This window comes from Chionomys nivalis, chromosome 18 (genome assembly GCF_950005125.1).
Source record: "Chionomys nivalis chromosome 18, mChiNiv1.1, whole genome shotgun sequence".
Classification (NCBI taxonomy): domain Eukaryota; kingdom Metazoa; phylum Chordata; class Mammalia; order Rodentia; family Cricetidae; genus Chionomys; species Chionomys nivalis.
In genome coordinates this window covers 23,160,702-23,449,059 of record NC_080103.1, presented here as the reverse complement: position 1 = coordinate 23,449,059, position 288,358 = coordinate 23,160,702, and the positions used below count along the sequence as shown (strand labels likewise).

The 288,358-nt window shown below is 43.3% G+C and overlaps 4 protein-coding genes and 2 pseudogenes across 7 annotated transcripts; 2 read left to right on the top strand and 4 right to left on the bottom strand.

The window, feature by feature from the left end:
- Positions 1-46,668: 46,668 nt before the first annotated feature.
- On the bottom strand, positions 46,669-84,885 carry LOC130890072 (mitochondrial adenyl nucleotide antiporter SLC25A24). Its single transcript, XM_057794015.1, has 10 exons — positions 84,572-84,885; positions 69,045-69,171; positions 64,733-64,820; positions 59,730-59,841; positions 57,610-57,768; positions 55,942-56,088; positions 54,216-54,323; positions 52,292-52,459; positions 51,103-51,253; positions 46,669-48,642 (listed from the first exon to the last, which is right to left on the bottom strand). Exons 1-10 carry the CDS (start codon positions 84,752-84,754, stop codon positions 48,458-48,460), a joined length of 1,428 nt encoding a protein of 475 aa, XP_057649998.1. The 5' UTR covers positions 84,755-84,885; the 3' UTR covers positions 46,669-48,457.
- A 9,905-nt stretch (positions 84,886-94,790) lies between these two features.
- On the bottom strand, positions 94,791-157,018 carry LOC130889448 (mitochondrial adenyl nucleotide antiporter SLC25A24-like). Its single transcript, XM_057793184.1, has 10 exons — positions 156,730-157,018; positions 147,408-147,534; positions 139,480-139,567; positions 131,605-131,716; positions 111,435-111,593; positions 107,137-107,289; positions 98,677-98,784; positions 97,646-97,813; positions 96,187-96,334; positions 94,791-94,966 (listed from the first exon to the last, which is right to left on the bottom strand). Exons 1-10 carry the CDS (start codon positions 156,910-156,912, stop codon positions 94,791-94,793), a joined length of 1,422 nt encoding a protein of 473 aa, XP_057649167.1. The 5' UTR covers positions 156,913-157,018.
- LOC130889854 (non-histone chromosomal protein HMG-14-like) lies at positions 134,752-135,058 on the top strand (annotated as a pseudogene).
- Positions 153,847-156,575, bottom strand: LOC130889853 (transcriptional enhancer factor TEF-4-like; annotated as a pseudogene).
- Positions 157,019-199,635: 42,617 nt separating the features above from the next.
- Positions 199,636-259,096, top strand: Eeig2 (EEIG family member 2). The gene is made up of 11 exons (XM_057793185.1): positions 199,636-199,772; positions 226,258-226,378; positions 231,597-231,626; positions 236,471-236,587; positions 240,892-240,938; positions 243,636-243,739; positions 249,090-249,185; positions 249,982-250,171; positions 250,267-250,394; positions 251,325-251,394; positions 254,573-259,096. The coding sequence occupies exons 1-11, from the start codon at positions 199,636-199,638 to the stop codon at positions 254,613-254,615; spliced, it is 1,083 nt and encodes a 360-aa protein (XP_057649168.1). The 3' UTR covers positions 254,616-259,096.
- An 8,535-nt stretch (positions 259,097-267,631) lies between these two features.
- On the bottom strand, positions 267,632-281,658 carry Henmt1 (HEN methyltransferase 1). 4 transcript variants are annotated; one of them, XM_057793661.1, is made up of 8 exons: positions 281,596-281,658; positions 279,635-279,790; positions 278,440-278,568; positions 275,627-275,739; positions 274,820-274,954; positions 270,966-271,145; positions 269,910-270,087; positions 267,632-268,479 (listed from the first exon to the last, which is right to left on the bottom strand). In XM_057793661.1, exons 2-8 carry the CDS (start codon positions 279,659-279,661, stop codon positions 268,051-268,053), a joined length of 1,191 nt encoding a protein of 396 aa, XP_057649644.1. In that variant the 5' UTR covers positions 279,662-279,790; positions 281,596-281,658; the 3' UTR covers positions 267,632-268,050. The 4 variants fall into 4 exon arrangements, with proteins under 4 accessions (XP_057649644.1, XP_057649645.1, XP_057649647.1 ...); XM_057793662.1 differs by lacking the exon at positions 281,596-281,658 and adding an exon at positions 280,522-280,712; XM_057793664.1 differs by lacking the exon at positions 281,596-281,658 and adding an exon at positions 280,329-280,372.
- Between the last annotated feature and the right edge of the window lie 6,700 nt (positions 281,659-288,358).

Sequence of the window (288,358 nt, the reverse complement as noted above, 5' to 3'; positions counted from 1 at the left end):
TGCATGCTGTCTCAGTCTCTGTGAGTGCATTGGTCCTGTTCTATTTAGCAGGTCTTCTTTTCTTGGTCTCCTTCATCCCCTCTGGCCTCCTCTTCCACAGAGTTGCTTGGGGCTTAGCGGAAGGATTTGATAGAGACATTCCCATTTAGAGCTGAGCGTTTGAAGATCTCCCACTCTCTGCATGTTTTCTGACTGTGGGTCTCTGTATTTGTTCTGATCTGCTGCACAGTTTCTAAGTGAAATCATTCAAAGAATAGGAGCAAGCAAAGAGGATCTGACAATCACTCAGCTAGTCCTAAGAGGTGAAGAGTGCAGACCTCAGGTGGATTGTCATTCCAGATACAGACACCTGAAGACATGAAAGTAAATGACCATGATAAGAAAAGTAACACTTTGTCAGCTGTGCCTATAGTAGTGAAGAAGCTGAAGAAATGGGTGTCCATGATCTGCCAAAATTTAGACATGAGTGTTGTGATATAATCTTTTTTGTGCACTGTGAAGATGTTTTGTTCTCAATGGTTAAATAAAGACCTAAATAGCCAATAGTTAGGCAGAAGGAGGTATAGGCAGGAGAGCCAGACAAAAAGAACTCTGAGCTGGGCAGCAGTGGCGCACGCCTTTAATCCCAGCACTTGGGAGGCAGAGGCAGGCGGATCTCTGTGAGTTCGAAACCAACCTAGTCTACAAGAGCTAGTTCCAAGATAAGCTCCAAAGCTACAGAGAAACCCTGTCTCAAAAAACGAGAGAAAGAGAGAGAGAGAGAGAGAGAGAGAGAGAGAGAGAGATAACTCTGAGGTGAAGAAGGGCAAAAATCACCAGAAGACACATGCTGAAAATAACTTACCAAACCACATGTTAATATATAGATTAAAAAGTATGGGTTAATTTAAATTGTAACAGCTAGTTAGTGACAAGCCTAAGCTATCTGCCAAGTGCTAATAATTAATAATAAATCTCTATGTAGTTATTTGGGATCTGACTGGTGGAACCAGAAAGTCCACCTACACATGAGTCACTATTCAAAGATCTAAAAGTCAACTAATAGACTAGTCACTTCTTAATGAACCTGTGACTGGAGGCACATTAAAATTACACAGCGCCTTTAAAATTTACTGGCATTCAAATCCCACAGCGATTCTAACTTGCCAGGTCCAGACCAGGCCAGGCTTCAATGTTGGTGAGTTGCTTGGGAGCAATTTGAATGAAATAGCAGCAAAATATTAAACCCGTCATCTTTCAAATTTAGTGAAAAAATAAAATTGCTTCCTTACTGGCCCCAGTAGATTCAAAGGCCATTCTATTACCCTTCATGCCAGATTTCCCCCGTTCTGAATTATAGGTTGTAAGACATATTTTCTAGAAGTTGTTTTGGCATGGTGAAGAAAATCCCGTTTCACTAATATATACTCGCCTTTAAAGAGCAGCTTTATTTCAGGAACACTAACTTATAAACATGTGTCTAGATGCCGAGAAAATGCAGTGATTTCTCTTTAACTTTAGATTGTTATTTCCTGTGACAGAATCCCTCTTCCTCTCACTACAAGGCCACAGGGCGATTGATAAAGCAAACCAACAGGGTAAGGCTTCAGCATCCCACACATTCTAAAAGGTGGTTAGGTTGGTAAGTTATTTCAGTCTGTGTGTATGAAACGAAAAACAAACAAGAACAAAACCCTTCTTCAAACCATCCTTAGAGTCCAATGAACATAGAGAACATTCCAGAGGCTCCCTCTCAAACCCTCCTGGTACTCAGTGTACATGAAAGGGTGGAGTTCATGATGCTAAGAGCATTCCTCTCTCATCTCCGATTGGTGGCTCACTACTGCATCATAATTACCTGGAGGACAGATTAGCAACACATCCCCGGAATCCACCAAAAGGTGGGTCTGATGTTTTGATTTCTAGATGAGAGCATTTAATAAGCCAGCCCGTTTAAGGGACGTCTACTATTCCATGTTCATCACAATTTCATTATAATACTAAATTCTTTATCCCAGAAAGTCTCCAGTCACCGTCTTTGAACATGTATTGTTAAAAAGCATAACGTTGAACTGAGCATGCTCAGGAGAGGGTTGGCCTCTACGTGTGGTGCCACGTCCTTCCAATAGGGACGCAGGTATGTCCCCCAGTAAAATCCCCTGCCAGCTGAGTTCAGCAACACTGCTTTGGAGGATCTGTGGTCTCTCCTTGCTTGCTGCAAGTACTAAGACATCCATTACTCTTTGGTCTCTTGGTTCCACCTGTTGGTTTTGTGTCCACAAAGGGCTGGACCCATAAGTTCTCTCGTAGGGCTGAATTCTAGCACTGTACTTCTGGTACATCCAGGTAATGCTAATACACCCGGTCCTGGGGCCACACTTGAAGATCACTATTCCAGAGCTTTCAAGGGCACAAGATGCTCAACATGCAAGGCCATAACCCATTCTGCTGGGAATACAACTCCTTCATCTAGACTTGGTGATAAGCACATGTTAGTCTTTGTACATACGTTTTTAAGTCGTGTACCTAATTCCAAGAATCCACCTCCTTAGGAAGCTGCAATCATCTTCCTCATGCCGCTTGTTGACGGGAATGAGCATTAAGATTGGCATCTTGTGTTACTGCTTTGTAGGTGAAAACATATAAGTTAAATGTACCCATGAGAAGATGGACGCTAAATCAGATCTTTGTTCTTCTCACTTTTATTTTATTATCCTATCATTCAATACTAAATGGCCAGTGACAGAAAGGAAATTGTTGATTCCTAGTATTTTTTATTGCTAGTCATTGTTGATAACAATTTTTGGCAATAACCCCACCAGCTAGCTGTGTCTGGCTCCTAAGTTGTAAGAAGAACCAACAACTGCTGGAGGCTGGAGCCCACATCTCCTTCCCTCCTCCCCAGCAGAAGCTACCCCCTGCCTGGCCTTGAAACATCAGACAGCTTCTTCATCTAATCTATCCAGTTACCTACACCCCTACCTGCCAAAAAAGAAACTGAATTCAAGCAGAGTCTTGTGTTTGTGTGGTTGACTCTAATAGATTATTTGCTTAGCAAGAAGTTTCAAAATTTCTACATACTAATGGGGGTGTTATGACTATGCTGGCCTTCCCTGGCAGTGCCCTGACCCTTTAAGAGACAAGCTCCTCCTCCTCCTCCCACTCCCAGTCTCTCTCTCTCTCTCTCTCTCTCTCTCTCTCTCTCTCTCTCTCTCTCTCTCTCTCTCTTCCCCCTTCTTCCCCCTACACCTCCCTTTAATAAAACTTCACACTCAGTCTCTGTCCACACAGCACATTCTGTTTCCTGCCCGCTGGGTCCCCCACCCTGAGTGGAAGCCACCAAGGTCACAGCTACTGTAAATTTTACAAGATGACACATCACCACGCACATATATTTTCTAATCCAGTTAAAGAACTTCAAACATCATTCATTCCCAAATCACTTTTACTCTTTAAATTAGCATATAGTAACAGGTTTTTTCATGACTTTTTCAAACTTAGTTCCAGCTAATCCACCCCCTCCATCCCCCACCTCTCCACACCCTCCCCATTCGTCCCTTCCTCCCCCAGCTCTTCCCTTTTCACTTCCAGATCAAGCATGTGAGTACGTTCCATCAGCCTCCCACCCCTCTTCCTCAGAGCTTCTGTTTTCACATCGTGAGACCCTTCTGGTTTCATGACCCCCTCCCACACTCACCCCCACACTGTACATGTGTGTGCAAACTAGAAGCAGATCGGCAAGTGAGAGGGAGGACACAGGTTTTGTCTCTGACATGAGTGGCCTCGTTTAATACATATTTTCCAGTTCTATTCATTTTCCTGCAGATTTCGTAATACATTTTTCACAGCTTAATAATACCCTGTTGTATAAATGTACCACACTTTTGTTACTCATTCGTCTGTTGGAGGGCGTGTAGACTGACTCTACTTCCTTGCTATCATGAGGAGAACATTAATAAGCATGGGCATGCTAGTATCTCTGTAGTGGGGATGCAGAGTTCTTTGGGTATGTGCCCATGAATAGTATAGCTAGATACTATGGTGAATCTACTTTTACTTTTTAAAGAAACCTCCATACTGGTTTGCATAGCGGCTGCACCAGTTTATATTCCCACTAACGGTAGGCAGTATCCTCATAAAATTTACCTGATTGTAGTCATTCTGATTGGGATGACTTTTGGCAGAAAAACATTTAACATCTTTTCTTTTATCTTTTGATACGTGCATAGCACAATGGCTATCTGTGTAACCCTTCTGTACAACAGTCTCCTAGAGTTCCTTATTCATATTCAACCAAAGCTCAGTACCTGTTGACCAACTTCTCCTCATCTCCCTTCTTGTCTACTCTCCCCAGCCACTGGTGACTACCATTCTTCTACCCAGACCTATGAGACCAACATTTATATGACATCATAAGACCACATGGTACTTGTCTTTCTACCTCTGACTTGTTTTACATCATTTAACAAGTTTCATACATGTTGTCATGGCTAAGTGGTATTACATTATGTATGTTTTTTTATGTGTATGAGTGTTTAGTCTGTCTTCATGTCTGTGCACCAGGGGTGTGCAGTAGCACAGGAGGCCAGCAGAGAGTGTCAGATACCCTGAGACTGGAATCATAGACAATTTTGAGCCTCTCTGTGGGTGCTGGGAATCAAACCCAGGTCCTCTGAAAAGGCAGTCATTGTTCTTAACTGCTGAGCCATCTCTTGAGCCATTTCCAGTTCCCACCAGCAGCAAGCAAAAGATGCTGTTGCTCTGTATTCTCACCAGCATCCAGTCTTCTCCAGTTAACTCTTTAAAGTATTTTAGCTTCTAATGTGTGTGTGTGTGTGTGTGTGTGTGTGTGTGGTGTCACATCTTGTCGTTTTGATTTGATTCCCCAATACACAGCATCTTCTCTCGAGCTCCTTTGTGTATATTTTATTTGGCATGTCTGAACAAGTGTGCCTTTTAACAGTCCTTCTGGGTGATCCTGAAAACTAAACTCAGAGAGGTACTTCTAGATGCATCATCTTCTGCTTCTCACCTCTGTTTAACCACTCAATTCCCACCACAGTATCCTGGACAGGAGTGAAAACACTTTCCTGTTACCTCATGCTGCAGCTTGAGGTTTGCATCATTTTGCTTATCCATCAACAATACAAGTGAATAGAAGAATAATCTATTGCCAGAAGCATCCATACACATGGGTTATAACAGCAGCTTAGAGATGCACTGGCTTCTACAGACTTATGGATTCTTACTCATAAAATGTGATTCCACAGGTCACTATGGTCACCTCACCTGGCATCTTAGGGTCTTCCTAGGCAAGAGTATTTGGTGTGTTCAGTTCATAATTCAGGACACATATTGTTTTCTTGATAAAATAGAAGCTGTAAGTCCACCTGTGAAGAACAGATGATTTAATTTAGATTAGGCTTATACCTAAATACCAAACAAATAACAGTACACTAAAAACCTCAATTTTCCCTAAATGGGCACTAATACCAACGCTGATTCTACTCTTTATCTTAAGAAGAAATTTTCTACTTCTCAATGTCTTGGGGGGGGGGGGAGTGCCACTCGCACTCCCTGGAGACTCGTCTTTTTTTCCTAATATTCTCTGCTCCTTCATAGCATGTTATCTATCTCTTCTATAGAACAGGCGTCCACTGCCTCCTCCACTCTCTATCATCAACACGGTGTGCTAGTGACACCCAGATCAGACCTTTATCCTGAAGTATGGATTGAATGTAAGACTCATAGTTCTCTCAAATCCAGTATGTTCAAAATATAACCCATTGTCTTCTCATAGGAACAATATTCTTCTGCAAAGGCATGTGTCTTGAATCCCATCCTGTGACTTTAAGAATGACCAATGGGCTAGGGAGGTGACTCAGTGGATAAAGTGCATGCCCTGCAAGTGAGAACCAGAGTTCCGACCTCCAGAACCCACATACAAGCCAGGGTCATCTTCTGTGGCCCCAGAGCTAAAGAGAAAGAGCAGGGGACCTCAGAGCAATCTGGCTGGCTAGACTGCAGAAATTGGCAAGCCTGACTTTCAGCAAGGTGCCCTGCCTCAGTAAATAAAGTACAAAGGGTTCAAGGAAGATCCCCCAGTACCAATGATTGCTCATGTGCTTCACGAAAATATACTTGTGCATCTGCACATATGCAAACATGAGTACACATCATGAAATATGCAGATGGGAAAAACTCCCTAAGAACACCAACATAAACATACAATGCTGCCTTAGGATCGCTCGCCTGAAAATCAGCTGAGCAGAGCCTTTTTGGAACATACACCCCAAATCAATTTCTTCCCTAGACTCCATATCTAGACATAAGTACTATTTTACCCTGGTGTAAAAAAAAAATTTCCAGGTCATAAATGCATCCTCCTTCTTCTACAGCAAAACAATTACCAAATCTTGTTAACTCTCTTTTTTGAAAACTTCCTATTCAAAAACACCTACTTTGCATTTCCTAACTCCCAGGTATGGGTTTAGATTCTGGAGATAATGTTGTGAACAGGAAGCTACAAGTTTGCCCTTACCATCTCCATAACCAATATCTGACAGGGTTCATTTAGAAAAGCAGGCTTTCTGAATGACCAGAGTTTTAGAGTGGAAATTGACCTTGTGCCGCTGTGGGAGGTGGTTGACTGGGTTGTGTACAGCTGTTGTTTCTTCGCGTGGTGCTGGCTTGAAGTCAGCAGGGTGGGCAGTTAGAGAGGAAAGAGGGGCAGGAAGCGGAGAGTGAAGACAGGCTTTCCCTCGTGTGGGTAAGTTGGAACTCAAGAGGACAGACCAGAATGAGCCTCCGTCTGCTGCCACCACCAAGCTTTCTGCTTCCACAGTGTGGGTGACCTAAACAGAAGCCAACACCCTCTATCTGCAGTCTAAACCCTTATCTGGCTTAGGAGTTGGAGAAACTGAAAGAGGTTTCTGAGCCCAAGCTGCTCCCTCATGCTAAGAAGGTGACTGACATCCCTGACTGGGGGTATGAGGTGTGACAGTGCCTGACCCTACACCAACTTTCCATATAAACATGGCTGCCTCTTCATGTCCTCCTTCCCAATGGCGTGCACGCACGTGCGCACGTGTGTGTGTGGGGGGGGGGGGGGGGCTCTGCCTCCTGAGTGCTGGGATTGAAGGCATGCACCATCACTCCCAGCCTGCAGAAATACATTTGAAGGCCAATCCTTACTCAAAACCCAACAGGGAAAAGAATTTTTGATAATCTTGATAATCTGTTTCTGGTTTAGCTAAAATAACAAAGACAAGGCTATTTACTACAGCGTCTGTCCCGTGAGATGTGAGACTCTGTCTACCTCTGATTTACCCCATTCTCACTATGGTACCAAGGAATGGCTGTAAATGCTGATCATGTGACTGACCAGCTCAAATCCATGCCACCTCTTCATCAGCAACGTCACAGCACAGAAAGTCCTTTGCTTTGTTAAGTCATTAGGGACGCCTGAAAGAGACAGTAAAATCAAAATAGCTGCTTAAACCAAACAACAAAATGTATTTTTTTTTCAGGTAGAGTGTTTGTTGCCTCCCCTGTTTTTCCAGCCCTGAATCTCAACCGGCATCTATAGTAGGAAGCTCTTGGAGGGGAAGAGAACAGAGGGCTGACTGACAGTCCCCAGCCCCACAGGCACAGTGGCTGTGGAACAGACACATTTCCTCTCGTGTTTTCTGGGACAGGACCAAGCACAGGCTTCCCGACAGAAAGAACTGGCCTGAGGAGGAGAGCAATGGCTTTTCTATGGCTCACACCCATTGAGGGCTAACACAGACGGCTCTGCATGTCTCTGTGCCTTAGGGAAAAAGACGTATTTCACAAGGCTCCAGCCAAAGAGGCATTGGGTGCCTTAAGAAAGTTAAGAAGAGGATCCCTGTGACAAACTAAAGGCCAAAATGACAAATATCACCACAACAGTAATTTGGCTGTTTACACTGCAGTAGTGGACATAGCTCCCAACTAGTAAATGTTTCAACCTCTCCCTGGTTCAGAACAGGAGGCTCTTTGAATGTCACCATGTCCCTACCCTCACTCAACTAGCGATATTATCTATTCTTTCGAGAACACGTGAAAGCTCTTCCTTTGACCTACAAACACACAGAGCACGAAGGAAAGCCCTTCCCAGTAATTACTGAGATACAGCTGGCATTATCTTTTGCTGAAAAGCAAATTTGAAAACCACATTCAGCAGTATAAACAATTTGCTGCACTGTCTTGCTTAATACTCAGGAACCCGACTGAACAGTCCCAAGCCTTGGTCATGTGTCATTGGAGGCCATTTAAAGGCAAACTCACAAAACCATATTCTCATTCACCGTAGGGGTCAGGGAAGCCTTTCAGAATACCCCAGATGCTGCTGGTGTAGGTGGAAGCATCCCACTCAGAAAATACCACTTCTAGGAAATTATTCCAACGATTAATCACTGTTGTACACAAAGCTATGCAGAATAATTAGTGGGGGGAGCTGTGAATAAATATTTTATAATAAAAATAACTATACATACACATTTATATATAGAGATATATGTAGATATACGTATATATATATATCTTCAAAAAGCAATGCCAAAAAACATATATATTGTCATAAAATAGAGTTCATTATTAAAAGAGAATATTCTGTGTGATACATGTTGGATTTTTAAATAAATTATTAGTTTTTATATGACAGCATAGTTTACTAGAGTCAGGTGACTGGAAAACTGACATCATGAGCCTTCAACTAAATTCATCCACTCGGAGACCTGAGATTGACTTTGTCTCTGCCCATGGCCGCCATGTATTCACAAATTAAGAATCAGCAAAGACCTCCTGAAGACCTAAACCTTTCCTTCTGATGCTGAAGTGCTTGTGGACTGTCTGATGCAAAGGTTGTGGCTGAGAAGGATGGCTGAGTTTAACCGTGAAGGGAATTATGAGCAGTGGATTCCCTCAGCAACAAAAAGACAGGATCAGAGGTGACTGTGATTCTGGGCCAAGGGCACGCTTTCCCTCATAACTCTTCCAACTCAATTACATGAAGAAAGGTTTATATCAGAAAAGCTTGGATCTCGGACTCCTCCTTGGAGGGGAGCTACCACAAAGGCCTGTGCCTTAGTAGTGGTGTCTGAAGGAATCTGATAATAGTCCAGTGGAGATGAAGAGCCAGTTGAAAATCCCAAAGGGGCTGCCAGATCGTCCAGATCATCAGCAGTGACATCCAGCTTACGCCATCTGGCATGAACAACCTTGCTTAAAGATTTCATTCTATTCCTGGAAAATTTAGGATTCATTGTGCAGATAATATAAGAAATGCGTGTGTGTGACTGGCATTCGGGTCTCTGGGTTAATGGGCAAAACCTCTCATCGTTTTCTGACACCTTAAAACTGTTCTCCATTAGCAGCCAGCCCTGGAGTTTGTTTGGACCACAACCAGTAGTGGCCTCAAAGGGAGACCTGAGTTCCAATGCTTCCTACAAATAGAAAAGCTCATGCTTGGAAACATGCAAGACCATTTTATAATCTTAGGGATACTGGGGAATGAAGATGCCAAGAAAAGCTAGATCTCCTGCTAATTTAGCTAGTAATGTTCAAGAGTCTATCTAACCTGAGTGTGAGTGTGACGATGACCAAGCCTGGGAACCTGTAGATAGCAGTAGGCAGGCAGCCTTCTGGAATGACGTCCAGTATACTCTTGCTGTAACAATAACTACTATGCCCAGAACAAAAATGGTGTGACCTCTGGGACACCACACTGGTATTGTATTAAAAAAGATGTGGACTCAGACCTGACTAGTGGACTCCAGTGAAACTGAGAATAAAGTACATTAAAAACTACTTTCAAGATCAGGCGGCAGTGGTACGTGCCTTTAATCTCAGCACTCAAAGGCAGAGGCAGGCAGATCTCTGTGAGTTTAAGGCCAGCCTGGTCTACAGAGCTAGTTCCAGGACAGCCAGGGCTACATAGGAAAACCATATCTCAAAAAATAAATTTTAAAAAACTACTTTCAAATTTTACTCACGAGAATCTCAAAACAAGGAAAATTTAGCTTTGAGGAAAATAGATAGGCTTTGGCTGTGTGGAGGTGCTTAACTGTGACAAGTGACCATGTTCCTAAAATCATCCTATGATAGTCACTCAAGCCCTGCCCTTTACAAACACTGAGGGGTTGGGATATTGTGCACACATTCAGTGTCTCTTTTTACTTTGGGTACACGAAGGTGGGGTGACCTGGAGGTATTGTGGGGATGAGCGAGAATGGATTACAGAACAACCACATACTTGGTTGGAGATGTTCTACAAGGCATGCCTCCCTCACTAAGAGGGTCCAACCACAGCTCATCAAAAGTTCCTGTTTCCCCAAGTGAGAGGCCAGATGACCTCTGGATTTGCTTATCCTTATCCTGTATGTGGAACCTGCCAAAAGGCAGAAGCAGTGTACTCTCCAGGAATGTTTATGAATAGAATATCTAATTTAAATCTTGAAAACTTATTGTTGAAAGGGCTCTTCAGTCCCAAAGAGTGGAAAAATGAAATAGAGAGTGAGCCAGGCAAAGATAATGTCCTAGCCTTCCTGGGTGCGACACCATCTGGATTTAGGGAAGCAGTATTAGGCAGGGATGCCAGGAGCACAACCCGGAAAGTGGCACCACAAAATGAGTGCCATGCATGGAGTTAATATCTGACTGGAATGGGTGGTTAATGGCGTCCTTTCAAGGGTGACAATATACTTGATTATCTAAACCATGATAACTCCAACCTCAAAGGGACCCTGTTAATATTTATACTAAATAATAGACATAACACCAGGACTGTCCCAGACCAGTCATAAAGCTTTAATGATGTAATTGCCCCTAAATCCTATAGCCCATAGACTCATGCTGGATTATGACAAAGAACAGAACAAAATATAAATGTAACATGAACTACAATTCTCTGAATAAACACACCTACGTAGATTTTTGAACCAAAGCCAGTAACAGGCCTAGTACGTACCAGACTGAATGCTCAAGATCCAGCTGTTTTTAGTGACTGTGTTTAAAATGTAGCCAATGTGTGGAATTAACCAAGGTGCTCAAGAACATTTGGTGTTCCTCCATTTTGGAAGGGTCAGATTTAAAAGCATGGCCCAAGGGACCTTGAAAATAATTAATTTCTAGAAGTTGATAATAAACTAATTTATAACTTAAGTTATATGATGGGTCATTTTATCTATTTGACCCAATATTTATATTAATATTCGAGAACATAATCCCTTTTAATCTGGGATATAAAGGCTTAGTATATCTTGACAGGTACCAACACAGACAGGTACTTAGTGGCTCAACAAATTCAAAGCCAGATCACAATGTTTACACAGCAATGTGAGCCAATCAGACAGCCTGTCTTTCTTCAAACTGCCTAACCCTAAATTATGGGAGGAAGATATTTTAAAGACATTTTTCTAAAAACCTCAGCTCTCAAGAAGGGGCCAGGCTTCCACTTCCCAAGTCCCCCTGCTTTGTGGAGGGTTTCTCTGGGTGTCTGCTGTTTGTGGAGGGTTTCTCTGTGTGCCTGCTGTGTGGGTCTCTTTTCTCACCCTAATAAAAGCTTTCTTTCAAAAAGGAAAACACATAATGTTTTCAGGATTATAGCAAGAGTGACGCAATCACTCCCATGACTCTCGGCAGAGTTCTGTCAATGATCCAAGACCTCCTTGAAGTTCAAGGCCTTGAGAAAACAGTCAAAGCAAGTTATAGCATTGTTGATGAAAGGCAGATGAAAGGTATCTCTTTAAGACGGAGCTCTTGGAGGCTCCCATTATCCCAGCCATTCTGAAAGCCCTTCATAGGAAGATCTGTGAGCAGGCATGACGATCCTTGACACACTTCTAAATCTGAGTTCACAAATAGGCGTCTGTTGGTACGTCTTCCTCCCAATCCTTTGCTCTACATTTTCTTGCTGGCTCTGTGGATTGGCAACTGTGCTCTATCTAGAATCTTAAGGGAGAGCCCAGGTTCTCACCAAAAGACTAAAACCAAATGTAACCTTCATGCTGCCAAAGGACAACTCTATAAAACCTAAGGGTAAGTGATGTGTTTGCCAGGTGCTTCCCTAGGGGCACTGTAGTGACAATCACCAGTGTCACTACACCGTTCCTGGATGATGACAGAACAGGCTGAGAGGGCTTAACAAGGGTACAGACTGACGTCACCTATGGGAAGCACCTGCACAGGCCTGGCTGGTCGTTCGGTCCCTGAGAAATTAAGAACTAGTAAGGCAGGGAAGAAAATAGCCGAGAGCACAAGGTAGCCAAGGCTGCTGCGTCTGGGCTCCTCCGAACAAAAGAGACACCCCAACCACTGCGTAAACAGACGCCAACTTCTTTCAACCCAGATATAAATTCAGAAAAAAAAATGTATATAAAATGGATAAAATCCCTTGCCAATATGGCTTGATAATACAGGCTCCACAAGTAAGATCAAGTTTACTGCCTTTTACCTCCAAATAGTGGAATTTTATGAATGATGTTTTTCGATACAATTACATTCAAAAGACTTCTGTTTTGATTACAGTCCTTTCTTTTTATCTCCTATTGCCAAAATAAAGACAAAATAGAAGATAAATGTGTACTGTTATTGTAACTAAAAATATGCCAAGCGAAAGGACAAAGACTAACAGGTAAAAGGGATTGTTTTGCAAACAGAGTTGGTGGCTATTTAGAACCAACATTTGTCTTCTTTGTATGTAATTCATAGACTTCAGAACAAACTTTATTCAGAAATATTCCATCAAAACAATTAAGAAAGTTTATGCTATGTAAAATATATTTAGTAATTACGATTACACAGATTAATAACGTGGACTTTCTCCTCCTCTAAGTGTGCTAGCATCGTGTGGATTAGGAAAAGATTGAGTACCTGTCTCAGTTAGGGTTTCTACTGCTGTGACAAACACCACAACCAGAAGCAACTTAGGGAGGAAAGGGCTTATTTCCCCGTACACCTCGTGTTCCATCATCCAGAAAAATCAGGGCAGGAACTCAAGGCAATAACCTGGAGCTAAGAACCAATGCAAAGGCTGTGGAGGGAAGCTGTTTACTGGTTTGCTGCTCATGGCTTACACATCCTGCTTTTTTATTCCATCCTGGCCCACCTGTTAGGGATGGTACCACCCACAGTGGACAGGGCCCTTCCATCAGTCACTAATCAAGGTGACTCTATGCACTTGCCTGTGGGCCAATTTTATGGAGGCATTTTCTCAATTAAGATTTTCTCTTCCCAGACATGCCTAGGCTTGTGTCAAGCTGAGGGAAACCAACCATCACAGTATCTGAGCGAAGAAGTAATGGAACTTACAGGAAAAGATCTTTTGAATCGGTATCTGCTCGATATTGGCAGTTGAAAAATTTATCCAGAAATGGGTTAAAAGATGTCAGAGTCAATTGATTATTAAGTGAAAGGGTAGTACTACAACTCTGGTATTCAGTCGCCTAACCTGACACCATTACAACCCCCTCTTATACTGATTTAAAGTACACTTAATCCTCTGCCTTGTGTGAGCTGAGAACAGAAATTTCTTATTCTGAAAGAAGGATATCTTCTTCATGTTTGGACCGTGACAAACAACATCTGACAGCCAATATTACAGAGGAACATCTTAGGACTTTTACAGTGAGAGGTATATTGTGATGAGACATACCCACTTGATCTTTGCAGACTTGCATAGCCTAGCATGAATGGACTATCTTGGGCCTCAGCATATTAGGGTTGTGCAGAAGTGATAACCTAGCATGAGGTTTGTATAGAAAGACATCTGGTTTCAACATTAAAAATCCAGTGCACTGACTTCATGAGGAGCAACTCACATGACTTACTTTGAAAAACAGCAACACCCAAAGATTGAGTCAACAAATGAGAAAACAGGGAGCTGCTTTAGACCTGTAAACACCAACCTGCTGACTAGTCATCAGACAGACGCCGGTGTGTAGCCAGCATGAGTCCCGATACCTTTCCCTAACGGTGCTGCATGCTCTCCTGATCCTCCAGGTTCCCCTCTACCCGCTGAAATTTGAGATTGAGGATGTTCAAAAGATCAGCAAGGGCAGAGTTAATTAACTAATGGAAGACCATATCTCATTCCACTTTTATGTTTTTGGTTGTGCGCCTAGCCTTTAATGGTTGAGCCAGCCCTCCAGCCTCTTTCCATTTTCTAATTCAAGTATTTGGCCTTCAGGGAATGAGAGAGCATTTCTTAGGAAGAGACTTCAAGACTGTAGTGAAATCCCATCTCTTTTCAGGACAAAAAGTGGCAATGCCCTACCTCCTTTGTGCAATGGCCTAGAGAAGAAACTGGAAGGTCAGAAAACCAGAGAAGTCTTACATTCATGTATAAATTTATTCTAGGCTGGCTCCATATCTGAATTCTTTCTCTTCTTCCCTCTAACCCCTATTCATCATATCCCCACCAATAGAAGGACAACAGGGCTGGGGAGATGGCTTCATCTGTGAAGTCCTTGCGTGCAAGTATAAGGACCTATGTTCAATCCCTACAGCCGTGTAAAGAAAGCCACCTGTGATGTTGTACACTCGCAACTCCAGCACTGGGGAAGCTTACTGATCAGCCAGCCTAACCTACTTGATGATCTCCAGGTCACTGGAAGACCCTGTCGCAAGAAACAAAATGGAAGGTATCTAAGGAATGATAGCCAAGGTTGACCTCTGGCTTTCATATACACGTGCACACACATGTACTCTACACACACACATGAACACATGCATACAGACATATACATCAATATACACACATTAGAAATAAATAATAAAATACTTTTTTAAAAGTCAGCAAAAGGAAAGTGTAAGAGAATCTTGTTTAAACACCTAACAGCATTTGTAATCATAATGCTAAGCCTTGGAGGTAGCCTCCCTCCAAGTTGACATCAACTTTACCATACATGACAGTTAGTATTAAGAGAATAAAGAGTTGAGAAAAGGAAAGGAAAAGTAGAGGGGCCCAGCACCAAGCTACCTGCTTCTTTGATCACTGTCTTGAGTGACCTATGATAGTTCTCCTGTTCCTCCCACCCCATCAGCCATTATCTTCAACTCTGTTCTTATTGCCAGGAACCATGCTACAAACTGTGAAGGTAAAGATTACAGTCACTCAGAGACATAGGCAGTTACACCTATGATCAGGCCATAACTAAACGCATTTCTAGAGAACTTCTAACTCCTCTAGTGGGCATCCTTATGGCACCTACATTCCTCTTTAAGAAGTTACAACATCTCCCTTCCACATCATTTAAAAAGGAGTTGTGAAATTAAAGGTAAAAGATTAGTTGCCCTGCTCTAACCTTAAACCACCTATATGACTTCAATAAATTGCCACCGATCCTAATCTTGTCTATGTTTTAGGACAAGATACCTACAAAGTCAAAAGTTTTTCAGCAAGTGAACTGGCTAAAACTGACTAGATTCAAGATAGCTACCAGAGTGACATCAGGTGACCTATTATAAGTTTATTATAATCTCACCTCATGCTAAATGGCACTATCACAATGTGATAACAGTTAACAATTGGCATAATAACCAAGAAGAACCAGTAAAGGAGTAAAATGTCCCTCAGCCTCCTCAGTACCCATAATTCCTTGAGCTATCATTATGTAATCCTTCCTGGCATTTACTGGGAGAACTTCAAGTTCTCTTTAAGACACACAAAAGAAAAACCTATCAAACTGCTCATTGCTCTCGAGAAGTATCTATTATTCTATCTCAGCTGCCATATATAGTCTAGTCTAGTCCAGCATAGACATATGATAGCATCTACACCATTGATTTGCCTAGTGAGATGGGACAGCATGTAATGGGATGGAAAGCAACAGGGGAGCCCATGATTCCCATCCATTTCAGGCACACTGTGAGTCGGTCACCATTTCTCCTATCAACCTTTTGATTTGGTGATGGCACTGGAACCCAGTTTCTTGGACATGGTAAGGATGCATGCATTCTGTCGCTGAGCAACAGCTCCTCATTTCTCATATAACAGCACCTATATTTTATTGCACCTCTCTCTTCCACATCCACCACACACTCAGTTTTTCATTCTCCTCTCATGTCTCACATTCCTCAGAACATTTTCTATCAGTTACATCGCCCATTGCCCCTCTGACACCATCCCTAAACTTTTCTCCTGTCATACACACATCACCTGTGCTGTATTCTGTTCTTTCTACTTTGCCATTATTTACTGATGCCAGCATCATAACCCACCATCTTATATTGAGGACTTCTGCAGACAGATTTTTCACTGGGACCCTCACCTCCCCAATAACAGCACAGAGACTTATTAATTATGAAAGCTCAGCCAATAGCTCAGGCTTGTTACTAACTAGCTCTTACAATTTAAATTAACCCATTTCTACTTTCTGTCTCATGGCATTATTACCTTACCTCTGTATTGCCTATTCTGCTAGCTCTGCATCTCCTGGCATCTCTGCCTTCTTCTTCCCAGTGTTCCCTCTGCCCTGAAAATCCTGCCTAGCTATTGGCCATTCAGTTTTTTATTAAACCAATCAGAGTGACACATCTTCACAGTGTACAAAAAGATTATTTCACAATAGACCTCAGAATGTTGTCACCCAAATGGATGCTTTTAATCTCCATGTAATCATCTACAGAACAGTGTCCCTCCAACTTTCATTGGAACCCTGTGTTGTTCTTAAAGTTCATTCTCATTCACTGTCCAACAGTCCATTCTAAAGAGCATGGGTGTTCTAACTGAGCATTTGATTCTGAAACTCTAACTAAGCAAATATCATGTTCACAACCTGTCTGAGTCTTATCTTTTTTATGAACCAGCTGGGTCACAAGGTGACAGATCAATTATTCAAAGAGTCAGTACCATCCATGGCCCCAATAACAGTCTCTTCTATTAAACACAGTTTAGTCTCTTAAGACGGTTCCTCCCACTCTGCCAGAGATTTTAATAAGTCAGCAAAGTCCTGTTCACTTAATCACCTACATGTTTCTTTAATATTTTCCTTGCTCATTATTCCTATTTCCATATGACCTACTTAAGGCCTTTTTATCTATTCACCAATACCACTCTAATTATCTAACTCCCTATATATTGCTCCTTCAAATCTTCTCATATTACCTAAGTAGTAAATTTGGTCACAATACTCCCTTGCTTGATCATTTTTCTAGAGAACCTAATCTTTGCAAAAAGATAACAAAAAGAATCAAGAATAATAAGTAATAGCAAATAAAAGTTATAATTACTTTTAAATACCATAATTATTTATTAAAGTGCAATAAGCTGAAAAACTATTATAAATCACTAACTCAAGTTATCATATACAGAAATTAGTAGCTTCCTTGTGAATTGGTTATAGCCAGATAGAAAAAAGATGAAATTGAAGCAGTGATCATACAACCAAATAGATGGCAAAGCACCTAGAAATGAACTTTAAACTAAAAGTGATATACATATTAAAAACAGATGACTAAATGGGAGATCAAGCTATAGCATGTTACAGAGATCTGATATCCCAATATTAACTACCTTGAATTTGCATCTATAAATTGAATGCATTGAATTTTTCAATTCCACCCAAGAAGAGTAGAATGAGGTGCTGCAGAGATGTCGACTCTTCTATCCCAGTACATGTTCCTCAGACCTTTCTCTAAAATAAAACTCTCAGACTCATGCTGGGCCCTTGGCCGCTTAGAGCGAGGATACATATTTCTAAACTTCAAGACTGATCAGGATATTCAACGCAGCCAATGAAATGTAAGTACAAATGTTCTATGTCAATTGGCAAGAAAACTCCTCAAAGATAGCCAGGATGCTTCATTTGCTTCCTGGTCCCCAGTTCTTCCCCCAGGCATTATGACTGAACTTGAGAAGTCATTGTGGATGATGCATAGAGGCCAAATGTTGAGGATGATGAAGCAATAGTACAGAAATTCTGTTTACCATGGATGTGCCTGAGCCTGCCCAAGACTAGGCTCTGTTTGCAAAAATATCTAAATTAAGCCCCTGCAGGCTTTGTGATTTTAGCTGTTCCTGGTTCTGATGAATAGACTACCAAAAATAGTGAATGAACAAAGAATAGTGAACAGAAAAAAAAGAACATTTTGAAAAGACTAGTTATATCTAGCAGATAGAGGGGCAGGGCAGGCACAGAATATGTGTCTTGACCCACGTCTGGAAGCTGGGGAAGGTGCCACAGGGCTCTGCACACTGAGCCAGAGCATGGGACCCAGGATCTCTCCGAAGATTGGGATAAATGCAGGCCTAAACTAGTTTGGGGTACTGTGCAATAAGACATACTGTTTTCTCTAAGCAAAATTTTAGGGAGAAACCCCTAATCTTATATCTATGCAAAATTGAGCATGTATATGATCAAAGCCCAATGCATTATGGGAAAAGCCACAGGCATCGGGGAAAGGTTATGCAATCCAAATCTGTCAATCAAAATGGAGACAAACCCATTCTATGCCCCTTAATAATTAGCATCTCTTTCCTTTAGACCCCATAAAAGAATACGCAGTGAACAAGCTGGGTCTTTGGATGCTCTGTCACTCTTGACAGCTATTCTATCCTCTGTTACCACCTTTCTTTTAAATTAAGTTTCCTTGCTCCTTTGCAATCTATGCACTTTTACTTCAATTGCTTGAATAAGATGTCAGAACCTAGAAGCAGTCATTGCAGAAACCAGACACCAGTAACAATAGGAAGGACGAGGAAGGATTTCTCATGACTTTCAGAAGAAGCAGGACTTCGCCAGCACCTGATCTCAGGCCAGCAGCCTCCAGAACTGCAAAGCAATACATTTCTATTGTTTCCAGGCCACTCCTTTTGCAGTGTTTGATTATTCAGCCTTGGAAGCTAATGTAGTCTCTATCTTCAGTCTGTGAAGAGGTGAGCATACATACAAAATAAGGTAAAAAGCCAAAAATTTAACTATGTATAAGAATCAAGAGTAACTCCAGGTAGTGATATCTTTACTAAAGATCTGGATTGAGGAGAATTGGGACAAATTCACAGATGCAATGAATTTGACTTTAAGCACAGGGGCCAGAATGACAAAGACTCACTACTGGTTTATTATTTGAGAGACAGGGAGTGGTGATTGATACCAAACAAATGACTATAACAACAGATTCAAAAAGCAAGGGTTGGATACCGCAGCATACATACATTGCCTATAGCATCCTGGAGACTGTGATAAGAAGGCTAGAATTTATCCATTCCATGATGGGGAGCCCTGAAGCTCTGAGGGCAGTCATCTGACCAGAGAGAAAGGTCACACTCTGAGCAAGCCCATGAGTTGGGGTATCAAGTCTGGCAGAAAGATGAATAACTAGGCCAGCATTTTTTAGTGCCTCAAGACTTCTCTCTTTCCACCCACACTTCATCCGTCCTGAAGGGACCAGCAGACATCAGGTATTACAAAGAAAAGGGATCAGTCATGTTTCTTATGGCCTGGATTGTAATTAAGAGTAAATGGTGTGCAGATTGAGTGAAGTAACCCAGACCCAGAAAGACAAATATATGTACTCACTCATAAGTGGCTTTTAGACATAAAGCAAAGAAAAACCAGCCTGCAATTCACAGTCCCAGAGAACCTAGACAACAAAAGAGGACCCTAAGAGAGAGAAATGCATGGATCTAATCTACATGGGAAGTAGAAAAAAAACAAGATCTTCTGAGTAAATTGGGAGCATGGGGACCGTGGGAGAGGGTAGAAGGGAAGTGAGACGAAGGAAGGGAGCAGAGAAAAATACATAGCTCAACAAAAAAAGCAAAAAACCAAAACCACAATAAATAGTTTAAAAAGAGTAAACGTGTAAAAGAGAAAAGACAAAAAAATTCACTTGCCATAGAAATCTTTGTAATTATTGCAGCTCCCTCCCCAACCTAGTATATCCTAAGAAAAATCTCTGTGAAGCAAGAACTTTCGAGGCTAAGCAAATAGAAAATGCTTTCCTCCTCTGAGTTTTTATACACATATTAGTACTCTAATTTAGACTGTGACTCTTTATAAGGCAGGATTCTAAAAAAATATTCCCCTAACATATTTTTTTCTGCAAAATATCTCATCCCAAACCTGAGCACACCTTGGGAGTGAAGTTAAAATTTTCTAGAAGGTACTAATGCTTTGTTTTGCTTAACTGTTTGGTGAGCCATCTACTCTCTTAAGAATGAGTGGCATATTAGATTAAGCTATTTCTAGGGTCACTTTCCACTCCACTTGCCATTACCCTGTGGCTATTGACAATTTCCTTATGCTGAAATCCAATTTGTTCTATCTTCAATATTTCATTTTATTATTGATTTGTTTAAAAGGGAAGGAAGTTTCACCCATAATTAAGTGGTAAATGAAACTGAGCAATGAGGATTGAACTTTTTCTCCTTAACTTCCATAAAGACCATCCAGTCCCTAGATCAAATAAAAGATATTTCTTGATCCAGATATACAGAGAACCATTTACCACAGCATCACATTCAGTAAGTAGTGTGACTCTCTTTCAGATCAGTGTTCTAAAAGATGGACAGCATCTTATGTTATTCCTAACCTTTTCCAGAAATGGGAAGAAGTATTTTACTCTCTCAGAGGAATGTTGTCATCATTGATGCCTAGAGGACTGAAGGGTGAGCAGGAACACAGAGTTAATATGGAAGGGAATAGAAGGAGCACGTACCCCTCACCTCCATGGTAACTAGAACGTATCTGAGAGTTTACTCAATTGAAAGTGAGCATTAGAGGCAGGAAGAAGTCCTAAATGAAATCTCTATAAGAAAGAGAGAGTAATAGAGAGAGGGAGATAACTTTTCTAAAAGATTTTCAGACCATTCTACTGTTTATATAGAATTTTTACTAATTTCTAATGATTTTCAAAACACTCCTGTGTGGCGGATGATATTAATGTCATTTATAGATAAAGAGTTAAGTGTTTTAGTAAGGTCCTAACACAGGTTGAGATCTTTTGATCCAAGCCCAGTGTTCTTCCCATCTGTCTTTTATACCCTAATCAGAACCCCAGTGCTAATGTGGATCACAGAAGCATAAGATCAAGCTGAGAAACATTGAGAACATATATTCGAACATCTGTAGACATGGCGCCCCTTGGACTTAAACCTATGCATGAAATGCACACATATTCCTGAGCTTATCCAAGTGTCTAAGCTAAGTGGTCACCACTGACTGTCAACTTGACATAACTTAATCACCCAGGAAGAGAGCCTCAGTGAGGAACTGTCTAGATTAATCTGGCATGTGGGCATTCCCATGAGGGAATTTCTTAGTTTAGTTAACTGAAGTAGGAAGATCCAGCCTCAATATGGGAGGCACTGTTCATGGGCAGGGTCCTGGACTGTGTAAGAGTAGACAGAGAAGGCAAGCTAAGAACGAGCATACCTGTGTTCACCATCCCTCTGCTCTCGGATGTGGATGTGACTAGTTGCTTCGACTTCCTAAAATCTTGACTTCCCCACTTTGATGAACTATAAGCTGGAACTGTCGGTCAAAATAACTCCTTCCTCCCTTATGTTGCTTTTGCCAGGGGGCCTTATCACAGCCAAAGGGAACAAACTAGGAAAGCAAGGGTTACCTGAACTGAGAGAAGCTCTACTTGCTCACAACAGGGCACTTGCCCCAGCATCCAAGTCACACAGCGAAGTCACACCACATCATCTAAAGGTAACTGCTATGTCCAACTGTTAATATTTTAAATATGTTATTTTGGTAGTCTTTAAAAAAACTCGTATTACCTCAAAGTAATAAGCAATAGTACAGTATTTTCAATGCTTTTTTTAAAAAAACTGGTTTATTGATGACATGACTAAATGCATTGTTAACAAAGAATGCTTAATCAATAAAACATTGTAAAAGCATGCCATTTGAACCACAGATTTTCACAAGATGAAAGCAGTCGTAGAAGCTGGTGATATATATTATATCACAAGTGTTATCTGGGTCCCATTTTGAAGAAAATTAAGAATACATTTTACTGGATCAATTAATGCTGCAAGAGGCTTTCATTAGTTTCTCTATCAAGAAAGTCAGATTCCTTGCATTTATGCAAAACTCAATAAATACGTACAATTTTGTTAACCTAAAAAGTGTTCAAGGAAAGCCAAATTGATAAACATTTAACATTCCTGATTCTTTCCAGCAAAGCTATATTCCTATTTACCCACTGGATTTTCCTTCCTGGTTACATTTATTGTCATGATAAACCTTGTGGATTCCTGGGAATTTCTCTAGTGCCGGGTTTCTTGCTAGTCCCATAATGGCTCCCTCAATCAAGATATCTCTTTCCTTGCTCTCCCCCTCTGTCCTTCCTTCATCTTGACCATCCCATTCCCTCATGCGCTTCTCCTCCCTCTCCTTCTCCCTTCTCCTCCCTTTCTGCCCTCCCTTCTCCCTGACTCCCATACTCCCAATTTTCTCAGGAGATCTTGTCCATTTCCCCTTCCCCGGGGAATCCATGCATGCTTCTCTTAGAGTTTTATCACTTTCAGACACCATTCTTCTTCCTTTGAAGAACAAACCCTTGTGTTTAACAAGTCCAGTTCCTCCAATGCTTTCTTTAAGCTGTGCCTCCTACAGTTAAATATATAAAAAACAAAACAGAAGAGAAGAAATATTAAAAGCATAAATGTGGAAAGAGATTGGTGTGAGTGATGTAAATGGTATTGTCCAAGAGAATACAAGCCTACTGGTTGGATTTTAATTGCAGGTAAAGTTTGTGGTTAGAAAAATATCACAAATACTGTTTGGAATTTGCTTATGCTCAAAGTAAGTTACTGTTATTAGCTTAATCTGGCAAACCTAAAAGCAATTTTCCTCCCCTATTCCAAAAGCCTTCAGTTCTACTGTAGGGAGTGGATATTTCTCTTTTTTATTTGATATGGGGTTCCCAGCCAATTTTATTTATGTTCATTAAGCACGGCTTCTTACATCACAGCAACCAAGGTGAACTGGGAAATTTAACACAAATAGATAAGCATAGCCAATTCCCTGCTACTAGGTAATGACCAATACCAACCCACTTATCCTTGACTAAGCATCTTTTCTATCTCCCACGGAAGTCTGGTCTAGTCCTGGCATTTTAAAAGAAGACTGTCTTCTGAGTGCGTTGAAGTGGCCTTCCTTTTGCCCTCACAGGATTAGTCAGCTTGAACAACCTTCCCAACTGAATCATCTAAAATGCAGATTGAAACAAGGTTTCAGAAATGCCACAAATGCACCCCAGAGCTGGTACAAATGGAGTTTTGAGAGCTAAGAGTAAGAATCCTCCACAGTAAGCAGGGACCAAACCCTGCAGAAAGAGTTGGCAATACCCTGGAGATCAATGCAGTGGAACTCACAACACCTAGGAAAAGAAAAGCAAACTCCTGCATCCTGTACAACACAGGATCACGTGGAAAGCCCTGCACACAGGGAAATCACAGCCACGATCAGAATGAAGATGATGAGCAACAGATGCCTCCCTCCCTGCAGAAAGGATGTGGGTCTGCACCTGGCAACCTCTCCTGAGATCTCACAGTCATGGAGGAGTCTCATGAGGAATCCCAGTCTAAATTCACCCAAGCTCTATGACCCAAGATCTCAGAAAGAAAATGTGAGGTCTCTCCAAGGACTTCCATGCTGGTAAATGGAAGCTGCATCTCTCTTTCAGTTGCTGGCCAGAACTTCAGGCTCCTTCCTCTGGTGCTTTAGGTGCCTCACTCTTTCTCTAGAGCTTCCCTCCCCAGCCTGGGGCTGCCGTCTGCCATGAATCTGGCTCCATGTCCACTGAAAAGGCCTAGATTTCTTTCCTTCTCTCCTCCACCCTTGTCCTCTGGCAGGTTGCTGAGATTTAGAGTTTGCTGCCCTGCAGGTTTTTTCCTCTAATGATAATTAATTTTATGCTAATAAAATTGTCCTTGAGTCTTAAAAAAAATACTCAATGCCAGCTTTTTTTTTTAAAAAAAAAAAAAAAAAGGTTGACAAACATTCAGCATTCCTGTGGGTCTTGGAAAGTAACCCTGAGGACACCTGGAAGGACTGACAGAAAGTCTCAGATCTGTCAAGCCCCGAGCCCAGCGCAGCTGCTGCTGTCCTGTGTTTGTCCCCGCCATTTTTGTTTTTTGTTTGTTTGGGTTGTTTGTTTGTTAGTTTGAGACAGGGTTTCTATTTTTTCTTGGTATAGCTTTGGTGCTTGTCCTGGAACTTGCTCTGCAGACCAGGCTAGTCTCGAACTCAAAGAAATTCTCCTGTCTCTGCCTCCCAAGTACCAGGATGAAAGGCATACACCACCACCACCACCCTGCATCGCCACCATTTTGAATCTTAAAGAATTGCCCTAATTTCCCCCCAGTGCCTCCCACTGACAAATCAAATATCAGCAGACGTTGGAACTTAGAAAACAATGTTACTGAATATCATACAGTAAAAAATAGAAGGGACAAAGTTAAGTTCATGTCAGGCAGGCAAATGATCAAGATAGCCACAGTTTTTCCTTAGCACTATGATCATAGGAATTCTTATCCTGGAGAAACGATGAACAGAGCTTCTGTGGACCTTCATTGAACTTATTATAGCATGTCGAACCATGGAAGCTGTAAGACTGCGATCCTCTCACGCAACCTAGGTTGACTTTGGTGGACAGAAAAATTGGTACCAGAAGTGGATTCTGCTGCAGAAAGAGCCCAGAAGTGTGGCACTGATTTGGTCGCCTATTGGTCATCAAAACAGAAACTGTAGTCAGAGGCTAAGACGATGATCTGTTTTACACAGAGAGAAACACTGAATAAAACTGCCACTCTAGTGACCAAACCCGGAAGGCAGATCACCTGCCAAGTGAATTTATATGCCTTAGTGAAGAGTTCAGAAAGCAAATGTTAGTTGTGTGATGTTGTTCCAGCTGGCTGCTTCTGACAAGGAGCCAGAGGGTTGAAATGAGTCCAGATGTTTGCCTTTAGTAGACATGAGAGAAAGAAAACAGAGCCCACAAATTCAAGAACTCACATATATTGACAGAGGTTTCTGTCCTGCCCAGTCCTGCAGCTATTCAGTCCCAAAGAAACACACAGAGGTCTACATTAATTATAGATTGGCTGGCCTATTAGCTCAGATTTCTTATACACTTTTATATCTTACATTAACCCATAATTCTTGTCTGTGTTAGCCACATGGCTTGGTACCTTTTATCAGTGGGGTATTCTTATCTTGTTTCCTCTGTGTCTGGGTGATGACTGCAGGCTGAACCTTTCCTTTCCCCAGAATTTTCCTGTTCTGGTCTCCCCACCTATACTTCCTGCCTGGATACTGGGCAATCAGCATTTTATTTAATTAGTACAGGAAATAAATCTTTAAAGAGTACAAGACCATTGTCCCACAGAACTTCCCCCTTTTTTTAAAACAAGAACTCTAAATCTAATCTCCTTTGTTTACCTTTTTTCTAGACCATTATCCATAACAACTTGTAACCAACACTCTAAACAAAGATAAACATCCATAATTCATTTTTTGGAAATGTGGGCGTAGTTTTTAGGCTACTTCCTGTTGATTGGGAGTGTCGATAATCTTATGGGAACCTAAAGAAAATTTAGGATTATGGTCAAGTTCTGACTGGGATATTCTGTGAGGTTTGATTATCACAGCCAGCAGTCTTGAGACTGTTCTGGATGTAGAACTCAGAGAAAATTCCAACAGAGGTCCTCTGAAATATTGAATCATCTGGGTCACCCACTCCTACTGGAGTTTTTTCAGGGGTTATACCTTGATTAAAACTGATTTTTCTTAACCCAGAATGAATCCACAGCTCCTCATTTCCTGTGGAAACAAAAGTAAAGCCTCTTCTCCAAAGTTACATATCTTTTGACTTAAATTTTGAAGTTAAGGCATTTTCAAAATACATATGTTGGATTAATCCAGCAGCATTTATAATCAAATGTCTTTTAGCAGCTTTTGCTCCTTCCTCAGTCATCAAACAAATCAAAGACAACACAATAACATACAGTATCCAGACTCCCTGTGCATTTTCCATCTTTACATGGCTTTATTTTAAACTCTATTTCTTTTATTTTATTTTTAATTGTTGGTTTTTTTAGACAGGGTTTCTCTGTGTATCTTTGCCTATCCTGAAACTCACTCTGTAGACTAGGCTGCCCTTGAACTCACAGAGAACCACCTGCCTCTATTTCCTAAGTGCTGGGATTAAAGGTGTGTGACACCACAACCCAACTACTATCTATCTATCTATCTATCTATCTATCTATCTCTCTTTAAGGAATTTATCCTTTTTCTTTTCCAAACCTATATATATATATTAAAAGACACTGTAAACTGCTTAGAGATTTTTTTTTGTCTGAATCTATCTTTACTGTATACCTCTCTTTTTCTGACCACATGAGTCTTTAATTTGCTACATGATATGGCTAGGATTAAAGCTATGACTTTGACAACTGGATCTACCCCATTCCTTAGCTTTCTGAGAGTCTAGCATCATGGTGTAGGTACTGGCCAGAGCCATGTTTGTTGCCACAACTCTATGGAGTTTCAAGGTCCCTGCCACCACCAAAACCATGCTGTTGGCTATTCATCAACACCATTTAAGTGTTTGGTGATGGGGCCTCTTAAAAGAGCTGCAAGATTTTTGCAGTTAAAGCTGAGTCAGGAAGCCTCTCTTAAATGAGACACTCCTCTAGCAAACCCACCCAAGAAAATGCTGCTACCAAGAAGCCATGCTTAATACTGTCCTTTTGTGGCTAGAATTATTTCCCAAGCTCTCTCAGCTTTTATGTGGATGTAGTTGTTCCTGTTGTTGCCATTTTGTGAAGAAGGCAACTGTTTCTAAATTCCAAAGAGTTCAGACAAAATAAAGCATCAAGGGTATTGGAGCACTGCAAAGGCCAGTTAAAACTCAGCTTTAGGACAAAAACTCAGTTTGGGTATGAACATCTGTGTTCAGAATTCTGTACCTCCAGACTGATTGAGGTAATAGCTAGAGTACATACTGACAACCAACAAATGTTTGCGCTAGGAAACTGACTTAGAAAAAAAAAATGTGTCTGTGATTAGGAAAGTTTTGGGAAAAAATGCAAATAGGTATCTGTGCTAACAGACACATATAAAACATATATTTCTGTCCCACTCAGTCCCGCAGCCATTCAATCCCAAAGAAACATACAGAGGCTTATTTATTAATTAATTATAAATTGGCCTATTAGCTCAGGTTTATTATTAATTAGCTCTTACAATTTAAATTAACCCATAATTCTTGTCTATGTTTAGCCACATGACTTGGTACCTTTTATCAGTGAGGCATTCTTATCTTGCTTCATCTGCATTTGACTGCTGATTGTGTCTCTTCTTTTTCTCTTCCCAGAATTCTCTTAATCTGGTTGCCCCACCTATACTTCCTGCCTGGCTACTGGCCAATCAGTGTCTTATTGAACCAATACTAGTGACAAATCTTTACAGTTTTCATAAGCATTACCCCACAGCAGTATGAGTTAACTTTTAAATCATTGTATGTTCTCTGAGATATATGAGTTTGAAAAAGAACATGAACTACACAAATAAATTTGGTGTATATTCAAGTTGGTTGCATAACCAACTTACATAATCATAAGATGATTAGAAAAATAAAAGTATTCATTTAAGTGGCCTTAGTATTTTTTAAAACTATTATCTAGCGATAAGAACCAAGTTGTAGAGAAATAAATTTTATTCAATAGTCTTATTTTCAAAATAATATGGCTGTTATTATTTTGAAATCAATTAATATACTCTACAGGATAAATCAAATAAGGTCTTCTATTAATATTTTCATAGAAATTCTCATGGTTACGTTTTTAAACAATTAATCAACCCTGGATATTAAATTGGAATTGAAAATACCAGTTTAGCTCATATGGTCCTAGGCTCTCCTGAACACCTGTCCTCACAGTAGCTAGGAACAGCAAAATTCTTCCTTGTTCAGTAAGAAAGTCTTCATCCATGCCAAGTTGGGACATTCAGTGTAAAAATATGCAAATTTTATCAAAATAACCCAGTCCTTATCAGTATGGAATTGCAGCACACTACTTAAGGAACAGTAGTACATCCTGTTTATGGATTGGGCCTAATAGAAATGAATTACCAGGGATGGTCAAGTAACTATAACACAGGAAAGCTGCTGGTGAAAGGTCTTCTGGAGCCTTTGTCTGGGCCTTCTACATATATGCTTCAACTCAGAAAGCCAAGAAGAAAAGACAGTGAAGAATAAATCTGGCTTCCCTTCATTGCTAAGCTGGAATCTCATTGTTCATTTCAGAAGGCGATTCTCATATCAGAAGATTCTGTGTTTTAGCACAAAATCTCATGCAAGAAGATATCATGACCAGCTAGTTGGGAAGAGTGCTGAAGACCATCTTGGAGCATTTTCTGTGCCATAGAACATTCATATAAATGCCATGTTGTTAAATTTAAGAATTTGACCTTACTTATGAGCTAGTCCTAGTCCAACATAATCCTTGTCTGTTGGATTGGAAAGGTGCGCATCTGAATCTGTTGACTGAAGATAGCACCCCATTATAATAGCTCCAGGCTAGCATATTAGATTAAAAAAATTTAAGAGACATGACTGTGTTTTTAACATTGCTTTTTTTCTGATATATATGCATATATGTGTGTGTGTGTGTGTGTGTGTGTGTGTGTTTTATAGACCATAGTTTTCAAGTAGTACACATAAACCATTGTTAACTAACCTTCAGAAAATAAATGAATATCCTTATGTCACTTGTCACATTTGAGCTTCTGCCCACATCTATGGAGCCCTCAACCTTCAAACAAACATCTACACTGAGATTAGGAGTGAAAAATGATTTATTCACATCCAAGAGTATCACAGATGACTCCATAAATTAAGATCAACAAGACTAAAACATTAGAAAATATAATTTGGAAACTCCTAAAATGGTTGGCGGAGCATTTCAAAGAAGGTGTTAATATGATATCTCCAGTGTTCAAGGGAAGTTAAGTGTTAGTGCATGAAATTTTAATGAGATGAAATATGTTGTATCATTTATAAACTGAATTTTGCTTTGTATGTAATACTATATTAAAGTCAAGAGGAGTAGTAAAGTATAATATAATAAAATTTTTATTTTTATATTAACTTATTTAAGTCACTTATAAAAAGGCATAAACACTATCTTTGAAATTAAAACTGAAAAGATTTTCTAGTTTCTTTTTTATTATTCTTTATTTATTTTGTCTTTCAACACAGGGTTTCTCTGTGTAACCTTGGCTTTCCTGGAATTTTCTCTGTAGACCAAACTGACTTCAAACTCAGAGATCCTGCCTACCCCTGCTCTCTCAGGTGCTGAGATTAAAGATGTGTGCCAATATTATCCAGCATTAATTTTTAAACAATTAGTGGAATTACATTTTATAGTACAAGCTTAGAGCTACAGGACACTTGAACAGCTAATGGAAAGGACCATATCCCCATCCTGTACCCTCATCCGGCCCTGTGTGGTCCTCTTAGTGGTTCTATTCACTATAGTCCACAGCTCACATTGGAATGTCATTCTTCATGTTGTAGGTCTTGACAAATCATCATTATGTTTGTCTTACACTTTCACAGCAAACTGCCTCACCACACTAAAAATCCACTCTCCTTCCCCTATTCATCCCTGTGGTGGTTTGAATGTAGTTGGATCCCTTAGACTCATAGAGAGTGACACTCTTAGTAGGTGTGGTCTTGTAGGAGTAGGTAGGGTCGTGTTGGAGGAAGTGTGTCTCAGTTCACTTCCTACTGCCTGCTGATCAAGATGTAGAATTCTCAGCTCCTCCAGAAGCACAGTTGCTGCATGCTGTTTCCCACCATGAGGGAAATGGACTGAACCTCTGAAACTGTAAGCCAGCCCCTATTAAATGTTTTTCTTTATAAGAGTTGCCAAGATCATGGTGTCTCTCACAGCAATAAAACCCTGAGGCAATGCTTTCTCCCTCCCTAAGTCTCAGGAAACTCCTGGTGTTTCAGTGGCTCTGCATTTTTGCTTTTCTAAAATGTTACATAGTTAGAATTATACAAAGTGTAGACTCTTCAAATTGGCTTCTTTCACTCAGGCTCACCGTTTCCATAATACACATAATAAAGCTTTGTTGTGAGAAGCTATAGAAGATCTAAACAAATTAAGGCATGTCCTACAGTCTTAGAAAGATATAATCACAAAATAAACTAATTTAGATTTGTTTCGGTACTTACTTGCAATTTTCAAAAATGTGCAGATAAACATACAGAAAGAAAATAACCACCAAAAATGACTAATTAGTACAGATTTCAGTGCAATTACCCTTGGGGAGTAGGGTAATTGGGAGGAGGTTCCTTGGGCCTTCTAAGTTTTTACAGTGTTCTATTTCTTCAACTGAAGCATCAGCATGCTGTCATTTATCTTACTTCTCCTTAAGTTGTGCAGTTAGTTTTATACATATCTGACTGCACATTTTAAAAATAGAAATTTGGGGGCTGGTGCTATAGCTCAGTGGTAGAGCACTTGCTCTGCCACATGTGGAGACCTAAGTCCAGTTCCTAACATGACAGCTGAAAAAAAAAGAAGGGAGAAAAAAATAAGAGATTTTAAAAAATAATAATAATAATAACTGATTTTCTCAAACTATCAATTAGCCTATGGTTGTCTTGAAAATTCCTGATTAATGTGGCTTCTTAGATTTGTAATGATCAGGCTGTTAGGCCCTCGGTGTTGTTCCACATCCCATTCCATGGTCTTGTAGAAGTACCTAAAAGAGGAAAAATGAATGAATAAACAAACCTCATTAATTCTCTATAATGGTACTCACCTAAGTCAAGGCCAACAATTCTCATCTTCAGAGCTGTAGTTCCCATATTCACATACTCTAAGCCCTGATGGTGTGCCTTCACTTCCTCCCACTGTCGACTAGATTTCTTCTCATCTAAATGGTTGGCTCACTTCCTCATAAATCTTTAGTGAAGTTATCAGCAAAACCCTTTGTCAGCATTCATCCCAGCTTGGCTTTCACTTAATGTCTTATTAGCATACCTAATTGTATTTGCAGGAAACACTGGTAGTTAAAACACTAAATCTGAGAGAATATCCCAACATCATTCTTGCCATTTAGCTTGTATCTACACCAAGCAAAATTTTGGGTGGGGGAGAGCAGAGTTCCTAATTCTTTTACTGGACTTGAGTAGCGTGACAGAGCATGAGCTTTCTCTCCGGAGTCAGTGAAGAGGCATAGTCAGAGCAAAGAGGAAGATGAGAGATGAGTCGCTGATCCAGGCAACAGCAACAATTAGTTTACAAAATAGTGATGAGGTGGTTTGGATGGCAATGGTCCCCATAGGCTCATATGTTTGCACACTTGGTCTCCAGTTAGCAGAACTGTTTGGGAGGGATTAGGAGGTGTGACCTTGTTGGAAGAGGTACATCACCAGGCTTTGAGGTTTCAAAAGCTCACTCCATTCCAAGTCAGTGCTCTCTCGCTCTCTCTCGCTCTCTCTCTCTCTCACACACACACACACACACACACACACCTCCACCTTCTGCTTGTATATAAAGACTGTAAGCTCTCAGTTACTGCCACAGCACCATGCCTGCCTACCTGCTGCCACACTTCTCACCATCATGGCCATAGACTCATGGCCATAGACTCACCTTCTGAAACAGTAAACCCTAATAAACTCTTCTATAAGTTGCCTTGGTCATGGTGTCTCTTCACAGCAATAGAAAAGTAAATAAGACAAATGGGTTTCATTGTGACATTTCGCAAACATATAACTTTTCATCTTATGCATATTCTCCCCTCAAGCTACCCTCTCTTTATACCTCCTTACCTCTGTGTTGCTGGTCCCCTTCTCCCTCAAATAGTTACCCCTCTTTGTGTCATGCAGAGAGATGTAAACATACATATAGCTATTTAAGTCTAGATATAAATATGATTTTTCTTTCTCCAATTATCTTCTCTTGTTACCCTACCCCTCCCTTTAGACCCTTCTTTCTCTCTCTCTCTCTTTCTCTCTCTCTCTCTCTCTCTCTCTCTCTCTCTCTCTCTCTCTCTCTCTCTCTCTCACACACACACACACACACACACTTGTTTATGTGCTTACTTAAAACTATCTTTTATATATGATAATTGTTTTTCTGAATATGGTTTGTTTCCTTTAACATAATTGTCTCCAGTACCATTCCTTTTTCCTGAAAAGCCAATCATTTCATTCATTTAAAGCTGAACAAAACCCTGCTGTGTGTTTAGCATGTTTTCTTTATCTACTCAGGTGTTTACAGCACAGATACATACAAAGCTCTTTCCCACGTACACACTTGTCAGCACAGTTGTTTCATGGCAGCCGTACTGACCAAGGTGAGACAGACCTCAGTGTAACTTTACTTTCCATGTCTCTAAGGTAGCTAAGGATGCTTTATACTTTTCCAAATATATATTATGTATTATTAGCCATTTGTATTTCTAAGAACTGTTTGTGCATTTCTTTATTGATTAAGCATGGGGAACACAGGAAATTATACATGCGAGGTTCTAGAACATGGTGTTTGATACTGGGAGAGTACTCAATAAACAGAAACATTCCATCCCCACGACCACCATCATCATAATGTGTGTGAAACACAAAGCAAAAGTGTTCTCTCCTACTAGGAATGCGGGGAAATAGAAATGAAAGGGTCGATTGGTAAAGAAAGATAAGAAACAGTTCCATTTAGTATACATATACCATCTTAGTCGGGGTTTGTTTCACATGTTGCGATGAAACACCATCACCAAAAAAAGAAAAATAATAAGTTGGAGAGAGGAAAGGGTTTGTTTATTTGACCTATACCCACACATTGTAGTCCATCATTGAAGGAAGCCAGGACAGCAACTCCAACAGGGCAGGAACCTGGAAACAGGAACTGATGCAGAGGCCACAGAGGGGTGCTACTCACTGGCTTGCTCAGCTTGCTTTTTCTATAGAACCCAGGACCAACAGCTCAGGGATGGCACCACCCACAATGGACTGGGCTCTCTCTCATCAATCACTAATTCAGAACATATCCAGCCAGATCTTATGGAGGCATTTTCACAATTAAGACTCCCTCCTTTCAGATGGCTCTAGCTTGTGCCAATTTGACATAAAACTAGCCAGGAAATATATTAAGAAGGTATTTGTTAGACACCAAGACACAAGCTTGAGTAAGACCTGATAGTCTCCGAACCTTCAGTAGCCCTTTGAATCTCATTGTGAAGATAGCTGAAGTCAAACCTCTAATCCGCACCACAGGAAGTGAAATTACTTCCTTCTCTGATGGAAGAGGCTGGCTAGGAAGGGGAGGGGCATTTATCAGGAAAGGCTGGTGTGCAACGGCGGAACAGGCAGGCACCAACACAGATGCTACAGGGACCTGGCTCTAGACATAGGGGTCGAAGAGATGAGAAAAGACTCCAGAAGCCATAACTGGACAGACCTGGAAGGGCCTTGGATGCTCTGTTCGCAGCAGCTTCAGCCTGGTGCGGGGATCAAGGAGTACGGGAGAGGAGAGCAGAGGAGACAGTGGCTGTCACTGGCTCAGAGCAATGAGGACAGAAAAAAATGGAGGTCATGCTGGTGACAAGTTCTAAAGTAACAAGTGACAGAGAAGGAAGGGACGGTACCAAGGACAGTCACCGGGTCTCCAGAATTTAACGGCTGTGTTCAGGAGGTGGAGGGGTGATGTGGGATGAAAGGAAGAGCAGGGCGGCCGGGGGGGGGGGGGGGGGGGGAGTATTCATGAGGCCCAGGTAATCGGAGCCTGCAGTTCTGAGCTGCCAGAGTGAGAGTTTGAAAACAAGGGTTAAAAGATGATAGATGATAGATAGATAGATAGATAGATAGATAGATAGATAGATAGATAGATAATAGATAGATAGATAGATAGATAGATAGATAGATAGATAGATAGATAGATAGGATTATAGGAAAGAAAAAAGAAAGGAAAACGTAAAGGAATAAAGAAAAGAAGGAGAAAAAAAGGGTACTTGCTAGCACCTGTCAGGTGACACTGGGGGACAGAATTAAGAAGTAAGAAAGAGCAAAGACGACTAGCCCCTGCTCTCCCTAAAGCACCCACCTAAGAGACCAGTGCCAAAGTACACCGTACGGTGGCCCCACCCCACATCCAAACCCACGCTATGGTCCACAAGCATGCTATGGTCCATTTAAACTCCACAGACTGAAAGTGCTGCAGAGACAAAGGGGAAATGCGCTGCCCTGCATTAGAGTCCCTGGCATCCGTGTGCTTAATCTCCAATGTTTTCAATTAAATCATGAGGAAACAATTATGCAAACCGTAATTTCACCATTCACGGGGAAATGATCAGTGTTTTATCCTTGAGGGGTTTGTACCATAGCATCTAAAAGCCTTAGATAAGGAACTAATTTAATTTTGGTTCCCCTCAAGCTAAGATTTCTTACTCTGGGGTAATATATACAAAATATGGAAAACATGTACAATCTCTAGGTCAAGAATCTCACTGTGAGTATTAATGAGCAGAAAGATGGCTTTCATATTACTTCACTTCTTACATCACGGGCATTCTTTCTTGCATGCTAATCTCTTTTATTATTAGAGATAACACGATGTGAGAAAAGAGTCTAAAAACTAAGCTATACTCAAGGCAACGTGTGCCTTGGGAAGAGTCTCAGTTATGTATGTTCATCGCCAAGCTTACAACACTTCAAGTCAAAGAATTTTATAGCTGAGTGAAATCATTTCAAGGACCCTCACTGATCTTAGTGTCGTCAGTAGCAGCGCAAGGACAATAGGGACTGACACTCTTCCATCCATCCCTCCATCCTCCTCCGAAGACTTTCATTGTCTCTAAATTTTAACTCTCTATCTTCAAGCCTCTTTTCCTCTCTGTGACTTTACCTTCCCCCCTCTATCTGTTTTTCTCAAGTTTATAAATCTGCCACTGACCTTTGATCATGCCTCTCTCTCAAGCTTCCTCCTCCCCATTGACACTTCATAGCCCAAACTTTCAAAACAGTATCTCCCTCACCATCCCCTCTTCCTTCCTTCCCTTCATTCCTTAGCCCATTGCCATCTGGAGGCCATGGCTGCCACTCCAGTGAGCTCTTCTTTTGGAAGTCACCCAAGATCTCAGCCCTGGAAAAACCAAAGAACCTTGTCCTTTTGAGGACATATTTGCTAACTCTTATTTCTTGGCACTAAGATACAATCCATTTGATGTGTCTTTCCTGCTCAGTCTCCATAGCTGGAACTTTGCATTTATGAGCCATGGGCATTAAAGCCACAATCACCCAGTCAGCTATCTAAAGAGGAACAAGAGAAAAGCACCTGAACCCACACACATCCTGTGGCCATGCTCCCAATGCCGAAATCACATATTTTCTTCTTTTACTTATTCATTCAATTCCCATTTGTCAAACAGAAATAATGTACCAAGCAATGTGCTTGGCACGCTGAGGACACCGATATGAGAGAGAAAAGTGCAGAAGCTGCCTGCCTCTGTCCTGCCTTGAGTCACCCAGCTACACCTTCTCCTTCTCTTACGAAGAAGGAACAGATCACGTGATTCCTTCTGACTCAACTCCGTCTGTGATTATTTTGGAGACATTCCCATGAGCATGGCGGATAGCTGAATCACAATCTATTTTTCTTTTATATTTTATTTTAATTATGTATATGTGTGTGGGTGAGTACACATGAATATTGGTGCCCATGGAAACCAGAAGAGAAGGTCATAGCCCTGGAGCTGAAGTTACATGTGACTGTGAACTACAGAACATGAATGTTAGGACCTGAACTCAGGTCCTCTCCAAGAATAGTATAGGCTTTTAAGCACTGCGCCACCAATCCAGCCCCTTAGTCTATCTGTCTAATCAAAGCTGTTGCTGTTGCCTCAAGTGAGCATCATGGAACAACCGTGATTTTCCAGAATGTACACTCTCATGCCTCCTTGTGTGTACACACACTGTGGCCCCCCCTCCAGCATCCTTCACCTACCTGCTGTGTATAGTAACATTTTCTGCTTCTTTCAAAGACTAAGTGGAATATCCATCTCTCATGCAACATCTTCTGCACACCCCTGCATCCTGTCCCACAGCTCATCAACCTACACCACTTTATATTGAATTGGTCTTTCTTTGTCTGTCAGCCTTCCTATGAGACGATCTCTAAGAACAAACCCATGAGATATTTAACTCTGTGCATGCTGATCCCTGCAGAGGCTCTGATACAATCATTTGTTGAATTGATGACTACATTTTTGTTGGGACCATGAACGCTTGCTCCAGTGTTTCCTCAGCAACACTGAGGGCTTTCTGGGTTGATGTCTTCTCTACCTCTTGCCACTTTTCCAGTCTATTTATGGACCTCAAATGGAAAAGAAAAAAACCTGACCTCTTTTTGTCATCCCTCAGGCTCCTCTTTATTAAGTTGAAACTGAAAATACAAAGTCACAGAAAGACTTTTTGTCCAGACTCCTCCTCCAGTGAATTTAAATAAAGAGGTCAGATTTCTTTTCATGAAATTTGATTTATTCCTACATAACGGGATAGAGATTAACTTTAGGGCAACAATATACACAAGCAGAGATAATTCAATAACTAATGAGATGTTATGTAACCGTTTAATTGGCTATTCTTCATTTAGAAGGCACAGTCTCTGTGTTCTGCAATGTTGAACTTCCTTTCACTCTTCCCAAGCATGTCATTGTACAGTGATTTCTACACAGAGCTCTTTGAAAACCATGCCTTCCGCTCGCCCTATTCCTGTCATTTGAAAAGAGCCACGCCTACCCACACCAGCCTTCATTGAGACTGTTAAAGTCGACACAAAGAAATATAGGGCATCAGTTTGCCTCCAAGATACTTAGAGCCTCCTGCTGCTTGCCCGCCCCACTTGGTTTTTGAGACTTCTCCCATCTCTCATGTTTGGGCCTGGGTAAGGTTCCTCTGGTCTCCCGGTAATGTGGAGGACTCACCAGCAGCCGACCTGAGTGTTCCCCTGGGATGGGTATTCAGAGCTACCTCTTGCTGCTCACCCAGTGCCTGCTGGCCACCAGTGTCCTGTTTGAAACATCTAGGGACAGAGCCTTAAGAAGCCCAGGCCTAGAATGCTGCCCCATATTTCAGGTGTAATTGGTCCCTCACGTGTTTCAAATTCTCCATCATCAGTTTTTTTTTTTTATCTCATCAAGTCTTTGCCTCATAACAGTCTGCACGGTGTGCCTCTCTTATTCTAACAGTTACCTCCGGGGGAAATACACTTTCCCTATAGGAAGTAGAAGGTGGGATGTGGGTGCTCCCAGTGCCCACTCTCCTTTTAGCCCACAGGTTCCCTCCTTTAAAATCCCTGCACCAACAGAGGTTCTGCCATCCGACTGTGCATTGCCCTGCTGTCAACACTGCCCCTCCAGATTACCTGCCCACCTCCTCGGCTTCATGAAAAATGTTAGACACCTGGATCAATAGCCACTGTTATAGTTGTGGCAAAGGGTGTAGCTCGATGGCGGAGCACTTACCTACTCTTCACAAAGCCCGGAACTCCACCCCTAACAATACCACTCCTCCAAAACCGCTTCTCCCCAAACCATTTCTCTGTTAAATTTATAACTCAAACTCTCTGCCTGACCCAACTTGTTCCTTCCAATTTACCTGCCAACTATCCTTGTTCTTGAATTCTTTGGGATCTCCGATACATGGACCCACACACATGCATGTTACTGGTTCCCCACCACCGCCACCACTCTGATTCACTGGACCACACTTCATACTCCCTTCCCAGAGTTCCAATGTCTTTTCTTCTCCAGCAGTGAAACCCTGGGTTAGCCCAGCATATGCTCTTTGTGCAGAAAATCTTCCTTACCCATTCCCCCAATCTTCTCCCGGTGGCCTCCATGGGGTGCAAGGCCAGGGTTGCTTTCTGTCTTCACCTGGAGGGAGCACCGCTTCACTTGCTAGCTGCTCCTCTTCACCTAACTGCTTCTCCCTCCCCTCTCCCACCTTCCTTTAGAGACCAGGCTTCACCCTTACCCCTTACCTCTACTCGCTCCTTAGGTTATCACCAACGTCATGGCTTTCAACAGCATCCAGATGCTCATGACTGCCAACCGGTGCGTTCAGAATTTCAAAACTGCCTACCTGAAATTCTGACCTGAATGTCTAATGATTTTTACTGGTTCCTTCTTCTTTTTTAAATCCCCAACACACTGGCTTCAGACTTCATTGCATAAGAACCACCTGGAGGTGGCTGGTGTAAAGGAGAAGGAGGAAGAGGAAGAAGAGGAGGAAAAAGAAGAAGGAAGAGGATGAGGAGGAGATCTAGCTGTGTAGTTCAGATTGGTTTCAATGTTCCTACTTCAGGCTCAAATTTTCCTATCTCCAAAACCAATTCTCCAGCTCTCTGCTCTAACCACCTTGCTATCCATACTGCCTCTCCACCTGCATAGGCAACTTTATCATTCATTCTTGGGCCCAAAGCCCAAAGTCATCTTTAACCCAATGATTTCTCATCCGCTGTCTAACCAGTCTGCTCTGCCTAGAAGAGCAGTAGAGAACACTGAGCTCCACCTACAGTTGTGTGATCCAAACGACTCATGTGTGCACACAACAGTCAGAGTGAACACTGTTTGCAGGGGTCCTCACCCTAAACTAAACATTGTAATTGCCTGTGAGGTCCCAGCCTGTGTCCCACCCCCAGAAGCTGTTGTTCCAGCTCTAGGACACGAGTGGAGAGTTTTAAAAGCCAGCTGGATGTGCAGTCACTTGCCAATAATAATGCAACTTTGGAAATGGGGGTGCTAAAAGAGGAGGATTAAGCATTTGATTGAGTGTTGGTGTTTGAGCTAGTGCTGAACTGAGTGTTTGATTGAGCCTTCCCCCAAGCCTAGTGCTGGACTGGGTGTTTGACTGAGCATCCCCCCGCCCAATCTAGATTACTTAGCTAGATACCATCACTGCCATGCTGCTGTTGTTTTTAAAATCACTCCAGGTAGTTCTTGTGTGGCCAAGTTTTCAAGCCAGTGTGCTGGGATGTAGAAAAAAAAAATTTAAATTAAGAATTTTTTTAGAATACAGTCTTTTCTCATTTTACACAGCTAATCCCCATTCCCATTCCCTCCCCCTCCTCCAGCTTCTTCCACCTTTCCCCCACCTCCCCTCCCCATCCACCCCTGAAAAAGGGTAACACTTCCCATGGGGAGTCAACCAAGTCTGGCACTTCACTTCAAGGCAAGTCCAAGGTCCTCGCCCCTATATCTAGGCCGAGCAAGGTATCCCTCCAAAAAGAATGTTCCTAGATGCCACTTCAAACACTAGGGATGAATCCTGGTCCCACTGCCAGTGGCCCCACAGACTGCTCAAGCCTCACAACTCTCCCCCACGTTCAGTGGGCCTAGTTTGGTCCTGTGCAGGTTCGCCCGCTGTCAGTCCAGAGTCAGTGAGTTCTCACTAGCTCAGGCCAGCTGATTCTGTGGGTATCACCATCATGGTCTTGACCCCTTTGCTCGTATTATCGCTCCTCCCTCCCAGACCTCTTGGACTGGTCTTCCGTAGCTTGGCCCAGTGCTTCGTTGTAGATCTCTGTATCTGCTTCCATCAGTTGCTGGTTGGGGAAGGCCAATTTAGGCGTCCTCTCCATTGTTGCTGGTTCATGAGAGCATCCCTATCGATGAGCTCTGGGTTTGAGGGATACTGCTTTAAAGAAAAATGTGAAAGATTCCTGACGTCAACCTTGGGCCTCCACGCACAGGTGCACATGCACCCACATACGTATGTGCACCCACCACACACACAAATAAACAGAAGAGGGGGGGATGAGGACATGGGGATGACTAGTTCCTCCCAGGCTGCCGTGGGAGGGGGAGCAGTACCCTTGAGAGATTCAGCCCACAGCCATCTCCTATCTGGCCGCATAGTGTTTAAGTATCACTGGAGAGAAACAGCGTTCAGTTCACGGAAGTTTGCAGATAAAGTTGGTGGTGTTCATTTACACATTCTTTTTTAGGCACACGCCATTGGCAGTGCTAGCACCAAACTGTTCATTGCTATTTGGGTTTCCCAGCAGAGAGGGTGGCATGGTGGCCTATTCCACTTCTGTTTTTTTTTTTTTAAACATAAAACAATTTTTTTTAAAAAAAAGTAAAAATAATTAGCATTAATAAACATGTAAATGCTAAGTAGATTTGGGTATCATACACAAGGACAATATTCCAAGTATTAAAATAAATAATAATTAAAAGTAGGATGCTATGTAAATATGTCCTAGCCTCTTTGCATCAACACTTCAGTCTTTGCAATCTTTCATCTCTCAGTTTGATTAAAATCTTTTCTGACTTCTAAACGTCGATATTTTTTGCTGAGAATATCTTCCCACCACAGATCACCTGTTCTCAGTTCTTGCTTTTCTGTGGATTTCCATTTCAATCACAGATTTTTTTTTCTGTGAATTTGGAGGAAATGAGCTGAAAAGAAATGAAACTGAAAACATGGCCACCGCTGGCAGGGTTGACAGAGTTTAACAATTGAACAAGGCCAGTTTTATCACCTTGACTCTCTTTCTGAATTTCCTAGCGCTTTCCTTTTCCTCCAGAGGCATTCAGGCTCTGGCATTTTTATGGGGAGGTCGCTTTAAAAGCTGCAGTGGTTAGTTAATAGACAGTGGAAAGAGACTTTTGGGAGAGGGGCTGAAAGTTTTCATTCTAGTCCTTGGAAAGCTGAGACAGGAGGATGGATATCTCAAGGCCAGCCTGATCTCTGTAGTGGAACCCTGCCTCAAAAAAAGAGAAAGAACACAAAGAAAAGAGGAAATTGGTACTGGGTGTGTAGTTCAGTGGTAGAGGGCTTACCTGACATGCACAAGGACCTAGGTCTAAACCCCAGTTCTTAAAAATAGAAGTCAAAAATGGCAGGAGAGTAAGAGGAAGGAGGATGCGAGGCAAGCATCTACACCCTCCTCCATTCCTGTCTGTGGAAGGGACTTGGGAAAGAGACCCATGGGTGCTCAACCTGCTGAGTGTGACACACATCACCATGTCAGAATCTGACGTTTCTCTTCCACGTCCTAATTTCTATGGTTTTCCCCCCTCTGATCAAAACTTTTATGTGGTTGTGGCTCAGGGATTTATTGGGTGTTTGTTTGCTATTGTTGTTTATTGTTACTGTCTTGTTTTGAGACGGGTCCCACATATCACAGGCTGGCCTCAAACTTACTGTGCAGCCAAAAATGACCTTGAATTCTTGATCCCTCTCTCTCTCCAGTTCTCACGTGCTGGGTGTACAGCCCTGTCCTTCCACACCTCGCTACCAGAATTTCTATTTCTACTTGTTTCTTGAGCCAAAAGGAAATCTAAGATAATCCCGTGAAACAATACAAGTTGTGTGACTTTTCCTACTGAAGTCTTCCACCAAGCTTGCTGCTCCAACTGAAGAGCAAGCGTCTATTAACGAGAAACTTCTATTTCTCTGGTTGGGGAGCATGGGCGTGTGGGTGTCCTTGCATGTGCGTGTGCATGAGTGTGGAAGCCAGAAATTAACGCTGGGCATCTTCCTCAATCTCTCTTAGTTTGTGAGGTGGGGTCTCTGAACCTGGAGCTCAAGCATTCAGCTGAACGGGCAGGTCAGCAAGCCCCAGCATCCTGCCCATCTCTGGCACTGGGGTTACAGATGCACGAAGCTGTGCTGGGGTGCTGGGGATCTAAACTCGGGTTTCATGCTTGCCCAGTAAGTAGGTGCTTTGCCGACTGAGCCTCCAGATCTCTGATTTTTATTTCTTTTAAAACATATCAACCAGAGCACTCCCCAAAATTCAATGAAGACAACACAAGGGAAAAATACGGGTCTGAGAAAAGTAAGTTTGGGGAGCATTTTGTTAATTGCTTATTTTGTTTTTATGTCCCCGTTTGTGTCATAAGCTTGAGTTACAACGGCACTTCTCAAATGACTTTGGGAAATCGGAAAAAATATTTACCCACATGAATATTCCTGGGAATATTTCCACAGCTGTGAACATGTACCTACGGCTCACTACATCAACAGCCTTGTTTGTGCTTTCAAACGTGTCTAATTTCACTTTTAAAATACAGCATTTTTCTGGTTTTGGAAAAATGTCTTTAAAAGCAGGAACAAGCCCTTCTCTTCAGTGGAGCACATGAAAGGCTTCTCTGTCGCCTCCTCTCCTGGAATGGTAACAGGCTGACCCTAATTTTGCTCCTCTAAATAGGGTAAACGGTGGTTTGAGCAGGAAATCTAAATCTGGCCTTCGAGGTAGCCCAGTGATTTTCCAGGTCAAGGCAGAAGGAAGAAAGCAAAGTTGGGAAGCTTTGTAGTCCTCTCACAGGTACCAACAGGCTCCGGCGCTCGCTGGGAGACGTCTGCCACCTTGTGGAACATAGAGGCCACTGACGCTGCTTGTATCCCTTAACCGTGTGGAAAAACCACGTTGTACCCCATAAACATGTACAGTGACTGTGTGTTATTTTAATATAATACGTTGAAAAGGTAAGCGTTTCTGCAGACAAATATAGCAAAGTTTCACGGTACAAAACTTCTGTTAGTGCCGGGTAGATTAATACAATAAATAGTACACTACCAGGTGCTGGTGACATTTAATAAGCCAAGAAATAAAATGTTCCTCTCTCCTTCATGGAAACTGCGCGCTACCACCACGTACAAGAAGTCGCCTCGTAAAACAGTGTCGTGTAAAGTGGAGTGCTTTTATTTAACAACCCTCTCATGTTGACAGCAACCTGTGTGTCCTGGGTGTTTTTTTCCTCTACAATGAGTGTGAAGTATTCTTAGACTGTGTCTCCATGATGAAAGTCACACAGCACGTCGTAAGCGCCCGTGCAAAGAGCATCTTCTAACTCCTTACATCCATGTGACAACTCATTCGCAGTCTTTTGGAAATAACGGATGGAGTCGTGTGAAAGTGATACGGTCAGAGCTAGAGCCCAGGCTGACTCTCTCCCTGCTTTCTTCTCTTCGGTCATTTGCCACATTTCTTCCGGGTTACACTAACTAATTGCTATTAAAGAGGTACAGGCACCATGTATATTCGATAGCGTAGCTCAGACCCTACCCTTCGCAACTCTAAGTTTACTTTCTAGCTGTGGCGCTAATAGATGGGTTGTGGGCAGGGGTGCCATTTCCCTCTCTTCTTGGCTTCTTCTGCCTGGATACTGTCTATTGAAGGCTGGCTGCTGTGAAACCACACAGCCACACATCAGTGACAGTTGGGGAGCTGGACGTTCAGAGGACAAAATCTGTTGTTTATGGTAAACAAATGAAAGTAACCACCTCTTCCGGGTACGGAGCTTCAAGCCACCTGGCACCAGAAACTTCACCCTGAGGCACAGAGTACCAAGCTAGAGACAGTTTGGGATTCAGCCTCACTACTTTCCCTTCGTCTCATCTCCAGCATTTCCTTCCCTGTGATGCTTAAATGTGGAAACAGAAGTCATTTTCAGTGAAAGGCTTTTCTGTCTTTGGGAACACCCACATTGCCGGTAGAGTAGACTCCAGGAGTCCTAGAGAAGTGAGCAGAGTTCTCTCAATGTCACAGAGGGAAAGGGTGAGCCCAGTGCTTGGAAAGGAGACAGATTTCCGGGTTCCAGTCCTATGTCTTCCCAACCAAGTCCATTCCAAGCATGCACAGTGGCTGGAATCAGAGCCATGAAGACCGGTACTAATGGCCTCATGGCATTGACTGATATGGTCAGTGACTCAGAGGGGCCAAGAGTCCCCCATCACTGCCTGGTCGTTCTGTGATGGGGGTTTTCTGATAGATATCAATTGCTTGCACGACAATGCATTCATGTGGGCACCTGCTTCAAGATGACAGACGGGCTGGGAGCTGCATGTCTTCAGGGGACACTTACAGTTGGTATGATTTAAACTCATCTGCCCTGAGCCACGGCTGTGCCTGCTTTGTAAAGACTATGTAATGAGATTAGTATAAACTCATTGGAGACATGGATGTCGAGGGAGTGCCCGGAGTCTGGGACAGGCTTGGTTTGAAGGGTACTTCAGAATGCATCAAAGTCCCTGAACGAGAAGCCAAGGACAATGGCACTAGGATTTGTCTCTACTGCATGTACTGGCTTTTTGGGATCCTGGTCTGTTTGGATGCTCACCTTCCTAGGCCTGGATGGATGGGGGAGGGTCTTGGACTTCCCATAGTGCAGAGTACCCTGCCCCTCTTAGGACTGGACGGGGAGGGAGGAGGATGAGTGGGGGAGTGGGAGGGAAATGGGAGGAAGGGAGGAAGCAGAAATTTTGAATGGTATTATAAAGCAATAAAAAAATCTCTGAATGATTCCACCCCAGCTACACAAACCACTTGCTCATTATTGTTGTCTTTGTGGAAGTCAATTCAAAGCAGGACAATATCAATCCGAGAATAAGCAAACAAAAAGGTTGTTTCCAATATTGCAAACCATAGTTGTTTTCTTTACTCTATGAGGGCCTGCCACCCAGCTCCCAAATAAACACATGGAGTGATGGAGGAAGGTCATTTGTCAATAAACAAACTGCCCTGGCCCATTTGATAGGCCATCCCTTAGGTGGGTGGAGTAGACAGAATAGAATGCTGGGAGGAAGAGGAAGTGAGCTCAGATCCAGGGCAGCTCCTCTGAGGGGCAGACGCCATGCCACTGTGCTCCAGAGCAGACACGATGAAGCTCCGACCCAGGATGGACGTAGGCTAGAATCTTCCTGGTAAGCGCACCTCAAGGTGCTACACACATGAATAGAAATGGGCCAGGCAGTGTTTCAAAGAATACAGTTTGTGTGTCATTATTTTGGGGCATAAGCTAGCCAGGCAGCCATGAGCCGGGCTGTGGGAAGAGGCCCGCAGCTCCCACTACAATGGAGTTATTCTTATTTATGAATATCTGGCCTTAGCTTGGCTTGTTTCTAACCAGCTTTTCTAACTTTAATTATCCTGTTTCTCTTTAACTGTATTTTGCCTCTGGCCTTTTTTTTACCGTTTTTTTTATTCTATATATCTTTCTTCCCTTCTTACTCCTTGGCTGGTTGTGTGGCTGGGTAGCTGGCCCCTGGCATCCTCCTCTCCTCCTTTTCTCATTCCTCCCCCTTTTCTTTCTTTATTTTGAGCCTAGATTTCTCCTCCTATTTATTCCCTCTGCCTGGAAGCCCTGCCTATTTCTCTCTCCTGCCTAGCTATTGGCTGTTCAGTTCTTTATTAGACCAATCAGGTGTTTTAGACAGGCAAAGTAACACAGCTTTACAGAGTTAAACAAATACAACATAAACGAATGCAACACATCTTTGCATCATTAAACAAATGTTCCCACAGCGTAAAAGAATGTAACACATCTTAAACTAACCTTCCATAACAGTAAAGTTTGTGTGAAGAAAAATCAAAGTGAGGGGGACTACAAAGCGGTTGGCGGGGGGATACAAAGCTGTGCGGCACCGTGAGCATTCTAGATGTGAAAGTCTCTGTGACCCATGGGGGATGTAGATTTTAATGTCTCTAAATTAACTCTCTTTTAAAAATGACCTTCTTCCTGGAGATGGAGAGGCTACCCAGGAAATGGGCTGGCAGCAGTGCAGGGGCAGGGGGACTATCCTACCTGCAATAGAAATGAACACAGAAATGAAACAGGCCTTCACCCTCTGTTTCCAAAGACGAAACCCCAGAGTAAAGACGTCTGGATCTTGTTTAGGGAACATCACCAAGAAACTGCTGCTACTGCAGAACTAGGAAGCAGGAAAGGAGAACCGAATAGCTAAGAGCCCTCCTGAAGCCCTGTGTCTTCCATGACCGCTCTCCAATGGGCTCACTTCCCACAGCCCTGTGCATTGGCCTGGCCTCCTTCTTACCCTTCCTGTGGCCACTGCCCCTGCCTGTACGCTCTATTCAACACTAGCAAGCCTTGTGCCCATCCATCTCTAGGCTCCTTTCATTTTTATGAGTCAGATTCCATACTTATATCTAATTTCCATTAGAAAATTTCTTAATTACTTATTTGCAGACTTGCTGGTGTTGTGTTTCACACAGTTTGAAGATAAAAACACTCCCCACCAAGATGCACCATGCTAACCCTGCAACCTTGGAGTCTTCTTGGTCCTGGAAACCCCTTGGGCAATGATCCTCACTCATAAATGTAGACTGGGTACCATGTGAAGCATAGCTTGTGCCCAAATGTGTGCTACCATAGCTGCTCAGGGAAGGCAGAAGATTAGAAAGACTACAGAGCCAGGTGTGAAACGCATTGTTTGAACCACTGTAAACGGTATGACAATAAAAAATGTATTATTCATAAATTCTTCCCAAAATGAGTGTCCTTAGTTCTGTCAGCTGTCTACTAAATGGAAGTCTCGATTGAGGGATTGCTCAGATCAGACTGGTCTGTGGACGTGTCTGTGAGCCATTGTCTTCACCATTGGTTGTAGGAAGGAACAGCCCATATGGTTCTGGTTGTCCTACCCTGACTTCTCTCCTGTAAGGAGAAATAACCCTTTCCTCCCTTCGTTGCTTTGATTCGGAGTGTTTTGTCCCAGCAATAGAGAAGAAAGTAGGATGATTAGGAAACAAGCCATTTTACAAACAGACAGATACCTTTAATACAAATGAGCAGTAACTATGTAGCAAAGACACTAAGTGTCTTCAGGGAGAGGCTTTTCTCCCAAAAGATACAAGATGCACAGATAAATCAGTGACACTTTGCACATGTTTAGTGGGAGGGCACTTTAATTTCATAATGAGCTGTGAGTATTTTCATCCTTTTAATCAGCTTGAAATTCCAAAGACATTAACAGAATTATTCATTTTCATAATTGTTATGAGTAAAAAAGGAATGACTCCTGTACCATAATATTGTCGTTCTATGTATTATTCAAAACTACAACATCCCTGAAGATAAAGGAGAGAGTCCTCCTCTCCTCACATAGTATAAAAATGCTGAGACTACAGCAGGCATCGGCAATACAAACCAAACTGCACTGTAGAATAAGTTTCATAAACACAAATCCATCTTTTCTCTTTGGTTCAAAAAATACAAGAGGTAGGCTAAAGTCAAAGATTCCCATTTCACTGGATTTTTCAGAAAGCAATTATAACAGAAATGATCAGAAACCAAGTGAGTCTACGGACTAAATCTGAAAAATGTAAGAATGTGTGATTTTTTTTGAGGCAGGGTTTCTCTGGGTAGCTATGGCTGTCCTGGAACTCACTCTCTGTGAGTCTGGCCTTGAACTCAGAGATCCACCCACCTCTGGTGTGTGCCACCACCGCCTAGCTAAAAATATCAAATATCTTCTTATATAAGAAATAACATTTTTCTAAGCTCTAATAAAACAAATCCTAAGAGTTGACTACAAAATCAGCTTTAGTGGAAGTTGTGAGTACTGTGATATTATAAATTTCCTGGCCTCGTCCTGAACCTTGAGGCAAGTGAAAAGGCGGATGGGCGCGTATGCTTACAGACTGCGCCTCTCATTCACATACAGAAGATGGACATATAGCACTGCTGAAACGTGCTGGTGTCTTAGCTTCGCCCCACCCCTTCTGGGAAGCACAGGCTCCACAGACTTCAATAAGAGTAGGACAAAGGTATCGTTTACCTTAAATCAACACTTGAGTCATGAAAAGAACAATTTCAGGTTTCTATAAAGGTCCCAGGGAGCCTTCCTGATTTAGAGAATTTGATTCAAAGAGTTAAAAAAAAAATGAACAAAACCAAGACACTCTCTGGAAAATGGTACAAGTCAACAGTTTTGTTCACTGATGTTTTAGAAAGCAATGGGGGAACACATAGGGTCTACCAAATAACTTGTATCAGTAATTTAACAACAGATGACAATCAATGTCTAAAACTGGGGACCAAATAGCAATGCAAGTACAACAGAAAGAATGTATACTGTAATAAATATTATCTCACTGCCCCTCTATACACAAATTTGGCTACTATAATTTATTCTTATTCTGCTTACAAATGAGGATATAAACTGGGCAAGATTGATTTTAAATACGGTGATTTTTTTTTCCTAGTAACGTTCCTGTAGGAGACTTTTACATCTATAAAGACTTCCAAAATATATATAACAATTTAAGTCCCAAGGCTTTCTGATCACACTGGTTTTTTTAAAAAAAAAAATGGACATAAACAAATTGACATAAACCTGAACCAATTAGAACAAAGATTGGTGATTTATAATTCTACCACGCCAAACGATTTCATCTTAAGCAAGTACATTTTCAGATTTAGGGTGCAAGGCATGGGTCTTTATCAGCAAACATAACGTACAATTTTGTGGCTTCTGCAACACTTATTGAACCTATGATTTTGAGCATTACTGAGGATATAAAACCGAGCCCAAATGCTTGAAGTGACTGCAGATTCTTTTCCCTTTGGCTGGGGGAACAACAGCTTCTTTCGCAATGGACTTGCTGCAATCCCAGAAGTCACTGGAGAGCCCTGACAGCTTTCGTCACCACGGGAAAGAAGATTTGGCCGTGTCACTTCTGAGCCACTCCTAGTGTCTGCTTCATATTTTCATACACCGCATAGCTGATGCCAACAGCGGGGAGCACCTTCATGAAGTTTGGGGTGATGCCTCTGTAGAGTCCTGGCACTCCTTCTTTGGAGATGATTCGCTGAAAAAGGCCAACCATGCTCAGTTGTGGGGCCCCTTCCACCATGGCTAGCAGACAGACAGACAAACCAACAAAAAAGATAAATAAAAGGCGGGAACCAGGTTAATCCAATATTCAAGCATGCCTCATTGTTATCACAACAGACGACAGGGGAATCAGAATGGTGTCTAGAATACAATGGACGGACAAAAATCAATTTTGAAAACAACCTTCCTGACGCAGCCACCCACCAGTGAGGGCACAGCTCTTTAGGAACTTCTGTGCTAGGTACTGGATTAATTACTTGCCATGCTAACCCTTCAGGATTAAACATGTACATTTCATAACTGAGGAATTAGAAAGTTGGACAGATAGTGAGCCTTGTCCTGAAACCCTAGTTAGCTGGTAGCAAAACCAAAAAGGTGTGGCTGATACTCGAGCCGGACACTTTTAACTAACCACATCATTCTATCACAGCATTCTCCCCAAGCACTGGCTAGAATGCTTACATTTTAGATAATAGGGGAAGGGAGGAGTTGGAGAAGTTTAGAAAGGGTATAGGAGACCTGGGCCTTGTAGTTATCTTGTGAGGGGGAGAGATGAATACAAGAGGAGGAGGAAGAGGAGGGGGTGGAGGAGGAAGAGGGAGAGGGAGAGGAGCCAGCCCTGTACTGTTGGTACAACAAAGGACAAAGGCAGGACGGACATGGGGGGAGAACCGCGGTGGTTTTTAGATGTGATGATTTCCTATAGGGTACTAAGGGGCTGGAGATGCCCACATCTATTTCCTTCAAATTGAAGCGTTCCATTTGGAACCTAGATGACTCCTAAGACTCAGGAAGTAAACAAGACCTGCCCAGCTCAGTCAGCTTCTGAAACTAGAATTCTCAGGAGCCCTCCGCCACACCCCTAGGCTATATGAGCAGTTATAACTACTGCGGACAAGAGGTTCCAGCACAGGTTTCTGGCAGGTTATCCAGGGATCCCAGGGATTTGGCTTCTGTGGGTGATCATGAGCACAGGTTGCAGGGGTGGGGTGGGGCATTGGTTGCAGGGGTGAGGTGGGGTGTTGGCACTGCAGCTGCCTTTGAGCCACTCAAGCCCCTGTGTGTAGCCACTACCCACACTCCAGTCAGAACCCCAGCAAACTCACTGACACATGATGCTAGCCATGGGTGGACCCGTTTCTTTGGTCTGTCCTTGCCCTATCTAGGGGAACAGACAGATGTCAGCTCACTCCAGCCTCCACAGGGAAAGTCACACAGCTGCATAGTGGGGGTAGGGAACAAAGATGGAGCTAACACGGAGGCAAGATATGATTGCTAAAGACCTCGGAATTCCCGCCGAGAACTTGGGAATTGACACTGGAAACTCTGAAGAGTTACAAAAATGTCTGAAGAGATAAGAAATGAGTGGGCTTGGATGGAAAATGGCAGATCTTGGCAGCTGTACTGGTCAGGACTGGAGCTAAGAGGAAGGGAGGGTCACCACACAGCAGGGTAAACCCATTGAGTGGGACTGAATTCCAGCTCCACTGCCTGTCATGTGCGTAACCTTACGGACATTCCTTAACTGGTTTTGCCTGCTAGTCATTTGTCAAATGTGGATGATGTTAGTATCGAGCTCCCAAAATGGCCATAGTGGCTAAATGAGAGCCTGTGCGCACTTAGTTTGTTATTTTATTTTGCATTCCTCTCTGCAGCCATGATTGCCCCTCAGCCCCTCAAATATGCCACTCTGTGGGCCTGTTCCCAGCTAGCTCCCACTGCATTCCTAGGCTTCGTCTGGACTTAGGCTAGACCCCATGCCATGAGGTGTTTTAAAGGGCTATCTTCTGGTTGTCCATGTCTTTTCCACTCTACAGTGACCTGATTCACACCTGACTTGTTGCAGTCTCTAACCCTAGCACCCATCTGACAGTGTGCCTGGTCCGAGTGATGCCAAACAACATGTTGACAAGTGACTAACTGAAGGAGTGGTTGGGAATGGGATCACAGCTGCCCAGTACTCATAAGAGAAAGTACAGTCGATGAAGGTGACCAGGGATAAAGAAGAACAGAAAAGAAAGACAAAGAGTGTTGCACGCTTTCAAAGAGTAGGTAGCCAGAAAACAGCAAGAAGACAGTAGTCACTGAGTGACAGGAGAGTCAGGCTAGTGCGCCGAGGAGCCAGCAGAGAGAGTGCCATAGAGAGAAGGCTCATTGCCCAAGCTTAGGGTCTGAACAGCAAATGCCAAATCCTTTACATATACTATTACTAATTCTTTTCATCTCTATTCATCTGCTAGATGTCAAAGTTTATTCTCTTAAAATATGGATTATTTCTGTAAAGGAGGAGCAATAACAGACACACAGAGGGAGGGGGGAGGGAGGGAGGGAGGGGGGAGGGAGGGATGGAGGGGGGAGGGAGGGAGGGAGGGAGGGAGGGAGGGAGGGAGGGAGGGAGGGAGGGAGGGAGGGAGGGAGGGAGGGAGGAAGCGTGTGAGTGACATGAAATGTCATCACAGACATCCTGGAATCCAGACTCACCTTGTGCCTGCATGCGAGTCCTCACCAAAGCCAGGGGGTAACTGGCCAGCTGCCCGCAGGTGCTGGACAGAGCCCCACAGCTTAGCAGTACCACCACACCAGGGTTGACAGAGTCTTTGGCAAAGTTATCCAGCCAATAAGTCTTCAAAAGCTGCCCCGAAGACAAAGAAAACAATCAACAAAGGAGATACTCAGGCATGGCTCGCTCAACATTATCATCTTCAGGGCTGTTTCATGTAGTCAACTCTAAAAGTAAAATGTTTTAAGCAGAATATATATGCTAATACATAAAAGCCCTATGTACCTAGTTGTGCTGGTTTGAATGAGATGCCCCTGTGGTGGTTTGAATAGGGATGGCCCCCATAGACTTGTGTGTTAGAATGCTTGGCCCCCAGGGAGTGGCACTATTGGGAGGTGTGGCCTTGAGCTGGAAGAAGTGTTTCACTGTTGCTGGTGGGCTCGGAGATCTCAGAAGCTCATCAGTCTCCTCCTATGCCTGTGTATCAAATGTAGAACTCTCAGCTCCTTCTCTAGCACTGTGTCTGCCTCACCAAACCCTTGGGTTCTTAAAGGTCCCAAGTCCTTCTTTCAACCCAGTATCTAATGCAATGGCTTGAATATGGTGTGTGTTCAGTACATGTTGCTCGGATTCCTAAGATATTAAGTGACCCATGTAGCAGGGATGACCCAAGTTTGTTGACCTGAGTGGCAAGTGGTTCGTATTCATATATTGCCTGAGCTGTCTGAGTTGTCTTGAGCTCAAGTCTCCACAGGCAAGCTTCACTTTATAGACTGAGTTGCCTTCCCCAGCCCCTACCTCCAGCCCTAGGGGCTGTTAAATGACAAGGGACGAAGCTGTGGGATCCACACCACTCCCCTGGCTTTATCAGTGCCAGGTGGTAGTAATTCTAATAAATTTCTGTTTATTTTTCTCTGTGCCTCCCCATTCCTCGGGCCATCTTCTAAGCTGCATTTGGGCACAGACTCTTCATTAACAAAAGTAAATATGCAAGGAAATCTAATACAAAAAAAAGAGGCTCAACACATTTGTGATCTCACAATCGGGGTGCTGGAAAGATGGAAGAACACCCCTGTGGGAGTCCAGTCACAAACAGTTCTGCTGGCCACTGGCCAGCCACCTTGCAGACTACCTACCCTGCAGCCCAAAGCATGCTGTGCCCTCACTCACCTCATACACAGCGAGATCGATGCCTGCATAAGGAATGATGCCCAGTAAGTTGGGAACATAGCCTTTGTAGAAAGCCCCAAAGCCTTCCTGTTTCAGAATCTTCTTGGCACATCCATATATTCCAGAGTATTGTCCGGTTTTGGCTACCGCTAGCCGGGTTTTCAGAACCTAGAGACCAAAGAATGCAACACAATTTAACTCACATTTAACACGGGACAATTCAAAAGTATTGATTTCATGAAGCCCTAGCAAACTCTCTCTCTCAAGAGAATGTCCTGTTCATTGATAGATTCTTCCTCATGTGTTGCTTCCACACCGAGAAGCTAAAAATCAGAGCCGGGGGGGGTCAGTTACTTCAAAGAGAGTCTGAAGGAGGGCTTTGCAGAGAGATAGAGATAGATAGATAGATAGATAGATAGATAGATAGATAGATAGATAGATAGATAGATAGATAGATAGACATGATAGATAGATATAAACATTTTAAAAATGTAGACCAGATAATTTTTTATTATTAATCATGAAAGCTTAGGCTTGTTTCCCACTAGCTCTTAGAACTTAAATTAACCTGTTTCTATCAATCTACATTCTGCCACATGGCTTTTTACCTCTCCATCTGTATGTCTGACTCCTCAGGGTCTCGCTGGTGAATCCTGTGCCTGGTTTCTAGCCCTGACTTCCTCTCCCCCCGCCCCAGGAAGTTCTGCCTATTCTCTCCTGTCTAGCTACAGGCCATTGAGTTCTTTGTCAGATAATCTTTTTGATGTCATAATAAACGTAATTGGCAAGGAAGGTGAAAAAGTGACAGCATAGGGGACAATTCCATCGTCTTCAGCTTGGAGCACAGGCTAGGGAGGTGGAGGGTGGGGAAGGTGAACTCAGGCGAGTGAGAGACACAGTCTCAAAACACAAGGTATGCAGTGCCTCCTGATCAATGACACCCAGGGTTGACCTCTGGCCTCCACAGGCACACACACACACACACGTGCACCCACACAAACAAGCCTGCCCATGTGCACACACATGCACAAATCTATTCCCATGTATATCACAAAGAGGTTCTAGTTAAAGGTATATTTTGCTTAGGTATTATAAGCTATTGAGAAACCCTAGCTGTATCCATAAAAATTATCCATATCTGCTCTATTAGTTTTGCTATAAAGCATGAGTTGGCAAACACTTTTTGCAAGTATTTTAGTCTCTGCTAGCCTCTCATGCACGGTCTCTGTTACATATCCTTTGCTTTCTCCCTGCCTTTTTCAGGCGTAACAACAATTCTTCACTGAGGCTGTACACACAGACCACAGGTGGTCCACGGTTTGCTAGCCAGCCCATGCTCTTCTGGAAGGATGTCTAGTTGTTATTACCATCCTACAACCAAAGTCTCAGCTTCCACTACTGGGGTTATGGTACAAAAGCTCACTGGAGAGGAATAAAAGGTTTCGCCCTCATCAGCACCCTGGCAGCCAGCCTCTGAGATGAGGATCCTGTTTCCAGGGATGCTCTGCTTTGCAGGGTGCCCCTCACACACAGTACCAGGGTCAGTCTGTGTAGCCAATAGGGTACAGCGAAAGTGACAACAGACAGCACTTAATCCCACACAATGGCTTGCTCTCTTCTCCCTCACGTCATTGATGGTAAAGGAAGAGGAGCTGGCATGATGCATCCACAAACCATCTACAAAGGCTTGCCTAAAAGAGACTGATGTTTCCAGCCAGCAGCCAGTGAGCCCTCTAGATGACCACAGTGCTGGCTGACACCTTCACAGAAGGCCCTAAAACACCCGGGGACAGGAAAACCTAATTGCCAGAACTGTGAGATGCTAAAGGCTTGTTTTAAACTGTTAGGTTTGCGTTAACTTAGTACATGACTATATCTAGCCAGTGCAAACACCACCAAGCAGCCGGGCCTCAGCGGTACTTGCCTCCATGGGATAAATAAAGGTCTGCGCAGTTGCTCCAGCCATGGAACCAGAAATGAACCGCTCAAAGGTTCCTAACTTTTGTCCTTCCTCGGTAAGCAACTTCTTGTACTGTAAAAAGGAAGTTTTAAGATGAGCATTAATAGCGACTTTACGGTAACTCCCCCTCCCAAATTCTTCTATTGAACCCAAACCTCCACTGTGATAATGTTAGGAGACGGGGACTTTGGGGACAATTTTGGTTAGAAAGAGGTTCTAAGACCTCAGGATAGAATAGCATCCTTTTCAGAAGGGACAGCTGACAGCTCACACTCTGCCAAACCAGGCACCAAGGCCATATGACGATGGAGCAAGAAGGCAGGAAGAGCAGCTCCACTGCCTGGCTCTTGATCCGATAGTGCTTAAACTTGAGAACTGTGAGAAACACACTTCTGTTGTTAAACCACACCTTAGATGGTATTTTACGGTGGTGAAGCACAAATCAGATCCTAGAAATCAATTCACTTATAGTGCAATGAGATGCCTCGAGATGCATCCTCTACGTTAACAATCCTAGCAGAAACTTGGGGCTTAAATTGCTGATTCTGTTTCCTGGGAAGTAGGGTTTCGAATTAGATCACCACACAGGTGACACTATAGCTCAGCGGCCGAGTTCTTGCCTGACATGTGTAGCAACCCTAAGTTCAAATTCCAGCATCATTATAAAGAGAGAGGGGAGGGGAAGGGAGGGGTGAGCCTGTCGGAGCAGCCAGGTTAAGGGTCTGATGAATGGTACCAAATGTGCTGGGTGTGGGCTTTCAGACACACTGAATTTCCTCATATTGAAATATCAGCATTGTTTTTGAATATGCATGTTAGGCTCTGGCTTTTCTATCAAAAATTAATCATAATTTGAATGTTCAGGCATTTGAATTAGGAAAATCTCTTTCCCCAGAATGGGCTCCACGTAAAGTCCTGAGGTCAGCTGCTCTTTGCTTTCTCTATTTCAAAAGTCAAGCAATGGACACCACGAGCCTTGGTCATTTCAAAAGGGAATAGAATTGAACTTATTCAAACAAGAAACCAGGGTGTGGTATTAAACTCTAAGGTTCATATAGGTCATGGTAAACCATAACAGAAAAATGACAGAAGAAAAATATTGTGCAGCCGTTTCAGTGGTCCTGCTAATAGCCACAGAAGCCGACCTCCAAACCCATTGCTGTGCTTCAATCCAGCCCACAGAGAGGGAGGCAAATGCCTCATTTGCTGTCTCCTGCATCCACTCAACAAACACTCAGCACTTCACCTGTGCTGGGTTCTGCTTGGGTGCTGGAGGGCAGTGAGAAGCCAGACCCCTGCCTTCATGAAATTTTCAAGCTAAGTACAATTCCATTGACATAAAGGAATTCATCTGAACAGTTTTCTTTCCAGGGGAACTTTTTGTAAAATTTGGATGAAGTGCCCTGTGTCCACTACCACTCAAGATGAGTCAGCTAAAGTCACGCTTTGAAGAGCTACTTAGAAAAGAGGTGCGGGGGCGGGGGAGCCTCCCTCTATAAATGGTATTATGGAATCCAAGATTCCAGAATTCAGCTCTGTGGAAGCATTGAGTTTATTGAGTTCTAGTCTCCCATAAGGAATTTTCTCATGGAATATTAGGAATAAATACCCAGAGCACTGCGTGCTGATCTTTACTGAATCAGATAGCTAACTTCTTTTGTTAATGATTTCCACAGGTAATAACAATTACCTGTTCATAAGCCCAGAACTTAACAGCTGTCTCAGGAGCGATTTTAATGACATTTGTGCCATTTCCTCTCCAAAGGGAACGGATTCCTCCTTCCTTCACCATCTGCCGAAAGCCTCCTAATATATTCATTGATTTGGAACCATGAACCTAGAAATAAAAGCAAAGCGTCATGGGATTGTTCTGCATATTGCTGAAAGTAGGTCTGAGCTGAGTACAAACACCTGATCCTGGATGCTAAACCCTCCAGAGAGCATCTCTGATGAACTGCAGTGTTCTGCTCATTGTGGCCACACATGAAAACCAGGAAAGAAAGGCATTAGAGATACACAGGACACAGACAGATGCAGATCTATACTGGGAACTTTCCTGGGCTCAGCCCTCTGCACTTTTTTCCCTTGGTTAATTTGAATCTGTATTTCTTCCCTGTAATAAACCACAACCATGAGTCTGTATTTTTATGAGACCGTCTACTATCAAACCTGAAGGAGACTTTGGAGAATACCTTCAAATGTGTAGAATCTTAACAATTTTAGCAAAGCCACTTTATTTTAAATAACAAACTTCATAACAACATGTGACAAAGGAAAACATGTGTGCCCATTCAAGCTTTCTCAATAAAAAAAAATCTCTTTTATCCAAACAATTTAAAAAAAAAGATAGTGTTGACTATATATAGTCAATCATAAAAAGCACAACTTTAAAAACATTTTTAAGGAACTGCAGAAATGGCTCAGTGCCTAAGAGCACAGGCTGCTCTTGCAGAGGACACAGGTTTGATTCCCAGTATCTCCATCACAGCTTACAACCGTGAGTAGTGCCGGTTCCAGGGGATCTGGCACCTTCTTCTGGGATCTGTGGGCTCTCCATGCATGAGACACACATGCATAGATCCAGGCAAAACATCCATACACATAAAATAAAAACATATTTAAGCAACTGTTATGATCTTCTACACTATTTCTGTATGCTGGTGTTTACATAAGTTAAACTTTAGAGCCGTCCTTGGTAGATACTCTGACTCCCATTATGGAATGGAGAAAACATGAGATCTCAGAAGTCAAACGCAGGGTAAGAACCAAAGGCTCTGGAGGTGAAGCTATTTCCTGCCTCATCTACTCATCTTCATAAAGGAAACTTTGGTTCTTGCAGCCTCAGCTTCCTTACACGTACGTGGAGGTAAACCAGCTGCTTTCCCGAGCTCCGTGAATATGGAATGGGTTGTCATGGTGTGCACAAACAGATATTCTTCCTTCTCTCTCCAACACCAGCAAGCAGCCAGGCCTGTCTAGAAACCCAGGTCTTTTCTGCTAACCTTAGCTCTAGAATCACTTCTGAAGTTATATTCTCATCACCAAGATTCAGGACTTGAGAAATCCTCTTTCTCAAGTCTTAAAATCAAAGAAAATATAATTTGATGAGAACCCTATAATAGCAAAGAGTTTTTGTTTTTGCTTTTTAGTTAATCATTTGAAGTCACAGAATACCAAAGACTAAGATTTCATTACACACAAGTACTAACAATTTACAGTTTAATGGAACAGTACCAAATACTTAGACATGTGGCTAATATGAGGGTTAATGGTAGAAGAATATCATTTTTTAAGATATGAAGAACTGTGACTGCACACAGTATTCTTTGCATACAGCCTGGCACATGGCATGGCTCACCTGCATCATGACCTTGAGACGATCCAAAGGTGCTGTGCTCGTTCTAGAGACCGCGCCAGCCACACCTCCCGCCAGCAGCTGCCGCCACCACTGTCCTGATTTTTTCTCATCTTCTGTGAATTCATCCGGAATAGTTAAGCTATCCCCTATGTCAATGCCCTGGTAAAATGGAAAGAGATCCCACAGTCCTTCAGACACAAACAGATAAGCCCAGAACTTTCCTTTTGTGTAGGAGCTATTACTGTATTGATCAAGGTTTTCCCTTGGGATTGACAGTGAACCAATCGGAGCACGCACGAGTGAGCATCTAGTCACAGGGAATGTCACGCAGAATCAACACACAAGAACTGGGAACTGTCAGTTGCAAAGTCACAACTTCCTCTTTTTTTCAAATCAGGTGACTTTCATTGGACTGAATGGCAATGAAAGGGTAAATGTTTTAGCACAGTTAGTCCTTGTCAGTCACTTGTCGCAATGCTAGAAAGCCACACAGTTGGTGACAACTTTAAAAAACTACTTAGCCCGTACTTCAGACACTATTTGTCTTAAGTCCCATTACACTCTGTGCCATGAAGTATATATAATTTAAACATGAAAATTTTACAATTAAACCTTGCACATAAATAGCTCTACGCTCATCATCTATATAGCCTGAGGACAGTTTTATCACTATGACACTTTTAATTATCTAAATGCTGCGGTGGGTATAACTAGGTCATAGAGCACTTTCTTAGCATGCTCCAGGTTCCAGCATCACACACAAAACATGACCTTGACATAAAACTTTATGGGCAACAATGAAAGGTAACGAGCCGTACTTTGGGAGTGATGCTCTCTTCTTCGTTACCAATAAAATTTATTTATGATTATAGGGTCAAATATTATCAACCATCCCCAAAGATATAATACAAAGTTTACACAGTATAAAATGTATACTCATAACTGATTTTATAATGCTCTGTGTAAGCTTAGACATTGTTAGTAGGGACAATGTGAACCCTAGGTGTACTGAGTGAGAGTCAAAGCTACTTCTCTCCAAGTACAGAAGACAAGTCCACGGGTTGAAGGGTGGGAGATCCTGCAGAAGGTTCCCCAGAGGCTTCAAGGAGCAGACTGTACAACAGAAGCTAATTTATACCAATACATTTTATCGGATTGTGAATGAAACAATCACAGGGGAATTTTGTGAAGTGTGCACTGGCAGGAAATGCCAAGCATGTGAGTCAAAATGATTCTCCAGCATTCAGTGAGCAATGCAGTCCCTTAGGACAGCCATAAACCTAGGCAGCCAGACTAAATAAGCAGTTTTCAGAGGGACCTGAAGCCATGTCATCTTTAGCAATATAGAAGTACAGAGATGGTTGGGTAATACATGTTTTCCGACTTTAAGACTTCCCTATGGCAGAAGCATTAAATGCCAATGAAATAGGAGCAGCTAGCTCATCGAGATGGGACTTCTTCCAAGTTTTGAGAAGAGCTGTATTTATGCCACCTTGGGGGCTTTAAAGATGCTCCATTAATCTGTGCCTAATAGAATAAACAGATCTAGAAGTTAAATATCTACTGGGACTTTCTTGGACTTGGCCACCCTTTCCAAGGTATTACAGTGTTTTGGGGTAGTAACTGTTGGGAACCAGAGCTCCATTAAGCATAAGGGGCTACAAAGACTAACAGCCTGCGTAGAACTTAGTGAATAGGGCCAACCTATCTCAACTACCTTTATCCCCCTTAATATGTGTTTTTGCCCACCTCTGTGTGTGACATAACATCCTTGTGTATTAGGTAGGCCCTTTGGAAGGTTTGAACAGGCCTCCTAGATCTACCAACTCAAGGCTAAGATCACACAGCCTTTGAGAACCATAGCAGAACTGTCCCTACTTTGTCATAAGCCATCTGTCTGAGGTTTCCACCAAAGTGTTTGAAAGTATCTTGATTTATGATTTTCTTTGCTGTGTTACTACAAAAACCTCATGAAACTATTTCCATGTTCGAACACTGAATTTAGGGTAACCCAAGATACAAAATAAATTATCTCTTTGTCTCTTTTAAGGTAGAGCTGTGTTTCCTGCATCGACATTATACCTGTGCTTTAGAGCTACAGAAACAGAAAGCAAACTTACAGTAGAGTGTTTCCAAAAACGGATAATTTCTTCAATGTCTGTAACAGGGTTAAATAAGAAGTAATCTCTCCATTCATTCCAGTCCACTGTCATTGTCCCATCAGAGTCGATGCTGAAGGTTTAAACAGGTGGTTAAAGAACAAGACATGGACACAGCTAACATGATTGCTCATTTTACAGAGTGAAATTTTGCCTCCCAGATTAATATTCTTAAGAATTTTAAAAACCTTTCAGCAGGTTTAAAGGGTTCAGCAACAGACCATTCAGTTAGCAGGCACACAGCCCTGGAACAAGAAAACCACACCACTCACAATGACTTATGCGTTACTGGACATAGAATCATGTAGATTATGATACTTCTGACCATTTTCACTACTTGGAGAAAAGCAGATCCAAACATTACAGAGAGCCCACTACAGATCACCCTTAGCACTCTGTCAGACTCAAGGCATCAGGCTAAAAGACACAAAATGGGTAATGAAATATTAAGGAGTATGAATGAATGAATGAATTTGGAGCCATTTTTTCATCTCACTTATTTCTTAATATCCTAAGATTGAAACACTTGGGTGCAATTTTTGAAATAGCTTCTAAATATGCTATCAATTTTCTTCTTCAATTTTCATCAGTATAAGAAAATTAGCAGTGGTTCTAAGAAACCAAACTCTTATTCCTGATTGAGTTTTCAGAAATCCTGGTATTTCATCAATTCTAAACTCAGCATTCTGTCATCTTACATGTGTAAGCGGTAATACTTTGCGGGTTTTGTGTGTGTGAGTGTGTGTTTAAAGCTTCTGGGAAAAGAGCCCATTCTATGAGATTTTCCTAAGAACAATACAAAATCATACTGGGCTTTATTGCATTATTGCGTTGTTCAATACAGATAGTTATTAAAGTAGTAGGTGCAAGGCACTTCTTTATGTATTGAACTAACATGTCTGAAAAAATATTTTAGTGTTTCCTCAGATTTTATGCTGTAATTTATATGACAGTGACACATGCAAGCAGCATACAAATAAAATACAATTTTCTGATATTTATTATTATGTTTTCAGTACTAATTTTAATTCCCATATGTCTCTGTGAGATTATACTTCAGCTTACTTGCCCCAGTGCGGAGGTGTCGATGCTCCATAGTCACTAAGAATCCTAGTCACTGCTGTGTTTAAACTGCGTTCTGGGTTGCAGTTTTAGCAGCTCTCATTTTATCTATATTTTCTGGTTTTGTGCAGTGATTTAGCATTCAACCATAACCCCTAACTTCCCTCTCATGAGCATGCTCTACGCGGCAAGTGTCCCCTTAGAAACATTCCACAATTTTTGTTTTGTGTTTTGAGATAGTGTAGCCCTGGCTGTCCTGGAATGCACTTTGTAGACCAGGCTGGCCATGAACTCTCAGAGATCCCCCTGCCTCTGCTTCCCAAGTGCTGGGATAAAAGGCGTGCGCCAACACTGCTGTCATCCCAGAACTCTACTGAATTTGCACTCTGCCCCATGCTGTGGGAAGGCATGTGTCCACGGGTGGTGCTCTGTTGTGCAGCACACAAGCTGAGTGTTGGTGCATTTGTATCTCTTGTAGACTTGGGCTGAGAATTTGCTTTATTCCTAATGCTGTCAAAGGAAATACAAGAAAAATGATTTTGGGCCTTAAATGAGAGAAGATAAAATCTACACTTTGCGAAGAGCTTGTCAGTTTTCTTTGCCTTTTCAAAGAATTAACTCTTTGTTTTGTTACGACACAAAAATTCCCCATGAACTATTGCATGGAAACTGGAGGTGATAACACATTTGAAAGATTTTGCACTGATGAAGTGAGTTTTGTTTAAAAAATGTAAGAAGCAGGCTGGACAGAAGACTCGGGAGTTAAAAGCACTGGCTGCTCTTGCGAAGGCTCTGAGTTCAATCCAGCACCTACGTGGTGGCTCACAACCATATGTAACTGCAGTTCCAGGGGATCTGACGCCCTGTTCTCGCCTCCATGGGCACTGCATGCACATGGAACACACATACACACACACACACGCACATGCCAGCAAAACATCCATACACATAAAATAATGTTTTAAAAGGACTGTTCAACACACACAAGCAAATAAAGTAATACAGCACATAACAGAACTAGAACCAAGGACAGAAATCACATGGTCATCTCAATAGATACAGGGGGAAAAAGTAGTTTGATAAATTTTATATCTCTCTATGTTAAAAGTCCTGAAAAAGCCAGTGGCAGAAGGGTCATATGTCAACACTATAAAAGCTACACGTGAAAAACATATAGCTATTAATTGAATGGGGTAAAATGAAAGAATTGCCTCTAAAATTTGGAGCAGTCCAAGGTGTCCAATATTTCCACTCTTGTTTAATACATACAATGTCTGAAGTCTTAGGATGAGACATAAGACAAAAGAAAGAAATCAAAGAGATACAAATAAAAAAAGGGAACAGATCAAATTACCCTTGTTTTCAGATAATAGGATCCTATATTTAAAAGACCCTAAAGATTCTAGCAGAAAACTCTTAGGTCTGGGGACACTTAATAGATTAGTGGGATACAAAACTGGCATGTAACAGCCAGCAGCTTTTCTACAGACCAATAACAAGCATACTCAGAAGGAAAACCATCTTGTTCACAGCAGCCGCAACTGAATAAATAATAAATATTAGGAACAAGCCTAATCAAGAAAGTAAAAAATCTTCCAAATGAAAGTTGTAAATATAAAATCCTAGAAAAATAAATAGATGACAGTAAAAGATGGAAAAAGCTTCCAAGCTTGGGGATTGATTGACGGAATTACCATTTCTCAAATGACCACATTACTAAAAACAATCTACAGATTCAGTGTAATCCCTTTGCAAAATTCTAATGACATTCCTCCCAGAAATTAAAATTCATATAAAAGCACAGAAGACCCCAAATAGCTAAACCAATTCTGAGCAGAGTAATGCTGGAGGTAACCCCATAACCTAATCTTAAATTTTATATTACAAAGCCATAACAACACCGTAGCAGAGTACTAACTCAAACACAGACGCTTAAATCAAGGCACTAGAGCAGAGTGCCCAGAAATAAGCCCACTCGACCACAGACACCTGATTCTTCTCAAAAGGCCACCTCCTCAACAAAATAAATAAATGAGAGAGAATTAAACACCCTCCATAAAAACTTGCACAAATAGTCTAATCATTAAGTGGCCAAATGAGTTGTACAGTTCTCAAGAGAGGCATAAATGGATGGTAAACATTTGAAAACTGTTAAACAGTCCCTAGCCATCGGGGGGGGGAAAAAGTGCTCTGATGTCCCACCTTACCCCATTCCAAATGGCTCACGTCCAGAAAGCAGGAACAGCGGGTGCAGGAGGGCAAGGGAAACTTTACACCACTGATGAGAGTGGAAGTTAGTGCAGCCGCTGTGGAAATCAGCATGGAGATTCCTCCAGAAACCACAACTAGAACCGGCACATGAGCCTCTACCGTTCCACGTCTGGGAATGTACCCCAAGGACGCTAAGCCTGTACACCCCAGAGGTACGTGTGTCTACTGCTGCTCTACTCACCGCTGCCAAGACGTGGAATCAGCCTAGATGCCCATCAACAGATGAAGGGGCACGGGCACGCGCACGCACGCGCGCGCGCACACACACACACACACCAGAACCGACCACCATAAAAAAAGAAATTCTGTCGTTTGCAGGGAAGTGGATGGAACTGGAGAAGGTCGTGATAAGAAGTACAGCAGGCTCAGAAAAACAAATACAAGTTTTCTTTCATGTAGAATCAAAATCCATTTTAAAGATGTAAGTAGAAGGGGTGCTATTTGGGTGAAGGAGGCCAGCGGGAGGGAATCGGAATGAGAGCAGATGGGAAGGAGACGAATGTGACTGAAGCATACTGTAGGAAGACGCCAGAGCAAGCCTGGTCACCTTAGAGAGTTAACACGTGCTAATACAAAAAAAAAAAAAAAAAAAAAAAAAAAAAAAAAAAAAAAAAAAAAAAAAAAAAAAACCAAAAACAAGAAACCAACTGGATTTAAAAACCATTAGCCTGAGGTTGGGGAGATAGATAGTTCGGTGGTTAAAAGCACCATGTTCTTCCAGAGGACCTGGGCTCAGAACCCAGCCCACACCAGGTGGCTCACAGCCCTCTGTTATTGGACAGCCTTGCTGGCTGGTCAGAGGTCGCAGCCTCCAGGCGGCTTAGCAGCTGTCGCAACAGCTCAACAACAGGGAACCCCGCCCCTGCTTTCTGCTTTCTACCTGCCCTTATCTGGAGAGTGTCCCCGGGCCTGGAGGACTGGCTTTATCTAAAAGCTGTCTCTAAACCAGCCGCCTGATTCATCTTTAGCTTGATCTCTGGCACAGATCCCTGCTGAGACTTGTGCTGGGCTCTGCCATAGGACCCTGCTGCCACACAGGGGGCCTTGGGAGAGGAGTGCGCCACTAATGCAAATTAGGATTTGTCTACAAATTCCATAGTCTGGGATGAAATTGAGCTGAGTCACTGAAATCTGTCTCCCGGAGGGCTGTCTCCATTCATGCTCATGGACTGACAAAGCTTTCTGTCCCCCATCTGCCTCTTTACCCTCTCGGCCTGTTCCAGGGGACCTGACACCTTTCTGTACTCCACAGGCACAAGATATGCAAGTGACACACACAAACACACACACACACACGGGCAGACAAAACACCAATTACACATAAGATAAAGTAAATGTTTAAAGCAACACCAAAACCCCTTAGCCCCTATCTCCAGACACAAGAATCCCTGCTGTCCCCGTGCTCCTGAAACCTTGCAACAACCAGCTAGTCCAGTTTAAGCATCCGTCTGCCATCCCTGCACTGCAGATAGTGTGTTTACATAGGAACAAAATGGGAACGGAGGAGGGAAAGACAGTAGGTGAAGGTAATGAGGTAAGCTGAGACGCAGGCAGGCAGTCGGAAGGGCCCTTAGAGACCAGCATGGAAGACGAGGTGTTAAAGAAGTTTGTCAGTTTGACAGAGAGCTCACCTTTGGAGAATCAGCTCTGCTTGCTTTTCAGAAATATGCAAACCCAGCATCTGGAGAGACTGGACAATTTCGGAAGGCTCGATTTTCCCTTCAAACAACGAAAACAGTGTGAGGTCAGGCTCGGAATCTGAGAACACTTCTGAACCATGCCAGCGAAGCTAAGCATTCAGGCAAGCCAGTGATCTTCTTAAATGCATATTGTGGCATCAGTTACTCAAATGGTTCACAAATACCTTAAAATGCACACATACTATTTGATTCATAAGCCTAGTGGATAAATAGTGATATTCCTCCAAGTGTAGGCCAAAAGCTCCCGTGGCCTTGCTGGGTGATGAGAGTGAGGAGCAGTAGGAGGGGGATCTAAATCCTGACCTTCTACAAGACAAACGCCATTAAACCAGGAACTGCTCGTTTAAAAGTGCCCATATCCACATTTTAATAAGTAAAGGGGCATTTAATTAATGAGGAGTCACATGTGACCAAGTAAAAGAGAGCAAGAAATGAGGAATTGAACCAAAGAACACAGACTTCTGAGAAATCTCAGTGAAAAAAGACAATGAGGAGAGAAAAGCAATGGAAGAGAGAAAAAAATAATACAAGGGGAGTCTGAAGACTCTGCAGATGGAACAAATTAGGGGAAAGCGGAAGAGAGGAAACAGAACACACCATGAACACAAGCGCCCGTGCTTTCCCCTCAAGGAGCTCACATGCTTGTGAGGCCTGACAGGGCTGGGACCATGCACACTAAGAGGTTCTGCAACCACACAGTGTGCACGGCAAGCTCCTCAGGGAAAAGGGACACACAAGGGACAGGGGGAAGGAAGACATCCTCTGAGTGAGGAAGCTAAAGAAGTGACAGGATGCTAAAGGAGACCACTCAGAGAAAGGACAATGGCAAGAGACTCTGGACCATGTGGGGGGGGGGCAGAGGGGACATCATTTCAGCAGTGAAGTGCTTCGTATCCCTCTCTCCTAGGCCATATAGTAGTTTTCTTCTTCTTCTGTTTCTTTTTCTTCTTCTTCTTCTCCTCCTCCTCTTCCTCCACCTCCTCCTCCTCCTCCTTCTCCTCTCTCTCTCTCTCTCTCTCTCTCTCTCTCTCTCTCTCTCTCTCTCTCTCATCTTCTTATTTTGAGTACCCATAAGTCTTTATTCTCCCAGGGAAGAAGGGAAGGGAAAGTCAGCACTATTACAAAATGATTATACAATGGGAATATAAGTACTCAGGTACACTAAAAATCAACCATGAAATAAACACCCCTGTGGTGGGATCACCAAAGCCCAAGAGGGTTCAGTCTCCTGCAGTTCAGGACAGAGTAGGGATCAGGGAAAGGACAGACGTCCCCCCCCCCCATAAATTCAAGATTTCTAACAAAGGTTTAGTTTCTAGCAGTAAACATAGAGTTACATCTGTATGGCTCCCAGTAACAATCGCATGGCCACTTTGACAAGCTTCTTGTACCGGTATTAAGTTCCTGAGTGACCTGACTTATACATTCATATTTCCTTTTCTGGTCTTCAGACAGAAGGCCCCACAATTGCTTCTCTCTACCTACGGGTTATAGATTAAGTTGGTTTAATCCATCCAAAGGCAAATCACACCAAGAAATGGTCTCACCATGGGAAAATGGCTCACCTGCGATCCCTGCATTGAGGAGGCTAAAGCAGGAGGATAGCCAAGAATCTGAGGCTAACCTGGGCTGCACTCTTAAAAGACTCAGTGGTCCACTGCGCAGCGGCTGTGTTCTGTAAAGTTACTGCAGACACTGAATTAGCAAACGCGAAACCACTGATCCTGCAGGGGATTTGGGTGCAGGTTCCTGCTAGACTCTCTCACAGCATTTTCATCCACTGGCCTAAGGTTGCCTCGTGTTTGTCCAGACATCTCATGACTGTGCGCTGTTCATTCACTGACATTGAACCCTTGCAAAATGGTTCTAAGAAATCTACATTCTGCATGGCACACCCCATGGCACTCTTGGACTTGTATGGGGAACATTTTATAAAGTAAAATTATCCACCAAACGATGTACAAAGATGCAAACAAAATGCACAAAACAGATCTTGAAAGAGACAGTTGCTTACAGTCTGAGAGTTAAAATAAAGAAGAATGTCACCTTATGTTTCAAGAATCAAGAATATCACTTTATCCTTATTATGTCTCAATAAAAATATCTATGTTCAATGATTCAAAGTTTTTGCTCTTCTCTGCATGGCCATGAACAACTGGAATACACATCTTTGAATTAATTCTGAGGCTAAATTTTAGCAAGTAGTAATATTCACTAGTACAAAATCCACAAATAATGAGAAAATAGACTATGTATGTTAATGTTAAAGGATCCTTATTAACAAAAACATGAGCCTATAATGGTAAATTATTTGAAAATATATATGAAGTCATAAGTGGAGGGGGAGCTGTCTACTTTTATGAAACATGTATTGTTAAAATTTCACCTCTATTTCCTATGGCTTGATTCTAGTTTTCTGGAGTGGACAATTTATGTACTAGATGCCTGATGTGGGATGTCCTTCTGTGTATGTGTTGCCTTAACTGGTTAATGAATAAAGCTGCTTTGGCCAATGGTAGAACAGAATATAGCCAGGCTGGAAGGGCTATATAGAGAGAGTAGGTGGAGTCAGAGAGATGCCATTTAGCTGCCAAATGAGAAAGACACCAGGCTGGAAACTTACTGGTAAGCCACAACCTCGTGGCCATATACAGATTAAAAGAAATGGGTTAATTTAAGATATAAGAGCTAGCTATAAAGACACTGAAGCTATTGGCCAAACAGTGTGGTAATTAATATCGTTTCTGTGTGATTATTCGGGTCTGGGCAGCCAGGAGACAAATGAACAGTCTCTGTCTACAGGTGGCTGAGCACCTGTCACATAGTAGCTGGTTCTGAGATTGTTAACAAGACACAGACAATGCTGTCTCTGCAACTGGACTGCAGAGGATCCAGGTCAGCATAGAAGTTTACATGCAGGAAAGAGAGTTCATTTGAAAAACTGGATTTGCCTGAGGATTGACCTCGGGCTTGAGAACAACATACATAATGCAAGGTTTACTGGCGGCTACAGCCCCCACCTCCACCACACACTAGGCTCTTAGTTGTTGTGAGCCATCAACGAAGCCATCTATAAGGTTTGGTTATTTGAAGGAATTTGATTTTAAGTTAATGTTCAGTCTAAATCATTAGCTAGTACATTATAACTGTCAATCCAAATAAGGTCTGTTGACTTTCTAAACGAAGTTTTATTTGAATACAACCATATAATTTGCCTACATATTGTCTTTGGCTGAGACACAGTCACAACTCAGACTACATAACCCACATAGTTAAAATATCTATAACCTAGATTTTTATTGAAAGGTTTCATACCAACCCTTGAAAAGAATGATACTTTTTTCAATCTATTATTCAACTTTTTTCTTGACTATGAATTGAACCATTCATTAGGTTGGGAAAGGTTTAGAGCTGCATTATAACCTTTTTTAATTCATCCTTCCTGTCAATGGTTGCCCCTGGTCATGGGTCTGGTGTTTTTCCACTGCTGATTTTCTTCCTACTTACCTGGGACTCTATTCCCAAACTACTACTTTAAGCAAGGCAATGCCATCCTGACCAGAAGGTAAAGACTAATGCTGAGCTATTCTCATTTTTAGGATCAGAGACTATCTAAATAACTCTTCCAAAGAGATTATAAAATGTAAGATATGAACTTATTATTTTACAATACACAATCATGCCTGTATATGGAAAAATAAATACCTCTTATTGGAAGAACAAGTAAACAATTATTATTTTAAACTATTATTATTTTATTTAATAATACTATTATGTAAATAATTATTATTTTAAGTGAAATTAGCATGATCTCAATGGTTAACACTGTATGGCAATTTTTAAATTCAACAGAAAAAAACTATAAATTTTCTTCATGAAAAATATGGTCTCAAGGCTGGAGAGATATCTCGGTGATTAAGAGCATTCAGTGCTCTTACAGAGGACCCAAGTTCAGTACCCAGCACACATGCTGGCTGGCTCAGAACTACCTATAACTACATCTCCAGGGGGTCTGCAGGCACCTGTACTCATGTGCAATAACTCTATGCACGCATGCACACGCACACACACACACACGTACAACTAAAATAAAATCTTAAAAAAATAAATGAATAAAAACATGATCTCTCAATCACATTAACAAAATAAACACTAACATGAATAACAGTCATCTAGAAAGATTATATCTTAGACATGGAAAGCATAAAGGCAACTTTGCATAAGAAGTGACAATGAGACACACCATCATTATTCTTGTCCAAACTTTTAAATGCCAACTTCATTTTCTTCTCATGGTCTTTCAGGTATTTCATAAATTCTTCAAAATCCAGCTTTCCATCTTTGTTGATGTCACCAGTAACAAAAATTTTCTACAGAAAAAAAGAGAAAGAGAGAGAGATCTTATTGTTAGCATGGGCTAAAGTAAAGAACCGTGTATTGACTTCCAGTTTGGGCCAGCTGTGTTAGTATCCAATATGGCATAGCTCTGCAACCCTTCCTGTGGTTAAGATCCCCAGAGTTTCACAAGCAGCGGATGGTGCCAATTTAATAATTACATGAAGACTAAGGCTTCTCTTTTGAATTGCCTTATAATTCCCTCTGTGGAAATAAAGGCAAAACCTAGGGCCATGTCTTCTGAGCTTGCTTCATCCGTGTTTTATATGGACCCAAAGACGGGGCTTCCCCTACAGGAAGCTCTGTAACGGAAAAGGGGAGATTTGACATGTGAAGAGGTGGGCACAGACTGGCAAGCCAGCAGCAGGATCCAGTGTGGGTCTATGGGAAGACATAGCTGTCCTTAATGAATCCTAAATTGAAAATGGGGACCAAAATTAAGAGAACTGTCCCTTTGATTAATCATTGAGGGAGGGGAGGGGCCATTGGGGGAGGAGAAGGGCTTTTACCAATGCTATTGTGCAGCTTCCTGGACTATCACTGGAGACAGAGACATCAAGCATCTTCCTCCAAGCCTGACAGTTGTAAGGTCAAGGTTTCCTGGCTGTAGATGCTGAATCAATGTCTATTTTTATTTATGACCCTACCGTGGTCTGTTTGCATATTTAGTCTCTCCTACTTGTAGAAAGACAAAAGAAAATTATCCCTTTGGATTTCTTATTTTTCTAATAAAAAAAAGTATCTTTTGCACCCCACACTATACAATGTAAACTTCTATCTACAAAAGATAATTGAATTCTCAGTCCATATGACTGAAATTTCTTCTGCAGACATATGAGAACCCACACATTAGAACTTCTTTGATGTGGCCTTTACCTGAGGAGAAACCCAAGAATTCTTTTAAAATAATGTTTCATGTGGTTGGTCCAGAGCCCTGGGAATGGCTCTCCCTTGGCTTTGATAAATGAATGTACATCCATAATCAATGGACACGCTAAGCCTCACACCTTTTGCCAAAAAAGATTTGCAGGAAAATAAAATGTTGAAAAGGCATAAGTGGGTTTCAAAGAACTTAAGCTGTTTATGATGAAATCCTGGATTCCTTCTAAAAGGCTAATTGGTATCAAATAAACAAATACATATCACATTTTGGAAGAAGAGAGACAAGGGTCCCAATATACACCTCCATATGGGAGATTTCCAACTCTTGAAGTTGCCACCTTTAAGACACACCTCTTAGAAGTTCCAGCACCAGCCCCCAATAGAATCACTGGCTGAGTGCCAGGTCATTAAAAGGAACACCTTTGAGAAACATTTATCCCAGTCACAGCAAAAGACAAAGAAACCACAGTGTAGTGCTTGGCATATGGAATCAACTTCAAAGACAGCTGGCCAACATACGGAAGCATAAAAGAAAGACTCCAACAGTCTGCACAGCTATTAGGATGCGGATGGGTCTCACTTAGGAACAGAAACAAAACAAAATTGCTCCCAGCCGCCACTGAGCCCCCAAACACATGTGGAGTGAATGTTCTGGTCCTCTAAACCATGGCACATCTTGGTCCCTTCTGCTGTGGTAGTTTGAAGAAGGATGGCCTCCAGATCCTCATATATTTGGATGCTTGGTCCACACTGTTTGGGAAAGACTAGGAGGTGTGGCCTTGTTGGAGGTACATCCCTGAGGGTGGGCTTTGAGGTTTTAGGAGTTTATGTGATTCCCAGGTAGTTCTTTCTCCTGCCTCCAACTTTTGGATAAGATGTAAACTCTCAGCTACTCCTCCAGTTCCTGGCTATCTGCCTGCTGCCAGGTTCCCCACCACACCGGTCATAGTTTCACCCTCTGAGACTGTAAGCAAGTCCCCAACTAAATGCTTTTATAAGTTTTCTGACTCGCAGGGTCTCTTCACAGCAGTAGAAAAGTAACTAAGAGATGCCAAAGCTACTAACCCAGGCCTCTGGTGACGGGAGAACACAGAACGAGTAGTCCCCATAAAACAGAACTGTAGCCAATAGCAAAAGCAATCAGAAGCTGGAAATTTTATTATAGCCACAAGGAAAACTGAGAAATACTCTTGAGGATATTAGCTGCGAGGATGACCTTGAACTTTTTCTAATCATCCTGCCTCCCCATCCTCCGTGTTGGGATGGAGGCCGGCACCACCACAATGGCGTATAAGGTACTGGTGATCGAATCAAGCCCTCTGCCTGCCCCCTACATCCCTAGCCCCTGGAGGATTCTTAATAAACAGAAGCAATGCTAGTCCGGCGGCACCTCAAAGGACCAGGTCAAGTTTGAGAATGTCTAAACTATGACTCCATTCTGCCTCAGGAGGCCTCTCCAGAGGTCCTGACCCCATATCAATCTGAGCTTCATGAAGCCCACCTCGTCATCCTCCAGAGAATGAGAGACCCCTAAATCCTGCAGGCCTTCCTGAAATTCAAAGAGGTCCACAGCTCCATCTTCATCATGGTCTAGATACCAAAAAAGATCTTCGTAGAGTGAATCCATGTGCAATGTCTCCTGCGGCCAGGGTAACCCCTGCTATGGCCCTCTGAGTCCCCCAGGGGCAGAAGTCCCTGGGATAGGACAAAGAGTATGTCTGCCCACAGTGAGAGAGAAGGGCGAAGGCAAAGCATCTGCAGGGGTTACCGCATCAGAAGGAGAAAGCCTCATCCTAACCGTCCCGAGATTGCCGGGGCACGTGCAGGGCAAGAACCAGTGGGCTACTCCGGAACGAAGTTCCGCCCCCGAGTCCACGGGCAGGAGGTCCTGCCTCCACTCTAGGTTCTACAGGAGCAAAGCCAGAACCAGCCCCGCCACCACTTTCAGAGACCCCAGCGCAAGACCAGCTAAAAGAGAAGTTTGTATTTTGTCTTGCTTTGTTTGGTGTGTTTTGAAAAGAAAAAAAAAAAACGCGAGAATAGAGTGGAATTGGGCTATTGCTCTGTGATCTGCGGACAGTCGCAGAGGTCACCCGACCACTGCTCCACCACCGAGCTTCAGGTAGGGTCTATATTTTTAGTCAATAAGCAGGTTGCCCTAAGAAGAGGATTCTTTTTAGGGGTGAAGTGCACCAGGCTCAATCATAAAGACTGAAAACGGACAGCTAGTAAACCAGCATGGGTCCGACCCGAGGCCCTCTGCATTGGGGTGACAGTTGTCTAGCTTGGTCTTTTGTGGGGACTGTAGCAGCAAGACCAGGAACTGTCCGTCATGCATGAGCTGGCTCTTTGGAAATTATTCCCTATGGTGGGATGCCTTGTTCAGCCTTGATGCAAGGGGGTGGAGCTTGGTCCTGCCTCAACCTGATGTGCCTTGTTTTGTTGACTCCCATGGAGGCCTTACCCCATCTGAATGGAAAGGAAGGAGGAATGGATTGGGGGACGGATAGAAGAGAGGCAGGGGGAGGGAACAAGAGGAGAGGAGGGAGGGAAAATTGTGGTTAGTGTGTAAAATAAATTTTTAAAAAAAAAATAAAAAAAGACTGAAAATAAAGAGAAATTAGCCCGTGTGGATCTTTTCTTCTGTGTCCCCCGCCCCCATCTCCACCTCCCACCCCTGATTTTTTATCTTTTATTTTCACACAGTATCTATAGTGACTCTGGGGGCAAAATTTCTCCATCCGGGCACCAGTTGAGACCCAGAGGATAATCCACAAATGGCCAGGAGTTAAGTCAGCTGGACTCCAATGAGAAGGCAGGAGAGACTGCTATTACTATCTGTGGCTTTTTAATGCTCACCGTCCTGAGCCAAGGGAAGCCCTGAACCCCCGGTTCACATATCTGTGGCCCCTCGTCCCACTCCAGGAAAAGTGTGGAAGTGCAGTTCCACGGAAAGACTCCCTGCTTTTACACTGCTTGTTTTTCAAACTGAGTAATTTTTCAAACGAAAACACAAATGTGCAGAGAGATGGCACCTGACGCTTGAGCCCCAGACAGAAGGCTCCTCGATGCTAGGCCAGCCTGAGATAACGCATAATGAGACCTTCACTCAAAAATAAATATTTTAATTAGACATTAAAATTCACAAAGAAAATTTAATTCTGCCATCCTCCATTAGCTTTGGCTATATACTCTCATCACACTGAGTGCTGAGAGCAAGACAAAGAGCATCACAAAGCCTAGACAGACTCCCTCCAGGAGGAGGGTGCACCACAGTTAAACATAGGTACTGCTGAAAGCTCTGCAATAGATATTTCCCAAGAGCTGTTGAGCAGGGGCTAACACGGAAGGCTGTTTCACAAAACCTGTGGCCCAATTGTAAATGAATTGTCTCACAAGAGAGGATTGGAACTTTTAGATGTATGTATTTGATGTGGATGTACCTGTGCATTTGTGTGCCTTTCGTGTGTGCCGGTGCTGGAGTATTTCAAGAATGGGCACCAGAGTCCTTTGGAACTGGTGTTACAGATGGCTATGAGTCACGCCGCTCTGAGGAACAGGGGACAATGTGTTGTCACTATTAATTTCCCACAGGTTTCTCAATTTTCCGCTTTGAATGTCATTGTATTCTCCTCTGCCCTCACCCATCTCCCCTTCTGCACCTTCTTTCTAGCTTTTTGTTTTGTTTTTAAGTCAAAGATTAGACTAGAACATTTTAAAAGATAGTCCCAAAATTTGGGCATTCTCTGAAATACTCTGATGAACATCAGACAGTTAGAACACTGGAGATGGAGGAAATCATCTGAAATTTAATGTCTTGACGTGGAAGTCATGAGTAACATAGCTCAATGCTGAAGAAGAGTCAGGAAATCTATGTGGGAGTCTGTTCATATACTTAGGCTTAGAAGACGTTGAAACAGTACAGCATCCCCTACTTCTGAAGTGTAAAATAATAAAGCAATAAAGGGAAGCATACCCAGGATGAATTTACACTGGGAGGGGTTTTTCTTTGATCCACACTATTTCTGGGGCTATATTTTATGAGTATATGGAAGACAGAGAGGGTTTGGGGCTGGAGAGAATCAGGTGTTCCTGAACCCAGGTTCATGCTAGCAATTTGAATAAATGTGCTCAGTTAGCTTGAGAAGTTCCAGGCAATTTTAAGACGAAGCTTATTGCCATAAATTCACAGGCAGAGCTCCCACTGTGAATTTCTTAGGAGACACTTGGGTTCATAGGAGCCTGGGAACCTTGAAGCTGAGAAGATCACTGTGGACGAAATGCTTGTATCACTCAGCTTCCATGTCGATGTTAACTTACCTTATGTGATGGAATTCAGAAGTAGGGCTTTCATGAGTAGTTAGTTCACAAAACTGGAGCCCTCATAAATAGGATCAGGGCCCTCATAATAGCCAGTGACCTCACTTGCTTCTTCTACCGTGTGAAGATGGCTAATAGGCAGGGCTCTCCATAAAAGCACATGTGGATGACTACAGGCTTAGGTAAGGATACCTTTAAGATATGCCATAAGGTCAAGGGCTCAGTGCTTGCTGTAGAAGTGTGGGGATATGTGTTTGGACCCCCAGCATCACATAAAAGGCTGGCCATGGTGGCACACTTCTGTAATAGCAGTACTGGAAATTCAAAAACAGGAAGATTCCAGGTCTCGGTGCCCAGCAGTATAGCCAAGCAATGAGCTCCTGGGTCAGGAAAAGCCCTGTCCCGAAAGATACGGTGAAGAATAGAGGAAGACAGCCCACACTGACCTCTGACCTCCGCGCACACGTGCACACATGCCTTCACATATACTAAAGATGTGGTGTCACATGCACTAGATGATGAATGTCTTGGGGACTTGATATCAAGAATGGTTCAATGGGTTAAACTGAGCTCAGGGATAATCTAGGTTCTCTAGTCTGTAATTTTTCATTCTTTTCTTTTCAAAAGGACATTTTATGGTTTCACAATCACAGATGGAATAGAATTGAATGCAAAACAACAGTTTAGCAAAGTCCACTGCTTTGCTTTGATTTTTTTCCTCAGGTTTTAACCCCACTGAGATAATTATAATTTTTCTCTGAATAATGGAGATGCTAGACTAGTATCCCTCCCTTTTTGTGGTGCTAGGGACCTAGCCTAAGCCTTCACACACACACACATACACACACACACACACACACACACACACTATACAAACGTTGGCCTACTAAGCTTCAGGCTCCACTAATATTCAACTATCTGAAACTTTATAATAGAGAGGTACTTTTGAGGGCATCATGGCACGGAGGTTATGGAATAAGAAAAACAGGGGAATTCTAGCAACGCTCACATCTAACGTTCTAAAATATACAAAATCAGTATCTTTTGTGCGTGTGTGTCCCCAAGTTTATATTCTAAAAGCTAATGTTACCTCTTCTTTGTAGAAATAAATCCTCTGAAAGAGAAAAATGAAGAGGAAGACTCCTTTATAGTCTATCTTTTTATTTTACTTTCTCTGCCTTGGATTTCTCCCATTCTTCCTGGTTAATTATCATGATTGTTGAATGAAATATCTTCTCACTCTTACCCTAACAAATTCAGAATCATTTATTTATTTTTCTAGATATTACACATGTAGATAAATAAGCTTCCACAAAGTAACATTCTGTAAAATGTTACTTAATTTCTCTTCTCCACTCTGAGTTCAAAGTCTTACCTTTCAAACAGTGAAGTAGAGCTTACTGATTGGATTTATGAAAACGGCAAAAGGATTTTCTGGCTTTAAAGACTGAATGAGGTTCACTGTTAAATACGGATCATTGTCTATCATACATTAACTTAGTCATGGTATATTATGAGCTCTGGAATCGATTAGGCCAGAGTTAAATGCTTTTACCAGTTGCTAGATTCAGGGTTTTAGTCAAGTTATTTAATTCCTAGAAAGTTCAAATATAAAGTGGAAATTATTAAAAATCACCCCAAACCCTAGTGCAAAGATTTTTATTTAGTTGGTGTTACTGAACAGTGTAAGACAATCCATTAAGCTGGAGAAGCAGCAGTGGACAAGGCCAAGAGGAACAAGCCATCACCGTATCCATCATTGCTGTACATTAGTTGGTTAAATACATAAAAACCAACAAACAAATAATAAACAAAGCAATTTTCAAAAGTGAAGAGATTTTTGATAAAATACTTGCTAATTATAGCATGATACTACCAACCTTGTTTATTCTTCCATTAATCTTGAAAATGCTGTCAGTTGGCTTTCCTTATTATCTTGGTCATAACTTTGGTCTTTTTCGTGTGGTCATGTGGTACCTCCTCTAGAGGTGTATTCTCTACCCAAATATGTCAGTTGTGACTCTGTGTTCCCTACAGCACACAAAGGAGGCCCATTCCCAACAACCAACAAAACCCGCTTTTGTGGGGCTGGAGAGAGCAGTTAAGAGCACTTATTGCTTTTGTCCATAGCCTGATAAGCCCAAGTCTTAGGAGAACTTATGTGAGTTTTATTTCTTAACTCATAGTAAGGAGCTCAAGGAACATCATGGAAACAGGGGCACAAAGAATGTAAGAGCTGCAGGTAGTGGGGAGTGCTCAGAAGTGCCAATCTCCCAACATGAACTCAGCAGCTGTGGTTGCCTGCACAAGACCTGCATAATAACAAGCCTATTAGAACTTCAAGCATGAAGTGGGAGGGGTTCCTGAGGCTCCACCCCTAGCTGAGGAGCTATTGACAGGTGACAGCTGCTGATGGAGGCAGAATCACTTTTCTTTAGGAAGTGGCCATAGGGAGGTTGCCCGTGTCAGTGGGATGACCCCACACCCATTCATATATGGCTGCATTTGTTAGTTAATTAAACAAAAGAGGAGTTGGAGTTGAAAGGAAAACATACTGAGGAGAAGGCTAAGGGAAGTTGAAGAGAGGGTGTGGAATATGATTAAGATGCATTGTATCCCTGTAGGACATTTTCAGTGAATAAATTATTAAAAGAGAAAACAGAGGTCATAGCATCAAAAGTGTAGCATAACAATTTCACATTTGTCTCAGGATTGGCTGCCATAAATTCCTTTCTCTCCCCTTAGTAATGTTGGAATACTTACCAATGATTAACCATTGCGTACTTTGTGCCTCTCTTCTCCATTGTACTCAGATATTTGTTGTATCAAAAATTGAAAAAAAAATAATAATGAGAGCCTGGAGCTGGCAAAATGGCTCAGCAGGCAAAGGTGTTTGTCATCAATCCTCATGACCTGAGTTCAATCCCCAGAGAGAGAACATGACTCCAACCTGTGCACCATGCTATATGGGTATATGTACACAAATAATCAATAAATGTGAGAAATAGTATAATCTAAAAAGCTTAAACAGATATTTTCTCTCTTCAAAGTGCTAAATTTATTGGAACGAAGAGGTAAAATTTGGTGAAACTCTATAGAGGTTTCCACTCAAAGTAAATACTTGTCTTAGGGACAAACTGTTTCTTGAAACTTGGAGTCATCCATAGTTCTTACCCCTGTGTACTCAAATCAACCCTCTCCTCAGTTCTTGACAGTATACCAACACTTGACTATGCCTCAGTCAAGTATTTCGTCAAATTAAAGTATTTTACGGGCTCCAGTTTCCCAGATATACTGGTGAACTTTATATACCAAGTTGATTAGTACACACTAGGTAACCAATAACATTTCTGGGTGTGTCTGTGGGTGATTTTGGAAGAGATTGGCATGAGAATCGGCAGGCCGTGTGCGAGGGCACATGCCAGCCCAAGGAACAGAACAAAACAGTGGAAATGTGAAGGCAGCTCTCAGGCTGGGAGCACTCATAAAAACTGGCATCCTAACCGGATGGAACTGGAACTGCACAGACTGTCGGTCAGCAAGGAGTACAATGAAAACAGTATTTCCTCAAAGCAATATACAACTCAATTTCCATTTTTCAAAATATGTCCTATGATGATGAAAATATGCTACATATACACCATGGAATACTGGTGAAATCGTATAAAACAGAAAAATTGGATGTTGTGGAATATTTGTTTAACCAGGCAAAGTTGTGTTACATTTGTTCAAGCTGCATTTGTTAACTATGCAAAGACGTGTTGCATGTGTGTTAGTTAAATAAAAAGCAACTGGCTGACAAGAAGTCGCAGGGCGGTGGTGGTGCACGCCTTTAATCCCAGCACTTGGAAGGCAGAGGCAGGCGGATCTCTGTGAGTTCGAGACCAGCCTGGTCTACAAGAGCTAGTTCCAGGACAGGCTCCAAAACCACAGAGAAACCCTGTCTTGAAAAATAAAAAAAAATAAAAAAAATAAAAAAGAAGTAGCAGGGAAGAGTTTTACTTGTGTTTTTTGTTTGTTCGTTCCTTTGTTTTTAGTTGGGGCGCTGTGGAGGGAGTGGCTTCTGGAACTCCACCAAAGCAACAGAAGAGGGGGAAAAATGATAAGAGAATGAAAAGAAAGAGGGAGACATAACTGGGGTCAGAAGCCAGGCACCTGCCAGACAGACAGACATAGAGACAACAGGAAAGTGAGATATACAGAAAAAAAGGTAAAAAGTCCTGGGGTAAAAAATGTAGATAAAGCCGGGCAGTGGTGGTTCAAGCCTTTTATCCTAGCACTCAGGAGGCAGAGGCAGAAAGATCTCTATGAGTTTGAGGCCAGCCTGATCTACAGAGCGAGTTCCAGGACAGGCTCCAAAGCTACAAAAAACCCTGTCTTGAAGGGAAAAAAAAAAAAAAAAACATAGATAAAGAGAGACAGGTTAATATTTAAGTTGTTTTTAAGTTGTTAAAAGAGCAAGCCAGAAATGAGCTCAAGCTAGGCTGAGCATTCAAAACTAATAGTAAGTCTCAGCATCATGATTTAGGAGCTTGTTGGTGGCCCCCACCAACTTGGATTTTGCAAGTAAATGGATAGAACTAGAAACAATCATACTGAGTGAGGAAACCCAGACCAAACAAGACAAACATCATGTTTTCTCTTGTTGGGGGCTTGTACCTTCAAATCTTCGGATATGAGGACATAGCCTGGAGTAACTAAAACAAAGAGTAAAACAGGATCATTGCCAGGATAGGGCTTGGTGGAGCAATAGAGAAGGGAATAGCAGTGTGCTAGTGACCTGATGATGGAAAGAGAGAGGGGGCTCTTCAGGGAGGGGAAGGGAAGCAAACACAGAAGAAGGACGGAAGAGGGTAAAAGGAATGGTAGGTACATGGGCTCTGACGGGGAGAGACAAAAAGGGGCTTTTAGAGAGGTGGGAAGGTAAAGACAAAAGGAGGTAAAATAACCGTAAGGATGTCTGAAAAGCCATGAAATCGTACCATTAACTATTTACCTAAACCTAGTTCTAAAGCACGAAATTCTGTGTATAAATATGCATTTATAGTTTGGGGGTGTGTTTTTGCCTTTTGTTTTGTCTGGTGGGTTTTCTTATTTTTTTATTTTCTTTCTTTCCTTTTTTTTTTTTGGGGGGGGGGTTCAAAGCTGAGTTTCTCTATATAACCACTCTGGCTATCCTGCAACTCGGTTTGTAAACCTGGCTAACCAGGAACTCACAGAGATCCACATTTATATGTTCAATGAACTTTTCTCATCTGGGATGAGAACCAAGAACCAAGGACCACTTAGCTAGACATAAGAAGGCCTCTTCTGAGGAGTTGGCCAGTGATGTCCAAGAGACTCAAAAAATAAATAAAAAAATACAGTCTATCGCTATTGCCCTTGGTTCCCTCCAAGGGGTGGAGATAAATCCCTATCACAGAAGACACCATGCACTTCAGAAACAGGGCCCACCACAACTGGCCAGCTGGACTGGGACTGAATAAGCATGGGTTGAAACTGGACTCTCTGAGCATGGCGGACGATGAAGGCTGATGAGAAACCAAGGACAATGGCACTAGGTTTCGATCCTAATACATGAACTGGCTTTGTGGGAACTTAGCCTGTTTGAACGCTCACCTTCCTGGACCTAGATAGAAGTGGGAGGACCTTGGTCTTCCCGCAGGGCAGGGAATTTGGACTGCTCTTTAGTATCGAGAGGGAGGGGGAATGGAGTGGGGGGAGGAGAAGAGGAGTGGGGATAGGGAAAGGGGAGTGGGGGGAGGGGCAATATTTGGGAGGAGGGGGAGGGAAATGGGAAACGGGGACAGGTGGAAATTTTAATTAAAAAAGAATAAAAATAAAAGAAAAAAAGAAAAAAAAAAGAAAGAAACAGGGCCCAGGGGTCCCTGAACTGGATCTGACCTGAAAGCCTCTTCTCTGAAGATTGGGCTTCTCATTCTGCCAGAAGATGTCACTCAATCTCCCAAAAGAGGGAAGCCACCAACCGCCCAATCTTGCTGTGAACCACAGCAACAACCAGAACGGCACAATCGTCCTATGGGTACAGTAGATGCACACATGCCTACCTTGGTGCTAACCAACAACTCTCTGACTAGATTTAAGACCCGCTCAACAAGACGGCAAACATGTCTGGAACAGGAAACATAGCTTACTACTCAGTGCTAGTGAAGCCATGGATATCTGAGGAGAATCTGCAAGCACTAATTTACTAAACCTACATAATCCCTATTGACAGTTTAAACATCTGTCCTTACACCTACCTACAGATAGGTGTGGTTGTAGTGCTCACCCCTCAACAAGGAAACGTCACCTTGCAACAGACAGAGACCACTACAGAAAACCAGAAAAAAATCAAACTGCAGAGTTGCCCAGTCCTAACAGATACATCTACGAGACACTCCCACACCTAAGGTTCGGGAAACAGGGCAGAAGATGGGGAGGAAAGACTGTAAGAGCCAGAAGATCAGGGCATGTGCGATGAGATTCTGTCTCCTAGCAATGTCAGAAACGACATCCACAAAGCCTCACCAAAATTTCATCTGTAAAGTCAAAATGGTTGTCCGAATATGAGCTGAACAGGATAATAGACAGGCTTAAGTGAATGGAGAAAAGGTCACGAGGCCTCAACCCTACACAGGGACCTACAGGCACATAAGGAATGCTAACAGTGGGAGAGATGATCTTCTCCAAGGAGAGCACACAGTACCAAACGGTCAGCCCTAAAAACAAGCAAGTAAGTAGCACTGCACAGACTGAGTGGGTTATATTTCTCCATGTGTGTGTGTGCGTGCATACACACACACACACACACATTTGAAGGAAAGCAAGGAGGAATGCATAGAAGAGTCTGAAGGGAGAAAGGGAAGGGATAAACATTGTAACTACAATATAAGCTCAAAAAGTTAAAAAATGTATCTTATGAAAATAACTGGACCAAATGAGACAGAAAAATAAAAACAAAGGGATTCTGATGTAATTTTATTCGACACAGTTTTAAAACTATCAATAAGCTAAATAGCAATCAAAGTATTGGCAATAATATTATATAAACATAAAGTATTATATCACACAATCATTAAAAATTCTGCACAGCAACAATGAACAACCTCTTTGATTTCCAGATCCTTTTAGAATCTTGAAAATTATTGAGGGCTGCAGAAAGTTCTTGTGTATTGTAGGAATCATGGCCCACGGATGGAGCGATTATTCCCCTTCGAGGGATTCTGCATGGGAGACACAGCTGACTGGCATCCTCCGGTCTCCAGCCATGGCACCTTCTATACACTGAAAAGCTGTCCTGTCCCTGGGCAGCTCCAGGCAGTGACAGGATTCTGTGGGGAACTGGAACTGGGGCCACTTCTCCCCAACACAAGTGTTCCCTCGTCCTCTCTTCAATACCATTGGCTAGTTCCCTATCAGCCTAGCCTAGACTTTTTAGGAACTCACTCCTGTGTTGGATGAAGCTCTTATCCAAATCCCACTCCTCTGTGAATGAGGAGGGACAGCTGAAGCCTGGTCAGCTGAGGACCCCTGAGTGAGCACAGACCAACCAGAGCCGCCATCCTGCAGCACGGGGGTAGGAGTCTTGGGAAACAAAGAGAAGAATCATCTTAGTATGTGTCTAGGGTGGTGTTCACTGCATTCGTGAGGAGAAATGGCATGAAGTGGAAACATAGACAAGTTATGTGTGTCCAGATCACAGCAAATGGGGTGTACAAGTTAGCCCACGGCCTAGGAATCCGCCTACCATATCACATACTGCATGTTGATCCGATTTTCCCCAGCATGGTTTTGATTAGCTGGTCCTACTTATGATGAAAATGGAAACACTAACGAGTGGGGCCTGCAGGACAACACAGGGGGTAAAGGCACTTGCTACCAAGGCCTGAGTTCCTGGGAATTCACTCGGTCAAGGGGAGAAGTGACTCAATGAGCTGTCCTCTGACCTCCATAGACATGCAAAGCTTCCCACGCAAGCACATGTGCACGCACATACAAATAAATGTGTATATAAAAGCAACACAACTGATTTAAAGTTTAATTTTGTAATTATTAAAAGACAGGTCACTGCCATGCCAGTGTATTTCAGATGCTAGCCCTAAATCCTTTGATATCACTTTGATCCAGTGAGAGAGACAGAACTGTCAATCCTAAGTGCTGGTCTTATTGGAGGTCGTACTGATTAATAAGTAATACCACTCGCAATCATAAAAGTGATAACACGTGAGGTAAGGGAGCCACACACAGCAGTACACAGTCAGCTCATCCCTGGAAGGTGGTCCAGGAAGACACACCACAGAGAAGGTGCCAGTTATTCCAAATAAAACTAACTTCCCCTTAACTATAAAAATAACAGTTCCTAAACTTACAAATGTTGTAAAGAAAAAGTAGAAAATTATTTTTTTTTATCATTGAGAAATAGCTATTACTAGCCTTCTGCAGAGGAGTGCATTAGTGCTGGGAATAGTTTGATCATACGCCAGGCACATCAATAGTGACACTACACATCTGAACAAAATATAATTTATATATGCACAAAATATATACACTTACCAGTGATAAACACGAGCTGCCCTCTTCTATATATTTAAATACACAGAGTTTTACATAATTTATTTTATATATAATAAATTTTGAAAAATTAAAGGCTTTATCTCGTGATTTGTTGTTATTGAGGGGTCTGGGGTTTTGAGCTTTTGTCATTGCTGTGTGTTCCAGTTCACTCAAGTTTGACTTAGATAAGAGGAGGATAGAGCCCAAGCTGACCAGTAACTTGCAGCAATTCTCCTGCCTCAGCTTCCAGAGTTTTGGGATTATAGGCATGCCCCATCATCCCTGGCTAATCCCTTTCTTTTTAAAATCTCACCAGATGCTTTGTCGACTTTGTTCATATTTTCAAAAAACAAAAACATATTAGGAAATTTAAAGCACACTTAAAATGATACATGAGTCAAAGAAATCATATCAGTGGCTAGAAATCAGTTGGAGGAGAATAATAAAAACTATTCCTTAGGGCAGTGGTGGCACATGCCTTTAATCCCAGCACTCAGGAGGCAGGAGCAGGTCAGGTTGGTCTACAGAGTGAGTTCCAGGACAGCCAGGGCTGTTACACAGAGAAACCCTGCCTAAATAAATAAGTAAATAACCTTCAACGTACCTGTGAGATCTGTGAGATGCAGCTATGGAGAGACTAAGAGATGCTATCACTCAAGATTAACAAGTCAGACCTTTGATTCAAGAAACAGGAGGAAATGAGTCAACCCAGATTAAGTAGAATAGACACACTCCGCAAAAAGTACCCAAAGTTGGTTCTTTTAGAATGTGTATTAAATAGGCAAACCTATGGCCAGTGTGAAGAAGGGGAAGGAACAGAGATCAGAAATGAGATATATAATAATACTTTGGGCAAAATGAGTACTCCCCCCCAAAAAAATAAAAAGTTTAACTTACTAAGAGGCTGTAGTAAAGTGAGGAGGCCTCTTATTAAGGACATTGACGGTGAAAGAGTTTTAAATATAGATACAGAACAGTTGGTGGCCCCCGCAGTAACTCAAGCACGTTCCTCTTGGGCTCCTCTTGCACAGCAACAGGCTGGACAAGTTCCAGGTTCAGTGTGTCCACCCTGCCAAGGGGCCTGGATGTCAGGGGCACAATTTATATGACTCAGAGAAAGAACAATTACTTTACAACAGGTCAACCCTTCGGATCAATGTGTGTACTTAGGGCACTAACTTAGAATGTCATAAAAACGGAATGTGGCATTTCCACCTCAACCAGAGGCAGGGAGCGCTGCTGGTTTTAACCCGTTTTTGAAACAAAACTCTAGTTGGTAGTTGTAACAAAGCTACTTCCAAGGGACACAAAGTGTCTCTTTCACCTAACTTAAAGAAATCTGACAGGGGAACAGCCATGCATTGTTTGCAAAGGTCGGGACAAGTGAAGAACCAAGAACTAGAGATGCTCTCAGAACGAAAGCCTTGGCAGTTTTAACTGTGTAACACTAACTTATCTGGAAAATTACCCGCTGCCTTCCAGATTCAACTCTCCGGAGCTCTTCCAGCCGCTGGCGGGCATAGTTCCGCCTCCTTGCCTGGCCTCAGGCCACAGCCCTCCCGGTACCTGGCTCGGTCCCGGAGCACCGGCAGCCTCCCAGAGCCCCTGGCGACCCACCTCCTCGGCGTCCTGGCCCAGTGGGATGCCCAGGCTCTGCAGCCCCTGCTGCAACTCTCCGATGTCCACCACGCCGTCCCCATTGCGGTCCAGAGCCCGGAAAAGCGTCTCGTAGCGCGTGGGCGGCTCCGCGTCTTGGCAGGCGGCCGTAGGCAGCACGAAGGACCGCAGCCAGCGCAGCATGGTCCCGGGGAAGTCACCGCGGGCTGCGGGAGGCCGAGCGCGGTCAGGGTAGCGAGGCCTGGCTGGGTGGGGCGGCAGCCGCAGAGACTCGGGAACGTCGTCGGGGGGCGAGGCTTCTGGCTCACAGGAACCCAGCTCGGCACAGGGTGTGGCCCGCCCAGCTGCTGCTCAGGGCGGAGCTGGCCCAGGCCTGACTTGGCTGCTGGGACAGGCGGGGCCAGATTCCAGCCCCCAAAACGTGCGGGCAGGAGGGATGGGTTGCTAGGGACTCTGATACCGGTTTCTGTTCTGTCCGAAGCCCCTCGAAGCTGCAAGCTTCGCTGCCAGCATATTAAAGCCTGGGGGGAGGAGGTGTTTTGAAGGGCAGGTTGCTCAGCCTCAAAGGCCCATTGGACTGGAAGAGGTGGCGAACTGCTGCTTGTGTTCACCAGAAGATGGCTACGGGTGGTTAACTGGGACGATGAGTAAAATGTGAAAAGGTCTAACAGACCAAAAGGAGCAAAGGGACCTGCTAGAGGTCTTTTTTCAGAGAAGAGCATTGGTTACTCAGGAGGCCTTGGAGAGAGGAGGTCGAGACGGCACACAGTGGGTACCGTCCCACAACACACAGAGAAACTTTAGCTCCTTCCCCTCAAGACAGGTGTTGTTCAAGTGAGACAGTTCCCAGGATAACTACATTGGATCTACAGAGAGAAAATCCGAGCCATGATTCCCTGCATAGCCTTTCGTCAGTAAAATGAGAATATGAACAGCTGCCTCACCATCAAGCGAGGGATGCTCTTCTTGTAATCGTCTCCCTTCGATCGCTCTACCTAGTAGAAACTGGTTATATCCTGTTGTCTTCGGGAATTTAGAACAGAAACTAAAATCACTTGTTTCTTCAAAAGCCGGGTCTAACATCTTGAATTTACCTCCCGACCCACCAGTCTGTTTAAAACATAGTGTAGGAATATTAAGTCTGTAGGTAAGGACTGCCTGCTGTTAATAAAAATGATCCTGAAACCCGTTCCTGTGCTTCCATTGTGTCCACATTGTATTCTTGGGAATTAGCCCCTTCCTCGGGAAAAGCCCTCAGACACCATCTGCTCTTGTTACCTCTCCTTGGAAAAGGCTCCTAAGACCCTCCCTGGAAACCCGCTCATCTTGGGATGACACTTGCCAACCGAGAAACAACCGAAAGGTTCCTGAGTGCACGAGCTACAGAACAGTCAGTGCTGCGTTCACATGCCGAAATGCCTCTCAGCATGACTGAACGTTCTGGAAAGAATAAAACTATACATATAGGAACAGAAACAGATCAGGAGCTGTGCAGTTGCGAGTTATTTTTATTGAGGGGTGTGATATTAAAGGTCAAAGGGCAGCATAAGGATGGGGTGATGGAACTTCCCAAGACCTTGGTTATGAGGGTGGTTACACAATGTGTGCTCATCAGAAACCTTCATGTGTTTGTTTTGTTCTGTGTGAAGATTCGCAATAAAGCAGACTTTAAAATAGGTCTTAAACATGAACAAAGTGCTCAGGAGGCAGAGACAGGTGAATCTCTGTGAATTTGAGGCCAGCCTGGTCTACAGAGTTAGTTCCAGGATAGGCTCCAAAGCTACAGAGAAACTCTATCTTGAAAAACCAAAAAAAAAAAAAAAAAAAAAAATAGAATTCTTAAACAAGCACTGTGAAAATCAAAAATAAGTTTGTGAAGTGCTTAAATTTTAAGCTTTGCTATCAATAATACTGGGAGCCATCGACCTGCAGTGTTCTGAACGGCTCAGAAACAAACCTCAGGTCTGTCCAGGCCTCCTGCAAAGAAATCACACTGAACAAGAGCAGTGGATGCTTCAGGGAAGAAGAAAATAAGTGTGTGCCTGAGGTGAGTAAGACATTGGGAAGATTTAGAAATTCTATCGGCTTTTTGTTTGTTGAATCTAATTTTAAAAAAACTTAGGGCAATCTTATAATCATCTGGAAATATGTCTTACAAATGTATGTTCAGTGGATTGAGAAACAATGAACACAATTGCTGTAGTTTGGATATGGATGCTCCCAGAAAGGCCTGTGTTAAAGCCTTGGTCCTAAGCTTAGCACTGTGGAGAGGGGGTAGAGACTTTTAGGGGTCCAGCCTACTGTGAGGTCTTCAGGCCAGTGGGGGAGAACTGTACCGTGGAGGCTGTAGAACCCCAGACTCTTATTCTAGTTTACTAGATGTAGTTGTATGATGTTATGCTCTTAGGACTCTTTTGGGGGGCACCCGCCACCCAGCTCCCAAATGAATCACACACGGAGTCTTATTCTTAATTATAGACGTCCAGACTTAGCTCAGCTTGTTTCTTGCCTGCTTTCCTTAACTTATTTTATCCCATCCACCTTTGACACTGGGCGTTTCCTGTTCTCTTCCGTAAATCTTACTCTGACTCCGTGGATTGCTGTGTAGCTGGGTGACTGGCTCCTGATGTCTTTCTCCTTCTCGGGCTACTACTCAGAACCCCTTTCTCCCAGATTTCTTCCTATATGTTCTTTCTACCTGCTAGCCTTGCCTGTTCTTTCTCCTGCCTCACTATTGGCCGTTCAGAGCTTTATTAGATCATCAGGTGTTCCAGACAGGCAAAGAATCACAGCTTCACAGAGTTAAAGAAATGCAGCATAAACAAAAGTAACACACCTGAAAATAACAGTCCCCACAGTGAGAGGTTTTATTCCACCCTGCACTCTCCACTACTGTCACCTACACACACAGGCACGCACACACACAACAACAACAACAACCCTGCACTCTCCACTACTGTCACCTACACACACAGGCACACACACACACAACAACAACAACAACAACCCTGCACTCTCCACTACTGTCACCTACACACACAGGCACACAAACACACACAACAACAACAACCCTGCACTCTCCACTACTGTCACCTACACACACAGGCACACAAACACACACAACAACAACAACCCTGCACTCTCCACTACTGTCACCTACACACACAGGCACACACACACAACAACAACAACAACAACAACAACCCTGCACTCTCCACTACTGTCACCTACACACACAGGCACACACACACACACACACACACACCAACAACAACCCTGTACTCTCCACTACTGTCACCTACACACACAGGCACACAAACACACACAACAACAACAACCCTGCACTCTCCACTACTGTCACCTACACACACAGGCACACACACACAACAACAACAACAACAACAACCCTGCACTCTCCACTACTGTCACCTACACACACAGGCACGCACACACACAACAACAACAACAACCCTGCACTCTCCACTACTGTCACCTACACACACAGGCACGCACACACACACACAACAACAACCCTGCACTCTCCACTACTGTCACCTACACACACAGGCACGCATACACACCACCAACAACAACAACCCTGTACTTTCCACTACACACACACCACCAACCACCCTGCACTCTCCACTATTGTCACCTACACACACACACACACACACTTCATCCCCCACCCCGCTCCCCACCCTCCATGTTCCCCACCCCCACAGTGGCCTATAAGTAGTGGGGTCGGGTGACTGTGGACTGGAACTTCTGAAACCTTAACCCCAGGAGAACCTTTCCCTACTTACAAACTGACCATCTCCACTGTTAGCTATGATAGCGAAGGATGGCTAACACACAGCTAACAACCATAGCCAGTTTCTGCACAGGAGAAGGAAATGTTCATGGACTTGAGACCTCTCCACAAGAGGGCTTCCTTTCCTGTGTCTGTCGGTAAGGCTCATGGGCCAAAGACTCCCACGAAGCCACACAGACACCCCTGGGCTCATATTTGTTTTACTTTGCCCATTTGGTCAGGAAGAGAGTCTAGCATTCTGCCTAATTCAGCACTTCTGCTTTAGAAGGCACTGGCCTGCCTGCCTTTTAAACAGCAGCATAGAAACAGCAGCCTTTTGTTGACTTCATCAATTTTGGTCCTTGAAGACTTCAGATTCTATCTTGAATTCCTTGGAGTGGTAGTGGATCTGCTTGAATAACCACTGTAGAGCCTCACAGTTTGTGCAGGTAAACATGTTTGTTCTTATTAATAGCTACTGATTGCCCCGATAAAGACAAATCATCAGCCGCTCCAGGAGGACCCATTCTATCCTGTGTTCGCAGCTTCCCACACAGCTACATCACAGAAAAGGTGATTTTTACCATACAGCAAAACATGAGCCTGGATGTCCTAGCAATGCAGCGAGGAGATAATCACTTTAGGTTTAGGCTCATTCATATCACATTGAGCTAATTGGAAATCTATCATATTCTCTAAGTCATTTAGAAGTCAGAATTCCAGGTTAAAAGATAAATGAATTCTGTCTCTTGTCCAGACTATCTACCAACCCATGCCATGCCCCAAAGAAATGCCAACAAGTCCCAATTGTGCAAAGATGGCACTAAATTACTAAAATCACCACCATTACTAAATCATGTGAATACTTCACATTTTAAAATAACTGTAATTGTTTTAAATAATAGAATTATAACGGCAGTGCTAAAACATCAGTGTTTCAACATTTATTTGAACTATGTCCTGAGAACTATACATTTAGTGTAAATAATTTGAACCTTTTTAATAACAGTAATTATAGACAATTGACCAATTTTGTATATTTCTACTTCATATATAAACACCGATGGTCCCTCTTCCCTCTGTGCTTCCTCTCCCTCCTCTCGCCATCTCCATTCATGCCTCCATCTTCACTTCCCTCTCTCCACCCCCCTCCTTCCTTTTCCTTTCCTATCTTCCTTAGAAGTGAGGAGCGACCAGGCAGGTCTGAGTGACACAAGCTGTGTGGCAGGAATCAAAGGGGGTTGAGCAGGATGCCTGGTTGGATTGAATGAGTGGCTCCATGCAGGAGAACGACCTGGAGAATGCCGTCACGAGGACACGTCAGACAGACTAAAACAGAATATTCTACAGTCTGTAACCTTTAGGTCTGCAAAGATAGTGAAAGCCGGGGAATGACTGAAACAATGTTCTTTGCTGAAGGAGACCAGAAGTAAGAGAAGTTCAGCATGTGGCCGGAAAGGCTGTCATTTGGAGAGCAGGTAAAATCATGAGAATATGTGGGCTGTTTCTTTACTATGTTACATAGGCTTGCAAACTGGCTTTTGAAACAAAGAAAGTCCCAATATTCTTTTTTTTTTAAAAAAAAAATTCTTTTCCTTGTAACACATTTTCCTTCTCAGGAACAAACTAGGTAAAACCAAATCCTAGTGAGCAAAACAGAAACAACCCACGATTTACATAACACTTTCACGAGGTCAGCAGTGTGGTACAGTAAAAGCCACCCAGCCAATGGGGAAGGAAGAAACACTGTCGCTGATGTTCAGTTGGTGGCCAGGAATGAGATTACAGCAGAGAACTCCTGCATTCCCCCATGACAGTCTCCAGTGATGAGGCTGGGATTTGACTGGGAAGCTGGCAGGAAGGGGTGAGTGAAGGCAGAGGCTGTTCTATACATACACCCAGAGTCTGTGCGGGAAAAGAAAGGGCACCTGAGGGTGTGCCACGTGATCCATCCTTTGCCTAATATCACAGGCTGAATTAAGCGGTTTCACTAAGCCTCTGTACAAGTTAACTTTCCTGAATCTTCTATCAGTCATGAAGAACAAACTCAACTTTCCAAATACATTTCTTCATTTTTATGTTAGAAATATTCCACACAAGCATTGAAGGCAAGGGCTTGATGTACAGAGTGGACATGCAATGATTGATATTTTCTACTGAAGAAGCTCACACGGGTTCCAGCCTTGCCCAGTATAAAACACTCTCTAAGACACCCTGCACTTTGACCAAGCTAGTTGCCTTTCTCCTTGAAGACCCAGAAGTAACACCCAGTGTATGAGATGACTCTGCAGACGCGGGGCACTGCAACCATCATCTTCATTCTTATTCAGAGACACGCTCAGCTGTGTTTACTGCCTAACTCTCAAACTTGCCCCCCTTCTCTCCAGAGGGAGAGAAGGTTCAAAGAGTCACTGGGAGTCGCCAGAAACAATGACAGAAGAGGGAAAAGGCAACTCTTGGCTAGAGTTTCATCACAGTCCAGGACAGTGATGCAGGTTAAGCTCCTAGGAAGTGTTGCTACTTTAGAAGGTAAATTAGTAGCACATTAAGTTACAAGGTAATACGGGATTAGGGTGAGGAGAACTGGGAGGATGTCCCAGTCAGTAAAATGTTTGCCTTCTAAGCATGAGGACCTGAGTTCAATCCCCGGACACCCGCATTAACTAGTAAATAAATAAATAAATAAATAAATAAATAAATAAATAAATAAATAAATGGCAGAGCACACCTATAACCCAGTCCTGTAAGGCAGAGACAGGGCATCTCTCAGCTTGCTACCCTGCCAATCTTGCCTGAATAGAAGCTCCGGGTTTATGACTCTGTCTCAAAAAACTATGGTGGAGAGTCCTGGTGATGGCTTGCCGCGGACTGACTCTCTTGGAGATCGAAGACCGAGGGAGAACAGGGGTGAAGGCTTAGGAGAACCCAGGATTCGGCGAATGACAGACAGACACAACTCTAATGAGATTTGAATCTGCTGCAACTTTACTAAAATTCAAGCATCACTTTTAAGAGATTACAGAAGGAAGTTGGCAGACATAAAAGTTTCCATAGAAAAATGATTACAAACAATTATTTTCAGCAAGTCTTGTGGTCAGGGCCAGGTGGGCAGAGCTTTTCTTTGAAATTCGTCTCACATCACTAACTAACTGTGCTTTCTCATGGCCCTAAATCATATCTGCCCTCAAGGTAACCAAGGTAACCCAAACACCATTCTTCAGGATTCCACCCCCAGGGTTTGTTCCAATATTGAATGACTGACTTCATGTTATCAAGAATAGCCTGCCTTTCTTTCCTATCTAAAATGCACCAGGGGTTTCTCATTCTGGCTAGCCTCTCCATAAATGGTAACTCATGCCATTCCATACATTTTCCTTCATAATTTACCCATCTTCTACCAAATCTCCTATCATGAGCTCTTTCTGTTCTAGGGTATCTATAAATTCCCCCAGAGAGCGAGCTGGAGTTTTAATCATAACATTAATGGCCTGAATCAAGGGAGGGAACTGACGCATCAGTTCCTCCGTATTCAAGGAGCCGTTGGAAATGCTTCCTGGTTCCTTGAACAGATTAAGTTTTTGTCAAGAGAAAAATAGAACAGAAGCAGAGTCAATGCAAGAAACCATCGCCAGGAACAAAGTGAACGAGATCATTGAGGCTAATCAGGCACCTCAACTCGAGCAGACTGCCAGGGAACCGCCAGGGGCCAAGCTCCGGGAAGCACGAGCCCCTCATTTTGAGACGGCCACCACCTGAGAGGTATTTTGTCACACAGGCGGGACAGCCGTGGATGTGGCAATGGCTCAGCAAGTAAAGACACCTGTTGTTAATCCTGGTGACCTGAGTTCGATCCTTGGGACCCATAGGGTGAGAAGAAAGAACTGACCCCAAGCAAGTGACACATGCCTTGTCATTTGGGCACACACATGTGTACACACACACACACACAAACACACACACAATCTAATAAAAATTTAAATAAGGTGGGGAATGATTAAGGAAGATACCTAATGTTGCCTTTTGGTCTCCACATGCACACCCACACATGTAAACACACATACAAGAACACATAAGAGGTAAGAGAAAGAAGTACAATAACATTAATTATTTTATATAAATGACTTCCCTGACTCATCTTAGAGTTAGGTACTATTGTAATAATAATCAACATTCTAAGAACAAAAGCTGTAGTTAAGGTTGGAAAAAGACTGCTAACAAGACATGGAATAATAACCCTTGCCTTCAACCGAATATAAAGCCAGTGTAAGCGCATGTCCCTACCTGTGTATGTTGCTCATTCACTGAATGTCTGCTAAGTGTCACCCAAAGACCTCCAAATAGGAGAGACAGCAAAGGAGAAACCTAGCCAAAGTCCCTGCCCAGGGAGCTAGTCCAGAGAGACAGAAAGCAATGTGCTCATCTCTAAAGGAGTCTAACACTATCAGCAATTTCGGTCAGAGGCCGGAAATACAGCTTAGCAGTTGAGAGCACTGTTTGCTCTTCCAGAGGACCTGGGTGTGGCAGCTCACAACCATCTGTAAGTCCAGTTGCCACCTCTCCCTCCCAAGCCACCGGTAGCCACCATTCCACCTGCCTCCACGAACCTAATCACTCTTGGTACCTCATATAAGTGAACACACAGCGTTTATACTTTGTAACAAATTTATTTCACTTAGTATAATATCCTCCAGGTTCATCCATATTGAAATGTGTATCAAGATTTTCATTTAAAGAGAGAAATAGCATGTACCATAGTTTATTCACCTGTACATGACTTCCAGGTTGCTTGCACATTATTGCAAGCAATGCTGCTACGAGTATAGATAAGCAAGCAGGTCCTTGAGCCCCTGCTTTGAACTGTTTTTGAAACAGGACAAGCTGCTAGATGACACAACCATCCTTCTTTTGGGGGATGAGATCTCCTGAGGAACCGCCCTCCACGGCAGTGGCACTGTGCTCCACCAACAGTACACAGGGCTCCAGTTTCTCCACATCCTCACCAGAACTTGCTGTTCTCTTAGATTTTCTCAATAACAGCCATCACAGTGGTGTAAAATGGGATTTCATTTAGGTTTTAATTTGCTTTCCCTGTGGTCAGGAATGTCAAGTTGCTTTTCTTCGCTTATTTGTGTCATTTCTATAATAATTTCTTTGGGAAAATGTCTACTCAAGACCTTTGCTCACTTTTTAGCCGAGTTTACTGTTGAATGTGGTCAGAGTACATAGCATGATATAGGAAACTGAAACAGTAAACCCAGACATTTTATACAATTGATATTTACTAGTGAAGTTAAAAATGAAATCAGAACTAACCAACTATTAATAGAGTTCCATCAGTAGACAGCTTATTTAAAATTGAAATATAAGCTCATAATAGCATTGTTGCTCAGTCAATTTTATGACTGGAGCTCCCACTTGCTGTGCAAATAAAAAGCAATGACTCAGAAAAGGAACTTTGGGGATAAAGCTCTGAGTCTCACACTTAGACCCCACCCCTCTCCAGTTCCAGCAACTGGTTCAATTGGATCACCTGAGATGGCTGAAGTGAGTAGGGACTTTTGAGGACACAAACGGGTACAATTAAGAAATGCTAGCCAGCTTTTCATTCTCAAGGTTTATGGAACCCACACAGACAGGGATCCCCCAGGCTAGATAATGGAGGCAGTTCTTGTCTACAAAGATGTCTAGAAGGATAAAACCATCTCCAGGGGGGTGAGTGGGATGGGATGTGCAGAAGCTGAAGGGACAACGGGCCAGCAAGGGAAGCAACAAATGGACAACAATCTAGAAGGAATTACGAAGTGGATTATCCATTCCGCTGAGGAGATTAACTGTAATGTCAAATTTAAATGCACTGATTTTTGCTTTACTGTGTAAAACATGTTCAAGCTTAACTTAAAAAGAGAATGCTAAGCCGGGCGGTGGTGGTGCACGCCTTTAATCCCAGCACTTGGGAGGCAGAGGCAGGCGGATCTCTGTGAGTTCGAGACCAGCCTGGTCTACAAGAGCTAGTTCCAGGACAGGCTCCAAAACTACAGAGAAACCCTGTCTTGAAAAGCCAAAAAAAAAAAAAAAAAAAAAAAGAGAATGCTAGTGAAAATTCTCATAGCTTACCAAATGTTTCCTATGCGACCATATGATATATTTGATATATTAGCACCCAATCAAAACCTGGTTTTAGAATTAAGGAGAATGTAACAGGAAGTGTAAAATAAGAATTCTGTGGATAATAAAGGAGTTTAAGTTATTAAAGAGCTCTATCAAAGTTATTATTTAATTTGTATATTTTATAATAAATAAAGACAAAGTAATTTTACAATTAGTTAATATTTCTTTCCTTTCAGGAAAAAGTAAGGTCACCTTATAGCCCAGGATTATCGTATACTGTAGTGGTTACAGCAACGGCAGCAGCTTGACATTGCACTTCTAGGTTAGTCCAAAAAGCAGTTTCACCAGTTCATTAGCCACGCAGCCGATGCCCACTGCAGGAAGCAGCTTGATGATGTTAGGGGTGAGACCCCGGAAAAATCCCCTCTTTCCTTCTTTAGTGTATATTTCTTGAATGAGCTGAAACATAGGTATTTTTTCCTTTTCCATGATAGCTATAAATTTTAAAGCACAGTATAATTCAATATTTAATATTTACATAGTAATCTAGCCCAAAGGTAATGGGAATTTATAGAAATTGCGATCATTTCAGAGGATACTCATATATAGAATGATCCTATGTTGCTCAATAGGGTAGTAACTACACATGTGGCTATTTAAGTAAACTTAAATTTCTGCTCAGTCATATTAGTACATTTCACATGTCTGGTAGTCACTATATCTGGGCAGTACAGATATAGATGATTTCATCACTACAGAAGGTCCCTAGAACAACTTGCAAATCTTCTATGAGACATTTCACAGAGTCAATTGGAAAGGGGACTGAAGGGCAGTTTAATGGAAAAAGGCATGCATGATAATGGGCAGAGAAATTCTCCAACTCAATTGCAATATAAGTTGTACCCAAAGCCTCACTGAGAAAGATGGGGAGAAGGAAAAAGTCAAATCATATTACCCACTGCGAGACCCCTTAATACACTCAAGAAGGTAATAGCATTGTGCTGCCTTTTCATCTTCGAAAAGTGATTTTTATTTGTTAAAATCTAAATCTCTATCTAATATTTCACCAAGAAAAAGAAAATACACAGTGCTTAATATCAACTCCCTGAGCAGACTGAAATACAGAGTCCAAAACCAACTTACAGCAGTGGTAGCAAACCAAGGAGAGCGACTGCCTCTGTGGACTGGACGCTGGTTTGACGTGAACAAAGAAACCCCTTCCATTGTTCCACAGGGCACTTCCTAAGTAAAGTCTTAAAGAGACCATCAGTAACTGGAGCAAATGTGAAGGGCCCCAGAAAGAACTTCGAAGGGAAAAAAATAACTGAAACTTACAAAAGGTTCCAAGAGAGATGGCTCAATGGTTAAGAGCACTTTCTGCTCTTCCAGAGAACCCAGGTTCAGTGCCCAGGACCCACATGGCTGCACACAGCTACAACTCCAGCTCCTAGAGCTCTATTGCCCTCTTCTGGCTGCTTCAGTCACTGCACTTACGTAGTATATGTAGATACACGTAAGCAACACACTCATACACATAAAATAAAACAAATAAATCTTTAATAAATTCAGATCTAGTATTTTAAATCAGTTAGCTTTTCCTTTATTTGTCAATTCAATGGGTTTTCTGCCTTCAAAATCATCAACTCAAACTTATTTCAAGCATATCTCTTACCTTAGTGATGACTTCACTAACCTAAAACGATAGAAAACTCACCTGCCTGCATGCGAGTTCTAAGAAGGTTCAGGGGGAAACTGGCTAACTGGCCACAAGTGTGTGAGAGTGTGCTGCAGCCCAGCACGATGGCTATGCCAGGGTTCACAGAGCTTCCTGAGTAGTGTTCCAGCCAGTAATTCTTCAGAAGCTGGTGAAGAAGAGAGGACTTTGATCTTGCAGCTCTAAGTAGAATAAAGTTTAGCAGCTGAGCTTGCTCTGCATTTGGATGTCTATGTTTCTTATGCGGTTTTTGCCTGGCTTTGCTTTTGTTTTCCTTTGATTGTTTTGATTTTAAAGACCAGAGAAAAAATTCTGGATATTCTCACAGGAACTAACACAATACCGTTTTTATGTCAGTGTCAAATCTGTCCTGAGACAGATGCATGGGCATGACCATGAAATGCCTGTGACCCTGCCTGGTAACACTGTACCAGGGTCAGGGTTTCACTTCTAGGCTGGCTCTCATGTTTAACCCATGTTTATTTTCTTCCTTGATGCTAATCTTTACAAATATGCAAGAATAGTTCTGTTTTCTCAACCTTACCCGTGCATCAGATTCTTCTGGGCAGTTAGGAAATCCAAATCCCAGCTGTTGCGGATTATCTGTTTAACTATGCAAAGATGTGGTGCATTTGTTTAGCTATGGAAAGATGTGTTACATTTGTTTAAGCTGTGGAGTATTTGTTTAGTGATGTCAAGAAGATGTGTTGCATTTGTTTAATTATGGAAAGATGTGTTGCTGTTCTACCTGCCTGCCTAAGGCACCTGATTGGTCTAATAAAAAGCTGAATAGCCAATAGCAAGGAAGGAACTATAGGTGGAACTTACAGGCAGGGAGAGTAAGTAGGAGGAGGAATTTAGGCTTGGGAAGGAAGAAAGAAAAAGAGATGCCAGGGAGATGCCTGGGGCCAGACAGACAGACATGGAGCAAGCAAAAGAGCAGGATATACAGAATGAAAGGTTAAAAAATATCTCTGAGGAAAAATATAGATTAAAGTAGTTAAATTAATTAAATCAACAGGTTAAATTAAGTTAAAGATCTAGTGAGACAAGCCTAAGGTAAGGCCCAGCATTCACAATTAATAAGTCTCCGTATCTTTATTTGTGAGCTGGTTAGCGGCCCAAAGTAAATTCCAACTACACCAGGCCTTCTTGTGATAATTAAATCAGAATACCTCAGGATGTGACCAAGGGGGTCTATTCTTTTAAAGATCTACAAGTAAGTGATTCTGATGCACACCCAAGGCTTAAAACTACCATTTTATTGGAAGTTAAAAAAAAAAAAAAGCAAAAAATGACTAGAGTACCAGATGTCTAAGAGAACAGCAAATAAAAACACTCAATTTGACTCTTGATCAGAAGCTATTTCATGCAACAGCATATCTATATTTCAGAATAAAAATCTTGTGTAACATTGTCAAATACAATGCATAATGACATATGTCAAAAATGAACTCACCTCAAAGATGGCAAGATCTAAGCCTGCATATGGGATGATACCAATCAGGTTGGGAACATAGCCTTTGCCAAAGGCCTGAATGCCCTCTGTCTTCAGAAGCTTCCTGCAACAATCAACAACCCCAGAATACTCGCCAGTTTTACCTAAAATCAGCCTGGTCTTTATCACCTGGGTGGGAAAGAATATAATAAAGGTGTATTGATTAGATTCGCTGGACTTGTGTAGCAATCTTGTGAGGTCTGTTATATCACGCTTACAAATTTTACAGAAATCTTAGAACCTCCAGTGGCTTATGCCTGTAATCTCAACACTCAGGAGACAAGGACAAGGAAATTGCCATAAACTCGATGTTAGCCTGGGCTGAATAGTGATGTCCAGGACAACTTGGGCTATAGTGTGAGATACTGTATCAAATAACCAAACACAAACAACAATGATAAAAACACTCCAAACAAATGAACATTCTAAGGCTAAGTGTCTGTTTATTAAAACTTCCTTTCCTTTGTTAAACGGGTTACTTCCACCGAAAGTGCCTTTCTCCCTGACCTCATGTTCAAAGCCGATGCTGTGGTCACACTTTCTCTTCATGTCTCTCATGGAATTCTTAACCAGAAATAAATAAATTCTCCCTTTGAGTTTCCATAGCACTATATAATGAGCTATCTTCTACAACTTTTTTCAATTTGGATCATTGATATGAATGTATATGTTTAATTTTCCCTTATAGATCAAGGAATACATGATCAAAATCCCCATCTGAGTCTCCCTTGGGTCCTACATGGCACGTAGCAGAATATCTAAGTTTAGCATGCATACAATCCATATTTGCCTACCAAGTGACTAAACAGATAAATGTATTTTCTTGGTCTATCTATAATACCATTTGTCTTAAACAAAGCAAAGTATATTGAGACTGATACTTTATACAAGATTCAAATCTTACAAAGTTATTATAATGACCTGGAAGTCATTTCTGATTGTTAGTTGCATTAAAAGCATGATTTTTATTAAAATGTTATAATAATACATACCTCTATGGGATAGATACAGGTTTGGGAAGTTGCACCAGCCATGGAGCCAGCTATAAATCTTTGAAGAACTCCTAAATTAGCATCATCAAAACTAAGAAGTTTCTTATACTGTATAAATAAAAATGTTGAAATATATAGTATTATTGAAATATATGCCTTTCAAGTTGTATAACAGTATTTAAAAGTATAAAATTACATTAAAATATACATCAGGTGCTGAATATTAACACAACCTAGTACAAAACTAAATTTTAGTTCCTGTTTAATAGATAAGTTAAAGCTCTCTATTCAGCTCTTTTATTTTTTCCTATGGAATAATTCAATAGCTACATTAAATTACCTAAGTCTATTCCTGAATGTGTTATATCATAAGGAACATGCAAATAACATAAATAGAAGTTGTGTTTCTATTTCTTTTTAGCACTCTGCTTTATACACAGAAGACAGCGTGTTTGCTGACTAGATAATTAGAACAACACAATAGGCCATTTTGTTACAAGGAGTGTAGTAAGGAAGACTAGGACAGGAAAGCTTATAAGGACTCTTGGGAGTTAGCCTACAGACCGCCCGTGTTAACCATATATAAGAATTAGGGTGCATTCCCCCTCCCTCTCGAGAGGGAGGGGGAATGGACTGGGGGGAGGAGAAGAGGAGTGGGGATGGGGGAGGGGAGTGGGGGGAGGGGGCAATATGTGGGAGGAGGGGGAGGGAAATGGGAAACGGGGAACAGTTGGAAATTTTAATTAAAAAAGAATAAATAAAAAATAAATAAAAAAAATAAAAAAAAAGAATTAGGGTGGAAGTGGAGAGATGGTTCAGTGGTTAAGAGCACTTGCTGTTCTTGCAGAGGACCTGGGCTCAGTTCCCAGCAACCACTTGGGTGCTTAAGACCATTCTTAACTCTACTTCCAAGCAATCTAGCACTCTCTTCTGACCACTGCAGGCAGCAGACATACACACGATGCACATACATACATACATGCAGGCATACACATGTAAAAAATATTAGGATGCCCTGTGATTTTTGCCAGTCAGACTTTAAAAGAGACAGAGTACTTTATTTGGCAGAGAAAATTCCAAAGCAGTAGCATTTAGGCTGCAGTGTGCACTAGCCACTTTTAGCGGAATATACCATAAGAACTGGGGTGGGAGGGGTGAGGGTGGTGAGAAGAGTGGGAAGATTAATAAAATCTACAGACTGTCGAGAAAAGGGGGTACATGGGAAAGGTGCTAAGAGATCAGGGCCATTGAAAAGGAGCCATGCAGCTGAATGCAGCGATGTGCACCTGGAATCCCAGCTACAGGGATGCCGGGACAGCTTCAAAACACAGCAAGATTGCATCTCGAGTTTTTAAACAATGAGGAGGGTGGTAAAAGCCTTTAAAAAAAAAAAACTAAAATCAAACTTAAAAGGGAACATTACAGCTGGCATCATATAAGTAAAAATAATTATAAGCCTCTAGTAGGTAGAATTAATACCAATAAACTACAAAACCTTATCCCCAAAATAAAGTCATGCCTGAAATAAGAAGAAAAGGGAAACCCAAGCAGACCAATAACAAAATAGGAAACAGGATCACCACTCAAAAAGTCTTTGAGCAAAAGAAAACTAATGGTCAGAAGGCTTTAATTTAAAGAACTGATGTCACTCTTTCTCCACTCTTAAAAAATATATATATAATTTTTATATACTTAGGGGTATTCACCATATATCCCTAAGTTCACTTTTGGAGGCCAGCATCACACTGATCCAAGTCAAACACATAATAAAACAAAACAAGAGGGCATTATCCCAAATGAACAGAGATGAGAAAATCCTCAATAAAACACTAGCGAACCAAACTTAAGAGCACACTTAAAAGATCAGTACTAGGAGGGAGAGTGGTATTTATCAAAGACAAAGGTTTAGCATACACACATATATCAATGTGGTACAACATTTAAAAGAAAAAATACATTATCATCTAAATAGATAGAAAAAGCACTGAACACAGTTGCATTCATTCATGATTAAAAACTCTGGGGTAACATTTTTTTCAAATAGATATAGGAGGAACTTTTCCCCATTCAATAAAGTTTGGACAGAAAAAGTCGTCAGCTAACTCTGGCTTGAGTGGTCTCTCCTCTGCTCATGGTGGAATTTAATTGCCATTTGTTCTAGTTTGGTTTCTGTTGGTATGATAAGGAGCAAGTTCATTTCAGCTCACAGTTTTAGGATACGTCCATCATGGCAGGGAAGTCAAAACAGCAGGAGCTTGAAGCGGCCAGTACCATCCACAGTAATGATCAGAAGGAGAGGGGGAAATCATGTATGCCTAGTGCTCAGTTAGTTTTCTCTACTCTTAAACAGTAGGCCCCAAACCAAGGAATGTTGCCAGCCGTCTCAGGCTGAGTCTTCCCACACAGACGAAGGAGGTCAAGACACATAGGCTACCATAGACAGCCTAATCTGGACAATCTCTCATAGAGACCTTCTCAGATGATTCTAAACTGTGACAAGTTGTCCATTAGAACTAACCATCACACCACGGCAGCATCATTAACAGAAAGGCAGGTTCTCTAAGAAGTGACAGGGCAACAGGTATCCTGCTCTTATCAATGGCTTGATAAGAGAACCCAGTTATAACCAGAGTCCATCAAAGATGGTTAAAGTGACCTGGAATGAAGCTAGGAAGCTTCTCTTGTCTTTCTCTTTCACATGTATCTTCTGACCTCCTGTCTTCCAATGCAGGACTGTGTAGCTTGAAGGTTTTCAAAGGGTTAGTAGCCCTGGACTGCACAGCCTCGAGAAGTGTTAGAAACAAATCTCTTTTCTTTATAAGTAACCCAGTGTCTATGCTTGTTATAGCAGCCTACAATTGATGTAGACAGTCTGAGACTACCTCTTAATCAATGGGGGAAGTAAAAACAATATCCCTCCAAGATCCAGGACGAGACAAAAACATCCATTCTTGGCATTTCTGCTCAATATAATATTACAGGTTCTAATCAGAGAAACTACACAAATGTGTACAACCTGAAGGTTTCCAGAAGCTTTCCCCTTGATCTTGGACTCCAAGGCCAATCTCTTTTCTTTATAAGTTACCCTGTCTATTACTTTCGCCAAATTTCCTGTGGGTGTTTTTGTTGTAACAGATCATAGGCATGAGGACTGGAGTACATGCTGACTTCTACGACCTCCCTAGTCAAGTTTACTAAACCTGGGGAGAGAGAACTTAATAATATTTTATTTAGACATTTCTCAACCATTTCCTGGCATGATTAAGACACGGCAGCACATTTGCTCCATGTTTTATGTGTCTATGTCATACACATTTCTTTCTATGGTTGTCATATGGTCTTTCCGTCTTTCTCAGTAACAAATAAGTTAAACTGTAGTTGTTATAGAAACAACTCAGGATGGATTAAAATAGCAAATGCTCACTAACGTTTGTGTCAGACACTGGTATGAGCAGGTTATGCACCCAATAATCCATCAGGTTTCACGGTCACATCCTTATTCTTTATATTTTAAGTGAAGGAACATTTATGAAAACGAAAGCACAGACAGGTTAGGTAGTTTGGCTTACTTTGCATGACTATAAAGCGGTAGAGCTAGAAATTGAATGTAGAAAGTGTGACTTCAAACTGGGCACGATGGTTCAGTGGGTAGAGCACTTGCTTATAGGCCGACAACCCAAGTTAGTGCTCCAGATCCTACAAGGGAGCAAGAAAGAACTGATTCCTGACAGCTGTTCTCTGACCTCCACACACATGCCCTGGCCTTGCGGACCTACATGCCCGTGCGCACACACACACACACACACACACACATACACACAAATTAATTAATTAATTAATTAATTAGTTAATTTCTTTAACTGAAATTCTACATCAAAAGTTCATGACCTACTGTTCCACATAGTCTCATTTTAGTTATGGACAAATGATGGTATCTAATTTAATTTACATTGAACCTCAATTCACCTCTTTAATACACAGTAATTGTGATAAAGAAACTGAAACATGAAGACGTGGGTTCTAATTCTGACTCTTTTACCAACTAAATATTACTTCAGTAAGAAGTGACTCTTTACTGGCCTATGTTTTCACGTCTACAGAAGGACACTGTGCAGCTCACCCACTGGCATTCAGGAACAAACAGGCACTGTTCTGGAAATAAACTTGTGCACCGTATTCTAAAGAAGCAGTTTTTCCTGAACAAATATTTTAAAAGAACTCTTAAAGGAAAAGACAGAACCTGACTGGCAGTGATTGTTGTTGTATCCTAATATGCACTCTCCCCTTTGTCCTGAGAAATAAGCTCATTTGCAGCTAGCCATTCCACAACTAAAGACTACACTCCCAAATCCCTTTCCAGCTACACCAATTCGTTTGTCTCAGTTTAAGCTAATGGCATGAAAGCAGAAGTACTCCACGTTACTTTAGGAAAGTGTCCTAGAAGGGAAGGATGTATCCATCTTTGATCCCTTTCCTAGTTACCGCCTGGAAGTTAGATGTGACCACTGGAGCTCCATCTCAGACTCATGACGAAGGAGACTACAACATAGGGAACCAGAGTGACTGAAGTTCTTTTTGCTTATAGAACATCTTTGACTCTGTAAACTGCCTTTCCTCGGATTTCTATGTGTGAGTAAAGTGATGAAATTCTGCCTTAAATCATGGGAGGATTTCAGTCACGCATCACTGAACCTAACTCTGACTTATATTAAGTGGTGAAAGCAACCAGCAGAATAGAGCAGAAAGAAAAGAAAAGTAAGTGCAAGATATTGATTCTAGAAAGAATTAACGTAAGAAGGAGAAAAAAATGTGAAAGAAAATGTGAACAACTGCGTGGGGGGTCCTTCTGTCTATGTGTCGCTTTTATTAGTTAACGAATAAAGAAACTGTATATTGTCAAGTGGCCAACAGTAAGTGTCCAGGGCATGTTAAATGGGAAGAAATTATAGAAGGCTTAATGTTGGCATAAGGACTTCACACAGAGTGCAAAATGTAAAACATAGTCTCTGGAAAATCACTGCACCTCACTTGGCCCAGCCTCACTCAACACTCATCCTCCAATGAAGCTCAAGAGAAAAGGGGGCCTCCTAGAAAACCTGGAGAAGGATGCGGGTTAGCTGGGGGACAGACAGGGCTTCTCAACAGCAAGAAAACAAGATTTTCAGTACAAGAGAACAGGACTAGCTAATGTGTTCCACACCTTCAGTGGCATCCCTTCATTCTTATCTCTACAAGGCAATGAGTCCCTGGACAGGCCAGCAGGAGGCAGGATGGGGCCTAAAGAGAGGAAGCACCAAGTAGGCTGTTGTCTGTCACTCAGCAGAAGTTGGCACCAAAGAGGAAAAGAATGCCCTTTTCTGCTTCTCTGTGATTCTTTCCAGCTCACCAGGGCTACAGACTAGACATCTGAAGCCAAAGGCCTGGTTAGTAACACCATTACCTGGAGTGTCCTCTGTGTCACTGTACGCCCCCTTAAGAAGTGATGGTGGCATGCTGATGACACAGAGTCCAGAACATTCTTTTTATTCATAAATGACAGCATAGACATTCCCAGTAACAGTCATGAACACACACCGGACATGACTTTTTTATGTTTGCAACACAGTATTTTTGTCTCTTAAATTGGTATTTTTATTTAGATGAAGCATTCCTGAATTTCAACATGGACTTTTAATAGAATGTGGATCTGGAAGGGCAGAGAGTTAATATATATCTTATTTTCTCATCTACCCCCAGACTCCAGTGTAAGACCTAGCTCATGACAAATACTGAAATACAAGAAATTGCCAAAATTCAAAAGATATTGTATACTACTCAGTGGTAAAAAAAAAAAAAAAAAAAAAAAAAAAAAAAAAAAAACAATGACTTCTTGAATTTTGCATGTAAATGGATGAAAATAAAAAACATTATCCTGAGTGAGGTAACCCAGACCCCAAAAGATGAACATGGGATGTACTCACTCATAATTGGGTTTTAGCCATAAATATAGGACAGTGAGCCTATAATTCACGATCCTAGAGAAGCTAAATAAGAAGGTGAACCCAAAGAAAAACATATAGTTATCCCCCTGGATATTGGAAGTAGTCAAGATTGCTGGGCAAAAATTTGGGAACTGGGTGGTGGGGTGGGATGGGGGAAAGGGGAGATGGGGAGAGAAAAGTGAGAAGGGGAGGATGGGGAGAACTTGGGGGAATGGCATGGTTGGGATAATGGAAGGTTGGATATGGGAGCAGGGAAGTATATCTTAATTAAGGGAGCCATTTTAGGGTTGGCAAGAGCCTTGACTCTAGAGGGTTTCCCAGGGGTTCAGAGAGTTGTACCCAACTAGGTCCTTGGGCAGCTGAGGAGAGAGAGCCTGAAATGGCCCGATCCTATAGCCATACTAACGAATATCTGGCATATCACCATAGAATCTTCATCTGGCAATGGATGGAGATAGAGACAGAGACCCACATTGGAGCAATGGACTGAGCCCCAAGGTCCAAATGAGGAACAGAAGGAGGGAGAACATGAGCAAGGAAGTCAAGACCACAAGGGGGGCACCCACCCGCTGAGACGGTGGGGCTGATCTATTAGGAGATCACCAAGGCCAGCTGGACTGGGACTGAAAATGCATGGGATAAAACCGGACTCTCTGAATATGGTGGACAATGAGGGCTGCTGAGAAGCCAAGGACAATGGCACTGAGTTTTGATCCTACTGCATGTACTGGCTTTGTGGGAGCCTAGGCTGTTTGGATGCTCACCTTCCTAGACCTGGATGGAGCAGCGAGGACCTTGGACTGCCCACAGGGCAGGGAACCCTGACTGCTCTTTAGACTGGAGACGGAGGGGGGAGAGGAGTGGGGCGTGGGGAGTGGGGGGAGGGGAGGGAAAAGGGAGGCGGGGAGGAGGCGGAAATTTTTAATTAAAAAAAATTAATAATAATAAAAAAAGATATTGTAACTCAGACTTCCTGGGTCTCTCTGCGGCCTGGAACAAATTTAAATTTATACTCATGACTGTTCAACTGAACTTTGTTACCAACAATCTTGTTTTATTTCCTTGTTCCAGCTATACTGTGACTCTCTTACTATTTGATATTTCCTCCTCTTCCTTCAAGCCTCCAATGTGCCTTTCCTTCCCCTTTTAACCAAAGAAACTGAAGCATTGAGAAGAAAGTTACAAGAAACCTGCCTACAGTTGGACCTGCTCAGCTGTGCTTCTCCCAGGACTGCGGCTGAAGGGCCTGGCAATGCCAAGTCTTCCTGAGCACCAGCTCCAGTCTCTTACCGCAGCTCTGCTCCTTCTGAGGACAATCACTTCGCATACCCGCTCTGGGCTCTGTAGTGTCCTCCTCACTGGGTCACTTTAGAAGCACCTGCTTTTTCCAGTGGTAGGAACCCCCCCTTTGAGCTCATTATCCCTCTGGTTCCCACTTCATTCCCCTTCTACTTTTCATGGCCAAACTCCTTGAAAGAGTTCCCTGCCTTGCTCCTCTATTTTCCTAGTAACCACTGATAACACCTGACGTACCATTCATTCATTCATTCATTCATTCATTCATTCATTGTTGTCGTTGTTTTTAAATCCAAAGAGATAGATGAAATCCTTTGTGTTAGTTTTTGTTTGCTACATTTCTATCACCCAGAAAAAGGTCTTTAACAACTGAGGTGTACACTAGCTGATAAAAACAGTATCGTCGGATGGATCAGCAAATCCCCATTATAGGAAGAGCTGTGTGTTCTAACGACAAGCGTTCAAACCAGTCCAGTGTCCTTCTCATCTATTGCTTGCTCTTCAACCATCGCCCTAAGAAAGGACAGCACCAATCTTTTATGTGTTCACACAACATTAAGGCTCTAGGACCATGAAGAAAAGGCCCTAGAAAAGAAGCACTTTGATCCCATAGCTAAACATTTACTTAAAAGAGGAGAGAATTATTCTAAAATTTACAATAAAGAGGAAAAACTTGAGAAGCATATAGAGCATCCTTAGACTCTTATGAAACCCAAGTAAATTGCAATATCTGAAAACTGATATTTGTCCTGTCTCAAAGTAAATTATTTAAGGAAAAGCAAAAGTCTAAATCAGATTGAAAAATTTTGAAATTCAGTGCATGTTTCTCAACTTTGTCTTCACTAAATAGGAAGATTAATTTTGATTCATTAACAAATGGACTGAAATATCTGAAAAACATTCAAATTGTTCTAAGAAAAAATTATGAGCCTCTTATGCTGTGACAATTAACTTAAAAGAACTAGTCACAGGCCTGCTAAAATAATACAATGCAGCCTACAGAGGCACTCTGATAGTAATCAGAGAGCACAAAGGTGACCAAATGGAAATAAAAATCAGTAATATTTGCACCGACAACTATTGCTTACATACACTTGTGTTCTCTTTTACAAAAGTCTAAACTTTTCAAAAACCAAATTTCAAACATGATCATTTAAAAACCCCATAGTCAATAACAGCTCACCTGTTCATAAGCCCCAATCTTGAGTGCTGTCTCCGGTGCGATTTTAAAGACGTTCACACCGTTTCCTTGCCACAGAGAGAAAAGGCCGCCTTCCTTTATCATCTGCTTGAACTCATTCACCAATCCCATTTTACTTACTTTTGAACGACGAACCTAGAAATAAGTGGCAAGGTTATTTACAATTATTTTGCTGCTAATACAAAATTCCTTCATTGCTGGTGAAATAACTAAATCTATAGAATTCGTAACTTTCAACAGCAGTTTAATTTTTCTGCAGTCACATAAAAGCAATGTTACTGTTTTTCTTGCCCCCAATCACACATCCACTGTTTTGCATCCTATGTTTTGAAGAAAGTAAAATCACAGAAACAAACATTTCACGTGTTTTAAATTTGCAGGCTGCTCAGCATAGATGATGAAATCACCCACAGTTTAACTCCACCTTGCCTCTGCGCACTGTATGCATGGGGTGTATTCGAGCTACCCAATAATCAGTTAGGAGCTATCTCCATTATCAGACTACAGCTACAGTATCACCATAGTGCATATATTCAAGTATCCCTTATTTCACTCCATTCAGGCTCCAACTCTCAGCAGCAGTGATGTTTGCAATGTGCGTATGCCAGAGGCAGCATGAAGTGCTTTCTTCAGTGAGAGAATGAAAGTCCTATAACTTGCATTAGGGTATAGTATTATGATTGTTACACTTTAGTATTGATGCTGGTAATCTCTTCTTATGCTTAATTTATAAATTAAACTTTATTATGTGTATATATGTATAGGATAAAATACAGCATTCTAGGGTTTAGTGTTATCTACAGTGTAAGGTAACCGATGGGAAAACTTCCCCCAGAGACAGGAACTACTGTAATCTAAAACATCAAAGAAAAATAAAGACAATTTATGGAAGAGAGAATTCTAATTCAATTATCAGAGACCCTTAGCATGAGCAAAGTATGTGCCTGTTACCAAAAATACCCTGAGATTATTAAAGAGCACATTGAAATATGCATTGAAAACAGAATTGGATGAAAAATACATCAAACTTCCAGTGATGATTACATGGAGGCTTCAGGGCATTGTGGATTGGACTGTAGCTCTCAAATATGTTGACGCCCTAACTCCTATTCCTTCAGGTTCTGGTCCTACTTGGAGGGGACCTTTGCAGATGAATCAGGCTGATCTAATAAGACCTTTATCCTTACAAATGGAAGATTTGGACATAGAGACATAGCACACCAAGAAGGAAGGCATTATGAAGTGACGGGGAAGATGGCCTTATCCAAGTCAAGGAGAGGCACCAGGAGCAGACTCCCTGAGCACCCAGGGAGCAGCCAGTCCTGTGGACCACTTGACTGGTCCTCCAGAACTACAACAATACGTTTCTGATTTCATGCCAAGTCGTGGCACTTTGTTACTCAATTCCTAACAAAGGGAGCTGTGGAAATTACAGGTCAGAAATTGTATGCCTGCCTTCAATGTTTTCCTGTCATTTTATGGTTTTTTAAAAAAAAAAAAATGTGTGCATGAGAGAAACAGAGAGACAGAAAGACAGGGTCTGGCCTGAACTTTGCTGTATAACTGAGGATGACCTTAGACTCCTGCCTCTCCTGCCTCTCCGGCCTCCACTTCCTAAGCGCTGAGACTACAGGCACGTGTCATCACATCTGGCTTTAATTCACTTCTTACCTACTCTTCCTCCATATTCTCTATTCTTCCTATATTTTCCTTTCCTTTTTCACATCCTTTTCCTGCTCTCTCGACTTTATTTCTTTCCTTTTTTTATTCTTTCCATTATCCCACATTTGATCTATATTTTTAATTCGAGATTTCCTTGTTTAATAATAATGCATGCATAATGTGTTCTGATCATTTCAGCCCCTTTTCTTCCTCCCCATCCCCTGTATCACTTTCCCTCTCAACTTCATGTGATTTCTAATCCACCATGTCCACTTGATGCTGCATGTGTGCGCATGGGTCTAGGATCATCTCTTCTCAGGGGCCCCTTCCTTGGAGAAAGCTGACTGTTCCTCTCGCAGCAACCATCAATTGCCAACTACCCCTCAGAGGTAGGAGCCTGCCCTGCCCATGCTATGGTTTTGGCTAGCTTGATCTTAGACAGGTCTTGTGCATGTGGTTGCAGCTGCTGCGAGTGCATGGGTGCAGCAGCCCATCATGTCCAGCAAACACTTTCACTGCAAATGTGGCTGCATGCTTTTCCACCCTCCTAACCCAATGAGTCTTAGAGATCTAATCACCCCTCCCTGGGTGTACCTACAATATTCTTTCCCATGGTGTATAAAACAAAACCTCTCAAGTGACAACTGCTATTTTCAATATCTTATCATCACAGAGTTATAGGTCTGTAATGTTCAGAAAATAAGAACTATGCTCTTTCATCTTTGCATTTCTAGCACCTAACATGTAATAAACACACAAGATCATTTTCTTCTTAACTTTCCCCCTTAGCCCTATTCCCATCTCTGTCACAGATCAACCATGTCTCCTCCGTGTTGCACTGTGCATGTCCATATTTTTTCCTTTACACGTAATTTTTAAAATTTTCTTTCAGACCCAGGTACTGGAGAAACTGGGTTTTCTACTCTAATGTGTAACAGAACATTTTCAATTCTGTCTTTCCTAACAATTGTCCAAACTTAGCTTCCTGGCCATGGAATCAAGGACGCAGACGGATAATGGGTTACTTGTCCTATTACCACGTACTAAACTATATTCCCCATACTTAGATGATTAAACTAAAGCCTTTATTTCTATTGGATAAATTAACCAAGATATTGTTTCAGATCTATATGAGAAATGTAGCACAAATAATAAAAACCCAGAGACAAATATTGGTGTTCAACCTAAGATCATAGAAGCAAAGCAGCCAAGCCAGTAGAGAGCTCTTACCTCTATGGAATCTTCAGACTGAAAGAGAGCGAGTTCCTGTCTCATCCTGCGGTGTGCACCCCACCACCTGACCTCTAGGGTGGCTGCTGGGATTAAAGATATGTGTCACCACTGCCTGATCTGTACGGCTGAACTAGCATGACTGCTTTGCGTTCTGGTCTTTAGGCAAGGTTTATTTATTAAAATACAAATAAAATCTCACTACAGAGAAATAATAAGGAAAAATAAAATAGTATCTATTCCCCTTGGTATTCCCATAGTACTAGTGTGTTTTCTGTGTTGTTATATAATGGCATTTCAATATTTATTATCTAATTAAATATTTCCCTGATGTATTGTAATTCCTCCAATGTTAAAAAGTGTATCTAACTGTGTACAGTACTTAATGCCCATTAAAGACCTAATATATAACATATTCTGCTAAATAGGTATGGGATGAATAAATAAAGCTCCCATAATCCAAAATAATATCCTTCTAACACATTGTATTTTCTAAAAATGGCATATAAATTTAACATTTAAGCACAGTCATGGATTTTAAGAAATTAAAGAATAAATTGCAAAGTTATTAATTAGGTAACATTACAATTTTATGCAATTATCATAGTATACTATAATAACTATCTACAACTCATCACCAAAGGTTACTAATATCACCAAAACAACAAGGGGCAATAAAATACCCAGATATATCATTTTAATTACAAATTTAAATTCACTATATTGTTTCTTGATTTTTATATTCTTATAGCAAAGAATTCAGCAAGTATTGAATTATAATTATGAATTTTAATTACTAGAGAGTAGATTAATTATACTTCTGGAAAACAGTCTGATAGGGTGGATCTATTGTTACTTTAAGTTAAAATTAATTCAAGTATTGTATTAGGTAGCATTTTCCCGTTATGAGCAAGCAGCCACACACACGGAAAGACATCTTCAGAGGTTTCATTCATGGCAGCAAAGCAGTGGAATTCCCATTCTGTGGCAGGGAGCAGAGAGAGGGAATGTCTGCTTGGCCAGCTACTCCCCTTTTCCTTCTCTTCCTCAGAGGCCCAGCCTATGCCCTGGTGCTGCCCACCATCACGGTGACTCCTCTTCCTGAGTTAATCCTGTGCAAATGCCCTGAGAGACCACCTGGGCGAGCGCTCTGCTAATCTGCTAGGCTCGGCTTAATCCAACAAAACTGACATTCAAGATTAATCTTTCCAAACACCACAGGAGCCTCTTGAACAAAATGAAGAGATATTTTAACAGTAAAGAGAAAATAATTTAAATTGTCAAGAAAGCATAAAATTCAATGAGAGATACTATGAAATCTGACAGACATTTAAAATTAGCATCTTAGTTATCCAGGGCTCCATGTCCCTTCAAGGCACACGAAGTACCTGCATCAAGACCTTCAAGCGGTCCAGAGGCGCCGTGCACGTCCGTGTTATGGCGCTCGCTATCCCGGCCGCCACTAACCGCTTCCACCATGCCCCAGACTTCTTTTCTTGCTCTGTGAATTCATCTGGGATACTTATACTCTCTCCCATGTCAATTATCTGATAAGTGAAAGAGTTAGACAGTGAACTGTAAACACTTGAGAAATAAAAGTTTAGTTTTCTACAAAGATCAAAAAAAACTTTTCATGCAGACCAAAAACTTCAACATTGGTTTTTTAAATCAGCTCCTATACTGAAGATTGATAATTTGCTTACTACTCAATGCTTAGACTCAGAGGATTTTGAATAAAATAAAATTTATTTTAAAATAAAATTTTCATTAAATTAGCTATTAATTTAAAATAATTCTCAAACCATTTGAATAATCCCTTCCATGAAAACAATGTAAATCTGCGAGCAGGGAATGAGCCACTTACCCAGTGTCTGTCACACACTAGGTGAGGAACAAATACTGAATAAATTTCCACACCTTATTCCAAATTCATACATGTGAGCCAAAGTCAGGAGGCAGGACTAACATCTTACATGCTCTGACTTACTTTTCTCAGTGATCTTTTGTGGATCAATTTTCTCTTTAAATTTGTGTATTACAATGAATTTATATTTAGTAATTTTATCTTTAGCAACATAATTTATTTTCTGAAGACTGTTTGTAAGTGTTAAAGCACCATGTTTCAATGAAGAATGCCAACTCAACTTAGATTCTATTTCTGTTGGTGTGACAGAGAAGATACTGTTCTTCTTAGCCTCCTCACTTGGATTTATTCATTCTGTTAATGCTCTTTCAGGAACCTTCTCAAATTATCTTCCCTCTGCCCCCAAAGAGTTCTTCTTTACTCAATAGCTTCCTGTCTAATACAACACGATCTTGATTGATTAGCTTATTTCTGTTTATTGCTTGGCTACTCTTTTACAAAGTAATCCAAATAAAGTCAACAATCTGGTCTCTCTTGTGTACTGCTAGGAACCTAGATCTTAGCTCCTGAAGATAAGTGTGCTCAATAAACATTGCTGAAATAAGTGTCAACAAGCCAGGCCCTGGACTTTGTGTTAGTGACAGTCATGGAGAAGTTGGTTTCTGCCTCTAGCATTTACGAGCTCTGTTATTTTTATCTCTAGAATAAGAGAGATGGGAAAAGATGCAATCAATGACAATACAGAGCAATAACTACAACAACAATGGCGACAAATGAAAGTGTCCTAAGGAAATCCTGCAGAAACACTGGAGGCACAAATTGGACTTGATGGGTTAAGAAAGCAGAGACAGAGTTGGGTGGTTAGGGAAAGCAGAGTGGACATGGGAGGAGTTCAGTTAGGGGGAAATACGATCACTCCACATTGCACAAAGTATCAAAGAACTAATAAAAGTAAAAAAGCATTTTAAAAATAAAAAACTATAAATTTAAGATGAAAGAAAAGAATTCCTTATAGTCAGAGTAACATAGAAGCCCCAAAGCACCAGCTTGAATCCAGGAATCCTGATCTCAAAGACAATCACATTATACTGTCTTTCTATAGATCTCAGAGGGATTCATATTATACTTTCTATTTAAGTAAGGATTACCCAAAGGGATGTTGGTATGCTTGAAGATATTACTTATTCTAAGAACCAGAAGATTATAAGTAGGCATGGAAAGGGATGTTTTTAAAAAATAAAATAACTAAAAGAAAACAAAAAATAAAATAAATTAAAATAAAATAAAGGGGTGAAGGTCAGTGAAATGGCTCTACAGATAAAGATGATGGCCACCAAGCCTGATGATCTGAGTTCATTTTCCAGAACCTATGCAGTACAAAGAGAAAACTGTGTGAGCACACATACTTACACTCAATCTGATATCTTTTTAAAGGGTTTAGATAATTACTGATTAGAAAGCAGAAAGTGATGATGGGTTCAAGAGTTTGAAATACCCATTGCTTTCTTAGGGCGTTTGTAAAGAACAAAGGACTAAATCTCAAGTTTTGAGTTTATAGTGCTTCATTCCATGTAGAAAATTGGGTTGATCCATCTAGAGATGACCTAATGTCACGGACCAGCCAATTAGAAAAGGAAATGAAAGTAAGAGATGACTGAAAGAGAGAGAAAACGAAGGTGTCAAAATAATAGATCATGGAGCACAAACCTAAACACCTTTGGAGTCCAGGTTCTAAAGAACCCAGAAAACTGTGATTTACCTATGAGATTCCTCTAGTTTTAAGCAATATCTGAGTCAAAAAGAACACTTAGCCTTTGATGGATGTTTGGAAACATGAGCTCCATTCAGTCACGCCCATACCCGGTTTGGGTGCTGTTGAGAGAATGCTTTTGTTTGGGCTTTAAAGCTGATGCTGGAACAGGTTAAGAACAGAAGCTGTGGGAAGAGTGGGATTTATTTTGCATGTGACAATGTGAAATTTGGAACTAAAGAGCAGAATGCAATAGGATGAATGTGAGTGTGCCCCCCCCCCAGTTTTATACACTTAAATCCTAACCCCAGTGTGATAATTAGATAGTAGAGTTGGGTTCACTGAAACATAACTAGATCTTAAAGCTAAGGTCCTCAAGAATAAAATGTATGTCTTAAGAAGACACCTATGCACTACCAGACTCTTTTTTTTTTCAACCTGTAAGGGAAAAAATATCCCTCTATAACCAGGAAGAAGATTCTGCTAAAAACCAGACTATGAGACTATGCACCTTTAGCTCAAGGCTCTAGCTGAGATGAAAATACATTGCTTAAGCTACCACACCAGTGTTAATTTGTTACAGCAGACCACATTAAGACAAATAAAATCACAATCATTTTTTATTTTTAAAATAGCCAGAATCAAGAAACTATAAAATCTATGTAGAAAAATAAAGATCATTAAAAACTCAAGTTAATTGGGCTTTTAAAAGTAAATGATGCGGCCCGTTGGTGGTAGCACATACCTTTAATCCCAACACTCAAGAGGTAGAGGCAGGCGGATCTCTATGAGTTTGAGACCAGCCTGGTCTACAGAGCTAGTTCCAGGACAGGCTCCAAAGCTACAGAGAAACCTTGTCTCAAAAAACAAACAGAAAAACAAAAACAAAAAAAGATGAGGAGTAAAAAGGGTGGTTTACTTTACCAGGTTGGTGACACTATAGAGCCATGAGCATCAAAAACAGTTCAATACTAACTCTGAGAATATTGAGTTATCAATGGAAGTTTGATATCTGAGCAAAGTGGTACTGGATTAAGAATAAATATGGAAGCCATAGCCTGGTTATGTTGTGTTGAGAAAATTCTTCAATACAGGGAAATATAAAAGCAGTCTTCCCTTAGCATTGTTGTAGGGAGAGGGCCCGCTTGTTTTAATTTATTAACCAATGAAAGCAACACATAAACAGAAGAAACTCCTACACCATAGCCTCCTACAAATGCAACTACAGAAGTGTTAACACCTAAGCATAAGAGATGGGGCTAGACCAAGAGAGGTAAACGTGATGAAGCAATAGTGAGTATTCTTGAAAATATTGGATTTGAAATCCATTGGACTTTTGGTGAATTTAGGTCCAAAAAATAAGGATTCCAATTCAATTAAGAACAATGTGGAGAAGACAAGCAAATGAGCAAATAACATAGTAGAGAAAAAAGAATTTGCAAGTCTTAAGTTCAAGAATTTATATCTGCAATAAATATGCAATACTTCATTGCTCTATTCAATTAAGCTCTCTATTCTTAATTTACTACTAAATCCTCCTTTGTCCTTTAGTTTCATAAAGGGTAGCGTAATGTTCTTAAAAAGAAAATGTAGCCCTATAGAAAAATAAGAACAAGATAGAAATCTCATCAAAAATAGACAACAGCTGTGAACAGACATTCATGCAAAATAGTATGAATACATGTGATCTTTCTATGAAAATATTTCAAACTTCATAGAGAATAGGAGATACTCATTGAAGCAATGAGATGGAACCTTGCACCCAATGGATGGCAAATGTTTGAAGACTGGATGGTGACAAGCAGTGTAACTTCACAATGCATAAAGGACAGGAAACTTTCGGTGCTATTTCTGGAAGTATCAGTTGGTAGAGTACCTAACTTCTGGGATATGATATGGCAAGACTTCATCAACTAAAAACCAGACACCTTAGTAGAATGTACAGAAACATAATTCCTGTGGCTCAGAAACTGACATGAAACTCTCTAGGTACATGAGAGGGGCACATTTTTGTGGCTGGAGAAAATGCAAATAGTCATCACTACACTGCTGTTTAAGAAAGGCGAAGTGCCGCCCACCAGAGAAGTATGAAGGCAATCTTCACTCTCCCTCCTCTCCTCCAAATCCAATCCCCATCCTCATCCCCAGCTCTGCAGCTGATTACCCACTGTGACCTCCCTTCCCTCTCTGCTCCAGTTCCCAGGGGACTACGCAGATCCTGGTGACACACTTACTTCCCTTCCTCCTGTGGATGCCTTCAGTCCCCCACTCTAGCCCATCCCCAGTTCTAATAAGTATCAGCTCCCAATACCTAGAAACACATTCTACCTGAAATCCCTGAGTAGCCTGTCTTAGTTAGGGTATCTATTGCTTTTATAAAATAAAACATTTAATTGGGGTGACTCACAGTTCAGAGGTTCAGTCCATTATCATCATAGTGAGACATGGTGATGTGCAGATAGACATGGTGCTGGAGAAGTCACTGAGAGTCCTACGTCTTATAGGCAACAGGAAATGGTCTGAGGGTCACACTGAGCAAACATTGAGCAAAGGAGACCTCAAAGCCCACCCCCACAGTGACACACTTCCTCCAACACCTCCTAATAGTACCACACCCTTTGAGGACCATTTTCTTTCAAACCACCACATTCACTCCCTGGCCCCCAAAGACTTGCAACCATATCATAATGCAAAAACGCATTCATTGGTTCCCATAATCTCATAAGAAGTGGCACTATTAGGATGCTTTGTTGAAGTGGAGAGGAAGTGTGTCACTGTGGCGGCAGGCTTTGAGGTTTCCTATGCTCAGGATACCACCCAGTGTGTCAGCTGACCTCCTGTTGCCTACAAGATGTAGCACTCTCAGCTACTGCTCCAGCACCACATCTGTCTGTGCATTGCCAGGCTCACGTCATGATTGTAATGAACTGAACCTCTGAAACTGTAAGCGAGTCACCCCTATTAAATGTTTTCTTTATAAGGGTTGTTGTGGTCATGGTGTCTTTTCACAGCAATAGAAACCCTAACAAAGAAATAGCCACACCTGGCAGGATCTCATAAGTATTCCCTACCATGTAACCCACAGTCACCAAACTCTCCTAAGAATAAGAGAAAGTAACAAAAACCAAGGAGCAAAGTACCCACCCAGAAAAGACAAGATTGGATAACAGCACCTAGAATTCCAATCACCCCAAACCCAGATTCCTAGACACCAACATAAAAACACAATCAGTAAGAACCAGGACAGTATGTCTCCACTAGAGTTCAGTGGAGCTATATTGCTGAGAAATGCAATATAGCTGAAGCACAAGACAAGGACTTCAAAATAACCTTTATGACTATGTTAGAGGTCCTTTAAAAGGATATGAATACATCGATTAATGAATCTATGAAAACAAAAACTGAGATAAAATGAAGAAAATAGTTTAATTCTTACAAGTAAAAAATAGAATCAATAAATAAAACCCAAACTAAGGAATAAATGGAAAAGAAAAATTTAGGAACTTGAACAGGAACCCCAGAGGCAAGCCTCACCAACAGAATACAAAAGATAGAAAAGAGAATCTTAGGCATTGAAGACATAACAGGAAAAATGGATAACAGGAAAAATGATCCAAAAAAATGTTAAATCTAAAAGGTCCAGTCACAAAACATGCAAGAACTCTGGGACACTATAAAAAGAACAAATCTAAGAATTATGGGAATAAAGGAAGGAAAAGAAATACCGGTCAAAGGCACAGAAAATATTTTCAACAAAATGATAGAAGAAAATGTCTAAAGGAGGAGGTACCTATTAAGATAATTAAATGTTTTGTTTTATAAAAGCAATAGAAACATACAGAATATCAAACAGATTGGACCTATAAAGAAATTTCCCACAATACATAATAATCAAAACACTAAAGGTACAGAACAAAGAAAGAATATTAAATCTTCAAGAGAAAAAGACCAAATAACACATAAAGAAAAAATAACATGTGACTTCTCAATGGGGACTCTAAAAGGAGAAGGGCCCAAACAAATGTTCTACAAACTCTAAGAGACTATAGATGCCAGACCAGAATATCATACCCAGCAAAACTTTCAGTAACAATATATGGAGAAAGAAAGAAATTCCATGAAAATTCCACATTCAAGCAGTATCTATCTATAAATCCAGCCCTAGAGAAAGTGCTGGAAGGAAAACTTCAACCTGAAGAGATTGACCACACCCAAGAAAATACAAGGAATAAATAATATCAGAACAACAAATTTAAAAAGGAGGGGGAAAACCCACACTATAACAACAAAATAGCAGGAATCAACAAATTCTGTTCATTGATAACTATCAACATCAATGGCTTCAATTCCCCAGCAAAGCACACAGACTAACAGAATAGATACAAAGAGGATCCCTCCCTCAGCAGCATCCAAAAAATACACCTTAGCATCAAGGATGGACATGACCTAAGGGTAAAATGATGGAAAAATATATTCCAAGCAAATGGATCTAAGAAGCAAGGTGGTGTCACCATCTTAATACCCGACAAAACAGACCAGTGTAGAATATTATTTTAAAGTGTGTTACATGTGCTTATGCTCTGGAAAATTTGTTTACTGATGTAAAGATGTGTTGCATTCTTTTATGTTGTATTTGTTTAACTCTGTAAAGCTGTAATTCTTTGCCTGTCTAAAATACCTGATGGTCTAATAAAGAGCTGAACAGCCGATAAGCAAGGTAGGGGAAAGGATAAGCAGGGCTGACAGGCAGAGAGAATAAATAGGAGGAGAAATCTGGGAGAGAGAAGGAGCAAGATAGAACAAGGAGAGAAAAATGCTAAGGGCCAGCTACCCACACAGCCAGCCATGGAGGAAGAGTGAAAGTGAGCTATACAGAAGTAAGAAAAGGAAAAATTCCAGAGGCAAAAGGTATACTGGATAATTTAAGCTAAGAAAAGCTGGTTAGAAACAAGACAAGCTATGTTGTGGGATTCCCCTCAGTGTGCTGTGAATACCATTGGTGAATAAAGAAACTGCCTTGGCCTATTGATAGGGCAGAACTTAGCTAGGCAGGGAAAACTAAACTGAATGCTAGGAAAAAGGATGCAGAGTCAAGGAGAAGCCATGGAGCCACTGCCAGAGACAGACGCGCTCAAACTTTGCTGGTAGGCCATGATCTCGTGGTGATGCACAGATTAACGGAGATGGGTTAAATTAAGAGCAAATAAGAAGCTAGAGCTAATGGGTCAAGCAGTGATTTAAATAATATAGTTTCTGTGTAATTATTTCGTGTCTGAGCTGCCAGGCAGCCAGGAAACAAGCTACTTCCTATAACAAAGATAAGGCCAGGCACTTATAAGAAAGAATAAGACTCCATGTGCATGTGTGATTTATTTGGGAGCTGGGTGGCAGGCCCCCCCAAAAGCCAAAAGAATAAAAAAGAGTAAAAACCAACAACAACATTTTGGCATTCCAACATTGGGCTAGAGGAAAAGAAAATACAACAACAATAGACTTCAAAACAAATCAGGAGAGGCAAAGCGGGCCCCTGCTGCTGGGGCTGCAGTCTCTGCTGTGATCTGCTGGACCTGCTCTGCCTGCGCCCTACTTCCCTTAGTCCCTGGCTCATTGGGGCATCCAGGAGTTCCTGTGTAGGTGCCGAGAAGTTTCATCGGGACGGGTGAGTGTGTGCTATCCTGGGGCGGACTGTCCCGGTAGAGAGCACAAACACCCCTCCCCCAGCTCCTGCTGCAGGGCTTGCTCTCCTACACACCCGCCCCCACCCCCACCCCCAAACCTGCCTTGTATGCAAGGTCCTTAGCTGTGGAACAGTTTCCTGCCATTTCACTAAGGCTACCAACCCAGAGCAGTGAGTCCCTGACTAGAGGGCAGGCCTCAAGGTCCCCGCCAGGGAAAGCGGGCCCCTGCTGCTGGGGCTGCAGTCTCTGCTGTGATCTGCTGGACCTGCTCTGCCTGCGCCCTACTTCCATTAGTCCCTGGCTCATTGGGGCATCCAGGAGTTCCTGTGTAGGTGCCGAGAAGTTTCATCAGGACGGGTGAGTGTGTACTATCCTGGGGCGGACGGTCCCGGTAGAGAGCACAAACGCCCCTACACTAAGGCTACCCAACCAGAGCAGCGGGCAGGCCTCAGCAACCCCCGAAAGGGAGCGCAGGCACCTCCAGCTTGTACTGCAGTGTCGCCTGTGTTCTACTGGACCCCGCCCGACCCCTTGCATTCGGCCTTCTTTACGCGGGTCATTGGAATACCACGCATCCATGTTTTGGTGTTGAGGAGTTCACCTGGAAGGGAACGGTTCCTGCCCCTACACTGAGGAGATACACCTAGAGAGTTAGTCACAGCAAAGACTGGTCCAAGACATCAGGCCTCTCCTGGCTCCATTTGAAGGAAAAGATGGGCAGGCGCCAATGCAAGAATTCCCCCAACAACTTGAAAGGCAACGTGACATCACCAGGATCCAGGAATCCCGAAATGAGAAGTCTAAACCCTAATACAGAAGAATTAGAAGAATTCGACTCAAAAGTGAATTTTATGAAAATAATAGAGGACCTTAAACAGGAAGTGAAAAACTGCCACAACCAATTAGAGATTACAAACAAAAAGGTAGAGGAAATGAATAAATATCTCAAAGATACCCAAGAAAACCAAGAGAAACAAGAAAAAGTAATCAAACAGGTAAGGGAAACGGTTCAAGACTTGAAGAACGAAGTGGAAGTAATAAAGAAAACACAAACCGAGGGAAGGATGGAGATGGAAAATTTGAATAAACGAACAGGAACTACAGAGACAAGTACCACCAACAGATTACAAGAGAGAGAAGAAAGAATCTCAGACACTGAAGATACCATAGAGAAAATAAACACTCTCATCAAAGAAAACAGCATAACCAACAAATTCTCATCACAAAACATTCAGGAAATCTGGGACACAATAAAAAGACCAAACCTAAGAATAATAGGGATAGAAGAAGGAGAAGAAGTACAGCTCAATGGTCCAGAAAATATATTTAATAAAATTATAGAAGAAAACTTTCCCAACCTTAAGAAAGATATTCCTTTGAAGGTCCAAGAAGCATACAGAACACCAAATCGACTGGATCAAAAAAAAACATCTCCTCGTCATATAATAATCAAAACACAAAACATACAGAATAAAGAAAGAATATTAAGAGCTGCAAAGGAAAAAGGTCAAGTTACCTATAAAGGTAAACCTATCAGACTTACACCTGATTTCTCTATGGAAACCATGAAAGCCAGAAGGTCCTGGATAGATATACTGCAGAAACTACGAGACCATGGATGCAAGCCCAGACTACTATACCCAGCCAAGCTTTCGTTCACTATAAATGGAGAAAACAAAGTTTTCCAGGATAAAAACAAATTTAAACAATACGTAGCCACAAATCCAGCCCTTCAGAAAGTAATTGAAGGAAAATCACAAACCAAGGAGTCCAACAATGCCCACAATAACTCAGACATCTAAAGACCCTTCACCAGCACAACTTGAAGAAGGGAAACACACAAACTCTACTACCAAAGAAAAGAAAGAAAGAAAGGAAAAATGACCGGAGTTAACAACCACTGGTCATTAATATCACTTAATATCAATGGACTCAACTCACCTATAAAGAGGCACAGGCTAAGAGATTGGATACGAAAACAGGATCCAACATTCTGCTGCTTACAAGAAACACACCTCAACCACAAAGACAGACATCTACTCAGAGTAAAGGGCTGGGAAAAGGTTTATCAAGCAAACGGACCTAAGAAACAAGCAGGTGTGGCCATACTAATTTCTAAGAAAGTTGACTTCAAACTAAAATCAATCAAAAGAGATGGAGATGGACATTTTTTACTCATAACAGGAACAATTCACCAGGATGAAATCTCAATCCTGAATATATATGCCCCTAATATAAAAGCACCCACTTATGTAAAAGAAACATTACTAAAACTCAAGGCAGTCATCAAACCACACACACTAATAGTAGGAGATTTCAACACTCCTCTCTCACCAATGGACAGGTCAATCAAACAGAAACCTAACAGAGAAATAAGAGGATTAAGGGAGGTAATGAATCAAATGGACTTAACAGACATCTATAGAACATTCCACCCAAATAGGAAAGAATATACCTTCTTCTCTGCAGCTCATGGAACCTTCTCGAAAATAGACCACATACTCGGTAACAAAGCAAACTTACACAGTTACAAAAAAATATCGGTAACCACCTGTGTCTTATCAGATCACCATGGATTAAAGTTAGAATTCAACAACAATGCTATCCCCAGAAAGCCTATGAACTCATGGAAACTGGACAGTCAACTACTGAACCTCACCTGGATCAAGGAAGAAATAAAGAAAGAAATTAAAGTCTTTCTTGAATTCAATGAAAACGAAGACTCAACATACTCAAACCTATGGGACACTATGAAAGCAGTGCTAAGAGGAAAATTCATAGCATTAAGTGCCCACTTAAAGAAAACGGAGAAAGCACACATTGGAGACTTAATAGCCCACCTGAAAGCTTTAGAAAAAAAAGAAGCAGACTCACCTAGGAGAAGTAGAAGACTGGAAATAATCAAATTGAGGGCTGAAATCAACAAAATAGAAACACAGAAAACAATCCAAAGAATCAATGAAACAAAAAGCTGGTTCATGGAGAAAATCAATAAGATTGATAAACCCCTATCCAAACTAATCAAACGGCGGAGAGAGAATACGCAAATTAACAAAATCAGAAACGAAAAGGGAGACATAACCACAGACTCAGAGGAAATTCAGAGAATCATTAGATCTTACTACAAAAATCTGTATGCCACAAAATTGGAAAATGTTATAGAAATGGACACTTTTTTAGATAAGTACCATATACCAAAGTTAAACCAGGACCAGGTGAACAATCTAAATAGACCTGTTAGTCGCGAAGAATTAGAAGTTGTTATAAAAAACCTCCCCACCAAAAAAAGCCCAGGTCCAGATGGCTTCAATGCAGAATTCTACCAGAACTTCCAAGAAGACCTAATACCTATACTCCTTAATGTATTTCACAATATTGAAACAGAGAAGTCATTGCCAAATTCCTTTTATGAAGCTGAAGTTACTCTGATACCAAAACCACACAAAGACACAACCAAGAAAGAGAACTACAGGCCAATCTCACTCATGAACATCGACGCAAAAATACTCAATAAAATACTGGCAAACCGAATCCAAGAACACATCAGAAAAATTATCCATTATGATCAAGTAGGCTTCATCCCAGAGATGCAGGGCTGGTTCAACATACGAAAATCTATCAATGTAATCCACCATATAAATAAACTGAAAGAAAAAAACCATATGATCATTTCATTAGATGCTGAAAAAGCATTTGACAAAATTCAACATCCCTTTATGATAAAGGTCTTAGAGAGATTAGGAATACAAGGGTCGTTCCTAACTATAATAAAAGCTATTTATAGCAAGCCGTCAGCTAACATCAAATTAAATGGAGAGAAACTCAAAGCTATACCACTAAAATCAGGAACACGACAAGGTTGTCCACTCTCTCCATACCTCTTTAATATAGTGCTTGAAATTCTAGCAATAGCAATAAGACAACATAAGGGGATCAAAGGGATTCAAATCGGAAAGGAAGAAGTTAAACTTTCATTATTTGCAGACAATATGATAGTGTACATAAGCGACCCCAAAAACTCCAGCAAAGAACTCCTTCAGCTGATAAACACCTTTAGTAGCGTTGCAGGATACAAGATCAATTCCAAAAAATCAGTTGCCCTCCTATACACAAAGGATAAGGAAGCAGAGATGGAAATCAGAGAAGCATCACCCTTCACGATAGCCACAAATAGCATAAAATATCTTGGGGTAACTCTAACCAAGGAAGTAAAGGATCTATTTGACAAGAACTTTAAATCAATGAAGAAAGAAATTGAGGAGGATACCAGAAAATGGAAGGATCTCCCTTGCTCTTGGATAGGGAGGATCAACATAGTAAAAATGGCAATTCTACCAAGGGCAATTTATAGATTCAATGCAATCCCCATCAAAATCCCATCAAAATTCTTCACAGATCTTGAGAGGACAATAATCAACTTTATATGGAGAAACAAAAAACCCAGGATAGCCAAAACAATCTTATATAATAAAGGATCGTCTGGAGGCATTACCATCCCTGACCTCAAACTCTATTACAGAGCCTCAGTATTGAAAACAGTTTGGTATTGGCATAAAAACAGAGAAGTCGACCAATGGAACCGAGTAGAAGACCCTGATTTTAACCCACAAACTTATGAACACCTAATTTTTGATAAAGGAGCTAAAAGTATTCAATGGAAAAAAGAGAGCATCTTCAACAAATGGTGCTGGCAGAACTGGTTGTCAACGTGTAGAAGAATGAAAATAGATCCATATCTATCACCATGCACAAAACTCAAGTCCAAATGGATTAAAGACCTCAATATTAGTCTGAACACACTGAACCTGATAGAAGAAAAAGTTGGAAGTACTCTACAACATATGGGTACAGGAGATCACTTCCTACGTTTATCCCCAGCAGCACAGACATCAAGGGCAACATTGAATAAATGGGACCTCCTGAAACTGAGTAGCTTCTGTAAAGCAAAGGACACTGTCACTAAGACAAAAAGGCAACCCACTGACTGGGAGAAGATCTTCACCAACCCTGCAACAGACAAAGGTCTGATCACCAAAATATATAAAGAACTCAAGAAACTAAACTTTAAAATGCTAATGAACCCAATAAAAAAATGGGGCACTGATCTGAACAGAGAATTCTCAACAGAAGAAATTCAAATGGCCAAAAGACACCTAAGGTCATGCTCAACCTCCTTAGCGATAAGGGAAATGCAAATTAAAACAACTTTGAGATACCATCTTACACCTGTCAGAATGGCTAAAATCAAGAACACCAATGATAGCCTTTGCTGGAGAGGCTGTGGAGAAAGAGGCACACTCATTCATTGCTGGTGGGAATGCAAACTTGTGCAACCACTTTGGAAATCAGTGTGGCGATTTCTCAGGAAATTTGGGATCAACCTACCCCAAGATCCAGTAATACCACTATTGGGAATATACCCAAGAGATGCCACATCAAATGACAAAAGTATCTGTTCAACTATGTTCATAGCAGCATTGTTTGTAATAGCCAAAACCTGGAAACAACCTAGATGCCCTTCAATGGAGGAATGGATGAAGAAAGCGTGGAATATATACATATTAGAGTACTACTCAGCAGTAAAAAACAATGACTTCTCGAATTTTGCGTGCAAATGGATGGAAATAGAAAACACTATCCTGAGTGAGGTATCCCAGACTCAAAAAGAGGAACATGGGATGTACTCACTCATAATCGGTTTCTAGCCATAAAATAAAAGACATTAAGCATATAATGTGTGATCCTATAGAAGCTAAATAAGAAAGTGAACCCAAAGAAAATCATATAGTCATCCGCATGGAGAGGGGGAAGTAGACAAGATTCCAGGGCAAAAACTGGGAACTTGCGGGTGAGGTGGCATGGGGCAAAGGGGAAATGGGATGAGAAATATGAGAAGGGGAGGATGGGAGGAGCTCGGAGGATTGGGATGGTTGGGATATAGGAAGGATGGATACGGGAGCAGCGAAGTATATATCCTATCTAAGGGAGCCATCTTAGGGTTGGCAAGAGACTTGACTCTTGAGGGGTTCGCAGGTGTCCAGGAATATGTCCCCAGCTGGTACCTTGGGCAACTAAGGAGAGGGAACCTGAAATGACCCTATCCTATACTGATGAATATCTTGCATATCACCTTAGAACCTTCATCTGGCGATGGATCGAGGTAGAGACAGAGTCTCAATTTGGAGCAACGGTCTGAGCTCTTAAGGTCCAAATGAGGAGCAGAAGGAGGGAGAACATGAGCAAAAAATCAGGACCACGAGGGATGCACCCACCCACTGTGACAGTGGAACTGATTTATTGGGAGCCCACCAAGGCCAGCTGGTCTGGGACTGAATAAGCATGGGTTGATTCCGGACTCTCTGAGCATGGCGGTCAATGAAGACTGATGAGAAGCCAAGGACAATGGCACTAGGTTTCGATCCTAATACATGAACTGGCTTTGTGGGAGCTTAGCCTGTTTGGACGCTCACCTTTCTGGACGTAGATAGAAGGACCTTGGTCTTCCCGCAGGGCAGGGAATTTGGACTGCTCTTCAGTATCGAGAGGGAGGGGGAATGGAGTGGGGGGAGGAGAAGAGGAGTGGGGATAGGGGGAGGGAAGTGGGGGGAGGGCAATATTTGGGAGGAGGGGAGGGAAATGGGAAATGGGGAGCAGGTGGAAATTTTAATTAAAAAAGAATAAAAATAAATAAATAAGTAAAAAAAAAAAAAACAAATCAGGAAAGATAGGGAAGGACACTACATATTCAAAGGCTAAGTACACCAAGAGAACATTGCAATTCTTAACATCTATGTACAAAACACAAGGACACCCGAGTTCATAAAAGAAATGGTACTACAGTTTAAATCACATACTGACCCTCACATAGTGGTGGTGGGTGGATTTGATACTCCACTCTCACCAGCAGACAAGTCGTCCAGACAAAACCTAAACAGAGAAATTCTGGACTAGATGACATCATAAGCCAAAGAGACCTAACAGATACTTACACATTTCAGCCACATACAAAAGAATGCACCTTCTTCTCAGCCCCTCACGGAACCTCCTCCAAAACTGATCACACATAAAGCAAATGTCAACAGAATTGTGTCTACCATGAATTAAAGCTGGATATCACCAGCAGAAACCACAGAAAACTTATAGAAACTGAACACATCAGTGCTGAATGAAAAATGGATCAAGGCAGTAATTAAGAAATTAAAGACGTTTTAGAATTGAATAAAATGAAACCACAACATGCCTATGGTGGCCAGTTTTATGTCAGCTTAACACAAGGTATAGTCATCAGGAGGAGGAGCTGCAACTGAAAAATGCCTCCATAAGATCAGGCTGCACTCAAGCCTGTCATACTTCCTTAATCAGTGATTAATGGGGGAGGGACCAGACTATTGTAGGTGGTGCCGCCCTGGACTAGTGGTCCTGGGTTCTATAAGGAAGCAGGCTGAGCAAGCCATGGAGAGTAATCCAGTAAGCAGCACCCTTCCATTGGCTCTACATCAGGTCCTGCCTCCAGAATCCTGCCCTATTTGAGTACCTGTATTGACTTTCTCCAATAATGAACAAAGATATGGAAGGGTAAGCCAAATAAACCTTTTCCTCCCCAAGATGTTTTGGTCATGGTGTTTCAACAAAGCAATAGTAACCCTAACTAAGACAATGCTTTATTTATGGAACACAATAAAGGCAGTTCTAAAAGGCAAGTTCATAGCACTAAGTGCCTACACACAAAAAAAAAATTGGAGATGTCATATTAGTAACTTAATAGCATACCTAAAAGCTCTAGAACAAAATGAGAAAATAATACCTAAAAGGAGTAGACAACAAGAAATAATCAAACTTGTGGATGAAATCAATAAAATATAAACAATTAAAAGACAAATAATCAATGAAACAAAGAGTAAGTCCTTTGAGAAAAATCAATAATATTGAGAGATCCATATCTAAATTATCTAAAAGGCAGAGTAAGAAGATCCAAATTAACAGAATTAGAGATGAAAGATAACACGAAGTGTCTTAGTTAGGATTACTATAGCTTTGATAAAACACCATCAACAAAAGCAACTTGGGGAGCAAAGAGTTTATTTTGCTCAGAGTTCCATGTAACAGTTCGTCATTAAAAGCAGTGATAGCAGAAATTCATGCAAAACAGGAACCTGGAGCTAAGAGCTAATACAGAGGCCATGGAGGAATACTGCTTACTGGCATGCTCATCAGATGGCTTGCCCAACCTTCTTTCTTATAAAACCCTGGACCACCAGCCCAGATGGTATCACCTACAATGGCTGGGTCCTCCTCCTTTAGTCACTAAGAAAATATCCTACAGACTTGCCTGCAGCCTGATCTTAAGGAGACATTTTCTTAACTGAGATTTTCTCCTCTCAGATCATTAGCTTGTGTCAAGTTGACATAAAACTAGTCAGCACACTGAGGAAGGCCAAAGAGTCACAAGGACATACTTTTAAAACCTGTGCCCGACTAAATTGGAAAACCTAAAAGAAATGGGTAATTTTCTCGATATAGACTACCTACCGAAGTTAAATCAAGATCAGATAAGCAATTTAAACAGACCTGTAATTCCTAATGAAGTAGAAGCAGCATTCAGTATAGAATTCTACCAGACCTTCAAAGAAGAATTAATACTAGTACTCCTCAATTCATTCCACAAAACAGAAACAAAAGGAACATTGCCCAATTCTTTTTTACAAGGACACAATTACCCTGATACCAACATCATCACATAAAGACCCAACAAAGAAAGAGAACTGCAGATCAATTTCCTTTATGAACACAGATGCAAAAATTCTCAATAAAATACTTACAAACTCTTAAGAATTCACAAAAAAGGTCATCCACTATAATCAAGTAGGCTTAATCCCAGAGATACAAGAATTGTTTAACATATACAAATCAATAAATATAATCCACTATATCAACTGACTGAAAGACAAAAACCACACGATCATCTCTAGATGCAGAAAAGACCTTTAACAAAATCTAATACTCCTTCATGATAAAAGTTCTAGAGAGATTAGAGATACAAGGAACATACTTAAACAAAATAAAGGCAGTTTACAGCAAGCCCATAGGCAATATCAATCTAATTGGGAAAAAAATCAAAGCATTTTCACTTAAATCAGGAACAAGACAAGGTTTTCCACTCTCTGCATACCTATCTAATACAGTTCTTAAATTCTTAGCCAGAGAAATAAGACAACGAAAGGAGATCAAGGGGATACAAACAGAAAAGGAAGATGTCAAAGTATCTATAATTACAGATAATGTGGTAGTACACACAAATGACCCTTAAAAATCCACTAGGAAATTCCTACAGCTGATACTTTCAACAAAGTATCAGAATGTAAAATTACTACACAAAAATCAGTATCCTTCCTATATACACATGACAAACTGACTGAAAGAGAAACTAGGGAAACCTTCAATCTTCAATAATGACTTACCTGCAAAATACCCTAGTGAAACAGTGGAACAAAGCTTGTGGGAGAAACCAACCAAGATCTGATTTGACTTACGGCCCACTTCCTGAGATGGAGCCCATATCCAACACTGTTTGGGAGGTCAAGAACACGAGCCTAGACAGAGGCCAAGCACCTAGTTAAAAATAAATGCTACTATTCCACTAAAGGAAAGTAGCAATGACCCCAACAACACTCTGCTACACTCAGGGGTCAGTGTCTTGCCTTGCCATTACCAGAGAACCTCCCTCTTGCAGCAGTTGGAAACCCACAAACAGACAATGTGCAGAGAATGAGAGACCTTGAGGCAGCTCTAAAGCAGGTATTTCCATCAAATCGCTCCACTCACAGCTCAGAGGAAGTGCAAAGAAGGAGGACACCAAGGAAACAAGGCCTTCTAAATACAGCAGGACCAATGCACATATGAACTCACAGAGACTGAGGCAGTATGCACAAGGCCTGCATGGGTCTGTACCAGATAAGAAGTGGACACATGCCCCCATCCCTAACCCAGAGGTAACTCCAATTAACTACTTGCCAAGGGCAAATTAGTTTTTCCAACAGAGATAACTGGGGAAATAAATCACTAATGAAAATAGGCCATACAGAGGTGGTTATATAGTGAGGGAGTGTGAGACGTGGGCACTCTGACTCCAGAGCTATGGTCTTATCTTCTTGTGGACTGTCTATGAACGGAAAACAGACACTGATGAGAACTGTGTGCTGTGGGTGCAGTATTTTAACTCCCCCACCTTACATCTAAAGAACTTAAAAATCTTTAAATATAGGATTTCCTTTCCTCCTTGCAATCTCAGATCAAATAATCCAGTTAAAAGATGGGGTACAGGACTAACAGAGAATTCTCAATAGAAAAATCGCAAATGACTGAAAGACACTTAAGGAAATGTTCAACATCCTTAGCCATCAGGGAAATGCAAACCAAAATGACTTTGAAATACCATCTTGCACCAGTCAGAATGGCTAAGATCAAAAACACCAGTGCTAGCATACGCTGGAGAGAATGTGGAGTGAGGGGAACACTCCGCCATTGCTTGTGGGAATGCAAACTTGTACACACACTCTAGAAATTAGTATGGTGGCTTCTCAGAAAATTGGGAATCAACCTACTTCAGGACCCAGCAATACCACTCTTGGACAAAAACCCAAAGGATGTTCAATCATACTACAAGGACATTTGTTCAACTACGTTGTTTATAGTAGCATTATTTGTAATAGCTAGAACCTGGAAACAACCTAGATGCCCCTCAATGGAGGAATGGATGAAGAAAGTGTGGTACATTTACACAATGGAGTACTGCTCAGCAGGGGGAAGACAATGACATCTTGAATTTTGCAGGCAAATGGATGGAACTATAAAAGAACATCCTGAGTGAGGTAACCCAGACCCAGAAAGATGAGCATGGTATGTACTCACTCATAAGTGGATACTAGCTGTAAAGTAAAGGATAATGAGCCTATAGTCCATGATCCTAGAGAAGCTAAGTAACAAGGTGAACCCTAAGAAAAACATATATAGGTCCACCTGGAAAGGGGAAATAGACAAGATTTCCTGACAAAATTGGGAGCATGGGGGTAGGGGGAGAAGAGAGAGTAGAAGGGTAAGAAGAGGGCAGAAGGGAAGAGGGGAGGAGAACTTGAGGGAATGAGATAGTCGAGATGGAGAAAGAACAGAGATGAGAGCAACTAAAGAGATATTTTGACTGAGGGAGTCATTGGTGGGGCTAGCAAGAAACCTGACACTAAAGAAATTCCCAGGAATCCACAAGGATGATCCCAGCTAAGACCCTAAGCAATAGAGGAGAGAGTGCCCAAATTGGCCTTGCCCTGTAATCAGATTGATGACTATCTTAAATGTCACCATAGAACCTTCATCCAGCAGCTGATGGAAACAGAGGCAGAACCCACAGCGGAACACTGGGCTGAGCTCCCAATGTCCAGTTGAAGAGTGGAAGGAGTAAGAATATGAGCAAAGAGATCAAGACCATGAAGGGTTAACCCACTGAAACAGTCTACCTGAGCTAATGGGAGCTCACCAACTCCAGCAGGATAGGAAAGGAACCAGCATAGGACCAAGCTAGGCCCTCTGAATGTGGGGGACAGTTGCAGAGCTGGGCAGACTGCAGGACCACTAGCAGCAGCACCAGGATTTATCCCTACTGCTTCTACTGGCTTTTTGGGAACCCATTCTCTTTGGACAGATACCTTGCTCAGCCTAAATATAGTAGGGAGGGCCTTGGACCTTCCCCAAAACAATGTGCCTTACCCTCTCTGAGGAGTGGATGGGGTAGGTTGGGGAGGTGGAGGGAATGGGAGGGGGGGAGGGAGTGGGAACTGGGATTGGTATGTAAAATGAAAAAAGATAGTTTGTTTTCTTTTTAAAAAATAAAAAATTAAAAGAGCAGATAGCTTGTATATTTGTTCTTTTTTTTACTCTAAATTCTGAAATCTTAACATGTAATCTTATATTCCCACGCCAAAAGACCCACTTGAGCATATGAGACCTGTGTAAAAAGAAAGGAAAACACATATTTTTCCCTTTTCTAGGACAAAGCAACTACACGTATTAACACTATTTTTAACACAAGCAACTTATGGCTTCTGTGTTTCCACATAAAATACTAATGTCCCCTACTAAATGAGTAGAATACTGTTAAAAGTAAATAACACATCTTTAGTCATTGAGACTAAAACTATCACAGGGATTATGTAATGATATTTACTGCTACAACGTTTAAACAAAAATAAAAACAATAAAACGCAGAGTAGCCTTACAGTGGAATGCTTCCAGAAACGAATGATCTCGTTGATATTTTTTGCAGGATGGAGGAAGAAGTAGTCTCTCCATTCATCCCAGTCTACTGTCATTGACCCGTCGCTGTCCATGCTGAAACACAATTTTAAATGGGTTTAGAGGGCTTACGGCAGCACCGCTCCTCAGTACCCAAACGCTCCTGGGGTGTTTGTTATTGAAGTCATTCCTTGGGGTTCTATCAATGTCACCGTGTTTCCCTTTTCCCTTTTTTAAGGAATAGGCTGCCTTTTAGAGCAATGTCCGACTTTAAGAGAAATTGAGAGGATAATATAGAGAGCTCTCTACATCCCCACACCTATGCTCTCCTATTAGTTAGACTTACATGATATCATTGTTTTCCCCCTGCTGAGTAGTACTCCATGTGTAAATTATCACATTTTTCTTATCAATTCTTCTGTCAAGGGGCATTTAGGTTGTTTCTACCTAAATGTTGCTATGAACATAGTTGAGCACATGTCCTTGTGGCACGATTGAACATCTTTTGGGTATTTGCCCAAGAGTGGTATTGCAGGGTCCTGAGGTAGGTTGATTCCCAATTTTCTGAGAAGCCACCATACTAATTTCTAGAGTGTGTGTACAAGTTTGCATTCCCACAAGCAATGGCGGAGTGTTCCCCTCACTCCACATTCTCTCATGGCTAATGGCTGGTGCAATATTCATAACTACATTTTATACTTTATTCAGATGCCCTTCATTTTAAACTAGTGTTCTTCTAGCCTCAGTATCACACTGAGATATAACACTCTATCAAGTTATCATTCCTCCTTCAGCTCTTCTTGATTATGGCAGCTTTCAGACTTTTCTTATTTTTGACAGTTGTCTGTTCCCAAAGAGCACTGATGACCAGGGGCTAGAGAGCCATCCCAGCATGTAAAATGCTTGCCTTGTAACAACAAGATCTAAGGTCAGTCCCCAGAACCCACGCAAAAACAACCAGGTGTGCCAGTCCTGCACACCTAGAATGTTCTAGCCACTGGGAGACTCCCATCTCAACAAAAAAGTAAACAAAAACAAAAGACAAGCAAACAAACAAAAAGGTGGATGGAACTTGTGAAACATTGTGGAACAGCACCTGGTTGGCTCCCACATGCACATACACACATAAGCAGGAGGGCACACACGCACGCACACACACACACATACACACACACGCACACACACAAGTGCAGAGGCTTTGTAGACTGCCCCTCCACTGGAATCCACTATATATTGTTTTTAATTGTTTATCTGAATGTAATTCTCAGATTTTCCTCATATTTCTTAAATAGAAAGATTATTTTAAAGCCATATACATATCTCTAGTACTGAGCAATCGAATGACTAAGTCAATAAATCTGACCAAATAACCTTGTATCTTTTGGATCTACTAGGATTATTTTTGCCTTTAACCCTCTTTTTCCTTGTTGGCTTTCAAATCACTTTAAAATCACCTTTTCTATACAAGCTCATTTTTTATACCTAATACTCCATTTTCACCATTTAAAACTCAGTGTTCCCTTGGCCTTCAAGCATCTCCAGAGAGGATGGCTCAGTGGGGAAAAGTGCACTTTGGAACTCATGGTGGGAGGAGAGAAGCTACTCCTGAGAGTTGTCTTCCACCCTCCACACAGGTGTCACTGCACACATGCGTCTGCACACACACAATAACAAAAATTAAAACTTCATCTTCAAAATGTTTTTTTAAGTGTGTCTGGGCAAAATGTAGAGTGAGGTGGGGGAAAATTTAGTGATATTTTTCTAAATGGAAATTTTGTAAAAAAAAAAAAAAAATTCATTCTCCTGACAAGTAGCCTCGTCTAATGTCCAGCACCAGCAAAACCTCTGCGAGCATTCACACTCTGACAAAATCCAGGAAATGAGTGTCCGCAGGCACTACGAGCAGAACTGGGTCCTGTGTAGAAAAGGGAAACAGATGAGCCAAGCGCCCACCAAGCTGGTTTCTGGCTGGGGATAGGTGCCAAGCAGTAGTATGCAGAGAAGTAAGAGCCTACGTAGAGAATGGACGGGTAGAACCAAACAGATGTGCAACTCAGAGCTCCCAGGGAGCAGGAACTCACAGTGTAATTCTGTATATATGTGCCCCTTTGCATCACTGGCCAAAGACTAGGTCCCAACGACTCCATCGGCCTGACCATAAAATGACTGTGGTGGCTCCTACTGGCAGTTCCAGCGTTCTTGAGGCTAAGACAGAGCAATGGTTTCAAGGGCCATTCTGAGCTACAGAGTGAGTTCCAGGGCAGCCTGGCTACACAGACCTCATCTCAAACAAACAAACCAAAAGGACAAAGCAAAAGAAAAGTGCTGAGGGTTGTGTGCTTGCTGGAAAGTCTGTGGCTGCACTATCTTAGGAAGAAGGGAGGAGTGAGAACGTCAGTGGGCACACCAGTTCTTGCAGAACATACAAAAGGCACTTGCAATAGCACTGGGTACAGTACGGTGGGAGAGAGCTTGCCCAACATGTGTGAGGTCATGGGTGTAATACCCGGTGCTACCACCAAAACCGAAAACTATTCTTACTATAACAGAAATCTGGAAATTGATGAACTAATTATAAAATGCAGCAATTTGTATTAACAATGAAAACCACAAATAAAAAGCACATACACTACTTGAAGCAAATTTAACTTATAATGGTAAGCAAAAAATGCATGTGACAGCTCATAAGTACAACAGAGACTCCTGCAGGTTTCCTTTGGACCTCCACATGCACAGGTGCCACACGTGCCATCTACATACATACATATGTACATACACACATACATAATACACACATACATACATACACACACATATATACATGCATACACACATATATACATACACACATACATGCATACATACATACATACAACTAAAATAGTAAAAATCTAAAAATAAAATAAGGAAATCTTCAGTAAAACTTTTTTTAAATACACACATGAACTTTGTGGTTAAAAAAGAAGAAGAACATAACTATCAATATGGATAAAGCAAACAGATTATAAGAACACGATAAACAGCTCCCACAGGCCGCTGTGGCAGGTCGTTGTGGTTAGTGTGGTGGCAGCTAGCAGCATAGCTCTATGTAGGCTCAGCATCACATGTGCCTCCCACCTCGTGCTGCCAGGATGGCCAAGAGGAAGTTTACCATAGCACATGCAGACACGGCAGCAAAGGTGGAGCCCAGGGGTCGCTCTGCCAAGCTGCAAGGCAAAAACCACTGGTGGACCTGAAGGAGGACCCAAAACCGAAAAAGGCTTCTGCTGGAAGATAAATCACCAGACCCAGAAAGTGCAAACAAAAGGAAGAGGCAGCAAAGAACAAACAGGCTGCAGTGGCTGGCCAGCAAACTACAGATCTGCCTGCAGAAGATGTGACACGGAAAACCAGAGGCCAGCCTCTGAAGGAGAAGAGAAAGAAGCCACGTCTGGCTGACCATCCATCGTGCCTGGCAGTGGTCCCCACCTCCTCTCTTGTTCAATCCAGAGGAATATTTTTTCAACAACTATTTAGCAAATGTGAGTTTTTCAGAAGCTCTGGCAACATTTTTAAATGGGAGGGGGGAGATCTACATCAGTCCATTTTTGTAAGCATAAATAAATTTTTTATGAGGTGAAATCATTCCCGGGTTGTTTATTTTTTGTCACAACAGAAGATAGCAGGGTACTGAATCAGGAGAGGCTGTGACAGTCTCAGGGACAGTTAACACCCCATGGAGGGGCTAGCTTTACATCCTACAATGCCAAGCATACTAAACTGCAATTGGGAGTTTCGGCTGTGCATTTATGTCTGAGACAGTTTCAGTTACATCTGGTCTCACGTTTCTAGTAGAACTCTTCCTAGAAATCCAGTACTCACTCACAGCCCAGTCAGGACCATAGCACCTCTGGTAATGGCAGTTCATCTTCCTGTTGTAATAATGTGCTCTGAAAGACGGAGATTTTTTTAATATGTGCCGCATATAATATAAAACTGCGGAAATGAAGATGCTGAGCATTTGTCTTGTTATGGGAAGTCTTACGTTTGAGGCTGGAACATCACTGAACGGTTCATAAAGAAATGTGCATGGCTCTTCAGAGTTTGGGGCACATGAACACAGTATATGACTTCAGAGTTGGGGCTCATGTGTTAAGAACTGAAATGTCTGTGCAATGCTCCTCAATCAATAAAATCTCAGTTGTAGAAAAAAAAGAAGACAGTGAACAAACATGTCAATATATTTGAAAACTTAGGTGAAACTAATAAATTCCTGGAAATATTATTTATTTATATACTTCTCATATATTTAGTATTGGTACATGATTAGTCATAATAATGGGTTTCATTATGAAATTTACACGCATGTACATGTCTTTGGATCATAATTCACTTCCCCTTTATACTTTCTTGTTCCCATCCCAACTTCCTGATTTCCTCCCAATGAGGAACTTACACTTCCATGTCATGTGTGTAGTGTTCATGTGTGTGTGTGTGTGTGTGTGTGAGAGAGAGAGAGAGAGAGAGAGAGAGAGAGAGAGAGAGAGAGAGAGAGAGAGAAACCTAATGTGCTTAGTTAGGTTTGCTTACAGGAACATGGGTGAGGATTTGTTTAATGGAGCATGGGCACCTTACCAGGGGCTGTAACACTGAAGAAAAGGTCTCCCCCTCCCCTGTCAACCAGAAACTTTGTGTAAACCCTCAGGGGTGGGGCCCCATGAGTCCCCCCATTCCATGGAGGGATCCTGATGATCCTAAAATGGTACAATCTTGTAGGGAATCACGGATGCTCTAAGTTAGGAGTGCAGACCACACCATGCCCTAAGTCATGTTCCACACAACTTCTCCCTCATCTTTCTCTGGCTCTTACATTCTTCTTCTATCATGATGCTCCCTGGGCCTTTTAGGGGGTGATATTGATGTCCCAATTATGGCTGAGCACCCAACACTCACTTATTCCTAGCACTTTGATGGTTACCTCTGACCACTGCAAAGAGAAGCTTCTCTGACAAAAGCTGACAGAAATAGTAACCCTTTGCTAGACATAAACCAGTTACCTAAAGGCAATCTGATAGACACATCATACCCATTTAGCAAAACAACAGCAGCTTCACCAGAAGGCCCGTGATCTCACAAGCATATGTTTCCGTGTGCAGGTGAGCTCTTCTGTGCAGCATGTGTGGAGACCTACAATTGACCTAGAACACCTTTCCTCAGTTCAGCCTCCAGCTTACTTTTTAGACAGACTCTAACCCTGAAGCTCATTGTCTCCGCTAGATTGTGGGCAGCAAACACCCAAGAGCTAACTGTCCACCTTGCTACTGGATTACAGGCTTGAGCCATTCCGCTAGCTTTACATGAGTTCTGAGGACAGAGTTTGGGTCCCCATGCCCATGCAGCAGGCACTGTTCCCACTGAGCCATCTCCCCAACCCCACAGACAGTGTTTGATTGGGTTCTTTGTTTTATTGTTTAATGGTTTGAGATCTATACATTTTTGAATCTTAATCCTCTGTTGGAGTACAGTTGGTAAAGATTTTCTCCAATTCTCCTCTGCTTATCTCTTCTCTTTGTCTTTTCATTACATGTGGTCTCATTTGTAGATTGCTGCCCTTACTTACTGAGCAACTGGAGTCCCATTTACAAAGTCTTTACCTACGCCTCTATCTTGGAGTGCTTTCCCTGCTTTCTCCTCCAGCAGTCTTAGAAGGTCTTTGATCCACTTGGAGTTCATTATCGTGCAGGGTGAGAGAGAAGGAACTGGTTTCATTCTCAGCACATCCAGTTTTCCCAACACCCAAACAGGCTGTCTTCTCTCTAATGTGTACTTTTGGTTTCTTTATCAAAAAAAAAAAAAAAAAAACAGGTGGCTGTACCTGCCTGGACTTATATCTAGGTTCCCTGTTCCATTTTGTTGATCACCTGTGTGTTTTGGTGCCAGTGCCATGCTGTTTTTATTATTATGGCTCTGTAGTATAATTTGAAATTAGGTACAGTGATACCTCCAGCACTGTTCTTTGTGCCCAGTATTGCTTTGGCTACCCAGGGTCTTTTGTGCTTCTACATAAACTTTAATATGCTTTTCTTTCTATGGAAAATGGGATTAGGTATTTTTCACGGGTATTGGGCTGAATTTGTACATTGATTTTCACAGGACACACACACAAATACAGCTTTAAAAACACAACTTTTAAAATTGACTCAAGAAGGACTAGAAAGTATGAATGGTTCTATTAATGTTAATGACATTTAATTAGAATCCTCCCACACAGAAAACACAAGGCTTAACTAGTTTTGTGTAAGTTCTTTTAATCCTTTAAGAGATAAATAACTGTAATGATTAATATTAAATGCCAACTGAACACCTAGGAGACAAGCCTCCGGGCACACCTGTGAGGGACTGTCTGGGATAAGGTTAGCCTCTGAGAAGTCTGTGAGGGATTATCTTGACTATTGATGTGGGAAGACCTGCCCATTGTGGACAGCTCCATTCTTAGGCAAGTGATCCTAGAGCTGAGTACAAGCATGAATGAATTAGCTCATGGCTTTCTGCTCCTGACTGTGGATATAATGTGATTGGTTGCTGGAATCCTTTAAGTTGCTTTTGTCAAGCTATTCTCTCACAGCAACAGGAAAGATAACTAGGACAGTAATCCAATTCTATTTTATGCTTGACAAAAAACACCCCCAAATCATTCCAGTCAATCTTACCTAAAAAGGCGAAATTAAGAGAGTCAGCAAAGAAAGGCTGATCTGGACTATCTCTCTTATGAAAACAATTGCAAAAATTATGAACGAATTTTAGCAGATTTCATGCATCAAAGTGTGTGTGTGTGTGTGTGTGTGTGTGAGAGAGAGAGAGAGAGAGAGAGAGAGAGAGAGAGAGAGAGAGAGAGAGCATGAACATTTAATTTATGTGCATCTGAAGGCCAGAGGCCAACCTCTGATGTCATTCCTCAGAAGTCATCTACCTCATTGGCCTTTTTCTTTTTCTTTCTTCCTTCCTTCCTTCCTTCCTTCCTTCCTTCCTTCCTTCCTTCCTTTCTTTTGTATTAAAATAGGATCCCTCACTGAAATCTGAGGCATCTTGGTTTGGTATCTATTGCTGTTATAAGGCCATAATCAAAAGCAACTTGAGGAGAAAAGGGTTATTTCATCACACAGTTTATAGCCCATCATATAGGGAACTCAACTCAAGGACCGGAACGTGGAGGGGGGAACTGAAGCAGAGGCCGTGGAGGAACACCGCTTACTGGCTTACTGACCTACAAACCATGGTTTGATCATTGGTTTCTTACACAACCCAGAACTACCTTGCCCAGGGGTGGTACCCCCTGAATAGGCTAACCCCCTCCCTCATTAATCATTAATCAAGAAAATGCCCCAGGGACCTACCTATAGACGAGCTGATGGAGGGACTTTCTCAGTGGAGGCTCCTCTTCCCAGATAACTTCAGCTTTTGTCAAGTACACACACACACACACACACATACACACACACACACACCAGGACATGGGACTTGTTGGCTAGGCTGGGCTGGCTGGCTAATAGGTACAGAAATTAATCTGTCTCCACACTCCCAAGCATGTCACCATACATAGACTTTATGTGGATGCTGGGATAGAACTTAAGTCCCCTGCCTCACAACAAGCACTTTGCCAACTGGGGTACCCTCCATAGACCCCCATGAAAGAAAAATTCAATGTGTTTACCACAAGAATGAAAGCAGATGAATTAACATAGAGAAAACTAAACAATATACCACACTTACAGACTAAAGAAATACGTGTTCAATCATCTCATGAATGTAAACTCAATTGATTTTAAATTGTCCCTATAAAATGAGAGAAGGAGCTTGAAATGTCACATGTATAGCAATACCTTTTCAGGATGTCGTTTGCCTGAGAGAGAGAAATGTAGATCCCCAAAGACTGCACAGCAGCGACTATTTCTGAAGCGTCTATAACTCCTTGAAAAAGTGAGAAATACCAAGTTAAGTATCTGAAAAGATGTCAAAAGCAAAATATCCTTAGAATGCAGCTGTTTTTGATTTAGAAGCCTGAGTTTGGTGGGTCTTTACTCTCAAACCCTTAACTCGAAGCCTAAAAACTACAAAAGGTCAGCACCAAGATTACATTTGGTAGAAAAGTCTCTTTAAATTGAGACAAGATAAGTTCTACTTAGTGATTTATCTCATTAAGTGTGAACATTCATGTTTCAGGAAGAAAACATTTATAGACATAACTGTCATACTAGCTCGTGGCACAGACATCACTTGGGACGTCACATATCACAGGCGTAGTGCGTTACTCTGAACGCCAAACCACATCTGCCCCAAAGACTACATTACATATCATAACACATTTGACTCTTGCACCTATTTGAACTGAAATAAAGGACAGAAAATTTGGTGCTGAAGACCTGACTCCGGGGACAAGAATAAATAATTATTTGTAAAGTAATCTTTAAAAGATCCTTATAGAACCAAGCTCTTTTAACAGAAACATGTACTGTGCTAAATAACTCAAAGAAAATGTGTATGTATATGTATATATAATTTAGTTATATATAATATGTAATTAAGTATATAAATAAGTGTATATATGTATTTATATATATTATTTAAATTGTCCCTCTTGTTAAGTAGGCCTTAAGTCCAATAAGAGAGCTGTTGGTTTTACCAAGGTATATGTATGTGTGTCATATGTGTGTGTGTGTATATAATATGCCTAATATGCAGTTCATTTTCACATTGCTAGTAGTTGTGAAGGAAAATTAAAAATTCCATATTCTCCTTAAACTATAAAACACAAATATAACACATATTATTTTCCAAAGTAAAATCAGATTCTTTTACTTTTATTATATCTTTTTCTATATTAATATTGCAATATAATTATATCATTTCTCCCTTGCTTTTCCTCCCTCCAACCTTTCCCATATACCCTCCCCTGCTTTCTCACAAATATATGGCCTCTTTTTAATTGTTATGATATGTGTATGTATATGTCTATAAATTTACATATGCATGTATTCTTAAATATATAAATACAGCCTGATTAGTTCACATAGTGTTACCTGTATGTATATGTTTTAAAGCTAACCATTTGTTCCTGAATAACCAATTGGTATGCCCTTCTCTGGGGAAGACTATTTGTCTAGCTCTCCGAATTCCTTGGTTGCCTGTTGCTCTTTGTCTAAGGTAGAAGTTTCTTGAGCTTTCCTCCTTCCATATTGGTATAAAACTGCTGTCGTCCTTGTTCAGGTCTTGTTTAGGCAGCCATGTTAAGACTTCATAGGTGTAACTTTCTGCCCCCTCTGACTCAGCAATGATCCCTGAACCTTAGGTGCAGAAGTTGTTTTGTAGATGATATTACTTGGGACTTGACTCCACAGCTCTGCATTTTGATCAGTTGTGATCTTCAGTAATGGTCTCCATCTGTTGCAAAGAGAAATTTCCTTGATGAGGAATGAAGACTACACTTCTCTGTGGGTATAAGGACAAATATTTATAATGTTGTTAGGGATCATGCTGGTTTAGTAAGCAGCAGTTGCAGGTTCTCCAAGATCCATGATTTCACTAGCCCTGTGTAATTGGCTAGGGTCTCAGTACCAGCCACGATCTCCCTCATGTTGAGCAGGCCTTATGTCCAATAAGAGAGCTGTTGGCTACTGCCAAGGTCTGTGTGTCACTACTGTACCCTTAGGGCTATTGTGCCATGTTGGTCAATGTTGAGGTTCATAGGCATGTGCAAGTGCCACGGCATATATGTGTGGAGACCAAAAGACAATGTTCAAAAATCAGTTCTCTTCTTCTACTGTGGGATCATGGGTCAAATTCAGGTTGTCAGGTTTGCACAGCAAGCACCTTCCTCACAGAGTCATCTCACTGGCCCTGATAATTCTTGAATATATGTATCATTCTTTATATCAACAACATCAAAATGTGTAGACACAAGTTTCTGTCCTCCCACCCCAGTCCGGCAGCCATTCAGTCCCAAAGAAACAAACAGAGGCTTATATTAATTATAAATTGTTTGGCCTATTATCTCAGGTTTATTATTAACTAACTCTTACAACTTAAATTAACCCATAATTCTTGTCTTTGTTGTCTTGTCTATGCCATGTTGCTCAATACCTTTTTTCAGTAAGGCATTCTCATCTTGCTTCATTTGTATCTGGCTGGTAACTGCCTCTGCCTTTCCTCTTTCCATGATTTTATTAGTCTGCTGCCCCACCTATACTTCCTGTCTGGCTGCTAGCCAATCAGCATCTTATTAAACCAATACAAGTGACAAATTTAACAGTGTACAAGAACATTCTTGCACAGCAAAAATGCTACCAGTAATCTACTCATACTTTTCATTTGTATAATGCATGAGAAACTATATACATGTGAGGTATTATTTAATCCACCAACAAAGACATTTTTCATACAGAGTCACAATTTTTCTTCATAAGAATCAAATTTCCCAAGACCCAAACAAGGCATGCATTTTACTGGCATACAAACCAAAGTTTCTTCAAATGATAAGCTCTAATCCTTACTTAACAAATTGCAAATACTATGCTCATCTGTTAAATTTTTTAAATTGATAATCTGCTACATAAACCACCATCCTCACTAGGGTTACTATTGCTATAAAGAAGCACCATGATCAAAAACCAAGTCAGGACAGAAAGGGTTGATTCCACCCACAGTTCCCTGTAACAGTTCATCCTCAAAAGCAGTAGGGCAAATAGTAATGCTTCTAGAATGGTATCTCTGAAGGTCTTTGGGGGCTAATTTGTAATATTCCAGTTTGACTTATCAAGACTTAGAGCATGATACTAATATATCAACTTGAGAATTTCTTCTTGGTGTCAAATTTATTTTACCTCAGGAGCATTTTCAACTACCAAGGTTTATTAACAGATGTATTAGTCAAGGCTCTCTAAAGGAACAAAACTTATTAAATGAACATTTATTACACTGGTCTATACAAGATGGGCTGGGTAGTCCAACAATGGTTATCTGTAAGGTGAAGAGGCTGAAAATTTCATAGGTGTTTAGTCCATGAGGCTGAATAGCTCATTAGTCTCATCTTAGGGCTAGAGGATTCCTGGAGCCTGAACTGTCTTCAGTTCAGTTTTAAGGGCTGCCTTACTTTTCTGTTGCTGCATTAAAGCACCATGACTGAGGCAACTTACAAAAAAAAGTGTTGAATAAGGCATGTGGTTTCAGACAGTTAGCATCCATGATGGTGGAGCAAAAGCATGGCAGCAGGAACATCTGAGAGCTCACATCTTGATCCACGAGTAAGAGGCAGAAGGCACACTGGGAATGAAGCAAGTCTTTTGAAACCTCAAGCCCACCATCAGACACCTTCTCTCACTAGGCCGCACCTCTTAATCCTTCCCAAACACTTCCACCAACTGGGGACCAGGTTTTAACATATATGCACTTTAGAGGGGTCATTCTCATTAAAACCAAATGTTGTGTTCCAATGTCAACAAAAGATGGTAGTAGCAGTAACAACAAGAGTAGATGAATTCACAGGCAAAAAAAATAGAACTTCCTTCACTCAGACTCTTTATACTAGGAACACTGCTGAAGAGTGCTGTCCACTCTAGGGAGTGTCTCCCCCCAAGCCCTCTACCCATCACCAACCCAACCCATACACCACCACATACACATCACTCCCACAGTTAATCCTTCCAAAAAAGGCCCCTCACAGACTTGTCCAGAGGCATGTCTCTTAGCAGATTAAAATTAATTCAAGTTGGTAACCAAGATTAATCATAACAGGGACAATAGAAATACTAAATTTTCCTGAAAGCATTTTAACCTCACTAATTATCTGAGGGTTTTCAGCTTTACAAATGACCATGGTGGTGGCAGTCAAGAACAGAATAAAATTCCACAACACTAGAGTTTATCTATCTTAGGCCAGCAAATGACCAGCTGTAATTAACCAGAATATAACTAGGTCTGTAAACCTGTATAGATAATGACTGCACTACTGTTTATAAACGATCAGAACTAACAATATGAGAATGACTGGATGATCCACATCCTGTTACCAGAGTTGTTGGGGTCACAGCCATGCTAGTAAGTCACACTGGGCCACTTGTCCTCAATAAGACAATTAAAAACAAAATGAGGTTGGAGAGATGACTCAACAATTAAGTCATTAAGCTCTTACAGAGGACCCAAATTTGGTTCCCAGGACCCATGTCAGGCTGTTCACAATTGCCTGGAACTCTAGCTCCAGGGGATCTGAAGCATCTGACCTCCATGGGCACCTGTATCCATGAACAGACACACTTATATCCACACAAGCACACATATGTACACATAAAAAGTAAAAATAAATTATAAATAAGAAAAAAAAAGATACAGTGGTGAAAACCAAAAAAAAAAAAAAGGGGGGGTTCTTAAGTATGACCATATTAGGAAGAACAAGAAGGCCCAGTGACCCACCACCCACTAGGTCCGTCTTTACACATGGTCCAGGTTTAAACAGAGCACCAGAGGTCCTGGTCAAGGTCACCCATCCTCACAGTCCCAGCTCCACCTCTCTTTTATAAACATGACAGGTTGTTGAAACTGTGTGAAGTCTCTTTCCAGGTTCCTTCTGGGGGAACCAACGAGCCAGTCTTTTCCTTCTCCCAGCAGAACACTCCTTTGGAAAACCCTGTGTCCTGAGATTCATTATTTCCACAGTCTGATAACCAAAGGGAGTAGGGACATGGTGTCTTTAGAGTATCTTCATTCCTTCCAGGACAGCCACACAACTGGAATATCTCCCAGCCACTAAAATTTACATTTGCAAAAGAAATGAAAACACAATATAACATTAAAAGGAACACAGAACACCAAACTATACATATGTGACTGCGAGTTCATGTAAAGAAAAAAAGAAACAAAGTCTATTTAGAATTAAGAAACTGATCAAAATGTAAAAATTGACCTCTAAATAGCAGTGTTAACTGTCAACTTGACAGAACCTAGAATCATCGTTTAGGCATACCTGGGAGATAATCTTGACTGTATTAATTGAGAAGGGAACCCTTGCCCACTGTGGGTGGCACCATTCCCTAGATGGATCCTAAACTACATATACATACGTGTGTGTGGTCTCTCTGTCTCTCTCTGTCTCTCTCTGTCTCTGTCTCTCTCTCTCTCTGTGTGTGTATGTGTGTGTGTGTGTGTGTGTATAAACTACTGAAAGCAAACTGGAATTCATTCATCTCTGTCGACCAGCTGCTTCAAGCCCCACCACTCAGGCTTCCCACCAGGATGGACAGTACCCTTCAATCGTGCAACAGAATAAACTTTTTCTCCCTTCTGTTGTTTTTGTCAGTTTTTTCTTCTTTGACAGTTTCATATATGTGCATAGTAAATTTTAGCAATTTTCACACCCTCTCTAATCCTCCTTCTCCCAATGAAACCTTTTTTCTCTTCCCAAGTGATTGTGAGTTCATGAGCCTAACAGCCATGTCATTCCACACATCTCCCCATCCTCCGGCTTTTCTGCTCTTTCTGCTTTTCTCTTCCTCCATGTTCCCTTGAGTCTTGGAGGGGGTATACAGCGGACTTATTTACAGCCAAACATTCTTGTCTTGACAATTCACCCATCCTTTATTCTTGGCAATTTAACCAGTTACAAGTCTGCAATAACCACTGCCCACTGCCAAAAGATGCTTCTCTAACAAAGGCTGAGACAATCTTTGGATATAAACATGTGCATTTAGAAAGTAGGGTGACCAGGCGTTGATGTAGAAAAGACAGTGTTTCCCCTGAGGCCCTATGATCTCCCTGCCTCCCACTCTTGAGCAGGTTTATAGTCACAGACAAGCAAGAGCTCTCTCCTTTGCAGCAAGCCTAAAGTCCAATCAAAAAGCAGTCAGTTACCATATAACAGTAATGAAATAATTGCACCAATGGATATATCTTGCCTGGCCAGTCATTTGTGTGGCTCACAAGGTTCACAGTTGAGACATTTTTCTCCCCAGATGCCTGCAAACCTTCCAGCACTATGAAAGTCAGCCTGAAGGGGTCATGTTCCCAGGCCAGAACCAGCATATTTCTCCACGTTCTCTGACCAAACAGTGTGGTGTCTTCAGCAATACTCTTACTACCATTTCTGGTAGCCAAGAGCAATGGCACTAGTTTGGGGAGGGGCACGGGACTTTGTGGCCTCCCTAGGTCAAAGCATTTTATCACAGCAGTAGGAAAGACCTAAGAGTGGAATTGTAAGCAATTTTATTTTCTTTCAGAAGTTTATCTGCATTAACTAGATTTCCTGAAGCAAATATATCTTCAAAATCATGAAGGCTGTCATTTTTTAGAGTGTCGTGTGTGTGTGTGTGTGTATGTGTGTGTTTGTGTGTGTGAACATGATGTGGGGCATGTGTGCCACAGAACACTTGTGGAGGTTCAAGGACAACTTTCAGGAGTGGCTCTCTCCTTGTACTTTTACGTTAGTTCCCAGAAATCAACTCAGAGTGCTCAGCTTGCGGGCAAGTACTCTCCCTCACTAAGCCATGTGACCAGTTCACAACTGTCATTTTTCAAACTCCCATACCAATTTATTACAAAATTAAAAAATAAAAGGATAGCCAGAAGGTGGTGGCACACGCCTTTGATCCCAGTACTCGAGAGGCAGAGTCAGGAGGATTTCTTATATTTTTGGTTGTGAGCCTAGCCTTCAACGACTGAGCCACCTCTCCAGCCCAGGAGGATTTCTTTGAGTTCAAGGCCAGCCTGGTATGGTCTACAAAATGAGTTCCAGGTCAGCTAGGATAGAGAAACCTTGCCTCAAAAAAAAAACTACCCAATACACAAAGCTTTAAATTTAGAGGATATAAACCTCTGCAAAACTTATTTAATTAAAGATATAAGATATCCGATGTGGCAGGTATGGTGGAGCACACCTTTAATCCCAGCATTCAGGAGGCAGAGGCAGATCTCTATCTACACAGTGAGTGCAAGGCCAGCCAGGACCACACAGTGAAACTCTGTCTCAAAGAATAAATAAATTAAACTTGAAAAGAAGGGCCATAGCAGTGTTCTCAACCTGTGGGCCGTGACCTCTCTGTGGCTGAACAACCCTTTGACAGCGGCTGCCTAAGAAAACAGACATTTACATTACAGCTCGTATCGGCAGTAAAATTGCAGTTATGATGTAGCAACAATAAATCTTATACTGAGCAGTGGTAGCACACACCTTTAATCCCAGCATTCCTCAGGAGACAGAGGCAGGTGGATCTCTGAGTTTAAGGTCAGCCTGGAGTCTGGTCTATAGAGCAAGTTCCAGGACAAGCTCCAAAGCTACACCGAGAAACCCTGTCAAAAAAAAAAAAAAAAAAAAAAAAAAAACAGACAAAATAATAATAATAATAAATATCTGGTTGGGGGTCAGCACAACATGAGGAATTGTTTTATATATATGAATGTGCTGGACATGGCAGTGCACACCTTTTATCTCAGCACTCAGGAAGCAGAGGCAGGAAGATCTCTGTCAGTTCAAGGCCAGCTTGGTCTACATAGCAAGTTTCAGGCCAGCAAGGGCTGCACAGTGAGATTTGCATGTAAAGAATTTCATACAAAAAAGAAGAAATTCAAGTTGCTTTTGGTTCTGATGTTTTATCATAGCTATAGAAACCCAAAGACATCGATTATATTATTCTATGTAATATAAAAATTATTGCTAAATAATAAATTGGATCTGACAGTAGGAAGAAATTAAAAAGGCTAGTAAAATTATTCATTAACACTAGTACTTATGCATATCAAGCTAACTGTGGGGAATACATACACACACCATCATTATTTCTGTCCAGACTCTTAAATGCCAGTTTCATTTTCTTCTCGTGGTCTTGAAGGTACTGTACAAATTCTTCAAAATCTAGTCCTGCATCAGCATTGGAATCTGCAGCCCGCAAAATGGTCTACAAGAGAAGAAACTCATTGCAGCAAGTATATGTGACGCCATTCTGCCATGCTAGCATTGGTTCATCGCACTCATACTATATGGCTTCCATTAGAAGTGTCCATTCCCTGGTGTGATGTCATTAATGTAAGCCTAAACACATCCAATTATTCAAATCAATATGAAATTTATTAGTAAATATTTACTTCAATTACACACACCTCAAGGGCTTAAGGATACTAAGGTATAGAGCCTTTGCCATCAGAGACAATAAAAAAATCTGTCGACTAAATGTGATAAACATGAAACTCTGATGTTCCTCAGATTATGGTTTAAGACCTAACCTTGTGAAGTAAGCATGTATGTTCGAGTCTCACTAAGTCCTTACTTTTTTTTTTTTTTTTCGAGACATGGTTTCATTGTAGCTTTGGAGTCTGTCCTGGAACTAGCTCTTGTAGACCAGGCTGGCCTCAAACTCACAGAGATTCTCCTGCCTATGCCTCCTGAGTGCTGGGAATAAAGGTGTGTGCCACCACTGCCCAGCTTTGTCCTTAAGCTTTTTAAAATAAAAAAATTAACATTATAGTACTGGATAGATGGCCCAGCAGTTAAGAACACTTGCTGCTCTTCCAGGGACCTGGGTTCAGTACCTAGTACCCACATGGTTACTTTCAACCACCTGTAACTCCAGTTCCAAGGGATCTAGCATCTCTCTGGAGTCCACAGGCACCAGATACAAACACAGTACACGTAACATAAATGCACATAAAATATTTATACATGTAAATATAAATAAATCTTTCAAAAACAATAATATGTTACAAAAACTGTATATTCCCAGAAGACTCTTACCACACTGACCATATATTATTCATCTTTGTATCATCAAATGTCTAGCATAAAGTATGAAATATTGGCCTTTAATAGATTACATATCTCAAACTTATTATTTATTGAATTTGAAAATAAATGCTATGAGCTGAAAACTAGATCACACTGAATAGCACACACTGAACACCACACACACCTTACATTGAACACACCATACGCTGCACAGTGCAAATTTGCCACACTGTACACTGGATACTGCACACTGTACACCACACGCTGCATGTTGTGCACACTGCACATCACACACCACACACGCATACTGCACACAATACACCACTGGTAATAAAAAAACAAAAAGCTATGGTCTCTGGTCTGAAGCAAATTACAGACTAGTAAAGCTGACTCACATAACCACAGGTAGTATGTTAGGTGAAATAATGTGAGAAATTCAAGGTGTGAGACAGTAAGTGAAGTGAGAGTGCTGAGCGTCTCCAAAGAGGCTTCAGAAAGGAAGACTGCTTGCGCTAAGATCCACAAGGAAAAACATTTGCTAAACAGATAAATAGGAGTAAACATTTCTATAATATGTGAAATATTTACATGGAGATAAAATAGATGTTAGTTATAAAAATATAGTAATATTAATGGTGATAATAACATTCAAAATGTATTGATCATTTAGTCCTAAGCAAGTTATGGCTATAAGATCATTTCATCTATATCCTGCTGTAAAATAATCTCCTGTATACTGTAAATATGTCATAAGGATTAGTTTAATAAAGGAGCTGACTGGCCAATAGCTGAACAGAATAAGGTTAGGCAGAAGAAACAAACAAAATGATGGGAGAAAGAAGGGTGGAGCCAGGAGTTACCAGCAGAGACAGAGAGGAGCAAGAAGGGCATGCTGTACTGAGAAAAGGTCACAAAGTGTAGATAAAAATACGGGTTAACTGAAAATGTAAGAGTTAGCTAGTGTCAAGCCTGAGCCATTGGCCAAGCATTTATAATTAAGACTCTGAGTGGTTATTTGAGAGCAGCTGCCAGCACAGAAAAACACCTACACTACACAATTTGCTAAAAACGAAATAAATGGAAGAAAAGATAAAGAGGGAAGAAATGCTACAAAAATTATCTTAAATTATGCTTCAAGTTAATGGTTTCCATTAAGCAGAACATATATGGTGCTCACATGATATCTTGGGATTTCTACTGCTATGAAGAGACACCATGACCACAGCAACTCTTATAAAGGAAAAACACTTAATTGGGGTGGCTTACATTTACAAAGGTTCAGTTCATTATCATCACAGTGCAACATGGCGGCACGCAGGCAGACATGGTGCTGAAGAAGGAGTTGAGATTTCTACATCTTGATTCAAAGGCAACAAGAAGATTAAGTCTACACTGAATGTAGCTTTAGCATAGACCTCAAAGCCCACCCCACGGTGGCACACTCCTCCAACAAGGCCATACTTCTAATAGTGCCACCCTTTGGGGGCCATTTTCTTTCAAACCACCACACATGAAAACAGTATTAAATCACAGCTTGAGAAAATTAGTCTTTGCTCCACAGACCATTGCATCTGGCTTGAATTTTAGAGACACAGCACCTAGGCTTTGAACTACCTTTTGTTTAAAGTCAGTGATTCTTCTCTGAGTTCTTCCAGAAGAATTTCAGAGCCTTTGCAAAACTGAGTCTTGAGAGGACCTGGCAAACCAGGAGGTCTGTGGCTGAGAATTGCTTAGGCAAATCCTTCAAACAACTCCAGATAAGAGGTTTTGGTATGTGGAAACTGACTTGCTAGAGGAAAAAAAAAATGTGTAACAATAAAAGGAGGCGTTTGCAAAGCTGCAAGTTTCAGTCCATCAGAAGCTGGACCTCCCTACTGCAGAGAGCCTAAATTTTATTTTGGATAACCCTTCTTGGACTTGACCCGAACAGAACACTGACGTTCACATACCATTCCCTCTTGACTATATCATGAGAAATGTCTCTATTATTCTAACATGCCTCAAAACTTACCAATTTCTTAAAACACACAAACCAGAGTAGACATCTCAACTTCACCAGGTAATATGGTATTTAAACAAAATTTTAAAATACAACTTTTAAAATGTCCATTTTATGGTTATTTGTAATCTACTAGCTTTCTACGTATGGCAGAAATACAAAGTTTTACTTTCAAAATAAATCTTTGAGAGTGATTATTAACAATACCACAGAATAAAGTTTTAGGCTCCTCTCCACCACACCAGAAAACTTAACTACTGACAATACATACCAGAACATCTTTTTGAAACCCCTAAGATTTAGAAGCAAGCCTAAAACAGGTACATAATTGGCAGAAGTGAAGGATAAGAACAAGAACAACAGTCTCACTTCAAGCATGATGTCGCTCCCAACTCACTGAAATCAGAATAAGGCCGGATAGAATCTCTTCATGACAAGCTCCTATAAGACAAAAGACAACCAGAGGTAGCCACCTAGCTTCCCTAGTGTTCTAACATAGGTGCTGGAGGCCCATCCAAGTCTAACTGCACATAGGCCACAAGGAGTAGCAATAGGGTTGACTACTTGCAGTAAGACAGAAACCCAAAAAAGGGAAGTTGGGTCCAAGAGTATAAGGACTAGCACATAAATCTTGATGTTTAAACCTGTCCCTGCCAGGTTTAATAGGCAATTAGAAACATCAGTCAACCTCATGCCCACTTTTAAAACTGAGCTGGCTGCCCTCAGAAACACAGCATGAAACATAACCTGATTCTACATAGATGCTAGTTTATACACACAGCCACAGGGCACACTCCATCAATAACTACCCAGAAAAGAAATGCTCAACTCCCTTGATTACAAAGAATCATGGAGACTGGAATTGTCCAATCCAGAAAGTCAAGGAGTAGCTCCACTCATCCAAAATGCCTGCTAATGACACCAGACAAGGAGAGTCCAATACACCTGCATTTTGGAAAAGCACAGTAACTCAATTTCCCCGACCTAACATATCAGACAAATACTAAGCCAAAAGCCCAAACCTATAGCTCCAATTTGACAAAAAGGCAGTATTCAACGTTACATTTCTGAGAAACACAATCTGTGGTAGTTTGATTTAAAATGACCTACATAGGTCCATAGGGAGTGGAACTATTAGGAGGTGTGGCCTTGTTGGAGATGTGTGTTTCAGTCACTTCCTGCTGCCTGCCAGTCCAGTTTGTGGAACTGACAGCTCCTTCTCCAGCACCATGCGTCCCTCCATGACGATAACTGACTGTCAGCCAGTCCCAGTTAGATGGTTTCCTTTAGAAGAGTTGCTGTGCTCATGATGTCTCGTCACAGCAATAAAATCCTAACTAAGACAGAAGTTGGCATCAGAAGTGGGCTATTGCTGTGATAGACCTAGCCATGCTTTTGTTTGAAGGAATGTGAACTTTGGGACTTTGAATCAGAAAAGCAGCTAAATGCGTTAAGTGACGGCTTAATGAGTCATCCTAGTAGGAGCATGGAAGACAGTAGTGCTGAGTTTCAAAGGAGAAGAACTTTAGCATGTAGCCTAGAGACTATTCTTGTGATATTTTGATGAAGACGATGGCTGGTTTTTTACCTTGCCTGAAGAATCTGTCTGAGACTAAATTGAAGAGTTTTGGATTAGTTGTGTTGGATTCTATCGGTTGTTATTACTTTTCACTCATAATGAAAAGGTGCAAGCTGAGCAAGGAAAAGCGGAAAATGTACAATCAGAGGAGGAAAGGGGCACCAGGAAGTAGAAGAGAGCTAAATCCTGTGTTCAAGGAGATAAATAGATTTAAAAAATGAAGTGACCTCAGGATAAGAGCCAGTTAAGTTTCCAACTTTTGAAAAGGAACTAAAGACAAGTTTAGAGCTGTTGTGATGGCGCACAATCCCAGCACTGGAAAGGCAGAGGCTGGCAGATCCCCGAGTTTGATGCCAGTCTGGTCTGTAGCACAAGTTTCAGGACAAACAAGCTTAGGCAGCGAAAGACAGAAAGCTGGTGAAGAGGTAACTGAACAAGGGGGCATGATTCAGTTCCAGCAAGTAGCAGAATTTGGCAGCTTTGGCCATGTGGTTCTGAGAGTTAAGGATGGAAGAAAGGGGTTATGGAATTTGTCCCTAAGGAAAGCCACTGAGGTCAGGCATGTGTCAGCAATGTCCCTGAATGGAAACCTAGTAGAGAAGTCATTCCATGAAGCTGTGAAGTTGAATCCTGGATTGTCTTGGGAGAATCCAAGATGTTAGAGGTGCCAGAATCGTGGAGTACTTGCCAAGGAAACCTGCTAACAGGAAGTGGAACCAGCCCAAAAAAAAGAAGTATATTATAGTCAACAGGCCTAGCAACAAGCAGAAAACCACACAGTACTTGTCTAGGGTCTCCATTCTGTTCTCTTCTGGGCTCTGAGTCTCAGGTTCAAAGCTACTAAGTCAGCAGCTATCCAAGCATGCGAAATTATCCTGAAATGCGGGAGCACAGTGAGACACTGTAAATTAATGCCTTCGCCAGACATTCAGGAATTACCAAGTAGAAGACACAACAGCTTTTAGGTTGAAGATCACAGGAAGGATTCAATTTCCCTGACATAATGCAACTTTCTTGATTATGAACACTTAGCTTAATTTCAGATCACTGAGTAGGAAAAGCAACGGCCCAGCATGTTCTGACATGTTTGCAGGCTTGGGAATATTCCACATAGCAAAACTTTAGGGCTAGGGTACAGAAGACTAAGTGTTTAGAAACTGACATCATGGTACCAAGATACTGAAACTGAAAAGTGGCCAGTTTACAAGACCTGGGGAATGTTATCCACTGCTTCCATGGTTTTCAGCTCTGCAGAACAAGGTTTTTTTTTTTTTTTTTAATAGCTTTATTCTCCTTCGGAACATTACCATCACTCTTGGGGAAAGGAAGGTGGCAGAGTGGTCTGAGGCTCACTTAAAATAGGGATAAGATTAAGAAGTCCCACCCCACTGCTTGCCCTAGCTGAGATAACACATCTTAACACTGTGTATAAATATCTCCTTATATTAAAAAAAATTCAGGTCCCACTTCATTCTGCCCCCAGGTGGGAAGCCGTTATCTTCAGTCTGTGACATCCCAGATCAGAGAAAGGGTGTGGGGGAGAGGCAGACATGGAGCGGGTGGAAAACAGGAAGGGTACCAGGCAATGAGTAATAGCTCACACACTGTCTGGCTCCCTTTTGCAGAAGAGCAAAGAGTGGCCCTGTAGAACTGAGAAACCAGTGCTCACCTGTAGGCATGCACTCCTGTCCCCAATCCCTGATGCCCTGTCAAATGCTCCCTGTAAGGTCAGCTCATTCAGCTCAACAAGTTTTGGGGTTACCCCCTAATAGGAGCCAGCCCCCCTTGCTCAAGCTTGAAATCAGGCCTTTTTATCATGGCCCCTCTCTCCAAATGAGGGGTACAGAGAGAGCCAAAGGGTCCTTCCTGGGAAGGGGGTGTTCTGAGGACAACCAACAGTGGGGGCCCCATCAGTCCCTGACCAGGCAGTAGATGTAGTCTTGGGCTCCGTGTTCACTGGTGGAGACCTCAAAGACGTAGGCAGTGCACAGCAGCAATTCCTGAGTGTCCCTGTTGGTCACCACCTGGAGGATGGTGAAGTTCTCCAAGACACTGTTCATCACGTAGTGCTCAGGCAGCTGCCACAGCTTGTGCAGGAAGTTAACCAGGTACTCACACATGGGGGAGCACATCAGGCCGTACACAAAGCGCCCATCCTCCAGCTGGGCGCCACCCCTACCCCCCCCCCCCGCTCTGTCTCCACCTTCTCCACCACTTGCTTGCCAAAGGAGCAGACCTTGGAGGAGCAGGTAAGAGACAGGAGCTCCCGGCTCCACTGGTCCTGCCTCTTCGCCACTTGGGCCCCAATTCAGGTCCGCGCAGAACTTGACCAGGAAGAATGCATGGGGTGGCCCTCAGTCATACAGCTCCTGGAGGCCACCCTTTTTCTCGGGGGAACTTGTCATAGATCTGTCACACGTCCACACTCTCCAGGGGCGGCACTCTAGGACTGGGACACTGCTGAATGATATGGACAAACAGATGCCTCTGGACCGAGTCAACTGCGCCCGGTGGTTCCACAAAGGCTGAGAACTCTACCAGCTGCAGGCATGCAGTGCCCAGGGACCAAGCCTGCCAGGCTGGGGGAGATGGAGCAGGCGGGCACAGGGGTGAGAGGGCTGGGGGCGGCTCATACCCTGGTAGGTCAGTGGATGGAGGAGTCAGTGACACAGAGAAAGGTGTCTGGGGAGAATGGCTTCACTTCTGGAATATTCCACGGTGGCCCAGAGTTCCTGGACCAGAACTGGAAAAGCTCAGTGGTCTGAGGGCCAGAAGGACCCAGCTTGGCCTGGAGGGGTGGTGCAGGATGTCTGTGCCGAAGACATGGTAGTCATTGTCTGGAAGGTCTTGTCCTTGATGACTTGGTCCTTCAGCTTGGACTGAATTTCTCTCGATTTCCTTCTAGCCAAAACCTGGATGTGACTCAAGACCTGCTTGTGAGTTCTCGTCTTCCCTGTCCTCAGTTTGATGTAACAGGAAATGAGTTCATTCCGGCCATACACCTTACCCTCATCTGACGAGATGATCTTGCATCGGCCCCACAGAGGGTATATGGCCTGGGCCTCTTGAAAACTCTGCTCAATGTCTGGGCTCCACACACCCTCTGCATTAGGGCCCACATCACCTCCAACACCCTCACTGCCTCTAGTGCCCTCCTCGCTGCCTTCCTCACTGCCCATCCAGGCCCCACCATCATCCAGGGGGGCCCCAGTCCGGGGTTCCCCTATCTGGGCCTCCCGGCCTGGGCAGGGCCAGAGCAAGGTCTTATAAACACAGCTCTTCCCATAGACACATATATGAAGAATTTAATTTGATCCTTATCTCTCCCCCTGCACAAAAAGCCATTCCAAATAGATCAAAGATCTCAATGTTAGACATGAAACTGATCCTTCTAGAGGGCAAATTAGAGAGTATACTTAAGGCTAGAGTAAAGACTTTCTGAATAGGACATAGGGTCAATGATTGACAAATGGGTCTTTGTGAAATTAAAAGGCTTCTGTAATGCAAACTGTTAAGCAACTAAAGGGGCAGGCTATAGAATAGGAAAAAAAAAACATCTTTGCCAGCTATACATCTGATAGAAGATTAGTGTCTAAAATATACAAAGAACTCAAGAAACCAAACAAGTCCATTTAAAAATAGGGCAATGAACTGAACAGAGTTCTCAAATGAAGAAATGCATATTGCTAAGAAATCATTAGTGTTAAACATCTTTAACTATCAAATTAATAGAAATTAAAATGGCATTGAGATGTCATTGCTCCCCAATCAACGTGGTTATCATCAAGAAAGCAAGTAACAATAGTTGGTGACACTGAGTGGGAAGGGGAACCCTCATTTGTTACTGGTGAGACTGGAAACTAACGCCACCAGGATGGAAATCAGTGTCAGGGGAGAATCATCAAAAGGCTATAAATAGATCTACCATATGAGCCAGTTATATTACTCAACAGTTATATACTCAAAGGACTTTATATCCTACCACAGAAACAATTGTTGGGCCATGTTCGTCACCTCTCTGTTCAAAATAGTTAGGAAATGAAAACAGCCTAGCTGTCCAGCAACGGACTGATGGATAATGAAAATGTGGTGCATATACACAACTGGATTTTGTTCAGTCATAAAGAAAAACGAACTCATGAACTTTGCAGGTACATGGATGGAACTGTCTTTTAGAAAATTACTTTGTGTTAACCCAGACCCAGAAAGATTACTCTCTTGCAATTGGCGCCACAAATCTTTTGACTAGTGTGTTTAACTTGGAGCACCTGTAGACCAGGAGACTAGAAATGGGCCCTGGGATGCTGGACCTAGTTTTCATAAAAATCCTAGTTTATGAAAGATACTAATAAAATATAAGTCTGTTGGCTTGCCTTGGATTTGGGGACTGTTAAGTCAAAGACACCAGTTCTGGGATACTCATCTGTGTACAGTTCCTAACACAAGCTCCCATAGGCTGAAAGTCCCTTGAGAACAACAGGCTTACTTTGGACAAAAGCTAGCACAGTCCTGATCCTTCTGGACAGGAAATGTTCAGAACCCCAGAATCTCCTTCAAATGCCAGGGCGGTTTTGTCACTACAGATAATGACTATTTTGAGAATGATGACATGTTTCACTGTGGCTGTGTTACTCTGCATGAAGAACCCAACAAAAGGGGATTCCACTCCTGCTCCACAAGCTCAGGAAAGCTCTGGAAAATTCTGAAAGGGCCAGGGTGGCAGGTTGGGCCCCCTCAGTGCCACAATGTCTTTCCAGCATGGCAGGGCCACATGCTCTCCCTCCGTGGCTCACCTTTTCTGAGTCGGAATCAAAGGCGGAATTCCAGTTCCTCAGCCCATCTCTGAGCTCCACGATGTCCACCACACCATCCCCATTGCGGTCCAGGTCTTCGAAGAGGATCTCATAGGCCAACTGGGTATAGACACTCTGGCAGGCCACAGGGGGCAGCACGAAGCCCCGCAACCAGCACAGCATGACCCCCGCCGCGGCCGCCACGACCGCTGGGGCCACCGCACAGGGTCGCAGGTCGGCGCCTGGGCCGTGCCAGCAGCAACCGCCTGAGCCCCGAGCGCCACAGTTCTTCCCCCAACCCCACACCCGGAACCTTGAGAACCGGGAGCACTGCCGGGTGGGAACCTGGACTCCGCGTGCGCGCGCCTCCCTCGCCGGAAGTTGGACGTTGGGGCGCCCGAGGCTGTGACCACCCAGACCTAATGCCGCCGTCAGAAGAGGTTGTGAGTGTGGAGTCCTGCAAAATGACGCCAAGGGCAGCATGGTTCCCAGGAAGTGTGGAAAGTGAGTGTGGAAAGTGCTGCTGGGCCTGTAGGATCTGCTCACTCACATTTTCCCAGAGGAAGCTTCCCGAAGGGCCATGGTGTGAGGGTCGATTCTCCCTTGTGGGCTTCTTCACGAAGAACGATACAGCCCAGGGACACCGGTTGGCAACCTTTTCGAAATAACCGATATGCGCAGTACCATAGCTGCTGCCTGGCCCTGGGAGCCATGACTGTGTTTGTGGCCATTCGTTCGCTGTTTACTGTTTCTCAGATGCGGAGACTGAGGTAAGCGCTGTGCCTCGTGGGATTTTCTCCATTTGGGATCTGGTGCCCTAAAGCCACCCCGCACTCCAAGGAAGACCAGCAGGTAGGCATCTGGACTGGGTGGAGACACGCTCTACCTGGTCTGAAGCAGGAAGGGAGGAGCCTGTCCTCCTACCTGTCCTCTTCTGCTCTCCTGAAGAAATGATTTCCTATTAACCCATTTCCTCTTCCTTGTTTATCACTTTATTTATTTATTTATTTATTTTGGGTTTTTCGAGACAAGGTTTCTCTTTGTAGCTTTGGAGCCTGTCCTGGCACTAGCTCTATAGACCACACTGGCCTTGAACTCACAGAGATCCACCTAGCCCTGCCTCCCAAGTACTGGGATTAAAGGCGTGCGCCAATACCGCCTGGCACTCACTTTCTTCTTAAGGGACTGTGGTCTCGTTCAGCCATTGCCACCACCACCTGCTTTATTGAACTTCCTCATCACAGAACTCAGTGAAGACTTTAAAGACTTGGGTTTATTTACCCAGGTCTTGTGTATACCGTGCTGGCCATACTGTTTCATCCTGAAACATCTCCTTTGTCTTCTGGGACACTACAGGACACTGCCTCTCCTCTTTCTCTCTCTCCTATGCCCCCTTCGCAGACTCCTTCATGAGGCCAAGATCTTCTAAACATGAAGCTTTGAAGAATTGCCATAGATGCACTTAAGGAGAGAAAGATAACTCAGTAATTATTTCTGTGAAGCTTTGTGCCCTCTGATCATGTTCTTTGAAAGCTAGCAGCAGAGTATAATAGGTCCAGTTCTTTGTTTTAATTTTATTTTCTTCTATGTGTCTGCATGTACGCAGCAAGAAGCCTGAGCTAATGGGCCAATCAGTTTTATAACTTATGGAGATCTCTGTGTGATTTTCTCTGGGACTAAACGGCTAGGGGACCGGGCGGGACAGAAACCCCAACAAGCAGCCCGGCCCTCATGTTACAAATATCTTGGGGTAATGCTAACCAAAGAAGTAACGACCTGAACGACAAGAACTTTTTAAGTCTCTAAAGAAAGAAATTGAAGAAGATATCAGAAAATGCTCTTGGATCGGTAGGATCCACATAATATCAATCTTACCAAAAACGATCTATAGAGTCAATGCAATCCCCATCAAAATTCCAACACAATTCTTCACAGACCTTGAAAGAACAATATTCAACTTCATATAAAAAAAAAGCCAAAAAACAATCCTGTACAAGAAATAAACTTCTAGAGGCATCACCATTCCTGACTTCAAGCTCAACTATAGAGCTATAGAAATGGAAACAACTTGCTATTGGCATAAAAACAGACATGTGGACCAATGGAATCAAATCAAAGACACTGATATTATTCCACACACCTAATAACACCTGATTTTTGACAAAGAAGCTAAAACTATACAATGGGAAAAAAAGAAAGCATTTTCAACAAGTGGTGCTGAGATAACTGGCTGTCAACATGTAAAAGAATGCAAATAGATTCATATCTATCCCCATGCGTAAAACTCAAGTCCAAATGGATCAAAGACCTCAACATAAATCCAGTCACAAAGAACCTCATAGAAGAGAAAGAACAAATAGCCTTGAACGCATGGTTACAGGAGACCACTTCCTAAATATAACACCAGTAGCACAGACACTGAGAGCAACAATTAATAAATGGAACCTCTTGAAACTGAGATGCTTCTAAAGACAAAGGATACAGTCAATAGGACAAAACAGCAGCCTACAGAATGGGAAAAGATTGGACAGAGGACTAATTTCCAAAGTATATAAAGAACTCAAAAAACTAGACATTAAAATGCTGAAAAAAAACAGTTTAAAAATAGGGTACAGAACTAAACAGAAAATTCTCGACAGGAGAATCTCAAATATCCTAAAGACACTTATGGGATTGTTCAACATCCTTAGCCATCAGGGCAATGCAAATCAAAATGACTTTGAGATATCATCTTACACCAGTCAGAATGGCTAAGGTTAAAAACACCAATGATAACTTATACTGTAGAGGATGCAGTGTAAGGGAACACTCCTCCATTGCTGGTGGGAATGTAAACTTGTACAACCATTTTGGAAATCAGTATGTAGGTTTCTCAGAAAATTGGGAATCAATCTACCTCAAGACCCAACAATACCAATCTTGGGCATAAACCCAAAGGATGCACATTCATACCACAAGGACCACATACTATGTTCATAGGAGCAAGAAGCTGGAAACAAACTAGATGCCCCTCAACCAAAGAAGGGTAAAGAAAATGTGATACATTAATACAATGGAGTACTACTCGGTGCTTAAAAGCAATGACATCTTGAAATTTGCATGGAAATGCATGGAACTAGGAAAAACATGCTCAGAGAAGTAACCTAGACCCAGAAAGACACACACGGTATGTACTCACTCATAGCAGGTATTAGACATAAACCAAAAGATAACCAGCTATATAATCCATAACTCCAGAAAAGTTAGGTAACAAGGAGAACCCTAAAAGAAACATACATGGATCCCCTGAGAAGGGAAAATAGACAAGATCTCCTGAGAAAATTGGCACCATGGGGGTGGAAGAGAAGGGAGGGCAGAATGGAAGGGGTGTGGGGAGGAGAACATGAGGAAACTGGATGGTTGAGATGGGGGAGGAACAGAGGTAAGAGCAAGGAAAGAGATATCTTGATTGGGGAAGCCATTATGGAGCTAGCAAAAAACCTGACACTAGAGAAATTCCCAAGAATCCACAAGGATGACCCCAGCTAAAATCCTAAGCAAAAGTGGAGAGCCTGAACTGGCCTTCCCCTGTAATCAGGTTGATGATTACCTTAATTGTCATCATAGAATCTTAATCCAGAAACTGATGGAAGATGCAAAGATCCACAGCTAAGTACTGGGTTGATCTCCCAGAGTCCAGTTGAAGACAGGGAGGAGCAAAGAAGTCATGACTTTGATGGAGATACCCACAGAAACAGCTGATGCGAGCTAGTGGGAGCTCACAGACTCTAGACTGACAGCAGGGGAACCTGCATAGGACAAATCTAGGCCCTCTGAATATGGGTGACTTGGATTGTCTGTGGGGTCACTGGCAGTGGGACCAAGACTTACTCCTAGAGCTTGAACTAGCTTTTTGGAGCCCTTTCTCTTTGGAGAGATACCTTGCTCAGACTAGATATAGGACAGGAGGGCCTTGGTCCTGCCTCAAGTGATGTGCCAGACTTTATTGACTCCCCACGGGAAACCTTACCCTCTCTGAGGAGTGGATGGGGGAGGGCAAGTGGAAGGAGGAGGAGAGGGAGTGGAACTGGGATTGGTATGTAAAATGAGAAAATATTGTTTTAAATGGAAGGAAGGAAGGAAGGAAGGAAGGAAGGAAGGAAGGAAGGAAGGAAGGAAGGAAGGAAGGAAGGAAGGAAACCAGGAAGGAAGGAAACCAGGAAGGAAGGAAACCAGGAAGGAAGGAAACCAGGAAGGAAGGAAACCAGGAAGGAAGGAAACCAGGAAGGAAGGAAACCAGGAAGGAAACCTTGGGACAGTGGAGACACATGCCTTTAATCCCAGTATCCCAGTACTGGGGGTGGGAGATAAAGGCAAGCAGATCTCTGTGAGTTCAAGGCCAGCCTGGTCCACAAAGAAAGCTCCAGGACAGCCAGGGATACACAGAGAAACCCTATCTGGGGTTGGGGTGGATTATCCTCTGCTGTGGATGTTCATTCATCTTGGTGGTTTTGGGGAGACTCCTAACAACAGAAGTGAAGGAGTCTCTGACTCTCTTGCCAGTTCTTGAGACCTCTTTCCTCCTACTTGGTCAGCTTGTCCAGCCTTGACATGAGTGTTTGAGCCTAGTCCTATTGTAACTGTTATGCCATATTCAGTTGATACCACTGGGATGCCTGCTCTTTTCTGGAGGAGTGGAGGAGAGAAGAGGTGGCATGGAGGACTGGGAGGAGGGAGGTCGAGAAAGCTGCAATCATATGTATTGCATTAGAGAAGAACAAGTAAAATAAATAAACAAATAAATAAAAAGAAACCATAACAAGTTGCTTCTAGGATGAGGGAGCTGCAGAAAAATGCCAACTGCTAATGAAAACCCAGGTAAAACAGAAATTTTTTTTAGGGTACAGTACCTAGAATGTGGAAAAAATGAACCCGCATTTTCTGTGAAAAGGTTGGGGGGCAGAAATCAGTTGTAGAGAGTCAAAGACTAAATAACGTCTAGTTCATACTGTGCACAAAAGTAAATTCCAGAAGACATAAAGGATGGAAGAATGAAACTTTAAAATGTTCTGAAGAAAATCTAGAATACCTTTGTGATCTCACTGTGAAAAGGGAGTTTTTTAAAAAGCATAAACAAAAATGTTGTTTTAAGCAGAAGACATAAAATAAGATTTGGTGAAGTTGATAATATCTGTACAGTAAATTAAGTCATTCTAGAAATGAAATATAAAGGCTGGAAAAGTGGCTCAGTTGCTAGTGCTTGCCTAGCATACGCAAAGCACTGGATTCAAACCACACCCCATAAACTGGGTGTGATGTGAGTGCCTATGATCTCAGCACTTAGAGAATGCGGGCAAGAGGATCAGGAGTTCACGATCATCCTCAGCTACACAAAGAGTTCCAGGCCAGCCTGGCTACATGAACTGATGATGACCGTGAGATGATGATGATGATGATGATGATGATGATGATGATGATGATGATGATCACAAACATAATAAAATTACTTGCAACTAAGAAAATAGTGGCGTTCAGAAAGCATAAGGAATTCTATAGGTTAGTAAGGAAAAGACAAATGACTTATTAAATCGGCAAAGACTCTGAATAGGGACCCACATAACCTATAAATTACTATTTCTACATAGCAACAGTACTTGTCTTGTTACTATGTCCTCATTTCTTCTTTGTTCCCACTTAGATAACAGGATCCATCATCTACTTAATTGTTCTTTCCTGGGACTGAACTGAGGGCCTTATGCTGAAATCCCCAACCCTCAGGTCCATTTTTTAAAATACTATTATTTAATGAATGTTATTTTATACAATTATGCCTACATATTACCTGGATATAATAATAAGTCTCACAGTTTAACAGAAAAGTAGTGAAACATGATAAATACTCTAACACTCTGGACATTTGACTTATTGCATATGGATACTGCATTTACTTCATTTCCTCCCTCCATCTCCTCCTATACCCTCTTGAGTCCTTCTCAAGCTCATTGCCTCTTGTTTATTCATTATTATTGTTGCATATATATAATGAGTTATTAAATAAATACCACATGCTTGGTCCCTTTAGTGTTGCTTATATGTGCATTATTTTTATGACTGAGCATGATACTGGATAGCTAATTAGGGGCTCATCATCAGGGAAAGCTGACTCTTCCTTCTCGGCAGTCATTAATTGCCTGTAGATCTTCGTCTAGGGGCTGGGCCTTAGGAGATTTCCATCATCCATAGCAGCATGTCAACTGACAGTGTCTTTATTCAAGGCTTTTCTTAGATCACCATATTGTTGAGGGTTTATGTTACAGCTTCCCTGTAAGACACAGTTTACTGCAGATGAAATACACATACACTCACATGTATATACACTCACAGTGTCTTTATTCAAGGCTTTTCTTAGATCACCATATTGTTGAGGGTTTATGTTACAGCTTCCATGAAAGACACAGTTTACTGCAGATGAAATACACATACACTCACATGTATGTATTTCAGGGTAAACATAATATGATTCCCTACAGCATGTTCAAATGGCTGGAGATTGACACACACAGAGACACAGGTCATCCTTGAAGCCAGAATGCCCCCTTTATTGTGCTCAGGGGCCGCTTATATAGGGATAGCCACGCCCCAGCCAAATGCACCAGAAACCAGTCTCCTGCCATCACGAACTCCTGAGGGTCTCGTGCTCAGAGCAGCTGTAGGTACTTAGAGCAGGGGAAAACAAGTTGCTCCCAACACTATAGATTTAGCAAATGAGCAATATTTGCTTATTTTTTAACTTTATTGCCCTTTAGAAACAGCCTAGGGTCAGGCGGTGGTGGCACACACCTTTAATCACAGCACTCGGGAGGCAAAGGCAGGCAATCTCTGTGAGTTCGAGGTCAGCCTGGTCTACAAGAGCTAGTTCCAGGACAGGCACCAAAGCTACAGAGAAGTCTTGTCTCAAAAAAAAAAAAAAAAAAAAAAAAAAAAAAAAAACTAGAAAAAAGAAAGAAAAGGAAAGGAAAGAAAAAAAAACCAGCCTAGGATAGAGATTAGGTGTAATTTTGAAGTTCTGACAGTAGAGGGCAGCAAAGCATCAGAACAGCTTAAGAGTTTCTTTGTGGCCTCCCATGCAGACATTTTTCTGTACATAGAATCTATTCAATGACTTTTCCCTCAGAATCAATGACATATCTTAGCTATAAATACAGGAAGTATGTAAATATGTTCCTATTAAAATTCATTCATGATTTGCCAAAACACATTTTGAAATTTTTTTTACTATTTTGATTTTTTTACTTTTTCCCCTCTGTGTTAAAAAGCTGATGAGGTGAGGACATGCACTGCGTCAGTTTTCTCACGAAGGTTGTAGTTTATCTGTCTTTCTGGTGTCTTTCCAAGTTAATGATCAAGTAAAAGACAGGGATAGGAACACCAAGCCACCTGCAGCTGTTCAAAAGACGGATAGCCCCATGTCATCTGTGGTCAGCGTCTCTCTGCAGCGTGGAGTTTGATAACCCTCCCTTATAACAGATCCTTTGAATGTATTTCAGATAAACAATATCCACGTGGCCCTAATGTTTCAAAACGCAACTGTAGCGAAGTGTTTGTATTAAATCATTGGGGGGGGAGGCCTTTCCCTTTTGGAGTGTGTCATTTGGAGTTGTGTGGAAGTCCCTCTTGTTTACCTTTGGTTTGGAAGGCTATTGGCTAAAGTTGTTTATGGAACACCCACTTGCTCCTGAATTTATGGACATAGGTTTGTTTTTGTTTTTTTTTTTAATTTGAGTTAAGGCTATTACAACAAATTACTAGGAACTGGGTGATTGCACGCAACAGAAATTTACTCTAAAGGTTCAAGAGGCCAGAAGATCAAAATGAAGGTGGTGAGAACTGCTTCCTGCTGGAGTCTCTGAAGGCGAATGCACCCCTAGACCCTTTCTGGTTTCCACAAACCTGGCTTTATTGGCTCATTGGCATTGAGGAAACTCGCTATTTAACCTAGTACATGAAGTAAATGTTTTTCATATTCCTTCAGAGAAATAATGAATAGGAAAACTATGCTTCCATTGATGGAAATAATGAGGATAAATGAGTATTTTATATTCAGAATAAATGCATCCAAACATAAACTCAAAGGAGTGGGTTTGTAGTTTATACATTCATATACTTATTTATTGAGACAGGGTCTTCACTGTGTATCTCCAGCTGACCTGAAGCTCGCACTGTAGACCAGGCTGGTCCTAAATTCATCGAAATCTGTCTCTGCCTCCCAAGTGGCAGAAGGAACGCCATGTGCCTCCACTCACGCCGATTCTACTCTGGTTTAAATTCTTGTGCTCATAGTATTTGCTCCTGTTCTACAGAGGTTTCCAAGCATCTTACAAAATAATTAATATACATCATGCACAGTATAAAATTAATGCTATCCGTTGTCAGAAATAGTGTATATTTTCACTAAACCTGGAGGATTAGTCATGATTCAGTAAGAGGAAGAGACAGCAAAAATCCTTGCTCTAAGTAGAGTCCCAAAAGTCTTATCTGTAACAATTCACCTTTACCTTACTGAAAGGGCAGCAGAGAACATCTCAAGTAGTCTTCCAGCTAATGAGTGTTTTCCCTTGTTTTATAAGCTACAGAAAAAAAAATAGAGCAAATTTATATAAAGTTAAAACCTATAGCACACACTGAATTGAAAATAACCCCAAGTAACCACAAAATAATCATTTCCTGACTCTTCACCTGTAGAAGACACCACCAGTCAGTCCCCACTTAAGACTTTTATCCAAATGAAGTTTGGGAGCCAAATTCCAATGTAATCGTGATTCATATTACCCTAGAAACATTTTCACAATTCTTAGATAGAACTGAGTCAAGACATGAAAATACAGACGATAGAGGAGAATACAGTCATGGGGCACGCAGTGAAAGCAAAGCATTCTGAAAATGCACCATCGGGCATCGTTGCTATGGAGACATCAAAGTGTTCTCACAGAAACCTAGATGCTGTAGTCCACTACACACTTAGTCATATTTAGTGAATGAGCTCTGTTTGCTGTTAACCAAAACATTATGCCACACATGTCTCTGAAATCAGTTGGATGTCTTATTATCATAAAAAGGAAGCAGTACATCACTTCCTGAAGAGAGCAAAGTTTTTTACAGCAATGATTTGTTTTAAAACATACCACTGAGTGATGAAGATCGCACACAGTGTCTTTTTTAGATTCCTAAAATAACGGCAACAACAGGGAGCTGTTTGCCAACTGTTTTGTTAAAATGAGGCCCAGAATGCTTAAGCAAACTCAGTTGAGGCATTTTGGGGAACTGGAGAGAAGTAAGACAACAGTCCAATTTATTCACAACAACAAATGTCTTTAGGTAGCTGAGCCATCTGTGGCCAATGCATTGCTGTCTTCCCAGCTACTGGGGAGGCTGATGCAAGAAGAACAGGAAAGGGGAAAGGGGGTTAAAGAAGAACAGAAGAGAAACTGAAGCTCCTGAATGAAAATGTGGAAGTACTGAGAACAGATGTCCCAAGTAAACTCTCTCGATTCTTGCATTCTGGAGTCCTAAAACTCTCCCCCCCCCACCACCACAAACTAAAGCTCCAGTGTTCTAGCTCTGAAGTGCAGACAGCCCAGAGTTAGTCTCTGTGAAAACAGAGGCTAGCTGTCCACCAAGAATTTGTGTTTCTCATTCCTTAGTGCTGATGCTTCTGAGAGGTGACCACCAGGACAGGACCTTCTTTCTCTGGTCTCCGTCACATGAAGCATCTAACTACCTGGAATGTGAGTAGATGTGATGCGTGACGTCACAAGCAGGGGTGGGGCCGAGGAAGTAACTGTAAAAGAACTCATGCTTAGCACGTGAGTTACTAAGTTCAATCCCCAGTGTAAAACAAAGGAGGGGGGAAGAAGGGAAGAAAAGACAGAAGAGAGGAAGGGAGAGAGGGAGGGAGGGAAGGAGGGAGGATCCTTTTTATACTATGATTTGCTTTTTGACCAGCCAAAAGCAGAAGGCACCAAGGCCCAAGGAGAAGCTAGCAGTCCCCATGGGAGAAACCTAGGTCTCTGAATGTCAGAAACCACCTGCCAAGCAGGAACACTCACATTAGACTATGATATTAACCAGAAACAAGCGCATATATTTTAAAGCATTGAGACTTGGAGGCTTCTTTAGGTAATTAGTGTTGCATGATCACCCTTCCCATGTACACAGTTCCTAGGGATAGTAATGTTCCTACTACCCATGAAATTAAACAGTATGATCCAAAGACATCAGAAGTCATCCACAGAGTCAGAAATAAAAATTAAACTGGGCACACACATTTAATCTCAGCACTCAGGAGGCAGAAGCAGATTAGTCTCTATTAGTTTAAGGTCAACCTTGTCGACACAGTGAGACCCTCTGTCAAAAATAAGTAAATAAATCTAAAATAAGCATTAAACACTTTTAGGTAGTGTTCCTTGAGAAGGTTGTAAAGTTATTTCTGCCCATAAAACTAGAATGAGATAACCCTACCACTTATCCTGACCTCACTACACACATTAAAACAAAAATCCAAAAGAAGAAACCTTAGAGGGGCTGGAGAGATGGCTCTGTAGTTAAGAGCAATTATCTGCTCTCCCAGAGGACTCAGGTTTGATTCCCAGCACCCACATGTCAACCCACAACTGTCTAGAACTCCAGTCCCAGAAGGTGTGATGCCCTCTTCAACCTCTCCAGGAATTATATTCGCATGGTATACTAACATACATGCAAGCAAACACTCATACACATTAAAAAAAAACTAAAAATTTTTTCAGCATGTGACTTGAAATTTTAAAAATCAAAAGGAAGGCCTACAGTCAGTCTAGCCTGTGTTCTCCCCTAGAAATTAAAGCAAAAGATAAACAGACAAAACCCCACAGAAGAATTTTTAAAAGCATAAGTACATAAGGAGTGATATCTAACACATAAAATTTTTTTATTGCTTATTCATTTATACTAAGGGTGGGTGTCACAGTGCCCATATGAAGGTCAGAGGAGAACTTGCCGGAATTGGTTCTCTCCTTTCACCATGTAAATCCTGGGGACTGAACTTGGGTATCGGGCTTTGTGGCACAGATGCCTTTGCTGTATCCCCAACCCATGAACTAGCTTCTTATAAAAAAAATTATAGACGAATGATAGGCAGATGCTACATACATAGATAGACAGATAGACGAATAATCTTGAGTTATAGAATGCCATGATTACCATTAAGGTAAACAGATCAATACTGTTTATCTTTATCTCTCCTCCTTTGCTTGCTGCTTGACTTCCTGAGATCTCACTGTGGATCATCTTTAATAGGATTGATCCATAGCTTTCAGGAGTTTCTTTTTTTTTTTTTTTTTTTTTTTGGTTTTTCGAGACAGGGTTTCTCTGTAGCTTTGGTGCCTGTCCCGGAACTAGCTCTTGTAGACCAGGCTGGCCTCAAACTCCCAGAGATCCGCCTGCCTCTGCCTCCTAAGTGCTGGGATTAAAGGCGTGCACCACCACCGCCCGGCAGGAGTTTCTGACTACTGTGTTGGTAGGTCTGTTTTCTCATGGGAGCAGGAAAACTATCCCAATAGCTACGTACATGGGAAGGGTGAGCATAGCAACACTAATTACCAAAGAAGCCTCCAAGTCTCAATGCTTGAAAATACACGTTTGTTTCTCATTTGTATTGTGTCTAATGGGAGTGTTCCTGCTTGGCCGGTGGTTTTTGGCACTCAGAGACCTAGGCTAGCCATTCATTATAGTGAATAATGTCATTCATTATAATGAATAATGTCATTTAATATAAGAATAATGAATGACAATCAAGACAAATGACAGCACATTGCATGTCCTGAAATTATTTTTTTCTATTTTTATTGAGCTCTACATTTTTCTCTGATCCACTCCCTCCCTCTCCCCTCCCCTTCAATGCTCTCCCAAGGTCCCCATGCTCCCAATTTACTCAGGAGATCTTATCTTTTTCTACTTTCTACTTCCCATGTAGATTATATCTATGTAAGTCTCTCTTAGAGTCCTTATTGTTGTCTAGGTTCTCTAGGATTGTGATTTTTAGGCTGGCTTTCTTTGCTTTATGTTTAAAAAACACTTATGAGTGAGTACATATAATAATTGTCTTTCTGGGTCTGGGTTACCTCACTCAAAATAATGTTTTCTAGCTCCACCCATTTGCCTGCAAAATTCAAGATGTCATTATGTTTTTCTGCTGTATAGTACTCCATTGTGTAAATGTACCATATTTTCCTTATCCATTCTTCAGTCGAGAAGCATTTAGGTTGTTTCCAGGTTCTGGCTATGACAAATAATGCTGCTATGAACATAGTTGAGCACATGTCCTTGTGGCATGGTTGAGCATCCTTGGGATATATACCCAAAAGTGGTATTGCTGAGTCTTGAGGAAGGTTGTTTTCTAATTTTCTAAGAAAGTACTACACTGATATCCAAAAGGTCTATACCAGCTTGCACTCCCACCAGCAATACAGAAGTGTTCCCTTTACCCCACATCCTCTCCAGCATAAGTTGTCATCAGTGGTTTTTTTTTTTTTTTTTTGATCTTGGCCATTCTTACAGGTGTAAGATGGAATCTCAGAGTTGTTTAGATTTGCATTTCTCTGATGACTAAGGATGTTGAGCATTTCCTTAAGTGTCTTTCAGCCATTTTAGATTCCTCTGTTGGGAGTTCTCTGTTTAGGTCTGTACTCCATTTTTTTTTATTGGATTATGTGTTCTTTTGGTGTTCAATTTCTTGAGTTCTTTGTATATTCGGGTGATCATACCCAAATATGTGGGGTTAGTGATGATCTTTTCCCATTCTATAGGCTGTTGTTTTGTCTTGTTGACCGTGTCCTTTACATTACAGAAGCTTTTCAGTTTCAGGAGGTCCCATTTATTAATTGTTTCTCTTAGTGTCTGTGCTACTGAGGTTATATTTAGGAAGTGGACTCCTGTACCAATGTGTTCAAGTGTACCTCTCACTTTCTTTTCTATGATCCATTTGGACTTTAGTTTTTTTCATGGTGATAGATATGGATCTATTCTCATTCTTCTACATATTGATATCCAGTTATGCCAGCACCACTTGTTAAATATGCTTTCTTTTTTCCATTTGATATTTTTTGCTTCTTTGTCAAAAGTCAGGTGTTCGAAGGTGTGTGAATTAATATCCTGGTCTTCAATTCAGTTTCACTGGTCCTCCTTTCTGTTTTTATGTCAATACCAGGCTGTTTTCAGCACTGTAGCTCTGTAGTAGAGTTTGAAGTCAGGGATTGATATGCCTCCAGAAATCCTATGAAATTATTTTTGAAGATTTATTTATTATGTATACAGTGTGCTGCCTGCATGTTTCCCGCACATGGGAAGAGGGCACCAGATCTCATTACAGATGGTTGCAAACCATCATGTGCTAGGAATTGAACTCAGGACCTCTGGAAGAGCAGCCAGTGCTCTTTACCTCTGAGCCATCTCTCCAGACCATCCTATGAAGTTTTTAATACACAGAGCTTTGCTGGCCATCCTTGTCCCACTTACATTTCTTTTTTTTTTAAATATTTATTTATTATGCATACAATGTTCTGTCTGGGTATATGCCTGAAGGTCAGAAGAGGGCACCAGACCTCACTACAGATGGTTGTGAGCCACCATGTGGTTGCTGGGAATTGAACTCAGGACCTTTAGGAAGAGCAGGCAATGCTCTTAACCACTGAGCCATCTCTCCAGCCCCCACTTACATTTCTTGTGAGCTACTTTCTCTTCCTCCATAAATGCTCACTTTCTGCTTAATTTTGCACTTTCTTCCAACCTTCTTCCAGTGGTGCTAAGAATCACACCAAGGACACATGTGTACTCTGCAAACAAGTCAGCTCTGAGCTCTACCCCCGACCCTCGTGAAATTTTAGAATACCAGAGACTGAGAACATTTTGGGTTTTGTTTGGTTTGGTTTGGTTTGGTTTGGTTTGGTTTGGTTTGGTTTGGTTTGGTTTGGTTTTGGAGACAGTCTCATGTGGTCCCAACTGGCCTTCATCTCTGGTCCTCTTTTCTCAGCTCCTCAAGTGCTGAAATTTCAGACTGTTGTTAGCACACCCACGAGAAGCTGTATCATTAATTCTTACTACTGTGGTAAGAACATAAACATGATAGCCATCTCATTAACAAAACATTCTGTTTGTAGTACACATTTTCCATATCTAATGCTTACTCACCTCAGAAAATGAAACTCTATACCCAGAGAACAGCACCTGCCCATTTCCTCTTCCCCAGCCCTGGAAACTACCCTTCTACTCTCTGCAACCATAGGTTTGACCGCTTAGCTACTTCCTGTAAGTGGAATCGTACTGGACTGTCATTGTGCAGTGAACTTATTTCACTCAGCGCAGTATCATCCATATTGTCACAAGTGGCAGCATTTCCTTTTTACAACTAGATAACATTCTATCATCTGTATACACACATTTTCTTGATCTGCCACCTGTCAACTCCATATCTGGGTTCTTATGCACAGTGCTGCAATGTACACAGTGTTTTTCAAGGCTTTTAGGGAGGAATTTTTTTAATGAACAATAGCAAACTAGCATCTCACCGCAAACACTGCTAGAACTGAATGAAGCAGGCTCTTCTCAGGTCTCAAGAGGAAAGAGGTTTGACCATGCTGCCTATGGAGGTGCATGCCTTTAATCCCGTCACACAGCAGGTAGAGACAGATGGATTTCTTGAGTCAGAAGCCATCCTGATCTACATGGTAAGTTCCAGGGCAGTTAGGGCTGCATAGTGAGACCCTGTCTTTAAAAGAAGCAAACAAACAAAACTATTTGCATGTAGAGTTTTTTATTCTGTCAAACTATAAATCGATGTGAAGGACACTAGAGACGTTTTCAGGTTTACAGCTACTCAAGACGTTTCCTCTCCCAGCAGCTTCTTCTGTTGAAATATTTGGAAATATTCCACAGGTATGAGGGGAAAAGAAAGAACAAGGAGGAAAAGAAAGAACACAAGAAGAAGTGGGTGTGACCCAGGGGTTCACTCCGAAGCCATCCTAGGCGGTAGGTGTGCTGGTTTACAAAACAGTAGTAATTGGAATAGAAGCCAGTAATTGGAATAGAGTCCCAGCATGATGCCATCAAGAAGAGAGTAAAGCACACTAAAACACAGTCTGTGGAAAAGGCTAATGACTGTGGAAATGAATGATACCAGCAACCCGGTGAAGAGCATAGGCCTCCTCTGAAGACAAAAGAAGGACAAATTGAAATTCTAAAAAAGACAAACAACAAAATTGTATCTGAAAGTCATGATAAAATTACAAATCACTTAAAACATGTCACCGTTTTAAGCAAATTTCCAAAATTATGAAAGATGGGTTTGTTTAGTTTGGAAAGAAAAACAGCTTCTCTTTGACTCCATAAAAATGGGAAATGTGAGTTTTGCACGTAGTGTGCCTGAGCAGTAACCAATAATTAGTCACAACAGTCTAAGCTAGGGGAAGACGTTTTCTAGGATCTCTCTATCTCTACCTTGCACACAAGTATCCAGTATCCCACAGTACCACCCCATCACATGGCTAACACATTAGTCCTGGACATTTTCAAAGCCAATGAAACTAGTTATCATTCCTACGGTTAGTTTTCTTGTGCTGTGACCAAATGGCCTCCAGAAACAAATTAAGGGAGGACAGTTGGTTGCATGGTGTGGTTTGGAAGGGGCAGTCCATCACATGGAGAAGGCAAGGAGCAACTCTAGCCGTGGCAACTGAAGCTTGAGGCAGGGTCCTCCACATGGAAGTAGCCAAGGATACCACTGTATCAAGAGCCCACCTTCAGGACCTCACTTCCTCCTGCTAGGTCCTACTTCCTAAAGGTTGATGACATCACAGAACAGCACCACCAGCTGAGCATCAGAATCTGGACACATGGACCTGTGGTGCTCAGTTCAGATTCAGACAGTAAACATTTGGGGGTGTTTGTTTCCTAATAGATAGCTATATATATATATGGACATCACCAAAATTGTCACTATGTGAACTCCAGGGCTGTCTCTTCTACCTGGTTGTCAGCTTCAGGAGAATTCACCCAGTATTTTAGCATTTGATCTTATTTTCTCCCCTCTGCATCACATGCCTTGGCTTGGCCCCTTTATGAGATTGCCAAAAGCAAGTGAACAAACAAAAGCAAGCATCAGTCAGTAAGCAGAAGGAGTTTTGCTCCTTTCACCAAAAACAGTGCTTCTTGCCCCAGGAGCAAGGCCCGAGCCCTGGTGGACAGTGTCCACCAGGGGAGACTAAACTGAATGCTGGGAGAAAGAAGGTGGAGTCAAAGAGACACCAGGTAGCGGCCAGAGGGGAATGATGCAAACTGTCAGCTACAACCTTGCCAATAGGCCAGACACTCATGGTAAGATATAAGCTAATAGAAATGGGTTAATTTAAGATGAGTTAGCCAGAAATATGCTTAAGCTATTGGCCAAACAGTATTGCAAATAATATAGTTTCTGTGTGGTTATTTCAGTTCTGGGCATCCAGGAACAAACAAGTGGTCTCCTACTACAAATGACAAGCAGTACATGATGTTTTTTTTTTTTAAAGGACTGAAAATATTATTTGTAGAGCATTGGATTTTGAAAATTGGCCCAGAGATTATATAAGACACCCCAATGTATAGGTTATGGATGTTGTTTATTATGCTTATTAACTAACAAATTGTAAGAGTGCTTTGTAGGGATAGGACATAGCTTGGTAGTAGATCCCGGGTATGCATGGGGCTGTGGGTTCAATCCCCAGCACCTGAAAAAAACAAGGAAGAGGAGGACAAAAGAAAGAAGGAGAAGGCATGTTATAGTGTTAGGGTTTTTAGAGATTTTTTTATTTTGTGTGTGTGTGTGTGTGTGTGTGTGTGTGTGAATTCCATGTGTAGGGGGCTACCCATAGAGGCAGAAGAAGGTACCAGATCTCCTGGAGCTGGAATTGCTGGTGGTTGTGAGCCACCTGACATGAGCGGCGGGAACCAAACACGGATCCTCTGCAAGAATAGCCTGTGTTCTTACAAACTGAGCCAGCTCTCCAGCCACAGTTTGAGAATTAATATTGTACCATTGTTTTCTCTAACAGTGCTCAGTCCTCAAGGATTATTATCCCCTGGCATTCTTGATTCTTGAAAGAAAAGTCTGTCATATATAAATTTAACTATATAAACTTAAGCCTGGCCCTCAATTTTCTAAAACAGAGAAACAACTTTTGGAAAGCTCACCTCTCTTACATAATTTAAATGTCAGAACTTGACCCTCAACTCTTGTAGTGTTGTGGAACAAGGCCTTTCTAAAGCATCCATAACTTGGGGTTTCTATGAGGCCAGCATCCAGCTCCCATCCTCCTCAGTCTCAATTCCATCCATCCTGGTGTCCCAGCCAGAAACCTGGGAGTGACTCTCATCCTCCCTCTCCTTCACTTTCCCTTCCACTTCCTGCTGACTATGACTCAGAAATACGTCCTGAACCTTTCACATTCTGTGCTTAAAGGTAGTCCATGTCAATCTTATCTCACATCTGGTCTGGTAATACAGCAATTTTTAAAATAAATATAATGAAAACCTCATAATTCTTGCTGTGGCTCAGGAACTCTTTAAGTACTTTACCTGTTTTGCTGCATTTAGTCCTCTTAGCAACTCCATAAGAGATTCTAGTCCATTCCCACTTCAAGCTGATGAAACAGCATACAGAGAAGATAAGTAACTTGCCCCAAGTCACACAGGGAGCGTTTTGGTTAGTCATGATTGTACACTTGATTGAATTGAGAAGCACTGAGGATATTGGTAAAGAACACTTCTGGGTGTGTCTGTGAGGGTGTTTTCTACGAGGATTATACTAAAGGAGACCTGACCTGAGTGTGTAAGAACCATCCAGTCCTTTGTGGGTCTTTCACTCTGGGTCTGCTCTTCGGTGGTCAGAGAGTGAGCACCTTTGCTCTTGTGTTTCCCTGTGCTCTGATGTGTATCACAATTCATGAACAACAGAGACAGCTGACCGCAGACCCTCTGAACCATGAGACAAAATCAATCTTTCCTGCTTGTGTCGGGTATTTGTCATGGCAACGAAGAGGGACTGATCCACCTAGGATGTGGAGGACTCAGTGGTCAGCCCCTAACTGACCCTTGCTGTCTTCTAAACTGATTCCCACACTACAACCTGGGGGTTGCTTAAAACAGGTAACTCCTATGTGGGAGCAGAAGCTCATGCAAGACCCCAAACAGCTTTGCTCCTCCTAGCCTGTTCAAGTCAGCAGTAAGACACGTTCTTTCCCAGAAGCTAGGGCAAGTTCTTTGCCCCTCCCCCTCCACCCTGTCCTAAAGTAGTATCATTTCAATAGTGAAAATGCCCAGCCTGGCATGTTGCTCAAAACTGTGAACTTCCTTTTCAGCAAAGGCTTCCTCTCCAATATCCACCCAAACTTGCTTGGACTGGTGGCTTTTGTGGTGGGAGACATCTCCCTTCTGGCTCTCATCCACTTCATTCTCTCTGCTGACCTTTGACCAGCAAGGGGTGGAAGGAATGATAAGGGCCAGAGGTGCCTCCCAGAACAGGCACAGCTGTCTGACCGCTTTGATACTCTCTGGCCACAGAAGGAGGAGTGGAATCATGCTCTTGGGGTAACCTGTTTCTGAGTCAGGGTTTCTGATAGCCTGGGCTGGACTGGAACTCAGTCTCCCTGCCCTGGGTCCCTAGATGTGAACTAAAGCTCCTCAGGACAGTTTGGGAGCAGTTTGGGGGTTCCTCTGCAGTGTCCCCTGACAAGTTCCATCCAAGTGGCAAAGCCTCAGGCACAGCTGGACACTTTCTGCTAAGGCTGTCCACAGTGGGTCAAAAGCTCTTAAGTGTGATCACTCTTTAAAGGCCCCCAAGTGTATACTGCTACAAAGAATCTCATTCCTTTGGGCTTCCAGTGAAAGGTTGCTGTTATTTTCCAAGTAGTTCCTTACTTGAGTGCCAGTAAACTATTTCCCGTGTACCTCTGTGACTTAGAAGGTACTAGTTAAACCCTTCACGTGGTTGTAATAAAGGCTTCATGGCCAGGCCTGAGGCGAAACAAAAGCACTTGTGGCCCTTCCCCAATCTCATGACCTATAAAGACTCTATCCATAGAAGTCTTCCCAAATTCAGCTATCTGCTCTTATCCTCAGCTTCAGCACACTAGGTGTGCAGCCTTAAGAGGGGTATGGGAACAAGGACCAACAGCACTAGGTTATGAGTTTGCTTCATTATCTTGTACCTCGCTAAACCAAGACCCATAGCCTAGGTAAGAACTCTGCCCCTGAGCTACATGCCCAGCAAACAGGTTTAGCTTTAAGTGTTTCTTCTGTAGTTTTTTTCTTGCTAATCTGGCTCAAACACTCACTGTGGAACCTGGGGGTAGGTGAGGCCTCCCACTGAAGTTGGGCCAGAAGCAGTCCTGTTTCAATATCCTCTTAGAAACACGAGTCATACCGTATCTTGCTGTTGCTATTAGGACTAACTCTTTAATAGATGTGGCCCTGCCTGCCTGTCCAGCTTCTCTCATACCACTCTTCCTGTACTTGGCCACTGTGATGATTTGAATGAAAATGCCCCCCCCCCCCCCCCGTAGGCTCATAGGGAGTGGCACTGTTAGGAGGTGTGTCCTTGTTGGAGGAAATGTGTCAGTGGGGTGGGCTTTGAGATGTCCAAGCCAGGCCCAGTGTGTCTCGCTCCTCCTGCTGCCTGTGGATTCAGATGTAGAACTCTCAGCTACTTCTCCAGCACCATGTATACCTGCATGCCACCAAGTTCCCCACCATGATTGCAATGAACTAACATATGAACTATAAGTCAGACACAATTAAGTTTTCCTTATAAGGGGTAGTGTGGTCACAGTGTCTCTTCACAGCAATAGAAACACTAAGACTGCCATCCTGGTCTTCTAGTAGGTTCTTGGATTCCTTATGTTCTCTCCTACCTCAAGGTGTACATATTCACATGTTCCTACCTCTGCTCACTACCTTCTGCTTTCTTATTGTGAGGTCTCAGTTTAAACATTACCTGACATTGCCCATTGTTACTCGTACATACTATTTCAATTTACAAACTTTGATCCAAGTTATATTTGTGTGCTTACTAATTTGTGCTCATGTAGCCAAAGAGTGGTCAACTACTTGCCAAAAGGTTCTATTTTCCTCCTGGGCATATAATTGAACCACATTTCCCAGCATCCCTTGCAGCTGGATGCAGCCTTTTAACCTTTCTAAGCCAAGGTAATTTGGTAGAAAAAAACAACTTCCAGATCTGGACTGTTAAATCCTGCCATGTACAATCTTCCATTCAACTTTTTCATTGATCAACTTCATGAAGAAGGTTCTGGGGACTCAAAGGAGTATATAATCACAAAAGGGAAGTGGTCTGAGTTAATGCTAGGGTGTGGGTGTCCAGCATAGTCAAGGTACCAGAAACAATCTTGTTGGTTAAAACCAACACTTCCTGTGTTCAGCCACTGAATCTTCTTTTTAGAAAACTATTCTAGGGACTAGAGGGTTGGAATCAGCAAGTTAAGAGTCCATACTGCTCTTTCAAAGAAGCTGGGTTCAGTTCCCAGCACCTACGTGGTAGCTAGTAATCTTCTGTAGCCCAGTTCCAGGGGACCCGACAGCCATAAACTCACACAGGCACATGTACAGAAATAATATGGGGTGGGGGAGTTTTTGAGACAAGGTTTCTTTGTGTAGTCCTGGAACTTGCTCTGTATACCAGGCTAGCCTCAAACTCATAGAGATCCACCAGCCTCTACCTCCCAGGTGCTGGAACTAAATGAATGGACCACTTCCACCTGGCTAATAATAAATATTTTTAAAGGAACTATTCCAGCCAGCACACTAAAGAAATAATTACAGAACTAGATTAACGCCATCTTAAACACCGATGAGTTGATAAATATAGACAATGATCATCAATTACAATTATTTGTGATAGGAAGAAAGATCTGAGAATATTGAGTGCTTCGCCAAGTCATGAACTCTATTTTCTATTTACATTTGCCTCCAAATGATTGTATTTAGCCTAGGCTTGCCTGCTTTCATTCTGTGTTTCTTTCTTTTTTACTATGTAGCCCAGGCTGGCCTGGAATTCACAGTCACCTGCCTCTGTCTCCTGCATGCTGGGATTACCGGTGTGCACTGTGACACCTTACACAGCCCCAGACCTTTAATTGCATCAATACATTGCTATCTTTCAATTTTTATCCCCAGTTCCAATAATCCCTGTAAAGTTTTAGATTTCCATTTCAAATACCTTGACAGAGTCTCTACCTTGCTGTTAATAAAGAATCTCAAAGATTAATATGCTACAAGGAAACGATGTCTTTCAGAAATACCATTTCCGTTTCTCTTCTATTCCTGAGTAGCCGAGTCTAAGTCACCTCTGTCTCTCACGCAGTCACAGTCTCCTGTGGTCTCCTACAGTGAGGTGACCTCAAGCCAGGACTAACGACTTAGACCTGTGACCCCAGCTGCTCCTGGGGTTAGGCCAAGTGAATCACAAGTTCAAAGCTGGTTGGCCAACTTACGGAGATCTCGTCTTAAAGTAAAACAGGGCCAAGATGATAACAAAAATAGTGTGATACAGAACAAAGGCATGAAGATCAATAGAACCAGATAGAAACCCAGATAAAAACCCAGGCAACTACAGCCACCGCATTTTTTAGAAACTTTATTTATTTTTTGTGGCTTTCACATCATGTATCTTGATTCCATTCATTTCCCCATCCCTTCGTATCTGCCTTCTACCCTTGCAATCTCCTCCAAAAAATAAAATAACATTTAAAATGGAAAAAGGGGTGGGATAAAATCTCATCGCGGAAGCTGCAGCGTGACACAGTGAGTCACACAGCACACCCTTTAGTCCACATATCTTTACTTGGAAGTGTTCATTGCGATGAGTCACAGAGTTCATTTGAAGTCTCCGACATCTGCTATCCATCCTGGGCCGTCACTGGGGCTCCTCTTGGACGTCCTGTTGCTGCCCTGTCATGGAGATCTGCAGGACCAGCCCCTTCATGTGCTCCAGCAGATCATAGATGGGTGGACGTTGGGGTGGGCCAACTCAAAGCCCTGGTTCTGGGCCTGGCTGGTGGCAGGGTTGGTCCACCTGCCAGCTCTTTCTGATCCTCATCACCAGGATGAGCTCTCCTGCACCCCCTCCTCCCAGTTCACCCTGTCCAACAAGTGGCAGGGCGGGTTCTCCTGCTTGGATGCCCTCAGGGCTGGTTCTTCCACTCCTACACCACCTGAGCAAGCTCTACTCTGTAGCCCAGGCATGGTGCAGGGGACACTGTCCTAAGTACTGCAGCTGGCGAGTGGTAGGGCCCAGCTCTCCCTCTCTCATGTCCTCAGGCCAGCTCTCCCAACTGACACAGGCATTGAGGGATGCGGGCATCTCTTTCTCACCCGTGCCGCTCGCTATATGGCAGATAAAGGATGGGGCCAGATCTCCCACACTCATGTTCTGGGTACTGGCTCACCCGCACCCCAATCTACAAGGTTAGCTCTATTGTGCTGCCCCGTTCTCCTGAGTGCTGGCTGCAGTTGATGAGGGGCTGGGTCAGCACATCCTGCCTGCCACAGGTGGTGAGGAGGGAGGGGAACGGCATCTTTCTTTCACCCATGCCACCACATGGCAGACAGGGCACGGGGAGGACAGCTCTCCCACTCTCGCACCTCTAGGCCAGCTTGCCCACGCCTCCTAGAGCAGAGTCAGCTCTACAGTGCGCCCAGGAAGGTGTGCGAGGACCCTCGCTCCCAAGTTTTGTGGCCAGTGATGGGCGGGACCTGACTCTGTGCAGCCCTAGCCTCAGGGCCTTCAGCGGTATCAGGAGCCTGGGACATTAACACAGACCATGGGTGCGGCAGGGCATGGACACAGACTTGGCCTTTGACTGCAGCCCAGGCTCGACATCACCATATCCCCAATGACAAGCAAGTCACCCACCTCAGGTCATTCTTTACGGCCTTCACCTCTTCAGAACTGCCTCTCTCCACAGGGCATGAACCATTGTGTCTCTCTCCCTTACTACACCATATATTTGCTTACCATAACAGTGCCAGACTGTCTGGCGTGGCTTCCCTAAGTACCACATTTAGTTCCAAAATTAAAATAAAATTAAAATTAGGTGAAAAATGAAACACCAATCAGAAAACAGCACAGCCTTGTTCAAAACCCTTGCACAGCTTCCTAAAATGTAAAATAAAATTTAAACTTGTTTCACGGCCTCTTGCTTCCTGGTTGTCTCTCAGACTTCATTTCTTTCCACCACTCTCTCAATTGCTTCCTCTGCTCCTTTGTTCCTTGAAAACAATCAGAGTGTTCCTGCCTTGCTATCAGCTCTTGCCACTGCATGGCCCAGAGTGCCTCCCCAGAATGTTCTCCCACCACATCTGCCCGCAGCATTGGCACTCCTTAGAAGGCTTTCTAGTGTCCCCCAGTGCACCCCCCAGTCTGCCCCAGCCATGCAACTGTCCCCCACATTCAGAGGGACTAGTTTGGTCCTATGCTTGTTCCTTCCCAGTCCTGCTGGAGTTGGTGAGCTCCCATTAGCTCAGGCAAACTGTTTCAGTGGGTGAACCCTTCATGGTCTTGACTTCCTTGCTCATATTCTCACTCCTCCCACTCTTCAACTGGACTTTGGGAGCTCAGCCCAGTGCTTCAGTGCGAGTCTCTGCCTCTGTTTCCATCAGGTGCTGGATGAAGGTTCTATGGTGATATTTAAGATATTCATCAGTCTGACTACAGGGCAAGTCAAGATCGGGCCCCCTCTCCTCTGTTGCTTAGGGTCTTAGCTACTGGCTTTTTGGGAACCTATTCTCTTTGGATGATATCTTGCTCAGCCTATATATAGTGGTGAGGGCCTTAGACCCTCCCTAAACACCGTGCTTTGCCCTCTAGGAGGATTGGATGGGGGTGGGGTAGGAGGGTATGTGGGGGGGAATGGGAGGAGGGGAAGGAGTGGGAACTTGGATTGGTATGTATAATGAAAAAAGATAGTTTGTTTTCTTTTTGAAAATAATTTTTTAAAAAAAGCTATTTGAATTGACGACTGCCTTGCTACCATGTCTCCAAGGCAGTGTACAGCCTGTGGTCTGTCTGTGCTACTCAGTCTGCAGTGAGAGAATGCTGATTAGCTTAAGTTTTTGTTTGGTTTTTGTTTTTGGTTCTTTGGGCTTTGGTTCTGTTATTTTGATGTGATTTGTTCTTGTTATTGATTTTCATAATTTGCTAAGGCTATTACTCATTATTTATGTTGACTGCCCTTTTAAAGCCCCTTGGGAGAAAAAATGTACTATTTATTAATAAAGACAAAATTTCCAAAAAAAAAAAAGAGAGAGAGAAGGAGTTCTAGACCAACCTATCTAAAAGAGGACCTTGCCCCCCCCACACACACACCATTTGACCCTCAATTTACCGTTTTACTTTTCTTCATTGTGCTTGTCGCTCCTTGAGATCAGCTATCTTCCTGTTTGTTATTTGTGTGTTTAAACCTTACCTCATCTCGTGACGGAAGCTTCACTAGTGCAGGAGCGTGCCTGGTCCTCTCCTGTTTCTCTGAGTTGCCAGTGAGTGGGAACTAACACACTCTAACCCTCTACCTATCTAAAGATCTCTTTCTCTCCGTAGTACATGTATGTTCATATCTTTAAATAGACAAATGAAATGAATTTGTAAATACCTGAGCATGAAGCCTTAATTACAGTTTTGAACATAATTTAGGAAACCCTGGAGTTCCTGTTACTTAGTGGCTGGGTGATGTTGGTAGTTACCTCCTCTGCGTCTCTCATCTTATTCATCTGGAAGATGGAGGGCCTCGTGACTAGCTCATTGAAAGTGATGCCTAAGCCGATGGCTCCACGGAGTACTTAGGCTACTGCCATGCCTGGGACCCATGGTCTGACAACCGCTTGCTGATGATGCTGTCATCCCAGAACTAGACTTCCCAGCATTTAAACTGACAAGGTGGAGGAAAGGAGCCTTCTCGCCTTGTAAAGGAAATCTTAAAATCGTAGCCAACCAGGCCCTACATAGCCAGGGCTACACAGAAACGGCACAGGCAGAAAGGGGTGACAAGCGGGCCACGTTTAAAATGTTCTAGCGTGCACAGCCCCTCACCCCTGCTACTGACACTTATCTGGAGGCAGGGACATTGTTCTGACCCATGCTTGTCACACTAATGCAAGGCAAGGAAATGTGACCCGGAAAGAGGCTCTTCAAATGAAGGTACTTGTTAGCTGAGACAAGCTAAAGACGCCACAAAAAAAAAAAAGCTAAAAGTAGAAGCGAACACCGCATGCTTTTGACAAAACTTGCTTCCAAATCAGTTATTTGCTTGTGCTTCTTTTTCCAGACAAGCAAAAATTGTCCATCTTGCCATTCTGCTGTTTTTGCTTCACGACTCGGCCACCACTTTCCTGCTATATTCTCTCTTGAGCAAACCGACTTGCCAAGCGTTCAGTCTTCTGGTTCCCACACGTAACCTCTCAGCTTTTCCCAGTTAGCATTTTGAAACTTGCCAAAGAAAGGAAACGATGCTCTGGGTCTCCATATACCTTAAGCCTGGGTCTCCCTCTACCTCACTCAACCTAACAGTCCCCAGCTAGCTGTTTACCAAGCTAGCCCTTAAGATCTGAACGAGAGTTTGAAATTAGGCAAGTTAGAGACTGGAGAGATTGCTCAGTGGTTAGGAGCCCTGGCTGGTCTTCAGGGATCTAACTGCCAGCAGCCACATGGTGGCTCGCAACCCTCTGGATCTTCATTCCCAGAGAATCTGACGCCTTCCTCTGGCCTCTGGGGCCGCTGCTTGCACATGGCATTAAAACACATGCAGGCAAAACAGTCATACTCAATTAATTAATTAATTAGCATTACAATAATAAAATTAGGAAAGTTAATGATGACTTTATAAATACTCTTCTAGATGGAGTCACTGCATATTTCTTCTGTAATTTCAGATTCAAAATGTAAAACCATAATAAATAGGGCATAAAGTATTGCTTGAGACATTCTGTGTCACAAATGCACTCACTTGTAGTCGAGTCTTCTTCATTCACCTGTTTAGTCCCAGAGTAAAACTAGCCATTTTTGCAAGCTATTGTTTGAAAACCTATTTTAAAAACACCTCTTGTTTTACATTTGTTTCTCTTCATTCTGAAACCAATACTTCTTAGTAAAACAGTCCAGCTGGGAAGCTGTATTTCACTTCATGACAGTAATTGCCTCTGAGCTATTGATCTTAAATTTATTAACAATATCAGATTAATCTAAAAAGTCCTTCATTTTAAACGTTCAAAGAGCTTCTGAGCTAAAGCGTTAAGTCCTTCCTGGGGTGAGAATTTTTTGCAGTTAAAAATAGAGGTCTTTTGTGCTATTTTGAGAATCTCCTTGGTTGAAGAGCTTGTATGAGGTAAGAAAATCTATATACCTCAAACACTGCCTAACAAGGAAGGTCAAGTAGAGGCTGCAGGAAGCATTTCTCCAGCCCATCAATATGAGGTCATAAATATGCTTAAGTAATAAGAGAAACAACATTAAATAGAAGTGACCACGTCACTCATTGTTATTAGAACGCAAAGATCCAAGATGATGTCCTCAGTGTACTTCTGTCTCTCTCTCCCTCTCTCTCTCCCTCTCTCTCTCTCTCTCTCTCTCTCGCTCTCGCTCTCTCCCAGAATGCAATGTAAATATGCTTCTTCTTTGTAAGAATATATTTTGCCTGTTGAAGTCTATTTCTTCTTCTGTATTTGGAAGTGCCACCACACTCTATCAAGAAGGCTTGGTAAAGCCGGGCGGTGGTGGTGCACGCCTTTAATCCCAGCACTTGGGAGGCAGAGGCAGGCGGATCTCTGAGTTCGAGGCCAGCCTGGTCTACAAGAGCTAGTTCCGGGACAGGCACCAAAAGCTACAGAGAAACCCTACCTCGAAAAACAAAACAAAAAAAAAACAAAAAAACAACAACAACAACAAAAAAGAAGGCTTGGTAAAAATAAATAAATAATAAATAATAAAAATTGGGTCAATCTTTGCTTTCTCTTATTCCATCGTTATATACATGGGCCGCTTGATCCCGTTGTTTGCAGTTTTACAATAACCTTCCATGAGCCCGTTCCTCTCCGTGAGTCTCCACTAGTTCCTAGTGCAGAAGGCCTAGTGCCTGCCCTGTTGGGATAGCTAACTTTATAATGGGTCCCTATGTTTAACTTTTGCCCATCTCATCATATACTAAATATTGTCAAAACTGACCTCCAATTCACTATGTAGCTGAGGATGACCTTCAGCTTCTCAGCCTCCGGCCTCCACCTCCCAAGTTCTGTGCCTACAGAATAGGCCCCCAGGCTTTGTGCACGCTAAGCAAGGGCTCCATCTCAGATTAACGTCCTCAATGAGCGTCTAAAATTTGTTCACTTCTTTGTTCGAATGCTTTAAAACTGACAAAGTCTGGATTCCCCAAGCCTCGATCTTTGTTTCCTCTAGTTTCACAGGTCATTTGTCTTGTGTTCTCACATAAATTCTTCTCTCTCAACTTCATGTCTTCCTGTCTCAGAAATGGCCTTCCTTCCTTGCCTCCATAGCTCTCACATGTCTTTGAAGACTCGAGGTCTAATTCAAGGCCACATCCTCCACAAAGTCTTCTTGTGCTGTTTATCTGGAAGTATCTGTTTCCTCCTGTGAGGTCTCTGCAGAGTGTAAGCAATTGGCTCTCTCCCTTTCCCTACACTCAGTGTTCTGGGAAGATCCTGCTTTTGACCATTTAAAACCCTCTATGGAATTCATAGTAATATTCTGGTCAACTAAGCAAGAATAATTGAAGAGATAGAAAGGTATATACCTAATAAATGCAAAGGAACAGCACATCCATTTCCATGTGAAAGAATATATAATCTAACAGAAAAACACTGAACTTGATACTGCTGTGAGACACTCTAGCAAGAAAGAGAAAAAACACTTTGAAAGCAGTAGATATTTACGTCCAAGCACACTTTTCGCTGGCCTGTGGTGGTGCATGCCCCTATTCCCAGCATTCAGGAGGCCGAGGCAGGCAGATCTCTGTGAGTTCGAGGCCAGCCTGGTCTACAGAGCTAGTTACAGGACAGAGCTATAGAGAAACCGTGTCTCAAAAAACCAAAAGAGAGAGAGAGACTTTTCTGAGAAATATCTTCTAGAAACATTTTTTCTAACTAATAAATATACTCTGTTACAAAGTTTATGAGTTGTGTGTGTGTGTGTGTGTGTGTGTGTGTGTGTGTGTGTGTGTGTGTGTGGAGTGTGACTTTCGGTGCACATGTGGGTGGGGGTACGCAAGAGGCCAGGGAATGGCATCAGGTCCTTTGAACCTGTAGTTAAGGCTACAGCTCTGAGTCACCTGCTGTGGTTGCTGGGATCTGAACTCTGGTTCTCTGACAGAGCAGTATACACCCTTAACCATTGAGCCATCTCCCCAGCCCCTTGTCAGTGGTTTTTAATGGACAAATGTGCAAATTTGTTCATTTCTATTTCTGTTTTGTTATCACAAAGTGCTGTTGGATGGGCTCTAGATAGTTCAAATATGAAATGCTGCCATCTCTTAATATTTCCCAAATTAATTTGTCTCCTGGTAAGTCATTTCTCAATGAATAAATTCTGTATTTCACTATGGAACTCTGAGATCATCTTTCGGACATTCAGATTCATTTTAATGTGTGCCTACCCAACAAAGTGCCTGCTACGTAAGAAAATAAAATATATTGAATGAATGAAGCAACCAATCGGCAATCAACCAGTCACCAAGTGAGCATGCTCGCCGTGTTGGTTAGATGGTCCTGTTTCTGGGTGACAGCTCTGCCGAGAAACAGCTGATGAAAAGCTAGGCAGAAAATAGGCACTTAGCATATATTAGTTGAGTTCAGTGCACATCATTTTAGAACATAGATGAAATGTGCTTCTGCTCATTGCTCTCTTCTTTGAGTACATGGTGGGCTTTGCATATAATTAACAAGCGCTCAATGCTAACTCCTTGAGGACTAAGATGTCATAGAGACCCATCTTCCCTACCTTCAACTCCTGTGATGCTTAGAAGATGCTCAGATGTTTGCTGAGTGAGCAGCTGAGCGGAGACCTCTGCTCTCCAGAGACATTGGCTACGTGAGGCTATTGAACAATTGGAATTAAGTAAAATCTTAAATGTTGTACGTTGGTCCCACCAAGTGACCGGTGACTCCCGCACTGCACAGAGCGGAGACGCCTCCCGTCGTTGCACAAGGCCCTCCTGGACAGCGCTGGTCTAGACAGTTTCCTTCATTTTGCAGAACAGAATGAGCCCAAGGAAGTTCTCACTCGCTCAGATTAAACCATCCGAAGCCGTGCTGGGACTCCAGCTGGGACCGTGACTGCTGCTCCTACATTACACCTCCCGGGGAATGTTTCAGAATCCCGACTGGAGCCTGAACTTGGAGTGCAGTGGCGTAGGAAATATTGTCGTTGTCTTGGGATTGCTGCAGAAGCTATTTTATTTAGTCAGCTGAATTTTGTATCAAAAAATAAAGATGTAAAAAGAAAAAAAAAGGGCCTGAGAGGCATGTGCTGGTGATGCTAAAGGAGAGACCCGTGCCCAGTTTAAAGGTATCTAGCTGAGCAAATGGCATAGCACTCCAGTTTGCTCCAATTTAGCTATACAACCCACTCGTAGAACAGGGTCTGATTTGACGAGTGCTCTTTTGCTTTTGTTCAGCTTCATTTAAATCATTTCTTGATAACAATTTATTCCAAAAAAAAATCATCTGACCCTCAAGCAACAAATCAATAAAATCTGTTATGATTTGGAGTTGAGGGGCTAGAGGGATGGTCCAGTGGTTAGACCTTCCAACTGCTCCTGCAGAGGAACAAACCTATGCCTGTTTCCCAACTCACATCTGGCAGCTCACAACTAGCTTCAGGGGATAGGACACTGTCTTCTGGCCTCCAGAGGCACCTACATGCATGGGCACCTACCCATACATAGACAAGCATGTATACCCTTAATTAAAAATAATCTTTTTACAAAGACCTTGGTGTTTAAAGTCAGTTTGGTTTAAATTCCCAAAAGGTCATCTCAGGTGTCTTAGAAAACATCAGCACTTTCTGCCCAAACGGTATTTGTTTGTGGAACTGGTGTGGAGTATTCCCTGGAAGTAGAACTCTCACTCATTGGATGGGACAGGAATAATAACAGAGATGCAAAGACTTAGTCCTTCCCTGACCGTTCATACTCACTGAACACGGAACTATAAAGGAGGCCTGAGAGTAAATGCCAAATGGAGTGAGATATGACCCCCCCCCAAATGTCCCTCAGTACCCCTTTCCCACTTGGAACTACTTCCAGCCAAGACACTATTATATGACCCGGTATATATAGGGACATAAAATGAGTATACGAATCAAGCATCACTGATAATAAACGTTAGGGGTATTTTCTCTTCTGAGATGCTTTTATCAGCACATAGGTTTCATTGTGAAATCCTCACACACACTGTTCTAGTTTATTTTTGTTGTTGTTGTTCTAATAAAACATCGACCATGAACAAGTTGGAGAAGAAAGGGTTGGTTTGTTTGGCTTACGCATCCTAATCACAGTCCATCCCTGAGGGAAGTTGGGGCTGGAACTCAGGCAGGAGCAGAGGTAGAAACCGTGGAGGGACACTGCTTGCTGGCTGGCTTCCAGGCACAGGGTCAGCTACCTCTCTTTAACCTCCCAGGACCAACTGCCCAGGAATGGCACCTCCCACAGTGACCCAGGCTCTAACACATAACTCAGCCACCAAGAAAATGCCACACAGACAATCTGATGGGGTGGTTCCTCATTGAGGTTCCTCCTCCAAGAGACTCTAGCTTGTGTCAAAACTAACAAAAACTAACCAGCACACGTGTATAATGTCATTGTTACCTCCCTCACCTTCTCTCACCCCGACTTTCCCTGAAGCCCTTGTTTTTCCTCAAGAAGTCCCCCTACTTCTTTGTCTTTTCTGTGTGTGACCCACTGAGTTCAGGCTTTTTTGTTTGTTTGTTTACTTTGTTGTTGACTCTTTGGGAATTTCACAGGATGCATCTCGATCCCATTTGTCTCCCCATCCCTTTGTATCAACCCCACCCTTGCAGACTCCTCCCAAAATTAAATTAAATTTTTAAAAAAACTCATCTCTCAACGTGGAAGCTGTGGTGTGACGCAGTGAGTCACACAGTTTGCCCTTTAGTCCACAGGTCTTTACCTGCAATAAGTCAGGGATCTGGTTCAAGACCTCTGACTTCTACACCCTCGATCCTGGGCCTTCACTGAGCATCCTCTTGGATATCCTGTTGTTGCCCTTGGCACAGATCCTGCAGCTCTGGATCTGCGGGTCTGGTCCCTTTCACATGCTCCAGCTGTTCATTAATGGGATGGGTGTTGGGGTGGGCCAACTCATGGCCCTGGTTCTGGGCCTGGGTGGTACCTGGGTTGGTCAGCTCACCAGCTCTCTCTCATCCTCAGCACCAGTGCAAGCTCTCCCTAGCGCTGTAGCCGGTGAGGAGCAGAGCCAAGTCTCTGCAGCCCTCGCCTCACAAACTTCTGTGGTGACAGAAGCCATGGACACCAACACAGACCACAGCTGTGGCTGTACCATAGACCTTTGGAGGCAGCCCACTCCTGGATGTCACCTAGCCCCAGGGGACAAGCCGGGTGCCCACCTCCACTTGTTCCTTGCCTTCTCCTCCTTAGATCTTCCTCTCTCCACAGGACATGAATCTTCTGCCTCTCTCCACACTCTTCTCACCCCACCATCTATCTGCCCACCCATGGTTTATGAAGCAAACGACACTCTTTCCCCAGAACCATTAACTGCCAATAAACCCCACAGAAGTTGTGGCACCTTGCAGACGCCTCCCCGTCCACGATAAAATGTTAACGGGCCCAATCTTGTGCTGGTGACAGTGGCGATGCATTCACGAGTGCCGCAGCTGTGTCACGCTCGGAAGATTTTCCATTAATATTACATTTATTCGTTTTTTATTGATCTGTGCATGGGCATGCACACATGTGTGCATCCACACACACTTGGACGTGCACGTCTGCCACGGCGCTTGTGCTGACGGTCAGTAGGCAGCTCAGGGAACGTTTCAGCTCTGTCCCTCTACCACGTGAGCCCTGGTGATGGAAGGCAGGTCAGCAGGCTCGGCTTGGCAGCAAGGACCTTTACCCCCTGAGCCAGAAGACGTTTCGAAAGGCTTAGTTTTCATAATTAAACAACTTTTTCTACAAGAGAAGAAAACTTTGTGTGTATATGTATTTAAATACATATATATTTAAAAAAACAGTGCAGTCCATAACACACATTATCAAATCTGAACTGAGGTGATTCAGGAAGCAGCCCTTGGCGCTGTGCGGCGTAATGGCATGCAGGGTACAAAGCATGCGTGTTGTGTTTAGAACCAAGGCTGTGGGGAAGTGTGATGCCCCGTGGGCAAGGTGCCAGAAGCACACTGGCTTCATTACACACTTTTGGTTGTTGTACATCCAGAAAACTTAACTGTTGCTAAAGTATTCACTGCCCCCACATGAGTAACACAACGCTGAATGAGGTCACTGCCCACAGTTTAAGAAACTAGGACCTAGGCCCCTTCAGAGGGCATTGCTGTTCAGCTAAAGAACATCCACTCTAGTGATATCCTGACAGGAAAGAAGTTGAATAAACACAGCCGCTTGCAACAGGAAACTATATGATTGAATGTTTGCTTTTAAGAACGACAAAGACAGTTTGCCACCTTCGCATAGAAATTTGAGCGTAGATTAAAACAAAACCACCGTGAAGGAGATCAAGCTTCAAAATTCAAATAGAACCCTCAGAAAGTAGCTGTGTTTCTTCCTTGAGAGCTATTGTTCCCCTATCTGGAAGATCAGGACTCAAGACAATCCAGTGTCATTTCTTGGCATCTGTAGATGTCTGCTTAACAAGGCAGCCAAAGAAAAGACAGTGGTTTTGGCGGTGGTGGTGGTGATGTTTTAAAATGTATTTATCATTGTGTTCAAACTTTACAGATGTCGTGGGAGTACACAGGTCATGTGGAGGTCAGAGGACAGCTCTGTGGAGTCAGTTCTCTCCTCCCGCCTCCACACAGCTTCCAGTGATCAGATCCAAGTCTCCAGGCTTGGGAGGGAACCATCTTCTCAGCTCAAAAGATGCAAATTTTTTCAAACGCAGTATTTTCCTTGAAATGAAATATAAAGGCCTTTTGAAAAGCTAGGTATATAATTATGTAAGCTCTTATATTGCATCTTTTAATCAAGCCAAATAACTGTAGCTCATTTCTCTGTGTGTGTGTGTGTGTTTGTGTGTGTGTGTGTATGTGTGTGTGTATGCATGTGTACAGGTGCCCATGGAGGCCAGAAGTGGTTGTCCAATCCCCTGAGCTGGAGTTACCTGCATTTGTGAGCTGCCTCACGTGGGTGCTGACATCTGAACTCTGGTGTTATGATAGATGCTGTACCATCTCTTCAACCCTTGTACTTAGGTTTTCTACAATATTAGACTTGAATTTAGTTGTATCTGGACTTACATATAACTAATATATATAGTTATATATAAGCAATATTAGATTTGAATTTAGTTGTATCTGGACTTATATATAACTATAAATCATTATAAACTTATAAATTACATACAGCATAACACCTTAAGCAAATATGGCAAATTAACAACAACCAAAGCTTCACTTAGACAATAAACATTTGTTGGAGAAGTTATTACCTGCTCCAGGCACACAATATGTATTTTAGTGGGAAACATTGAGAAATCAAATGTTTTTTGGTTTTTGTTTTTTATTTTTTTATTTTATTTTTTATTTTATTTATTTATTTATTTATTTGGATTTTCGAGACAGGGTTTCTCCGTAGCTTTTGGTTCCTGTCCTGGAACTAGCTCTTGTAGACCAGGCTGGCCTCGAACTCACAGAGATCCGCCTGCCTCTACCTCCCGAGTGCTGGGATTAAAGGCGTGCGCCACCACCGCCCAGCTGAGAAATCAAATGTTTAAACACTATGCTAGAATGTCATCCTAGTAAGAATGAAGCCCTGAGTTCAACTCCTAGAAAAACAAAAAGAAAAATTAAACATTTAACTGAAATAAGCTAGTCACAAGAGGACAAATATGAGTTCTGTAGGTTAGTCAAATCCACGGAGAGACAATAGAATGGTCCTAGGGGCTGTAGCAGGTGGATTCGTTACTGTTCGGCAGATACAGTCTCCACTCTTCAAGATGGAGAGTTCTGGGACGGATAATGGTGCACAAGATGTAGTTAATGTGCCTGAACTATATATTTAAAATATTTAAGATGGAATATTTTATGTATATTTTACTACATTTAAAAAAATAATAATTAAAGATCTGAAAGTATCCGTGTAATTCATATTCTTAGCAGACAAGATGTCCTATTTACAGTCTCCAGCCCCAACAGTAAAAACTCTGTTACTGCTGTCTTAAAATTACATGATCATTTCTCACGCCTTCCAGGCCAGTGTTCTGGTCAGTGGAATTGAGAAAGAAAGTAGGGTCTTTGCTGTAAGGTGCCAGTAGGGAACCCAGGTTGCTGGAGGCTTGATGCCCCCATCTCCCAAGATTATCTTTGACATCAACATCTGGCCATCAGATAAGCAAGGAGTGAAAGGACCATATGCATGGCGCTTTTATTGACCATACCTGAAGTTTGCACACTAACTGGAAACTGTAGTCAAAATATTTACTCAAGCAAACAGGTTTCATGACGACCCAGAATTTTATGCCCTAGTCCATCTGTTTGGTCAGCAAATAACCATGTCATCCTCTTGACAAAATAAATAATACACTCATTCCCTCACCAAGACACTGCATTTAGGTTTGACAGTACGGGACACTGAGGTCACGCTCAAGAGTTTCCATGAGGTCTGGATGTATTTCCACATCATACTGTGGTCCATTTATTCTTGATGGGATGGATTCTTGTCCCACGGCAGATATTAGGCAATGTCTGGACATATTTTTGACTGACTCAGCTGAGAGTGAGGGGAATAATTAGAGGCCAGGAATGCCTCTGAACATTCTATAATGTCCGTGACCGAATGTCTCTGAGCATTCTATAATGTCCGTGACCGAATGCCTCTGAACATTCTATAGTGTCCATGCCAAATGCCTCTGAACATTCTATAATGTCCATGACAGAATGTCTCTGAACATTCTACAGTGTCCATGACCGAATGTCTCTGAGCATTCTATAGTGTCCATGACCGAATGTCTCTGAACATTCTATAGTGTCCGTGACCGAATGTCTCTGAACATTCTATTGTGTCCATGACCATCCCCACAACACGTGGTCTGATACAGTGTGTTGCCAGTTCATGAGCCAAGAGCTAATGAAACATCTTCCCCTCCTCCAGAGCGGTGACAGGACACGTGATGTGGTAAAGATTTCTAGCAGTGAAAGCAGGTGATGCTAGTCCGTCACTAAGATCTAATTACGCTATTGTGATGGCAGATGGTGAGGCACCTCCTTTGTTCATGGCCCTCTGTGGTCACTTTTCTGGTCTCTGGAAGCTTTTTTCTACTGTGGAATTTGAGTGGGAGTTAGGGAGTTAGTTTCTTGGGAAAAGCATAGCTTTTAAAACAGTTCTGGGATGGACAGCAGTGACACATGCCTTTAATCCCAGCATTCAGGAGGCAGAGGCAGGCGGATCCCTGTGATTTCGAGGCCAGCCTGGGCTACAAAGCAAGTTTCAGCACATCCAGGACTACACAGAGAAACCCTGTCTCAAAAAGCAAAACAAAAAACAAACGAACAAACCTGAGACTTCTTATCAGTTTGCTTCCAGTCAGTTCCATGAACCAATAACATTAAAGTGTCTACAGATAATTCTCAGTCTTGATTTATTTCTTTGCTTCTTCGATCCTAAGACTTTTCCTTTCAGTTTAAGGTGGCTCCTTGGAGACCATTAGACTCTGAAATGGAGCCACATCCTAATCTAATCTTTACTGCATGGCTGAGTCTTAATGGGCTCTCATTGCTCAAAAGCTTTTTCAGTCTTATTTTCTATTCTTTGAAGAATAGAGTGGCCAGTTTTTCCAACCCTCGAGGCTTCGAGTTTCCAATACTTTGTTTCCTTTCCATCCATGCCTAGAAACCTGCTAATTATTGCATGAGTGCATCTTGTGTTTGCAGTATCTTGTTGAATGCAGCCAGCGGCCATATCCGACAGCATTCTCATTTTCCAATATTTTTACGAAGGGATCTGTAGGTATCACACTTTCCTTTCAGATTATTGCAGGCAGCTTTGATCAAATGCCTTGTGCTATGGTTTGAACTGTGTATTGAAATCTAAGTCTTGTTATGAAATATTAAGAAGTGGGGCCTTCAAGAGGTGATTAGAGCACTCCTCTCGTGAGTGGATTTATTCAATCAAGTAATTAATGGATTGATGGGTTAATGGGTGATCTAGAGTGAGTCTGCTATAAAAGCCAGTTTGGCCGAGTCTCTTTCAAGTTCCTCGGTTCTCGTCATGCAATGGATGCTCTATGTCAGCATTTGACCTTGGACCAGAACTGTAAGCCTAAATGAACCTCTTCACTTTCCTTAGCCTATCTGTGCTATTATTCTTTTAGTAACAAAAACAATGGACCAATACACTTGTCAAGGATTTTCTGTTTTTCGGTCTCCAGCATTTCCTTGTTCCTGCCTGAGTAGCTGGAGACATTTATCATTTTACACTGCTTTCTGTGGCAGTTTTTGTATTAAGACATTGCTAGTTGTTTGTGGCGAGAATACCTCAAACGTTCACAGTAAAAAAAAAAAAAAATGTTTCGTGTTCACACAACACTCCAATGTAAGCATCGCTGGCCAGGGGTGCAAAGGTGAGGTTAACTTCTGCTACACAGCCACCTAGGGACCCGGGCTCTGTCATCTTTGTCATGTAACTTCTAAAGTTTCCCTTGACAGCCCACTGTGACCAGCAGATGCCAGAAGTAAAGGAAGGTGACCTGTGGGAGGTTTCTATAGAGCCTGGAATTGGTGCCACAATTTCTTTCAAATGTTAAGGGGATTTAAATAAAAATGGATCATGCATCTTTCAGGAAACATTCTCAAGGGAAGAGAGCACACCTCTCTTCCTCTCACCTTCTTGTCGTCCTGACTCTGCTGTGGCTGTGGCGATGCATTTCCAGCTGGCCTAGCTGTACCTCGCACAATGGCTTGGGCTCTTGCTACTTCTACCTGTCTGCTTCGAACGGGAAATGTTCTCCCAGGGCTGGTGCTGGTGCAGACTTGATCCCCAGTTGATGGCTCTATTTTAGGAGGCGGGGGAAACTAGGAGTTGAGAGGAGGAAATGAGTCATTAGAAGGGGGGTAACTTTGAGGCAAATTTTGGCCCTGCTCCCTTCGGGTTTCTTTCATCCTGCTTCCTGGCTACAGGAAGGTGAGCAGCCTCCACCACAAGCTCTACCAGGAGGTTCTGCCTGACCGCAGTCCCAAAGCAGCAGGTCCAGCTGTGCCTCCAAAGCCATGAACTAAAACAAAATCTTTCCTTCTTTTAAAATTGTTCTCCTTGGGTATCGTCACAGGGACAGAAAGTGTGACCAACACACCACCTCCACCTTCCTATCTCAGCGGCCGCCACGCCCTTCGCACAGTAGAGCACACTATAAGAACGTCAAACCTTTGGCAACAAATCGTCCTGGAACACGCCCTGTAGCTCTGTCATGTTTGCCTGAGGTGGAAAACAGCTTAATCCAAGTCATTCCAAGAAATACTTAGTGACTACCTAGTGATATCAGATATGCCAAACTTTACACCAAAGATTCAACTTCGCGGAACTTGCACGATGGGCACTGAGAAACTTAGGTGTGTTACCTTGCCTTCTACCATACTCTTCGAAGAGGTCAGAAAAGTTTTTTAAAAATTACACCTCTGGGGCTGGAGAGATGGCTCAGAGGTTAAGAGCATTGCCTGCTCTTCCAAAGGTCCTGAGTTCAATTCCCAGCAACCACATGGTGGCTCACAACCATCTGTAATGAGGTCTGGTGCCCTCTTCTGGACTTCAGGCATACACGTAGAAAGAATATTGTATACATAATAAATAAATAAATATTTAAAAAAAATTACACCTCTGATGTTCTCTTGGAAATCAGACTATAGGTTCAAATAATGTCTGCTAAAGAGATGTACTTAAGATAAAGACCGGTGTGAGTAAACACAGGCTATCTCCTGGCATTTGTGGCCGTTTGCAAGCAAGTTATGACGACATGACTATGATGCCTCTTAAGGGCCTCGTGATGGGAGAGTTAGTAGCAGTATCCTCTCATCAGCTCCATGTCTGCATTCTAGTCAGAATCAACCTGCCTGGTGCTGTTAGAACACACAGTCTCCAAATCTCCCTGGACTGATACGAGTTTCTTCCTCATTCCAACATGTTGGCTGTAGATGTGGGCAGTTGCTCTCTTTGTTCTACAGAGACCAGAGCTCTTTTGATCTCATGGTTATCCCATCTGAAGCCAAGTCTTCCCCATACTCCTCTATAATTGGTGAGGCAAGGGAAAGATGGTCTAGAAAGCTGCTCGAAGTCTTGCTTCATCTCCTCTTGGAAGTGGCGAGTTGCTTCTCAGACAGTATTGGCCAGAACAGTGGTTCTCAGCCTGTGGGTCATGACCCCTCTGGCAGATCTCTATCTCCAAAAATATTTACATTATGATTCATAAGAGTAGCAAAATTATAGCTATGAAGTAGAAGCGAAAATAATTTGTGATTGGGGGCCACCACAACATGAGGAACCGTATTAAAGCGTCGCAGCATTAGGAAGGCGGAAAATCACTAGGCTAGAAGAAGGCACATAGCTATATCTGCCTACAAGGAGACTGGGAAATGCACACTTTTCTAGGACAGAAGATGGAGGAGACCAAGCAGGTGAATTTGGAATTTAATATCCTGCAGATTTCCCATCCTCAATCCCTTCCAAGGACTTCAGAAGGACCAAAATGCTGAAAGAAAGACTTTTCTTTCTCAAAATATTTGGCATTGTTTTGGATTCCAGCAGAGGATGCTGGCTGGACTGCCTGTGTGCTTACAGCTTTCGGGCCTCTTACTTGGATCTGTTCCCACCCCTGCATGCCGCACAATGGCTATCTCCTCCAAACTGCCTTTTTCCTCCTCCTTTGCTCGCTGGCTTGGGCTGACTTGTGATCATGGGAAGCACCTGCAGATCCTAAGTGAGAAGGTGAGCGACATCAGGGTTATTTCTCCCCACCTCTCCCCCGTCTCTCTGTACGGAACTCTGGGGTTCAGGGCCATTTCCTGCCTTCCTCCTGACTCATACCAGGTGTCCCATAGTCAAACTGTCCGCTGTTTCCCAGTGTTACTACTGCTGGAGATCTTTATAAAGTGCAAATCTGAATACATCTCTCCTCCGGTTTAAAACACCAACGACTCTCCATTACACCTAATTCCAAGCAGGACTCTAAACTGCAGACAGACAGAACTAATTTCAGTTCCCTCTGCAACACAGGACCTCTTCCTCTGAGGCTCCACTCAGGAGAATAAGCTAGAAACGGCTCCCCACCCCCACCCTCATCCTCGGGCCTCAGCTCCAGCAGTACTAACCCCAGAAAGCACTGAACATGGCTGCATGGTGTTATGGTCTATGCCAGCAATCTCCCTCTCCGTCACTTACAGACAGATGTTACACTGCACTACACCCCTCTGCTTGCTATCCTACGCCCTCCATAGGATGTAGCCAGCCTCTGGGGCTCACCTCAGATCTATAAAGCACTTGACATATGATAGGAACTCAGTAAGTGCCAGAAAGTTCCTGGATATTACTGGATGGTTTGAACCCTCTTTGGACATATACCGCCTCTCACTCAATGACAAAAATTAGTAAAGAAAAGGAAAAAAGAGGCCCTTTTAGTCATCCTTCGTATTAACTACCATCTACTCACTTGCGAAACCATGCTAATATCACTTTGCCAACATCTTTTATGGAAAAGTCTCTCACTAAGGTAACAATGACCTATTAGCTCTTCAGCCTTGTGACTGCTTTTCAACCCAAATTCTCCAGGATTGCAGAGCACACATGTGCAAGCCTCTGTCTCTCTCCCTCCCTCTGTGTGTGCGTGTGTGTGCGTGTGTGTGCGTGTGTGTGTAGGCCAGAGGCCCACATCATTCACCAATGAGAAAGGGTCTCTAGCTGAACCTGGAGCTTGCCAGGAAGCCTCCCGTCTCTCACCCAATACCCCAGGAGATCTTAATAGCTAATGTTACAAGGTTCAAGCTCTTGGCTCTCAGGCCAGCTCTTTCAATCTCTTCCTCAGGCTGCTTGTTCTTGGAAGCCTTCACAGTCACCTCCTCCTCCATCTGCCCATTAAATATTCTCCAGAGCAACTCCTTCTTGCCCGCCTTCTGGGCTTCTGCCATTGGCGAATACCACAATTCCCAAATGCATATTTTCAACCTTAACCTTTCACAGGCACTGAGGCTCAACCTCGCTCCCTGCAAACTGCACAGATACTCATTATGTCCTCTATCCCCAGCCTGCTCTCCGGCTCGCGATGCTCAGTCCCTTTATTCCTGCGAGTTACCAGCATCACAATGCACGCCTTCCCGTCTTTCAGTCCCACGGGGCAGCAAGCTTTCACTACCGAAGTCCCGCACCCAAATGTTACGCCCTGTCTGAATCTTTGTTTCTTCGCCTGGAATGTCTTCTGCTTTCTCCCAAATCCTAGCTGCTCTAAAGTTCATAAAGTTGGTTTCTTTCAATTCATCACTTTCTCCTCTAAATTCTATTTCATTTGAATTTAGTTCTATATTTTCCTCTGTCTTGGGTTTTTGTCTTTTAAAAATTGATATGTATTATTGTTTGTGTGTGTGTGTGTGTGTGTGTGTAAGAGAGAGAGAGAGAGAGAGAGGTGTGCACATAGAAGCATACATGTCATGGTGGCACTTGGGACTCACCGGACAACTCTGCTAGGCTGGTTCTCTTTGCACTTTTACATGGGTTCTCCAGGTCGAAGGTGCTTCGCCCACTAACAATGCACTGCATCCAAGTTTTGCCTTTAAAAGTTTTTAAAACATTTATTGTGGCTGTGCATGCCTCACAGAGAACATGTGGAGGTCAGAAGCCAGACTGTGGGATAAAGTAGTTGTTTCTTTCCACCAGAAGAGTCATAGGATTGCCTGCAAGTTCCTTTACCCATTGATCTATCATGACCAGCTCAGGACTCCAAAATTCTTAAGGGCAGTTTCGGGGTTTTGATCCTGGAGTCTAGATAGCGACTAGCGGTTTAGGCAGTTAGAATATTTATATGACTAAACACATGTGTGGGCTTGCAGAGATGGCACAGCAGTTCCAAAGGACGCTGATTCAATTTCCAGCTTAAGACTCCAGTTTAAGAGTATCTGACACCCTTTCCTGGCCTCTCCTGGTACCTGGCACACACATGGTACACAGGCACACACACAGGTAAGACACCCAGATACATAAATTGAATTTAAAAAAATAACTAAATGAGTGATCTAAGAAGAAGAATCTTTTCGATTATGTCTTTTCAACGACTGAAAGGACCAGGCTGGAGGTTCTGAGGTTGCTTGCTAACATGCACGAAAGCCCTGGGTTCCATCCCTAGAACTGCATAAACCTGGCATGGTGGCACATTCCTATCATCCTAACACGGGGATCACAAGTTCAACACCATCCTTGGCTACATTGGGAGTTTGAAGTCAGCTTGGGCTAGAGACTCTCTCTGACTGAAAAACAAAACAAGTGAACCACAATAAATAGCAACAAACAATCCCCCTGAAAACATTATGTAGCTAGGCTAACAATAAATACTGTATGTTCTCTCTCTCTCTCTCTCTCTCTCTCTCTCTCTCTCTCTCTCTCTCTCTCTCTCTCTCTCTCTGTGTGTGTGTGTGTGTGTGTGTGTGTGTGTGTGTGTGTGTGATTCATTTACGGAGAATTTCTTTTACGCATGCCTTCAGAATCTGACTTCATGTGTTAATAGGTCACAGAATGGACAGATTTTTAAAGGGGGAAATATTTTAACTCCTCTAGTCCTTTTCCTGGGTGACAAGAATTAAATAAACAAGGTATCAATGAGAGGAAACACAGGACACAGCCCCGTCTTTGGGCACTTGATGCGCCCACACCACATTTTAATCTTCTCCTTTTTCCCTACTTAATCTTCCTCTAATGTTTCAGGACTAGCGAATTTAGAGTCCCTAAAGAAAAATGTAAGGTTTGTGATTCTATTTGTCTCTCTCTGCCAACTCAGAGGTCATGAAATCACGGGGGGGGGGGGGGGGGCTGTGCAAACCCAGAAAGGAAAGGCGCAGAGGAAGCTGCAGAAGGAAGCTTTTTTGGCTGGGTTTGTCTTTTTTTAACCCGCGGGAGGCGTGACGAGCTTACTGCCGTCGCGTGTTAGCTTCCCCAGCTTCCCCCGCCTGGCGTGCGCCCGCCTGGAGTTTCTCCGCCCTCCGCCGGCCGCCCTCCCGCTTCCGCGCCGAGTGCGCTGCAGGCCGCGGCCGCTAGGGGGCGCCTCGGGCCCGGAGGCGGCGGCGGCGACCGTTCTTCCTGCGGGCGCCTCTCCCTACTCGCAGACGGGCGGCGGCGGCGGCAGCGAGCGGGCGACCACTCCCCGGGCGAGCTGCAAGGCGAGCGCTCCTGGTGGGCGGCCGGGGCCAGCGCTGCAGCCGCCGGTGCGTTCCGGTCCGGGCTGCCGCCGCCACAGGCGGCCCCGGCTCCCGCCGGCTCGCGGCGCCCCCCGGCCGCGCCCCCACGCGCTGCTCGCGGCCCCGGCCATGGAGTTGGGCGGATCCGAGGCTCGGCCGAGCTGAGGCGGCGGCGCCCGTCTGCTCAGCCCGCTCGCCGGCGCCTGGCCCTCAAGATGATGAAGAAGAAGAAGTTTAAGTTTAAGGTGGACTTCGAGCTGGAGGAGCTCTCCTCGGTGCCCTTCGTCAACGGGGTCCTCTTCTGCAAGATGCGGCTGCTGGACGGCGGCAGCTTCACCGCCGAGTCCTCCAGGTAACGGGTCTCTCGAGCTGCTCTCCCGCGCTCGCACGCTCGCCCGCCGGCACGGGCTTGTTGCACGGCCAGCATCCATCCCTTTGCTTGCTTGGCCCCTTTGCTCTGCCGAGCTGCCAGCCCAGTGAGCTCATCGTCCTCCGGGGACGAACCTGAGCTCAGTGGGGGCATTGAGTGCTTCTCAGTGGGTTGGTCTGGTTGGCCTTGACTCAGGCTCTCCTGACTCCAGGTGGCCCCTGATGTCTGTTTTCCTCCCAGTTCTCCAGGAATGGGAGCGATGGAGGCACAGGGGGAGAGAGGATGCTTCTGGTTTCTCTAAAGACATTCCCATATTTGCACAATACAAGCTAGAACTTAAAGCTTTGAGAAGCAAAAAAATGACCCAAACGGTTCCAGTTGCAAGAGCGCCCACTCGGAACTGTCTGTGGTTGACATTAATTCCTGTGACTCTACTGTGACTTAGGGCAGTCAGGCCAGGAGAGGGCTTGGGATACGCCTGGTCGGGCTTGACTTGACTCAAGTGTTCCTGGCAGACAAGGCTGTAGTCTTTGGCTTGCCTAAGAGCTCTGTGTCCATCTGATGAGCTGATATTCTCAATTACCCATCTTCTAGTGCCGCGGGTGCGTTTCAAAGTGGAGGACTTAGAAATATGAGAGCCCAGTTGGGCAGTAGTCGTGCAAACTTTTTGGCCCAGCACTCAGGAGGAAGAGGCAGGCAGATCTCTGTAAGTTCGAGGCCAGCCTGGTCTACAAGAGCTAGTTCCAGGACAGACTCCAAAGCTACAAAGAAACCCTGTCTCGAAAAACAAAGAATTAAGAGAGCCCAGACAGACCCTGTCCGCATTTTGAAATGAGCCCTTAGGCACTGTGGGAGAATCCTTCAGCGATGACAGAATGCGGCCATGTGTGGCAGGATTCCTTGAGTAAATTAAAGGCAGTTCACAGGTTTATCCTTAGGTTTTTTTTTTTTTCTACAAGAAGACAGAAAAATAGAAGAAGTTTTGGAATGAATTTTTAAGTTCTCAAAGCCAGGGAGAAGGGCTAATCGCCAATGCATATTCCGTCTATATATACTTAATTTTTACACTAAAAATATTCTTTTCATCTGCCATCCCATTAATTATGTAAAGGAAATAATGTCAATGGGTTGTGGGATGGAAGCCAGAAAATTGCCCTCTGTGGCACTAATGAAACCTATGGAAGCCAGAAAACGCCAGATTGCTTAATGAACAGATGTGTGAGGCACTACTGATCCTCAAAATTACAAAATAAAAGTCCACCGAGGTTAATTTTTAATATTAAACTGTAATGACAAATCTGTGGGCATTCAGCTAAATGATTATATCACAACCATTTTAACACTCGTGTCAGAGAACAATGAACTGTGCAAAAAACATATGTGTGTGTATACACACACACACACACACACACACGTGGGGGGGGGGGGGTGGAAAAGCCTAAGCCAATCCTGAACATCACGTGGGGGTCAAGTGACAGCCTTACCCTGAGGCCTCAAAGTTTTCCTTCAGGGTTCTTATCCCCTTCCCCCAGCCTGGAGCTACTGGGCTTGGGCTTCTGGCCCAGTGCTGACATCTGGTGGCCAGAACCCGGCTCTTCACCCTTCTTTCTGCTCTACCTCCTCTGCCTGGAGTGTCGCTTTGGCTTTGGCGTGCTTCTTCTCACAAGCCTGTTAGTCATCAAAAGCGGGCCTTTCCCCCCATTTTCTCAGTAAACAAGTCCACTGGGTCTTTTAAACATGTTTTCTTATTTACTACCCTAAGCGGGGCAATGAAGTGGACGGTCTTATTTTCTAAGGAAATGAATTGAGTCTTGAGAAGCATACCTTCCAAGACACACACACACACACCCCCACACCCACCCTCACCCCCACCCCGGTCTGATCAGGGAATGCCAAGATGCTGGTCCAGGTCTAGACTTCAAACATTATGATGCCAGACAACGTGATAAGCTGTGTGCTGTTGAAGAGTTCCTGAAGGCAACTTCCTAATAATTTAAGATGCAAGGATTATAACTGGATTTATCCTCAGCTGGGGGATGGGGAGAGAAGCCAAGAAGCCTGGTGTTAAACAGACTCTTCCTCCAGCTAAAATCTGGCTTTGTCAAGAGAAAACTTTATAGGCTTACTTAGGTGTTCGCAGGTAAAAACTGGAAAACTGAGATAGTCAGTGATTTGGGGGTTGTCTTGAGGATTGCATAGGACAGTGTCCCTGAAACGCTGTGGTCCTTTGGCATTCAGTGATGAAGAAGTTGTGTTTACTTAGATGTTCACCAGTTCCTTTATCCTAAGTACCAAAGCATTGGCTTAGGAATGATTCCATGAGCTAGCTATAGTGGTGCTGCCCTCAGTCCCAGAACTCAAGGTAGAAGCAGAAGGAGGCAAGCCTGGACTTCATGAGACAGCCTTAAAACACACATGCACACATAAGCTTGAGCATGCACACAGACAGACAGGTGCACACACACACACACTCATCAATTAAGAGAAAAAGATACCTTCCTCTACAGGGCGAAATAGGAAGCCTGAACTATCAAACTTATGTGCCACCCCTAGACCATACAGCTCCAAATGCTAGATTTTAATTAAAAAAAAAATCATTCTAGGGACCTGTGTGAATCAGAAATGATTGGCACTAACATTTCTCCCCTAGCAATATGAAATGACTCCTGTGCAGAAGAATTAAAGCCGGCTCAAGACCGCTACCTTGAAAGGCCTGCCGACAAGATTATCTTTGATTAGTGGCGTGATCTTCTTGCCTGGATGATGAGCATGGCTTACTGCACTTAGTCTGTTTGTACAAACCGTGTGGTTCATGCTAAAAGCCTTCTGAGAGCCTAGAGTTTTAGTCCGACTAAACAGAGGACAGTCACCTAAGCCGCCAGACCTCATTACACCTCACGAGTGTCCCTGTTAGACAGCATATCGCCAGAGTCCAGTGTGAGAGAAGCTGTGGCCTGATTCTGCTGTGCACCCAGGCACTGCAGTGTCTGCAGCAGTGAGTACGGCCGTGTGCTGAGTCCACTGCACCCTAAGGAATCCCCAAGCCCTAAGCATGGTCTTAGAGACCCCATACAAAAATCGTATCTGTAGTGTTGGAGAAGAAGAGTCTTTTTCTTTTTTAAAGATTTATTTATTTTGTATACTGTGTTCTACTGCATGCATGCCTGCCAGAAGAGGGCACCAGATCTCACTACAGATGGGTGTGAGTCACCATGTGGTTGCTGGGAACTGAACTCAGGACCTCTGGAATAGCAGTCAAAACTCTTAACCTCTGAGCCAGCCCTGGAGAAGAGTTTTAGTGGATGCACAGAAGGTTACATAGCGCGCGCGCACATAGACACACACACACACACACAACTTGGCTTTGTTCGAAAGCTAAACGTGCAAGCAATTCATCTAATGGCTCACCAAATATCACTTGAGCACGTAGCAGATTCCTAGCTCTCTGTCTAGGGATGTGAGAAGCAAAGCAAATACAAGGGTCCACAAGGGAATTACCTCCAATTAATGAAATTAGATCATAGCTGTTTGCTGGCTGGACAGTAGGAGACATATGGCTTACTGCTTCATCGGTGGCTCAGAGGCCATGTGAGTTTCGAGAAGAAAAAGGCTTGTATTCCCGGCTGCAATGTTTGCTGCAAGCTGCTTTAGTATTTCAGCTGAACGTGCCGAGAGGGCGCGTTTGCACCGAGGAGAAAGTGAGGTGGGAGGACAGCTTGAGCAAGCCATTAATAGAGCTGGTGCTACAGCAGCTGAACGGCAGAGAGCTCATCGGAGCAGAAGCACAAGATAATATTAGAAAGGGGCTCTGAATAACATTATAGGGTCTGATTTCCCTGCTCAAAGGATAGGATTCAATCCAGGATTCTTGAACTGCCCTGTAATGTGATTAAAGTGGAATTTAAGCTGGCCGGCAGCCTGCTCCTGTTTGGATTCAAGTGGCAATAGATAGATTAGAGACAGGGAGACCAATGAGAGACTGTGAGAGCAACCTGGGTCTGGTGAGGACCTGAACGCAGGCTTTTCATGTCACTCACTGGTAGTTGGTGATGCAGTGGCCAATGCCTTGCGCCATTGGCAGAAGTAGGAAGTTGAGGAAATGCCCTTTGGTTTGGGAGGAGGGGCATTGTCCATAGCTGTAGAACAGCAATTCTCACCCTGTGGGCCTTGACCACCACAGAGATCGCATTCCAGATATCCTACATATCAGGTGTTGATCCATAACAGTAGCAGAATTATAGTTACAAAGGAGCAATGAAATAATTGTATGTGGCGGGGGGGGGGTCCCCTCATGAGGGTGGCAGCCTTAGGAAGGTGGAGACCACTGCTGTGGAGATATGAGGAGTTAGATTGTTTGCTTACTCTATTACATGTAAGATGACAGTGGGCCTTCCAACTGATCAAAGACACGGTTGTTTTGCTATGTGCATTTTTTATATTCTTGGCCTCTTGGAGCCATACTACCCTGCTTATATTCCTGTTCTAATTCCCGTACACTGCTTTGTTTATAGATGATGGCTGAAAATGAATTTTAGAAGGATATAGACTCTCCTCTGAAGGTTTAATCAGTAAAAAGAGGCGATATGAAGGTCTTTATTTTGAATAAGTGATACTAAAAATGGTTAGGGCAAGCGATTAGGTCTCACCACAGTCAGCAAAACATTTGAAAATACAACGCACTGTTGTAACAGTCCACTCAACCGAAGCCGAGGGGCTGCCTAATAAATTATTTTTGAAGACCTTTCAGAAAAAGCATTATATTATTTGAATCTTTCCAGACCGCTCCTTAGGAAAGCATGTAAATCACTTTTAAAACTTCAGGGTTGTGAGGAAGTGTTTAACTCTGGCCTATTTGAACAGAGGAATGATGGGAAGCAAATCTCCCTACATACCTGTGATCTCCCAGTTTGCCTTGTCTCCACATGTGTGCATGTGTGTTACATGTGTTTGTGTTGGTAACTACGGAAGCTGCCAAGCTTCACATGAGCTTGTGGAAAAACCCATGTGAACTCAGGGAGTGTCCGGGAAGCTAGCGAGCACATCTGTGTATTGGATCTCTGACTCTGTAAACAAGCTAAAGGGATTTCTTGTTTCTTTTTGCCAGAGAACATCTTTGTTTTCAAGCTTTTAATTGCCTGCACATTGTGTCCTTCTTTTCAGTTAATTTTTGCCATATGGAAAAAGTAAAAATGTTTTCATATTGGAAAACTTAGGGAAGCAAAAATAGCAAATATTGCATAAATAAACCATGCAAAGCTTACCACCATTGTTAATATTTTGGTATATACCATCATTGGTCCTTACGTGTGCACATACACAGACACACACACAACCCCCCATACCCATCACTGATATTGATTGATTGATTGATTGATTGATTGATTGATTGATTGATTGTCAGGATGTTACCATATAACACTGAGTGGTATGGAACTCAGTATGTAGACCAGGCTGGCCTCCAACTCACAACAATGCCTCTGCCTCCCAAATGTGGTATTTAAAGGCCTATACCACCAAGCCTGGCCACTGATCTTTTTGAACTGAAATAAGACCTTGCTGTACCTAATATATTTTCAGTTACTCTTTCAATAGTCAAATACTAAATTACAAAATATTTCAAATAGCTACATTTATATTATATTCCAATGATTGAACTAAACCCCTCTGAAGGGGAGCACATCAGATGGGGGGAACACAAATCAAATAATCCCACACTAGGTCCAAGTAGGGTATAATAAGGGGTTCTTTATTAGAGGGGAACTCACAGATCACAATGAGGAATAGGAATGGAATCCAACATCCAGGTGTAGGGAGCAGGGAGTGAGAGAGTGAGCGGGCGATCCTGCAGGCTTCTTGGTTCCCAAGGCCACACTCAACCTGGTCCACCCTCTCAAAGGCATTGGCTGAAGGAGGTTCCCCATCACCTCCCCCTTTTGTCTAAACAAGAGAGTTCCAAACCCAATACAAAACTATATATAATAAGAACAGATAGCATGTATAAAAATTAGAATTACAACCAACATACACAATATTAAGCAAGAAACATATGCTAAATAGTTTAATAATTATTTTATCCTAAGGAGTCTAAATCTTGTAGCAGAAATGGCTTGGCTAAGTCTTTAACTCATTGAAGGCCTGAGAAGGGAGATAATATTACTTGAGTAAGCAAGAAGTGCAACCAAACAACTTCCAAAATGTGCAACAAATGACAGAGACAACTGGCTACCTGGGCAATCACCCCAATTCTCATTTGCAACAATGGAGCAACCAACTTTAGCTAAGGCCTAGAGTAACTGACAGACCATTTACAGAGGCAGGAAATTTTTTCAAAACCATCTTACCCTGTCTTGGCAAGGTTTGGCAGTCTTTTCTCTTGTATCTTGCTTGTCCAGTCCTGACACCATGCACTTTGTCAGTGGTCAAGGCATGGTCTGTTCCTTGCCCAAAGGCCAGATTTGTCAAGAAGAAAACAAGCTCCAAGTGGAGTGTCTTCAGTGCTCAACATTCTCTCAGGAATAGATTGGTGCTGCCAGGAGCAATCGTGTCTCACGTCAACAGAACCTTAAGTTATTTAAATGCCATATTCTACAGCTTTGAAGTGGTTGAAGATTATCTTTCTATGCAGGATACAGTGTTTATGTATCTAAAGAACCTGATTAGTCTAACTATAAGTATGACAAACATGGATGACTATTGACCTATAATACTTAATACCTATATAGCTTAAAGACTAAGACTTCATATCACAATATTAAATAATTTTAAACAACCATGCAGCAAATGAGGACGATGACCTCAAAATGGAAATAGGGTATAAGTATCTTGATCAGAGGTATAATGTAATATGATAAATATATCCTAAAATTGTATCAATATACAAAATGTTTTAAACAGCTGGGCAGTGGTGGTGCACGCCTTTAATCCCAGCACTCGGGAGGCAGAGGCAGGCGGATCTCTGTGAGTTCGAGACCAGCCTGGTCTATAAGAGCTAGTTCCAGGACAGGCTCCAAAACCACAGAGAAACCCTGTCTCGAAAAACAAAACAAACAAACAAAAAAAAAAAATGTTTTAAACAGAGGTAGAAATATTCATGAATACAATCTGACAAAATAACTTTGCATAGGTGTATAAATATTATAGAAATAGTATATTCAATATAACAAATATAATTTGAATTTGTATCAATATACAAGAATCTATTCCAATATAACTTGTCTATGAATAATAGCTCACAAGTATTCACTCTATTACTCACTATTATTATTAGTGTAAGCTCACACTAATCTACTTATCTTAATTTAAATAAAGATAATATTTTTAGCACCCTTTGACGTAGATTGAATTTTGTCAAGTTAATATTATTTTTAATATTTTTAGCACCCTTTGACATAGATTGAATTTTGTCTGTCAAATTAATGTTATTTTTAACGGTATTAATTTTTTAGCTGTTGTTTATTATTAGTCTGTAAAGATTATCATTTTTTAAAGTGCCTCATTTTTGGCTCTGTTATTAAACCATTTTTCAAGGATTTAATATGAAAAAAAGCTAATTTTTAAAATTAAATAAGTGGATGCATAAGGAAGATCACATAAGCCTTGTAGAATACCATCCATAGCATAAATAAAATTATTGCTAAATTTTTGAATAATATTGTCAGTTATTATATAACTTTTAAATTTATCAATTTGTTTCCTGTCCTTAGGCAATTTTAGAGAATTGGTGCAGGTGTAATAATCTTTACTGGCCAGCAGGGGTTGTGGTTGCAGCCACGTGGCGGAGGAGCAATACAAGCAGCCCGTGCTCTTGTCTGCTTAGATATTGACAAATATGTTTTGTTTAACAAATTAAGAGTAGTTATTAAGGATAATTAAAGCAATTTTGTACACGGAGAGGGTTGCAGTGGCGTGCTGCACGTGGGGCAGTCTGGGTCCCTGCCGGAGAGGCAGAGGCAGGAAGCGTGCCCGGGCTGGCAAGGGCTGGCAATTTGGGAGCGTGGTAGGGATCCTGGTAAACATGGACGTGGTCCCACATCGGGCTCTAGATGAAAGAAAAGTGCGTCAAATGGGGGGGGAACACAAGTCAAATCATCCTACACTAGTTCCAAACAGGGTATAATAGGGGTTCTTTATTAAAGAAAAGCTCACGGATCACAATAAAAAATGAAAACAACCCAACATCCAGGTATAACAAGCAGGGAGCAAGAGAGCAAGTGGGCGGTCCCACGGGCTTTTTGGTACCCAAGGCCACGCCCAACCTGGTCCAGCCTCTCAAAGACCATTGGCTAAACCGGGCGGTGGTGGCGCACACCTTTAATCCCAGCATTCGGGAGGCAGAGGTAGGCGGATCTCTGTAAGTTCGAGGCCAGCCTGGTCTACAAGAGCTAGTTCCAGGACAGGAACCAAAAAGCTACAGAGAAACTCTGTCTCAAAAATCAAAAAAAAAAGAAAAAAAAGAAAGAAAAAAAAAGACCATTGGCTAAAGGAGGTTCCCCATCACCCCTCTGAAATAATTATCTTCTATCCTTTTTATTAATAATTTTATAAACTATAGTAAGCATCTTTGTAACCAACATAATACACATCTGCTATTATTTAAGATTGATATATAGAAATGGAGTTATTGAATTTCACAAGGATTTTTGGGAGTGCGGGGGTTCAAGACAGGGTTTTTCTGTGTATCTTTGGAGCCTGTCCTGGAACTGGCTCTGAACACCTTGCTGGCCTTGAACTCCTGAGGTCCACCTGCCTCTACCTCCCAAGTGCTGGTATTAAGGGCATGTGCCACCGCCCGGTGAATTTCACAAGTTGTTAACGTCTTTGACTTATATTACCAACTTTCCTTTCTTTGCATTAAGTGATTTTTAAGGTAAGAAAGCTTAGCAAATACAAAAAAATAATATTTATTGTTTGGTTTGGGTTTTTGTTTTGTTTTGTTGTTGTGTTGTTGTTGTTGTTTTGAGAGAGAGGGTCTCACTATGTAGTCCTGGCTGGCCTGGAACTCACTATGTAAACCAAGCTGGCCTGGAAATCACAAAGATCCGCCTGCCTCTGCCTCCCAAGTATTGGGATTAAAGGTGTGCGCCACCAAGCATTGTTAATATTATGCTTTGTTTTCAAACTGCACACTGAGTCTTTTTCCGCACTGAGATCACAAAGTGTCTTAAAGTTTCAATTGCTGTGAAGAAATACTATGACCATGGCAATTCTTATACAGGAGAGGTTTAGTGCATTATCATCTTGGTAGGACATGTCACCGTGCAGGCAGACATGGTGCTAGAGAAGCAGCTGAAAGCCCTATATCTTGTCAGCAACAGGAAGTGAATTGAGACACCAGGCAGTATCTTGAGCATATATGAGACCTCAGAGCCTGCTTCCACAGTGACACATTTCCTCCAACAAGACCACACCTCCTAATAGTGCCACATTCCACTGCCTGGCCCCCAAAGGCTTGTAGACATAGCATAATGCAAAAATGCATCCAGTCCAACTTCAAAGTCCCTAAAGTCTATCATAGTCTCAACAATGTTTTAAAGTCCAAAGCTCAAAGTCTTTTCTGAGATTCATTTTATCACTTATCTGTAATCCCCTGTAAAATCAAAGTCAAAGCTCAGATCACATACCTCCAACATATGATGGCACAGGATATACATTACAGTTCCAAAACGTGGGTAACAGAGTATAGTGAGGAAATACTGGACCAAAGTAAGACCGAAAACCAGCTGGGCAACTCCAAACTCTGTATCTCCATGTCTGATGTCAAAACTCTCTTCAGATCTCAAATCCTTTCAGCTTTGTTGACTGCAACACACTTCTTTCTCTTGGGCTGGTTTCACTCCCTGTTAGCAGCTTTCCTTGGCAGGTATCCCATGATTCTGGCATCTCTAATGTCTTGGGGTCCCCAAGGCAATCAGGCTTCAACTTCTTAGCTTCACACAATGACCTCTGTAGGCCTCCATTCGGGGACACCCTGGACACAGTCTAGCTTCAGCGGTTTTCCTTAGTCACTCCTTGACTCTAAAGCCAAAACCACATGGCTGGAGCTGCCAAGTTCTGCTGCTTGCTGGAACATATCCCTCTCGTTCAATTACATCTTCACCAGCTTTCTGTCCTTGATTATTACTTCACTGCTCAAGCTTGGCTGTCCTTGAACTTGCTCTGTAGGACAAGCTGACCTCAGACTCAGAGCTCTGCCAGCCTCTGCCTTCTGAGTGCTGGAATTAAAGGTGTGCACCACCACACACGGCTCTAAACTTTTCTAATTCCTTCTTACAAATGGGAAACTTAGCTGGAGGGGATCCTGCACCTTTCCCTTTATTCCACTTCTTAATCCATTTATCTCCTTGAGTGTAGGATTTAGCTCCATTTCACTTCCTAGTGCTCCTTTTGCCTTGTCTAGCTTATTCCTTTTCTTTATAAATCTTTGTAAGCATGAACAGTAATAGCCACAAAATAGTCTATACTCGACTCTTTTAAGATTTCCACCATCAACAGAATTAATCCAACTCACTTCAGCCTCAGGCAAACTCTTCAGACAAGGGCAAAAAGCAACCACTTTTCTTCACCAAAATATCATAAGAATGATCTCTAGGCAATATACTGAAATTCTTCTCTTCTGAAACCTCTTGAGCTAGCCTCCCACAGTTCAGATCATTCTCAGAACCATTGTCTTCAGTGTTCCTACTAGTATGGCCGATTAGGCAGTGATTAAAGCATTCTACTGCTTTCTTAACCTGAAGTACAAAAGTCTAAATTCCTCCCAACTAAAACCTGGTCAGACCTATCACAGCAATACCCCACTCCTGGTACCAACTTCTGTCTTAGTTGGAGTTTTTATTGCTAAAGAAACATGACCACAGAAACTCTTATAAAGAAAGCATTTAATGGGGTGGCTTACATTTTCAGAGGTTTAGTCCCTTATCATCATTGTGGGACATGTTGGTGTGTAGGTAGACATGGTACTGGGGAATTAGCTGAGAGTCCTATATTTGCAGGCAACAGGAAGTGAACTAAGACACTGGGTGGTATCTTGAGCATATATGAGACCTCAAAGCCGACCTGCACAGTGACACACTTCCTCCAACAAGACCACACCTACTCCCAATAGTGCCACTCCCTTTGAGGGCCGTTTTCTTTCAAACTATTACACAAAGTAACCAAAAGAAACCCAATATTTTTAAATGCTGTCTGACTACATATTGGAGACTCTTTATGCCCTGAACCTAACAGTCCCTCTTCTGAGTATGTATCCCAACGTAATGAAAGCAATATGCTGAAAAGATACCTGTACTTAGTAGCCGAAACAGTGAAACAACATTAAGTGTCTGCAAACAGGTGACTGGATAAAAGAAATGTGGCATATTCAATTTATTCCATCCTCCAAAACAATAAAAGTCTGTCGTTTGTGACAAGGCAGATGAGCCTGAAGGACGTTGTGCACAATTAGAAAAGCAAGTGCAGAAAAACAAACACTGCGTGAGCTCTAGAAAGGTGAGGTGACCATCAGCTGAGGCAGCCTACTCTACACAGCAAGCCCCTGTCTCAAAACACGTCGTGTTCACTTTAGGGCATTAGTCATCAGATAGATATCCAGAGAAGATACTGGATTCTGAGGATCCGCAATATTGCTAATAACCGAAGGCTTGGGTTAGTCTTAAAGTTAAGATCTTCAAAAACTAAAATGGTGAATGCGTGTTTGTGTCTATTTTACCCCTTGTTTCTGTTTAAGTTTTGCAGAAGCACTTGAACAGAGATGGGAAGCCTGTGCTCCTCTTGGCTTAGGGTATGGCAGGTGCTGTAATACAGGGTTTTGGAAATAAGTGGCTTATACAAAACAGGTTTCTCTCTGACATGAAGTCTGGGGTACTCTTGTGGTTCTGCCCTGTCAACCTGATAGGTACCTGGACTCGTTTTATATTGCTGCTCCCAGAGTATTATCTCATCCCTGGAGACTATGGCTCACCCTGCATCCCAGTCCCAGGCCGGGGAGAAGAGGAAATGGAGAGAGGACATTCTGTTTACAGTCCGTAGACCTGAGCATCAACATGTCTGATTGCAAGGAGACCTAGGAAATGGCATCTTTGCTGGGTATCGCTGTACCTAGCAATAAATAACTTAAATAAATAGGAGAACAGATATCAAGGGATGAGAAATTTTCAACATCTATATAAGAATGCAACAGAAAAAAGCTACCCCGCGTACTGCTAGCAGTTAAATGGCCTTGTCCATTTGTCAAGATTGGTGTTTTATTTTTTAAGAATAAGATTTATTTGTTTCTTAATGTGTATTTATTTTATTTTGTGTGTATGAGTGTTTTTACTTGCATGTCTGTATGTGCACTGTAATGAGCATTGTATCTGCAGAGGCAAAAAAAGAAAGTAAGAAAGAAAGGAAGGAAGGAAGGAAGGAAGCAAGGAAGCAAGGAAGGAAGAAAGAAAAGAAAAAGAGCATCAGAGCCCCCTAGAATTGGCATGCAGACAGTGTAAGCCACCATGTGGGCACTGGGTCCTCTGGAACAGCAGCAAGTGCTCTCAATCACTGAGCTCTCTCTCCAGCATTGATGTATGTTAAATTCTGTGCATGTCTGAGTATGGGTAGCTCATGAGTAGCGGTGCCCATGGGGGTCGAAGGTGTCAGATTTCCTGACGCTGGAGTTTACATGCAGCTGTGAGCCAGCCGATATGGGTGCTGGGATCCAAGCTCAGGTCCTCTGGGGCAGCAGTCACACTCCTAATCACAGAGCTCTCTCTCCAGCCCTGGAATGAGAGTCTTTTTTTAAAGAGGATGGGCAGACTCTGTGATCCCTAAGAGCTAGGCAGACTGGAAGCGTCTGTAGCTAAGCTTTTGATTCTGTTTCCCACCGCTCTTCTTCCTAAGCCACCCCCACCCTTTCACACAGTTGTAGTGGTCAGATATGCATGTGTTTCCGTGTCCTAGTTATGCTGTCCCTTCCCCACATCCTCGCTTCCATTTCACATGATCAAAACCCCAATCGTCCTTTCCGGTCTAGGTCTAAGCTTCACCCGTTTATACTCTCGCCTGTCACAAGCCTCAGTCCTCGGCTCGTTTCTCTCTGTATAAACTCTGCCTTGAATGTGCTGGTTATCGCTGAGGCACTCTGAGTGTTTTGTCTGTACCAGTCACTGTGCAGTATATGATCCTTTCGTTGCCTTTTTGAGAAAATGACACCCAGGGTCAAATTGGCAATAATAAAAAGAAATGCAGGAGTAAGTTGTGTAGTTGTATGATGTTATGCTCTTTGGACTCTTTTGGGGGGCACCCGCCACCCAGCTCCCAAATGAATCACACATGGAGTCTTATTCTTAGTTATTAACATCCGGTTTTAGCTTGACTTGTTTCTTGCCAGCTTTTCTTAACTTCTATTTCCCTGTCTACCCTTTGGCCTCTGTGTTTTCCGGTTCTCTTACTTCTGTAAATCTTACTCTTACTCCGTGGATTGCTGTGGTGGCTGGAGAGCTGGCCCCTGATGTCCTCTTCCTTCTCGGGCTACTACTCTGAACCCCTTCTCCCAGTTTTCTCCTTCTGTATACTCTCTCTGTCTGCCAGCACCCACTGTCCTTTCTCCTGCCTTGCTGTTGGCCGTTCGGATCTTTATTAGACCATCTGGTGTTTGAGACAGGCAAAGAATCACAGCTTCACAGAGTTACACAAATGCATCATAAACAAAAGTAGTGCCCCTTAAAATTATATATATATATATATATAATTAATTAAGCAAATATTAATATATATGAGCCTCTGGGGCTTTCTTATTCAAACTGCCACAGGGTCTTAAGTAGCCCAGGTTGGCCTCGAACTCCTGATTCTCTCGTGCCCATCTCTCAAGTGCAAGAATTATGGGCATGAGTCATCACAGCCAACAAGAGAAAGAACAAAACACTAATGCTTGAGGCTGCATCAGTAGAACTCTGTCAAGAGTTGGCTTGGTCAGGGTATGAGTGTTGCTGACATGGGCAAAGTTGAGTAGAGAAAAGAGCCGTGGCGTTAGGGTACAAGGTTCTTTTCATGGTGTCGAGGTAGGCAGAATGGACAAGAGGTTGGGGTAGGAAGGGATTTCTGTCGTGTGAGCTAGAAGAGTGTGGCATAGCCAGGCACCACGTGCCTCTAGCTCTTAAACCTGGTTTGAAAAAAGACTTTGAGTTTGCAAGTGGCGAGGGAGATAGGAACAAGCTGACTCTTACGCCGAGGAAGATGGGGAGGAGGGGGTAAGCATCACCATGCTGTAGATGCACAATGCCAATAGTGCCATCCAGCAGCTGCCACCTTTCAGTCTGCTAATGAGTGAAGTGAAGAGGCTGGGGATGAGAGAGCTTGTCTAACCCGGGAGCAGAGGGGTTAAATGGCAGAATGAGCGGGGAAGGAAAACAGCACCAAGAGGTGATGTGAACTTTCACTGTCTTTTCTGTGGCTTGTACCGGTGAAAGATCTAGGCAGAGCTGTGGGCCCTAACATTCCCAGGGGGACATGAAATGCGTCAGTGTGGCCCACCTCAGGCCCACTCACATGCAAGGCAGTTCCTCCAGTTCCCTCTGGACGTGCAAGCAATGCCACATAAGCCTTGTCTGCTTCCTAAAAGGCCTTGCCTCCTTTTGTTATCTGAGCTTCTTTCCTGGTCTCACCAGCATAAGGCTTTTTGGGGGGCCTGCCCCGGAACTAGCTCTTGTAGACCAGGCCCGCCTCAAACTCACAGAGATCCACCTGCCTCTGCCTCCCAATTGTCAGGATTAAAGGTGTATGCCACCACTCCTGACAAGAAGTCTTTTTTTTTAACTCTTTTTTTTATTTTTTAGAAAGCCTACCTTTTTTCATTTTACATACCAATCCCAGTTCTCCCTCCCTCCCTCCCTCCTTCTGTCCCCCCTCCACTTTTCCCTCCACCCCACCTCCCACCCGCTCCTCAGAGAGGAGTCAACAAAGTCTAGCACATCAGCAGGTCTTTTAACTGAATTCAGAGGAAGGAAAATGCTTCCTCCTGTCCCTTGCCACCTCCCCCTGCCTCTCACTCTCCCCGCGCCTACTCCCTGCTTCTCTGCTATATGCAATGCTAATCCAGACTTAGTAGAAAAAGAAGTAATCTATACGATCTGTCTCAAGCCTTTCTTTCTCCTCTTAGCCCTGTTGTGTGAGTTCTGTCCCAGCACGTGACTGAAACTGACTAACATCAGTCGTTAGCATGCGCCATGTTTCCTCCTTAGTACTCTAACGGAAGCCCTGGCAATTACTGACTTCTTGAAACTTGGCCGGTTTGGGCCTCCATGAAACCTCATCCCCATTTTTACCTCTCAGTTCTTAGATTCCCTTCCTAATTCTCTGAGCGTCTCCCTTAGAGCCATTTCACTAGTAGATCTCATTTTTAGAGCAAACGAGTAGAAAGAACACAGTTCCTGTGTCCCTCCCCCGCCCCCAATCCCCGCCCTACCCCCTCCCTCCCTCACACAACTTCCCCACTGTCAGCAACCAGCACAATGTTACATTTGTACTGAGAACCAGGAGTCTGCATTTACACGCCCTTATCATCCCAGGTTCGTGATTGATCGGAGTTCACGTGGATGTTGCATGTTTATATCATACGATGATATGTACCCATTTATTAATCTACAGAGTCACTTCAGTGCTTTAAAAATGTGAGCTCTGCCTGCCCATCCTTCTGCTTCAGTCACTAATATGTCTACTGTCTTACTAAGTTTGCGCTTTCAAGCGTGCACCTAGCAGGACTTACAGTATATAACCCTATCTTAATTAGGGTTTCCGCTGCTGCGATGAAACACCATGACCAAAAAGCAGCTTGGGGAGGGAAGGGTTTAATAGGCTCACACTTCCACATTGCAGTTCATCGCTGAAGGAAGTCAGGACAGGAACTCAAACAGGGCAGGGTTCTGGAGCAGGAGCTGATGCAGAGCCCATGGAGGGGTGCTGCTTACTGGTTTGCTACCCCTGGCTTGCTTTCTCATAGAACCCAGGACCACCAGCCCAGGAATGACGCCACCCTATAGGCTCGGCCCTCCCCCGTTGATCACTAATTGGGAAAATACCTTACAGCTGGATCTCATGGAGGTACTTCCTCAACTGATGCTCCTTCCGCTGTGGCTCTAGCTCGTGTCAGGTTCAAGCCTTCTGTATTAACTGTTTTCACTTGGTGCATGTAAAGTCTCTTCACGTCATCATAGACCCGTAACTTCACAGTTCTCTTCGCTTAAATAGATTTTTTAAAGATTTCTTCTTTTTTGTTTTGTTTTTACACACTTGGATGAAGAAGTTTTTACTCTAACAATCTTCCCAGTAGAAAAGAGAAAAGCAGCCTCCAGCTGCTCTGCTCAAGCCTGGGGTCCCCCTTGCACGAGCGCTAACGTCGGGGGGGGGGTACTTCCCCGCTTTGACCAGCACATCCTGTTGCCTCTTGGTGACATCCAAGCATGCCATCATTTTTTTAGTTTCCCAGAAAATGAGCAGAAGGCACAGACTTTTGTCATGTGACCTCTGGTCTCCACAAGACCCAGCATCCTCTGCTGTCCCCTCCAGAATGCAGTACACTCATCCCAACTAGTACCCGACTCAGGCAGGCAGATTCCCACAGTCCATAGTTTGCCTGGGGATTTAAAATCGCTGGGGTCCATCCTTCGGATTTGTACACGTGTAATGGTATCCACTACAGTCATGTGGATTTTCATTTCCTATATCCTTCAGGATCTTTAGCTTATTGAATTTGTGAATTTTTTGTTCAGTTTTATTTAGTTTTCTTAGACTGTGATATACATTCCCAAATTTCCAGTGTGGGTCTCTCCTTAGATTATTCTGGAATTTTTTTCCTATTGCATTTGTGTGCCATATGTATCTATGTCATTCTTTCTACAAAGTATGGAAGTGGTGCTAGATGGAATTTATAGTTACAGAAAAATTAATCCATTTTCTGAATGAATCTGACAGTTTTTAGATTGTACATGTAGATGATGTATAGTATTTTCATTTCTTGTTGATATTTTCACTTAGCATGATATCTTATCCTCCAGGCCACATTACGAATGGGTAAGTTTCCTTCTTTAAAAAAAAAATATGCAGAGAGAGAGTATGTGTGTCTGTGACATTTTCTTTATTCCTTCGTCTATCAGTGGACAGTTAAGTTGTTTCAAAATCTTGGCTATGGTGAATACTGCTGAAACAGACATGGGATTACAGGTGTCTCTTTAAAATACTGATTTCAAGCCATTGTGAGCGCACTTACCCATAATCCCAGCACTTGGAAACCTGAGACAGGAGAATTATGAATTCCAAATCCAGCCTGGGCTACACAGCAAGAGCCAAAACACCAAAACAAAACTAACAACCAAAACAAAAGAACCCTGATTCCGTCTGCTTTAGATACGTACCCAAAGATCTGTATGGTTACCGGATCATGTCATGGGTCTGCTTTGAATCTTTGAGGAAACTCCATACTCTTTTTTTTCATAATGACTTTACCAAAACCGCATACCAGAGTTCTCTTTTTCTACGTCCTTCTCGGCATTTGTTATATTTTAACTAGTAACGGTCACTTTAGTTAGTGTGGGTGTCCTCTCATTTGGGTTTATGTGCATAGTTCTCAATATTAAGGGGAAGCGCCTCTTCATAAACTTGTTAGCCAATTGTACAAACATATTTGAGAAATGTTCAAGTCTTTGGCCCATTTTTAATCACGATGCTTTCATATGTTGTTACTGAGTTGTGAATTCCTTATGTGTTTTGGGTGTTAGCCCCCGATTGCATGCATGGTTTATAAATTTTCTTCCATTTCATATAGGGACAACATTTCCCCATAGGTGTGTGTATGTGCTGTTTGGGCATGTGTATGCATCTTCACGTGTGTGTAAATACATGTGTATCTTCATCAGGGTATCTGTCAGTCACTGAATCAACTCTTTTCTTATATGAAGATATATAGATGCTTTTTGTAATTTTTATAGTAGACTTTAAGCAAGAATTCAGCTAGCACGTATTTGAGTACCCACCATATGCCAGGGAGTGCTGCATTTTCTCCTTAGAACAACCCAGGGCAATAAAGAATCATCTACTAACATCTTTGTCTGCATTCATTCTCCTTCTTCATGATGGGAGGTGATCCCTTCCGCCCCCGGCCAGTCCCTTATTATGGTCTGAGCTTTGTTGTTTCTGACATTCCTAGGGATCATCTCTCAGCACCATCACTCAGTTCCACCCAAATGGTCAGTTTAGTTCCTACACTCTTTTCCCCAACCGCTACTGAAGCAGGCTTGACTTTCCTGCACATTTACGTGAGCTCTTCCCTCATGTCATGTCCTCGGTTGGCTGCAACCCTAAGTCTTCCCACTCTCCCTTCATTCCTAGCGGATTTGAAATGAGTTCCCCATAGTAATCGACTTCCATTGCACTCTGCCACCAAAATCTCAGTCGCCAGCATTAATTACAGGTGACTGCTTTTTGCTCTCTCTCTCTCACCTCTCTGCCTCATCTGACACTGCTGAGCAGAGCTTCTTAAAGCTGTTCCCCCTTGCCTTTGCTGGGCTCTAGTCCCCCTTCTCCTCCTGCAGACACTCCCTGGCCTCTCCTGCCTCTCTCCTGCTCTGACGTTGGTGGCCTTGCAGGCTGGTCTCTCCTGCCTCTCTCCTGCTCTGACGTTGGTGGCCTGGCAGGCTGGTCTCTCCTGCCTCTCTCCTGCTCTGAAGTTGGTGGCCTGGCAGGCTGGTCTCTCCTGCCTCTCTCCTGCTCTGAAGTTGGTGGCCTTGCAGGCTGGCCTCTCCCCTTCCTCCTTCGCCACTCTCCCCAGATAGCCTCATCCTTTCCCGCGGTGAAGACTCACGTTCATGTTTCCAGTCATCTTTCTGCCTCCTCAGTATTTCTTTCCTTCTTTTTTTTCTCCTTTTCTTTCTTTCTTTTTTTTTTTTTTCCAAGACAAGGTTTCTCTGTAGCTTTGGAGCCTGTTCTGGAACTAGATCTTATAGACCAGGTTGGCCTCAGACTCACAGAGATCCGCCTGCCTCTGCCTCCTGAGTCCTGGGATTAAAGGCGTGCGCCACCACCGCCTGGCTTTCCTTAGCATTTCTAAGAGGAGACTCTTGGACTGGGTGGCTGCCTCCCACCCTGCCACACCCGCTAGTGAAATGAATCGGTGAATGAGTAAATAAAACCAACTGTCCTCCTGTTCCGGTTTTCCTGCTGCTGTTCCTGCCATGCATTCCCTCAGGCCAGAGGTGCTGCGGTTGACAGATCCATGGATCTTCAGTGTTGCCACTAAACATCAGTTTCACAGATTACAAAAGTTCCTTCTTTGTCAGGATCTACGTGGCTTTTAAAATGGACAGCTCTTCATTAAATCAAGAAAAAGAAACTCTATGAACTTGGTCATTATTTCACTTCGGCAGGCAAATTTCAGCGGACTTAAAAATACACATAGCCTTGAAACTAACAGCCTCTAGCGTTTATTATCTGGAGATGCCACACTCCTGGTGCTGTTTGGAACAATGCCTAATAATGTCTTTGGCTTCCCTGGGCTCCCATGGGGTGTAGGTACCATTCCCAGAGAAAGCAATGTAAAAGTGAGCAGTTGGAGAAGGCGCCGGAGTGACAGCTGGCTGGTAGCTGAGGAGGGGTTTGAACCCAGAGAGACCAGCTGTGGGATAAGTGGCTAACCTGCACGCCGTCCTACCTGGCCAGTGGCTGACATTCCTCCTTAACTGATGGCTTCCTATCACTGCTGCTGAAAGAGTAACATGTCTTGACCAACCAGGACGTGGAGTAACTAAACATGTGCCTAGAGTACCCGTTTGCCGGCTACCAGAGAAGGCTGGTGACGTTGATGTGATTCTTAGTCACAAAGGTTGGCTCCACCCCCTTCCATCCAGTTTATGTTTGAGTTTTCAGCAACATTCTAGGTTCCCTTTGATTCTTTGAAACATAAACAATGGCCATAGCAACTGTGTCTTCTGAGTCCTCTGCTCATCGCATGCTCGTTTCAGCAGCTTTATCATGCTATCTGGGAAACGTTTGGCTTCCCACAATGTCAACACAGATCGCATTCCTTTGCTTTCCTTCTAAGACAGTGCATGAGCAGCAGCCCAAAGTGCGGAGGAAGTTAGTGACTCACCTAACCGAAAGCCAGCCGTTACTAATGTGACTTTTGTCTCCGTTGCCAAGTGGTTTGCATGGGTTTCCACGGTAACCCGTCAGTATAACAAATGCCACAAACTAACGTTGCCGCTCTCTGATTTGTTTAGTTTGGACATCTTTTTCCCAGGGTCTGTGTGTACACAGGAAAGATTAACACAGAAAAGTCTGAGTGATTGCCTTAGGAACACAAATACACTTTTGGGGGTTTTTTGTTTTGTTTTGTTTTTCTTGGGGGGGTGTTTTGGTTTTTGTTTGTTTGTTTTTTTGAGACAGGGCCTCTGTAGCCCAGGCTGGCCTCTAACAAGATCAGTTTAGGTTTTTTTTGTTTTGGGTGTTGTTTTCCCGGCCTTGGTTTCTGGAGGACTGGGAACACAGGCAGGTGTGAGCCATACTCTCAGGTAGAGATCTGAGGGGAGCAGATTTAAGCAGGGACCAGTAAGGAGGCTCTGGAAATAATCCAGGGAAATGATGCTGAGAGTCTGAGTGAGGATAACGATGCCAGATGCAGGAAAGGGATTGAATTCTGAACAGTTAGGAAGTGATGGGCAGGGATTGATAGTTGGTACCAGACAAAATCCGTCTGGATTCTTTTCAGCTTAGTGAAGTTGGGCAGTTTCTCTCAGTTCCTTAACAAATGGACTTGTGTTACGATGTATAAAATGTGTAAGGTCTGGTATTTTGAAAGCACTCGGTGACCGCTGTCACTATGGTCGTGGAAGGGGAAGTCAGCAGATGGAGGTAGAAACTGTAGAGGTGTGACCTTCCTCTGGAAGATCTAATGTACTCTTCGTCAAAACCCATTCCTTATATGCTGCAATCCCTGCCTATATAGAACCTAGTTTTTCCCAAGTCCACCAGACTTACTGTTGGCTTCCCACCCTCTGGATAAACTAGATGAATATGAAGTGCTTCCCCCTTGGTTATTGTCAGAGAACAGCAGGTACAGGCAGAATTCACTTGGTGTCTTTAATTTTGTTACTCAGGCCAAAGCTACCCTCTGTGCAAGAGATAGCCTAGAAGATTTGATAATGAAATCATCATAAAGATGCCACGTGGAGAGGGTGTTCTAAACTAGATGTTTAAAAACCTGCTATGTGTCTCGGACTAGTTTAGTTGGGGAATTACTGATATTCCACAAACAAAGAAAAAGCAACAAAACATAAACCCAGGTTTTAGGGCTTTGCAGTCTTCACGTTTTGTTTTTATTTCTGACATAGTTCCTAGAATGTTTAGCTCAGTAACATTTTAAGGCGCAGCTGTAATGTGGATCGAAAGGTCCGTGTGGCAAACACTTGTTCCCAGCGTGGCACTATTAGGAGGTCATGGAACCTTTGAGAGGTGGAGCCAAATGGGGGTGCACTTTGGGTCATCAGGAACCATGCTCCCAAAGGGATTATGTAACTCTGGCCTGTTCCTCCCTTTGCTTTCTAGCTGTGAAGGGTGAGGCTTTGCTCTCTCACCTACCAGGCTGCCTTGCCAGGAGCCCACCCAGTGCAACAAAGCCGTCAGTCCTGGACTGAGACCCCAAAGCACTGAACCAAGGGAAACCTCAGCACTTTGTACGTTGATTTGATTCAGGAATTGATCAGAGTGACAGAAAGCTGACCAAAATGAGATTATTTTATTTTCGTATACTAGACAATAAAGAGCATTCACCGGGGCTGGAGAGATGGCTCAGCGGTTAAGAGCATTGCCTGCTCTTCCAAAGGTCCTGAGTTCAATTCCCAGCAACCACATGGTGACTCACAACCATCTGTAATGAGGTCTGGTGCCCTCTTCTGGTCTGCAGGCATATACACAGACAGAATACTGTATACATAATAAATAAATAAATATTTAAAAAAAATTAAAAAAGCATTCACCAAGTGAATATTTAAAACAATTAGAAAATAATGGATTTCAGTGTTAAATACTTTTTTTAAAAAAATGGTCTTGTAGTGTAGCCCAGATAGGTGTCACACTGTGTTCCTCCTCCTCAGTCCACTCAGTCCCCAGAGATTACAGGTGTGGGTCACCGTTCTCACTCTCTAATATGTAACTCTGTTCCATTTTGATGCTCTTCGGTACTTAGTAATAGTTTTAATTTTCCAGTTTATATTTTGACAAAGATATGTATGTGGTTTCAGGTCTAATGTGCCAAGCACTTTGGAAAACTGTGGTCCCCAACAACTACCCATTTCTGATCTACCTGACAAGGAGACAGCCGGGAGGGTGACTATATCGTCTTTCCTCCCAACTCCTCCCTCAGCCCTCTAGGAGGTAGAGAGGCAGTAGGAAGCCCAGTTGTGCAGTCCATGGAGGCCAGCCTCTGGGCTCTGAGAAAGGTAGAATCCAGACAAATGGAAAGCCACGCCCAGGAGCTTTGTTTTAGAGGCCTGTGGTCTTGTGGTTGTTTTAAATACCATGTTCGTCCTGTGTAGTAGATGTGGTTTCTTTTTATTATTACCTGTATTTGTGTGAGTGTATGTGTGTATTTGTGTGTGTGTGTCTGTGTGTGCACACATGCGTGCCTGCGCGTGAGAGTGGATGTCAAAGGACCACTGTGAGAGCTGAGCCATTATCCAGCCTACAAGTTTTCCGCTTGAAAACTTCTCTTCTTCCAGCACTGGCTTTGTTTGGCTGGGGTTGTGCTTTCTCTGTTTTTCCTGGTAAGAGCGTCTCCTACGGTGTCAGCTGAGCTGGTGGAAGCCCTGTGCAGATGGAAAGTGCTTGGCATCTTGGGTTTTGACTACAGGTTGAGATGACTTTGACCTTTGGGGGGGCCCCACCTCATTAGAGTTTTCTTCATGAATTCATGCCTGTTTCCACCATTGTCGGAGCCGGCTAGAGCAGAAGGGTCAACGCCAGTTCATCTTCCGCTCCTCTTGTCCATATACTGTCCTGCCACTGAGACCTGCCCTGGGGTCAAGCAGGCCAGAGCGTCATCTGCTCCCCGTCAGGAAAATAGAGCCGAGCTTCCTGCAGGAGTCATCTGACTGCGTATAAGACAGCTTCCAATCAATCCTTCCACCTTTGGGCCTTCCTTCACTTTACCTCAGAACCAATTTAAAATTCCACTCTTGGCTTTCTTCATTAACAGCACCAGGTTCTGATTTCTTTGGTTGCTAAATTAGTTACCAGTTGTCTGTCCCTGGATGCTGTTTTTGTCTTCCTATGAGATGATGCCTTGGAGGGGGAGAAAAAAAAAAAACTTGATAAGTTTGGGGGAGAAAGTAAAACTATCTTTAGTGAAAAGTTTATATTTTCTAAGGACAGTAAACTAGTGTGTCTTTTAAAAAAAAAAAAACATTGTTCTTCGGGTAGTGGTGGCACACACCTTTAATGCCAGCACTCTGAAGACAGACATAGGCAGATCTCCAAGTTTGAGGTCAGCCTGGTCTGCAGAGCAAGTTCCAAGACAGGTAGAGCTATACAGAGAAACCCTGTCTCAATAAAACCAATAAATATAGTTCTTGTTAGCTGATTCTACCCCAGTGGCATTGGTGACAGGAACAATCACAGACCTTGAGGTCCATTGCCGAAGGTTCCAGACCGTCAGTATATCTGCACGCCTTTTCTGGAAGCTCCAGGCACATGGCTGATGCCTTCAGGTCTTGGCACCCAGTGATACTGGGAGGAAAACAATGATCACAAATTCTTTCATTTTTAATTTGAGTTTTTATTATTTTCATGCTCTTTCTGGACATTTTAAAAGTTGTTTATCTATAAACCCAGTGATCTCAGTGCACATTCTTTCCTTCACGAGGCAGCTACGAGTTGACATGCATTCACCCCATTTCTCCCTCACTCCAACCTTTATCTCATTTTTATCTCACCCATCAGTCTCACTTGCTCCAGAGAAGTCATCGTACTGTGTACTTCCTTAAGAAAATCACCCTCAGCGTACCTGTGCTCTCGGGGACCATCACAGAAGAGGGGATGGGAGGATTGTGAGATCATAAGCCTGAGGTCAGGAAGGACAGACTGTTGCAGTCTTGAGCTCCCATCCCCTGTGGTTGCCTGCACACAATCAAGCCAGTCAAATCCAGCATGAAGTGGGGAAGGACTCAAGATCCCTCACCCCTGAGGAGCCAGGGGAGACTCTTCTTGGATATGGGGTGGTAGTTTTCTTTAGGGGTGTGGCTCCTGGTAGGTCAGTAGGTGCTCCATGATGACCCTACACCTGTGACTATATGAGCTACGCAACTTGGATTCAGTTGGTTATTAAAAAAAAAAAAAAAAGACATGAAGTTGGGAGGTGGAATGGATGTGGTGGATGTGGGAGGAATTAGGAGGAGTAGCAGTGAATATGTGAAGATACATTTATGTGCATGTATGAAATTCTCAAAGGATTAGTACAAATATTGAGGTCAGATGTGACGGTGCTTAGGAGGTGGAGGCAAGTTGATCTCTTTGAATTCAAGGCCAGCTTATCTATCTGGTGAGTTCCAGCCAGCAGGACCACGTAATGAGACCCTGTCTCAAAAAAAAAAAAAAAAAAGCTTTCTTGCCTATGTTAAGGGGACTGATGTGTAGATCTAGAGAACATTCATTCTTTTGCTTTATCCATTTTTCACTGTTTATGATCCCCCCCCCCCCATTGTCTCTCTCCTTCAAGAAGCAGAATAATTATTTTTTGCTTTCCAAGGTTAAATCCCTTGAACCTACACAGGATAGTAAAGAGAACAGCTTGTACAAAAGTCAGGACACTTCAAAGAGGAAACTCGTTGGAAAAACAGCAGGTTTAGGGCTGTGGAGAAAGGGCTTCAGAGTTAAATAGGCTTGGCTTGCGCACGACGCCTGTACTCACCACCTAAATAACCTTGATGTAACTCCCCTCCTGTGCTTCAACTCTGGGTCTGTGCAGTGAGGGACATGCCAGCTACACTTTAGAGTTGGTGTGAGACTGAGCTTCATGTTGTAAACTCTGAAATGGAAGTTCATGGTGCTGAAATAGTAGAGTATTTGGGTGTATTTCTCTCTTGCATGAAGTCCTACAAGGCTCGGAATTGTGCCCTTCATCTTGTATATTAAGCATTTAGAAGTGTGCCCAACACAGAGAAAATGAACGTGCATTGAATGAGTGGTGAAGAGTCACTTTAAACTGATTGACAGGTAGATTAGCTTCTTTGCATTTCTAATGGCCGGTTATTCCTGTTGCTCGCTTGCAAAGGCTGACTGTGCATTTATGTCTACTCCTGTGTGTGCTTGAGTGTAGTGACCAATGTGATGTCATCTATGTTTATTCCTCTGTGTGCTTGAGTGTGGATGCCCAATGTGATGTCATCTATGTCTACTCCTGTGTGTGCTTGAGTGTGACACCCAGTGTGATGTCATCTATGTCTACTCCTGTGTGTGCTTGAGTGTGACACCCAGTGTGATGTCATCTATGTCTACTCCTGTGTGTGTTTGAGTGTGTATGCCCAGTGTGATGTCATCTGTGTTTACACGTGTGTGTGTGCTTGAGTGTGACACCCAGTGTGATGTCATCTATGTTTATTCCTGTGTGTGCTTGAGTGTGGTGCCCAGTGTGATGTCATCTATGTCTACTCCTGTGTGTGTTTGAGTGTGGATGCCCAGTGTGATGTCATCTATGTCTACTCCTGTGTGTGCTTGAGTGTGACACCCAGTGTGATGTCATCTATGTTTACACATGTGTGTGCTTGAGTGTGACACCCAGTGTGATGTCATCTATGTTTACACGTGTGTGTGCTTGAGTGTGACACCCAGTGTGATGTCATCTATGTTTACACGTGTGTGTGCTTGAGTGTGACACCCAGTGTGATGTCATCTATGTTTACTCCAGTGTGTGCTTGAGTGTGTATGCCCAGTGTGATGTCATCTATGTTTACACGTGTGTGTGTGCTTGAGTGTGACACCCAGTGTGATGTCATCTATGTTTATTCCTGTGTGTGCTTGAGTGTGGTGCCCAGTGTGATGTCATCTATGTTTACTCCAGTGTGTGCTTGAGTGTGGTGCCCAATGTGATGTCATCTATGTTTACTCCAGTGTGTGCTTGAGTGTGGTACGCAGTGTGATGTCAGGTGGCTCCCTGAGATGCTCTGTCCCTTTCAGCATCTCCACCTGAGCCCAGAGCTTGTCATTTTGGCCAGTTTGGCACTATAGTCCGCTTACTCCAGGGTGTCTCTGTCTCCCAGTTGGTGGGATTACAGGCCCCTGGCTTCTTGGTGGCAAAATTCCATCCTCGTGCCTGTGGAGCAGCTGTTTTCCTCCTGAGCCATCTTTCTGCAGACAGTAACGTTTGTGTAACTTGGTGTTGTAAACTTGAGTGGAATTGTGAGTGCCTTTAACAGATAATCAACCGGCTTTTCGTTTTTTGTTTTTCCCTCTCCAGGGAGGTGGTGCAAGCAAACTGTGTTCGCTGGAGAAAGAAGTTCTCGTTTATGTGCAAGATGAGTGCCAGCGCCTCCACGGGCATCCTGGACCCTTGTGTCTACAGAGTGTCTGTGCGGAAGGTATGAAAATAGCCTGTTACTCCTCCTCTTTCAGAAACCATAGTTAGCTACGGTCCCTGGCCCACTTTATTTACATCTGTTTTAACGGTAGAACTGTAACTTCACGCTTAGAGCAAGAAATGAAATCGCTCTGGCAAATATGGTGGCAAACCTGAGGCTATTACTCAGGAGCCAAAAAGTTTTCTTCTCAGAAATACTGTACACATGTGCAGTAGTTTTGGAAATATGTGTGTCTGTATCCTGTCATTTATCAAATTCCTAGTCTTTGCTTTTTAAAAAAATAATATATTCATTAATTCTTTGAAACTTTCATACAATGTATTTTGACATACTTAAACTCCTCCCCCGACCCTTCTTCCCACCCCCTCCACCTTCACTGTACTCCCCACCCAGCTTTGAGTTTTCTTTTTCTTTATTTTTTCAAGCAGTTCAGTTTGTGTTGTCTGACTGCTCTTGGGAGTGGGGCCTGCCCTGGGATGTGGTACATCACCCTGAGCAATAGAGGAGAGGGGTCCCGAACTGCCCTTGTCCTGGAGTCAGACTGATGAATATCTTAATATCACCATAGACCCTTCATCCAACAACAGATGGAAACAGAGGCAGAGTCTCACATCTGAGCACTGAACTGAGCTCCCAAGGTCCAGTTCAAGAGTAGGAAGAATGAGAATATGAGCAAAGAGGTCAAGACCATGATGGGTTCACCCACTGAAATAGTTTGCCTGAGCTGATGGGAGCTCACCAACTCCAGACAGACAGGGAAGGAACCAGCATAGGACCAAACTAGTCCCTCTGAATGTGGGTGACAGTTGTATGGCTGGGGCAGACTGCAGGGGGGCCACTGGCAGTGGCACCAGGATTTATTCCTACTTCTTGTACTGGCTTTTTGGGAACCCGTTCTCTTTGGGATGGATACCTTGCTCAGCCTAGATATAGTAGGGTGGACCTTGGACCTTCCCCAAAGCATTGTGCCTTACCCTCTCTGAAGAGTAGATGGGGGGGGGGGGGTGTTGGGGGGAAGGTAAAGGGAATGGGAGGAGGGGAGGGAGTGGGAACTGGAATTGGCATATAAAATGAAGATAACTTAAAAAAGAAAACTGACCAAGCCGGGCGGTGGTGGCGCACGCCTTTAATCCCAGCACTCGGGAGGCAGAGGTAGGTGGATCTCTGTGAGTTCGAGGCCAGCCTGGTCTACCAGAGCAAGTTCCAGGACAGGCTCCAAAGCTACAGAGAAACCCTGTCTCGAAATAAAAAAGAAAAAAGAAAACTGACCATCCCTCCCCAGCAGCTCTCAAACGCCAGTATCTCCCCAAGCATTCAGCAGTTGGATTTTTCCGCACTCTGCCCCCCATGCTGGGATTTGCCTGAATTGAGCTTGTGCAGGTCTTGTGTGAGCTTGCCATGATCTCGTGAGCTCTTACATCTGCCTGTTGTCTGGAAAGTACTGCTTCCGTGAAATCGTCCACCACCTCTGGCTCTTACATTCTTCCTGCCCCCCCTTCCGCAGAGACCCCTTAGCCTGTGGGGTGAAATGTGCTATAGACACCCCATTTAGGGATGAGCCCTCCAAAGTTTCTCATTCTCTGCATATTGACCTGTTCACCGTCTGTGTTAATTGCCCTCTGCTGCGAGAAGCAGCTTCTCGGACGAGCGCTGAGAGGCCCTGATCTGATCTGGAGTTTGAGGCCAGATTCCACCAAATCTCTGTTCTTTTGAAGGTATTATTCCGGGGACTTCGATCAGTTATGTCTAATAGCAGACTTGGAATTGGATGTCCTTTTCTTTATGTTCAGAAAAACTAAGGCTCAGAGAAATGAAGTAACTTGCCCGAATTTACATTGTTAATAAATGGTAATGGGAAGACTCAAACACAAATCACCAGTCTCTGTCCTTGTTCATATGTATTTTGTTTTCATATATGAGTTTGAGAAGATAGATATGTATGATCCTGATTTTTTTTATAAAAATGAGGAATCCGTTAATCATTGCTACTAATGAGTTAACTACCGTCTTTAAAATACAAACTTTATACAAACCAAGCATGATAGTGGCAATTCTATAGCAATTGGAGAGGCAGAGACCGAAGCTTCAAGTTCAAGGCTAGCCTGTGCTGCATAGCAAATTTAAGGCCAATCTGGGCTGTCACATGACCCTGTCATGTACGTTTCACATTTTTACACATTTTTTTTCTGATTTTTTCTGAAACAAGGGCTCATTTTGTAGCTCAAGCTAGCCTGGAACTTGCACGTAGCCTGGGCTTGTCTCAAACTCATGACCCTCCTTGCCTCTCTCTCCCAAGTCTTGGGAGTACAGGCATGCCACCGTGCCCAGCTTTACATACATAAGTTACCAGAGTACATGTATATGCTGGCAAAGATACAGACTTAGAATGAGAAATGTGGGTCTTTTTGCTCTTTTCCACTCCAGTCCTGCATCTTTCTAGATCAGATTTAAAAACTATATTTTTAGATTTGTTTTCCCGCATTTTGAATGAATAATTAGCAGTGTGTGTTAGATGTGTGGCTTTATTCCAACCTCTGTATATTGCTTAACACACACAGTTAGAATATAATAGATACATATGTACAGATGTGATTTTATACACTTTAGGACTTTATAAAAATAGTTGTGTTTGGAGCAGTAGTAACTGAGTGGGGGCTTCTGCAGAGGAAGTGTGGTACAGAAAAGGCTGACACACAGCTGTACCAGCCTGCCACTTACCAACTGCGAGACCTTAGGGTGTGATGACTCTCAGTCTCTGCATCCAGCCTGATGCTTGATGATGAAGGATTAGCTGACAGCATGAAGCATCCTACCTTCTTCCCCTTGCTGCCTTGACTGCTGCTTCTGCCCTTTGGTTAAAACTCTTCCAAACGGAGCTCCAACTATGACGCTTGAAGGATGATGAGCTAGTCTTTGGATTTCAAGAAAAATAAAGTATATAACCAACTTCGAGTACAGGGTGCCTACAGATTAAATAAACTCAAACTCTAGTAAAACAAACAGAAACTGTAAATGCCAGTTACGCGAGGACATACCTCAAATAAACCCTTTTTCATAGAATAGGGCTTTGGGATATTCATTAGGACGTGTCTTAGCTTCCATCCTTTTGCTGTGATAAACATCATGGCCAAAGCAACTTGAGGAGGGATGGTTTTATTTAGTCTTACAGCATACAGCAAAAGGGAAGTCAGGGTGGGAACTAGAGACAGGAACTGAAGCAAAAACCATGGAGAAGCACTGCTTACTAACTTGCTCCCTGTGTCTTGCTTGGCCTGCTTCCATATACACCTCAGTCCAGGAGTGGCCGCTCACAGTGAGCTGAGCCGTGCCCTCCCACACACACATCAATCACTAACCAAGAAAATGTCCCCATAAGCCCTTCTACAGGCAATCTGATGGAGGTATTTTTCTCAGTTGAGGTTCTGTCTTGCCAGATAACCGGAGCTTGTATCACATTGACAAGAAACTAACCAGCACACAGCATACATGTTAAACTGCTAAAACAGACCCCAAAAGTCAAAGATAAAGTGGTATAGAAGTTGGTTCAGAACCTGAGATGAAAATAGCAGCTCTGCCATCTTTAGCATATGGTCCCATCTTTACAAAGGCCTAAGGGGCAGCTCCAGTCTTGTGGCATAGGACAGAGCTGATTCAAAAACCGTGCCTGTGTCTTTTGTGTACATCCCTCGGGTTAGAACTTAGTTGTGTGGCCACACCAAACTGAAAGGCTGTGTGGCCAGTAGGTTCTAAGGCGTCAGAAGAGAGGCTGGGAAATCACCAGTAGTCCTAATAAGGAGAATCATGGCCTTTTCTAAGATCATGCCGCTGCTGCTGCTGCTGCTGCTGCTGCTGCTGCTGCTGCTGCTGCTGCTGCTGCTGCTGCTGCTGCTGCTATGGCAGAAAGTTGGCTTTAATATTTCAAAGTAGAAATGCTTAGGTTTGAGGATAGTAGTTTTACACAGAGATGGGCATTATTTTGAGCAACCAGATAGGACAGGATTCTGTTACATGGAAAGCAAGAATACATACTGAAGGTACAGCTAGCTTCTCTCTGCAGAAGCTAAATAAAGGGGTGGGCGCAGGATAGGAGAGGCAGGAGGAGCAGCAGCAGGGAAGCAGCAGGGAAACCGGGCGGATGTGGCGTCAGGGAGAGGCAGAGAGGAAAACGATGTAAGAAAGGAGGTAAGTGGTCGAGCCCATCACATACTCAGCACAGGCTAAGATGGAGACAGGGAGCTTTTAGCTTTAACACAATACAGATCACTGGGAATCCCGAACTACTAGAGAGGGGAACTGAGGGAAGTCCAGGTGAGAGGGTTGACTACAGCAGAACACAGCAGGTAGAGCTGTATAGGTCTTTGGAATGTTTGGTTTCTTGTTTTTATTTTTTGTTCTTCTCTCATACGTTCCATCCGCACTGCACTCTCTCCTCCCTCTGCTCTTCCCAGTCCCCAAGAGTCAGAAGTCTTTTGAATACTGACCATAGAGGAACAGCAATGAAAAGAATCAAGCTAAGGAACCAAGGAACACCTAGAGGACATTTCCTTTTGTTTCAGAATGGCACTGTTGAGGGGTGTGAAGTGACCCAATGATCACTCCTATGGAATAAAACAGTGGCAGGAAAGGGGAAGAAGAGCAGGTATTCATAAGTAATAGTAGAGCTCCCTGTAGACTCTCTGGGCTTTATTTAAACTCACTGGGCAAAAGATAGAAGTGACAGAGAACACTTCAGTATCAGCGTCATGAAAAAGAGCGACCGCTCTCTCACTAAAAATGTTCTTGAAGGGACTTTAGCGCAGGGAAGTTTGCTGGTGATAGCAGAAGGAAACAGCCCACAGGGTGGTGGGCATTGTTCTAAGAGCTTTACAATCAGCCTTCACAGATGTGCGTCGTCCTCAATTCAAAACTGTGGCCCACAGTCGTGGCCGAGGGATGCTGAGGGGAGATACTTGAGCCCCAGGAGCTCCAGGCCAGTCTGTGCAATGTAGAAAGGCTCCATATCAAGACTGACTAAATAAGTAAAGCTGCAAGCAGAGTGAAAAATTTGGTCATTATTAAGGTGTTGTCATTGACCTGAATAGTTGGATTTAAGGTCAGTCTGTTTTTATCATCTGTGACATGTGCTAGCATGCACATGTCTACTCAGAATCATCTGGCTTACATTTAGTCTGAAATCCTTCATCATATAATGTTCTCATAGTGTTTTCTGTATTTGCAGGAATTGAAAGGTGGCAAGACTTATGCAAAGGTAAGGAGATGACCTCCAGCACTTGTAATTCATAGCATTGTTCTCACACTCTGTAGGCTTTTAATGCTTACTCAAGCTTGACTCATTTTAAGTGAAGCAAACTGGAGATTGAATAATTGGATTTAACGATAAAGTATTGCAATATTCTTTTGGGGGGCTGGAGAAATGGCTCCGTGGTGAGAACACTGGCAGTTCTTCCGAAGGACTCAGGTTCTGTCCCAGCACACAGCACACAGATGTGACTGTGACTCCAGTTCCAGAGGACCCACCCTCTTCTGGCCTCTTCAGACACTGCATGCACGTGGTGTGCAGACATGCATGCAGACAGAATACCCATACACATAATAAACATAAATCTTTTTTAAAAAAAAAGAATATTCTGAGAACTTATTAGGGGCTGTTACCCTTTAGTCTTAGCCTCCCTACTAGAGAACATTCTCCGGTTTTCTTGAAGCTATAGCTTACTGATGACACAAAATAAGTAGATATATTTCTGCTCTACGATTGGTTAATCCACTGACGAAAGAATGTGGCCAGGGATCCCTTATCCCCTTCCCCTCTGTGATGACCTGAACATCAGGTGTCTAGTTGCTCAAGTTTTGCTAACACAACTCATTTGTAGAAGAAACCCTAGCTGGTCTCTGTATGTTATTTTTGTTGAGTAGGAAGCATTTCCTACGTCCTCTCAGAGGGCTCCCCTATATGTTTTACTGAGTATAATGGAACCATATACCCACCCCTAACCATCTGTGACCATAGGGATGGATTTGTTGTTAAGTTACACTGTACACAATTTAGCAGTGCGATGGGTCCCTCTGTCTGCTCAAGGATAAGGATGGAGATTGCATCTCTGGGGGAAAGTGGAGTTTGGTGAGGACTGTCAGGGCACTGAGTGTTGGGCAGGCGGACAGCAAGGTCTGCTCTTGCTGGTAGCTGTTCACACATGTCTTTCCTTCTAAGAGCTCTCACCTATCGCGACTGCTGCCCTAGGTTACGCCTGCATTACTTTCTATCGACAGCCCGTTTGGCCTCCCGCTCAGTCTGTTCCCCTGTTCCGTAGTCCTGCCAGAGTGATCTTTCTAAAATTAAAACATGATCATATCACTCCCCACTTTTAGTCCCTCAGTGGTTATTCACTGACTGTAAAGGAAATTGGAAGTTTTATAAGCTAGGGAGATCCGTTTTTGTTTGCAGACCATTTCTGCTGCCTCATCCCTTCTGCCTGCCATCTGTGTTCTCTGTTTCTCTCTTCTCTCTCCCACCCCTCATTCTTAGGAGGTGTATTGCCATCATACACTTCCTAGAGTATCTCATGCTATTTTAGCTCCTTCGCCTTGTGACTTGACACCACGCATGTCTCCCTCCCTCCCCTTATCCTTTCAAGTCATGTATCGTTAAAGACTCAGCTTAGTCACGCCTTCCTACTGAGAAGTTTTCTTCTCTCTCTAATAACTGTGTCTTCCTTTACCACCGCACTTAGCAGCAGTACTGTGGGAACTTGCTTTTTGTTTTCCTGTATTAAACTATGAAAATAATAATAAAGGACCCAAGAATAGCTCGGGGCAGAGCATGAAATAGGCCCTGGGTTCCATCATCCCCAGCACCAAAAAAGGGAAAACATTCTTTATTTCTAATTAATACCTAATGTTACCTGGAATACAAATGTTAACAATGATTTTCTGAATAAGTTAATGTCTACCACAAATGTGATATATACATATAATATATTTATGAGACACACATATGAAACACATGCACATATAGATATTCATGTGACAGTTATCTTGGTGAAGCCAAAGAAAGTCTTGAGGAAATATGAACTCACTGGGACCACACTATACAGTCTGTAATGTGAGTTCTTTGAAGACAGAATATGTTTCCTCTTCCATGGAAGAGTCTGGCATATAAAAGGGCATTGGCATGTCACCTTTTTAGCAGGGATTGTCTTATTGGCTGTTTGCTAATATACCAAAGAACAACAGACTGGGTGGCATAAACAAAACACATTTAGTTATCCATTCTAGATGCTGAGGAGTCTGGGGTCATGATAGCAGCAGCTCCTGTGTCTGTGGAGAGCCTGCTTCCTGGTTTGCAGATGACACGCTTCTCAGTGTGTCACCATGTGGCAGATTGCAGAACGAGGCTGCAAGTTCTTTCCTGTTTAAAGTGCATTCCTCCAGACCTTAGTGCACAGCTCAGCGGTAAAGCACCCACTGAGACATGTGCAAGGCCCTGGCTTTGGTCCCCAGCGCCAAAAGGGGAGGGATGGGTTCCTGAGGGCTTCAGTCTCAAGGCCTGATTGCCTCCCAAAGCCCCCACCACTCGATACCATCCTGTTGGATGTTAGACTTTCAACATATGGATTCTGGAGAAACAGAAGCATGCAATCCATAACAGAGATCCTTAGTGACCGTATAAAATCAATATGGCAACAGTAGATGGTGAGTTAGATGGGCAGCTAGCCTGTATTTAAGACTGCTTTGTTAACATTTGAACCCTGATATGAATAGAACTGAAAAATACTAGGTTATCTAGTTCAAGAGCATTAATGACCTTGTGTTGACCTTGGCACGTTCTGGCCAGCGGAGTTAAGGGATGAACTGGGAAGGAGGAAGTTCATTTGGCCAGATGGTCAGAGACAGTATAGACGACCTTTTTACAGAAGTGTTGTGTCGTGGGATTTTTTTTTTCTTTATTTTTGTTTCGGTGGGGGATGAACAGAAAAATAATTCAGTGCTCTGGAGAGATGTGGGAGAGAAAATCCAGCATGCCTGTGTGCTGGTGGGAATGGTCTAGTGAGATAGGATAAATCAGAGTGCCAAACCACAGGGAAACTGCAGCATAAACGGGATAGGCAGGAGCCGCAGGAACACAACCACATCCTCTGCAGCATGTGAGAGGGAAGGCGGTACAGACCCAGGCGCAGGTGGATGAGTGGCTGCTGCTGGCAGTAAGAGCTCATGAGAGTTAAGTTCCCTTGACCCCCTGGGTGAAGTAAACAACAAGGCCCTCAGCAGAGAGATGGATCAGGCGACCTGCTGGCGCTCTCAAGGTAGAAGGTGTGTGAAATAGCTTGTGTTGATAACCGGTGGTCAAATAGGCCGCATGTCTTCACACGTTCACTCAAATGTCCTCTGCATGGTCCTATCCTGGCTTTTCCGCCTATGTTGCTCCCCTAGAAGGCAGTAAGACCAGAGTAACCGTGTGGAAATTAAGCAGCTGTTGCCTGTGTCTTGCCGTGTGCCTGGTTTCCTGCATTGGGCTTAGGTGATTCTCTGAGCTATTTTCTTTGTTCTTTTCATAGCAGTTAAAAACTACTGAACTAGTAGGAGCAGGGGCTCTCTCTGACTCTGTTGCCTGTTTTGGGGACCCTTTCCTCCTACTGGGTTGCCCCGTCCAGCCTTAATAGGAGAAGAGATGCCTGGTCTCGTTGCAACTTGATAGACCGTATTTGGTTGATATCCATGGGAGGCCTGCCGTTTTCTGAAGAAAAATGGAGGAGGAGTGGATGTGGGGGGGGGGAGCAGGAAATACAAGGGGAACCCGAGGAAGATAGGAGGGAGGGGAAACTTTGATTGGGGTGTAAAACAAAAAAAAAATTAAAAATTAATTTAAAAAAACTTACTGAAATAATGTTCCAATGTGCAAGTAAAACCACCCTCTTGCATGTCCCTGAAAGTGGGTCTATGGAGATGGTCCATAGGGAGATGCTTGCCACACTGGTGTAAAAACCCGACTTTAGATCCCCTAGAATGTCTCTGCTGCAGTGAGGTGGGAAGAGAAGACCAGAGAATCCCTGCAGGCCAGGTAGTCTAGCGTTACAGCACAGTGGCAAACGACAAAGACACCCTGCCTCAAACGTGGCAGAAAGTAAAGACCAAAGCCTGAGGGTGTTGTCTGACCGCTGCACACTCGCTGTTGGGCGTGCATACCTATGTGTGCACATACGTACCACATACATTATACACAAAAACCTGAAACAACCTCAGCAGCGTTTGAAACATATTATGCAGTTTATTGCGTGTTCGGAGAGACATGCTTCATTCGCTTCTTGTTAGTGACGTAGGAGTAGGCTGCTAAAATAACAGTGATCACACTGGAACAGTGACTCTGGGCTGAGCAACATCAGAGGAGAGACTAGAGCAAGCTCCGATAACGGCAGGAAATGGCATTTCTGGGTAGTAATGTGGAAGAGGAAGACGTTTGAACTGAACTGGGTAGCAGCAGAGGGGGTAGGTGCGGGACAGAAGCTGCAAGGGAAGCAGCCGTTTCCAGAAAGAGAGTCGGGATAAAGTAAAGGATGCCTAGCAGGAAGAGGGGAGGAGAAGGTGCCCCCACTAGAGAAGCGAGGAGGCTCTCTCTCGTGGGTGCATGGAGAATGAGAATTTAACCTGTAATGATCTGCAGGCCCCTACAGCTAACTCAGCATAGGCCCAGGTCCAGAGTCGAGGGGTCTGAGCGTCTGTACGCGGCTGCGCATGAACGCAGCTGCTCTGTATCCCCGCAGTGCGGCGTTGAGTGTAGGTGTTACTGGGAGGGATGTTGCTTTCTGATGTGCCTTTAGCTGTGCTGTCACAGCCGTACAAACGTGTGTAATTCTGATGTGTAAAGAAATGTATTCGGCACAGCACAGCAAATCCATGATAAGAGATGAATAGAAAAGGCAGTAGATTTTTATTAAAAAGTAGCTAAATTAAGGAGCCTGGTAAAGCAAGGGATAAAGCAGGTAGTGGGAAGAAAGAACTGAAAGGTTTGAGAAAACTCACGGGTTGGGTGGCTATTTTAAGGGGATATGGTAGAGCCTTCTAGATAGTCTATTAATATGATTCTCTTTCTTTTCATAGCTGGGCTTTGCAGATCTAAACCTGGCAGAGTTTGCCGGATCAGGAAATACCACCCGCCGCTGTTTACTGGAAGGCTATGATACCAAAAATACAAGACAGGACAATTCCATTCTCAAAGTAAGCACTCTTCAAGATTTACATGGTGATAAAAGATGTTCTGCCTGTAGCTAAGCACAGGTGTCTGTTGTCATGGTTACCGTGGGATTCCATACCGAGGTCATGAGCCTCCACCTCGTTAGGGTCCAGCGTGTTTCTCACTGGGGCTGTGAATAAATAACACCACCACCACAACTGAATGCTTGTTGGGAAGAGGGAACATGATGCCTGGATATGTGGCTTAAAATACGGATAGCTATCCAGGCTAGAAAGCTGGCCTAGCGGTTAAGAGCACCTGCTGGATAACCATGAGGAGCTAAGTTCAGATCCCACCCCAGCTGGAAAATGCAAGCTCCAGGCTCAGGGAGAGACCCTGCCACAAAGAAATAAGGCTGAAACTGAGAGGAGGACTCCAGATGCCCTCCCCTGAGTTTTGTGTCTGCACAGGCGTGTACACTGACACACACGTTTGCCCATATGTGCATTGCACACACACGCATACACTCACACACACACACACACACACCTCAAGAGAACTTCCTAAGAAGCTGTGATGTGTTTGTAGAGGTCACTGGGTACTCTCATAAGCAGTGAAGTGGCAGGCAGACCCGTTCATGGACACCTGTCTTATATCTCCAAATCTCATCAGGAACCATGTGTTCAGGGAATTACAGGGAATATATACTTCATGAAGCTGATGAAAACATTAAATGAGATCCATTGGAAAAAATAGTCAGAAAATATCTTGTACCTAGGAGAATCTTTGCTACATTTTATTTAATTTGTAAGTTACCTAATAAGAAGAAAGATCGATATTTAAAAACCAAGTGGTTTTTATTCCAAAGTTAGTAAAGTGAAGAATAACTTTATACCTACAGTATAAACTTTGTTTTCAGCTCTAGATATACAGAAATTCATGAACTGGTTCTCACAGGCAGATACCCCTTGCACACATCAGCAGCGTTGAGAAAGGTAGGATGGGCAGTTGACATGGAGAGGAAAATGATAAGGGAGATGACGAAATGTCAGGTATGGTGGTGCGCACCTATCATTGCAGCGCCTTGGAGACAGAGGCAGTGATGATCAGGGGCTCAAGGCCAGCCTTAGGTTCATAAGGCCCTGTCTCAAAAACCAAGGTAGGAGCCAGGAGGCACTTAGCTTTAATCTGAGCACTCAGGAGGCAGAGGCAGGCAGGTCTCTGAGAGTTTGAAGCCAGCCTGGTCTACTGAATGAGTTCCAGGACAGCCAGGGCTACCCACAGAAACCCTATCTTAAACAAACAAAGCAAACAAACTAAGGTAGGAAAAGGAAACATTAAAAGAGCACCATCCTATGAATTTCAAGTCTGCTGGATTTTGTTGTTATACACCTCTGAAAATATCGCAGCGCACTTGCACACTGGCAGGTCTAGATAGATGGTGTCTTAGGGTTTCTATTGCTGTGAAGAGACACTGTGACCACAGCAACTCTTATAAAGGAAACCATTTAATTGAGGCTGGCTTACAGTTTCAAAGGTTTAGTCCATTGTCATCTTGGTGGGACATGGCAGCATGCAGGCAGACATGGTGCTCGAGAAGTTGCTGAGAGTTCTACATCTGGATCCGCAGGCAGCAAAAGGAGACTGTCACACTGGCCAGACTTGAGCTTATAAGGCCTCAAAGCCTGCCTTTGCAGTGACACACTCCCTAGTCCAAAAAAGGCCACACCCAATAGTGCCACTCCCTATGGGCCAAGCATTCAAACACATGAGTCTATAGGGGCCTTTCCTGTTCAAACCACCACAGATGGGGAACAGTTTTCATCCCTGATTTATAATGGAGAAGGTGAGTCTCAGAATGTTAGGTGCCTTCCGTAAGGGAAGTAGTGAGTGACGGAGCTGAGGCCAACATGCGTGTCTGGTGGCCTTTTCACATTATCATGCCCACTCATCCCCATTTTCAAAACCCACCGACTATACTGTTCATTATGTATTTCTTACTTTAATAAGCAAATAACCCATCTCTGAAAAACACTGCTTTGACATGTGTGTGTGCATACGTGTGTGTGCATACGTGTGTGTGTGTGTGTGTGTGTGTGTGTGTGTGTGTGTGTGTGTCCTGAGACAGCTTTTTAATTTTAGGCAGTTGCCCCTCTCCCACCATCTCCTGTGTTCCGAGCCCTCTTGGTCATCTCACGCAGCTGTCTTCACCCCGAACCCTCCCTTTCTCATGAGCTGCCAGGCCTCACTTGCTTCCACTTCCTCCTTACTAGCGTACAGTGCACAGGTCATGATTATCTTGCTTGAATTACTACTCCGGGTTCCTTTGCCTGTGGCTGCCCCTGAAGATCTCCAGCGCTACTTGGTTTGACTGTGTGCCCTCCCTGAGTCTGTGTCCTGAGCGGAACATTACTGGAGGACACACAGATGAGTGGGCACTGCTGGAATCAGGCTCCCCTCCAGCTGGTAGCCACCCTCTGCCCCCATCCCAGTTTTGATATTTGCCTTCCTGCCTTTTTTCTCAATGTAGTTTCACACCCCATGTTTCACCCCAGCTAAGCTCTCCTTCACTGAAAAGACAGAGTTCATGAGACTCATATCCCCTCATCATCCCAGCATAGAGCTTACCCCTCTGCTTGTGTCTCCGGTCTTCCTACAGTGCATGGTACTGTCTTGCCTATGGTCACAGGGATGACACGACCCTCTTCCCGTGAGAAGTCAGTCCTTCCTCTTGACCTCTACAATCCACGCAGGCATAACCGAGAGTTTTCTCCTTGTACCATCTGCTCTTAGTCATGTCTCCCTTTAATGAGCCGTCCTTGTCAGCACACAATGGAACAGCTGTAATATACGTGTTTCCTAAGAAGGGAGCTCACGCCACCTCTCATCGCTGTCCTGCGTCTCTGTTCTGCCTCACTACACAATTTCTCCATCCCAAGACCATCAGATAGTCACAAGTGCTGTCCTGTGGAGTTGGGGATCAGATGGGAGGAAAGAAGGGCAAGAAGAGAATCAACACAGCAGGATAGCGCTGAGACTTAAGAAAAACAATGACATAAGAAATATGGTCATAGAAGATGCTTGTCAAGCATTCACTGGAAAGTGTGCAGTAATCTGTGTGTGTCCTGTTTGTCATTAAGACTGTAAACTCAGTGAGTGTGGTCCTGGGTTCTGCCCTGTGCCAGCTATGTAATTCAGAAAATAATCCCCTGATCTCTGTGGTCTCAAAATGAGAGTGCTGCTCTCTCACGGGAGTGCTGAAGATGAAATGAGATGATGTGTAGAAAACACATAGTTTATATCTGGAACAGAAGTTCCCAAATCACCAGGGTGGTGCTGCATGTGTGGAATTCCGGCACTCCGGCACTCCAGGGGATGAGACAGGAAGATCATAAGTTCAAGGTTATCCTTGGCTTTGTCGCAAGTTTGAGGTTAGCCTGGAATGCTGAGGCTCTCTCAAAGAGCCAAAACAAAATATTTGCAATTCACTATCATTGTGAATTTTCTCATAAGGATGTGAATTGGGGGCTGGGAATGTTGCCTGGTTGGTAGGAAGCCTACCTAGCAGACACAAAACCCTGGGTTCAGTCCTCAGTTCAAGACCACCCGATGACACTGGTGAATTCGAGGCCAGACTCTCAGAGGAAAAAAAAAACGTGAGATTGTTCTGTGGTGGATTCTTAGAAGTTACTTAGCAACCAGGGACTATCAGCATCTCAGAAAGAAACAGCAAGGCTTTAGTGCTGATTCGAAGCTGGGGCAAAAGCCCTTTAGAGTCCCAAGCACTGTAGAGCCTCAGCCTGTGAAGCTGAAGGGCCTGGTTATTAAATACTTGACCCCACAGGGGTCTGCAGTAAACACAGGCAAAGCAGACAGACACAGACACTTGCTAAATCTAGAAGAATTAGTACTGGGGAAGTGCTTACTTTTTATTCTTATCTTTTCCACAGGGTTTTGAACATTAAAGATGATTTTTAATCCATGTCTACATAAAACAGTAATTGAATATTGGACACACCCTCATTAAACATTTATTCCTCTTAATGCTTTCTAGATAGAAATATAAGACTAGGTGTTAGTCAGGTGGTGGTGGTGTGTGCCTTAATCCCAGAACTCGGGAAGAGCAGAGGCAGGTGGATTGCTGTGAGTTCGAGGCCAGCCTGGTCTACAAGAGCTAGTTCCAGGGCAGGCTCCAAAGATACAGAGAAACCCGAAACCCTGGGGGGAGGGGGAGAAGAAAGAAAAAAAGAAAGAAAAGACTAGGAAGTGTCATAGGGAAATACAGATTAGCAAAAGCTGGCTTCTTAAGAACTCTTATAATTGTGGCATTTGTTGCTCTTTTGTTTAGGTTTTGATCAGTATGCAGCTGATGTCTGGTGACCCATGTTTTAAAACGTAAGTTGATAACCAGGAAATGGATTGTGTATCCGCAGCTGTGATGCAAATGAAGGAGATTTGTAGGCAGACAGCTCCTTTCACGCTAGACTGGCCTGGCCTGCACAGAATCACTGTTTCCCATTAGCAGGGAAGTTCACCACTCCCAGAATGATGCAAGTTATGGATCTTTGCCACCTCTGGGTTTTCGGGTTAAAGGTGAAATTATATAAGCTGAGGTTTGAATTCGCTTGTTGTTTTCCTCAGCGGATACTCGGTACCTCGCAGTGTGTGGGAGCGCATCCTAACCTCAGACAGAGCAGTGAGCAAAAGACACTGTGCATCCTAACCTCCAGTGAGCAAAAGACACTGTGTTCTGCCACCTTAGAGCTCAGACTCTAAGAAACAGCCAAGTCGTGATAAACAGCAAAGGAGCCTGGGAGCAGATGCTCTGATGAGGAGTCGCAGGGGGGCAGGGCGACATAAGAGCTGTTGTGTATGAGTATCAAGGGAGGGCTCCCTGCTTAAGATGACATTCGAGTAGAGACCTGAAGGAGGGGAAGCAAGCCACGTGGATAATTTGGGGAAAGAGTACTCAAGATGGAGGGGGCACGGTTCCCAGCATGCTCAGATAACTGCCTGGAGAGTTTGGTAATAGGAGGTGAGGTCAGATGGTCACCTTGTGGGCCATTAGAATAAGGGCTCCACTTTTCCTCTGAATAAGATCAAAGGCTCCAGAGGTTTCAGGTGAACAGTAAATGCTCTTGTTATGATACAAGGTAGAAAAGAGCCAATCTGAGAGAGCGTGATGGGGACGAGGCCAGAAGAGGTGGAGTGGGTGGCCATTCCATTAGTGAATGTTTCTCTCCTGAGAGGCCGCAAGAGGAACAGTTCACAGCTCAGATATAAGACACAACAAAACCCACATCTGAAAAGGGAACTTATGAAACATTCGGTGTGATCCAAATCTTCCCTTACTAATGAGGAGACTGAGACAGAGCAACGTCTGTGTGGACCCGAAGGTCAATAGCTCTGGAGAGGGGCGTGCCCTGCTCTGCTGGCTGCCGCGTTGGGAGCCGTGCACACGGCACTCCATGTTACAGGGGCAGAGAGTTGAGGGCTGGAAGTCAGAAAGTCCTCACGGAGGGGGTGGCCCTGGCTGAGTACTGATGACTAAGAATGTACTAAGCATGGAAGGTGAGCAGAGACGTTCCAGGAAGAGGAAACCATTTGCACACACATAGGGCACTGTTAGGGTGCACGGGGTATTTGTGGAACACCCAGCAGGTAGGACGTCCTTTTAGGTGGTCATTTTAAACAGACTCCGAACATTACTTTAAAATTAAAATAATCCTTATTTCTTTAATGTACAATTATGCTATATCAAGAGATTCTGACAAAGAATATTACACATTTTTGTACAAAAGGAGTACTAGAAGAGAAGCAGTGCCCAGTGGACGCTCCGTGGTTAGCCCCTGAACCTCGTTGCCTGGGCAGCAGAACTGCAGCAGCCTAGTTAAGATTTCAAATTCTGAGTCTGCTGTACTAACGGCCCCATGGTCAGCTTCTTCTCTCTGAATGCTAGTTGCCCCTCTCCTAGAGCCCTCAGCAATGACTCCCAGTTCTTCAAGATAGCAGGACAGGAGTCATGTTAGCATTAGGGATGTTATGGCTGTAATCGCCTGTGGAAGGAAGGACCACTGACATTTAAGACTTGAGGCCTGCAGAAAGCTCAAAGCAGTCACTGGTGATTTATGACCGTTATTGGAGACTCCATTCTTTGCATGAATCTCTTATATGTTTTTCCTGTGAAATACTCAATGGAGTTTTACTTTGGTTTTTAACCGAGTTCTTTAATTTTTTTTAAGCACGTAACTCAGTTGGGCCTGGTGGTACAAGCCTGTAATCCTAGCACTCAGAAAACTGAGGCAGGAGGATCTTCGTGAGTTCAAGGCCAGTCTGGACTACATACGGGTTACCAAGCCAGCCAGGGCTACAGAGCAAGATCATGTCTCAAAAAATATACCCCGTAATATCACAACAAAATCAAAATACAACTGTTGGTAACCAAGGAGGTTGGTCTAAGTCGGACTGTAAAGAGCCTTGGTTGTCAAGTGTGGAATTTGAGCTTTGTCCCAGAGGCACTATTGAAGGGTTGCCTTGGCTTTAAGACGGGTTCATGTAGCCCGGGTTGGTATCCAGCTTGCTACGTGCCTGAGAATGACCGTGAACTTCTGGTCCTCCTGCCTTGACCTCCTGGGTGCTGAAACTATAGGACCATGACACCGTATGGGAGTCTCACTCTCCAGAACTCCACGAGGCAGAGCTTTTTCTGTTCCCAGTATTTTATTGTGTAAAAGCCTTTTCCCACCGGCGGGAGAGATCACTCAATGGTTAAGAGCACTGGCAGAGAACCACAGTTCAGTTCCCAGTACCCACATGGCTGCCCACACTCATCCTGAACTCTAGCTCCGTGGGATCCAGCACCCCTTTCAGTTCCTACAGGCACCTGCATATGTGTGCATGCACACACATGTACATAGATAAAAAATAAGACTTTTATGTAAAAATCTCTCCCACATTTATTATTTTGGTTTTAGGGTTCTAAAAGACGGTTTTTATTTCATCCTCAAAAAGCTAACTCTCATAAACAGCTAAGGCCACGTACTGACCACACAACGTGATTCAAGATCTGATCCCTACACCGTCTATTTACAGACCTCCCTCCACGTCCATGTCAATACCGATCGCTGGAGAATCAGAGTCTTTGGAAGAGGATAGGAAAGGTGGAGAGACTCTCAAAGTGCATCTCGGAATAGCAGGTATGGGTATATAGCTTCCTGCGCCTTTAATTTCTGAAAAACAGTACTATTTAATTCTCTAATCAATTCCTAAACCCTGAGGGGCTAGCAGAATGACTGAGCAGGTCAGGGTGCTTGCCACCTAGCCTGATGGCCTGAGTTTAATCCTTGGAATCCACACAGTTTAAGGAGAGAACAGGACTTGGAGAGATGACTCAGCAGTTAAGAACACTGGCTTAACTCTTTTTTTTTTTTAATTATTTATTTATTATGTATACAATATTCTGTCTGTGTGTCTGCCTGCAGGCCAGAAGAGGGCACCAGACCCGATTACAGATGGTTGTGAGCCACCATGTGGTTGCTGGGAATTGAACTCAGGACCTCTGGAAGAGCAGGCAGTGCTCTTAACCACTGAGCCATCTCTCCAGCCCCTCTGGCTTAACTCTTTTTTTAAAAAAAAAATATTTATTTATTTATTATGTATACAATATTCTGTCTGTGTGTATGCCTGAAGGCCAGAAGAGGGCGCCAGACCTCTTTACAGATGGTTGTAAGCCACCATGTGGTGGCTGGGAATTGAACTCAGGACCTTTGAAGAGCAGGCAATGCTCTTAACCACTGAGCCATCTCTCCAGCCCCCTGGCTTAACTCTTAAGAGTTCTTCCAGAGGTCCTGAGTTCAGTGACCATATGGCGTCTCATAACCATCTCTAGTGGGATCTGGTGCCATCTTCTGGCATAAAGGTGTACATGTAGGTAGGACACTCATATACATAAAATAATTTAAAAGAGAGAGAGAGAAAACCAATTGTCCTCTGACCTCCACACGCATTCTGTGGCACATACATGTCCCCACGCACACATACACAAAAATAAACAAATAAATGTAAAAAAATTCCTCCAACCCACCCACAGGTAACTGTGTATGCATGCACTCATGACTTGAAATGTACCAACTAGTGTGCTGGCTGAGCCAGGACTTCCTTCCTTGTCTAAGGTAATGTGCTCTGACCCCGGCGACTGAATGTTGTGTTAACACTGTCTCACTGACTGCATCTCCTCCTCACAAACACAAGAACCACCAGTTTTCCCCGTTCCTCCCTCATGCTGGGCACATCCGCCTGTCAGCTCTCTGGTGCTGCTTCTCCTCTTCTTCCCCTTTGATTTGCTCCTCAAGCCTCACTGTGCATTGGATTTTCCTGGGGGCGGAGGGCGTTAAAACATACTGCTAACGCCAGCAGCCAGTTTGGGATTTGGTCAATCCAGGATGGTGTCTGGAACTTTCTAATGTACACCAGTTCAGCCCCTTTGCTGCTGCTGCTGCTGCTGCTGCTGCTGCTGCTGCTGCTGCTGCTGCTGCTGCTGCTGCTGGTCCCAAGCACACTTTGAGCCCACTTCCCTAGACATCTTCCAGCAGAGGCAGAATCTACTGTGGTTGCTAAAAGCAGGGTAGGCAAGGTGCCAACCTAGCCGCAGGAAAAGGACACGAGGAACAGGGTGTATTGTTGGAAAGAAAGGTGAAGCGCTAGAATTAACATTTACACTACCTTTTCAAATGTGCATTGATGGGGTTTCTTATAAATAATTTTGGGTATGGATTTCTTGATTTAGGATCAGCTAGTCTTATAGATACTGTTAATCTTCCCATTAACTCCTCGCTCAGCCCTTAAATATCCTGAGCTGTTGGCTATACTGAGAAAATATAAAGTGGACCTTATTATCCTTATAATAGGAATATATCCATCTTCTCTATCTCCTGTTGTCCTCTAGACTCCAGCAGTCCAGTGTTAGATAGATAGACAGGCAAGAAGGCAGACAGACATGGAGACGTATCATTAAGAGAGTGTGTTTTGATGCATGCATCCCAGTTATGTAGACGAACTTCGAGAAACCAATACTGCTTAGATTCATTACTGTGATAAAAGAACGTGAAGGGTGTTTGGACTCACGGTTCCAGGGGGTGCAGTCTGTCACTGTGGGGAAGTCATGGTGGGAAGGGAGGTGTCTGGTCACATTGCACCCCCAGACAGGAAACAGAAAGATAAATGCTGGTTTCCTCTTTCCCTTTGCTGTTCGGTCCAGGACCTCAGCTCGGGCTCTGCTCACAGTCGGAGTGGATTTTCACTCCACTTAAACCTTTCTGGAAACCCCCTCACAGACATGCCCTTAGGTGACTCCTGGTCCAGTCAGACTTACAGTGAGAGCTAGCCACCCTGCTGCCCGACCGCTGGTAAACTCATTTACAGTGTGGTTTGTGTCCTGTCTTGATGTCTACAGATTGCCAGATCCTGCGGCCCTTTTTTCCATTCCCGTTTGACCCAGCCACTAATTCAGTTCTTTCTTGGTGTCTTCTCTTCCTTTGTCTCCTACCTTCGGCACCTTTGTTCTTCTCGCTCCTTAGGGATTTCTTGAGCAAGGAAGATGGTTCAGTGAGTAAAGATGCCTGTTGCCAATCCTGATGACCCAAGTTCAACCCCTAGGAACCCCTGGTGGGAGCAGATGTTTGCCTCTAGCTAGTTAGCTAGTTGTCACCTGGCCTGGCCTCCATGTGTGTGGTGCACATACACACACACAATTAAATAAGTAAATAAATAAATGTAATTAATTTTTTAAAGCCTAGAATCCATTAGTAGTTGCTGCCTGCTGGCAGAAGGAGAGGAAGTTTCTTCAGGAGTGTGGCCGCTCAGAGGCTGCCCATGCTCCCATAGCTGGTCCTACACTTATGCCCATAGAGCAAGTATCAGTGGATTCAGTGGGTTTCAGAACAGAGTATGTTAAGTTGGTGGGAAAAGGGATAGAGAAGTACAAGAGGAACTGGGGAGGAATGAATAGATGGTGACTTTGATCAAAACATTATGTGCATGCATGAAATTCTCAATAACAAAAATTAAAGAGAAACTTCCTTAAAGTTGGCAGCGCTGTAGCTGCAACGTAGAGCATTTGTCTGTGTGCTTGAGGCCAGGGTTCAGTCCCCAGTCCTCAGAAAACATAAACTGGGCATAAAAACACCCCACCTCCTCTCCAGCGTTGCTGATCCACCGGTGTGGTCCCCTCTACTTTGTTTTCTGGGCAATGCCCTCTACGCCTCTGGATTTAACTGTCTCATAAATATTATGTGATTGTATAAAGTATGTTAAATACTTTGCACTCACGAATATATGTTTCCAAATGTTTTGGGGAAGGTCCACTTCAGGCCACACGTTATTACTGAAGTCTATGAGCTCATCTTTCTCCCCGGCCAGACTGTGGGTCCTTTGTGATCCGATCTTTATACATAGACCAGGGACGGGCAGAATGTGATGAGCATTGCCTGCCAGTGTCACAGGCTCAGTGCAGATTTGCCTGACTCTTCCTCCTCCTGCTCAGGCATCCTGGCACACACTCTGCTCAGTAGCTGGATCCCGCCATCTCTCACTCCCAGCTGGCTTGCACTAAAGACCTTCACTCTTCACCCCAACCTGCTCCTCCCTTTACTGGAGTGATCTTCACACAACATAGCCCGCAGTGGCACGCAGGCTTAAAGTCATTCAAGTATGTCTTTCATTCAGCTCACCGAAAGGTCTTCATCAGCTGCCCTGTGCTCGCCTTCGGTCTCTTTTCCTGTCGGTCATCTCCCCGCTGCTCCATGTGCTGACTTCACCAAACCATTTGCTGCTCTACAGGCCTGTTGTGCCCTGTGCCCTTCCCTCCTCAGCGAGCTAAAAGATCCTGGGTTAGCCTCCTCTCCGAGGTCTCCTCCCACGTAGTATTATATGCACGGGCCTTTGGAGCCCTTAATACCTTCTTTTGGTTAATGCCAGACACATTTGCTTCTATCTCTGAATTTTGAACATGTGCCCAGTGCCTCGGTTTAATCTATACCACAGACAACTGATTTGATAAGAGCTTAATAAATTTTTATACGGATTGAATGCATTTTGGAAACTAGAAGACAGATGGCTGAGATCTGAGCCAAACACTGGGGTAGACTTTGGAGTGTACAGGAATCTCTATGAACTGTCTGCTGGGGAGGATTTTGTTGGAGCTAGCCTTCGGGTTTAGGGCTGCTCTAGATTCATGGAGCCCTTGCAGTCTGCCTGGACATGGGAAATCTTTGCAGAGGACCAGTGGCCTGCATGTTTGGCAGCATCTGCTGGCCGGACTGTGCACCATCTGTCTCATTTAGAGAACCGCTGTGGTAGCTAGCTCACTCAGCTGTTTCCCTTCTCCTAAGTTAATGACAGTTCCGGTTTCCAGGCATTTTACTCTGATGCTAAGCAGTCACAGTTCTGTCTTCTGTGGAGCTTGACCAGGTCTACAGATACATGATTGGGGGCTACTAGAAACAGTTCTGTGACTGCTTTTGTCTATTTACTTTCAAACTATGTACTATCATCAGGTTTTCTTAACTTTATTTCTGAATTTTTGTTTATTCTATTTTTAATGTGTAGGTATTTTGCCTGTATGTATATCCACACACCATATGCATGCAATGCCTATAGAAGCCAGAAAAGGGTATTGGTTCCCCCTGGAATTGGAGTTATAAGTGGTAGTGAGCTGCCATGTGGACGCTGGGAACTGAACCCAAGTTCTCTGGAAGAGCAGCCAGTGCTCTAAACAGCTGCGCCATCCCCAGTCTTGAGACCAGTTTATTAAGAACTGTCATCCTGGGTTGTGTTGCTAAGTTACAGCATTGCCCCCCTGTATAGCCTAGCACTAGGAAGACTGCCATTGGAGCACTAAAGTACCTTTAGTTCACTACTGATGAATTCTGAAGATGTAAATCTAATACCACCTAAAAACAAAACAAAAAACACTAAAGTGGTAGGACATGGTGTTGCACACCTGTAATCCCAGCACTTGGGACATCAAGGGAGGAGGGTCAGGAGTTGAAGGTCAGCCTCCACTACTGTGTGGGTTTAAGAATAGCTGGGGTCTCATATGACCCTGTCAGATAGATAGATAGATAGATAGATAGATAGATAGATAGATAGATAGATAGATAGATAGATAGATAGATAGATTAGATAGATACATACATACATACATACATACATGAGAATAAAAACACCAAAATCCATCAGTTTAATGAGAATTTGTAAGAATAAGACTGAGTTATTAGAGAAATGTTGAACACACAAACACAACTAATGGTTTTAAGACACACTGCTATAAATATGAAAGAGCCTAACTTTGCAGTGAACTGAGGTGTTCAAGTATTCTTTCATTTCTTGTGATGTGCTTGTTTTCATTGTGCCAACTTGAAGGAAGCTATCACTTTATAATTCATTTTCCTTGGTTATAAAAACTTGCGAAGAAATAAAATCTGCAGGTTAGACTACAAATTGGGCATTGACTTGGTAGTAATAATAACATCACGTGACTTGTTGCAGATCTTTCAGCAAAGAGTGCCTCTGTTCCAGATGAACTTGGTGCCTGGGGACATTCTAGAACATCAAGCTATGCAAGCCAGCAGTCCAAAGTATCAGGTAGTGGCCCACAGTGGGATCCCACTTATTCTGAGGCAGTGCTTCTCAACCTTCCTAAGGCTGTGACTCTTTAATGTAGTTCCTCATGTTGGGTGAACCCAACCATAAAATTTTTGTTGCTACATAAGTGTAATTTGGCTACTGTTATGAACCCTAATGTAAATATTTTTGGAGATAGATGTTTGCCAGAGGAGTTGCAACCCACAGGTTGAGAACCACTGTTCTAAAGGGACTTGAAGCCAGGTGTGGTAGTACACACCTGTTAACCTAGTGATGGAGAGACTGGGAGAGAGAAGGATGGCAAGTTCAAGGCCAGCCTCTGCTTGCTGGATAGCAGGTGTCTGTCTTCAAACAAAATAAAATTCAATAATAAATTTGAAACTACTGTGGTGTAGGATAAAGAAATTGCATCTCAGAGATGACAGATGGTTCGGTAAAGTGCTTGTCACGCAAGCATGAGAACCTGAGTTCAGTCACCAGCACTCACAGGGAAGTCAGACACGACAGTTCACGCCTGTAATCCAAGCACTGGGAAGACAGAGACAAAAGGATTTCGGGAACCACTGTAGCCAAGCCATCAAGTTCTAAGTTCAGTGAGAAATCCTGTCTCAAAAATAAGGCGGTCAGTGACAGAGAATACCCCATCAACCACTGGCCTTCATACACACACTCACACACGTGCATCTGCACACACATCTATGTGCACCCATACCAACATGCGTACACATACAGAAAGAAAAAGTTAGACCGAGTGTGTCTGATAGTGTTAATGTATCAGTGGTTTGTCCTCTGGCAGGGTATAGTACGGGTCACTCCCGGTCATCCAGTTTCTCCGAGTTCTGCCACAGAAGAAATACCTCAGTGGGCAGCACATCAACAGGAGTTGAAAGCATCCTGGAGCCATGTGATGAAAATGAGCAAACCACAGCCGAACCGGCTCTTGACCCAGCCGATAAAGAAGAAGACGCTTCTGAGAAAGCCTCCAGGTACCCTCACACGTGGTGACTCTATGTTTAAAACGTCTTTATTTTCATAACGTAATCAATACGGAAGGTGGAAACAACTGTCATTCTTTTCAAAGATGCCCAGTGAAGCAGGATTCTGTTGAATCTCAGCTGAAGCGGGTTGACGACACCAGAGTGGATGCTGATGACATCGTGGAGAAAATCCTGCAAAGTCAAGACTTCAGTCTCGACTCCAGCGCCGAAGGTGTGTGGGGAATGGATGAGTACTAGCGCCATGGCCCACACCTGTGTCCGCGCACGCGCTTGGGGTGGAGAACAGATGTGGCCCACACCTGTGTCAGCACACGCGCTCGGGGTGGAGAACAGATGTGGCCCACACCTGTGTCCGCGCATGCGCTTGGGGTGGAGAAAAGATGTGACCCACACCTGTGTCCGCGAACGCGCTCAGGGTGGAGAACAGATGTGACCCACACCTGTGTCCGCACACGCGGTCGGGCTGCTACTGCATGTCTGTAAAGTCAACCCCATGTCCGCCAAAGCAAAGAGAGCTTTGTAGTTTGTCTCTGACAAAGACCGGTGACTCTGGACAAAGGACAAACTTTAGTGAAGACATCAGCTGGAGGGGGCATGGTTCAGTAATACAGCAGATTCCTAGGATGTAGAAGGCCCCGGGTTCAGTTCCCACAGCTGGGGTGGGGGAGGGGAGCAGAGATCAATTTTAAAGAAAGCTTTTGTGTCTGTATACTTTCTGAGTGCCAGGTCCCTGACCCTGTTTGGAGGGCTGTGGTGGTGGTCTTGAAACAGGGGAGAATAGAATCCTGCAATCTCTCCACAAATTTCCTGCAGAAACATTTATTTGCCACCAGCTTGAAAGGTGCAATTACTCAGACTGGTGGAATAGAGAGCGCCTAACAGTGGACTGTTTGGTTGTGGAACTGGCTAGAAATAGAAATAATTAAACTGCGTGAAAATGCAGAGAAAGAGCTGTCACTCCTGTTCAAAGAAAAAGAGCTTTGGGGAAGTTGGTGAGAAGGAGCTGTAGGACGCCTTCCAGTTGTCTCTCTCAGAGCTTTGATACCTTCAGTGTAAAATGTGGATTTCTACAATATGTATGTTTTCTGACAGTCATCTGAGAACTGTATGCTTAACAAGCATTGCAATATATGTGTTGCAGAAGAAGGACTCAGGTTATTTGTGGGGCCTGGAGGAAGCACAACCTTTGGCAGCCATCACCTTCCAAACAGGTATGTCACCCCTCACATAACACTCTGCCAAAACAGTGTCTTAATCCATGAGGAGAGGACACGTAGCTCGGTTTGGAAGAGCCTAGGAAGAACGGAGCCTGGATTCAGCTTCAGGAGCAATATAAGCAAGCGTGCTGGCTCACTCCTATTCCCAGTACGGGGAAGTGAAAGCAGAAAGTTCAGGAGTTCAGGGTCATCCCCAGCTACACAGCGAGTCTGATGCCAGCCTGGGCTCCACGGAAGAACAATCGCAAGTAAAGGAGGAAGACTGCAGTTTTCGTTATGCTGAGGCTGAATTAAGACAAATGCTTGCACCCCCTGAGGAGAGCCGGTTACTACAGAGACACTCTTTCCTTCCCTGGATGTCTTCACCATTATAGTCTATGATAGTTGGTTACTTTATTTAAATATATTGGACAAATAGAGCACTTGGCAGTTGCTAACATAAAAGAATATCTAGAACAGAATTTTGTCTACTATTTTAGACAGGACAAAGCAAGCATTTCCAGCCAGTGCCCTCACCTGTGTGAGCAGCTGTACACACCCACTCAGCGGCAAACCTGTCGTTAGCAACCTTTCTAGACCTTAGGGATATTTCACTTTTTTCAAACCAGAAGTCTGCTTCCGTTTCCATTTTTAATTTTCTCTATGTAACTTGTTTATCTGGCTGTTTTAAAGTTTTTTTTCATGTGTGTGTCTGTGTATATATGCCATGTGGGCAGTAGGGAGTCATCCTCAGAGGCCAGAAGAGAGCATTGGATATCCCGAAGCAGAGTTCCCGACAGCCATTACTTCCCACACACACATCCTTCCTTCTGGTATTCTGACATTCGAATGCCAGTTCCTCTCTTCTGTAAGCTAAGATACAGCCCCAACAACAGACCAGACTGACAGTTCTACCCATTTGGTGAACCAGTGAGCTTCCCAGGCTTACAAAAGGCAGGGTGATTCATAACGGCTGCATTGCTGTTATGACAAGACATTGTACTCCATCATGGCTGACAGCCTCCAAGAAGCCCAACTTCAGTTAGCCCCCCACCCCCTATATACCCTAGCATCTTCCATGAGCACATGGAGGAGGGACTGGTCGATGGAATCCCAGGTGACAGTCTTGTGACCCTCCCTTCCTTCTACAAGCTAAGTATTAAAAGGCCAACCGTATTCCCATTCCTATCGACCTTGCTACTGTATTGGCTTATTCCGTTGCCATGACTATGGTGCTAGGGTCATCCCTGCCGTGTGATGGGAAGGATGAGATAGTCATGTTATACCTAGAGGAAAGAGGCGTACCACAAACACGTCACATAAGGCCTCTAAGGGATGAGTCCAGCCACAGTGGTTGCTTCCAGGATTGTTAAACTCTATACTCCGAGTGAAGCATCGGGTGTAGGGGAGGGGGTTTCCGATACCTTGACAAATGAGGAAATAGGTACCTCCCGATGACTTTCAGCAGTGAGACCCTCACCTCCGTGCAGCACCGCAACTGGAGTTCTCCTGATCACCCAAGATGCTTCTGGGAAAAGGAGAATTAGGGCCCACTCAAAAGCTTAAAGCTAGCTGCCGTCTAAATGACATAGTGAGAACCCTTCCTCTGCCAAACCAAGAAACAACAGCAGGAGGCTGCATGTTCCATCCTTGACTTCACAGAACCAAGTCCTAACAACAAACAGAAAGTCTCAGTGGGTGAGGCCGTTGCTTAAATAGGCTGTCTCAGGATGGTTTCATTCACAACGCTTGTAAATTAAGTTTTCCAGCACATTTCGTTATTAGAGGTCAGTTCATACCTGACATATTACAGCAAAGGCTGTAGCACAGAAACCCACGAATGCAATGGCCAGGCCAGCGATGCAGCTTTGTCCCCCAAAAGTGAAACACTTATTTCACCTTCCTGGACTGTTGGGGGCGGGGGTAGCTACCAACCCAGGGTAAGAATTTCTTGTATGCTAGAGAGACAGAAGTTGCTGTATCTCTTCATTTGTGTTTCCTGTTGGAAAACTTAGTCACATGGCCACACCTACCCACAGGGGAGTTGCGGAAACAGCTTCCAGCTGAACTATGCAAAGAATAGATGGAGCTGGGGACAGTCACAGTCTTCTACACTGAGTTGTGGGGAATTGATGGAGCTGGGGACAGTCACCGTCTTCTACACTGAATTGTGGGGAATCGGTGGAGGTGGGGACAGGCACAGTCTTCTGCACCAAGTTGTGGAGAAATAAACCCTTCTTCAAGAACACTTTCCCTCTCAAGTCTCCAGCACACATGTGGGATTCACAGTGCTGGCTGTATATAAAGCCACCTGCACCTTGACTAAAGGGATTCGTGAGCCCTGTCGCTCATCATCCCAGCACTTTCGGGTAGCGACAAGAACAAGGGAACTTCAAAGCCATCCGGGGCTACATAGAAAGGTATAGAACAGCCTAGGCTACTTAAACCCTGTCTGAAAAAAGAGGCCCCGGGCAGTGGCGGCGCATGCCTTTAATCCCAGGGCTCGGAAGGCAGAGGTCTGTGAGTTCTAAGCCAGCCTGGTCTACAGAGTGAGTGCCAGGACAGGCTCCAAAGCTACAAAGAAACCCTGTCTCGAAAAACCAAAAAGAAAAAGAAGAGAGGGAGGGAGAGAGGGAGGGAGAGAGGGAGGGAGGGAGGGAGGGAGGGAGGGAGGGAGGGAGGGAGGGAGGGAGGGAGGGAGGGAGGTGAGAAATGGAGAGAGAAGAGGTCACAAGAGGGGGAGAAAGAGAGAGAAAAAACACTTTATACTTTCTAGAAAGTTAAAACATACAGTCTTATAACCAAAGACTCTCGTCATTAACTCCATGGGAAATCTTATGCACTGCCCTAGCTGAGTCTGATTTTAGGATTGTCTGTGTGTCTATGTATGTGAAACCTTTAACCCTTGTAGAAACAAACTCAGTAGAAAACCACCTGGAGTCAAGTAGTGATGGCACATACCTTTAAAGTCAACTCTCAGGAGGTGTTGGCAGGTGGATCTCTGAGTTCAAGGCCAGCCTGGTCTTCCAGGACAGCCAGGCTACAAGGAGAAACCCTGTCTCAGAGAAGGGGGAAGAAGGGAGGGAGAGAAAGAGATGGGGGGAACCACCTGGTGTACCTAGGGGAAAATGTATCCCTAAGTCATCGCCTCTACAGTTCGAGTTCTGAAAGTATTCCCTCGCTGCTATTTCAGGGTAGGATCTGGAGCCTATGAGCAGGTAGTGATCAAACGCTAGAGGGGATGCCAGCGGTGGACAGACGCGCCGGTGGACAGACGCTTCCCTGGGGACGTGAGCTGTGGACACCAGGTGTTTCAAGGTGTTTTAGTCAAGTGTGTGAGAAAAGCAATGAACCCGTTTTCAAAGCAAAGTTCATCCGTGCAGAGGAAAGCAGTGCTGGCTCCTTCTTAGAGCACCCCCCAGCATCTGTCCCGAGCCACTCGCCCACCCTTCTCGGAGCAGAGCACCCCCCAGAATCTGTCCAGAGCCATCGCCCACTCTTCTCGGAACAGAGTACCCCCCAGCATCCGTACCCAGCCATCTCCCACCGAGGGAGCATGGGAATGGAGGGTAAAGGCCTGGTCTGCCTCAGCACCCCATCTGATTTTACTTTTTTTCAAATTTTTATGTAATCAACTTTAATTGCATGATTTACAACAGTTGAAGGGTTTTGCTTTCTGTTTTCAGGTTTTACAGAGAGTGGGGGTGGGGCAGAGTAAGGAAGAGAGCAAGGGAAGAAACTTCGGACATTTGCCTGTTAAAGCCACCCCACTGGCCATCTGCTTGTCTTTTTGAGGCACCTCAGAGGAGGATGGCGTTGGACACATTTGAGTGTGATTTTGGTGTCCCAATATAAAAATCCAAGGCAGGGGCACTCAACAGCTCTGGGCTGTGTTTAAATTTTACATTTAAGAGACAGTGTGCGAGGTCAGTTTAAACCCATAAATGCTATCCAAATAACTGCAATTCCTATTAAGTAAATCTTCCATGTCCCACTACCTATAGCATTGTCCTAAGGGTATTAACGCCTTTATACAACAATTGACAGAAAGTGGGTGTCTGTGCCTTGGGACTTAAACACTTTAAGCACTTCATATTTCTAAATGTTTCTGACGTAAGTCAAAGGGCGAGTGTGCCCAAGTCTGAGACAGCTGGACAGAAGGAGCGCTGAGCCTGTGTCCCTGCGGCGTATATTGTCCCTGTCGTTACTGTCACATGGGCTGCAAAAGCCCCAGCTGCTCCCTGTGAGAGTCAAGGTGAGCTTACTAATGATCAGGATGTCAGCTACTGTAGGCGAGCTTGGAGAAAAGCTCAGTTATGATCCATCCAGTGCTGAGACTTGCTGGGCTCAGCAGTCAGAAGAAAGACTGTGAGATGCTCAGACTTCCACGAACTGACACTTACCATGCCGTGCTAATGGACAGACATCTGAGCGGCTGCCGGATTTCACTGACGCCATGAGACTGGCATGTTCCTATTTTAGCCCCTTTGACCAGAGACTGTTTTGTTTGCTGTGTCAGAGCTGAGCTGTGTGAAGCCAGCGTAGACTGTTACATACCTCTACTACAGCTTTTAGGGTGCAAATATCTAGTCTGGATCCACGTTAGCAGCACAGCACACAGCTGTGGTGTTTCTGATTTTGACAGTACCCGTGTAGAAAGAGCTAAACTTCCCTTCACTGAAGAGAAGCATGGGATGGTACAGAGCCAGCAATGCCCTGGCCCCCACCTTCGCAATCATGTCTGAGCACACATTAGGTCAGCACAGGCTTACTGTGGCCAAGATCCTTTTATGTTGACAAAGTAAGAATAGAGTTATGTTTGAATATCCAGATTGGGAAGTTTGGGGGGGAAAGTGGAATTGTTCGCATTAGAATTTGCATTTTAATATCGCAAGAATTAGGTAGTCTACATTAATCCAAAACCGATGTTACAAACAGATGCTGAGGTTTTTAAGCAGATGACACCCCGTGTTAGAATGTTGTGAATACTGAAAGAGGATTTTCTGAATTGTGCTAGGACATGTTTGGAGGCTGGGGCATTGACATGGACGTCTTTCCCAGGGAAGATGCCATCTGAGTAGGTGAGGACATGCTCCGCAAGGGGGCAGATCCATTGTACGCTACAAAAAGATCAAAGGGCCTTTTAACTAATATTATTTAGAGATGTTTATTCTGACAATTTTAAAAGCATACTTTTCTATTTTAAAATATGATTTCTAGGCTATATTTTTATTGGCACTTCTGCAAATGATTTTGGATCCTAAAGATGGTAATTAATAACACTGGGTTGTGAGCATGGCTCACCGAAGCCTCTCGTCAGACACACACAAGGTGCTGAAATCAGGGCAGAGTCGCTGCCTTACTTAGCCTGGCTGCCCGGGGCCCTCTGACTTTACACAAGATTAGGTCTTGGCATTTTAAATGGTACAGAATCCTTTTCAGTCAGTAGAGTGTTTGCCTGGACCACACAAAGCCCTGGGTTCAGACCCCAGTACACATAACTGAGCATGGTGGTGCATGCCTGTAACCCCAGCACTTAGGAGGTGGAGACAGGAGAATCAGATGCTTAAGGATGTTCTTGACTCCATAGGGAGCTAGGGGTCAAACTAGACTGTAGAATGCCCTGTCTCAAAAAGGAAAAATAAAAATGTGAAGAGATCTTGAAAACTGTTTTTAAAAAATGCCTTTTTTTCTTTTAGCAGCTACTAAATAATCTTGACCTATATATCATTACATAATAAAAAATCACTTAGCAAGTAGCAACATTGAGTAGGAAGGGGAAAGACTGGCTGTGATGCTGTAGGCGCAGGAATCTGGAGTCTCCTTCCCTAGTGTCCAGGGTGTGAGCTGCATTCACATTTCAGTGCAGCCCTTTCAGAGGGGTGAAGGGATGCTCGGATGCTCTCCTAATCCTTCTTCCTGCAGGGCATCTGTTGTCAGTCTCTCAGACAGGAGGCTAGGTACCAAGTCTACTTTTAATTCTGCTTTGAGAATAAAAGACAATAGACTTGGGAGAGTAGAGGCTTACCAAGTTAGTCTTTTAATATTTAGGCCAAATTTTCAAGTCCAATCTTGGAGAATTTTTAGGTATGAACTGTTTTCTTCTTCCGTCCTAGAGAAAAGACCACCTGCACTCTTTAAAGCTAGTGTTCATGACCAGAAGAGAATATCTAAAATACCTTGTTCAGAAGAATGCACAGGCCAGTCAGGAGCGCGTCTCCTGCCGCAAGCTGGTGCAACAAGACAGTCTAGGATGGGAAGCTTAGGAAAAGGCAGAGGAGGCCCCGAACCATCCGGTTACACTTGAATGTGAGCTCCCTCTGGTGGTGGCATTGAAGGCTCCTGAGGACAGACAACTAGTGTAGATTAACACTTTTGCTCTTTAAAGTCTTGACCAACAACCCTAAATGCCACCATCTCATTCCAGCATAAAGCCATGAGAATAATATCCAAACTAGATTCTTTTCTACATGTTTTTGTGTTTTTAGTTTGTTGTTGTTGTTCTTTTTGTATAAAACTGTGAGCCACAGAAGTTGACCACTTAATTTCCTTTGTTATTAGAAGGGGGAAAAAATCTTCAACGAATCTCCAAAATGCATACAAATCCAGTCTCACGCCTGTAATCCAAGCTCTTGGGAGGCTGAGACAGGAGGAGCTATGAGTTCAAGGATAGCCTGGGTTACACAGTCTACTTGACTTCAAGGGCATTCTGGGCTCCATGGTAATCAGGAGCCCAAAATGAGACCCTGACTCAAAAAAAAAAAAAAAAAAAAAATCAGGCAGCACTGAGTTTTGGTCAAAGCATCCAGAAGCAACTCCAGATTCTCAGATTTCCATGTTAAATAAACCACTTTTGAAGTGTAAGCTGACAGTTTCATTAACTATTTCGCTGAAGCGTTTCTGAAGCCTTAGGCTTCCGCACTTAGCACAAATCTCCGAGAGACACAGGGAGCTCGTATGACGGGATTGTCGTGTTTTCTCTACAGGTCTTCATGCTAACATTTTAGAAATCCAGTTCTCTTAGATGGTACGTCTTCTGAATATAACCAAGTAGGGTAGCTGGGACTGCACTAGGCCGCTGTGCGTATTGGCTTAGCTAGGAGCTGCACATAATGCTAGCAGATGAGATAGATACTCCTGTAGTCAGCCTACGTTAGGACTGCCCTGGAAATGAGGCCATATTCCCTTCATCAGAAAACGTATACACCAACTGTTTTAAATGGTAATATGGGATTACCATATGGTGATATGTCTCCCCATAAGACAAAACTGATAAAAAATTTTGATTTGCAATGTGTTCTGTATTTTCCAATGTGTCTGTTTATCTTATCTAACTCTTTCGCCGATATTCATTGGCCAAATTCAGTGTAAGGAAAGACGGACTATAGAAGAATTTGATGAATTTTGACAATCTGTCTTGAGGGTTACCTTCCTCTATATTATTTCAGTCATTTGGAGTTTACACAGACTGTTTATGAAAAAGCGTTATTAGTAACTGAGGAACAGCTCAGCGGTAAGGAACGTTCCTGCATGTACAAGACCTGGGATTGGTCCTCAGCGTTCATAAAGGAAAATGAAGTGATTCCGTCAGTATTCTGTTCTAATACTTGGAGAATGACCTTCATGTTTATATATTTTATGTCTTATGTTTTAACTATACAGTGATAAAATCCAGGAAATGTTTTATAACAAAATAAACTTTTGTTTGTAAAATGTTTGTAATAATGTAAAAGTGGATCTTATACATGTTCAATAAAAAGCAGTATCTCAAAAGTCTAAATGTTCTTAATCTTTTTGAAGATTTTATTTTTGTTATTTTCATCTATGTGTGTGGGGTTTACATGGCAGTGTGGCACTTGTGAAGGCCAGAAGACTTGAAAGCCCTAGGGACAGAATCAGATTCTCAACCACTGAGCCATCTCCCCAGCCCTTTATCTTGTAAAACATTGGGAAGCCAGATATGGTGGCCTGTACCTGAAATCCCAGCCCCACTGGTCAGCCTTACAGCCAGGCAATGGTAACACGCACCTTTAATCCCAGTAGCCACACTAGTTGCCATAGAAACGAGGCAGTACATGCTTTTAATGCCAGTGGTGCATGCCTTTAATCCCGGAACTAAAGAGGGTTACAAAATGGGAGGAAACAGCTCAGACTCAGTCTCATTCCGAGATTCCTGGAGGCAGGATCACCATTTTCAGACTGAGGTCTAGGTGAGAGCCCATGCCTGGCTGCTTTACTTTTTGGATCTTCAGGTTGAGCCCCAATTTCTCTATCTTAGCTTTTATTAATCGTGCTTCAGGGAAGAGTCTCCGAACCCATCCCCAGGACACAGGTTAACTTGGTACCAGATCATAGTAAAACCAGGCAGGACCTCTGACCTACCCTCAGACCTCTGCTATGTCTTCAGCCTGGGGCTCCCATTTTTCCAGCATCTGGTGGTTTTCCTCTGTCTCCTGACCTTTTTCCTTTTCTTCCCTTTTCCTATTTCAATCTGTGTACCACTGTTCTAGCTAGCTTGTTGTCAGCTTGACACAAGCTAGAGTCACCTGGGAAGGGGGACTTGAGAAAATGCCTCCACCAAGTTAGTCTGTGGCATATTTACTTGATTAATGTTTGACTTGGTAGTGCCCAACCTTGGAGAGAGGTGGTACTGAGTTGTATTTTTTAAAAGAAAAATGGGCTAGAGAAATTACTCAGTGGTTAAGAGCACTGGCTGCTCTTCTAGAGGTCCTGAGTTCAATTCCCAGCAACCACATGGTAGCTCACAACCAACTGTGATGAGATCTGGTTCCCTCTTTTGGCGTGCGGGCATACATGGAGGCAGAATGTTGTATACATAATAAATAAATCTTTATAAAAGAAAAAAGTAGGCTGAGCAAGCCATGGAGAGCAGGAAGCAGTGTTTCTCCATGGCCTCCCTTGATGGTGATGCACTGTGCTGTTGAAATACAAGCCAAAGGAACTCTTTACTACAGCAAAAACCAAGCAGAAAAATCAAGCGAAGACAACTACTTCTCTAGTAGCAGCTCATAATGCAAGTTTCCGTGTGGATGATATAGGAAACCATCAGTAAAATTAATCTAACCTGTGTTTATGTAACAATTAGAAAGCAAACTGGACAGGGTCAAATTTAGACACTCCCTGGATCTGTGTTATCTGGTCTGTGGGAAACCCTCTAACAAGGAAATGTCAGTCGAAGGCATCCTGACGAACTGCTTCAGATACATTCTTATGCAATTACAGCTTGGCTAAGTTGAGGTGTCTTCTCAAACTGGTGTCCTAGCTTTGTTTTTGGTCAGTCGGTTTGGGTGTGTGCTTGCTTTGCTTAGCTACAATTCTAGTCAATGCTATAGTATATGCAGCTACTTTAGGAAAGGTGCGCCGCCTTCTGGCACTGGACCGCAGTGACTCCCAAGTGATCCTCCATCTGCACATATATTCCACGGAATAAAACCAAAGCGTGGGGGTGGGGGAAATACATTGGATATATTTTTCAGGAGTAATTTTTAAATACTTTAAAATATCTGTCAAGAAATTTGTATCGCCGGGCAGTGGTGGCGCACGCCTTTAATCCCAGCACTTGGGAGGCAGAGGCAGGTGGATCTCTGTGAGTTCGAGACCAGCCTGGTCTACAAGAGCTAGTTCCAGGACAGGCTCCAAAACCACAGAGAAACCCTGTCTCGAAAAAAACAAAAAAAATTTGTATCAAGTCTTTTGCACAAGCTGCTTGAATAAGGTGAAATGTTTCTTGTGGTGTGGGATTAACGAAAGGTTCTGAAAGGGCAGGTCCATGAGAAACCCCACCAGGAAGAACTAAGTGAAAACACGATAAAGCACACATAGAGACAGGCCGGGACACCGACACCACAGTGGGAATGCAAGGGTCATATAGTGAACACCCAGAGTCCCGGGGGTCAAGGTTAATAGATGTAGATGCAGTGTTTCTAGAAGCAAAGAAACTGATTTAACTGGATTTGTCTAATGCTGGCCTGGATCACAGACTGCAGAATGAAATGGGTAGAAAAAAAATAATTACAGTGTGAAGGCAGAAGGGATGCAGGCAAAATATACAATTTGGCAGGTGTAGCGGGCCTTTAGACCTTAGCACAACTGACTCCATGAGGCAAGTGTCGTTCAGGCTATAAAATTCAGCACATAGACAGTACCACCTGCCAAACAAAAACAAAGACCTAATCCATCAAAGTCCATAGTTCTGGAAAGCCTCGAAATGGACTAACCTTGCTCTTTGATTTCTGTAGTTCCACTTCTGGCTAACTCTTCTTATTAACTGAAGTATGTCAACCCAGAACATGGGTTTTGTGCTAAAAACTCGCCCTGAGAAAGGCTCAGTGCTGCATTTGGGATCTTAACCACCCGGTGTAGTCAGCGGCCACTAATAAAGACTTTCTGTTGACTTAAGCCCAAGTCTGTGTGGACACCCCACATCAGCAGGAACATTAAAAACCTAGCAGATAATATGTAGGGGGCATGAAGTGTTAACTTTTGCAGGGAGTAAGAGTTTATAACCAGCATGTGGGGCTTCAAAAAAGTATTTCTGTACAGATTTCTAGAACTTCCAACTCCCACCGGCTTGTGATGTCTCAACATTGTGCCCAAATGTTCTCAAGTATTCAGAAATGTGTGCCTCATATATATGTATACATTGATAAACTGTGTTCGTGTAGCATCCTGCACAAGGTGGAAATGCATTGCTTTTTAAGTCTTCGGAAGATTCTTCTGCCATTACCGGTGTTAGGTCCGTGGCTTCCCGCAGCTGCTGAACACAAGCCATGGGACCAGGGATGGTGGGTGTTGTCATTGAAACCCAGTCCAGGGGAGAAAACTGCCTTAATTGGAATTATTCCTTGGCCACCACTGACAGGGCTGAGGACACTATAGATGCTAGAAAAGCTGTAGAAGGGAAGATGAGACATCAGAGCAGACTGGGAACTGACAGCTGCCGCGAGGAGGGACGGCTACGAGAGTCTCAGGGAGACCCCTAAAAGATCAGGTCTCACGTGCAGATCATAAGGAAACAACCTGAACTCAAAGAATGCTGGGAAAACAAGCTTCTGTGAAATCACAGAAATCTCTCAAAGTTCTTGCTATCATTTCCATCTTGAATGTCTCCCAGAAAGCCCTGGGGCAAGGGGGGAGGGGGGCTGCTGCTGGGAATTCATGGACCCTTTAAGAGGTGGAACACCATGGAAGATCTTACATCACTGGGGGTGTGCCTTTGCAGAATTGAGACCTTGGTTCCTTCCTCTCTTTTGCTTCCTGACTACAAAGGGAGTGGGTTTGCTGTACTATGAGATCTGGTCACCACAGGCTGCCTTGCCAGAGGCCCAAACAACAGAGAGAAATGATCTCAGACAGGAACTTCCAAGGCAGTAGGTCGAAACAAAACCTTTGTCTTTTTAGCTACCTCAGGTATTTCGTCATGATAGCAGAAAGCTAAGCTAGAGCCGCCCAGCCTGGAAGCGGGAGCCGGAGGCCATGGCTGGTTACCTGTTTCACATTAGTCTGGGAATGTGGGCCCTGTTGGGTGGCAAAAACTAAGGCAAATGTTTAGGTAAAATTCTGCCTCCTACAAAACCACATTCTTCGTTGCCACAGAGCAGTTTAAGCATTGGAGAAAAGACATCTTGAGTTACTATGCTTAAAACCGTGTGGCTCAGGCGACGGCTCCGTGTTTATGAGTGCCAACTGCTCTCCAAGATCATCTGGTTTTAATTCCCTTTGCCCACATGGTGGTTCACAACTGACTGCAACCCCAGGCCCAGGGGATCCGATGCCCTCTTCTGCCCTCAGGCACCAGCCACATGGCAAAACACTAGACACATACAAATTAAACAGGTAAATACTTTTCTTAAAGCTGTGTGGCCCATTCAAGTGAAATACCTGGGGTAGGAAACAATGTTAGTCCTTGCAAAACTGGGATCTACCCTTAGTGAATCGAGAACAAGGAATATTTGCTAGTTGTCTTTAGGAAGGGATAGGAAGGGCAAGCTCTTTAACACTTCTTTCTCAAAACTAATGGGGGTGGAGGATGGTCAGTAGTTAAGAGCACTGGCTCCTCTTCCAGAGGACCAAGGTTCAATTCCCAGCACTCACATGGCAGCTCACAACTGTCCTTGATTCTAGTCCCAGGGAACCCTATGCCCTCTTCTGGCCTCTAAGGGCACTGCATGCCCATGGCTCACAGACAGATGCAGGCAAGACACCCTACACACAAAATTTTTGAATACAGCAATTGAAGTTTTTAACATGAATTTCTATACACAACTATTAACATTTTGCAAAAGAACATGTTGTCAATACAGAATGGAGCACATCCGGTTGCATTTATAAGTTGTTAATGACAAAGTCGCATCAAAAATATACAATAGGGGCTAGAGAGAAGGTCCGGCCGCTAAGAGCCGATTCCCGGCTACCACATTGGATGGCTCACAACTGCCTGGAACTCCAGCTCCAGGGAATCCACTGTCCCCTTTTAACCTTCTCAGACACCTGCACGTACATGTGCATACACATACACAGATACACACAAATATCCATAATACTTAAAAGGCAAATATTTAAAATATATATTAGTAAAAGAACAAGGATAACAAGGGTAAAAAATCACACATCTAAGCCGTTTGGGGAGGAGTTGACATAAAATATAGACAATCAACTGGTTTCTATGCAGAATAGTAGGCGGAGCTGCTCTTCAGGGAGCAATAAATAGGAGAAGCCAGGAGTCCCCAGGAGGCTATGAGATTGTGGGTATTGAAGATAAAAAGAATTAAGGCATTACTAGCTTTACTTTCGATTATATAGTTCTGAACTATACTTCTTTCATAATTTAAATTGTAAGGCTGTTATAGGAAAAATAACTTGCACAGTGTTTGTTCCTTTGTTTGGGTTTTATTTTCTGTTTGTTTGTAGGCAGGGTCTCACTATGTAGCCCCAGCTGTCCTAGAGCATGGAGTGTAGACCAGATTGGCTTCAAATTTCTCTCTGCTTCCTGAGTGTTGACACTGCAGGTGTGTGCCACCACATACAACAGAATCTTTTCTTTTGTGCTGCTAAGGGATCAAAATCAGGCCTCGAGCATGCTGGGAATAAGGGGATTTGGAGCTTAGGTGCTGTTTTGTGTTTGCTTTCAGGGAGATTTAAATGTAACGACAACCTTCCCCATCAAGACCGCAACCATCTGGGGGTTGGGAATGTAGCTCAGATGAAGTGCTTGCCCGGCATGTATGAAGCCCTGGGTTCAATCCCCCAGTTCTGCAGATAACATGTGTGGTGCCACAGGCCTGTGATCCCAGCACTTGGGAGGTTGAAGAGAGAGGTTCGAGATCATATTCACCTACATGCTGAGTCTGAAAAACAAGGTCTCAGACACTTTAAATTCAACAAGAGCTTACGCTTGCAAGAAAACGTACTTCCTCTCCATCCATAAACTTCTCAGCAGGAACCAGTGCTTAGCCCAGAAAATACCACAACAGCGAATATGCTTTGCTCAGAATATATGGACCATATATTCCCAGCAGGAGCTCCCCAGCAGGACAAAGAACGGAGGGGGGTTAAAGTTACACAGACCCTTGTGGCTGGGGTAAAGTTTGGCAAAGCACCTGCTTGGCATCTGCAGTGGCCTGGATTAGATCCCAGCACAGAGATATTCTTAAATGTCGCCAGATAATAGATGCTAAAAGAGCCCCCTGGTTCCAAGGCTTGTGAGGTTTCAGAAGGGAATAAGGTAGCATGAGGCATTAGGGCCTCAAAAAGTGCATTTCTAAAGTCTGATTTCTTAGGATGCTCCCTGAAAATTCCCAGACTGGGACGGGATAGGAAGGAAGAGGTCACTCAACACTGAACTTCAGCAGCAAGGTTCAAATGAGTGTGGTATAAGAGAGTGAAAGGCTCACAGGTGACAGGTTAGCGGCGATGCCTGGAGGGGACACAGTTTCGGCAATCTCCATTCTGCAGTATGTGTGTGTGTCTGTGTGTGTGTCTGGCTAGGAGCAATGCAAAGTCGCTCTGTAGAGAGCAGAGGGCACCGGGCGAGTGTGAGGTTGTGTGCTTGCACTGTTCTGTTTCTAGAAGGCTGTCAGGTGCTTGGCCATTCAGGCTGAAAAATAATTTTGATTTCTAACTACCACAACACTTTCTCATCAGCATGTATAAGAGCTTCCCATTGTGGCTATTACACCTCATTTTACACAGAACTGGGACAAAACTCCCCTAGCAAACCTGATTGTTCTCTGCATTTGGTTTTTATTGTTATTTTTGGCTTTTGTTTTTCTTGAGACAGGGCCTCAGGTAACCCAGGCTGGCCTCAAACTCATTATGCAGTGGAGGATGACTCTGAACTTCGGAACCTCTCTGTCTCCACTTCCCAAGAGCTAGCACTGCAGGCACACCCCACTGCCCCCGGCTTGCATTCTGCAATCATAGCAGTTGGGGTTGCCATCTCTAGTCTCCTCACTCTTTAGAAGGATCATCCCTTGTGTGGCTTTAGAACCAGGGCCTGAGCTGGGCTCGGGGGTAGAGCATCTGCAGAGCACACACGGAGCCCAAAGGAAAGAGAAAAGAGCCGATGGCTACAGACCGAGCCTTTCAATGTGCAAAGGCAGGCATTTATCAAAGCTGGGAAGAGCAAGTCAAAGGCTGGAAGTGTGGCTCAGTGGTAAAGCGCTTCCCTAGCCCGTACACAGCTCTGGGGGAGAGGGAGAGGTGGGTGCAGGAAATGCAGACATACAAGAGAGCTGTTCTCGTCCCCATAGCAGTTGTAAGCACATAAAGGGTTTGTGGGTAAGGGGTTATCGGACCTCAAGGGAACTGACGGACTAACTTTGGTGGAAGATACGATTGAGATGATCGAGGGCTTTACCATGGCTAGAAAACGTGACGTCAGCAAAGAGCCATGATGGGCAGGGAACACTGAGGAAAACCTTGGGCAGACATGGAAAGGTGAAGATGGGGCATCTGGGTGTGGAAAGGAATGCACACCTCTGTCTAGGTCGTGTACACCTGTGAGCACCTGAGGCACGTGGAAATCTGATGGGTTAGTCTAGAAGATTCAAAGATGGCATCTGGTTGGCAGTGCCTTTGGGATTAAGATTTTTTTCTAATGAAAACATTCTCACTAAATCCACTGATGATTAACCCTTGAAGACTCAGCTTAAGGATAAGTGTCCACAGAGCTCTTGCAGCCACAGAACAGCCCCAGACTAAGCCCCAGGGAGGTCACTGCTATCTGAGTGGCACAGGCAGTGTGTCAACATGTCCAATTTCTTCTGGTTCCTTAGGAGGTGACTGAGTATGCATGTGGCTTCTTAGAATATCACTTCTCAACTTCCCTGTCACACAGGAAGTGGCAGCAGTGTTGCCTAGCAACAAGCCACAAAGCACACTGGGCAGCTAACGAGCTCCTCCTCACTTTCTTTCTGCTAGTGTAGGCTATGCAAGTGGGAACCCCAGGTTAATCCAGTCTCTGCCACAGTTACCAAGATAGACATCAGGACTCTGACACGGTGGAGCAGCCATGCCTGGCTGACACACCTCTGGGCTCCCATGCCGCACACAAGAATATCCTCCTTGGGGCCTCTTTTCTCTTTCCTTAAACAAAGCCACATTTCTCTCCCCCTGCAGCTATTCCCACCCCAACGCCAGTCAAAAGCTTTGGAAGGGTATTCATAAGTGTGTGAGGATGTAGCTCAATGGTACAGCCCTTACCTAAATGTGCAAAGCTCTGGGGTTCAACCTCTAGCACCACACAACACGGACAGTGATTACTGCAGATTTCTATGCCCTTCAAAAACCACCCATGTTCCTTTGTCATCTAACATATTTTTGATTTTTTTTTTTTTTTTTTTTTTTTTTTTTTTGGTTTTTCGAGACAGGGTTTCTCTGTAGTTTTAGAGCCTGTCCTGGAACTAGCTCTTGTAGACCAGGCTGGTCTCGAACTCACAGAGATCCGCCTGCCTCTGCCTCCCAAGTGCTGGGATTAAAGGCGTGCGCCACCACCACCCGGCCTAACATATTTTTGAAAAGTAAAAGGATAATCCTAGATTTTAAAGCTCATCACCCCTGGGAAAAGTTGGGCAGAGGAATTGGTTTTGTTTCTGAGATAGGGTCTCACCATGCAGTCTAGGCTGGCCTCAAACCCATGATCCTCTTGTGTCCTCCATCCAGGTGCTAGGATTATAGGTAAGGGCCTCTATACCCAGCCCTGAGAAAGGTTCTCAAGTGGCTTTGATTGCATTTAAATGTTTTAATGTCACATTCAACATAGGGCTCTAACACCAAAACTGGGAGAGGATAAAACTAACACATGGGCACACCCAATGTTCTTGTAAACACCAAATGGAAAATAAAAACCCAATGTTTAAGGAAAGCAGCTCCTTCCAGTTAAGCCCTTTCTCAGTGAAGAGCAGTCTATGCCAGGTACGTCTGTCAACCAGTTCAGGACCCGATTTGTATTAAAACTTTCAAAGTAGTACTTGAATTATGACTGTGCAAAGTTTAAACCCAGGGCTGAGGACGTAGCTGAGTGTCAAAGTGCTTGCTTACCATGCAAATGGCCCAGGGTTCAATTCCCAGCACCACAAAAACAAAAAAAGTTTGAATTCCAAGACAACTCAACTCTCAGCGAGACTCTAAGCTTTGGAAAATTCAGATGGCTCAATTATCTTCAGACCGATAATCCCAAGAATTGTGCAGGTCAACCACGACCGCAGAACCATCGCTGCTTAGGGACACCGAGTCAGCAATGAGGGACCGCATCCTCTCTTCGTCAGTACACAAGTGCTGCAGCCTGGGATAAGCGAGCAGTCTCCTCAGGGGTATGAAAAACTTCTCTCCTTCACAGAAGGGCTGGGGAGTATTTTCTATCCTGGCCTTTTCAGCCTCTGTGAATACTGCTCCCAAGAGTAGGTGAGGGGCTGGGGAGCAGTCCGTGTGCCCTGGCTTAGGGCCCAGTTCCTTCTCCCGCTCCCTCAGCATCCGCTGGTATCTCAGTCTCAAGCGTTCCACTTGTATCAGGAGCTCCCCGACCAGCACAAACTTGAGCACCTTTTCCTGCTGTAAACTAGGGTAGGAGGTTGTATAAACCTAAGGGAAGAAAAACCAAACAGAATACCGAAGTGTGTTTAAACCATCAGCAATTCAGTCACAAGCTGTACATTGTAAAAGCCTCAATCTCACTGGAAATCAAACACATCGATACTAGGTAGCTGCTTTGCTTCCAATTCTGATGACAACTAAATCTCAGCAGTGTTTCTACCAACAGGCACTAACCCAGCATTCCTTCTTTAAAAAAAAAAAAAAAAAGATTTATTATTTGGTATGTGTGAGTGTTTTGCTTGCATGTACGTCTATACAACAACATATGCATGTCTGGTGCTTACTGAAGCCAGAAGAGGCATTGGATCTGATGGGACTGGAGTTAACAGAAGTTGAAAGCCTAACCAAACCTACAATCCAATGTTTCTACTTGTTATTACATGGAAATTAGTGAAAAAGAAACACTGGTTCAATCTAGAATCAGTGGTACATGCCTATAACCCCAGAGTTCCTTGAAGGGCTAAGATAACTGCTGGTCCAAGAGATCAAGGCCAGTCTAAGCAACAAAGTGACACACAAGCTAAAGAAAATCAAGAATAAATAAAAATGATTCCATCAAAAGAATGGATTCTTTTGAAAGACAAAGTGGGTTTTGTGCATTCATGTGTGCGTGTGTCTATGTGTTTATGTGTGTGTGTATGTGTATGTATATATATATGCATACATTCGTGCATCATGGGCTGGAGAGGAACTGTTCCTGGCTGTCCCTTTACTGTTGCTAACACTGAGAGATTACAAAGGAGACAGCAGCAGGAGTCCTCTCTGAAACATCCTAAGAAAACCTCCAGTAAACTGCTCTTTCTCGTGTAAAGCCAAGGGGCCAGGCAGTCTCAAAGGATGCCACAGACTGACCCTGACCCTGCCAGGACTCATGGAGCCTGAAGCATCTTTCTAGACGAGCCTCAAAATTAGGTCACTTGGTCAGGTGTGGTGGTGCACACCTTTGACCCCACACACTTGGGAGGTAGAGGCAGGCAGATCTGTGTATTCAAGGCCAGCCTGGGCTACATAGGAAGTTCTAGGCCAGCCAGGGCTACATAGTGAGACCTTGTCAAGAAAAAAGAAAGAGAGAAACAAATAAGCATGTCATTTATTCTGCTTTCTACTTTGGGGACTAGTGATGTGGAAAAGGAGAAGGGGGAGGGGAGAGAAAGATGGAAGGAGAAAAGACTGACAAGGAGGAGGGGTAGGGATAAGGATGAAGAGGAGGAGGAAGAGGAGGAGGGAGTGGTAGTGGTAGTAGTGTGGTAATGGCGGTAATGGCGGTAATGGCGGTAATGGCGGTGGGTGGCAGTAGTGTGGTGATGGCGGTGATGGCGGTAATGGCGGTAATGGTGGTGGGTGGTAACTGTAGTTGTAGACCTGGTCTCACCACCCGTCATGTGACCCACGGACTTCTATTTCGCAGGAATACTCACAACTTTGTACACATGTCGGTCATGCTGCTGTGAAGCACGGGATTCAGCTAGCTTCCCACTGTTCTTCCTAAAGACACCTATCTGGGTGCAATATCCGACATGCTCAGACCCAGCTGGGGGTGTCCCGACCCCAGTAAACTCCACACAATAATTGTAGCAGTTTGCCACCCGTGAAGCCCTGATATCAAACAACAAAGAGAAGTCATTTCTCTGCACATACAGTTCTGGTTAAACAACTTTGTAAACAATTTTTTTTTTTTTTTTTTTTTGGCTTTTCAAGACAGGGTTTCTCGTGTAATAGCCCTGATTGTCCTAGAACTCGCTTTGTAGACCAGGCTGGCCTCAAACTCAGAGATCCGCCTGCCTCTGCCTCCTGAGTGCTGGGATCAAAGGCGTGTGCCACCACCGCCTGGTGTCAACAAACAATTCTTAAGTGACCTCTTGTCAGTAGTTTTAGGAAAAACAGAAAATATATAAATCAAAGGACTTCTCAGCCAAGCAAGGAGGCGCATGCCGATTGTGTTACTTGAACTGATAAGGCAGAAGGATAAGGCGGTTAAAGCTAGCCTGAGCTATATAGACATCACCACAAAGAAAAAATTCCAAAGTTAAGCATCCCTGCACAAGTGTATGATGGGTCACCAGGACACCCGACATCTGTGGGGAACAAAGGCAGTTTGACACGTCTTAGGTTTCCAAGTTACCTCAGGAAGAGGAAAGAGGGGCTACAGGACGGGCAGCGCGCAGGTGTGGGTGAAGCCAAGAAGCCGCCCCACGCATGGGCGTGAGCGTCCCTCACACCCCACATCCTCCCCACTCTGGTTCTCAATCTATGCCAACACTACAGGTGCCTCCCAAAGAGCATCCACTAGGCACACGCTCTTTTCTCCTGCGGCCCAAATGGGCTGCTTTCCTTGTGATCCGGCTACATCATGAGCCACACGTGGAGACCTTGCTGGAATAAACTAAGAGTTTGAATGAGACAGACATAGCACAGCTTACTTCCTATAACAGGATTGCTGCAAAACAACAACAAAAGAACCCTTCTGAGCTCACCAGGTCTGGAACTCCTTTCTGCTCCACTCGAATTTATGATCTGCATCCCTCAGGGACACTGTGGGAAACAGGGGGTTGAATTCAGCATTTGGTGTGGTGATGACAACCATGGATGGCGACAGGTATCCAAAAACCACTTCGGGAAATTTGGCCAGGTCATCTGAATTCAAATGCTCTATTCTAAAATGGTTGATAAGAAAGACAGAATTAATGTGGCTTCACTGGGTATATTCTCCTAATTGACTTGGCAAAAATAATTCCTACCTGGATGTGGATTTATCTCTTCTCTGATGACGCAGCAGCCCACAACCCATGATCAACTGTTGTCGTGTTTGAATCCTTCCCACTCCCAGCTTTGCCCAGGGTGATCCATCAACTAAGATCCATCCTCCGGTGCTCTCTGTAGAACTCATTATCAACATTCCTTTTCAAAAAGTATCTGAACTTGTATATTTCTTGATTTAATTTCCCAAGAACACATCATTGCCTCTATGATTTCTTTTAAAAAACGACAGGACACTATCAGACAGATCAGCAATTATGAGCACGTGCTCCTCTCACAGGGGACCCAAGTGTGGTTTCTAGCACCCATGTCAGGTGACTCACAACCACCTGGAACTACAGCTCCAGGGGATCCGATGCCCTCTGCTAGCCCCCAGGGGCACCTGAACTCACATGTGGATGTACATGTGCAAGAATGAGGACCCAAGTTCAGATCCCCTGTACTCAGAAAAAAATCTGGCATGGGAACATACATCTGCAACCCCCAATGCTGGGGAGGCAAAGATCAGAAAATCTCTTGGGCTTGTTGGCCAGCCAGTGTAGACAATCAGCAAGATCCAGGGTCAATGAGAGACCTATCTCAAAAACACAAGGTGGTCAGGAATGGTGGCACACGCCTTTTATTCCCAGCACTCAGGAGGCAGAGGCAGGCAGATCTCTGAGTTCAAGATCAACCTGGTCTACAAGAGCTAGTTCCAGGATGGCCAGAGCTACACAGAAAAAGCCCTATCTCAATAAATAAATAAATGAACGAATGAATGAACAAAGGAATGAATAAACAAATAAAATACAAGGTGAGAGTAACTGGGGAAGACACAGGAAATCAACCAGTCTCCAGCTCCCAGGCATTTACGTTCTTGAGTACATACACCCACACACGTTCCCTGGGACAGCAGGTAGTTCAGAACTGTAGCATCTGCTCAGCATGTATGAAGCACTTGATCAACACCCCATCCCGCCAAAATAAAAACATTCTCAAAATCTAACGCTGAAATGCTTTGCTGAATCCAGATTAAAGGATGTTCTAGAAAGCAGAAAGACTGAGCAACCCTGTTCGAGATGATTAACAGACACTCCAAAGACACCATACTAAATCCCCAGCTAGAGGCGGTGGCGCACACCTTTGATCCCAACACTCAGGCGGCAGAGGCAGAAGGAGCTCTATGAGCTCCAGGACAACCAGGCTACACAGAGAGATCCTGTCTCTATGCAGCACCAAAGCGTAAAATAAAAATAAAACAAAGCCCACATTTTAAGTGATAATTAGACTTGAAAATAGCTATAAAAGCTATCACTAGAACAACTAAGTTGTTAAGTGTTGAATGTGGACTATATAACATGACCATATACCATACACATCATTGTGAGCCTGGTTTTTGTTTTGTTTTGTTTTTTAGGTTTTTCAAGACAAAGTTTCTCTGTGTAGCTCTGGCTGTCCTGGAACTTACTCTGTAGACCAGGCTGGTGTCGAACTCAGAGATCTGCCTGCCTCTACCTCCTGAGTGCGGGGATTAAAGGCATGAACCACACCTGGCCACTGGGAGATTTCTTAACACAACATACTATGGCTACATAAGAGGAAGCACGCCATCTTATTTTTTAATTTATATTATTGTGTGTGTGATGGGAGGACATGCATGTGCCATCTGTGGAGACCAGAGTACAACACTGAAAACCAGTTCTCTCCTTCCACCTTTACATGGGTTCTGGAAACTGAACTCAGGTCTGTAGACTTACATCGCCAAGTGACTTTTCCTGCTGAGCCATCTCGTTGACCCAAAGCATTTCTTCTTAGAAAAGATATTTAAGGGCCTGCGATAATGCTAACAGGCTAAAGGTGCTTGCCGCCAAGCCTGACAACATGAGTTCAAGAACACACACACATACACACACACACACACACAATCTAATAAAAGTTTTAGGAAAGTATCTTTAACATACAGGTATTTATGAGTAAAAGGCCATTGTCTCCAATGTACTAAAGTAGATTGTATTAAAAATGCATACAGGAAATTACACCTAAAGGAAAAGCCTAAGTAAATGGAACCAAACGTAAAGAATTAGTGAGCCTGGTAGTTTGTACCAGTACCAGCACCTTGTACCTAATCCCACAACATCTGTAGGTCTGTAACTACACGTGATAACAGAAATACGACAGGACTGGAGCTGGGGCTCAGCAGCATTGCCCTGCATCAGATCCCCAACACCTCAAACAATATGATTCATGGGAAGACTTGGGGGGGGGACAACATAACTATATTAATCTCAAAAGATAAGGCTATTTTTGAAGACATTACCAAATACTACTAAATCTGGCATCACAGATTAACCCCAGCACAACAGAAGTATCACCACTACCTGACTCTTACCAATTGACAGACCATCCCAACAAAAGAAATACCTGAATTAAATGACTCATAGATCAAAAGGACTTAACATACAATCTATAGAATATTCCATTCAAACACTGAAGAATACACATTCTTCCCAGAAGCCCATGGAACTTTCTCTAAAGTAGATCATGAATTAGGACACCAAGCATATCTTAACGAGTACAGAAAAACTGAAGTGATTCCCTGTGTCCTGTCTGATCGCAATGCAGTAAGACTACAAATCACAGCAAGAGAAACCCTAAAGGGCACAAAGCCCTGATTTCGATCCTTAGCACCACATAAAACTGAGCATGGCACACACCTCTAATCCCAGCACTTGGGAGGTAGAGGCAGAAGGATGAGATGTTCAAGATTATATACAGCAAGTCTGAGACCATGCTGGGCTATGTTACACAGGGGCTGGAGAGATGGCTCCGTGGTTAAGAGCACTGGCTGCTATTCCTGAGGACCAGAGTTTGATTCCCACCATCTAGATGGTGGCTCACAACTGCCAACTGTGTGTGATTCCAGTCCCAGGGGATCCAGGCCCTCTTCCATCCTCCTCAGGCACTGCCCACACTTACATGGCACAAAGACATACATTCAGGCAAACACTTATACACTTAAAAGTGAATTAAAATCTAAAAGCTAGATACATTATAAAAGAAGAAATACAAATGAATTTATTTATTTTTATGCGTGTGAGTGTTCTGCTTGCAAACCATATACCCTCAGAGGTCAAAAGAGGTAGTTGGTGCCCATGGAATGGAGCCATGGATGGATGTTAGCTACCGTGTGGGTGCTAGGAACTAAACCCATATACTATGCAAGAACAAGTGTTCTTAATCACTGAGACATCTCTCCAGACCCACAAATGAAATTTTTCAACAGGAGTAAAGGCCTATGTATATAATCTTTTAATTATTTCAGGGGGCAAAGCACCATGGGGAGGAAGAGGGTGCACACGTATATGACAAGGACAAGAAGGAAGCAGTCACAGGTGGCCGGCCGTGTGGCAAGTATATGAATGTCTGTTTCTGGAATTATCTTCATTCTTGGAATTCCTAAGAAAAATACTAAAAGTAAAAAGATACTCCCAGCTGATGAGTTGTGATCATTTTACAAATAATGACATTGATTATTGAGGCTAATTCCTTCACATTTTCCAAAGTGGAAAGCCGATGCAACTTCCAGACTTACAATTCAATGCATGTTATCAAATCGAATCCAAGCAGGCGAGAGTCTCTCTCCACAACAGAGCCATGATACAAGATGACAGTCAAATCTAGATCTCGGGGTTTTACAAACTCCCCCAGGTAGGGAGACAAGTAATGCCTGCAAGAGAACAATCATCAGTCAGCAGCATCAGGAAACAACCAACTTAGCTATCGGGGCTGGGGGTACGGCTCAGAGCAGAGCGTGCACCTAGCTGTATGAGGAGAGGCCCTGAGACTCAAGGTCCTGCTTTGGTGTGTGTGGACTTGCAGCTGTGATTCCCAGCACCACAGAGGTAACAAGAGAAGGAGCTCTCAGAGCTGCAGAACCCGGATCCCCTGATGTGAGTCCCACTCCCCTGTTTTTCTCTGGTATTAAACACTAGGCCATGGGGCAGCTTCCTTCCACCGCCGGAAGTGAGGTCACTAAACATGACTTTAAATTTCCCACACTGTTCTCATTGCCACAGCGAATGTGGTGTGGAGGGACCAAGTGTACACTACAACCCTCCCTTGGAAGTGTCCCGGCCATGAGGCTCAACCCACCACTTAGGAGAAAGGCATCAAAGCCAGGCATGGTGGCACGCTACAAATTTAAGCCAAGGACACTTATGCTATATCATAATATCTTGTCTCAATAAAAAGGAAGAGTCCATCTCTTAGGTGAGAGCCCCCGTGACCTAAGACTATACCCCACCTGGTGACAGTTCTACTACCACTCTGGGGACAAGCTTCCAGCACAAGCACCTTTGGGAGACGAAACACATCCAAACCATAGCACTGGAAGTATTACCCATTTGAATGCAATTTTTCTTCATTGATATCTACCCCAACAAGCAGCTGAATGCATGGATAGATTTTTAGCAGCTTTAGGAGCTTGGTATCACCACATCCCAGGTCTGCAACCTATAGATGAGACACAGCATCATTTGCAAAACATTCATAGCCAGAAAAGTAGGAGTTCTTAAAACTAGAGGATGCCAAAGCTACAGAGAAACCCTGTCTCAAAAAAAACTAGAGGATGCCCGGGAAAACGGTTCAGGTTAGTGAGTGCAAGAATAAGGACCTGAGTTCAAACCCCCGACACCCATATAAAGTCAGATGTGGGAGAATATGTCTATAACCCTATTTAGAGCCTAGCCAAATCTGAGAGATCTGGGTTCTGTGAGAAACCTATCTCAAAAAACACAAGGTAGGGAGTGACAGAGAAAGACGCTCATGTTGGCCTTTTTTGGGCCTCCACCCACACATATGTGTGCATGTGTGCATGTGCTCACGCACGCACCTCAGTGGGAGATTCTGAATCAGTAGGGAAAACATAAAGTTATTATATGGAAGGATCTTTGGAGGTAAATTGTATACACAAAAACCAAATTAAACTGAGACTTTTTAATCCTGCAGGTAAATCAGTGCTTGAGGAAAAGTCAGACGAAACCATGCTTATTCAGAACAATTGCTTGAGGTTCAAGGTTATCAGAGCAAGAATCACAAGTCTTGATGTGTAGCCAAAGCAACTCCTGAGTGTTAAGAGTTCTGGGATTACAGTATGCACCACTATGCCCTTTACGAGATGCTGGGGGTCAAACCCGGGGGTGTGTGCGTGCTGGATAAGCATTCCACCAACCGCACCATATCCCCAGGGGACAACCACATTGAGCCATACGAAATTCCATATTGGAATAAAAAAGGCCCCTCAGACCCTTCAAGTGGACAGATTTGCTGAAAAGGCTGCTGAGGCAGATGTGTGAACATCTGTAGAATAGCTAAGGCGGCTAAAGGAAGCCTTTTCCAATTCCAGAGGGTCTGATATCCTCCAACTCCACTCTCTTGTCTCTCCCTCCCAAATTTGGCATTACAAATGTTTGCAACTACATCTGAGAATATCACCCCCATCCCCCGCTTTTGAATATATGGTCTGGCTATGTTGCCCCAGCTGGTCGCTAACTCTTGGACTCAAGTGATTTATTTTTCATTTTTTTCATCTCTTTTTTTTTTTAAGACAGGGTTTCTCTGTATAGTCCTGGCTGTCCTGGAATCCACTCTATAAACCAGGCTGGCCTCGAACTCTGAGATCCACCTCTGCCTCCTGGGTGCTGGGATTAAAGGCATTTTCCACCATACCCAGTTTCGAATAAATTTTTAAAAATAATGGAGAAGTTTGTTGGTTTTTTTTTTTATGTTGCGTTTTTCTTGCTCACCACAGCACCTGGGTGGGAATCAAGAGAACCTGCAGGAGTCAAGTCTCTCAGCTTCCACCAGGTGGATCAAGGGATTGAACTCAAGTCATGAGACTTAGCGGCAAGAACCTACACTGGCGGACATGAGCCATTGCACCTGCTAACCAGGTGATTTCCAACTGAGCATTGAGCTCCCTGTACTGTACAAGGCTAAAGGGACTCAGCTATGCTTCACGTTCCAGGAAAGGGGTTCCGGCAAAGAACCACCTTCCTCCATTAAGGTTTAGTTAAGACTTTGTGTTTCCATTCCCTGCCTCAATGTGGAAAATTACTATTTGTTTCTAAAATTTCACTTAACCACAGTTTCCTCAAGCTTCTCCCCCAGCGCTGCCCCATGCCACTGAACTTCATCTCCCCAGACTGATGAAAGAGGTTTTCCTCACTGACCCTTCCCAGCTGGGCTGGGAGATGCCTGTAGACCCCACTACTGTGAGGGAAAAGGAGAAGACTAAAATGGAAAGCAAGAATCACTTGAGGTCAGGCACGGTGGAAGCAGATGCAGGCAGATCTCTGGGTTCGAGGCCAGCCTGGTCTACAGAGTGAAATCTAGGGCAGCCTGGGCTACACAGAGAAGCCCTGCCTCGAAAAAACAAAAACAAACAAAAAGAATGAAGAATGTAACAAACAAAAAAGAAAGAAAAGAAAAATAAATTACTTGAGTTCAAGAGTTTGAGACCAGCCGGGGCAACATAGCCAGATCTTATATTTTATAATAGACTTGGGGTGGGGGAGGTAAGGCAGGTGTAGAGGCAAACACTTACAACCCCAGACTTGGGAGGAAGAGGCCAGAGCGTGGAGTTGGAGGCTGTCTTGAACTCTAAGACCCTATCTCCAAAATAAACTAACTTCACTCACTATAATTAAGCTGCCCTCGCTGTTAAAAATGCTGCTGGCCCTTACGGGACTATCATAAAGGCTTTCCCAATTTGTGACTTTGGTCACTCCTCCGTGGTTGAAAAAGAAAACAGAAAAAAAAAAAAAAAAAGCTTAACTCTGAAACACGTGGAGCACTGGCCTTAAGGTCTCCTCGCTATTGCAAAGATCTCTGCTTCGAGGGGCTGAGGCAGGGGGTGACTTTATGAATTAGAAGCCAGACAAAGCAACACAACAAAACCACAGAAAACCATCTTTTTTTCTTTTTGACAGTTCTCTACCTGTATTACAATGTACCATACTTCTATCCACCATCCCAAATCACTCAAGTCTGTCTCAGGCACGGGAGGCCGCTTAGCGGTAGAGTGCTTGTCCCATGCCAACGCTCCTGCCTGTAACCCTAACACCGGGAAGGAGGGAGAAGTCTAATCTTACGAGCATATTTGATAAACCATTTTAATAGGGAAATCTTAACAGTTGAAAAAAAGATAATTACCTTCTTGGGTTCATGGCGATCCACTAAATCTCTAACGAACTGGTACCGTTGTTTGTATAATGGCGGTTTAAACCTAATTACCTTCTCTGGACAAACTTCTTCAAAATTACCTCCAACCACAGTATTGCACTGAAAGATTTTAAACAACAAGTTCTCACTCACGCATGGACTTTAGATATTTAAGAAGAAAGAAAGTTTCTTCTCCCCAATTAACTGGGCAACAACAACCTCCACACAGCTTAAACCTCATGTCATGGGGAGGCACCCCCTCCACACCACACCCCCTCTTTTCAGCATGCTATAGCTGGGTTTATGCTTCCGTAGCTAATCTGCAGAGGTTGTTTTACTGTGTGAACTGCTAAAGGCTGTGGTCCAGACAGACCAGAGGTTAGGAGACACTGGGCAGATGACAAACTCCCTCAGCTCCCAATCTTTGCTCAAACGTCTAAGGTCCCTTCTCTACCAGGCTTTGATTCAAGGTCCGAATCCCACGCTGCGGAGGGCATAGGCCAGTTTTAGCAGTTTAAGGTGAATTTCCCACCCTTGACACCTGAGCACCCTCCCCATCTAAAGCTCAGATTCTAGACGGTATTTCCTCTTAATTTTCTAGGCACATACCCTCTTCCTTTTACACATCTCTATCTATATAGGTTTCTCCATCCTCAGCTGAGTTCCTACTGCGATGATTTTACTGCCACAGTCCTAAATCAGAATAGCCTTTTTTAGCAGGTCCAGGAGAAAAAGAAATGTTAGCTGTATCTGCAACAGCTGTGCCTACTATTCCTATCAGTGCTGGGAAGAAGTGAACCAGACTAAACCTGTACCTAGAGCAATGATATCCAATAAACGCAAAGGACAAGTGGGGCTGGGAGTTAGATTAGTGGTGACCACCTGTCTTGCATGAGCGAGGCCCTGGCTTCCATCCCCAGCAATACAACAAAACAATCCAGGGAAAGGAAAGGAAAATAAAATCCCCAGGGTGACCTATTTGCATGTTCAGTGGTATTTTTTTATAACTAACATCTGTATTTTTACTTAATATACATCAAATGTGAATATTTCACTCATCATTGATGTCAATCTTTTTTAGTTCACACCTCAGGGGGAAGCAAGGGCCTAAATAGGATAATTTGTCATTTCTCCACAGTACACTCCTCCGAGACCACTGTAGGTGAGTGAGAAGGGTGACATTTACCGGTATGTTCTTTTCTGCCACTTCCATTTTGTTTCCAATTTCCGTTGCGACAAAAATAATATAGTGATAATGCAGATTTATCCTCCGGGCTCTGTATCAGAGACTCAGCAGCAACTCTGCTGTAAATGCCAAATGCTCCCTTTTCACACGAGGCGCCTAGAAGAAATGATGGCCCAGATGAAACGGGGTAGTAGGTGTTGGCCTTCCCACCTACCACTGGCCCACAGAATTCAGGCAGTAAATACTGAGACACTGACGATGGGGTCTGAAAGTTCCAGCTCGGCAAAGAATGCTGCTACTCTTGTTTGACCATAACCAGTTCCGGGTGATACAAACTTATTGCTAAGATCCTCGACCTCGGGGGATGGATGCTCCTCAGTTGGTAGAATGCTTACCTAGCATGCATGAACTATATCCTATCCCCAACACCACATAAGACCAGACCCGGGGGCACAAAGAAGTTCAAGGTCAATCTCAAATTCTCAACCTCAACCAAATCCTGCTTTCAGTAACTTCTCAGGCACCGCCAAATAAAACTTGGGAGTGGATGGGAGGGCTGACATTAATAAGCCAGAGATGCTGCAACACTGACCCAATCCGGCCTCGGACTTGAATGTTGGTATTCTACTACACACGTTTCTATCACTTAGTCGGAAGTTGGCAAGATCTCAACCACCAGCTGTTGGGTACGAACCTCAGTTGGGGGTGAGGATGTCAGTGTTCCCTCTGTCGCCCGCGTCCACCCGCAGCATCACTCACCCACGATAAGGAGCGAATCCACCCTAGAAAAGCCCGCTAGCCAGACCAAGCACCGCCCACTCCCGTGAAGCTGCGGCCCCGCCCCTGCCTTCCGCGCAGCCGCGCTGCTCCACGCCGGCTCTCCGCACCTGGCTGGCCGCACCTTTCCGCCCCCGGCGCCGCGCGCCTGCGCTCTCCGCCCTCAGGGTCCCCGCTGGGCGTGCGGAGCCCGGCCACGCTCGGGCCCCATGCCTCCGGGCTGGCGACTCCACGGCGTCGGTTTTGGGTCGCTTAACGGCCGCTGTGGCGCATGCCCCGAAGACATTTTCCAGCTCGTCCGAACCTTGGCGACCACGACTCTCAGCCCCTCCGCATCCCAGGCCCTCGCGCTGCGGCGACCTGGCCCCTGCCGTGACTGTTGGGTGCGGCCCCGGGCGAGCGGCCGGGCTGCTGCGGCCTTGGCGGCTGTTAGGATCGTGGCGCCCCGGCTGAGAGGCTCCGCGTGCCCCGTGGAGAACGCCCCGGGCCAATGGCAGGCCACGGAAGAGGCGGGTGGGCTCAGCGCGAGCCGGCTTGCCCAGAGCAATTATGGCGCGAGGGCCTTCTAGGGACCTTAAACTGGGGAAAGTTGAGTCCCATTCACCTAAGCCTTACCCCCCCCCTTTTTTTTTTGAGCTCTACATGTTTCCCTGCCTCTCCTCTCCTCCCATCAACCCTCCCCCAAGGTCCCCATGCTCCCAATTTACTCAGAAGATCTTGTCTTTTTCTACTTTCTACTTCCCATGTAGATTAGATCTCTGTAAGTCTCTCTTAGTGTCCTCATTGTTGTCTAAGTTCTCTGGGATTGTGGTTCACGAACCCCACATCAGACAGAGGTCTGATCTCCAAAATATACAAAGAACTCAAGTAATTGGTCACCAAAAGAACACATAATCCAATTTTAAAAAATGGAGTACAGACCTAAACACCTAAGCTCTTAAACATATTCTTTCAGCTTCCAACGCTCAACTTTTTTTTTTTAACCAAATACACTTTAAGAATTACCTGATTGCCAGGCGGTGGTGGTGCACGCCTTTAATCCCAGCACTTGGGAGGCAGAGGCAGGTGGATCTCTGTGAGTTCGAGACCAGCCTGGTCTACAAGAGCTAGTTCCAGGACAGGCTCCAAAACCACAGAGAAACCCTGTCTCGAAAAACCAAAAAAAAAAAAAAAAAAAGAATTACCTGATCTCAGAAAACGTGTTATGGCCTCTTTTCCGTCAACTTTACGCATGCTCTATGCTACCAAAGAAGAGTGAGGGGAGGGTGGGGGGGGGTGGGGAGGACCTGCTTTAAAAGTAGAAACTGAGGCAGGTGTGAAGGCACATTGCTGTAATCCCAGCACTTCAAGTGGAAGGTGGTGTCAGAATCAGGAATTCAAAATCATCATCACCAACATTGTTGGAGGCTAGCCTGGGCAGCATGAGACCCTTGTCTCAAATTCATTTATTAATTTATCCCAAAGTTTGTGTTTACTAGTGAATAGCCTACTAATATATCATAAATGAACATGGTAGTGCCAGCATTTGGAGAGATAAGGATCAAAAATTCAAGAGCAGCTTCAGGTACTAACGAAAAGCCACACATGAAATATTAACCACTCAAACGCTCACTGAGTGCACTATGCAGTATTGTAATGTTGATGGTTACAGGGTAGCACAAAGATAAATTACATCTTGTTTTCAGCATTTTAGAGCTTAAAGTGTATGGAGAAAAATATGTGTGAACCGGGCTTCATAGATAGGATCGTGTAGCATTACAGTTTGAGAGACTCCTGGATCCAGGCTTGGCACGAGCGCAGTTCAAACAGGTGACCTCAGCACTAGGGAGGTGTGCTGGTAGGTGGTGTCACCTTGACACGGTCTAGAACCCCTGAGCGTGCCCTTGGTGGGGGATTGATGTGATTCCCTCGGTTGAGATGGAAAGGCTTGATCACTGCAGGTGGAGGTACTCCTTCCTGTCTTCAGCTGGATGAAAGGGACAGCTGAGGCAAGCATTCATCCCTCAAACTCCTGCTCCTGGGACTTCCCCAAGGGATGGGGGTGGGGAGAAGGGCTGGAACCCCGGAACTTGGAGCCAAAATAATCCCTTCCCTGCTTGAAAGACTTTTGTCAGGGTATTTTTTCTGTGAGACAGCAACAGTGAGGCCCATTAAGGAAAAATTAGTTCCTTCTGGACAAAAGAATTAAATCTCTGACCTAGGTGAGCGCCTAACATTCCATTTGGTCTGGCCCAGGAAAAGACCACCCCTCCAGAAGTGTCTTCCCTCAAGGGCTCCTGTATTGAAGGACCAGCTGCTGTCACTATTGAGAAGTAACTGGATGAGGGTGGCGGGGTTGTTAATGTCCCATTGATGAATTTATGTCTTAATTAGCTGAATAGGCTAAGAGGTGGTGAAATTACCTGTCATGGATGAGAAGGAAACACGGAACACGCAACAAACCCGCTTAGGAGTTTATTAGAGGGGGCGTGCACAGGCCTGGGGAAGTCAGTGGGGAGGGGGAAGAGATGGTGCACTCAGCTTTTAAAAGCGGCCTAGTGCATGCGCACAGGGGTTGACATGGCTATGTCATAGGCAGATGACTTAGGGGGGCTCTCACAAGCATGCAAGGGCTTAGCTGAGTCATGTTGATCACGTGGGGCCCTTTAACATTCTGAGGAGCGCCCGTTATGCACTTCTGCCTGAGGGCTTGTCTGCACATGCATGGCCCCTAGAACCCTTATATGGCTGAAATCATTACAGGTGGGTCCTAACTGGGAGAAGTCATTCTCTGGAAGTGCGCCTCTTCCTGCTTTCTGGCTTCCATGAGGTCACCATGGAAGCTGACCTTTACTACATGGTCCGATTATTATAGCATTCTACCTTACTGAAAAGTTTGTGCGTAACACCCGATTCTGTGTTACCCCCTCGGTACAGTTCGCACGCCACTGTACCTTACGTGAGTTGGGCAAGGGCCTGGAGATTGAAAGAACACACAAAGAGACCTGGGTCATTGGCAAGGAGATCAGCCGATGCCGTTTATTCAACCTTGGGGAAATCCTTATATACCTCGCTGCTGCACAAGGATTTCTGCCCAGGCAGGTGGGAAATTACCACACCAAAGATGGCTGCCTGGGCGGAAATCCTTGTGCAGTAGCGAGGTATATAAGGATTTCCCCAAGGTTGAATAGAGGCAGGCGGATCTCTGTGAGTTCGAGACCAGCCTGGTCTACAAGAGCTAGTTCCAGGACAGGCTCCAAAACCACAGAGAAACTCTGTCTCGAAAAAACAAAAAACAAAACAAAACAAAAAAAAAACAAAAAAAAAAAACCAATGCCCTACAGCTAATCACCAGGCAGGGCAGAAGGAGCACAGAAACAAACAGAATGTTTTAGCTGGCTGACCAGAAACTGTCCTCAAGATGAACCCCAAGAACAAGGGTAGACCCAGGGCCCTACATTTTTGCACCCACATAAGCCTCTCCACCGATGAGGTAATCCGAATCAGACCCAATCAAACCTAATTAGGAAAAAACTCCAGGTGCTCCCAGGTGGCATTCCAGGCCCTCAGAGAGGACATGGGAGCAAAAGACCAGGAAACCACGTGTTTGTTTTTTTGGTTGCTGTTTAAATATCCTGTGGGAGTGGTCTTGAGCATCTCTGAGAAGGGGGTCATCATTTGGCTGGCTTTCTCGGGGGTAGAGTCTGGACTGAGACAACTTCCAGGGGAGAGGACTTGGGATGGAACTTTACACCCAAACATCCCCAGACTCTCTGGGTATAGGGGTGCCAGGGGCTGGGGTCACACTTCCAACCAAACACCTCAGTCACAAAGCGTGGGGCCATCAGAACTTGGACTGAAACCTCTGAAAGCATAAATCTAGATTCCTATTTTGAGATATTTCATCTCTGATTTTCTTTTTTTTTTCACAGCAGAAGGATCTAGAATTTTTTGCTAATTGACCCATTTATGGATGTAAATTCCTCATTTGCCTATATCATCCTCTCCTGGACTTCTACAAGGCTCTGAGCTCGGTCCCCAAGCCTGAAAATTATCCTTGCTTCTGTTTGCTCTGCCCTTCCCAAATTTGAACCACCACCAGACTCCAGACTTCAAGCTGTGAGCTGCATCTGTTCCTTTCCACAGCCAACGTCTTAGTATAGACTTCGTTTGGCTGTAGCCTTTGTCAACATAACTCGCCTTCCTCTGACACAGTGTAATTCCCGCTGAGATGCAGACCGTGTTGAATTTGATGTCCAATAATTTAACCTCAAGTACTGAGTTTACTTTGCTCCCTAAACTTTCAAAAATGTCTTCTGAAAAAAACAAGAATAAACTGCTTGGTGGCACAACACTTTAATCCCAGCACAGGAAGGCAAAGGCAGGCAGATCTGTGAGTTCCAGACCAGCCTGCTCTTCAGAGTGAGTTCCAGAACAGCCAGGGATACCCAGAGAAACCTTGTCTTTAAAAAAAAAACAAAACAAACAAAAAAAACACACAAATATCCTTTATTGAGCAACTAATGGATCAAATTCTGTTTTGAGTGAGAAAAAACAGTCCTCTTGTAGCATTGTAGACCAACCAGTGTGTAAAGGCATCTGACATGCAATAGGAAATCAAGTTACTTGTGAGACTGAGGCAGGTGAATCACTCGAGCCCTGGATTCAGAAGTCCAAGACCAGCCTGGACTACCCTGTCTCAAATTGTAAAAATAAAATAAAGGTTATCCTGGATGCTAATGTACACATGGTGCTCATAACAAAATGAGGCATGTGGTGGTCTTGAGAGAATGATTTTATTATTGCATATAAGAAAAGCCATAAATAGTGCGTAGATAAAAAGAAAACCGACAGGTTAAAATTCCCACATTCTTCAACCCTTCTATTGAGGAGTGTGCGCTATTTCATGTCCTTTGGAAGCTATATGCATTTTATTGGATGAACTTCTTTGTTTTTGAGACAGGGTTTCAGTGTGTTGCCAGTCTTGCCCAGGCTCGCCGCAAGTTCCTGATCCCTACTGCGTCGCTGGATCTCCATCTGGATACTCCCACGTCAGACCTGGGTTTTGCGAGTTCCTCAGTGACTAGTGTACCCATAGAGCTACTTTCTAGGCCCAGCATGGAAGGAACTGGCAGCTTACCCTCCTGTCTCTAGAATGCTCAGTCTTAAAACCAGGCATGACCTGTGCAAGATTCCATGGGGAGACACCTGGGGGAAACTGAGTCACCATCCTCCCACACCTCACAACTGTCATCCAGACATCCTGGGAATGAATCTTCCAGGCTCAGTCTGCTTTGCCTACCTCCTTGCAGACCTTAGAGCCTCTTTGTCCACATGCACAGAAAGTTGATAGTGACTGATAGTTTACCTTCCAGCAAAAAGGCATTCGACCAGTGTCGACTTGATTGGGCTAAGAAATGCCGAGGGGGCTGTGGACTTGCCTCCATTGCTGCGTGAGCATGAGAACCTGATCAGGTTCCCAAGACCTCACACAAAAGCCAGACATGGATGTTCACATTTGTAACCTCAGTGCCAGCAGGATGGAGAGAGGCAACGCCCTAAAGATACTGTCCATCCCATCCCATCTAGCTGAATCTGGGAATTCCAGGTTCAGTGAGACACTCTGTCTCACATATGTAAGGGGGAAAGCCACTGAAGAAGACTCCCTATATCGACCTCTGTCCTACACACACACCAATATATACATCCAAACATATAAACATATACAACACACACACACGATAAATAAAATGAAATAAGTAAGTGTGGTGGTTTGAAAGAATGGCTCCCATAGGGTCACAGAGAGTGGCACTCTTAGGGGGTGTGGTCTTGCTGAAGTGGGTGTGGCTTTGTTGGAGGAGGCGGATCACTAGGAGGGGTGGGCTTTGAGATCTCAGAAGCTCAAGCCTTCCCAGCAGCTCACTGCTGTGGATATATGTACACTGTGTGGAGATGTACTGCTGTGGTTGGTGTAATAAGAGCTGACTGGTCAGTAACTATTCAGGAGAGGATAGGCAGGATTTCCAGGGAGAGAAAGAAAGAAGAGAAAGAATCTAGGTGTGCGGGGAGTTGCCAGCCCCTGTCTGCCTGAGACTAAAGTGAAGAGTTTTGGATTAATTCTATTGGCAGAGGAAATCTCAAAACAGCCTAGTATTGACTCTGCCTTGTGGATATTAGTGTCCACTCTTATGAAGATCTAAAAATGAAAAGTAGCAACCTATTCAAAGAAAATACAAAATGTGCAGTTCAAGGAAAAGGGAGACACCAGAGAGTAGATTGGAGCTAAACCCTGTAATCAAGGAAATAAACAGATTAAAGAAAAGCCTGATGTTAAACAGAATAAAGAGACTGGTGACCTCAGGGCAAGACCCTACCCAGCTAAGCTTCCACCTTGTCAAAAGGAATTAAAGAACAGCTTAGGTCCTAGTATGGTGGTACACACCTTCAATCCCAACAGTAAGGAGACGGAGCAAGTGAACTTCAGAGTTCAAGGCCAGCCTGGTCCACAGAGAGAGTTTCTGGACAGCCAAGCTTAGACAGTGAGGGACACTATCAAAAACAAAAGGCTGGTGAAGATGTGATTGAATAAGGGGCCTTGCTCAAGCAGCAGAACTTGGCAGCTTTGGCCTTGTGGTTCTGGCTTTAGAGCCAAGAACAGAAGAAAAGGGTTATGGAATCTCCCTCTGTGACTAAGGAAAGCTGCTGAGGCCAGGCATGTGTCAGGGGTGTCCCTGCATGGAAGCCTAGAGAAGCCATTGTGTGAAGCTGTGAAGGTAAAGCCTGGATTTCCTTGGGGACCCGAAGATGTTAGAGATGCCAAAGTTGTGGGATACCTGCCAAGGAGAACTGCTAACAGGGAGTGGAACCAGCCCAAGAGAAAGAAGTGTGTTGTCGTCAACAAAGCTAAACGGAGTTGGAGATCTAAAGAATGTTTTGACATCAGACATGAAGATACAAAATTGGCACAGGCTGGTTTTCAGTCTTGCTCTGATCCCTTTCACCCCTCTCGGAATGGTAATGTATATTCTGTGCCATTGTATGTAAAAGGTTTTCTGTCCACTGATAGTAGGTTTCTCAACCAATGCAGTAAGCCAGATCAAGCCCGAATTAAAAGGTAAAAGTGATGTGTGATGTCCTTCTGCATATGTGTTGCTTTATTGGTTGATGAATAAAGCTGCTTCAGCCTATGGCAGGGCAGAATAAAGCCAGGCCAGAAATCTGAACAGAGATATAGGGAGAGAGTAGGCAGAGTCAGACGCCATGTAGCTGTCAAAGGAGAAAGACTCCAGCCTCCAGCCAGAACCTTACCAGTAGGCCACAGCCTCATAGTGATTCACAGATTAATAGAAATGGGTTAATTTAAAATGTAAGAGTTAGCTAGAAATATGCTTAAGCTATTGGCCAAGCAGTGTTGCAATTAGCATAGTTTCTGTGTTATTATTCAGGTCTGGGCAGCCAGGAAGTGAGCAAGCATTCTCAGTCTACATGAAAAACCAGGTATGTTTGAGCAAAACACTCTCAGGTGGGTCCTTCAGCTGCCTTCCAGGGATTGGGTGGGAGGTGGAGGAGAGAAATCACACGGCTGATCTGAAAGAGGGGGCTTAAATACCCTGTAGGCACGGGGTCCATGATGCATCTTTCTTTCTTTCTTTTTCTTTTCTTTTTTTTTTTTTTTTTTTTTTTTTTTTTGGTTTTTCAAGACAGGGTTTCTCCTCATAATTTTGGAGCCTGTCCTGGAACTAGCTCCACTGGCCAGGCTGACCTTGAACTCAGAGATCTGCCCATTTCTGCCTCCCAAGTGCTGGGATTAAAGGCGTGTGCCACTACTGACTGGCTCTTTTGTGCCCAATTGTAACACTTGGGGCAGAGATTGAGGAGCTGCCACCACACTTGGCAGTTTTTCTCAGAAGGCAGGGTTTGGAGATGGAGAAGTAGGGCTGAGCTGGAGATTTCAACCAAACTATGTTG

Excerpts from the sequence above, each read along its gene's own strand:
- LOC130890072 (XM_057794015.1), bottom strand. The coding sequence starts at position 84,754 with ATGCTGCGCTGGCTGCGGTCCTTCGTGCTGCCTACGGCCGCCTGCCAA. Across the intron at positions 57,769-59,729 it reads GTTTTTGGAAACACTCTACT|GGCATTGACATAGGGGATAG; the intron begins GTAAGTTTGCTT and ends CCATTTTACCAG. Across the intron at positions 48,643-51,102 it reads GACTCGCATGCAGGCACAAG|CCATGGTGGAAGGGGCCCCA; the intron begins GTGAGTCTGGAT and ends TCTGTCTGCTAG.
- Eeig2 (XM_057793185.1), top strand. The coding sequence starts at position 199,636 with ATGATGAAGAAGAAGAAGTTTAAGTTTAAGGTGGACTTCGAGCTGGAG. Across the intron at positions 249,186-249,981 it reads CCAGCAGTCCAAAGTATCAG|GGTATAGTACGGGTCACTCC; the intron begins GTAGTGGCCCAC and ends GTCCTCTGGCAG. Across the intron at positions 250,395-251,324 it reads TCTCGACTCCAGCGCCGAAG|AAGAAGGACTCAGGTTATTT; the intron begins GTGTGTGGGGAA and ends TATGTGTTGCAG.
- Henmt1 (XM_057793661.1), bottom strand. The coding sequence starts at position 279,661 with ATGGAAGTGGCAGAAAAGAACATACCG. Across the intron at positions 278,569-279,634 it reads TGGCAGAAAAGAACATACCG|TGCAATACTGTGGTTGGAGG; the intron begins GTAAATGTCACC and ends AAAATCTTTCAG. Across the intron at positions 275,740-278,439 it reads ATCGCCATGAACCCAAGAAG|GTTGCAGACCTGGGATGTGG; the intron begins GTAATTATCTTT and ends TCTCATCTATAG.
- LOC130889448 (XM_057793184.1), bottom strand. The coding sequence starts at position 156,912 with ATGCTGTGCTGGTTGCGGGGCTTCGTGCTGCCCCCTGTGGCCTGCCAG. Across the intron at positions 139,568-147,407 it reads TCTGGACAGAAATAATGATG|GAGTTATAGACGCTTCAGAA; the intron begins GTGTGTGTATGT and ends CACTTTTTCAAG. Across the intron at positions 96,335-97,645 it reads TAGATCTTGCCATCTTTGAG|CTTCTGAAGAATTACTGGCT; the intron begins GTGAGTTCATTT and ends CTTCTTCACCAG.